General features: G+C 38.5%; 17 protein-coding genes, 1 long non-coding RNA gene and 1 pseudogene across 24 annotated transcripts; 7 read left to right on the forward strand and 12 right to left on the reverse strand.

The window, feature by feature from the left end:
- Positions 1-10,841: 10,841 nt before the first annotated feature.
- Positions 10,842-46,152, forward strand: LOC135593321 (E3 ubiquitin-protein ligase listerin-like). Of its 5 annotated transcripts, none has more exons than XM_065083281.1 (17): positions 10,842-10,994; positions 11,147-11,258; positions 14,258-14,320; positions 16,082-16,159; positions 18,109-18,200; positions 26,259-26,361; positions 27,541-27,693; positions 30,814-31,472; positions 31,594-32,074; positions 34,288-34,766; positions 35,967-36,774; positions 38,945-39,662; positions 39,755-40,839; positions 40,925-41,380; positions 43,320-43,550; positions 44,860-45,253; positions 45,658-46,152. In XM_065083281.1, exons 1-16 carry the CDS (start codon positions 10,939-10,941, stop codon positions 45,085-45,087), a joined length of 5,802 nt encoding a protein of 1,933 aa, XP_064939353.1. In that variant the 5' UTR covers positions 10,842-10,938; the 3' UTR covers positions 45,088-45,253; positions 45,658-46,152. The 5 variants fall into 5 exon arrangements, with proteins under 5 accessions (XP_064939353.1, XP_064939354.1, XP_064939356.1 ...); XM_065083282.1 differs by having other exon boundaries at positions 45,694-46,152; XM_065083284.1 differs by lacking the exons at positions 10,842-10,994; positions 11,147-11,258 and having other exon boundaries at positions 16,082-16,155.
- Positions 46,153-49,175: 3,023 nt separating this feature from the next.
- Positions 49,176-50,422, reverse strand: LOC135593323 (sex determination protein tasselseed-2-like). Its single transcript, XM_065083287.1, has 2 exons — positions 50,263-50,422; positions 49,176-50,150 (listed from the first exon to the last, which is right to left on the reverse strand). Exons 1-2 carry the CDS (start codon positions 50,346-50,348, stop codon positions 49,322-49,324), a joined length of 915 nt encoding a protein of 304 aa, XP_064939359.1. The 5' UTR covers positions 50,349-50,422; the 3' UTR covers positions 49,176-49,321.
- A 5,532-nt stretch (positions 50,423-55,954) lies between these two features.
- LOC135593322 (putative pentatricopeptide repeat-containing protein At5g43820) lies at positions 55,955-57,744 on the reverse strand. The gene has a single exon (XM_065083286.1). It carries the CDS (start codon positions 57,734-57,736, stop codon positions 56,066-56,068), a length of 1,671 nt encoding a protein of 556 aa, XP_064939358.1. The 5' UTR covers positions 57,737-57,744; the 3' UTR covers positions 55,955-56,065.
- A 41,285-nt stretch (positions 57,745-99,029) lies between these two features.
- LOC135594287 (protein EARLY RESPONSIVE TO DEHYDRATION 15-like) lies at positions 99,030-99,721 on the reverse strand. Its single transcript, XM_065084687.1, has 2 exons — positions 99,411-99,721; positions 99,030-99,341 (listed from the first exon to the last, which is right to left on the reverse strand). Exons 1-2 carry the CDS (start codon positions 99,658-99,660, stop codon positions 99,166-99,168), a joined length of 426 nt encoding a protein of 141 aa, XP_064940759.1. The 5' UTR covers positions 99,661-99,721; the 3' UTR covers positions 99,030-99,165.
- Positions 99,722-101,049: 1,328 nt separating this feature from the next.
- On the reverse strand, positions 101,050-102,817 carry LOC135593325 (patellin-6-like). Of its 2 annotated transcripts, none has more exons than XM_065083289.1 (4): positions 101,928-102,817; positions 101,735-101,859; positions 101,497-101,638; positions 101,050-101,421 (listed from the first exon to the last, which is right to left on the reverse strand). In XM_065083289.1, exons 1-4 carry the CDS (start codon positions 102,675-102,677, stop codon positions 101,161-101,163), a joined length of 1,278 nt encoding a protein of 425 aa, XP_064939361.1. In that variant the 5' UTR covers positions 102,678-102,817; the 3' UTR covers positions 101,050-101,160. The 2 variants fall into 2 exon arrangements, with proteins under 2 accessions (XP_064939361.1, XP_064939360.1); XM_065083288.1 differs by having other exon boundaries at positions 101,497-101,647.
- Positions 102,818-104,764: 1,947 nt separating this feature from the next.
- Positions 104,765-107,210, reverse strand: LOC103998274 (laccase-3). The gene is made up of 4 exons (XM_009419701.3): positions 106,977-107,210; positions 106,736-106,887; positions 106,274-106,518; positions 104,765-106,202 (listed from the first exon to the last, which is right to left on the reverse strand). The coding sequence occupies exons 1-4, from the start codon at positions 107,103-107,105 to the stop codon at positions 104,989-104,991; spliced, it is 1,740 nt and encodes a 579-aa protein (XP_009417976.2). The 5' UTR covers positions 107,106-107,210; the 3' UTR covers positions 104,765-104,988.
- Positions 107,211-108,094: 884 nt separating this feature from the next.
- Positions 108,095-145,119, reverse strand: LOC103998275 (DNA polymerase epsilon catalytic subunit A). The gene is made up of 50 exons (XM_009419702.3): positions 144,992-145,119; positions 144,615-144,880; positions 144,423-144,488; positions 144,244-144,303; positions 144,015-144,110; positions 139,752-139,912; positions 139,451-139,539; positions 138,466-138,683; positions 137,870-137,956; positions 137,642-137,776; positions 135,875-135,997; positions 133,838-133,921; positions 133,338-133,502; positions 130,448-130,624; positions 128,609-128,722; positions 127,996-128,100; positions 127,185-127,303; positions 126,961-127,099; positions 126,789-126,883; positions 126,469-126,574; positions 126,316-126,395; positions 126,024-126,200; positions 123,293-123,377; positions 123,037-123,117; positions 122,812-122,955; positions 120,744-120,839; positions 120,453-120,653; positions 120,018-120,072; positions 119,601-119,743; positions 119,086-119,534; positions 118,248-118,392; positions 117,964-118,161; positions 117,704-117,778; positions 116,495-116,685; positions 114,250-114,430; positions 114,093-114,157; positions 113,398-113,530; positions 113,201-113,302; positions 113,029-113,112; positions 112,191-112,265; positions 111,905-111,964; positions 111,589-111,845; positions 111,459-111,507; positions 111,190-111,350; positions 111,041-111,107; positions 110,745-110,870; positions 110,417-110,590; positions 110,132-110,347; positions 108,979-109,085; positions 108,095-108,784 (listed from the first exon to the last, which is right to left on the reverse strand). The coding sequence occupies exons 2-50, from the start codon at positions 144,774-144,776 to the stop codon at positions 108,424-108,426; spliced, it is 6,639 nt and encodes a 2,212-aa protein (XP_009417977.2). The 5' UTR covers positions 144,777-144,880; positions 144,992-145,119; the 3' UTR covers positions 108,095-108,423.
- Positions 145,120-155,636: 10,517 nt separating this feature from the next.
- Positions 155,637-162,798, forward strand: LOC135593327 (coilin-like). 2 transcript variants are annotated; one of them, XM_065083291.1, is made up of 7 exons: positions 155,637-155,956; positions 156,300-156,364; positions 157,412-157,455; positions 157,540-157,687; positions 158,614-158,866; positions 159,761-159,914; positions 160,022-162,798. In XM_065083291.1, exons 1-7 carry the CDS (start codon positions 155,765-155,767, stop codon positions 160,258-160,260), a joined length of 1,095 nt encoding a protein of 364 aa, XP_064939363.1. In that variant the 5' UTR covers positions 155,637-155,764; the 3' UTR covers positions 160,261-162,798. The 2 variants fall into 2 exon arrangements, with proteins under 2 accessions (XP_064939363.1, XP_064939362.1); XM_065083290.1 differs by having other exon boundaries at positions 155,638-155,956; positions 157,412-157,687.
- Positions 160,741-162,498, reverse strand: LOC135593326 (cytochrome P450 71A9-like; annotated as a pseudogene).
- An 11-nt stretch (positions 162,799-162,809) lies between the features above and the next one.
- Positions 162,810-164,389, forward strand: LOC135593328 (uncharacterized). The gene is made up of 2 exons (XM_065083292.1): positions 162,810-163,427; positions 163,960-164,389. Exons 1-2 carry the CDS (start codon positions 162,957-162,959, stop codon positions 164,272-164,274), a joined length of 786 nt encoding a protein of 261 aa, XP_064939364.1. The 5' UTR covers positions 162,810-162,956; the 3' UTR covers positions 164,275-164,389.
- Positions 164,390-164,516: 127 nt separating this feature from the next.
- On the reverse strand, positions 164,517-165,370 carry LOC135593330 (zinc finger A20 and AN1 domain-containing stress-associated protein 2-like). Its single transcript, XM_065083293.1, has 2 exons — positions 165,123-165,370; positions 164,517-165,031 (listed from the first exon to the last, which is right to left on the reverse strand). Exon 2 carries the CDS (start codon positions 165,005-165,007, stop codon positions 164,582-164,584), a length of 426 nt encoding a protein of 141 aa, XP_064939365.1. The 5' UTR covers positions 165,008-165,031; positions 165,123-165,370; the 3' UTR covers positions 164,517-164,581.
- A 1,640-nt stretch (positions 165,371-167,010) lies between these two features.
- On the forward strand, positions 167,011-167,814 carry LOC103998322 (abscisic acid receptor PYL4-like). Its single transcript, XM_009419766.3, has one exon. The coding sequence runs from the start codon at positions 167,094-167,096 to the stop codon at positions 167,676-167,678; it is 585 nt and encodes a 194-aa protein (XP_009418041.2). The 5' UTR covers positions 167,011-167,093; the 3' UTR covers positions 167,679-167,814.
- Positions 167,815-170,031: 2,217 nt separating this feature from the next.
- On the reverse strand, positions 170,032-187,974 carry LOC103998279 (protein GET4). Its single transcript, XM_009419707.3, has 13 exons — positions 187,796-187,974; positions 187,164-187,243; positions 186,327-186,405; positions 184,854-184,935; positions 182,975-183,125; positions 182,139-182,229; positions 174,293-174,376; positions 173,585-173,631; positions 173,104-173,232; positions 172,493-172,577; positions 171,108-171,185; positions 170,406-170,531; positions 170,032-170,289 (listed from the first exon to the last, which is right to left on the reverse strand). Exons 1-12 carry the CDS (start codon positions 187,841-187,843, stop codon positions 170,523-170,525), a joined length of 963 nt encoding a protein of 320 aa, XP_009417982.1. The 5' UTR covers positions 187,844-187,974; the 3' UTR covers positions 170,032-170,289; positions 170,406-170,522.
- Positions 187,975-189,775: 1,801 nt separating this feature from the next.
- LOC135594288 (LOB domain-containing protein 12-like) lies at positions 189,776-190,593 on the reverse strand. Its single transcript, XM_065084688.1, has 2 exons — positions 190,294-190,593; positions 189,776-190,206 (listed from the first exon to the last, which is right to left on the reverse strand). Exons 1-2 carry the CDS (start codon positions 190,447-190,449, stop codon positions 189,874-189,876), a joined length of 489 nt encoding a protein of 162 aa, XP_064940760.1. The 5' UTR covers positions 190,450-190,593; the 3' UTR covers positions 189,776-189,873.
- Positions 190,594-193,058: 2,465 nt separating this feature from the next.
- LOC103998281 (gamma-interferon-responsive lysosomal thiol protein) lies at positions 193,059-197,714 on the forward strand. Its single transcript, XM_009419711.3, has 5 exons — positions 193,059-193,439; positions 193,599-193,664; positions 194,810-194,950; positions 195,419-195,511; positions 197,268-197,714. Exons 1-5 carry the CDS (start codon positions 193,191-193,193, stop codon positions 197,454-197,456), a joined length of 738 nt encoding a protein of 245 aa, XP_009417986.2. The 5' UTR covers positions 193,059-193,190; the 3' UTR covers positions 197,457-197,714.
- A 3,898-nt stretch (positions 197,715-201,612) lies between these two features.
- LOC135594289 (protein G1-like7) lies at positions 201,613-202,901 on the reverse strand. Its single transcript, XM_065084689.1, has one exon. It carries the CDS (start codon positions 202,686-202,688, stop codon positions 201,972-201,974), a length of 717 nt encoding a protein of 238 aa, XP_064940761.1. The 5' UTR covers positions 202,689-202,901; the 3' UTR covers positions 201,613-201,971.
- Positions 202,902-241,086: 38,185 nt separating this feature from the next.
- LOC135594080 (ethylene-responsive transcription factor ABI4-like) lies at positions 241,087-241,888 on the forward strand. Its single transcript, XM_065084502.1, has one exon. It carries the CDS (start codon positions 241,087-241,089, stop codon positions 241,858-241,860), a length of 774 nt encoding a protein of 257 aa, XP_064940574.1. The 3' UTR covers positions 241,861-241,888.
- A 3,934-nt stretch (positions 241,889-245,822) lies between these two features.
- LOC135593332 (uncharacterized) lies at positions 245,823-246,720 on the forward strand. The gene is made up of 2 exons (XR_010479533.1): positions 245,823-246,343; positions 246,417-246,720. It is a non-coding gene; the product is annotated as an uncharacterized LOC135593332 (long non-coding RNA).
- Positions 246,721-247,055: 335 nt separating this feature from the next.
- LOC135593331 (transcription factor bHLH133-like) lies at positions 247,056-252,881 on the reverse strand. Its single transcript, XM_065083294.1, has 9 exons — positions 252,669-252,881; positions 249,809-250,744; positions 249,635-249,718; positions 249,467-249,556; positions 249,197-249,367; positions 248,935-249,000; positions 248,113-248,178; positions 247,960-248,028; positions 247,056-247,571 (listed from the first exon to the last, which is right to left on the reverse strand). Exons 2-9 carry the CDS (start codon positions 250,484-250,486, stop codon positions 247,338-247,340), a joined length of 1,458 nt encoding a protein of 485 aa, XP_064939366.1. The 5' UTR covers positions 250,487-250,744; positions 252,669-252,881; the 3' UTR covers positions 247,056-247,337.
- Positions 252,882-254,610: the final 1,729 nt, after the last annotated feature.

Genomic DNA, 254,610 nt, shown 5'->3' on the forward strand with positions numbered 1-254,610 from the left:
ACAATATAGAGATGTCATCGGTGACATGAGGAAATAGTATGTTTGGTCGAGTCCCTTTAGGGTATATCATCGAATCAGACTCATCTTGTAATGATGGTATTGACTTAATCGAACATCATGGTTGGTCGAGTCCCTCGAGACCATGGTGGTTTGGATGCCGAACAGGATGGGAATCACAAGGAGTTATGATTGATAAGAGTTGACTATATTTTGAGCTTAGTGTGAATAGTCGAGTCCCTCGAGGTTACATTAAGATGCTGATTTGATCTCAATCCCTACTAGAAGTCTATCGAAGACTTTCGTTTCACGTGCTAAGGGTGTCACGTGACTTGCTAGTAAAATAGTGGGAGCAGATTAAGATAGAAGTTCATATCTTGATTGTTTATTTTTTTGTAAAATCTATATGTTATTTATTTCTGCTGCATCTTTATTTTCAAAAAATGTCGCTTTCAAATCCCTTACGTGGCACACTTAATGTCAATCGCCTCACTGGTCTGAATTATATAGATCAGCTACGTACTTGATAAAATGATGTCGACGCCCTAGGAAGGGGCAAACGAGGATGAGATCGCTCGCTACGTGAAGTACATAGATGAGTCCACTCTTGCTCAACATTACATGTTGAAATCAATAACTCATGTGTTACAAAGACAGCATAGAAAGATGGATACTAGATCCAGTCTCTTACATGTCCTTAAACTGTTTGAGGAACATGGAAGGACTCAGCGATATGAGATATCCAAGAGCCTCTTCCATGCAAGGATGACTGAGGGGACATCGATTCAGAACCATGTCATAAAGATAATTGAGTGGATAGAAAAACTCATAGGTCTAAGAGTGGTCCTAGAGGATAACCTGGGTGTGGATCTTATGCTTCAGTCCCTACCAGATTCCTTTTCATAATTCATAATAAATTTTAATATGAACAAGCTTGATGTTGCTAGTCATAAGTGCCCAGCAAGCCAATCACGTGAGTGATGGCACGTGTGACTTGATACAGAATCTTTTTGCTTATTATATTTTGGCATATATCACTTTATAACTATTGCATAAATGCATATATATTGTGATGTCCTTGGATTTGTGCAATGGGAATCGGATCGTGATGAGATCACGATAATGAGATCGATTCACTTTTAAACACATATCCTAAATAATCCCGGTCATAGGTTACTCGAGAGGGACATCGTGATAACCGGATAGACTGGTGTGCTGTATACCCGTCCATATGATGGATGCAGCTGGTCTCATAGCTGCTCGTGTAGGGACACTAGGGATACAGTACAGGTGCTCATTGGAGAATGAGTTCACTGATTGATCCGCTTACGGAATGCTGGATGGTTGATGATGCCTTATTGTCAGACAACGATTCCGTAGTCCTAGTGGTGTATCTGGTTCTTAGACTTGAGACACCAAGGATGTCCTGTATGAGTGCTCCACTCTTTGATACCAGACTTATAGGTTTGGCTGTTCCCAGATCTAGTACAGCTGGTCATTGGGAGTGGTAGTCGACCTTACGAGGGCTATTGAGTGTCGATAGAGGATCATCCACTCTCGGTATCATGAGAGGAATATCCCATGTGTTCTTGCTCAGACAAATCCCTGGCCAGGGTCATTCGGGTTGAGAGAGAAAGAGTTCTCCGGGAGAATCCGATTAGAGCGAGACTCGAGTAGAAACCGTATGGGTCTGACAGCACCATGCTCGATATACGGTCTCTGGGATATTAGATGGATGAGGGACTATAGGTACATGGTAACTGAGGACAGACAGGTCCAATGGATTGGATTCCCCTGTATCGTCTGGGGACTACGGCGTAGTGGCCTAGTACTTCCGTAGTCGATGAGTCGAGTGAATTATTACAGAGATAATAATTCACTGAGTTAGAAGGAGTTCTGACAGGTATGACTCACGGCCAGCTCGATATTGGGCCTAGAGGGTCACACACATATGGTAGGCATTGCGATGAGTAGAGGTTCGGATATGAGATATCCGACGGAGCCCTTGTCTTATTGGATGCAGATCCAATACCCACTAGGGAAAGGACCCATTAGGGTTTTGACACGGGATCTCTATAAATAGGAGGGATTCACAGCCTCATAGGCTAGAGTCTTTGCTTGCCCTTCCTATTCTCCTCTCCCTCTCCACCTCAGAGTAGGCCTGGAGTTTTGAGGAGCGTCGTCGCAACCCTGCTGTGTGGATCACCGCTAGAGAGGAGGACGCTTGACCTCCTTCACCCTCTCCTAAGGATCTGCAAGGAAACAAGGATATACGATCTCCCTAGGTAACACAATCTCTATACGCAGTTTTGTGTTTTTGCGGATTTTGCGCACCAATCTTCGCACGACGATGAACATCTTTTTGGGAATCGGGGATTTTTGTTTTCTTGTTCTTCCGCTGCGCATATGATGTCGCCCCCCCCCCCCTATGATTTCCCAACAGATGTGACTCTCCCTAAGCTCCTCAATATGTTGAGGGAAGCAGAGAGTTCTATTAAGAAAGAGAAGTTGATTCTTTATAGTGGTAAGACTAGAAAGAAAAGGAAAGCATAAAAGTCCTTTAAGAAGGGCAAGGGTAAGGGCAGACTGGGTAAAGTAAAAGTTGCTAAGAAAGACCTGACAAAGAACAAAGGCCAATGCTTCCATTGCAGCAAAGATGGGCACTAGAAGAAGAATTACAAAGAGTACCTTGCAGAGAGAGTGAAACAGAAGTTTGGAAAAGCTTTGAGTATATTCATGATCAGCCTCCATTTGTCAGACTCTTATGATAACATATGGGTCTTGAATACTGATAGTACTTATCATATTTATAATTCATTTCAGGTTCTGGCAAGACCTAGAAGATTGGCGAGAGGTGAGATGGACCTCAAGATAGGCAATTGAGCAAAAGTTGTTGCAGTAGCTATTGGTAAGGTCACCCTAGATCTGCTTAGTGGAGTTATTATTGCATTGGATGCATGCTATTTTGTTTCTTCTATTATCAAAAATATTATTTTCATTTTATATTTGATAGTTAGTGGATATAAATTAGTTTTTGAGAACAATTGTTGTTCAATATTATTAGATGATAAGATCATCACAAGAGAAACACTGTGTAATGATTTGTTTATACTAGATACTGCTCCACATATCATTAATGCAAGTGTGTCCAAGAGAAAACGAGATCAGGTGAATAATGCATACATGTGGCATTGTAGGCTAGGTCACATCCATGAGGGAATGATTTAAAAGTTGTCAAACGATAGATATCTATATCCATTCGACTATGACTCATATGCAACCTACGAACCTTACCTTTATGGAAAAATTGACTGACTCTCCTTTTAATGGAATTAGAAAGAAAGTCACTGAGTAGTTGAAACTCATACATAGTGATGCATGTGGATGCATATGGACCCATGTCAACTCATGTTATAGGTGATTACTCTTATTTTATTACTTTTACTGATGATTTCTCAAGGTATGAACATATATACTTGATGAAGTACATGTATGAGGCATTTGAGAAATTTAGAAAGTATAAGAATGAAGTAGAGAACGAGAATGAAAAGAGTACCAAGACTCTTCGATTAGATCGAGGAGGTGAGTACTTTAGTATAGAGTTCACCTAGTTCCTCAAGAACCATTGGATTCTATCCCAATGGACACCTCCTTATACACATCAACTTAATGGTATATCTGAAAGGAGGAATCGTACATTGTTAGACATTGTGTGATTCATGATGAGTTTCGCTGACTTGCTAGTCATAGGTGCCCAGCAAGCCAATCACGTGAGTGATAGTATGTGTGACTTGACACGCTGTCGCTTTGCTTATTATATTTTGGCATTTATCACTTTATATTAACTATTGCATATATGCATGTATATATTGTGATGTCCTTGGATCTGTGCAATGGGAATCAGATCATGATGAGATCATGATAATGAGACTAATTCACCTTTAAACACAGATCCTAAATAATCCCGGTCATATGTTATTCGAGAGGGATATCGAGATGACCAGACAGACTAGTGTGCTATATATCCATCCATATGATGGATGCAGCTGGTCTCATAGCTGCTCGTGTGGGGACACTAGAGATACAGTACATATGCTCATTGGAGAATGAGTTCACTGATTGATCTGCTTACGGAATGTTGGATGGTTAATGATACCTTATTGTCAGACAGAGATTTCATAGTCCCAATGGTGTATCTAGTCCTTAGACTTGAGACACCAAGAATGTCCTATATGAGTACTCTATTCTTTGATACCGGACTTATAGGTTTGGATGTCCCATATCTAGTACAGTCGGTTATCAGGAATGACAATCAACTTTACGAGGGCTATTGAGTGTCGATAGAGGATCATCTACTATCAGTGTCATGAGAGAAATATCACATGTGTTCTTGTTTAGAAAAATCCCTGGCTAGGGTCATTCGGATTTATAAAGAAAGAGTTCTCCGGGAGAATCCGATTAGAGCAAGACTCGAGTAGAAACCGTATGAGTTTGACAACACCATGCCCGATATATGGTCTTTGGGATATTAGATGGATGAGGGACTATAGGTATATGGTAACTGAGGATAGAAATATCCAATGGATTGGATTCTCCTGTATCGTTTTGGGGCTGCGATGTAGTGGCCTAATACGTTCGCAGTCGATGAGTCGAGTGAATTATTATGAAGATAATAATTCACTGAGCAAAAAGGAGTTCTAACAGGTATGACTCACGGCCAACTCGATATTGGGCCTAGAGGGTCACACACATATGGTAGGCATTGCGATGAGTAAAGGTTCGGATATGAGATATCCGTCGGAGCCCTTGTCTTTTTGGATATCCAATAAGCCCCTGAATTATTAGATCCTATGTATAAGATCAAATAAGAGCCCATGAGTGATTATTGGATAGAGATCCACTAATCTAAAAGGCTTGGGCAGTTGGATGCAAATCCAATACCCAATAGGGGAGGATTCATTAGGGTTAAGTTGACAGGAGACCTCTATAAATAGGAGGGATTCAATGGTTCATAGGCTAAAGCTTTTGCTTGCCTCTCCTATTCTCCTCCCCCTCTCCACCTCAGAGCAGGCCTGGAGTTTTGAGGAGTGTTGTCACAGCTCTACTGTATAGATCACCGCTAGAGAAGAGGGTGCTTGACCTCCTTCACCCTCTCATAGAGATATGCAAGGATTCAGAGATATATGGTCTCCCTATGTAACACAAACTTTACTATACACAGTTTTCTATTTTACGAATTTTGCATATCAATCGCGAATTTTGCGTATTAATCTTTACACGATGATGAACATCTATTTAAGAATAGAAGATTTTGTTTTCTGTTCTTCTGTTGTGCATGTGATGTCGCCCCCAAAGATTTCCCAACATGACCTACCCATCTCATTCTGGGGGTATGCCCTAAAGACTGTAGCTTACCTTTTGAATAGAGTTTCAACTAAATCGGTAGTATCTACACCAAATGAGATATGAAAAGAGAAAATGCTCAATCTTAAGGTTATTGAGATTTGGGACTGGCTTGCCCATGTTAAAAGACACAACCCCGATAAGTTAGAATCGAGGACGGAGCGATGCAAGTTCGTAGGATACCCCAAAAAAACTTATGAATATTATTTCTATCATCCCAAGGACCAAAAGGTCTTTGTAGCTAAGAGAGTAGTGTTCCTTGAGAAGGAATACATTCTTGGTAGAGACAATGGGAGCTTGATAGAGTTAAGCGTGATTAGAGAACCTACCTCAAGCACCACTCCACAGCTCGAGTATGTTCAGGTACCTAGCACACAATTTCTGACTTTATGTAGGTCCGACAGAGTATCACATCCTCCTAAGAGATATATGAGATATATTAGAGGAGAGGATATTGATCTTTAGACCTACGAGGAGGCTATTATGAGTATAGATTTCGGGAAGTGGTAAGAAGCCATGAATTTTGAGATGGATTCCATGTGCTCTAACAAGGTTTGGAACCTAGTTGATGCACGCGAGGGTATTGTACCCATCGGTTGCAAGTGGATCTTCAAGAAGAAGATCAGAGTAGATGGAACGATAGATACCTATAAAGCAATGCTAGTTACTAAGGAATATCGTTAAAGGCAATGTGTTGACTATGATGAAACATTCTCACCCATAGCCATGTTAGAATCCATTCGAATTCTATTGGCTATTGCAGCATACTATGATTATGAGATTTGACAGATGGACGTGAAATCCATGTTCCTCAATGGTAATCTCGAGGAGGAGGTGTATATGATACAGCTTGAGGGATTCGTGTCTAAATACTGCCCAGATAAGGTGTGTAGGTTGCTTAGGTCTATTTATGGACAAAAGCAAGCTTTCCGAAGTTGGAACATAAGATTTGATGAGACAATTATATCTTATAACTTCGTTAAGAATAAAGATAAGCCTTGTGTGTACAGGAAGATAAGTGAGAGCGCTATCACCTTCTTAGTGTTATATGTGGATGACATTATGATAATTAGAAATTATGTAGGAATGTTGTCCACAGTAAAGACATTATCTATATACTTCTCCATGAAGGACTTAGGGCATCATATATCTCAAGAATTCAAATCTATATAGATAAATTCAAGAGGATACTTGGTTTATCCCAATCCACGTACATAGACATCATTATTAAAAGATTTGACATGAAAAATTCTAAGAGAGGTCTTATACCGATGAAATATGAAATATCACTTTCTAGGAATATGTCCTCAAAGACTCCTGAATAAAGATACCCTATGCCTCGATGATAGAGTCTATCATGTGTTATGTATCAGGCCTAATATAGCATATGCTTTGAGTGTTATGAGCAGCGGATTTAGGCTTGAAGCAAACGAAAGTAGTAAAGTTTATCCTTAAGTACTTGAGAATGACTAATGATCTTTTACTAGTATATGAAGAGAGTAACCTTAGGGTTGAAGGCTACATAAACTCGAGTTTCCAATCCGATGTGGATGATAGCAAGTCAAATTCGAGATATATATACACCATGAATGGATGAGCAATGTGCTACAAGAGTTCAAAGCAAGATACTACTGCTAACTCGACCACAAAGTCAGAGTACATTGTTGTAGCAGAGGCAGCGAATGAGGGAGTCTAGACGAAGAAGTTCATCACAAATCTGGGAGTCGTGTCGGGTAGCGATGAGCCGATTCCCTTATATTACGATAATAACAGGGTGATTGTTCAAGCAAGGGAACCCGAGTCTCATTAGAAATGTTCTGAGGATGTTCCAACTTATTAGAGAGATCGTCGCCTAAGGAGATGTAGTAGTGGAAAGAGTTCCATCCGAAGATAACATTGTATATCCACTAACAAAGTTATTGTCTCACATTGTCTTCGAGCGTCACAAGGGTCTGATGGGATCAGACATATAGGTGATTGGCTTTAGGTCAAGTGGGAAATTACTAGTCATAGGTGCCTACAAGCCAATCACATGAGTGATGACATATGTGATTTGACACAGTCTTTTTGTTTATTATTATTATTTATTATTTTATTATTTTATATTGGATATTGGTCGAATATATTGTGATGTCAATTGATTTGTGCAATGGAAATTAGATCATGATGAGATCATGATAATAAGACTAATTCGCCTTTAAACATATATCATAAATAATCCTTGTCATAGATTACTCGAGAGGGACATTGAGATAATCGGACAAACTAGTGTGCTGTATAACCGTCCATATGATGGATATAACTGGTCTTATAGCTGCTCGAGTGGGGACACTTGAGATACAATACAAGTACTCATTAGAGAATGAGTTCACTGATTAATCCGCTTACGAAATGCTGGATTGTTGATAAAGCCTTATTGTTAGACAACAATTTCGTAGTCTTAATGGTATATCTAGTTCATATACTTGAGACACTAAGGATGTCCTGTATGAGTACTCAACTCTTTGATACCAGACTTATAGGTCTGGAGATTCCAGATCTACATGATCGATCATCGGAAGTAGTAGCCAACCTTACGATGACTATTAAGTATCGATAGAGGATAATATGCTCTTGGTGTTATGAGAGGAATATCTTATGTGTTTTTGCTCAGACATAAAGAGCGAGACTCGAGTAGAAACCCTATGGGTCTGACAACACCATGCTTGGTATACAGTCTCTGAGATATTATATGGATGAGGGACTATTGGTATACGATATCTGACGATAGACAGGTCCAATGGATTTGATTCCCCGGTATCGTCTAGGGACTACGACGTAATGGCCTAGTACGTCTGCAGTTGATGAGTTAAGTGAATTACTATGAAGATAATAATTCACTGAGCTAAAAGGAGTTTTGATAGGTATGACTCATGGCCAACTCAATATCAGGCCTAGAGGGTCACACACATATGACAGGAGTTGCAATGAATATATGTTCAAATATGAGATATCTACCGGAGCCCCTATCTTATTAGATATCCAATAAGCCCATAAATTATTGGATACTATGGATGAAATCTAATAAGAGCCAATGAGAGATTATTGGATAGAGATTTACTAATCTAAGAGGCTTAAGTAGTTGGATAGAGATTCAATACCCAATATCCAATATGACATGATCCATTAAGGTTATGTTGACATGAGACCTCTATAAATAGGAGGGAACCAATGATTCATATGCTAGAGCTTGGAGACTTAAGGAGCATTGTCGTAGCCTTGTTGTGTAGATCACTATTAGAGAGATGAACGCTTGACCTCCTTCAGCTTCTTTAAGAGATATGCAGAGATTCAAAGATATATGATTTTCATAAGTAAGACAATATTTAATATACGAAGTTTTAAGTTTCACAAATTTTGTGCATAAATCTTCGATGATGAATATATCTTTAAGAATTTTTAGGAATTTTGTTTTAATGTTCTTCCATTGCGCTGCATATGTGATGTCACCTCTCAGATTTCCTTACACATAAATGTCATATTCAAAACTTTCCTAAAATTTTAGATCAATTTGAATAGTACATCTATATGCTCTATTTTTTATTTTTTCTAAAAAATAGTGCGTCACGTATTAAAATTTTTTTATAACAAATTATATATATATTGTTGAATAATGCATCTATATGATGCATTATAATTGGTTAGAAATAGAAAGAACAAGAAGGACATAAAAAAATGACACACTATTTAGAAACTAAAAAATCCATAAAAATTTAAAATAAAAAATCAGTGACATGTTAATAAGTGTCGCTTTTCTAAAAATTTTATGTCATTTTGAGTATTTCATCCATAAGATGTATTATTTTTTATTTCTTATCGAAAATAATGTATCACCTATTAGATTTTTTTTTTCTATATCAAAATTTCTACATATATTGTTAAACTATTTAGAAGCTTAAATATAAAAAAATTACACGAATGAATTATAATTTATCATAAATAGAAAAATAAAGAGAAAATAAAAAATGATACACTATTCATATGCTAAAAAAATCCATAAAATATAAAAAAAATTATCTATAATAGAAAACTAGTGGCATATGTCAATAAGTATCATATTCAAAATTTTCTTAAAAATTTCAGATCGTTTTGAATAGTATATCCATGCAATGTACTATTTTTTATTTTTACTCAAAAATAATAGACGTATTAGGAAATTTTTTTAAGCCAAAATTTCTACATATATTGTTGACCTATGTAGAAGCTTAAATATAAAAGAATATTACATGGATGCATTATAATTTATTAAAAATATAAAAAGAAGAAAATAAAAATATTATTATTTATATTCTAAAAAATCCGTAAAAATATAAAATAATTTTAAATAAAAAACTATTGATATATATCCGTAAGTATCTTATTCAAAGCTTTCTTAAAAATTTGAGATCATTGTGAAAAGTACATCAAAGTCACGTATTGTTTTAATTTTTCTACAAAAAATAATGCAACATCTTTTTTTTTTTTTGGATCATATTTTTTACATATATTATTGATATATTTAGAAACTTAAATGTGCAAAAATATTCTAGAGTTCAATAGAAAACGCTTGAACCTTCCTTATGACACCGATGGAATAAAAAATCAAATAAATCGATATCGTCGATGACAAAACTGAATTTTCATAAGCAAAACTCAACCCTAAATACTGTGACATACAAAGGTAAGAATGCTGGGAGGATATACTATTGCAATGAAATAGCTGAGTAATTGGAGATGAAAGATTATACAACATTGGTGACATCAATTAGTAAATATGAAATAGCGATAAATCAATTTTGTATCCGATTTAAGCTTATATGAACCCAAATAAATTTTTAAGGTTAACATTTTCCTTTACAGAAAAAAAACCCAAAGTTATGAGTTTATATATATATATATATATATATATACAACAATGTTGTTACCTTAATATTCTACCACAGGCCCTGCCAACGTCATAAATAATTCTAATAGTAATATAATTGTGGACGTATTTATTTGATGCTGTTATCATTTTTTTATGTGGATTTTTTTTGTATCATTCAGATCTAGACGAAAATGACGAATGCTAGTACAAAGATGACGTTACTCCTATGGGATGATTTAGATGAGTTCATCTTTTCCTTGTAGCTTTCATATCGGGGAATTCTTGTACATTTAATTCATGTTTTTCATGATTTTTATATGATCAGAAGAGAAATTTAAAAGAAAGAAAAATGACCGTGGGAAATATATGCATGGTGTTGGATACAGATGCTTACACGGATTCAACGGGTGTGTTCGTGGACCCGAACCCAAATCATGGTTTTCGGATCATTTGTGGTCCATATCGGATCCGCTTACCTGCGACCCGAATCCTCTCCGCTCATTCCCGACTTCTCCGACCGATATGTATCACTGCGTCGTAGCTTTTACCGCTCTATTTCGCCCTCTTCCGCCCTGGTTTTAGGTTTCCTGACGATTCTTATAAGGTGTTCGATCGATTAGGGATCCTTCACTCGGGTGAAAGCGCCGCAGAGGATGGGGAAGCCAAAGGGTGATGGTGGGAGGAGCAAGACGCGCCCTTCTAGCAGCAGGTTCAGCCCCTCTTCTTCTCCTCCATCTCCTACTACTGTTGATTTCATCGTTCGATCGTTTAGATTCCGTTCTTGAGTTTTTTTTAATGGTTTCTATATCGTTTCTTTAATCTGCTATTAGTTCTTACTTGTTAATTGGTGGTCATGTTTAGCTTGGCTGCTTCTTTGTTACCGTCGGGAGTCTCAACCGTTGGTTTCGGTGGTTACCTGGGGAATTCTCGGGTTGAATCCTCTTCACCAGCAGATGATTCCTTGCCGTTTTCGGTGTGTTTTTCTTAATCTTCCTTAGTCCTTATTAATTTGTCATTCTCTTTGGATTTTGAAACAGATACGAATCTGGAAGTTACATTGATTGTAATCTTCTTTTCTTTGAGCTGAGTAGCTAAATTTTGTTGATTAGGTTGGCCACCTTTTATAATATAAGTAGTAAATTTGTCAATTTAGGTGCTGACCAATTGGGAACAATAAAAGAGATTTTAGTTGAGTAAGATGATCTGATTAGATGAAAGGAGAACTTTTTTTCTTTAATTACAATGATCCTAACAATTTTGTGCCGCATAAGCTGTAATCTTTGACTTAAAAGCTAGGTTGTGACAAGAAGGTTCAAATTTAAATGACTAAGATGTTGGTTGAGTACACACAGATAAGAACCAAAGTAATGACTAAGACGTTGGTTGAGTACACACAGATAAGAACCAAAGTGATGACTAAGATGTTGGTGCAGTACTCACAGGTAAATCCAATTAAGCAATACCATGGATATGAAAATTGACATCTGTCATGGATTTCTTATCAAAAGCCTTGTATAAGGAGGAGGTACTATGTAGAGGCTTTTATTTTCACAGGTCTACTTAACTATGTTGTTGTTTAGTTAGTATTGTCATATTTTTAGGACACTGAAAAATCTAGGGTATTCACTTCTTCATTTAGTAAGTATTATCATTCTACTTGCACATAATTTATAAAGTAGATAGCTTAAGAGCCTAGGAGTGTGTAGAGTGTGATTAGCCTTTTACTTGTGCTATTCCCCCTTTGTAGCAGAGGTTGTTAATGGTCGATCACATGTTGTGTAGAATCTGTGATCAAATAGAACGTGGGAGGCAATGGCATTATTGCCAACTAGCTCTTGGCAATTACACATTACAAAGTAAGAGGGGGTGCTGCCTGATTGCTAATGTATGACCCCTACATGTCGTGGTAGTGTGATTTGTTGATTTATATTCACTCCATTAATACATATGTCATTTCTATTTTTTTATCATATCTTGTATACCAAAATCGGTATCTTGTGCCTCTTTATCTTTATAGATTTTTCAACCACCCATTAGCATTTTGTAAATAAAATATATTATCCTCCTATCACCGTATTTACTGATTATAACCCCTTGTGTTTATATGTTGTATACAACTAATTTGTTCCGATGATCTAAGGTAACTTCTTTATTTATACTTGATAAGTCAGATTTTTAGTATTGATCTGGTGAGAACTCTTATTTTGCACATGCTTATGCCATGTGATAAAGCTCTTTCAGGTCATCTCATAGCCCACACTGTCATTTTGTCACAGATTTAGCTGGAATTGTCTAAGTCGTGAGGCACCATTGTGACCAAGACGCGAACTTAGCTTTAGTTGCCTAAGTTGCGAAGCACCCTTGCGTCAACTTCTCGGACTTAGTTGGGATTGCCTAAGTCATGAGGTGCCTTTGTGACATACGCGTCCACAAAGGGTTAGCCTAGTTGCAACCTCGTACAGGTCCCGAAGGACCTATAAAACAGAAGGTTGATTAGATTGAAAACGAGCGACGAACAAGTCCCGACGTCTCGCAAAGAGGGAAGCTTTACAAGCAATTCAGCAAGCACATTGTGTGCAGAGGAGAAAAGAGAGGAAGGAGGAAAATAAGGACTTTAGAAGGTAGAACGAACAGTTGCAAGTCTACAAACAACTGCTCACCGGATGCTGGACGCGAAGTAAAGTTCCCGTCAAGTTAATGTGCGAACTTGTGAAGAGTTTTTTAACGCCCAACAATATACCGAAGCCCCATCTAGCCCTGTGCCACCCAGGGGGTTCCAGCGTACTGAGATGGCAGACGTTTTTGGCGCTGCAGCGGGCTGTAGAAAACAGCCCGCGACACGCGAAAACGGAGCCATTTTAGCCCGGCGCGGTGAACGGTCGCACTGTAGCGCTGCAACCTGTTCGAACATGTATTTTTACAAGCAAAACACACAAAACCAAGGCAAAACAGGCTGCCATGTCTCTGTACAAGCATGCAAAAGTGACGAACGGTTTGTTGAACGAAGTTGTTGCGAGTGCGTGACGATCGTTCGTGACAGTCTGGGGCATTTGGGCTTATAAAATTCAATAAGCCTGTACCGGAATCAATATTAGATATGTGCTTATAGAATTCAATATTTTTACTGGCTGTCACCTTCTAGTAATCCTCCTTATCCGTCTTGAAACTGACTTTTGGAAAAAGGCATGATAATAAATGTGCATGGAGTCTATATTATAATTACACAATTTAAATATCTGTTTTTGGGTATTGCACATGTACAATGCTTTATTATGTCATAGTGCATAGTTACATATTATTACATATCATTAACTAGCACCCTTAACCTATACAGCACAAAAGAAAGTCTTTTTAGTAACATTGTAATAGAAGAATATAGACAAAATTGCAAAAGTTTATGATAATTAAAGAATATTTTTTTAATATCATTAATTATTATTATATGCTTAATGCAAATGGCATGAAACAATAATGACCATATATCCAATTTCCAAATACCTATCTTTTCTATAATTCAACGAACAACTTTTAATGAAATAACAAGCTTCTCCTAGAAGTATGCACGAAATAACCCCTAAATAATTATTTTATAACCTTCTTTGAAAATTTTCTGACATATATCAAATAAGTATGCCATCAACTCTGATATGGAGAGGACAAGTGATTCTATGTTTGTTATGACGTATTATTCATATGTGCTCAATCTGACTGTCATCCTCATTCCATGGTAACTTGCTATATTCATGTAATTTATTGTATGAAGTTGGATTATAGAGAGAGAGTGTTTTCCAAAAAATTTCTAATTAGATATTTGATTCTGTTATTTGAGTTATGTTGAATTTTCAAGCTTATATGGTTATCATCTGTCATTTTAATTCATTGCATCCTCATTCGACGTTCTAAAATTATATGTGCATTGCAAATGTTGATGGTTGGACATGGTATCAATTAACCATAATTTACTTCATGTAGGATGTTGACAGTGAAATGGCACAACACTTGAAGAGGCTTGGTAGAAAAGATCCAACAACAAAGGTAATGCAATGAGTTTTTTGTCCTCTGAAACATCTATCATTAGATCCTGGTATCTATTATCTTTTTGTTGGCTCACTCTTTTCTGGTCATGGAAGTCATGTGCCTTTACTCTGTGGAATAAATTATTTAGTGTGACTTCTCATCGTGTCTATTTAATTTGATTCATCTGACTAGAGCATTTTTGGCAGAGGATATGGCTTACTAAAACTATGTATAACTTTCGTCATGATTAACATTTTAATTGACTGCATGGATTTCCTTCTTTTCTTATCCCAGAGCATAATGACATTGTTTATCTTCCTGCTTATTTCCTTTGTCCCTCGATCACACGTGTGAAGTTATCTGTGTTTGTAGTATGGTTGATATTATACTGAAGAAACTTCTATAGTTGGTAAGTCATTTGAATCTGGATCCTTGGTCACTTCTTGTTACTGATATAAGTACCTATTCTATATGTATACTTCTCTCCTGTGGAAATGAGAGCGATTTTTTCCAAACGTCATATTTACTTTTTTGTTTATTAAAGCAAAGAAGAGTTCACATTAGAAACTCTAGTGGCTGGACAACTATTTTACAAGATCATGAAACATGGGACTTGAATCTCTGTCTGTCGTCCGAAACAAATTCACTTGAGACTTGGCATATACAAAGAAAGAAAGACCTTAACTTTAGTGATCACAAGCCCCACCAAAAGCCTGCGAAGTCTCTCACAAGATCATGAGTTGACAATTTCACACTGAGCGGTTAGAAGATATGACAGTTCCAAAAACCAAACAGAATTTTTTGTTGTATCTTTTTATAAAGCATGGATACAATTGCAAACTTGTGATGTGATATACCGTAGTACATTTTTAAGAAAAAAGGTTTATGACATGAATGTGTCAATAACAATGTTTTATATAAATGACAAAGCTCGACATTTGTTCCAAGTGCTAGATTATGTTGCTATATGTCACGATGATTAATTAATTGTCATTCTTTGTTTCTAGCCTGTGCATCATGAGAGAAGTTATTGTTAACAATATAGAACTTTAGTTATTATAGTAGATAAGATGAACATTATAAAATCAAAAATTTTCTTTTCATAATCCGATGCTTAATACAAATGAGTTGAAAGTTGAAACTATTTATCAAAAGTTACATATCCATCTCCTATATAATCAAAAGATTGACATATAAGAAAAAAAGACCCTTACAAGAAGTATCCACTATCCCCAATTATCTTCATATTTTAAATCTTTCTAATAATTAATTAAAAACATTTTCGGGTGAAGTATCTAACATGTATCCAAAAAAGCATCATACAAGTTATATCTGCTATGAATTTGTTATAGATATGGCAATCAATTTAAGTATACTTGTGTGGTGCATTTCTTTTTTTCCTCTAGAGGTCCCAGCTAACAGGCATTGTCTGATATTGCCCAGAAATTCATGAAACTGACCCCAAAAATTTATGGGACATTACCATTTGCTATCGTTGGCTGATTCGAGTCCTGACCCTGATTTTTGAAACCTTGCTCACATCTGGTACTTGAATCAGTTTTCCACTAGTTCAAACCTAAGACTCTCATACCCCACAAAACAACCCTCAGAAGTTAGAAGTTTTTAGGTACTATAATTGTTGAAATTGTTACACAGGTTGTTAACTGCCATTGGCTATGTGACGTTTGTATTCTTATATAAATTATGTAGGGCATTTATGTTGATTTTATGTTTCTTATTAGCTGGCTACCATAACAAAACACATATTTCTTGGTGCAGCTAAAAGCTCTTACATCATTGGCAGTTCTCTTTAAGCAAAAGTCTAGTGAGGAAATAGTGCAAATTGTTCCACAGTGGGTATAGTTCTTCCACCATACTCATATGACATTAACTTCTCACAAGCTTCAGTTGATTTTTCCAGTAGCTTTTGATGATTGTATCATGAATTTTTTGTGCTTTTAAATCTTATATATGTCATCAGTTGTTCTGATCTCGGCTTTTTGATTGCCCTTTTGCTAACTTTATTTGGTTTCTCTTGTTTTTTTTCTGTATTGGTGGCAGTTAAAATCATTTCAAAGTTGACTCGGCTTCTTATGTAGTCATGTGGCAATGGCTTCAGAGTTATCTGATTCAGCTTTGATCACTATTGGATTAACATCTGGATTTTTTTTCCTGGAGCACCATTTAGATCTATGGTTTTTGCTACATGTTTCACATTTACATCGCAGTTCCTTTTGAGTAGCTTTATTTTACCATCTTTTTTTGCACATAGACTGACTTTTACACTAAATCATCAGTAGTCAAAATTGCTTTCCATCTTGAAGTAGTCTTGCCACTAATTTACATAGTCTGATCTCTCTGGACAAATAATGATCTGCATTGTGGGGCTTAAAACAAAAATTAAAGAGTACTGATCTGGACTTAAAATTGGGTGCCAAAAAGGGAGAGAGGTGATTTAGATTTTAATGAGTGCTAAAGAGGAAGGAAATAAGCAAGAAAATGTATATTTAGGAAAAGTATGACGGAATACAGACTGCTGCCACCATCTCTTTCCTCTGTTCTCTTCTCTCTGCAACCAACTGCCATAGCTTCTGGACTCCACTCCCGTTCCTGCTTCTCTCTTCTCCTTCCTCTTTATAGTTTTTGTAATTTAGCATTGTGCTTTGCTGGGGTGAATGCCTAGGAGAGTGCCTGATAACTTGGGCAATATAGGACCTTGGTGAATTGTACCTATGGGGAGCTTTTTTAAACACTGAGCTGAACTAACTCTAGTCCACCGTTGTCATTGCTAGCTGACCTGACCTCTTGTAATGGTTCTTTAGGCCAAGACCTTCTTGAGGAGAAGATGCACAAGGAAAGAGGTTGTGTTGATGAAAGTCAGAGGTTAGAAAATAAGTGTGTTTCAAGTTTCAACAACATTGGTGGCTTGGTGGACAGTGATTTTAAAGCATTGATCATGTATGATTGGTGACATTGGCCAAGTTTGCATTATGGAAGGTATATTGGATTTCTAGTGGGTTGCTATGCTGATTGCCGAGGGCAAGATAGCCTACTTGATGAAAAATGAAGATTATGAAGTGGTTGGAGGAGGCAGAGGGAGGAGAAGACAAGTAGAGGTGATGGAGAGATGATTATAAAAGCAAGATATACCTTCTATGCCTCAGTTTGACCAAAGTTTAAGTCATCATAATCTACAATCCCTTCTGAGCAAAATCTATGTTGTAGCTACCATCATGTAATAGACCATTTGAGCAAAATCTTTGTCATAGCCACAATTAGCTGCACAGATTGATCTTTATCTCACAATTCCTTTTAAATTGTTCAAGGTCCTTTGTACATCTCTATCACCTTCACATCTTAATATCTTGTGTTCGATTGCATGTGTGTGATGTGTATAAATATTGTCTAGGAACTTTTTTGGTGTCTTTATAAGCTTAAACTCTTATCCACTATTGATGGTGCAAGTTTGGTCTTTGGTTCCACTTCAGCAGTCTATTTTAATGGGCCATTAACTTTTCTTTTGTCTTTTAGGTTTGTCCATATGCTTTTAAAGATTCTATATCTGCCTTTTAAGATTCTATGATTTTGTCTCACCTCTTGTTTACACCAAAAGAACTACCAATTTATTTTTTTATTGTCTTTTTTCAAATGCTTCTTATTACTTCTGATTGTTTGCTTATCATTCTACTATTCAAATAATGTGTGTCACTAAACATTGATCCTATGGTAATGCTAAGTATTTCTTTTAGTTCTGATTTTGTTCAACAAATCTTCACAACAAATGATTTACTAATCTTCTACGATAGACATTTGAATACAGGAAGTTGTTGCATGATTACAATAGAGAGGTTCGCCAAGCTACACATGTCACAATGACCAGTCTTGTTAATGCCATCAGGTTTGCACTAGTTTGGTGGTTTATGTAAATCTGCCAATGCTGGTTGATCTCAGTCTTTTGCATGTTTCTTATTTTAGCTTCAGTTTGCAAAGTGTACTTTATAAGTAAACTAAGAAATTTACTTATGATACCCGCTAGATTCTTTGATGTCAAGTATGGGAGAAGGCTTTAGATAGTACCAATGCAGCAACCATTTATTGGTGTGTGGTTTACGTTAGGCACGATGATTGGTGGTTGCTATTTGTTTGTCTGTAGTACCTCCAGATCCAACATCACTTGCAGGGATTTTAGTTTTCCATTTGATTTTTTTTGTTATTTATATGTGTTTGATGAGGACACCTGAGATTAGGTTGGGGAGACTATGAAGCCCCAGGACAATCTTGTATCAAGTGTGGGGTTGATGCTTTAGATAGTATATCAGTCACCATCCATCCCCAAGGCAAACTATGCTTTATGGATCAAAATGTTAGGCAATTGGGTGACAACATTTACAAAAAGTTAGTAGTGCCAAATAATAATGTTAAGGTGAATGTATGAAGTTGCCATAAAAGATAGGATAAGTATATTTACATATATCAACTATTAGGAATGATTTCAAACTTTCAATTGATGATATGATGAGGTAAAAGTAGTCGGTGGTTTAAATAGGCGCCCGGGCTCTTGGGTGAGATGAGGCGAGGTGAGGCCCAAGTGCCTCAAGGCTAGCTCAAGCGGCGTGCTTTAGTGAAGCGTTGCCTGGGCGCTCGCTTGAACCTAGGCGCTGAGCACCTCAGGGGAGCGCTCGGTTGAAGGAAAGCAATCGATCCAGACTTGAGAGTCTGGTTTAATTGAACAGTAGCTTAGTTGGTTCAATGAACCAACTAAGTAGCTTTACTAAAGCTGCGCACGCAAACACCCCACCCCCCCTCGTGCATGACCCCGACCAATAAACCCTACTTCGTGCGCACTCGCTGTCTTCGTCATCGACGCACAGGACCGACGCTTCCTTTGCCACCAATGAACGGGTCTAAAGGTCTAGCTTTCATGCACAGTTCCCTCTACCGTCGTCGCTTTCGTGTGCTTTTCCTTCCACTGTTGAGGGAGAGGATCAGAATTTCCTTTGCCATCGACGGACACATCTGAAGCTTTCTTCGCTCACGACGTCGTTGTTCGTAGCTTTTGCCGTTGTTGCCATCGTTTGAAGCTTCCTCCACCACTATCGTTGTCATCCGCAACTTCCTTTGCCGCTGTTGCTATCGTTTGTAGCTTCCTCCGTTGTCGTAGTTGTCGTTCAAAGCTTCTTCTGTCATTGTTGCTGTCGTTTGCAACTTCTTCCGTCGCTACTGTCGTCGTTCGAAAGTTCCTCCATTACCGTTGCCCTCTCCTTCCCCACTTTCCACCATCGATGACTCTTTTCTCCCCTCTAACTACTGTTAACAGTTGATTAAATACTGTTAATATTATATTGTTAACTATTGTTACCATATAATAGTCCCTATTTAGATTTTAGCATTGTTAATCTCTATTTATTATTGAGTCTTTTGACATTTTTGTTATTAGAAGATGGATAACGTGACTTTATACTTCAGATATTTTCAATTAATGTCGTATTTTTATTTATATAATCATATTTATCAATTGAATTATATATTTTTTATATTTTAATATTTCAGAACACCTTGGGCATTTTGGAACCTTGGCACCTAGCGCTTTTTAAATCATTGAAAGCAGTGATTTAAAAAGCGCTAGGCGCCAAAAGGCGCCAAGGTCCAAAAACGCCCGAGGCACTAGGCGCTCGTCCGAGCGAAGCGAGACGCTAAAATATAAAAATATATAATATAATTAATAAATATAATTATTTAAAATTTTAAATAAAAATATGCTATTAAATTAAGAAAATCTAAGATACAAAATCACAATGTCACATTAACAAAAAGTTTCAAAATTCAAAACAATAAAATTTTACATCAAAGTCATTCATCATAATCAATATTATCGTCATTTTCACACAAATCATCTTCATTGAATTCGTCTTCTTCCTCTTGTCCTTCGATTCCTTTCTCTTCATCAATATATGTTTCATTCTCTATGTCTTCAACAATAGCAGGAGCCGAGCTTGATGCTTTTGCACTCATTTTTCTCTTTGACATCTGTCTTGTATATGTTTGTAATTCTCCAGCACCTGAAGCTCTTGCCACATCTCCCCATGTCAATCTATCATCTTCAAATACAAGCTCGTCTTCAGCATCTTGCAAGTTATCACCCATTTCTCCTAGTAACCACTCATTTGAATCATCAATATCTTGCAATGAGATTGAATCAAATCTATTTTTCAAATCATGACGAGTCTTCAAAGCTTGATTATACTTTATGTAAACAAGATCGTGCAATCGTTGATGTTCTAACCGATTTCTTCTCTTCGAGTGAATCTGTCATGTCATATAATTTAAAAATATATTAATACATATATCTAAATAAATAAATAAATTAAAACAAAAATATTTAGTAATACTTAACATGCTCAAAGACACTCCAGTTTCGCTCACAACCCGAAGCACTACATGTCAAACTAAGTACTTTGATAGCAAATTTCTGTAAGTTCGGGGTGGAATTTCCAAATAGACTCCACCATTCAGCTGCAAAATTTATGTTATTATTAGCAATAACATAGTAACATAATATATATGAAATTAATTATATCAAATTATTAATACCTGGAGAGGTAGTTGTCCTGGATCGAACGACAATTGGAATTCCAAAAAGACCTTCAGTATTTTTATATAAAGATAATTCATGAATAATCTTATCTTGAACCTTAAGGCTGGGAACTAATCTTGCAACGCACTGATATAACCCACCCAAAACTTCTGCATCAAATCCAACAGATTTAATCTTATAAAAGAATTCAGGGTTCAAATAATATCCTGCTGCATGTAAGGGACGATGAAGTTGACAATTCCATCATTCGTCAATGATTGTAAAAATTTTCTCATATTTTTCTTCATTTTCATTAAAAGATCTTTTAATCGTCTCCTTTGCTCTATCCATAGCCTCATAAATATATCCCATTGCAGGCTTATTTTCATTATCCACCAACCGAAGGACTCGAACAAGAGGGCCCATTACCTTTAGTATATAAACTATATGATTCCAAAAGGATGGCATTAAGATGATATCAGTAGCCCTCTTGCCTTTTGCTTCTTTTGCCCATTTTTTTGTCACCCATTTCTCAGAGGTAAACATATTTCTCAGATTATGTTTTTGACGATGCACGTTCTGTAATGTCAAGAATGAAGTAGCAAATCGGGTAACACCATGTCTCACTAATTCTTTATTCCCCGTAAATTCTCTCATTATATTCAAAGCCCCAATGTGATTATAAAGAAATCCAACAACAAAAATTGCCCTTTCTAAGGTTTTCTTGATTTCTAAGATCTTTCCAATATTCTCCAACATTAAATCAATACAATGTGCTGCACATGGAGTCCAATACAAGTGTTGTCTTTTTGATTCAAGCAATTTACCTGAGACAAAGGATAACAAAAATGATAAGACTTAAGAGTTTAACACACTTAATTGAAGATAAAATAATTAACAAAATCAAAAGATGAATATTACCAGCTAAAACATATCAAAATTTGGAAGAAAAGAGGGAGGAGAACTTCTAGTCTTTACAACACTTTTGAGCTCTAAAAATCACAGAGTAAGATTGGCTTTTCAGTGCCTTTGGTTGCCCTTTCATGCAGGAAAGTGTGGGGTTTATATAAGCCCCGAACTGGTTTGAATTTGGAGCTCAAAAATGTCATTTCTCGGATTTCTAGGGTCCTGGCGGTACTACCTCCTGACTGGGGCGGTACAATAGCATGGCAGCTCAAAGATTGAGCCTCTGGGTGGTGCCATCGCCTGACAGGGGCGGTTGCACTGCCTAGTCTCACTCGAAGACTGAGCCAAAGCAGCGCCACCACCTGACTAGGGCGGTTGCACTGCCCAGTCTCGCTCGGAGATTGAGCCCAGGCGGTGCCACCGCCTGACCTGGGCGGTTGCACCGCCCAGCTTTCCTGGGAGACCATCTCCGGGGCGGTGCCACCGCCGACCTTGGTGGTGCCACCGCTTGGCAGGAATTCTGGTCTGAATGGGTTGATCCATTCGGCCCAATTTGGGTCTATCAAGGGCCCAATTGCCCCTAGATTAAGTTAATGGGATCACCTCCCATTCCTAACTTAATCTACAAGCTAACTACGATATTTCTTAAGACATTTACTGCAACTTGCTCCGGTACGTCAATCGTTTCTTCCGGTGAGCTTTCGGTGAACTTCCGATGAACATCCGATGAACCTTTGACGATGCTCCAGCGGACTTCCGGCTGTTGAATCTCGGATTTTGATGATGAAACTACTTGATTGTGTTTAGATGTTTAATTGCATTTTGAGTGATGCAGGTCTACTCGATCAGGATTAGACAGTTAACGCAGGAGGAATTGACGTTGCGCTGGAGGAGATCACGTTAGGATATTGGATGGCAGAAGTATGATTTGAACGATATTTTGTTCTCCAATTTCTTCCACGAAGTTGTCAAGTAAATCATATATCTTGTCTCTAGATTTTACAAAAGATGAAGCATCTTTTGACTTCACAAACATAGTCCCTAAAGCAGTGTCTGCCGTATCGAAGCGTTCCGGCCGTACCGCGCGGTATGTACCGGCCGTACCGGGCGGTACGTACCGGTACGCCAGGTACTCGGTACGCGGACCGCCCTATACCGCTACAGTGCTACAGTGCTACACTGTAGCACTGCTACAGTATCGGTACACCAGGGTGTACCGCCCGGTACACCGGTACCGTACCGTACCGAGCCCAGGTCGAAACTCCGGTACGGTACGGTATGGCAGACCTTGCCCTAAAGAACAATTAACCATAAAATTAATTATACTCCTGCGCCTCCTATCAGTCCAAACATCTGACATAATAGAGCAACCATGTGTTGCCCATGATTCTTTATGACCTTTTAGTAAGTCATTTGTATAATTCAACTCTTTTTGCAGCAATGGAACTCGCATCTCATAATAACTTGGAGGTTTTAATCCTGCATCATATCTTCCAATAGCTTCAATCATATCCTTGAAACTGTCTAAACGAGTTGTACTAAGGGGAAGACCAGCCTTATAGAAGAAGCGAGCAATGTGCTGAATTGTTCTTCCTCTTATTTCTTTATCACAAGCATCACTTATATTTGTTTGTCTAAATTTTGAACCTCCTGCTTGCCCTTGTTGTTTCTGGGATCATTGAAGCATATATAGATCCATCGGTCTTTTTTTATCTTTCTTAGTAATCATAACTTCTTTTCCCTTTTTGTCGTATACTCTTTTTTCACTTGGGTTAATACTCATAGAATAATCTTCTTCTTCATCCCTGAGATGTTCAACATTGTCTTCTGGTAAATTCCCGTAAGATTCATTCTTTTGTGTCTTCTTTTCATTCATATAACTCAACAACTCTTCTTTTACCTCAGGTGGACATTTTTTACAAGCTGCTGCATTCTTGAAATTTCCTACTAGATGTTGTTTTGCACGAAAAATACCACCTCTGGTAGTCTTATCGCAGAATATGCAAGTCACTGCATTATGATCTTTCGGATCCTTCAAATAATTATACTTCCATGCAGGATTTTTTTTTGATACCATTGGAGACTCTATTGAGTTGCTCTTTACACTTGCCATTTATGTTGAAACCTAGCAATAATTTCAAATAAATAAAAATTAACAACATTAAAATCAAAATAATATTATTAATCTATTAACAATATTGAAAATTAATCATTTCAAAATTCAAATAAACTTAATATTAAGAGTATATTGTATACTAAGCCTGACGGAGAAACGAGGAAGTAGCGGCGAGCGGTGGCGGGAAAGGGAAAGGGAGCGGGAGGCGTGAGCAGAGGGAAGGCTCGCGGGAGGGCTCGCGGGAGGCGCGAGCAGCGGGAGTCGTGAGCAGAGGGAAGGCTCGTGGGAGGGCTCGCGGGAGGCGCGAGCAACGGCAGCAGGAGCAGGAGCGACGAGCAGCGAGATCGGGAGCGGCAGTGACAACGGGTTAGGGTTGGGTAAGGGTTATATCGGTTTAGTTGGTTCGATTGAACCAACTAACAACCGAACCAGGACCGAACCAGACCTAAAATCCTGGTTTGGTCACTTGGTTTACCTAGGCGCTCGCCCGAAGCGCCCAGCGCCTGGGCTCGGACGAGCGCCCAGGCGGCGCCTGTTTGAAGCGCGCCGCCTGGGACATTAGCGAGGTGCTCGGGCCTCGCCTCGCCTCGCCTGAGCGCCTCTTTCAATCACTGATTGAAAGTAGTGATGTAGTACACATATGTTCAGATGAGATTTATGTACGCACTACTTTAAGTATCTGTAAATTAGTGCTAGTGTTGTGAGGATAGATAGAGAAAAACCTAAGAGAACTCTGTTAGAATTAATAAAAACAGACTTATTGGTACTTAGCTTAACTATGAAATTTATTTGTTACTAGTTCGACTAGTAAAATTGTTCAGAGAGATATATGTAGCTGGGCCATATAGTTGAGACCTTATTTCTTGTTGTATCTGTTAAAATGTGTTGTTTGATGGTATAGTATTTATGCAGATAAAATAGATAAATTCGTCAGATTTTTCTGCCATTCATAAGCTTGGATGACAAGATTATTGCGAGTCCTATCGAAAGCATGTTCTTTGTCTCTATCTTAACTAGAGACATTTATCTATAATGGTAATTCAGTGCAGATATTCTTGTGCTTTATCAGCAGCAAAGCTTTTGGGAAAGTTCACACATGAAAGATCAGGAAGGCTTGCAATTCTATACCAATAAAATCATTTTTTGGATTGAAATTTGTAAAATTCTTTGAACTCAGTATACTTGTTTCCTTTTTATATTATGCTTTTAATGAAATAAAAAATACTGATATCTTTTCCTCTTGAAGCAAAGATTCCAAGGTTCACCGATGTTGCGTGGAGTCTTAACACTATTGCCTTGTCATGAAAGAAACCATGCATGCATATAAATTTATGCTTAAAACAATAATTATTGATACACATTGTAGCTGTCACAATTCTTTTGATTATTACATCACTCCAAAGTTGTCTCTTAGTAGGCTTAAAAATTAAAATTGTCGATAACTATATAAAGCAGACCTATCATTCGAGTAGACCAGATGTTTCCATAGGCAATAGTACAGGGACACTTAGATTTCAAAGGTGCACTTTGTGGTTAGTCACTAAAGCTGATTGTGTTACCATACTGAATGAGTTGGATCTTGGTACCAGGGATTCATGTGCTAATTTCCATGTGTTGCCATTTGCTGTGTGTGAGAAGGTAGTTGTCATATGTCATGCTGGGTTGTGCTGTTGGTGCCAACACATGTCAAGATCAACATATGGTCTATCTCATGCTAGAAAAGAATTGATTCACCCAGTTTGTGAGATGACAACTCTTACTCGGCATGTTGTTTAAAGGGACTGAAAAACAAAACAGTGAAGACAAAAACAACAGCAGCAACGACAAGTCGTGATGCCCCAACTATTTGGGGGTGGCTACATGGATCTTTTCCCTCCATTGTGCTTTGTACAAGACAATAGCTCTGTACAATAAAAAAAAAAAAGAATGGTAATGAAAAGAAGGAAGAACCATAAAAACTTTGTTAGATAGGAAGAATGTGGGTAGATCCATTAGATTCATTAATCAGACCTTGGGAATAGAAGCTTGGAATAAGCTTAAGAACTATCTCCAGCAATGATTATTTTCACTTTCTTATGGTTTTCCAAATCTTTATATGTAGGCCTCTATTTAAAGAAAATACAGGTAGATCTGTTAGATAATTCATTCAGAGATCGGGGACAGAGAAAACTTGGAATAAGCTGTAGTAAAGAACTACCTTTAGTTACTGATTGTTATCACTTATTCCTTTATATGGTAGGCTTCTGGTTTGTCTTTTTCTTTTTTTATAAGCAATTTGATTGTGTATCTTTATCATATTGTTGCAAGTTTTTTTGTATGGACACCCGTGAATTAATGAAAGAATCAAATATTTCATTCAGGAGAGGCTTGGCTCCACATCTTAAGTCTTTGATGGGTCCTTGGTGGTATTCTCAATTTGATCCCATTCCAGAAGTTTCTCAGTCGGCTAGACGATCATTAGAGGTTTTGAATTCATACCTCATCAATCATTATACTGATTATGAACTTTCTTTTTGTGACCAAGTGTCTTAGTGTGAAGGCATAGATAATTTTCTTTTTGAAAGTGTCAGCACATTATCAGTAATTCAGTATGATGAGAGCCTTTCTGTTAATATTGAATCAACGCATTATACATTATCAGCATGATATGGACCTTTATGCCACTGTTGCATTGACATAATTGATAATACATCATGATAATAACTCATTGGAACTCTTTAATATCCAAACCATACCAACGAAAGTAATGCACATGTGTCTATTGAGGAGCTTGAGTGTCAACATATATATATTTCTTTTGCCTTTTTTTTTTATTAGTTAGATAAGCCCATATATTATTTATGGCCATCCATTTAGTTTGAAGGAAAAAGAGAAAGGAGAGGGAGAAGGTATCATTTAGTTTCAAACCAAGAGAACAATTTGGAATTGAACGAAGATGATCGAAGTGGAATTTCATGCAGAACCTAAAAATTTGAATTTAGATAGATAGCCAGCATCTTTTTCATGTCATGATCTAATTTTTCTGCTAGCTTTCATAAGGATTTCATTAGATTTAACTGAAAAAATTGAAAATTGGTATGAAGTTAGACTAATGAACCAAATATGGTAATTAATTTCCGAACTTGATCAATCAAACTATTGGACCTAGTTTTGTGGCTATCAAAGACAGTAGTTGTACTCTTGATTTTGGCTTAAATCCAGTTGGGTGGGATGTTTGCCTTAAATCTTCTGTTATCAAGGGCAGATACAGCATATTCTCAAATTTTGGCATCCTTTAACTATGTGACAAATATTGAACAATCGGGAGCAATGTTTTAGGTAGTGGTCCAATATGATTTCGGTAACTGTATATTGATGTATACTTCTCATATTGCAGGAAAAAAAAAAAACTTTCTAGTACCAACATATATGGTCCTCATTCTTGGTTGGTCTAATAATTATTGAGTTGGTATGTATTTGTCTGAATGGTATGTTAGAATTTGTTTGAGTTGTTGATTTCTCTATAGGAATACTTCAACTAAAAGAACCTCTTTACTCTTCTCATGATTTATACTTGTTTATTATGCATGCTTAAGATGGGGTGTTATTATTTTTCTAGTCCATATATCTTTAAGCTATAATGTTATTTTGATAATATTGCAGGCAGCATTTCCAGCACAAGAACGAAGGTTAGATGCCTTGATGTTTTGTGTAAATGAGATCTTTTTGTATTTAGATGAGAATTTAAAGTTGACACCACAATCAATGGTTGATAAAGCCATACCTGCAGATGAGTTGGAAGATATGCACCAACGGGTATGTGTTTGGATTTCTCCATCTTTTTTTGTCTTAAAATTTCAAGCTACAATTGGACTCATATTTTGTTGAATGTTATTGAAAACATGCACTTATGTGGCTAGTTCGCTGGTATTTATATCTTAGCTTTAATTGTACATCGATCTCTTGTATGTTAGGTTATCAGAACAGAGCAATTAGGAATGGAGTTCCCAGATACTGTATTTTATATTATCGTTTTTATCGTATATCAACTCTGACGCATGCCATTTATAGGAAGTATGAGGATGTCACCTGGATCTTTTTGCTGATGCCAAATAGCTATTGTAATATGTTCTTTCATCTCTTTGTTATTCTTTATTTTAGCTCTTCATATTTGAAGTGTATATATGAAAGTCAGAAAGTAATATTAATAGAAAAGTATGCTTTATGCCTATGGAAGTGGCCAGCAAGTTGAATGGCAACAAGGTTTGAAGAAAATAGTTGTCTTTTTGTTATGTTGCTTCTTTCTCTTTATGTATGTACTCAAGCATTCTTCTATTAGTAGGGTTTACTTCATATCCTCTTGGCATCTTACATGTATATTTGTTTACATCTCTATATATGTTTACTGGACACTACATGCATTATTGGTGTAGTATATATTTATCTGTGGCAAGAACTGCTGTACTGCTTGAAACGGTATGGTATGGGCAGTCCATACTGTTCCAGGTTTGGGCCGATATGCGGACCACATCCATTTTGGATGGCCCAGTTAAAATAATAAAAAAACCATAAAAGTGGTGGGCCCTACCCAATTCAGCATAAAAAAGAAAAGAACAAATTAGGGCTCACGAACACGAGCCCTCTTCTTGCGTACGATGTTGCTGCATCTAATTAAAATAATAAAAAATAAAAAGTGATGGGGCCCTATCCAACTCAGCGTAAAAAAAAAAAAAAAAAAATTAGGGCTCGCAAATGCATTTGTGAGCCCTCTTCTCGTGTACGATGCTGCTGCCCCTGCCGTTGCCACTTTGCTACTGTCGGTTCACCACTATCGCTGCCTCTGCTGCTATTGCCACTTTGACGCTACCGTTGCTTCCCAGGTACGCTGCCATTGCTTCTCCACTTCTTTCTTCTTCTTCTTCTTCCTCCACCGCTTCCTGTTCTTCCTTTTTCCTCCCTCCTTCCCTCCCTCCCTCCCTCCCTCCTGCTATGTTCCTCCACTGCTCCTTCCTTTTCTCCCTCTTTTTCTTCTTCACTGAAACACCGGTATGCACCGACGTACCATGTGTTGGTGCACTGGTACTGACTGGCATGTACCGGTCTAATAGATAGTTGAGACGGGTCCAGTACCTGAAAACGGTGAACCTTGGATCATCAGCATTTGATCTACATGGGTTGGTATCTATATGTTACCCTCTTGTTTGTTGTTTCTAACTTTCTATGTTTATCTGTTGGATATTGAAATCTCATCATGACCCTAGAAATCTACATGCCTGATATAGCCTGTGCCTGTAGGAATTGAGCAGGTGGAGAAGTATCGTGTGGCAAGCAGTGGGCGGCTAAGAATGAGGATCTCCTGGTTTGAGAGAGATCAAAGTGGGTTTTTAATTTGATAGCTGTTGGGTTGCTGTCAAATGAAAAAAAAAAGAACCTGAGTGGGCTTACTGAAGCTGAATTGGACAGTAAGCTTGTTTTGGCGGGTCAATGCAGTAATACTTGAACTGGAGCCAAACCACCCGAGATAGGCTAGTCCGCATCCTGATTCTCCATTGGCCCGGTATTTACCATCTAGTATGTACTAGTCCAGGTGGTTTTTTAAACCATTGTCATACTCATAGATTTCATTTTTTTCTCTCTTCTACCTTGGCTTCTCTTTTTTTCTTCTTCTTCTCTTACACTTCTCTCCTCCATTTTCTTCTTTTGAGGTTGTCAATTCGGCCAACTCAGGAAACTCTATTTTAACGTGATTGATCCTAGTCGATTCTGATCAATTTATGGCTATAAGGCTGACCTTTTAGTCTAAAAAACCTGATTGAACTAATTCGATTCGTTTGTGGAAATTGGTCGATACTGCAAACTACTCTCCAATTTCTTAGAAGACCATCAAGTCTAGATATAGTAATCTATAATGATGTGAGGTTGTTAGGATCTCACATCTTTTGGTAGTTGATATGTGTTCATATCTTTTCGTTGTCGATATGTGTTCGTATCTTTTGATATTAGTTTAAATTATAACTCTGATATATCTTTATGTCCATGCATGTAATGTTGCATCTGTCTTGATATATCTGTTGTCTTACCTTGTAGGTGTGCAAATATCTTTCTTATGTTCTAATTTTTGTGCAAATTTGGTTGTACCATCTCATAATGTAGTATGATAGTGTCCTAGAATATAATTGTAATATTCTCCTTTTCGTATGTTCTGATCTGAAGTCTGTTGTGAGAGAAAGTGAGGTACTATTGAGCTGGATGTTCTAGTTTTTAGTGCTTCTCACAGGTAGTCATGCCTTTTCTAGTATCTTGGTTGTCCATCTAAGTAAGGAACTTACTGATTTTAAAAGATTATCTTGTCAATTTGTTAAAGGTTTAGACTGTAACTTGATCAAAAGCAAACATTTGTATTTTGTCTATCAGAAGTGAGACTAGTTCCAATGTATTTGTCCTATAGCATCACATGCTTCTTAGGTGGCTTATCCTGATGTAGTCATATTGCCTGTATAGAAAACAGAGCTAGCTATATGATCACCTGCTTTTACCTCAGTTTTCATCACTCTTTGAGGAGAACATAATCTGTTCAAGTTTATCTGAACTCTACAATTGCTTATTAGCCATAGATTTTGCTTGTGCTTTTTACATCTGTAGCTTTGAGAAACAGATATATTTAGCTTCTTTTTTAACAATTGTTGATCTACTATTATGTTAATAAGTTTGTATTACTATCACAGTAACACTGTGTTCTGTTTCTTCTAGTTGTGCATCACTTTAATTTTTCTAAGGTTATGCTACCATAATTTGCATAGATTTTCGCATATTTTCACCTCCTGTTTTAGTTGTCCCTTTTTTTTATTGCACATTCTTCTTGTCAAGCTTTGGGTCCTTCAAGTACTAATATAATGCTTTTGCTTATCATTCATGTCACCTTCTTTTGTGTTACAGGCAATTTCGTCATCACTGCTGGCGGTAGCAACCCTTGTTGATATTTTGTTGGGTACAAAAATGCAGAACTGCGATAATGAAAGTTCTTTGCCAGAACAAAAACTTGTTTCCAAAGCTAGGACTGCTACAATATATTCTGCTGAAAATATGCTTGCTACACACAAGTGTTTTCTTCAGTATATGAAATCTAAATATCCTATTGTTCGTACAGCTACATATTCCATTCTAACTAGTTTTGTAAAACATATTCCACATGCCTTTAATGAAGAATATATGAAGGTGCTTTCATCTGCCATTCTTGGTGCTTTCCAAGATAAGGATGCGTCTTGCCATTCTTCCATGTGGGACATGATTTTGCTCTTCTCAAGAAAGTTTCCAAATGGATGGTCATACTGTAATGTCCAGAAAGTTTTCCTACATCGGTTTTGGCAATTCTTAAGAAATGGTTGTTATGGATCGCAACAGATTTCATATCCAGTACTTGTTCTATTCTTAGATTCAGTGCCTACTGATGTAGACCTTGGAGAACAATTTATTTATGATTTCTTCCAAAATCTATGGGATGGAAGACACTCATCACACTACTCAGCTGCAAATACTTTGGCATTGTTTGGTGCATTCAAAGAATGTTTTCTCTGGGTGTTGCGCAATGTATCAAGGTATATTTTTCTATATAATTTAAATGCTTAGTTAATTAGATCATATAAACCTGGTTTCTTAATGGTGATTTCTCTATTCTGTTGTCTGATATAACAAATGTCTCTAATATGCTTCTTGCAGATATTTTACGGCAAGAGATGGCAATAATGATCCTGCCATCAAGTTAACGAATGATATTCTGGTAGAACTCTTGTTGAATGACTATCTAATGTTGCCAAGCCTGAAAAAGCAAGATGGGAATTTGCTAGTGAGGTCTGATGTCTCCACTGATGATGGTAAAGAAAATTCAAAACAAAGAACTAGTAGTAGTTATGAAGCAAGTTATATTCAGGAGTTGGTGAGGTGTATTGTTGGCATTCTGGTAGACATTTCTCTCGAAGATAGAAATTTGCTCAATGTGTTCTCCACATCTTTTCAGAAGGACTGCCTTGAGATTTTATGGCAAGGAGAATGCTTGCAAAATTTTCATGAGCATGTAGAACGGATCACAAGATTTTTTTTGTTATTGGATGAACTTGTGTTGCAGAAAGGTCATGATTGGCCTTTGAAATTTTTAGGCCAACCATTGATTATGACCACTTTCCCGGTGATTAAATCCATGGTAAATTCAACAAGAGAATATGCATGTCAGAGATTTTTCTTTATTTTTTTCTGCTATAATTTTTAGTTCATCATTTATGTTCATCAGATCTTTTTTTTTTTTTAATTTTTATGAGACTATTTTATTTCAAACCTTATGTTTTTATGTGATATTGCGCTTCTAATTCTAATTAAAAATAATGTCTATGGTTTTCCCAAAATAATGACATCCTGTCTCCTGTTGAATCTTTGAAATAAGGGATCAAATTTGATTATATTGGAAAACAATTAGAGTAGGATGTTCTTATCAATTATAAGAATTTCCAACTGCAACACCAAAATATGTTAGGTTTGAGATGGGATTTTCTCTGTTACTAGCTATTGTGAATTGAAGAAATGAAAATTTCTATTGATTCAGCATGATGTTAAATATTAATATGACAGTTTGCATTAATTTATGCACTTCTCTTTATCCTTTTATGCATTCTTGGCATATTTTTATCGTCTGCATTTTATTGTCAAGATGATATATTCTTGTGGTTGGAACTGTGACAAGTTACATTTGATTGCCATGCAATAATTAGTTTAACAAATGCCATCCTGGTTGAAGCTGAGGTTTTAAACAATGGTTCAGCATCAATTTCAACTGCTTATTTGACTGGTATGGTACCAGTTTACTGACTTGTACTGCTCGTCGCTCGATATCATTGAATAATAATAATTGAATACAGACTAGTACCTAGTTATATGATTTGGTAATGGTCCTTGATTGGTCCGCTAAATATTGGTTGGATCAAGGATTAAAATCTCAGTCTGATATCGAGATCAGTCGGTGGTCCAGTATGGTACTGGTACATGTTAGTAAATTGATAGTACTAGGGCCGGATCAAAGAGAGAGAGGTGGTGGCAGTGATGTGTATTAGAGTAAGAGAAGACAATGACATGGATGAGGAGGTCGCAGCAACATTGAGAGGCAGAGAGGAGGCGGCGGCAACAGTGATCATAAAGGAAGAGGAGGTAAAGGATCAGAAGGTGGATGAGGGAGAGAGAGGTGGATAAGACATCTGCATATCAACAATTTGGAAAAGTTTTCCAGGACAACATCTAGTATCGAGCTGTAAACCTACAACCTGATGGTTTGCTTATCATCTGGCTAGTCTGGTATAGTGAGCTTACTAAGCAGTAAACTCGGTTTTGGACTGGACCTAGCAAAATTGTTCTGTCCTTGTACTGTTGGTTATTGATTGAAATGGCGGAAACTTTAAACAATGGTCAGTACATACTAGTCCAATCGATATTTAAAACCCATGATTTAAGGATTTTTCACCTTTGAAATGAACTATATCAAAGTTTCTCAAAAGATGTGGCTATTGGACACTTGGCATTATTGTAAAGGTTACTCCATATCAAATTGGGTGGCTAGGGTTTCAGTTATAGAACAGTCTTTTTGCTGGTAGTGCTAGTGCTATGCACACTGACCGTTTCCAGATCTTGCATTGGTTGGGGCTTTGTGAACTGGGCCACCTATGTCATCCAGTAAATGAATCCTTGACTGAAGCTTTTTCACTTTCCAAATGAAATACAACTATCCAAGTCTCTGGGAGCCTTGGCACTACCGGTATTCGAATCCTTGACTGAAGCTTGTTTACTTTCCAAATGAAATATAACCATCCAAGTCTCTGCGATCCTGGACATTATCATGTGGTTGTTCCATTTGAACTTGGGTGGTGGTCAAAGTTCAAATTATACAGAAAAGACTTCTTTGCTTGGAGTAGATCTGTGTATACTGATCCTCCTGAGCATCACATTGGTGAGAGCCTCATGCAGAAGGCCACCTTTTCTTTTTTAAGGCCATAAAGAAGCATGCTTTTGAACTTTCTATGATTGGTAGCTTTGATATTAGTAAAAGATTACTACTTTAAATATCATACAATGTCCTTAGCAGGTGATTGATTAACAAAATATACAATTAACTGCCTCCCACCCCTGCCCTCATACCCCTCACACAATTTTGTTTTTGTACTTTTGCCGGATTTTAAGTTTGGTCAAGTTACCATCTCTTCAGTTCTCCAACTTTTAATGTTCTTATAATATTTATAATTTATATTTCTTGTAATTTTCTTTCTATTTATACATAATGATGGAGTAATAAATGCTTTCAAGCAATTTGCATTTTGGTTTCAGTGGTTTACTGTACAAGGTTGGATAATGTTTATTGGTATTTGTTGACTGCAGGACTCTCCAGATGCTGTCAAACTTCTGTCTGTCTTAATTGAAATTTTTGGATCTGTAGTAATATTGTCTAACTTTGTTAGCCCAAAGGACGAAGTTCGCGTTGAAGTCAACGTGGAGCATTTTCTGCAGACATTTAACAGTGACCTCATTCCTTGGTGTTTACAAGGAAACAGTAATTCCAGCAGTTTGAAACTTGACCTGCTGCTTGACTTAATTCAAGATGAGTGTTTCTCTAAACAATGGTGCTCAATCATTAATCATTCCATAAAACAATATGAAATGTCAGACAATTCCAGTCATATTGAGGTGCTAGCTATGCTCATTGAGAAGGTGAGAGAAAGAATAAGGACCAAGACGTTAGTCAATTTACAAAGTAGTGGCTTCTTCCCGGAGCGTTGGCGGCATAATTTGCTTGACTCTGTTGCAATAACTATTGCCCACCATTCTCCTGTGAGAAGTTGTCATGCTCAATTTCTGTGGTAATTTTCTGTTGATTCTCCACTTACATTTATTGAAGAACTCATCACAGAGTATTTGATGGTACTGATATATATGATGTCCTAAAGTGGTCTATGCAGTTCACACACACATTTGTGGCTAGATACAAGGCTAATAGTTAAATAGTCAAACAAAAAAGTCAATACTATAGATTGGCTATGTTCCAATTAAGAATTTGTAGTATGGGGATTGATAACTGTACCTGTTTAAGGATCTACTTTAAATGGTAAATGATATGGAGTGGGTAATGGTCTAGAGATCATGGCAATGTGTGATAGTATGATAACAATAATAGCACTTGTAAAAACGTTAATAGAGAAGGGAACCTGGTGTAATATTTGTGGCTGCATAGTCTAGATGTATGGCATGTTCTGCTTATCGATGGTGTTATGCAGTGGCATTTACCACCACATATCTAATAGTAGCACATAATGGAATGTCTGAAACTCTGAATGAACCACATTTTGGAGCATTAGTTACGTAAGCCCCTGTGTTGACGATAGGACACATTCCTACATCAGTAAATTCTATTCACTAGAGATATTTTGTCTTATATTCCTTCATTCTATGGACACTATTAAAGTGCATTCTTTATCAGCAGTTATGCTTTATTTCTGCATTTTGATTGGATTTAGAAAACATTCTTGATCTGGTTTGAGTGTTTGCTGTATTCCTGTGAAGTCAGTGGTACAAGGTTTTAGTTGGCTGAAAGCGATGTTTATGGGATTGTAGCTGATTTGCTTTGAGATCATAGTAATACAAGTGTACTCATAGGTCTGGTTAAATCAATTAGATTATTCATGCGTATGGAGATAATAATCAGTTTTTCTTATAAGTATTATTTGAACTTCATGCACCTTATCAATTGTGCAATAGTGAGCAAACCAGTAGGATGTATATCAGATTTTAGATCTACACTATCAAGCTTCTCAAAAGAAACTGTCCAAAGAATGTGAGCATTCTGAGTTCCTAAATTAGTAGGGTCAAAGATAAGTGAATTAGCAGCTCATAATGTCATCAATAGATGACAGTGTGCAGTTTGCAGTGATGTAACCTGTCATTGTTGACTAATATGCACATTAGTAAAGGAGGGAGAGAGAACTCTGGTTACATGTTGTTTCCTTTTATCACATTCACTTGTATGATGATAAGCTTGCTTCCTGAATAATTATATCATGCAGTGCGGTACTTGGAGGCTCTGTTGAAGATGATCAAGTGTGTTTTCTATCTGAAGAAGCATGTACTATTGTATGGGAGGAGATTCTGAAAAACTTGGCATCATTCCTTACCTCATTTTCATTTTGTTGGGCAGAGTTTGCTTGCTCTTTGTTTCAATGTTCTGAGTCTAAGGATTTACTGAAATTGCAAGAGCCATCTTTCTCAACGAGGTTTGCAATGGCCCAATTTGCTTTTGAAGTTCTCAAGGGTAGCATCTATTGTTTGAATATAATTGATAAGAATTGCAGTTTGGTTTCTTCTATTTTAGCAGCATTATTCATTGTTGATTGGCAATATAGTATCACATCTCAGGTTTGCCAGGATGATAGTTCAGAGGGTTTGAAAAATACCACTGATATTGATGTCTCAGTCTGTGCAGCACAAAATGTTATTAGCAATGATTCCAAGGAGCAGGATGATGCCATGTTAAATTTGGGAAGAAAAATACATGCTCTTCGCCATACTATAAGTAGTTCTTTCTGGAAAAGCTTGAGTGCAGATACTCGATCAAGGTTGGGAAACATTATAGTACAGACTGTAAGGTTTGTGCTACTTGACACGGATGATTTAGTTGCTCCTGAAATATCTCATTCATGTTGCGAATGGATGCTGGATATTTTAGAAATAATATGCCATAACAAAGAAGAGTTGCAAATTTTGTTGGATCAATTGTTGTCTGAGGGGAAATCTTGGCCATTGTGGGTCAAACCATTCATCCGCCGTGGCAGCATATTGGCAACCTTCCAAGAGGCAACTTCCACAGGCATTAATGTAAGGAACATTGAAAGCTATTATAGGCTACATTTTTTTAGTTGATCTGTCTTTTGCTTGCTGGGAAACAGTAATTGCATATGTAAGCCTGCATAATATTTATTGTCCTGTTATACCCTTGAGAAAGCTGGATTTGGGCATGCATTCTTGTCAGAGGAACATATTCTAGAATTTGATGCTTCAACATATGCATATATGCCCCTGAAAGTTCTTTGTTAGGATCTTTTCTTTGTGATGATTACATGTGATGTCAGTGTCCATATGAAATTTTATGTGGTGGCATTCATCTTATTGCAGCATCGTGCATCTGTCATTCTTTTATGACCTAGGATTTAAACTTTTTTTCTTTTGCCAGAGTGATGTTATTATTTATTTCGTTAGGTACCACAAAAATCTATCTGTAAAGAAAATATGATTGTTGTAATACAGAGGCTAATTGTATATCATGGTCCATTGAAAATGAGTTCAACTTATGTGGAATGTCAGCCTGTTATTACAGGAAGTAAGACAAGTTCCAAGATTGCTATTTGCTTGCCCTTTGTTCTGAAAAAATAAATGCAAATTGAGCTCGAGTCACACTTAGTGTGACTGCATAATTATGTTGGAAACATACAATTTATGAGGAATCATCCAACGTTATAAGGAAGCTTGTCATGGATAATGCATTGCAACAGAAAATGACAGCAATATATTAGGACATGGATAACCATACTTACTGTTTATATATCTGTGTTTTTAGATGTATCAGATGTATGTGTATATTACAGAGCATAAATGGCTGGTTTGTGGTTTTTCAAAAGCAAGGTTTTAAATACCTGTCCAATACTGGTATCTTATGAAATCGCTGCTGCAGCAATACACTAGATGGTATATCAGCCGGCACTGCTTGGTATGGTTAATAGAATAGCAGAAGATAATAATGAATGCTTCTTGGTTGGACCGGTTAATGCATACTGGTTGATCCATATTTAAAACCTCACTTTGATGCAAGGTTCGCAATACCGTACCGTACCGGTATTTCGATCTGGGCTCGGTACCGGTACGGTACGGTGTACTGAGTGGTACACCCAGGTGTACCGAGCACTGTAGCACTGCTACAGTGCGGACCGGTACCGGGCGGTCCGCGTACCGCTGGCCTGTCGGACCGGTATGTACCGCCCGTACCGGGTGATACGATTCGGTATGACAGACACTGTTTTGATGTATATTAGAACTTTCTAGATTCTTGACAAGTTGGCATGACTTTGATGACACCAAGAACTTCCTGGTAACATAGTACTTATTAGTTTTCAATAAATTTTATCTGGTCAATTTTCAGTATTTGAACATCTCTGATGTTTGTATAAATTGTATCATCTTGTAAAAATATCTTCGAAACATGCTAAAATCCCAAATCCATTTTCTGGAGGATATGTTTTCTCTACATTACTCGGTAATATATATGTGCATTAAATTTGTTGTGTTTCTTGGAGCATGATAAGCTAAACAAATTGCAGATGAACACAATAGAACAGTTATGAATCTCCATAATGTGCTTCGAGGATAGGAGGTGATGATCTTTTGGTTCGAAGCAAAGTCTAAGTACAGATAATAGCTATAAATGATGGGAGTGGTCAAAAGGAGTGAATCTCTGTTTTTAAGTAGTTTTCATATTTTCTTTTGCTTTTCTCTGTTTGGACTAAATTTGTTTAAAACTCTCGTGATACTTGGGGCACTGTTAAATATGAGGTAGACTTATCCTTCCATTAAAACAAGTACCGGTACTGAAGTTCATTCTTTTGGTTGGAATAGATGCTCATTGCTTTTTGGTTGTTCTTTTGGTTGTTAGGAAGTGCTTAGCCATTTTTATCCCATGTGATTAACATGCTAATTATCTTTGTTGAATCAATATTTTGGTTTTTAGCAGTGAATTTTTGCACTTGAACAAATGCTTTCTTGATGGATTATGCGTTCCTTTACTGTGAGTCCTAAGTATCATCTTTATAAGTCATTGTTTAATATCCTTATTTATAGAAATGCACATCCATGCTTTTATTAGCACTTATCAATCAGTTTCTTTTTGTCAATGCTATTTAAGATCTTCTTAGTAATATTATTTTGCCACATTCTTTTGATGACCTAATCATACAGTACCCATTATTAACTCAATGTGTTGACTGGACTGATGCAGGAACACAGTAATTATAGATTTGTTGCTTTTGTTGACAAGCTTATTGCAAGGCTTGGAGTCAACATAGTAATTGCTGGTTTTACAGAGACTTGTACTTCAGTAGCATCACCAGACACTGAGATTGTTTCATCCTTCCCATCTCCTTACAAACGGGAGTGGCTTGCTGCTGAAATGCTTTGCTCATGGGATTGGAAAGAGAGCAGTGTTACAGAGTCATTCCTACCATTGCTGAACAAATATGCAAAAACTGAAGCATCTATACCTGAAGCAAATGTTACATCTTCTATCATCAATATGTTGCTTGACGGAACCATTATGCATGGCAGTTATGATCAATGGATATCTTTTGATTCATGGAAGGTTCCACATAATGACTCTGAGAAAATTAATGATCCATTTTTGCGTGGCCTAGTTTCCATGCTCTCTTCTATGTTTGTCGATGAAAAGGTTGGGGGAAATTTTGCAGCTATTGTATTATTTGAACAACTAGTGGACAGACTTTTCATGGACACCTCCATAGATCAGTCATGTCTCAGAGTTCTTCCTTTTGTTATAAGTATTACTATTCAATCATTGCTAGAAAGCTCGGAATCTACTGATGCAATTGCAAATATTTCACTATCATCTACAGAAGACAATTTAGTGAGGACATATATCATAAGTTGGCTTGAAAAATCTCTTTCTTTTCCATCTTTATGCTTGGGAAAAACAGAACAAAGTAAGTGCATGTTGTTCTTTCTGTTAAGCTGTTTATTAAAGACAATTAAGCACTATTCATATCATGGTGTAACTGTTGAGACTTTATTGCAGATGTTGGTGAATGGATCCAAGTTGTCATATCTTGTTTTCCTCTAAGGACAACATTGGAAACTGGAAATTCTATTGTTGACTTGCTGAGGCATGCCAGCAATAATGAGTCATCTTTGCTTCTGAGTTTATTCAGAAAGCAGCTGTACTGCTATGATGCTTCTGCAGCCATTGATCAGATATCTCCTATTTCTTCCTCTAGTGGAGATTTAGTTTCTTCATTGTTGGTGCAGATTCATCACGCAAAGCTAACAGCAGTTTCAGTTGGGTATTGTTGGCAGGAATTTGTTGAAGATGACTGGAATTATGTGTTGGATAAATCACATAGGTGGATTGAATTGTCTGTTCTGTTGATGGAGGAAATAGCAGAGAGCATAGATGATGCAATAGTCCATTATACAACTACTGATGACTTGGAACATACTGCAAAGAAACTTGAACTATCAGTTCAGGCTTATGATTCATTGATAATAAGTATATCCACAACTGCTTTGGTTATATTCCGTCTTGTCTCACAGCTTGAAGAACACAAAACAGACAGTACCAATGCTTTGCACCTGTTAAGACTAGGAAAGTGGGCAGACATGAAAGATCGAATTATGGCAAGTATCTTGAGGTTGTTTTTTGCAACTGGTGCTACGGAGGCTATTGCAATGTCGTGCAATGAGGTGTTTTCAACTATTGTAGCTTCAAGTAGACTTCCTTATTCATATTTTTGGGGTCTAGTTGCCTCATTTGTTAGTAACTCTCCTAAACATGTGAAAAGTGCAGCAGCAGAGTCAATGGAACTTTGGGGTCTTAGCAAGGGTTCCATCAATGCGTTGTATGCTATTCTTTTCTCATCGAGACCAATTTCATATCTACAGTTTGCCGCTTACAGTTTACTTTCATCTGAGCCTATGTGTCATCTTTCACTTGCTAAAGAAAGTAGTCTAGAAGGAGAAGGTAATTTGTTTGTGGAGTCAGACCTCTCATCAAATGTTGAATTATCTACAGAAGGAATTTTCTCTTTTAGAGATGAGTTATCCTCTCTGATCCAAAAACCAAGTGCCGAGCTTCTAAAAATGGACTTGTTATCACAAGATAGGGTAATGTTGTGTTATTTATCTTCTATGTTTATCATCATCTTGCTGTTATGCATTGAAAGCAGCTTTGTCTTGTGTCAATTTGCAGGTAAATCTCTTTATTGCCTGGGCTTTACTGCTTTCATGTCTAAATTCATTTCCATCTTCTTCCAAAGCTAGGGAAAAAATTGTCCAACACATACAGGACTCTATTAGTCCAATGATATTAGACTGCATTTTCCAACACATTCCTTTGAAGATTGGTGCAAGTAATCTAAAGAAGAAGGAACTTGAGCTAGTAGTTGAAGCTTCTAAAGCTGCCAATGCTGCTAAGCATTCGATTACAACATGCTCGTTGACATTATATGTACAGTCACTTTGGCCTGTTGGAAATGAGACAGTGGCTTCACTTGCTGGTTCAATATATGGAATGATGATTCATCGTCTTCCTTCTTATGTGCGCAATTGGTTTTCTAGCTTACGTGACCGTTCTCTGTTAACTGTGATCGAGTCCTTTACTAAAGCTTGGTGCAGTCCTCCTCTCCTTTTGAATGAATTCTCCCAGGTAATTTTGTTCGTCAAAAAGTTTGTTGCGCTTTGTTTTTTATTCATCTAAGCACATAGTTCAATTAAATTGTCCTTTAAGGAGAAAGGCTCCAAGCTGGAAACAAACTCTCATATTGTTCAAAGGTAACACAGATTGGGTTTTAAGGGTTGAGGAAATTTCTGAACCAAGTTGTAAGACTTGATTATTCTTTTTTGCTTCTGTTTTTCATTCATCTAAAGACTTACTTTAAGTATATTTTTGGATGGGATTAATGTGGAGAAAATCCCCAAGCTGGAAATGAATTGAGAATGCTCAAAGGTAACACAAGTTAGGTTTTTAGGGAACTTATGAACCAAGTTGTGGTTTCTTGAAGTTTTCTTCCCTTGAAAAAGAGAAGCCCCTATTAGGAGTCACTTCTGCAAATTGAATAGTTGATTTAACAAATTTTTTAAATTAAAAGAATGTCTGATCTGTATATAAAAATGAGAGAGAGAGGAGGGGAGGGGAGGGGGTTTATTCAAAGTTTCTTTAATTACGAAGGATATAAGCTGATGAGTTGTCCTACGAACTTTCGGGAATATGATAATTTAAGAAAGAATAAGATTTTACATGTATTTTCAGGATCAATTTTGTTTTATGTATCAAAGATCAACCATGGAAATTGTTTCTTTATTTAGTTATGAAGAAATATATAGAGAAAAAATTTGCATATGATTTTTATTCAACTCAGAAAAGTTTATGATAGAGTTTAAAGAGATATTGTGATGTGTTTTTGAAAGGAAAGAAGTGTCCAGTAATTGTATCAATGTAATAAAAGATGTGTATTACGTATTATTGGTGTTACTGTTTGGCAGATGTTAATTTTAGTGAATTACCCTCATTAAAAATAACAATCGAAACCAAGTTCATTTTTTATCTGCCTTATGCCACATTAATTTAAGAGTTGATCCATCTGCCGTTGATAAATTAAGAACTCAAATGTACTGAGCTTTGACAAATTTGGACAGATTTTGATTAGTAAAGGTCACCAAGCAAGTAAGTGTTGGTGAAATATGTAAAGTCTGATATTTGCACTTTTAGGATGAATCAACGACACTTCCCTTTTTTTTCATGGTCAAAATATTTATGTACCCACAAGCAAGGATTTTAATTTTGAATGATACTGCCCATATTGGGTGATACATACCGGTCCGTTAGTAGACCGGTACGCGGACAGCCCACTACCGGACGGTATCAACCTGGCTATGGCGAGGGAGAAGGCGCTCGAGGAAGAGGGAGAATCGGGAGAACCACGATGCTTCCTGATCTAGTGTCGCCTTCCCTCAATGATCCCGATCCAGGAGGTAACGGAGAGGTGGGGCTCGGCTTCTTCGCCGCATTCTTCGCCGAAGGCCAGAGACATCTGCAGCCTTCAACGTCTTCGTTGAACGCCGCAGATGAGGAGAAGACCACGTTCTTCTCCTTGTTTGACGCAACGAGGAGAAGAAAAAGAGGCGACGTCGTCGAGGCAACGAACGCCTCCTATATATATATATATATCGAGTGGTACACCTTGGCGTATTGCTCGGTACGCTCATACCGTATCATACCGAGCAAAGCTCAATACATCGGTACGATATAAAATTACGAATCTTGGCCACAAGTACTACCCACTGATAACCCCATTACTGAAACTTGGGAAATCATTACTGTTTGGAATGGTTAATGCATCCTGAATGTAAGAAGAAGTAATTTCTTTTTAGTTTCTATTGTCATTCAAAATATGCATTTATATTTCTGTTATGTATGGGTACAAATGATAAGTATGCTTCTCTTTGCTGAGAAAGCAACCCTGACCAAAATTTTCTTCTTCATAGACAGTCCTAGTGTTAAAAAATGCAGTAGCTAGCTTTAAACTGCTGTTACTTGAGAACTTCGCTAACATTACACCTCGTGAACTTTCTTTTGGTTGGTGCAGGTAAAAGCAACTGTCTTTGCAGATGAGAACTTTTCAGTTAGTGTAAATAGGTCAGCATCTGAGATAATTGCTACTTATAAAAAAGAAGAGACAGGGATGGATCTTGTAATTCGCCTTCCGAGTTCTTACCCCTTGCGCCCAGTGGATGTAGAGTGCACAAGAAGTCTGGGTATTAGTGAAGTAAGACAACGAAAGTGGCTGTTGTCATTGACAGCATTCATTCGTAATCAGGTCACGCACTATCCAGCTTTGTGCTTAGTTTTTATGTTCTTTATTTTATGTTCTATTATATTTAGTTATAACCTTATATTGTTTTCTTTCTATTGCCCATGTTCATTTGGCTATGATTAGGTTGGATCATAAAATACTTAGCTTGGTTTTTAGGTTATGTTTATTTGGCTTTAAAATACATTAAATGAATTAACCTTAAATTTGTTCATACTATTAAAAATATATACCAGTAGATTGAAGTCACATTTGTTTTAATTAAGTATTATTTACGCCCTTCATACTTTGTTTAACCTTCCATAGTTGGGTTTGTGGCTTCTGATCCAATGTCAAGTACAGGAAATTGGTGACGATTATATAGGTGGATTTTTGTACTTGACCTACGGTGCATCAAAAACTAATAGCAGACCTCTTTCCATGTAATTTGATCCCATGGTTGCCCCTTTCCTCAAACCTAACAGGGCCTTGGTGGTTGCTAGTTTCTATTGGCTTTTATAAACAATGTTAAGCATGGAATTGAGTTTAGATGGTGCTACATTTTTATTTCATATGAATCGATTAATAATTGAAAGCAAATTCCACTATCAATTCAGACACTGCACCCAGTTAAGAATAATAAAATTGTTGTGCTATCTGTGACAGATATTTTTACGTTTTCGTTGTTACTTTGGTTTAACTGTTCCCTGGTATAAGTTGTAATGCTTGTTGATATCGTTTCATTCTTGTAAACAGTTTTAAACTTCTTATTCAGTTGTCTTGAATTGTAATTAGCAGCGACCCATCTAAGCCTTGCGTCATTAAGTTAGTGTTTGAACCAGTGGACCTATTGCTCTGAATCACGTTTTATTAAAACATAAATTACGACTATGCAAAATTATGAAAGTAACGTATAACATATAATTAAAATTAAATATTAAGAATTATGGCTTTAACAAGATAGATAATAGCAACTTAGGGCTTGCTTCCAAGGTCTCCAGACCCTTTTAGATTTATTCTATTCTTTTGTTAACATTCTAGAGGATAGAAATTTCTTTATGCAATGATTGTAACAAATAGATAAACAAGAGTTTTCAGTCTTTATAGGGACATTAGTAATCAACCGAGTCTGGTTGGATCAACTGGTTCTTTCGGACTAGAAAACTGTCCAATCAGACCCAGCTCAATTTGGATTTTTGACATAATTGAGAGTGAAACCAGACTGACCAAGGGTCCTATTCCTGGTTTTCCAATTTGACCAGCTGTGATGAAATATGTGCATCCTCTTCTTTTAAAATGTATATGGTATCATAAAGTCTTTTTTTTCTGCATGCAGAATGGTGCAATAGCCGAGGCAATTCTAATTTGGAAAAGCGATTTTGACAAAGAGTTCCTTGGTGTTGAGGAATGCCCTATCTGTTACAGCATAATCCACACCACAAATCACAGTCTTCCTCGGCTTGCTTGCAAGACTTGCAAGCACAAGTTTCACTCTGCTTGCCTTTACAAGTGGTTCTCAACTTCTCATAAATCAACTTGCCCATTGTGCCAGTCTCCTTTCTGATCTATGTTGCTTCAGTTATTGTATATACTTTGGTATACGGTTCTAAATCATATGGATGAGTTTTGTCCGGGGAGATGTACCATACTGTAGCAGCCTTCAGAATCATTTGAAGATGCAGCCGGTCATGGAATTTCTTAAAGCAACAACCGGACTCTCAAGAGAATAGGTAAAATTTTGCCTGTGACCTGAACTCTACGCCAGGTTTTGCAGTTTCCATTTCCTTGGGTTAAAGTCCGGTTTACTATTTACAATTTCTTTTATTTTTGTTTAGTTTTAATTAAATGTAAATTTAGAATATTCAAGCATGCAGAAACCTAACATGAAAAAGACCAAAAAAAAGAGAAAAGAATGGTACATTTATCATGTACGATTGATAACATTGGAAGTATGATCTCAACGTTGGCCTTGTTGTTTCTCAATTTGATATTGATAACATCTGCCTTTGTATGATCTGAATCGAGACTTTGTTTTTATGTTCTTGCTGAGATAATCTTGTGCAAGGTTGTAGAAGCCTGTCTAATGTTTGGCCTGCCCCTGATTTAGCTGCTCTTATTTATGGTTTTACTGCAGATCCAATTACTAATCTCAAGCAAACAATCTATTCAGGAGACAATGCTGCAGCAGCAGCAAAAACTCTCGCTGCCCGTGCCCCGCTTCTTGAAGTTGGGAGTTCTTCATCGAGCCCCCTCGGAAGATCACAATCATATCAGTCACATCACGGTCATCGTTGGTATTTGCATTGATGGCAACTGAGAGCATCCTTCTCTGGACCATCCACAAAACTTGAATTCTCACTAATCTGCTTCACCAACTTGGTTGTATTTGATCGACAGCAATTTGTTCGGATCATCCTGGGTAAGGAGAATAAAATTTTCCATACTCGTTATGATTAATGATATGTGGCTTGTTAGCAGTCATATGTTCAACTTGGATGAATCAGGTTGAAATGTATACATCTCTCTCCCCAAAACCCTCGTCCAAACAATTTTATCTTCACAGTTCAGGTGCTAGTTAGTTCTGAATCAAGTTACTTAAAGAGATCAAGTATGAATTGTGGTGTTGATATCATTGGTATTTTAGTGTCCTAATTTAGGAAAAAAAAAGAATATTTTTTATTAATTATCATTTTTGCCCTTGGCCATTGTCTCCTTTGTCTTGCATCGTTGCCTTACATTGCCTCTACACGACCCTCGCGCTTGTTTGTGGCCCTTGCATGAGGAAGGAGTGTGAGGGTTGTCGTTGTCTTTGTGGATCTTATCAACCCTTGTTGGACTCGCCCTTGTGTGTGCGAAGGTCACCGTGGTTCTAGCAACAGCCAGGTCAAGTTGTGGGTGGTGGTGACGATGGTGGGCTCTCATGCAAGTGTTGCAATTGATAACAATAGCTTTTAGTGCTCTCTCCTTAAGGTCATGGGCGATAGGTCACGGGCGATGAATGTAGGGTCGGGTCAACGAGGTTAGCAAAAGTTGCGGTGGCCCTTGCGTAAGGGTTGTGAGCATTAGTGAGCAAAAGCGATAATGGGTCCAGAGATGTTTCGTGAAAAATTTTCATAGCTAGAGGTTTATTTTGAAAATTCACTCATATATATATATATATATGTATTATAATGTAAACTGATTAAGCTATATAGTTTTATGAGTGATGTGGTCTCTCACACGTAAATAGATCAATGGTAGTGATCTGTTATCGAGCCTTACAATTCAGCTTAAATAGAGTTGATGCTAATAGGCGAAAAAATATTTGAAGAAATAAGATGGATTATATACATCGAATAAGCTTGAGTGCATAAAGAACCAAGTCAGGATCGATATTAACAATCCTGCAATTTCATATTGTCGTCCAATCTAAAGTTGACCAAGATCCCACTATTTTGCATCTCAACATCAATCTACCCGATTTTTGAGCATGAACTAGAGTCAATATTCATATAATTTCCTAATCAATGTATTAAACCATATATAATTGACTCAAGAAATTTTTTTCCCCAACTTTAAAACACTTCAAGTGATCTACATTTTTCAATTTTCTTGAGGAAAACATAGAGGAAAATAAACTTCCACTGATTTGGGTAGAAAAAAATGCCATACACCTTCATGTCCTGCAGCTGATAACCAAAGTGAGGTGGATTCGACTAAAATTGGGTTTGAAGGCGTATCTGAATCTGATACCTTGTGGGATATCAACAGCTTAATTGGATCTGAGGTAGGAGATTAAGGTCAATTTTCCGGTTATTAAACTGCTAACTAACGATCACCCACCCAACCATTTGCTTATTTTTCTTGACCAAATAAATAAATGTGTGCCATACATAATATCAGCAACCGTGAGATTGATTTGATTCTCCTGTATGATCCGATCGTATTATACATATGTCAATACACATGCTTCTATTATCCCTCTGTCCACAGTTTCAACAATGATCAGCTAAATCTCATATCAAATTGCCTCTTCCAAGTGACAAAAAAGATAATAATTTGATAGAACTGAGGCTAAGCTTCTTAGCACAATGTTGTGCTCCTTCACACCTGTTGCTTAGCTGTTCAAATATAAAAACACCTGATCTCCAATTAGTTTGTGAAAGCTCCATTTCTCCTATACTTATTCCAGCTTAAAAGCTAAGCAGGTGTGAAGCTGCATCATTCCAGCTTAAGGACTTGATTAATAGTTGAGTTCTTTTTATTATACTGCGATGAGCAGGAAGGTTCATATCATTTTGTCAAGGCATTTAGTAACATTATCTTCAGATATGGTCATACCGTGCCAGATACCACAATCTCTTATGCCTGTCATGATCCACCACCTCATCATCTCTCCTGTTCCGCCTGCTTCAAACCTCCAAGTCCTCGTGTACTTCGAGCCGTCCTCGATCCCCTTCCACCACAATGTAAGGAGTTGGAGAGCCTTACTGCTTTCAAGTCGCCTGCACTGCACAGTGCAGACAGGCTTTTGATTGTAGCTGGTGATGCTTACTTTCAAGCAATTGGATCTCTCGAGTTTTGTATGAATAAAATGGTGCGATTCTCTTGGCTTTAGCTACAAGTACGATTGGCGTGCTACAAGCCCTAGATTCTGAAGCGAAGCTCAGCTCACTGAAGCAAGCTGTCAAAATGAGGTTGTGTTGATAAAGTAATGGGAATGAGGAAGATGACAATCAAAGGCCTCATGGCAAATTGTTCCCAGTGGCCAATGGAAGGCGGCATAGGGAGTGAGTGGGCTACATGTTTGAGTTGACAAGCCCTGGGAGTTTGCACAAGTGTGAAAAATCAAATGCTAGGTCTTGTCCTCTATGCATAGCCTTGTACCGATGTATATAATATATTCAATCACTTTGATCAAGCCACCTTTTGTGTTTATCGCTTCTTAACTCACCGTCCAAAGCAATGACAGCTCCACAAAGGCCTCTCAGTTTCCGAGCTTGGCTCCTGACACTTTTTCACAGCTTCAGCAGTACCTTTTCCGGTGGATGATGAGTTCATAGTGACTCTGTCCCATTAATTTTTGTGTGTGTTTAACCCAATGAAGATGAGAATTTACGATTAGTTTAACGTAAATTTGAATCATGACGATGGTGAGAATAATGACATGTGCAGTAAATATAGTTGAAATTGCATAGTGAGGTGTCACTTTGCTAGAGTTGTTATTTGTGATCTTAAGTGGGGCAATTGAATTGGGTTGGTTCCAAAGTGCCTTTCATTGCTTTCTTCCTTTGGTTTTTAATCTACACATTTCACTCCCTATGCAGTAAAATTCGATGGGCTTTTTCTCCCTTACAACCACAATGATATGAACACAGATCTTATTTTCTCTATACCAACTTCTTTTATTCTCCTATTATGTGTATTCTTTGTTTCTCGAAACCTTCAATGGGGTTCTGCTCTCACTGAACAAACAGAAGCATATCACTGTAAATATTAGTCAACTCATGAGGTGTTGTAACGATGAGTAAAATAATCTTGAAGAATGAAGAAGTGGATGACTCGATATGTTAGCAGAAGCAACTGATCAGAAGAAATTAAGAAACATGGAGCGTTGCATTCACCTGCAGAACAACTGCATTGGAGATAATGTGAGCAGACTACAAGCAGGAATTCAAACAATTCAAGAATATGCTTGCATTGCAATGTTTGTTCTAACAGTGTTGGGAGCTTTCGATTTCTTGCCAGAGAAAGAAAGAGAGATGCACAAAAGAACAAAGAAACGATGTGGTGGTGGCTTTGGCTCAGCGCCGTACCACCTACAACCCAATGAGATTTCTTGAGGTGGTGACTCCTCCATCCACCACGAGGTTGTGGCCGCTCACATATCTAGACTCATCACTGGCGAGGTACAAGGCTGCCTCGGCTATGTCCCTGGCCGTCAAGGTTGCACCCTTGAGATTGGCCAGCCCCCTCACCAGCTCCTCCGTCTTCTCCACCTCCTCCTCCGTCGGCGGTGGCACGAACTCGATGCCGTCCTCGCCGTCGTCCTCGTCCCTCCAGGCGTTCACCAACATCTGCGTGGCGACGCCGAAGGGCGAGATGCAGTTGACCCGGATGCCGTGCGCGCCCAGCTCGCAGGCGGCGTTCTTGGTGAGCCCGACGATGGCGTGCTTGGAGGCGGTGTAGGCGTGGGGGCCGAGGCCTCCCATGACTCCGGCCACGCTGGCCACGGAGATGATGCAGCCGGCGTGGCGGGGCAACATGGCGCGCGCCGCGTGCTTCATTCCCAGCGCCGTCCCCCGGACGTTGACGCGCATCACGCCGTCGAACTCGTCCGCGTCCAGCGCCGCGATGCTCTTGCTCCGCCGCGTCTGCCGGCCCAGCACCCCCGCGTTGTTGCACAGCACGTCGAGGCGGCCGTGCCGGGCGACCGTGCTGCTCACCAGCTGCTCGACGTCGGCCTCCTCCCTCACGTCGCAGTGCATGAAGCTCACCGAGGGGCCGAGCAACGCGGCCAGCGACTCGCCCGCCACGTCCTCCATGTCGGCGATCACGACCTTCGCCCCGTGTCGCGCGAAGACCCTCACGGTGGCTTCTCCGATGCCCCTGGCGCCGCCTGTCACGATCGCCACCTTCCCTTCGAGCCTATTTAATGTCAACAACAACACACATGGATCGTCTCAGGCTTCTCTACTACCAGAACATTACTAGAGGTAATGTAGTGTATGTGTGTCTCTGAGAGAGAGAGAGAGTCTACCTTTTGTGCAAAAGAGTACCAGCTTCCCAAGGAAGAACATGCATCCCTTGATGGGATTTCTCAGTCATCACTTCAGCAGCAGGCATTCTGATCACAGAGAGAGAGAGAGAGAGAGAGAGAGAGAGAGAGAGAGAGAGCAAATGTTGAACAAGATAGATAGATAGAGAGAGAGAGAGAGATGTATATATATAGGGGGAAGTGAGGGTGTTTGTTGATAAGCTTCGTAAGGGAGGGGGGGGGGGGGGGGCGGGGAAGAGGGTTTAGGTGAAGGCCTTCTTCCTTCTTAGAAAGTTCCCATCCACCCTTTTCTGACACTTTGAACCTCATGCGCATGCGGATCTCGACTTTGACAACCATGTCGGAATGAATGAAGAGTCTCTAAAAGATTCAACGGAATCAATTTGTTTGGCCACTTTTGCTCATTGATTTCACCTTCCTGCATTCCTTCTTCTGGAATGACAACCTCCCTCGGATCGATTGTTTGGTATGAGGATTAATTGAACTGCTGCACATCAACACCAAACACTTGTTATCTTGTGTTTGTACTGAGACAATTAGTTTCCCCCTCCTCCATATTTTCCGGCAAAAGAGAAGTGATGCTTAGCCCTCTGAGAGTGGCGTATAGGTCACACTACCAGCAAGCAGTCAGCTTTGCAGAGCATAGCAAGGGGAGGATAACAAGGTCAGTCATGTGCAGAAACCAATAAACTAATGCGAGCTTCGTACTACCAGGCAACACTGTTTGTGTCTTCAGAGAGTGGAGCTGGAGATGTCATTAATGTGTGCAAGTTGCACCACACCTCAGAACAGTAGATGTTTGTATCTTCAGAGAGTGGAGCTGCAGATGTCATTCAATTGGCTCTTTACTCCAGTCATATGTGCAAGCTGCTCCCACACCTCAGAAGAGGGTGAACACTGAACACAAATCCTTCATTGCTGCTTAAACATCCCATCTCAATTTGATTTTGCTGCGATCAGCTCTTGCGTGCTCTTCTCAATCTTTGAGCACGCATTCCATCTTCTTTCTTCAGTTGTCCAGCTTTTAGATCTGAGCGTGGAGAGAATGATGTTTGTTGCGGCATCATGAATGAGATCTATGCAAGGCTTAGTGGTTGTCTCAGCATCAGCTAATCTATACTGGATTTCCTGCACTCGGCATCATGCTGAATAATCTCTACCAAATTTGAACATCCTCGACATGCACAACAATCATACCCATCTCAATGGATCTGTAAACAGAACAAAAAGATCTATAGCATGAATCCCTTCTTACAGCAAATTGGCTTTCAGTACCATTTTGTGCCATGTGTGTTCCTAGATAGTATTCATTGGGTGATCTATTCCTAGTTTGTTCCATTAGATTTCATGCTAAACACAATGATATCAGCCAGAATAAGCTACACCAGAAATTATATATATATATATATATAGTATTAGCTTGTTAAAAGAAAATATAACACAGAGGTAAACCAGAAGCAAAAACAAGCAAAAAGAATGAGAACCTCTAATTTTTATACTTCAGTAAGAAAATTATTGGGATTGGCTGTTGAAAATGTTCAGTTATAGGAAAACTTGGAGGACAAGTTTCCTCAGGTGTTAGGGCCTTAATTCCCATAAAAGTTATATCAGTCTTACCATTTCTTTTTGTATTCAACAAAGGTAATGTCTCATCAATCAAACATTGGTCACTGTTTAATCTTAGGTTTGCTTTACTGTTACTATATTATTTGGCTCTTCAGTAGTCATGCCTCCCTCCACTGACAACCAAGCTTGGTGGTGATGCACCATTAAAAGATACAAGTTTGGCATCTCCTCTTCTGGAACAAAAGAGAGATGCGAAGCTGGAAGTTTGTAGCCTATCTCACATAGTAGTTGAGACACGTATACGAAAGCAACTCCAAAGCATTCAGAAGAAGCTGAAAAGTCGTGCAGGATGCTTCTTCCTTGCGGTTGTTTGACATCCTCGCGGACTCTGACTTTTCCATTGCTGACCGAAGAAGATTTTTTGACACCACCTACTTCGAACCTAATACGGTGGATTAACCTTCCAAGTCAGTAGATTTGGAAAAGTTAGTCTCATCTTGTGATCCATCACAAATTGTTTTTTTTTCTTTTTGCCATTCTAATGTGTGTTCAACTGTCTATCACCTCCACCAATGATGAATCTGACATGTGGATTCTGCATCAGGTTCGAATAAAATGACACATTATATTATGTTACCATCATCCTAATTATTATATTACTTTCAAATAAAAATGATATAGTTTCAACACTATAAAAAAATTTTCTCCTTTAGAGTAGCTATTTAAAGGTATGATTTGAGTTAGAGTGTCAAAAGATGATCCTATTAAATTTATCTTTGATACCCTCTCTTACGATCTCGACAAATTCATCTTGATAAACTATCGCTCGAGTCATTTTCGTAATGAAGATTAAGATTATTGAATTAGAAAGTTCCATTACATATTTGATAGTTCCATAAATCAAAATAACATGAATGAAAGATGAGTAGGGAATGAAGAAACACAAAATAAGAAAAATAAAACCCCACAAGTTTCTCGAATAAAAAAAAAAGATACCATCTATTCAACAAATCCTATGCGTATTGGGAGCAGTAGCAGGGAATGGTCCCTGACATCGATACGTGTATATATAGTCTGATACACAATCTCATTAGAAAAGGCTATTTTCATTTTATTAATCATGAACGACATTATAAAATATGACATGTGATGAAGCACACATTTATGCATGCACAAAAAATATGCTTTATGGATCACAACACCCCCCAAATCTGGACCGTCATCTGCCGATGGCACAACCGGTGGTTGATACATACTATTCCATGACGAGGCTGGTGGAACATCATATAGATTTGGCTTTCCAAATCTTTTTATTGCACAATATGATCCATTAGAATTCTCATAAGACATTATCAAGAACGAATCTTGGTATGACATACCAGCAAGATTGAGATCATGATTCGATATTTGAGTCTTAAGAACAAATACAAATTGATCTCGTATCGAGGAGAGCCTCATGAACTAAGAGTGTCATCAAAGATATGACACTACTTGATACATTATAAGCAACTTTGTTTTCTTTAAATTCTTTTTTATGTTCTTGAGGATGAAGATGATAAATATGCTGACATTGTTATTGGCACAATGCTACCAGCAACCAAAACTTACACTCTCACCTGTCATCACCCAAAAATATTATTGCACAACATCATTTCAAGACAAACACAAACAATATTACCCCATTCTGATGTCAACTCTGTGACTGAAATATAGATTATAATTTGGCTGGCCTTATTTGCTAAAACACAGACAGAGAAATAGGGTTGCAATCACTTGTAATCGAATCAAAAGATATGATTTAGCTAGACGACTTTAGCTTCAATTAGGCTTCAATAACTTGACACCTTCAAATCCAAGCTTAATCGATCATATTGAAGCTTTATTTAGGCTTCAATTATATTGTTGTACATGTTCAACAGTAACAAGTAGATCACCTGATTTGTTTCTCTATGAAGTAGACACACATCAAGTTATTGCTCGAGGATGGGCAATCTCCAAGAACAGATTGGAGATGCCAAAACCAATCACTTCTCCCATCATTCAAAATAATTGAAGTTGGAGGATCAGTTTCACAAGTAATTGACTGATCTCATGATGTGCAGCACACAGAAATTCATTACAAATGGCAGAAACCTCAGCTGTCAATATAGAATCATACACCCTTGAAGTATCATGTTTGCTAATACAAAATCCATCAAAATCGAGTTTCTACAGACAAGGAGGTAATTCATTCTGTAGCTGAGAGGGAAGCAAATGCTCATTTGATGCACTGTTATCTTCAGGAGCAATATCGTACATGAAGTAATATTGAGCTCCACAGTTTTCATTTCCAATAGAGTAGATCATTGAAAGATCACCTCTATGTTCGGAACTTACACAGAAGTGTGGCTGATGTTACAAAGCCAATAGAAACAAGCATGAGCATGAGTAGCTTAACTTGAAGACCAACACAAGCACACGGACATAATGCAAGAAAAAATGGCAAGTTACACTAACAAGATTCATGATTAATAAATACCAACCAAAAAATCGAGCTGATGTGAACATTGTGGAAAATCCTTACCGAGGCATCTCTCTTATTGAGGATACATTGGCCAGGTCAGAGAAATAAAAAAAAAGGAATCTTTCCAGTCTTTTCAACAACCATTCATGATAACATAAATTTTCTCTAATGAACATATAACTTCCAACATATCTAGTGCACAATTTCAGGAGCATCTTGCATCCCCATTCCTTCGTTCTGTGTCTTGAGCAAGTCCAGTTTCTTATAGCATTTGGCAGCATCCAAGAGTATGGTCAGATCATTGAAAAATGCTTGGCTTAGACAAATCGGAATCGAGTTTCATGCAGCCCCACTCTCCATCACAACATGCAAAGCACTACTTAATCTTTGATAGACAATGCTAATGACACTATCAGGAGTAACTGAGAACACTGATCACTGAGACTGAAGAAACAATGACTGTAGAATTTTGTTGCAATTAACATCATAAATTCTTACACTTACGATACAAATTTGAAGTGACCAAACAATCTCTTACAGTGTTGATCCCTGTCTAAGAACACCATAAGATAAAGCTAAACTGAAAAGGAAATCTGAAAACAAAAAAGCCTAACTAATAATGAGTTTATATTACTGAATATCTTACTGAATGAACCACGATTAACTAAAAATGAATTTATATTATTCATTGATGAAATTCACATTTAGCAATGTTTTCTTATTGAGATGGGGGAGAAAGGGAGGGATAGAGAGAGAGAGAGAGAGAGAGAGAGAGAGAGAGAGAGTAGTTACTTATTAAACAAACACAGTAGACATGGCAAACGACAAACATATGCAAAAATTTCATAGAGGTAAAAAGCAAAAAGTAACCTGAGAATACTTTCCACATTGCATGAATAAACTAGAAACACTGGAAAACTTTAGTTCATGCAGAAAATGAGAATAAAATCAATCATTGTATATGACTGAAAATAGACATGTAGAAGCATCAGACATATTATTGAAAAATTGTTAAAAGAAAGCAAGAAAGTGCAAATAAAAAACAACAGATATAATCTAGATGAATATTCAATGGAATTTATACTTGATTTTCAATGAACACAAATGTCAAAATGTAGTAAATAACTTTCACAAGAACAATTCCATAATTAAGATTGGACACCATATACTTCGTTAGATACTCCCATATGAAGAAAGGCAGGTCCTTGGCAAACAATGAATACATAAACTATCTGATTTAACTTTAAAGTTATCTTGGATAAAGTATTGCACTTCAGGATAAATTTAACATGATACTTTGAAAATTTGTCTAGAAAAGCATAACACTTGCATGATAACCTAGATTACCACAGGTTAAAATTTGAGCAAACAAGATAGAGAAGAAGAAATTTCAAGGGAGAAAAAGTTCACAACAAGGATAAGCTAACTTCTTGAAATGATTTACTAACAAAGGATGTTCTGATTTGGCCTGACGTCTGTAAACTGTCATGTCTAGTATTCCAAATCGTTAGCAAGCAATTAAAGGCACATTCCCTCAACAGCTGGATTTTATCAAATCATAAGGATGAAGGTACCTCAATGAACATATATACAGTGAACTTACAATCACTATAATTCCCCTCATCGCGGTTGAATTTTATCAAATGGGTGAATAACAATTTAGCATTGCATAAGAACTGAACAAGCACTCATGGTCAAAATTTATAGGACCCATGGTCAAAAGTGCCAACCATTTGCACGCCAATAGCTCTGTGAATTAGCATTGAGACGTGCATTTTTTACTTTCAAAAAGAGTCTGTATGCAGTCTCTATTTTATTCATCTCCAATAGTTTGTTGTTTAGTTTACTATAAACTATTCTACCAAGGCAAAAACCTTTGTGCAGTGATTCCTCCACAACCAGAACAGCATTGTCAACCTGCCCTATATTGCAGAGTACATTGACTATATACTCATAAACTTCCTTATCAGAAGCAAAACCATTGTCTTGCATCTCCTCCCAGATTTTCAGCACCATTCCAGATTTACCAAACCTTGAAAGCCTCATAAGCAAAAGCTTGTATGCTTTCAAAGACAGCATACATCCTGCTTTCCTACTCTTTTTATAAAGAAGCATAGCAGCATGGGGAGGTCCAAAGCTACAAAGAGGCTCAATAAAACATGTAATCATCCCAGTCCTGGGCAAAATTCCTTGACCTAACATCTCATCGAACAGTTCAAGTGCATCAGCCACTCTTCTAACTTTGAGGAATGCACCAATCAATTTGGTATAAGTATCGATGTTTGGCAAACACTCGCTTTGTGTCATACCTTTATAGTACTCAATGCATCTGTCAAAGTCTCCAATTGATATGAAGTTAGAGATCATCGCATTGTATGTCATAGTATCTCGAGCACAGCCCCTCTCCTCCAACTTCTCGAAAATATCCACAGCATCATCGATCTGGCCAGCTCGTCCTAATGCTTCTATGATGTAGCTAAACGTAACACTATCAGGGCTCAAACCATCGGTCATCATCATCATCATCCAATAATGCTCTACCTTGTCAAGCCTACCGAACTTCGCCCACCCACCAATAATCTCATTATATGTTGCATTATCAAAAGGAATTTCTCCTTTAGTAGTGTTGAATACAGAATTTGCAACCTTGACATGAGACCTTCGACACAGGCACCGCAAAAGTATATTGAGAGACTCCAAATTACACTTGGCTCCAATCTCCTCCAACTCCCTGAACAACTGAACTGCTTTAGAAACTTGGCGAGCCCTAAGATAACTGTCCATCAGAATCTCCACGGTCTCTGCGTTGGGTTGGACACCAGCATTCTTCATTCTAAGCAAGATTTCTTCCACAAAATCGAAGAACTTCCTCCGGCCAAGCGCCTTCAACATCACGTTATACGTTTCAACGCAAGGTGTCACCTTTGGCTGTTGCATTGCCCAATCGAAGAAGGAGACCATCGCCTCTCCGCTCCAACTTCCCCTGTTCAGTACATCGGCGAAGATCTTCTCCGTCAGGTCGACGCCGACGGTGGAGAGCGCGGACTCCACGGCGGATCTTCCCCGCAGCTTCTGAAGAAAGACCCCGCGGAGCTTCTCATCAGGCGTGAGGATTCGATCTCGAAGGCTAATCAAAGCCGATTCTTGAGCTGGTTTCTCAGTAAAAAGGCGGGCTTTCGGAGGTTCAGGATCGATAGAGAGGAGCTCCGATAGCTGTTCGAGGACGAATCGCTCGGAAAGGCTAGTGTTCGATTCAATAGGATCGGAAGAGCCTTCGCAAAGATCAACGGAGAGGAATCGAAGAAGACTAGCGAAGGACAAGGCGGAGAGTTGGCATCGGCTTCTTTGGAGAGGGCGAAGGAACCCTAGAATTCGAAGAATCGCCATTACCAGATTTCGAGTCTCAGGCAACTAAAGCGGGGACGTTGGATGATCCTGTCCGTCCACGTGTCGGAATCATATAAGACAGATACGTACAAATTGGACTTCAATTTCGCGCATCGTAGTTTCTTCTATATATTAAAAATTGACAAAATTGGATCCTAAGAGTTATAAAAGTATAATAATTAATTTTATTTTTTATTTTCTAACGTCATCGATTGTATTAACCAAAGAAACAACGCATATCATTAATTAAATAATAAAAGAATTTACTCATTTTGTAAATAGTTGAATTATTAATTAAATGATAAAAGAAAGGGGCGATTGGCTGATTTCTTCCCGCGAATTGGTCTCTCTCACTCTCATTGCAATGGTGCTGAGTAATTTTTGGTTTGGGGATTGATCACGAACGAACGAACAACAAAGCAGCAGCAGCAGCAGCAGCAATGAATAAATACACTGATATGGGATCGCAACAGTGGCATTCATCTGAAACCTTTAAATGAACATCAATTTATCCGAACAATAATTATTCTCAGCAGAACAACGATTCATATGCAACTTGCTGCATTCATCTGAACAACATTTCCAAGCAGGAAAGCTTTAAATGAAAAATAAACAAACAGTAAAAGTCTGTTGTTGCATAGAAAAAGTAACATTCACAATGGAGATTGAAAGTAACGTTAATGAACAAGACCTATTCCCTAGCAATTGCTCAGAACAATCAAAGTTCTCCCCACGAAATCTAATTAAAAGTTTTTCTTTTTATCAAATTAGAGTAGACTAAGAAGCATTAATTTAGACATAATAAAAAGAGACGATGTTAGAGAAAATAAAGTCAATTATTTTAATTTCATAACTATAAGGATCTCAATATAAATTTTATGTGATCGGTAAAAGTTATTGTTACTATGATTTACTTGTAAATCATAATCGTTACTTCTTTCCACAAATGATTTAATGGTTTACTTGTGGATCTCAATATAACACAACGAAAGATCAGAAAAATGGAAAGTGCCAAACACAGAAATGCTTTACTTAAGTTACGTGATCAAATGAATGGAAAAGTAGGTTCTTTTTTCACATTGTGAGCTGGAATTAGGTGCTTTGGTCGACATGTCTCACACATGTTGGACACTCACGTGCGGTACTGCATTTCTCTCATGTGAGAGTGATATGATAGAAAAGAAATCTAGAGTTTGTCGTAAGATTTATATTAATTATATAAATACTATTTTATGTATTTGATTTTTAGCTTGGATATTTAAATTTTGATAATTTTAATTGTTTTAACTAGTATGATGATATTTATTTATTTATTCACATTGCTGAGTTGATAATAAATTTTAAGTATAAATTTTATAAAATCCATGTTAATTGAATATTATACATATATATATCTTTAAAAATACATGTGTTATCATAGTATTTGTGTCCTAATTTAAAAAAAAAATTGATATGTCGTCTTGTATCCATGTTCATGTCCATGTTTCTTCGGGATATATTAAATTCTTTTTATTAAGAAAAATGATATCTAATTTATAATTTTAGTTTTTTTAAAAAAAATATATATTGAAATAAGATAAACTATACTCTTTAGAGCATACAATTTGACTAACATCTATTAGCCATGACTCTCTCCAAATATTATGAGACTTAATGGTTTTGGCAAAATGTGCTAATAAGTTAGCACTTATATTTCTCTCCCTGAAAATATGACCAAATATACAATTTTGAAAACGACTTGCCCAACTAAAAATAGTTCTAACATAGTTTTTTATCTAGTGCTAGCGAGGATTATCCTCTTTATTGAGGATTTTAATAACAAGCTCCACATCTTATTCAACTTCAAGGTGTGTTATCCCTAAGTAATTTCTAATCTTAATTTGATTGTCATGAGTTTAGCCCTCCAGTAACAAACAGGTGTCTTAGAGGAATTCATATCTAGCAAAATTGCATATACCATTGCTCATCTTGAGAAAGAATCCAATCATTCTTGTATTATCATACATCACTATTAAGTTTGATCCATCATCCACTAAGTTTGGTCCATGTTACAAGGATTTGATTTTCTCCAATACATCTATCTATCAGATGACTTTTAAATATTTATGGCATAAAACATAAGCTCTCAATAAGATAGATAATAAAAGAATTAGCCTTAGTGGCATTGAAGATAGTATAATTTCGAGCCTTCCAAATAAACTAAAAGTAATAGGCAATAAAGGCTCTAAGATCCAACTCCCTAATCCACTTACTAATTTTCCATATATTTATAAATTAAAAACTTATATTCAACTATTTTTTTCCATAAAATAATATTAAAAAATTAATTTGCTCATCAACACATATGTAGAGGACAAATATTTAATTTAGCCAACCTAACAGTGGTGGGAAACCTTTTATGCAACAACTTGTAATAATAAGAAGTTTCTACAGCTAGACCCAACAATTAGCCCAAGGGTTACTATCAAGCATAGGGCTTTTCAAAAACTACCTATACATCAATTTAGTTGACGATTGTCATTTAGGATCACCTCCAAATATATCTAAAAGAACTAAATTGCTTTCGATTGGATCAAATATTTCCAAAAGATAATCCAAATTTCACTGTCCATTACAAAATAAGTTATAAATACCAAAATTCTTCAAATCCAGGTTGACATAAAAAAAATATATGTTTTATTAAAAAATAATTCAAAGCACTAATTATCATATAAGAATTCAATCGATCTACCATCCTCGATGACATGCAAAAAATCAAACTATAAACGATGCAAGACCTTAGTAAGAAGCTTCTTAAATTTAAAAGAAAGGAGCATACGATCAAAACCACCTTATTCAAGAAGTAGTCAAAATAAAGGGGTCCCCTTGTTCGACTCTACGGTGGCTTTTGAAATAATTTGAGTAGTCCCCGTTAATCAAGTAAGAGAAAATAGGGAAGAAAATATAAGATAAAACTCATAAGATAAATCTATTAGGAAAACCCAAGAGTGATGATGATTATAGTCCAAGAAATATTGTCTTAAGTCATTTCGAGATCAATCTTAAACATGACTAAGGGATTAGAACCTTTGGGGTTAACATAGAGTTGATCACTTCTTGGGCAATTAGGATATTGTCATGAAAGCTTCTACTAGGGTGAAAAGTAGATTGTTCATGAGATATGATTCTAGACAATAAAGGTTTTATCTTAGGAAGCGAGGAGTTTAGTAAGACTTTTGTAGTTAACGTTGCAAAGTAAGATTGGTCTAGAGTTCATAACCTATTTAGGGTTGTTTGTCTTAGGGATGACAACAAGGTGGGTCTTAACCCAATCCTTATGCAAAGAAGCATTATGATAAAATTGATTGAAAGCAAGGCCTAGATGATCAGAAATAGTATTCCAATGATTTCTATAAAACTCAACTATATACCCATCCTCTTTGCACCCAAGAGATTTCAAGACTTCTCATATTTCTTTTTTATCAAACGATTGGAGGAGCCCCTCACTTTCCATGGGAGTGATACTAGTGCCATATGATGAAAGGGTTTGTAGGACAAAGGTGATTACTCTAAAGCTTCCAATAGAAACTGACATATTCATTCTTAATTAACTCGGGTGGATAGACACACCTATCAGTAGATCTCATAGACTAGATCATGTTATAATACTTATGAGATATAATTTAGATTATGATAGAATTTTGAGGTATCAAGGGACTCAAACGTGTTAATCTCATGTTACTTGCAGCGCCGACCGCAAGGGCAATCGCCCGCATGGGCGACGGCTGCGGGAGTAGCCCTGCGGGCAGAACCGCCCACGATGGCACCCAACCACATGGGAGGCATCACCCGTGGGAAGGGGCAACGCCCCTGCTAGTCATAAGTGCCCAGCAAGCCAATCACGTGAGTGATGGCACGTGTGACTTGATACAGAATCTTTTTGCTTATTATATTTTGGCATATATCACTTTATAACTATTGCATAAATGCATATATATTGTGATGTCCTTGGATTTGTGCAATGGGAATCGGATCGTGATGAGATCACGATAATGAGATCGATTCACCTTTAAACACATATCCTAAATAATCCCGGTCATAGGTTACTCGAGAGGGACATCGTGATAACCGGATAGACTGGTGTGCTGTATACCCGTCCATATGATGGATGCAGCTGGTCTCATAGCTGCTCGTGTAGGGACACTAGGGATACAGTACAGGTGCTCATTGGAGAATGAGTTCACTGATTGATCCGCTTACGGAATGCTGGATGGTTGATGATGCCTTATTGTCAGACAACAATTCTGTAGTCCTAGTGGTGTATCTGGTTCTTAGACTTGAGACACCAAGGATGTCTTGTATGAGTGCTCCACTCTTTGATACCAGACTTATAGGTTTGGCTGTTCCCAGATCTAGTACAGCTGGTCATTGGGAGTGGTAGTCGACCTTACGAGGGCTATTGAGTGTCGATAGAGGATCATCCACTCTCGGTATCATGAGAGGAATATCCCATGTGTTCTTGCTCAGACAAATCCCTGGCCAGGGTCATTCGGGTTGAGAGAGAAAGAGTTCTCCGGGAGAATCCGATTAGAGCGAGACTCGAGTAGAAACCGTATGGGTCTGACAGCACCATGCTCAATATACGGTCTCTGGGATATTAGATGGATGAGGGACTATAGGTACATGGTAACTGAGGACAGACAGGTCCAATGGATTGGATTCCCCTGTATCGTCTGGGGACTACGGCGTAGTGGCCTAGTACTTCCGTAGTCGATGAGTCGAGTGAATTATTACAGAGATAATAATTCACTTAGTTAGAAGGAGTTCTGACAGGTATGACTCACGGCCAGCTCGATATTGGGCCTAGAGGGTCACACACATATGGTAGGCATTGCGATGAGTAGAGGTTCGGATATGAGATATCCGACGGAGCCCTTGTCTTATTGGATGCAGATCCAATACCCACTAGGGAAAGGACCCATTAGGGTTTTGACACGGGATCTCTATAAATAGGAGGGATTCACAGCCTCATAGGCTAGAGTCTTTGCTTGCCCTTCCTATTCTCCTCTCCCTCTCCACCTCAGAGTAGGCCTGGAGTTTTGAGGAGCGTCGTCGCAACCCTGCTATGTGGATCACCGCTAGAGAGGAGGACGCTTGACCTCCTTCACCCTCTCCTAAGGATCTGCAAGGAAACAGGGATATACGATCTCCCTAGGTAACACAATCTCTATACGCAGTTTTGTGTTTTTGCGGATTTTGCGCACCAATCTTCGCACGACGATGAACATCTTTTTGGGAATCGGGGATTTTTGTTTTCTTGTTCTTCCGCTGCGCATATGATGTCGCCCCCCCTTATGATTTCCCAACAGTGGTATCAGAGCCAGGTTGTTCGTGCGAATGATTGGTTTTTGAACTGCGTGTGTTGTGTTTAGGAAGAATATTGACGTCAAAATCGTTGACGCAAAAGCAAGGAAGGGCAGCAACAGTTGCTGCCCTCGATCTGCATGCCTGCAGCCAGCCGCAGCCGCAGCCAGGCAGCACAGCGCCGGCGCATGCGCAAGCGCTGTGCCTGCAGCAACCGGCCGGCGGTCTGCTTGCAGCAGGCTTGCGGCCGGCGGGGCTGGGAGCCCGCTCGGTAGAAGCGCCTGCGGCCACTGAGCCCGCGGGCAGAGGCGCCGCGGGGCAGCAGCGCGGGCTGAGGCACCGCAGGGCAGCGGCGCCTGTGGCCGCTGCTCCCACGGGCAAAAACCCCGCAGGGGCGGCCGCCAGCGAGACAGCACCACCTGCGGGCGTTGACTCGCGGGCAGAACCGCCCGCGGAGGCGGCGGTGTCCGCGGGGGCGCCCACCTGCAGCGGCAGCGACCCCAGCGGGCGTGCCACCTGCAGGCGAGGGCAGTGCCCACGCCCTCGCCGCACAGGCCGCCGCCAGCAGGGTGGCGGCGGCGGCGGCGCAGCAGCAAAGGGGAAAGGGTATTAGGGTTTTCTGCGCAAAAGACAGTTTTGCCCCTCGAAATTTGAGAAATTCCAGTTTCTGTCTTTTGTCCAAATTACGAAAATACCCTTAGGAATTGAGAAATTCCCTATATATCCCTGATTTCAGAAAATATTAATTAATTAAAAGGTTTAGTTGATTATTATTTTTATTATTATCTAGTAGTCCTACATGATGATGATTATTTATACATGTGATGTATGATGAGTGGACGGATAATCATGGACCGTGTGATGTGTGTACTTGTGATTATTATTATTGAGGTCTGCGAACCTCCATTATATTTCTCGTTTATTGTCGGGCCTGCGTGCCTATGATTAAGTTGTAATCACATGAGGAGGCGCAGCGGGAGCGTGGAAGCCATAGCGGGACCCACGAGACGGACGATCGTGATGCATGGAGATGCATCAAGATGTCGACGGAACCGACGAGGACGAGATGGACGATCACAAGGCATGGAGATGTACCGTTGCACACATAGATCTTGATGTGAGTGATTAGGCCTACTGGCTCGGGCCTAATCATATTAGGTTGTGGTCCATGATCATCTGGTGTGATTGCTTATACACATACTAGATATGTATATATATTTGCATGCGATGTAGATATATATTAAATATGTATATGTGTGACATGTCATATTAGGAGACCAAATCATAGAAACATCTCTCGATAATATTAAGTCGGTAAACGTGAGGCAATTAGATTGACCCACGTGGCCTTCCATCGTTATGAGTAGGAACCGAATCCCGGTGTAGGTTGAGTTGGTCGAGTCCCTCGAGACTCACCTATATCGCGATTCGCTATCTTGCTTACGACATAGAGATGTCACCGGTGACCTGAGGGCATGATATGCTTGGTCGAGTCCCTCGAGGGTATATCATCAAATCAGACTCATCTTGTAACGAAGGTGTTGACTTAACCGAGCATCATGGTTGGTCGAGTCCCTCGAGGCCATGGTGATTCGGAGGCCGAACAGGACGGGAATCACAAGGAGTTGTGATCGGCAAGAGTTGTCTACCTTTTAGGCTTAGTGTGATTGGTCGAGTCCCTCGAGGTTACACTAAGACGCTGATTGGATCCTGATCCCCACTAGAAGTCTGCCGGAGACTTCCGTTTCACGTGCTGAGGGTGTCGCGTGACTCGTTAGTAAAATAGTGGGAGCATATTAAGATAGAAGTCCATATCTTGATAGTTTATTTCTTGCAAAATCTGCATGTTATTCATTTCTGCTACATCTTTATTTTCAGAAAATGTCGCTTTCAAATCCCTTACGTGGCATACTTGATGTCAACCGCCTCACTGGTCCAAATTATACGGATTGGCTCCGTAACTTGAGAATTGTTCTCACAGCGGAGAAAATCGTGTACGTCCTTGATACAGTGATGCCTACGCCCGAAGAAGGGGCAAGCGAGGATGAGATCGCTCGCTACGTGAAGTACATTGATGACTCCACTCTTGCTCAGTGCTATATGTTGGGCTCTATGACTCCAGAGTTACAGAGACAACATGAAAAGATGGATGCCAGATCCATTCTCCTACATGTCCGTAAATTGTTTGAGGAACAGGGAAGGACTCAACGATATGAGATATCCAAGAGCCTTTTCCGCGCTAGGATGACTGAGGGGACACCGGTTCAGAACCATGTCCTAAAGATGATTGAGTGGATAGAGAAACTCACAGGTCTAGGAATGGTCCTAGAGGATAACTTGTGTGTGGACATTGTGCTTCAGTCCCTACCAGATTCCTTTTCACAGTTCATAATGAACTTTAATATGAACAAGCTTGAGGTGACTCTCCCAGAGCTCCTCAATATGTTGAGGGAGGCAGAGAGTACTATTAAGAAAGAGAAGCCAGTTCTCTACACTGGTGAGACCAGAAAGAAAAGGAAAGCAGAAAGGTCCCTTAAGAAGGGAAAGGGCAAGGGCAAACAAGGTAAAGCAAAGGTTGCTAAGAAAGACCCAACAAAGGACAAAGGCCAGTGCTTCCACTGTGGTAAAGATGGGCACTGGAAGAGAAACTGCAAAGAGTACCTTGCAGAAAGGGCGAAACAAAAGCTTGATGAAGCTTCAGGTACATTCATGATCAGTCTCCATTTGTCAGACCCTTATGATAACACATGGGTATTAGATACCGGTAGTGCTTATCATATATGTAATTTGTTGCAGGTTCTGGCAAGGCCTAGGAGACTAGAGAGAGGCAAGATGGACCTCAAGATGGGTAATGGAGCAAAAGTTGCTGTATTAGCTGTTGGCGAGGTCGCTCTACATCTGCCTAGTGGAGCTTTTATTGCATTAGATGCATGTTATTTTGTTCCTTCTATTATCAAAAACATTATCTCCATTTCATGTTTAACAGTTAGTGGATATAAATTTGTTTTTGAGAACAATGGTTGTTCGATATTATTAGATGATAAGATCATCACGAAAGGAACATTGCATAATGGTTTATTTATGTTAGACACCACTCCACATATCATGAATATAAATGTGTCCAAAAGGAAACGAGATGAGTTGAACAGTGCATACCTGTGGCATTGTAGGCTAGGTCACATCCATGAAAGAAGGATTCAAAAGTTGCTAAATGATGGATATCTAGATCCATTCGACTATGTGTCATATGCAACTTGTGAGCCTTGCATTCGTGGAAAACTGACCAACTCTCCATTTAGTGGAACTGGAGAGAGAGCCACTGAGTTGTTGGAACTCATACATAGTGATGTATGTGGACCCATGTCAACTCATGCCATTGGAGGTTACTCCTACTTCATTATATTTACTGATGATTTCTCAAGGTATGGATATGTGTACTTAATGAAGTACAAGTCCGAGGCCTTTGAGAAATTCAGAGAGTATAAGAATGAGGTGGAGAACCAGACTGGAAAGAGTATCAAAACTCTTCGATCAGATCGAGGAGGTGAGTACTTAAGTACAGAGTTTACTCACTTCCTCAAGGACCATGGGATATTATCCCAATGGACACCTCCTTATACACCTCAGCTCAATGGTGTCTCTGAAAGGAGAAATCGTACATTATTAGATATGGTACGGTCCATGATGAGTTTCGCTGACCTACCCATCTCATTCTGGGGATATGCCCTAGAAACCGCAGCTTACCTTCTGAACAGAGTTCCAACTAAGTCGGTGGTGTCTACACCATATGAGATATGGAAAGGGAAGAAGCCTGATCTTAAAGTAGTTAAGATTTGAGGCTGCCCTACCCACATTAAAAGACACAACCCCGATAAGTTAGAATCAAGGACAGGGCGATGTAAATTTGTGGGATACCCCAAGGAAACTTGTGGGTATTACTTCTATCATCTCGAGGACCAAAAGGTCTTTGTAGCTAAGAGAGCAGTGTTCCTTGAGAAGGAACACATTCTTGACGGAGACAGTGGGAGAATGATAGAATTGAGCGAGGTTGGAGAACCAAGCTCAAGCACCACTCTACAGCCCGAGTCTGTTCAGGTATCTAATACACAAGTTTCAACTTTACGCAGGTCTGATAGAGTATCCCATCCTCCTGAGAGATATGTGGGACATATTAGAGCAGAGGATGTAGAGGATATTGATCCTCAGACCTACGAGGAGGCTATTATGAGTATAGACTCCGGGAAGTGGAAAGAAGCCATGAATTCTGAGATGGATTCTATGTACTCCAATAAGGTTTGGAACCTAGTTGATGCACCCGAAGGTATTGTACCCATCGGTTGCAAGTGGATCTTTAAGAAAAAGATCGGAGTAGATGGAAAGGTAGAGACCTATAAAGCAAGGCTAGTGGCTAAGGGGTATCGTCAAAGGCAAGGTGTTGACTACGACGAAACTTTCTCACCTGTAGCAATGCTAAAATCCATCAGAATTCTATTGGCTATTGCAGCACACTATGATTATGAGATCTGGCAGATGGATGTGAAAACCGCATTCCTCAACGGGAACCTGGAGGAGGAGGTGTATATGATGCAACCTGAGGGATTCGTGTCCAAGAACTGCCCAGATAAGGTGTGTAGGTTGCTTAGATCCATTTATGGATTAAAGCAAGCTTCCCGAAGTTGGAACATAAGATTTGATGAGGCAATCAGATCTTATGACTTCGTTAAGAACGAAGATGAGCCTTGTGTATACAGAAAGGTAAGTGGGAGCGCTATTAGCTTTTTGGTGTTATATGTGGATGACATCCTCATCATTGGGAATGACATAGGAATGCTATCCACAATAAAGGCTTGGTTATCTAGACACTTCTCCATGAAGGACTTAGGAGAAGCATCTTATATCTTGGGGATTAGAATCTATAGAGATAGATCCAAAAGGATGCTTGGCTTGTCCCAGTCCAGGTACATAGAAACTATTGTCAAAAGGTTTGGCATGGAAAATTCCAAAAGAGGTCTCATACCGATGAGACATGGGATATCGCTTTCTACGAGTATGTCCCCAAAGACTCCAGAAGAAAGGGCGAACATGGATATGATACCTTATGCCTCAGCAATAGGGTCTATCATGTATGCCATGCTATGTACTAGGCCTGATATAGCGCATGCTCTGAGTGTCACGAGCAGGTATCAGGCGGATCCAGGCTTGGAGCACTGGAAAGCAGTAAAGTGTATCCTTAAGTACTTGAGAAGGACTAAGGATCTTTTACTAGTATATGGAGGTAATAGCCTTAAGGTTGAAGGCTACACTGACTCAAGTTTTCAGTCTGATGTCGATGATAGCAAGTCGAATTCAGGGTATGTGTACACCTTGAATGGAGGAGCAGTGTGCTGGAAGAGTTCCAAGCAAGATACCACTGCTGACTCGACCACAGAGGCGGAGTACATTGCTGCATCAGATGCAGCAAAGGAGGGAGTCTGGTTGAAGAAGTTCATCACAGATTTGGGAGTCGTGCCGGATAGTGAGGAGCCGATTTCCCTATATTGCGACAACAACGGGGCAATTGCTCAAGCGAAGGAACCTAGGTCTCATCAGAAATCTAAGCATGTTCTGAGGAGGTTCCACCTTATCAGAGAGATCGTGACCCGAGGAGATGTAGCAGTGGAAAGAGTTCCATCCGAAGATAACATTGCAGATCCACTTACAAAGCCATTGTCTCAGATTGTCTTTGAGCGTCACAGGGGTCTGATGGGGATCAGACACATAGGTGATTGGCTTTAGGTCAAGTGGGAGATTGCTAGTCATAAGTGCCCAGCAAGCCAATCACGTGAGTGATGGCACGTGTGACTTGATACAGAATCTTTTTGTTTATTATATTTTGGCATATATCACTTTATAACTATTGCATAAATGCATATATATTGTGATGTCCTTGGATTTGTGCAATGGGAATCGGATCGTGATGAGATCACGATAATGAGATCGATTCACCTTTAAACACATATCCTAAATAATCCCGGTCATAGGTTACTCGAGAGGGACATCGTGATAACCGGATAGACTGGTGTGCTGTATACCCGTCCATATGATGGATGCAGCTGGTCTCATAGCTGCTCGTGTAGGGACACTAGGGATACAGTACAGGTGCTCATTGGAGAATGAGTTCACTGATTGATCCGCTTACGGAATGCTGGATGGTTGATGATGCCTTATTGTCAGACAACGATTCCGTAGTCCTAGTGGTGTATCTGGTTCTTAGACTTGAGACACCAAGGATGTCTTGTATGAGTGCTCCACTCTTTGATACCAGACTTATAGGTTTGGCTGTTCCCAGATCTAGTACAGCTGGTCATTGGGAGTGGTAGTCGACCTTACGAGGGCTATTGAGTGTCGATAGAGGATCATCCACTCTCGGTATCATGAGAGGAATATCCCATGTGTTCTTGCTCAGACAAATCCCTGGCCAGGGTCATTCGGGTTGAGAGAGAAAGAGTTCTCCGGGAGAATCCGATTAGAGCGAGACTCGAGTAGAAACCGTATGGGTCTGACAGCACCATGCTCAATATACGGTCTCTGGGATATTAGATGGATGAGGGACTATAGGTACATGGTAACTGAGGACAGACAGGTCCAATGGATTGGATTCCCCTGTATCGTCTGGGGACTACGGCGTAGTGGCCTAGTACTTCCGTAGTCGATGAGTCGAGTGAATTATTACAGAGATAATAATTCACTTAGTTAGAAGGAGTTCTGACAGGTATGACTCACGGCCAGCTCGATATTGGGCCTAGAGGGTCACACACATATGGTAGGCATTGCGATGAGTAGAGGTTCGGATATGAGATATCCGACGGAGCCCTTGTCTTATTGGATGCAGATCCAATACCCACTAGGGAAAGGACCCATTAGGGTTTTGACACGGGATCTCTATAAATAGGAGGGATTCACAGCCTCATAGGCTAGAGTCTTTGCTTGCCCTTCCTATTCTCCTCTCCCTCTCCACCTCAGAGTAGGCCTGGAGTTTTGAGGAGCGTCGTCGCAACCCTGCTGTGTGGATCACCGCTAGAGAGGAGGACGCTTGACCTCCTTCACCCTCTCCTAAGGATCTGCAAGGAAACAGGGATATACGATCTCCCTAGGTAACACAATCTCTATACGCAGTTTTATGTTTTTGCGGATTTTGCGCACCAATCTTCGCACGACGATGAACATCTTTTTGGGAATCGGGGATTTTTGTTTTCTTGTTCTTCCGCTGCGCATATGATGTCGCCCCCCCTTATGATTTCCCAACAACCCCCACGTCCCACAACCGCGTAGGCTGTCGCCGGCAGGGTGGCGACGGCGACAACAGCAAGGGGAAAGAGAGAAAGGGATTAGGGCATTCTTGGGCAAAAAGATAGTTTTGCCCCTCAGAATTTAAGAAATTTTAATTCTATCTTTTTGTTCAAATTACAAAAATACCCCTTAGAATTTAGGAAATTTCCTACATGTCCTTGATTTAAATAAATATTAATTAATTAAAAATTTAATTGATTATTATTTTTATAATTATCTAGTAGTCCTATATGATGATGATTTATCCATGTGATGTATGATGTGTGGACGGATGATCATGAACCGTGTGATGTGTGTATTTGTGATTATTATTATTGGGGCCTGCGAGCCTCCATTATATTTCTCGTTTATTGTCGGGCCTGCATGCCTATTATTAAGTTGTAATCATACGAGGAGGCGCAGTGGGAGCGTGGAAGCGATAACGGGACCCACAAGACGGACGATCGCGATGCATGAAAATGCGTCGAGATGTCGACGGAACCGACGAGGACGAGATGGATGATCATAGGGCATGAAGATGCACCGTTGCATACATAGATCTTGATGTGAGTGATTAGGCCTACTGGCTTGGGCCTGATCACATTAGGCTGTGGTCCATGATCATTTGGTGTAATTGCTTTTACACCTACTAGATATGTATATATATTTGCATGATATAGATATATATTAAATATGTATATGTGTGACATGTCATATTAGGATTCCAAATCATAGAAACCCCTCGCTCGATAATATTAAGTCGGTAAACGTGAGGTAATTAGATTGACCCACGTGGCCTTCCATCGTTATAGGTAGAGACCAATTCCCAATGTAGGTTAAGTTGGTTGAGTACCTTGAGGCTCACCTATATCGCGATTTGCTATCTTACCTATGACATAGAGATGTCACCGGTGACCTAAGGACATGGTATGCTTAGTCGAGTCCCTCGAGGTTATATCATCGAATTAGACTTATTTTGTAACGATGCTGTTGACTTAACCGAACATCATGATTGGTTGAGTCCCTCGAGACCATGGTGATTCGGAGGCCGAATAGGATGAGAATCATAAGGAGTTGTGATCGGCAAAAGTTACATACCTTTCGGGCTTAGTGTGATCGGTCGAGTCCCTCGAGGTTACACTAAGATGTTGATTGGATCCTGATCCCCACTAGAAGTCTACCGGAGACTTTCGTTTTATGTGCTTAGGGTGTCGCGTGACTCACTAGTAAAATAGTGGAGCATATTAAGATAGAAGTTCATGTCTTGATTATCTATTTCTTCAAAAATCTGTATGTTATTCATTTCTGCTACATCTTTATTTTCAGAAAATGTCGCTTTCAAATCCCTTACGTGGCATACTTGATATCAACCGCCTCACTGGTCCAAATTATACGGATTGGCTCCGCAACTTGAGAATTGTTCTCACGGCGGAGAGCGTACGTCCTTGATACAGTGATGCCTATGCCCGAGGAAGGGGCAAGCAAGAATGAGATCGCTCACTACGTAAAGCACATTGATGGCTCCACTCTTGCTCAGTGTTACATGTTAGGCTTTATGACTCCTGAGTTACAAAGACAACATGAAAAGATGGATGTCAGATCTATTCTCCTACATGTCCACAAATTGTTTGAGGAACAATGAAGGACTCAGCGATATGAGATATCTAAGAGCCTCTTCCGCGTTAGGATGACTTAGGAGACACCAGTTCAGAACTATATCCTAAGGATAATTAAGTGGATAGTGAAACTCACAGGTCTAGAAATGGTCATAGAGGATAACCTGTGTGTAGATCTTATGCTTCAGTCCCTACCAGATTCCTTTTCATAGTTCATAATGAATTTTAATATGAACAATCTTGACATGACTCTCCCAGAGCTCCTCAATATGTTGAGGGAGGCAGAGAGCACTATAAAAAAGGAGAAGCCAGTTCTCTACATTGGTGAGATCAGAAAGAAAATGAAAGCAGAAAAGTCCCTTAAGAAGGGCAGGGGCAAGGGCAAGGGCAAAGGCAGACCAGGTAAAGCAAAGGTTTCTAAGAAAGACCCGACAAAGGACAAAGGCCAGTGCTTCCATTGTAGCAAAGATGAGCACTGGAAGAGGAACTGCAAAGAGCACCTTGCAGAGAGAGCGAAATAGAAGCTTGGAGAAGCTTTAGGTACATTCATGACCAGTCTCCATTTGTTAGACTCTTATGATAACACATGGGTATTAGATACGCTTATTATATATGCAATTCCTTGTAGGTTCTAGCAAGGCCTAGGAGACTAGAGAGAGGTGAGATAGACCTCAAGATGAGCAATGGAGCAAAGGTTGCTGTAGTAGCTATTGGCGAGGTCGCCCTACATCTGCATGGTGGAGCTATTATTGCATTAGATGCATATTGTTTTGTTCTTTCTATTATCAAAAATATTATCTCCATTTCATGTTTGATAGTGGATATAAATTAGTTTTTGAGAACAATGGTTGTTCAATATTATTAGATGATGAGATCATCACGAAAAGAACATTGTATAATGGTTTGTTTATGCTAGATACTACTCCACATATCATGAATGTAAGTGTGTCTAAGAGGAAACAAGATGAGGTGAACAGTGCATACATGTGGTATTGTAGGCTAGGTCACATCCATGAGGGAAGGATTCAAAAGTTGCTAAAGAATGGATATCTAGATCCATTCGACTATGAGTCATGTGCAACTTGCGAGCATTGCCTTTGTGGAAAACTGACCAACTCTCCATTTAGTGGAACTGGAGAGAGAGCCACTGAGCTGTTGGAACTCATACATAGTGATGTATGTGAACTCATGTCAACTCGTGTCATTGGTGGTTATTCCTACTTCATTACCTTTACTGATGATTTCTCAAGGTATGGATATGTGTACTTAATAAAGTACAAGTCCGAGGTCTTTGAGAAATTCAGAGAGTATAAGAATGTAGTGGAGAACTAGACTGGAAAGAGTATCAAGACTCTTCAATCAGATCGAGGAGGTGAGTACTTAAGTACAGAGTTTACTTAGTTCCTCAAAGACCATAGGATATTATCCCAATGGACACCTTCTTATACACATCAGCTTAATGGTGTGTCTGAAAGGATAAACCGTACACTATTAGACATGGTACAGTCCATGATGAGTTTCGCTGACTTGCCTATCTCATTCTAGGGATATGCCCTAGAGACCACAGCGTACCTTCTGAATAGAGTTCCAACTAAGTCGGTAATGTCTACACCATATAAGATACGGAAAGGGAAGAAGCCCGATCTTAAGGTTGTTATGATTTGGGGCTGCCCTGCCAACGTTAAAAGATACAACCCCGATAAGTTGTAATGGAGGACAAAGCGGTGCAAGTTCGTGGGATACCCTAAGGAAACTTGTGGGTATTATTTCTATCATCTCGAGGGCCAAAAGGTCTTTGTAGCCAAGAGAGCAGTATTCCTTGAGAAGGAACACATTCTTGGCGGAGATAGTGGGAGCATGATAGAGTTGAGCGAGATTGGAGAACCTAGCTCAAGCACCACTCTATAGCCCGAGTCTGTTCAAGTACCTAATACACAAGTTCCAACTTTACGTAGGTCCAGCAGAGTATCACATCCTCCTGAGAGATATATGAGATATATTAGAGGAGAGGATGTTGAGAATATTGATCCCCAGACCTACGAGGATGCTATTATGAGTATAGACTCCGGGAAGTGACAAGAAGCCATGAATTCTGAGATAGATTCTATGTACACCAACAAGGTTTGAAACCTAGTTGATGCGCCCAAAGATATTGTACCCATCGATTGCAAGTGGATCTTTAAAAAAAAGATCGGAGTAGATGGAAAGGTAAAGACCTATAAAGCAAGGAAAGTGGCTAAGGGGTATTGTCAAAGGTAAGGTGTTGACTATAATTAAACCTTCTCACCCATAGTAATGCTAAAATTCATCCAAATTCTATTAGCTATTGCAGCACACTATGAATTGAGATATGGCAGATGGAAGTGAAAATTGCATTCCTCAATGGGAACCTCGAGGAGGAGGTGTATATGATACAACCCGAGGGATTTGTGTCCAAGGATTGCCAAGATGATGCATGCATGTTGCTTAGATCCATTTATGGACTAAAGCAAGCTTTCTGAAGTTGGAACATAAGATTTAATGAGGCAATCAGATCTTATAACTTCGTTAAGAACGAAGATGAGCCTTATGTGTACAAGAATGTAAGTAGGAGCGTTATCACCTTTTTGGTGTTATATGTGGATGACATCCTGATCATTGGGAATGATATATGAATGTTATCCATAGTAAAGACTGTTGGGAAATCATAGGGGGGCGACATCATATGCGCAGCGGAAGAACAAGAAAACAAAAATCCCCGATTCCCAAAAAGATGTTCATCGTCGTGCGAAGATTGGTGCGCAAAATCCGCAAAAACACAAAACTGCGTATAGAGATTGTGTTACCTAGGGAGATCGTATATCCCTATTTCCTTGCAGATCCTTAGGAGAGGGTGAAGGAGGTCAAGCGTCCTCCTCTCTAGCGGTGATCCACACAGCAGGGTTGCGACGACGTTCCTCAAAACTCCAGGCCTACTCTGAGGTGGAGAGGGAGAGGAGAATAGGAAGGGCAAGCAAAGACTCTAGCCTATGAGGCTGTGAATCCCTCCTATTTATAGAGATCCCGTGTCAAAACCCTAATGGGTCCTTTCCCTAGTGGGTATTGGATCTGCATCCAATAAGATAAGGGCTCCGTCGGATATCTCATATCCGAACCTCTACTCATCGCAATGCCTACCATATGTGTGTGACCCTCTAGGCCCAATATCGAGCTGGCCGTGAGTCATACCTGTCAGAACTCCTTCTAACTAAGTGAATTATTATCTCTGTAATAATTCACTCGACTCATCGACTACGGAAGTACTAGGCCACTACGCCGTAGTCCCCAGACGATACAGGGGAATCCAATCCATTGGACCTGTCTGTCCTCAGTTACCATGTACCTATAGTCCCTCATCCATCTAATATCCCAGAGACCGTATATTGAGCATGGTGCTGTCAGACCCATACGGTTTCTACTCGAGTCTCGCTCTAATCGGATTCTCCCGGAGATCTCTTTCTCTCTCAACTCGAATGACCCTGGCCAGGGATTTGTCTGAGCAAGAACACATGGGATATTCCTCTCATGATACCGAGAGTGGATGATCCTCTATCGACACTCAATAGCCCTCGTAAGGTCGACTACCACTCCCAATGACCAGCTGTACTAGATCTGGGAACAGCCAAACCTATAAGTCTGGTATCAAAGAGTGGAGCACTCATACAGGACATCCTTGGTGTCTCAAGTCTAAGAACCAGATACACCACTAGGACTACGGAATCGTTGTCTGACAATAAGGCATCATCAACCATCCAGCATTCCGTAAGCGGATCAATCAGTGAACTCATTCTCCAATGAGCACCTGTACTGTATCCCTAGTGTCCCTACACGAGCAGCTATGAGACCAGCTGCATCCATCATATGGACGGGTATACAGCACACCAGTCTATCCGGTTATCACGATGTCCCTCTCGAGTAACCTATGATCGGGATTATTTAGGATATGTGTTTAAAGGTGAATCGATCTCATTATCGTGATCTCATCACGATCCGATTCCCATTGCACAAATCCAAGGACATCACAATATATATGCATTTATGCAATAGTTATAAAGTGATATACGCCAAAATATAATAAGCAAAAAAGATTCTGTATCAAGTCACACGTGCCATCACTCACGTGATTGGCTTGCTGGGCACTTATGACTAGTGTGCTGCAATAGCCAATAGAATTCTGATGGATTTTAGCATTGCTACGGGTGAGAAAGTTTCGTCGTAGTCAACACCTTGCCTTTGACGATACCCCTTAGCCACTAGCCTTGCTTTATAGGTCTCTACCTTTCCATCTACTCCGATCTTTTTCTTAAAGATCCACTTGCAACCGATGGGTACAATACCTTCGGGTGCATCAACTAGGTTCCAAACCTTATTGGAGTACATAGAATCCATCTCAGAATTCATGGCTTCTTTCCACTTCCCGGAGTCTATACTCATAATAGCCTCCTCGTAGGTCTGAGGATCAATATCCTCTACATCCTCTGCTCTAATATGTCCCACATATCTCTCAGGAGGATGGGATACTCTATCAGACCTGCGTAAAGTTGAAACTTGTGTATTAGATACCTGAACAGACTCGGGCTGTAGAGTGGTGCTTGAGCTTGGTTCCCTAACTTCGCTCAACTCTATCATTCTCCCACTGTCTCCGCCAAGAATGTGTTCCTTCTCAAGGAACACTGCTCTCTTAGCTACAAAGACCTTTTGGTCCTCGAGATGATAGAAGTAATACCCACAAGTTTCCTTGGGGTATCCCACAAATTTACATCGCCCTGTCCTTGATTCTAACTTATCGGGGTTGTGTCTTTTAATATGGGCAGAGCAGCCCCAAATCTTAACTACTTTAAGATCAGGCTTCTTCCCTTTCCATATCTCATATGGTGTAGACACCACCGACTTAGTTGGAACTCTGTTCAGAAGGTAAGCTGCGGTTTCTAGGGCATATCCCTAGAATGAGATGGGTAGGTCAGCGAAACTCATCATGGACCGTACCATATCTAATAATGTACGATTTCTCCTTTCAGAGACACCATTGAGCTGAGGTGTATAAGGAGGTGTCCATTGGGATAATATCCCATGGTCCTTGAGGAAGTGAGTAAACTCTGTACTTAAGTACTCACCTCCTCGATCTGATCGAAGAGTTTTGATACTCTTTCCAGTCTGGTTCTCCACCTCATTCTTATACTCTCTGAATTTCTCAAAGGCCTCGGACTTGTACTTCATTAAGTACACATATCCATACCTTGAGAAATCATCAGTAAATGTAATGAAGTAGGAGTAACCTCCAATGGCATGAGTTGACATGGGTCCACATACATCACTATGTATGAGTTCCAACAACTCAGTGGCTCTCTCTCCAGTTCCACTAAATGGAGAGTTGGTCAGTTTTCCACGAATGCAAGGCTCACAAGTTGCATATGACACATAGTCGAATGGATCTAGATATCCATCATTTAGCAACTTTTGAATCCTTCTTTCATGGATGTGACCTAGCCTACAATGCCATAGGTATGCACTGTTCAACTCATCTCGTTTCCTTTTGGACACATTTATATTCATGATATGTGGAGTGGTGTCTAACATAAATAAACCATTATGCAATGTTCCTTTCGTGATGATCTTATCATCTAATAATATCGAACAACCATTGTTCTCAAAAACAAATTTATATCCACTAACTGTTAAACATGAAATGGAGATAATGTTTTTGATAATAGAAGGAACAAAATAACATGCATCTAATGCAATAAAAGCTCCACTAGGCAGATGTAGGGCGACCTCGCCAACAGCTAATACAGCAACTTTTGCTCCATTACCCATCTTGAGGTCCATCTCGCCTCTCTCTAGTCTCCTAGGCCTTGCCAGAACCTGCAACGAATTACATATATGATAAGCACTACCGGTATCTAATACCCATGTGTTATCATAAGAGTCTGACAAATGGAGACTGATCATGAATGTACCTGAAGCTTCATCAAGCTTTTGTTTCGCCCTTTCTGCAAGGTACTCTTTGCAGTTTCTCTTCCAGTGCCCATCTTTACCACAGTGGAAGCACTGGCCTTTGTCCTTTGTTGGGTCTTTCTTAGCAACCTTTGCTTTACCTTGTTTGCCCTTGCCCTTTCCCTTCTTAAGGGACCTTTCTGCTTTCCTTTTCTTTCTGGTCTCACCAGTGTAGAGAACTGGCTTCTCTTTCTTAATAGTACTCTCTGCCTCCCTCAACATATTGAGGAGCTCTGGGAGAGTCACCTCAAGCTTGTTCATATTAAAGTTCATTATGAACTGTGAAAAGGAATCTGGTAGGGACTGAAGCACAATGTCCACACACAAGTTATCCTCTAGGACCATTCCTAGACCTGTGAGTTTCTCTATCCACTCAATCATCTTTAGGACATGGTTCTGAACCGGTGTCCCCTCAGTCATCCTAGCGCGGAAAAGGCTCTTGGATATCTCATATCGTTGAGTCCTTCCCTGTTCCTCAAACAATTTACGGACATGTAGGAGAATGGATCTGGCATCCATCTTTTCATGTTGTCTCTGTAACTCTGGAGTCATAGAGCCCAACATATAGCACTGAGCAAGAGTGGAGTCATCAATGTACTTCACATAGCGAGCGATCTCATCCTCGCTTGCCCCTTCTTCGGGCGTAGGCATCACTGTATCAAGGACGTACACGATTTTCTCCGCTGTGAGAACAATTCTCAAGTTACGGAGCCAATCCGTATAATTTGGACCAGTGAGGCGGTTGACATCAAGTATGCCACGTAAGGGATTTGAAAGCGACATTTTCTGAAAATAAAGATGTAGCAGAAATGAATAACATGCAGATTTTGCAAGAAATAAACTATCAAGATATGGACTTCTATCTTAATATGCTCCCACTATTTTACTAACGAGTCACGCGACACCCTCAGCACGTGAAACGGAAGTCTCCGGCAGACTTCTAGTGGGGATCAGGATCCAATCAGCGTCTTAGTGTAACCTCGAGGGACTCGACCAATCACACTAAGCCTAAAAGGTAGACAACTCTTGCCGATCACAACTCCTTGTGATTCCCGTCCTGTTCGGCCTCCGAATCACCATGGCCTCGAGGGACTCGACCAACCATGATGCTCGGTTAAGTCAACACCTTCGTTACAAGATGAGTCTGATTTGATGATATACCCTCGAGGGACTCGACCAAGCATATCATGCCCTCAGGTCACCGGTGACATCTCTATGTCGTAAGCAAGATAGCGAATCGCGATATAGGTGAGTCTCGAGGGACTCGACCAACTCAACCTACACCGGGATTCGGTTCCTACTCATAACGATGGAAGGCCACGTGGGTCAATCTAATTGCCTCACGTTTACCGACTTAATATTATCGAGAGATGTTTCTATGATTTGGTCTCCTAATATGACATGTCACACATATACATATTTAATATATATCTACATCGCATGCAAATATATATACATATCTAGTATGTGTATAAGCAATCACACCAGATGATCATGGACCACAACCTAATATGATTAGGCCCGAGCCAGTAGGCCTAATCACTCACATCAAGATCTATGTGTGCAACGGTGCATCTCCATGCCTTGTGATCGTCCATCTCGTCCTCGTCGGTTCCGTCGACATCTTGATGCATCTCCATGCATCACGATCGTCCGTCTCGTGGGTCCCGCTATGGCTTCCACGCTCCCGCTGCGCCTCCTCATGTGATTACAACTTAATCATAGGCACGCAGGCCCGACAATAAACGAGAAATATAATGGAGGTTCGCAGACCTCAATAATAATAATCACAAGTACACACATCACACGGTCCATGATCATCCGTCCACTCATCATACATCACATGTATAAATAATCATCATCATGTAGGACTACTAGATAATAATAAAAATAATAATCAACTAAACCTTTTAATTAATTAATATTTTCTGAAATCAGGGATATATAGGGAATTTCTCAATTCCTAAGGTTATTTTCGTAATTTGGACAAAAGACAGAAACTGGAATTTCTCAAATTCCGAGGGGCAAAACTGTCTTTTGCGCAGAAAACCCTAATACCCTTTCCCCTTTTCGCTGCTGCGCCGCCGCCGCCGCCACCCTGCTAGCGGCGGCCTGTGCGGCGAGGGCGAGGGCACTGCCCTCGCCTGCAGGTGGCACGCCCGCTGGGGTCGCTGCCGCTGCAGGTGGGCGCCCCCGCGGGCGGTTCTGCCCGCGAGTCAGCGCCCGCAGGTGGTGCTGCCTCGCTGGCGGCCGCCCCTGCGGGGTTTTTGCCCGTGGGAGCAGCGGCCACAGGCGCCGCTGCCCTGCGGTGCCTCAGCCCGCGCTGCTGCCCCGCGGCGCCTCTGCCCGCGGACTCAGTGGCCGCAGGCGCTTCTACCGAGCGGGCTGCCAGCCCCGCCGGCCGCAAGCCTGCTGCAAGCAGACCGCCGGCCGGCTGCTGCAGGCACAGCGCTTGCGCCGGCGCTGTGCTGCCTGGCTGCGACTGCGGCTGGCTGCAGGCATGCAAATCGAGGGCAGCAACTGTTGCTGCCCTTCCTTGCTTTTGCGTCAACGATTTTGACGTCAATATTCTTCCTAAACACAACACACGCAGTTCAAAAACCAATCATTCGCACGAACAACCTGGCTCTGATACCACTGTTGGGAAATCATAGGGGGGCGACATCATATGCGCAGCGGAAGAACAAGAAAACAAAAATCCCCGATTCCCAAAAAGATGTTCATCGTCGTGCGAAGATTGGTGCGCAAAATCCGCAAAAACACAAAACTGCGTATAGAGATTGTGTTACCTAGGGAGATCGTATATCCCTGTTTCCTTGCAGATCCTTAGGAGAGGGTGAAGGAGGTCAAGCGTCCTCCTCTCTAGCGGTGATCCACACAGCACGGTTGCGACGACGCTCCTCAAAACTCCAGGCCTACTCTGAGGTGGAGAGGGAGAGGAGAATAGGAAGGGCAAGCAAAGACTCTAGCCTATGAGGCTGTGAATCCCTCCTATTTATAGAGATCCCGTGTCAAAACCCTAATGGGTCCTTTCCCTAGTGGGTATTGGATCTGCATCCAATAAGATAAGGGCTCCGTCGGATATCTCATATCCGAACCTCTACTCATCGCAATGCCTACCATATGTGTGTGACCCTCTAGGCCCAATATCGAGCTGGCCGTGAGTCATACCTGTCAGAACTCCTTCTAACTAAGTGAATTATTATCTCTGTAATAATTCACTCGACTCATCGACTACGGAAGTACTAGGCCACTACGCCGTAGTCCCCAGACGATACAGGGGAATCCAATCCATTGGACCTGTCTGTCCTCAGTTACCATGTACCTATACTCCCTCATCCATCTAATATCCCAGAGACCGTATATTGAGCATGGTGCTGTCAGACCCATACGGTTTCTACTCGAGTCTCGCTCTAATCGGATTCTCCCGGAGATCTCTTTCTCTCTCAACCCGAATGACCCTGGCCAGGGATTTGTCTGAGCAAGAACACATGGGATATTCCTCTCATGATACCGAGAGTGGATGATCCTCTATCGACACTCAATAGCCCTCGTAAGGTCGACTACCACTCCCAATGACCAGCTGTACTAGATCTGGGAACAGCCAAACCTATAAGTCTGGTATCAAATGCTAGTCATAAGTGCCCAGCAAGCCAATCACGTGAGTGATGGCACGTGTGACTTGATACAGAATCTTTTTTGCTTATTATATTTTGGCGTATATCACTTTATAACTATTGCATAAATGCATATATATTGTGATGTCCTTGGATTTGTGCAATGGGAATCGGATCGTGATGAGATCACGATAATGAGATCGATTCACCTTTAAACACATATCCTAAATAATCCCGGTCATAGGTTACTCGAGAGGGACATCGTGATAACCGGATAGACTGGTGTGCTGTATACCCGTCCATATGATGGATGCAGCTGGTCTCATAGCTGCTCGTGTAGGGACACTAGGGATACAGTACAGGTGCTCATTGGAGAATGAGTTCACTGATTGATCCGCTTACGGAATGCTGGATGGTTGATGATGCCTTATTGTCAGACAACGATTCCGTAGTCCTAGTGGTGTATCTGGTTCTTAGACTTGAGACACCAAGGATGTCCTGTATGAGTGCTCCACTCTTTGATACCAGACTTATAGGTTTGGCTATTCCCAGATCTAGTACAGCTGGTCATTGGGAGTGGTAGTCGACCTTACGAGGGCTATTGAGTGTCGATAGAGGATCATCCACTCTCGGTATCATGAGAGGAATATCCCATGTGTTCTTGCTCAGACAAATCCCTGGCCAGGGTCATTCGGGTTGAGAGAGAAAGAGTTCTCCGGGAGAATCCGATTAGAGCGAGACTCGAGTAGAAACCGTATGGGTCTGACAGCACCATGCTCGATATACGGTCTCTGGGATATTAGATGGATGAGGGACTATAGGTACATGGTAACTGAGGACAGACAGGTCCAATGGATTGGATTCCCCTGTATCGTCTGGGGACTACGGCGTAGTGGCCTAGTACTTCCGTAGTCGATGAGTCGAGTGAATTATTATAGAGATAATAATTCACTTAGTTAGAAGGAGTTCTGACAGGTATGACTCACGACCAGCTCGATATTGGGCCTAGAGGGTCACACACATATGGTAGGCATTGCGATGAGTAGAGGTTCGGATATGAGATATCCGACGGAGCCCTTATCTTATTGGATGCAGATCCAATACCCACTAGGGAAAGGACCCATTAGGGTTTTGACACGGGATCTCTATAAATAGGAGGGATTCACAGCCTCATAGGCTAGAGTCTTTGCTTGCCCTTCCTATTCTCCTCTCCCTCTCCACCTCAAAGTAGGCCTGGAGTTTTGAGGAGCGTCGTCGCAACCCTGCTGTGTGGATCACCGCTAGAGAGGAGGACGCTTGACCTCCTTCACCCTCTCCTAAGGATCTGCAAGGAAACAGGGATATACGATCTCCCTAGATAACACAATCTCTATACGCAGTTTTGTGTTTTTGCGGATTTTGCGCACCAATCTTCGCACGACGATGAACATCTTTTTGGGAATCGGGGATTTTTGTTTTCTTGTTCTTCCGCTGCGCATATGATGTCGCCCCCCCTATGATTTCCCAACAGTGGTATCAGAGCCAGGTTGTTCGTGCGAATGATTGGTTTTTGAACTGCGTGTGTTGTGTTTAGGAAGAATATTGACGTCAAAATCGTTGACGCAAAAGCAAGGAAGGGCAGCAACAGTTGCTGCCCTCGATCTGCATGCTTGCAGCCAGCCGCAGCCGCAGCCAGGCAGCACAGCGCCGGCGCATGCGCAAGCGCTGTGCCTGCAGCAGCCGGCCGGCGGTCTGCTTGCAGCAGGCTTGCGGCCGGCGGGGCTGGCAGCCCGCTCGGTAGAAGCGCCTGCGGCCACTGAGCCCGCGGGCAGAGGCGCCGCGGGGCAGCAGCGCGGGCTGAGGCACCGCAGGGCAGCGGCGCCTGTGGCCGCTGCTCCCACGGGCAAAAACCCCGCAGGGGCGGCCGCCAGCGAGACAGCACCACCTGCGGGCGCTGACTCGCGGGCAGAACCGCCTGCGGAGGCGGCGGCGTCCGCGGGGGCGCCCACCTGCAGCGGCAGCGACCCCAGCGGGCGTGCCACCTGCAGGCGAGGGCAGTGCCCTCGCCCTCGCCGCACAGGCCGCCGCCAGCAGGGTGGTGGCGGCGGCGGCGGCGCAGCAGCAAAGGGGAAAGGGTATTAGGGTTTTCTGCGCAAAAGATAGTTTTGCCCCTCGGAATTTGAGAAATTCTAGTTTCTGTCTTTTGTCCAAATTACGATAATACACTTAGGAATTGAGAAATTCCCTATATATCCCTGATTTCAGAAAATATTAATTAATTAAAAGGTTTAGTTGATTATTATTTTTATTATTATCTAGTAGTCCTACATGATGATGATTATTTATACATGTGATGTATGATGAGTGGACGGATGATCATGGACCGTGTGATGTGTGTACTTGTGATTATTATTATTGAGGTCTGCGAACCTCCATTATATTTCTCGTTTATTGTCGGGCCTGCGTGCCTATGATTAAGTTGTAATCACATGAGGAGGCGCAGCGGGAGCGTGGAAGCCATAGCGGGACCCACGAGATGGACGATCGTGATGCATGGAGATGCATCAAGATGTCGACGGAACCGACGAGGACGAGATGGACGATCACAAGGCATGGAGATGCACCGTTGCACACATAGATCTTGATGTGAGTGATTAGGCCTACTGGCTCGGGCCTAATCATATTAGGTTGTGGTCCATGATCATCTGGTGTGATTGCTTATACACATACTAGATATGTATATATATTTGCATGCGATGTAGATATATATTAAATATGTATATGTGTGACATGTCATATTAGGAGACCAAATCATAGAAACATCTCTCGATAATATTAAGTCGGTAAACGTGAGGCAATTAGATTGACCCACGTGGCCTTCCATCGTTATGAGTAGGAACCGAATCCCGGTGTAGGTTGAGTTGGTCGAGTCCCTCGAGACTCACCTATATCGCGATTCGCTATCTTGCTTACGACATAGAGATGTCACCGGTGACCTGAGGGCATGATATGCTTGGTCGAATCCCTCGAGGGTATATCATCAAATCAGACTCATCTTGTAACGAAGGTGTTAACTTAACCGAGCATCATGGTTGGTCGAGTCCCTCGAGGCCATGGTGATTCGGAGGCCGAACAGGACGGGAATCACAAGGAGTTGTGATCGGCAAGAGTTGTCTACCTTTTAGGCTTAGTGTGATTGGTCGAGTCCCTCGAGGTTACACTAAGACGCTGATTGGATCCTGATCCCCACTAGAAGTCTGCCGGAGACTTCCGTTTCACGTGCTGAGGGTGTCGCGTGACTCGTTAGTAAAATAGTGGGAGCATATTAAGATAGAAGTCCATATCTTGATAGTTTATTTCTTGCAAAATCTGCATGTTATTCATTTTTGCTACATCTTTATTTTCAGAAAATGTCGCTTTCAAATCCCTTACGTGGCATACTTGATGTCAACCGCCTCACTGGTCCAAATTATACGGATTGGCTCCGTAACTTGAGAATTGTTCTCACAGCGGAGAAAATCGTGTACGTCCTTGATACAGTGATGCCTACGCCCGAAGAAGGGGCAAGCGAGGATGAGATCGCTCGCTACGTGAAGTACATTGATGACTCCACTCTTGCTCAGTGCTATATGTTGGGCTCTATGACTCCAGAGTTACAGAGACAACATGAAAAGATGGATGCCAGATCCATTCTCCTACATGTCCGTAAATTGTTTGAGGAACAGGGAAGGACTCAACGATATGAGATATCCAAGAGCCTTTTCCGCGCTAGGATGACTGAGGGGACACCGGTTCAGAACCATGTCCTAAAGATGATTGAGTGGATAGAGAAACTCACAGGTCTAGGAATGGTCCTAGAGGATAACTTGTGTGTGGACATTGTGCTTCAGTCCCTACCAGATTCCTTTTCACAGTTCATAATGAACTTTAATATGAACAAGCTTGAGGTGACTCTCCCAGAGCTCCTCAATATGTTGAGGGAGGCAGAGAGTACTATTAAGAAAGAGAAGCCAGTTCTCTACACTGGTGAGACCAGAAAGAAAAGGAAAGCAGAAAGGTCCCTTAAGAAGGGAAAGGGCAAGGGCAAACAAGGTAAAGCAAAGGTTGCTAAGAAAGACCCAACAAAGGACAAAGGCCAGTGCTTCCACTGTGGTAAAGATGGGCACTGGAAGAGAAACTGCAAAGAGTACCTTGCAGAAAGCGCGAAACAAAAGCTTGATGAAGCTTCAGGTACATTCATGATCAGTCTCCATTTGTCAGACCCTTATGATAACACATGGGTATTAGATACCGGTAGTGCTTATCATATATGTAATTCGTTGCAGGTTCTGGCAAGGCCTAGGAGACTAGAGAGAGGCGAGATGGACCTCAAGATGGGTAATGGAGCAAAAGTTGCTATATTAGCTGTTGGCGAGGTCGCCCTACATCTGCCTAGTGGAGCTTTTATTGCATTAGATGCATGTTATTTTGTTCCTTCTATTATCAAAAACATTATCTCCATTTCATGTTTAACAGTTAGTGGATATAAATTTATTTTTGAGAACAATGGTTGTTCGATATTATTAGATGATAAGATCATCACGAAAGGAACATTGCATAATGGTTTATTTATGTTAGACACCACTCCACATATCATGAATATAAATGTGTCCAAAAGGAAACGAGATGAGTTGAACAGTGCATACCTGTGGCATTGTAGGCTAGGTCACATCCATGAAAGAAGGATTCAAAAGTTGCTAAATGATGGATATCTAGATCCATTCGACTATGTGTCATATGCAACTTGTGAGCCTTGCATTCGTGGAAAACTGACCAACTCTCCATTTAGTGGAACTGGAGAGAGAGCCACTGAGTTGTTGGAACTCATACATAGTGATGTATGTGGACCCATGTCAACTCATGCCATTGGAGGTTACTCCTACTTCATTACATTTACTGATGATTTCTCAAGGTATGGATATGTGTACTTAATAAAGTACAAGTCCGAGGCCTTTGAGAAATTCAGAGAGTATAAGAATGAGGTGGAGAACCAGACTGGAAAGAGTATCAAAACTCTTCGATCAGATCGAGGAGGTGAGTACTTAAGTACAGAGTTTACTCACTTCCTCAAGGACCATGGGATATTATCCCTATGGACACCTCCTTATACACCTCAGCTCAATGGTGTCTCTGAAAGGAGAAATCGTACATTATTAGATATGGTACGGTCCATGATGAGTTTCGCTGACCTACCCATCTCATTCTGGGGATATGCCCTAGAAACCGCAGCTTACCTTCTGAACAGAGTTCCAACTAAGTCGGTGGTGTCTACACCATATGAGATATGGAAAGGGAAGAAGCCTGATCTTAAAGTAGTTAAGATTTGAGGCTGCCATACCCACATTAAAAGACACAACCCCGATAAGTTAGAATCAAGGACAGAGCAATGCAAATTTGTGGGATACTCCAAGGAAACTTGTGGGTATTATTTCTATCATCTCGAGGACCAAAAGGTGTTTGTAGCTAAGAGAGCAGTGTTCCTTGAGAAGGAACACATTCTTGGCGGAGATAGTGGGAGAATGATAGAGTTGAGCGAAGTTAGGGAACCAAGCTCAAGCACCACTCTACAGCCCGAGTCTGTTCAGGTATCTAATACACAAGTTTCAACTTTACGCAGGTCTGATAGAGTATCCCATCCTCCTGAGAGATATGTGGGACATATTAGAGCAGAGGATGTAGAGGATATTGATCCTCAGACCTACGAGGAGGCTATTATGAGTATAGACTCCGGGAAGTGGAAAGAAGCCATGAATTCTGAGATGGATTCTATGTACTCCAATAAGGTTTGGAACCTAGTTGATGCACCCGAAGGTATTGTACCCATCGGTTGCAAGTGGATCTTTAAGAAAAAGATCGGAGTAGATGGAAAGGTAGAGACCTATAAAGCAAGGCTAGTGGCTAAGGGGTATCGTCAAAGGCAAGGTGTTGACTACGACGAAACTTTCTCACCCGTAGCAATGCTAAAATCCATCAGAATTCTATTGGCTATTGCAGCACACTATGATTATGAGATCTGGCAGATGGATGTGAAAACCGCATTCCTCAACGGGAACCTGGAGGAGGAGGTGTATATGATGCAACCTGAGGGATTCGTGTCCAAGAACTGCCCAGATAAGGTGTGTAGGTTGCTTAGATCCATTTATGGACTAAAGCAAGCTTCCCGAAGTTGGAACATAAGATTTAATGAGGCAATCAGATCTTATGACTTCGTTAAGAACGAAGATGAGCCTTGTGTATATAGAAAGGTAAGTGGGAGCGCTATTAGCTTTTTGGTGTTATATGTGGATGACATCCTCATCATTGGGAATGACATAGGAATGCTATCCACAATAAAGGCTTGGTTATCTAGACACTTCTCCATGAAGGACTTAGGAGAAGCATCTTATATCTTGGGGATTAGAATCTATAGAGATAGATCCAAAAGGATGCTTGGCTTGTCCCAGTCCAGGTACATAGAAACTATTGTCAAAAGGTTTGGCATGGAAAATTCCAAAAGAGGTCTCATACCGATGAGACATGGGATATCGCTTTCTACGAGTATGTCCCCAAAGACTCCAGAAGAAAGGGCGAACATGGATATGATACCTTATGCCTCAGCAATAGGGTCTATCATGTATGCCATGCTATGTACTAGGCCTGATATAGCGCATGCTCTGAGTGTCACGAGTAGGTATCAGGCGGATCCAGGCTTGGAGCACTGGAAAGCAGTAAAGTGTATCCTTAAGTACTTGAGAAGGACTAAGGATCTTTTACTAGTATATGGAGGTAATAGCCTTAAGGTTGAAGGCTACACTGACTCAAGTTTTCAATCTGATGTCGATGATAGCAAGTCGAATTTAGGGTATGTGTACACCTTGAATGGAGGAGCAGTGTGCTGGAAGAGTTCCAAGCAAGATACCACTGCTGACTCGACCACAGAGGCGGAGTACATTGCTGCATCAGATGCAGCAAAGGAGGGAGTCTGGTTGAAGAAGTTCATCACAGATTTGGGAGTCGTGCCGGATAGTGAGGAGCCGATTTCCCTATATTGCGACAACAACGGGGCAATTGCTCAAGCGAAGGAACCTAGGTCTCATCAGAAATCTAAGCATGTTCTGAGGAGGTTCCACCTTATCAGAGAGATCGTGACCCGAGGAGATGTAGCAGTGGAAAGAGTTCCATCCGAAGATAACATTGCAGATCCACTAACAAAGCCATTGTCTCAGATTGTCTTTGAGCGTCACAGGGGTCTGATGGGGATCAGACACATAGGTGATTGGCTTTAGGTCAAGTGGGAGATTGCTAGTCATAAGTGCCCAGCAAGCCAATCACGTGAGTGATGGCACGTGTGACTTGATACAGAATCTTTTTTGCTTATTATATTTTGGCGTATATCACTTTATAACTATTGCATAAATGCATATATATTGTGATGTCCTTGGATTTGTGCAATGGGAATCGGATCGTGATGAGATCACGATAATGAGATCGATTCACCTTTAAACACATATCCTAAATAATCCCGGTCATAGGTTACTCGAGAGGGACATCGTGATAACCGGATAGACTGGTGTGCTGTATACCCGTCCATATGATGGATGCAGCTGGTCTCATAGCTGCTCATGTAGGGACACTAGGGATACAGTACAGGTGCTCATTGGAGAATGAGTTCACTGATTGATCCGCTTACGGAATGCTGGATGGTTGATGATGCCTTATTGTCAGACAACGATTCCGTAGTCCTAGTGGTGTATCTGGTTCTTAGACTTGAGACACCAAGGATGTCCTGTATGAGTGCTCCACTCTTTGATACCAGACTTATAGGTTTGGCTATTCCCAGATCTAGTACAGCTAGTCATTGGGAGTGGTAGTCGACCTTACGAGGGCTATTGAGTGTCGATAGAGGATCATCCACTCTCGGTATCATGAGAGGAATATCCCATGTGTTCTTGCTCAGACAAATCCCTGGCCAGGGTCATTCGGGTTGAGAGAGAAAGAGTTCTCTGGGAGAATCCGATTAGAGCGAGACTCGAGTAGAAACCGTATGGGTCTGACAGCACCATGCTCGATATACGGTCTCTGGGATATTAGATGGATGAGGGACTATAGGTACATGGTAACTGAGGACAGACAGGTCCAATGGATTGGATTCCCCTGTATCGTCTGGGGACTACGGCGTAGTGGCCTAGTACTTCCGTAGTCGATGAGTCGAGTGAATTATTACAGAGATAATAATTCACTTAGTTAGAAGGAGTTCTGACAGGTATGACTCACGGCTAGCTCGATATTGGGCCTAGAGGGTCACACACATATGGTAGGCATTGCGATGAGTAGAGGTTCGGATATGAGATATCCGACGGAGCCCTTGTCTTATTGGATGCAGATCCAATACCCACTAGGGAAAGGACCCATTAGGGTTTTGACACGGGATCTCTATAAATAGGAGGGATTCACAGCCTCATAGGCTAGAGTCTTTGCTTGCCCTTCCTATTCTCCTCTCCCTCTCCACCTCAAAGTAGGCCTGGAGTTTTGAGGAGCGTCGTCGCAACCCTGCTGTGTGGATCACCGCTAGAGAGGAGGACGCTTGACCTCCTTCACCCTCTCCTAAGGATCTGCAAGGAAACAGGGATATACGATCTCCCTAGGTAACACAATCTCTATACGCAGTTTTGTGTTTTTGCGGATTTTGCGCACCAATCTTCGCACGACGATGAACATCTTTTTGGGAATCGGGGATTTTTGTTTTCTTGTTCTTCCGCTGCGCATATGATGTCGCCCCCCCCTATGATTTCCCAACATCAAAGAGTGGAGCACTCATACAGGACATCCTTGGTGTCTCAAGTCTAAGAACCAGATACACCACTAGGACTACGGAATCGTTGTCTGACAATAAGGCATCATCAACCATCCAGCATTCCGTAAGCGGATCAATCAGTGAACTCATTCTCTAATGAGCACCTGTACTGTATCCCTAGTGTCCCTACACGAGCAACTATGAGACCAGCTGCATCCATCATATGGACGGGTATACAGCACACCAGTCTATCCGGTTATCACGATGTCCCTCTCGAGTAACCTATGACCGGGATTATTTAGGATATGTGTTTAAAGGTGAATCGATCTCATTATCGTGATCTCATCACGATCCGATTCCCATTGCACAAATCCAAGGACATCACAATATATATGCATTTATGCAATAGTTATAAAGTGATATACGCCAAAATATAATAAGCAAAAAAGATTCTGTATCAAGTCACACGTGCCATCACTCACGTGATTGGCTTGCTGGGCACTTATGACTAGCAAAGACTTGGTTATCTAGACACTTCTCTATGAAAGACTTAGGGGAAGCATCCTATATATTGGGGATTCGAATCTATAGAGATAGATCCAAGAGGATGCTTGGCTTGTCCCAGTCTAGGTACATAGAAACCATTGTCAAAAGGTTTGGCATGAAAAATTCCAAGAGAGGCCTCATACCGATGAGACATGGGATATCGCTTTATAAGGGTATGTCCCCAAAGACTCCAGAAGAAAGGGCGAACATGGATATGATACCTTATGCCTCAGCGATAGAGTCTATCACGTATGTCATGCTATGTACTAGGCCTAATATAGCGTATGCTCTGAGTGTCACGAGTAAGTATCAGGCGAATCTAAGCTTGGAGTACTAAAAAGCAGTAAAGTGTATCCTTAAGTACTTGAGAAGGACTAAAGATCTTTTATTAATATATGAAGGTAGTAGCCTCAAGATTGAATGCTATACAGACTCAGGTTTTCAGTCTGATGTCGATGATAGCAAGTCAAATTCGGGGTATGTATACACCTTGAATAGAGGAGTAGTATGGTGGAAGAGTTCCAAGCAAAATACTACTGCTATCTCGACCATAGAAGCAGAGTACATTACTACAGTAGAGGCAACAAAAGAGGGAGTCTGGATGAAGAAGTTCATCATAGATCTAGGAGTCGGGCCAACTAGCGAGGAGCTGATTCCTTATATTGTGATAAATACAGGGCGATTACTCAAATAAGGGAACCCGGGTCTCATCAGAAGTGTTTTGAGGAGGTTCCATCTTATTAGAGAAATCATGACCTGATGAGATGTAGTAGTGGAAAGAGTTCAATCCAAAGATAACATTATAGATCCACTAACAAAGTCATTGTCTCATATTGTCTTTGAGCGTCACATGGGTTTGATGAGGATCAAACACATAGGTGATTGGCTTTAGGCCAAGTGAGAGATTGCTAATCATAGGTGCCCAGCAAGCCAATCACGTGAGTGATGACACATGTGACTTAACACAGAATCTTTTTGCTTATTATATTTTGGCATTTATCACTTTATATTGACTATTGCATATATGCATGTATATATTATGATGTCTTTAGATCTGTGCAATGAGAATCGGATCATGATGAGATTATGATAATCAGACCGATTCACCTTTAAACACAGATCCTAAATAATCCCGATCATAGGTTACTCAAAAGGAACATCGAGATAATCGGACAAACTGGTGTGCTGTATACCCATTCATATGATAGATGCAGCTGGTCTCATAGCTGCTCGTGTGGGAACACTAGGGATACAGTATAGGTGCTCATTGGAGAATAAGTTCACTGATTGATTCGTTTACGGAATGCTGGATGGTTGATAATGTCTTATTGTCAGACAACAATTTCGTAGTCCAAGTGGTGTATCTAGTCCTTAGACTTGAGACACCAAGGATGTCTTGTATGAGTGCTCTATTCTTTGATATCAGACTTATATGTTTGAATGTCCCGGATCTAATACAATCGGTTATTGGGAGTGGCAATCCACCTTACAAGAGCTATTAAGCGTCGATAGAGGATCATCCACTCTTGGCGTCATGAGAGGAATATCCCATGTGTTCTTGCTCAGACAAATCCCTAGCCAGGGTCATTTCGGATTGAGAGAGAAAGAGTTCTCCAATAATGAGACTATTGCATATATGCATGTATATATTGTGATGTCCTTAGGTTTGTGCAATGGGAATTGGATCGTGATGAGATCACGATAATGAGATCGATTCACCTTTAAACACAGATCCTAAATAATCTCGGTCATAGGTTACTCAAAAGGGACATCGAGATAATCGGACAGACTAATGTGTTGTATACCTGTTCATATGATGGATACAACTGGTCTCATAGCTGCCCATGTGGGGACACTAGGGATATAGTACATGTGCTCATTGGAGAATGAGTTCACTGATTGATCCGCTTACGGAATGCTGGATGGTTGATGATGTCTTATTGTTAGACAACAATTTCATAGTCCAAGTGGTGTATCTAGTCCTTAGACTTGAGATACCAAGGATGTCCTGTATGAGTGCTCCATTCTTTGATATCGGACTTATAGGTTTGAATGTCCCGGATCTAGTACAACCGATCATTAAGAGTGACAGTCGACCTTACGAGGGCTATTGAGTATCGATAGAGGATCATCCACCCTCGGTATCATGAGAGGAATATCCTATATGTTCTTGCTCAGACAAATCTCTAGCCAAGGTCATTTCGGATTGAGAGAGAAAGAGTTCTCCGGGAGAATCCGATTAGAGCGAGACTCGAGTAGAAACCATATGGGTCTGACAACACCATACCCGGTATACGGTCTCTGGGATATTAGATGGATGATGGATTATAGGTACACGGTAACTGAGGACAGATAAGTCTAATGGATTGGATTCCCCTGTATCATCTGGGGGACTACGGTGTAGTGGCCTAGTACGTCTGTAGTCAATGAGTCGAGTGAATTATTATGGCGATAATAATTCACTGAACTAGAAGGAGTTCTGACAGGTATGACTCACGGTTAGCTCGATATTGGGCTTAGAGGGTCACACACATATGGTAGGTATTGCGATGAGTAGAGGTTCGGATATGAAACATCCGCCGGAGCCCTTGACTTATTGGATATCCAATAAGCCCATGAATTATTGGATCCTATAGATGAGATCCAATAAGAGCCCATAAGAGATTATTGGATAGAGATCCACTAATCTAAGAGGCTTGAGTTGTTGGATGTAAATCTAATACCCAATAGGGGAAGATTTATTAGGGTTTGATAGGGGACTTTTATAAATAGGAGGGATTCAGTGGTTCATAAACTAGAGCTTTTGCTTGCCTCTCCTATTCTCCTCACCCTCTCCACCTCAGAGTAGGCTTGGAGTTTTGAGGAGCGTCGTCACAGCCCTACTATATAGATCATCGCTAGAGAGGAGGACGCTTGACCTCCTTCACCCTCTCCTAGAGATCTACAAGGATTCAAGGATATATGATCTCCCTATGTAACATAATTTATCTTATACCTAGTTTTAAGTTTCGTGAATTTTTACGCACCAATCTTCGCACGACGACGAACACAACTTTAGGAATTTGGGAATTTTGTTTTCTATTCTTCCGCTATGCATATGATGTCGCTCCCAAAATTTTCCAACAGAAATGGTTTGCAGGACCAAGGTCATTATTCTAAAGCTTCGAATAGAAGTTGACATATTCATTCTTAATTAACTCGGGTGGATAGACATATATATTAGTAGATCTTATATAACACCTATGAGAAATAATTTAGATCATGATAGAATTTTGAGGTATCAAGCAACTCAAAAGTGTTAATCTCATTGATAGTATTATAGTATATTTTCTCAATGTCCTAGGACAAACCAATTTTAATGGGGTAAAATACCCTTAAGGGAGCTGAGATTTTTAGAGATAGAGATCATAGTAGAAGAAGTATCATATAAAATATTCTACTGAAAACTCACAAGGTCCTTGACCTGAGGATAATAATTCCGAAAATTTTGGTTATGAAAAAACTTTCTTCGAGAATGAGAATTTGTAGAAATTTTGATCTTAAGAGGGCAATGGTCAAAATATCCCCAAGGTAAATGAAACACTTTAGATCTACCATATAAGTTGAGCCAGCTAGTTCTAGTAATAGTAATAGCTCTATCGAATCTCACCAGAATCTTAGCTTGCCCCTTACTTTTATTAGTCCAAGTAGGGGGAGTGCAGAAAAGCTCAAGTCATTAAATCCAATCAAATGAAACATGTATCAAAAAACATGAACTGAAATCGAAATAGCAAAATTACTACCACCTTTCTTATTCTCTTTATTAATAATATGATTAAAATCTCCAATTAGACACCACGGAATTTCGCTAAAATCCAAAGAAGCTAAAGCAATCCAAAGGGCATTTCTAGTAGAGACATTGTTATTTGCATAAATTACTATTAATAATCAAGATTTAGAATGAGATTCTTGAACTACAACATAAATGCATTGATCATGGAATGAGATAATATGTATTTGGATTAGAGTAATGTCCCAAGCAAGTATATATATTTAAAACTAATCATAAAAAGTACTAAGTAATTTCATGATAAGGAAAAAGAGATTTGATTGAGTCACTTACCTTGTTGATGAAAGTTATTAAAGCGCAGTTCGCCACCTTGCCCTTGTTGGTTTGCTCCTCATCTTCGGATGAGCTCGATTCATCCTAAGCCACCTTGAATGGTTTTTTTTTTGTGGTATCTTCTTTTTAAGTTAATTTTGTTTCTTTGATTCTTGTTTTAAGAATTTTTTTAAGCGTTATAATCAAGAGTTCAAAGTCATCATCACTTGAGCTTTCGCTCAAGTGGTCTTCATTTGTTCTAAGTGTCAAATCCGTTCTGTTTTTTGGAAGATTGTTCTCAAGCTCTTCATAAGCGTTGCAAGTCATCTCACAGGTTATTAATGACCCGATAAGTTCTTCGAGAGGAAAATTATTCAAATCCTTGGTCTCTTGAATGACTGTTACTTTAGGGTCTCAATTCTTTAGAAATGATCTTAATATTTTATTAATGAGTTCAAAATTCGAAAAATATTTACCAACTGCTTTTAGACTATTGACGACATCCGTAAAACGAGTGTATATGTTTCTAATAGTTTAGCTTGATTCCATTCGAAACAACTCAAAATCATATATCAAAATATTAACTTTAGAATCTTTAACCCTACTTGTGCCTTCGTGTGTGATTTCTAGAGTATGCCAAATATCAAAAGCCATTTCGCAAGTAAAAACCTGATTGAATTTATTTTTGTCTAAGGCGTAAAATAAAGCATTCATAGCTCTAGCATTAAAAAAAAAAAATCTCCAAATCATTCCATTCGTTTATTAGAGTAGAAGACTTTTGAAAATCGCTTTCGATAATGTTCCATAAATCCAAATCCATAGAAAGCAAGAAAACTCTCATTCGAGTCTTCCAATAAGTGTAGTCCGTCCCATTAAACATGGGAGGACGAACGATAGAGAAACCCTCTTGAAAGTAAAAAAAAGTCATTTCTCTTATGTGTTAAACCAAATAAGAAAAACGTGGCTCTGATACCAAATGTTAGGATAAAAATATCATTGATTCAAAAATCTTCGTTTCGATTAAACCCGTTCTGGAAAGATATTAAACTTGAAAGTATTCGTAAGAGTGTAATGAGAAAGTAAAACAAGTAAGGAAGTTTGCAGTAAGGTAAATTGCATAAATAGAAATGCAAACCAGATTTTTATATGGTTTAGTCGTCGTGACTTACATCTACTCCGTCGATTCCTCTTCCGTCAAGGCTACTAGCATCAACTAACGATCTTTCTTCAATAGGCGAAGATCAACTACCCTTTTATACTCTTTCTCCTTTTCACGGGTTTAGGAGACAACCCTTACAACCTCTCTTTCTTAGACCTCACTTCTCCCTTTAGAAGAACTTTCTAAATACTAGGAAGGGACTCTAAATCCTAAGAGAGTTTCTAATTTTTTTTATCCCTTTTTCAACTCAATTTCGTGCTCAATTCTTGCTACTCCACAAAGGGCCACTACCGGTAGGGTGGCGACGGCGGTAGCAAGCAAGAGAAGGGTAGGGTTTTTGGGCAAAAAAAAAATTAATTTTTCCCTTGTGAATTTAAGAAATTCTAGATTTGTCACTTCTATCCAAATTACCAAAATACCCTTTATAATTCTAAAAATTTCCTACATGTCCCGATTTTAAAAATATTAGTTAATTAAAATTTTTAATTATTATTATTATTATTATCTAGTAATTCTATACGATAATGATGAATATATGTGATGTATGATGTGGATAAATGATTATGGACCATATGATATATGTGTATATGTGATTATTATTATTATTATTATTGGGGCCTGCGAGCCTCTAATCTATTTCTCGTTTATTGTTGGGCCTGCATACCTGTGATTAAATTGTAATTACACGAGGAGGTGCATCGGGAGCGTGGAAGCAATAACGGGACCCACGAGGCCGAGATGAACGATCATGACGCATGGAAATACGTCGAGATGCCGATGGAACCGACAATGATGAGATGGACGATCATAGGGCATGGAGATATGCCACCGCACATATAGATCTTGATGTGAATGATTAGGTCCACTAGCTCGGGCCTAATCACATTAGGATGTGGTCCATGATTATCTGGTGTGATTACTAATTTGATGTGTGATTATTTATATACCTACTAGATATATATATTTACATGCGATGTAGATATATATTAAATATATATATATATGACACGTCATATTAGGAGACCAAATTAAAAATCTCCTCTCTTTATAATATTAAGTTAGTAAACGTGTGACAATCAGATTGACTCACGTGGTCTTTCCATCGTTATAGGTAGGAATCAATTCTCGACGTAAGTTGAGTTGGTCGAGTCACTCTAGGCTCACCTATTTCGCGATTTGCTATCTTGCCTACGATATAAAGATGTCACGAGTGACCTAAGGACATGTTATGCTTGGTCGAGTCACTCGAGGGCATATTGTCGAATCAGATTCATCTTATAATAATGGTGATGACATACCCGAACACGATGGTTGGTCAAGTCACTCGAGGCAATGATGATTCGGAGGCCAAACATGATGGAAATCACAAGGAGTTGTGATTGGCAAGAGTTGCCTATCTTTAAGGGCTTAGCATAATTGGTTGAGTCACTCGAGATTACGTTAAGACGTCAATTGAATCTCAATCCCCACTAAAGATCTATCGGGGGTCTCCGATTCACATATCGGAGAGAGTTTTATGATTTGTGAGAAAATTATGGGAGTATATTAAGATAGAAGTCCTTATTTTAATTGTCTATTTTTTTACAAAATCTACGTATTATTTATTTCTATTATATCTTTATTTTCATAAATATGTCACATTTGATGTCAACCGTTCTAACTCATAGTGCTGCATAACTCTGAACTGTGGATTTCCTGCACTGCACACCACAGAGCTGAAGAACCTAAAGAACTGAGAGAGACTGATACGTTGCTCGATTCATTGCGTAGTTGAAGCAAGTAGGGATTGTACTGGAGATCTCAGTGGATATTATTTATAAACCGGGCCTTAAGATCTACAAAACTATGTTATGATTTATTCTTGTGACATCCGTTCTACAAGTATAAGTTGATGCTAAGAATGGCTACAATCCAAAGGAAAATATTTCTTTTGGAGAATTGAATTCATTTTACTCATTATATCAACCTTTGTTTTTCTGATACATGCTGCAACATGAAAAGGCTTCAATCTCATATTGTTCTTTTCAGTTCACATAGCCACAAAACATGAAGTGGTTGGAGGACAGTTCCAGGAAAAAGAACAGTTTCTGCAATCTTTCTGAAACTTACTGATGTCTTGCAAGAGAAAACAAGATAGTAGATGATGCTAGCAAGAACAAAATAATCTCATTAGCTTCAGTCAATAAATGAGTACCAATTGCTGGAAGAACAAAAAATTCTTACCCATATGAACAAGATCTAAGAGGAAGTCAAAGATCCACCTTAGTCAAACTTCCCTGACAAAGTCTATCTAGTTCGTCAAACTTCTCATGTTTGCTGACTCCATGAGAGGCTTCTGCTTGCATAGCCACACACTTCTCATGGTGGCTTGACTAGCTTCACCTGGTTAGTCAAGCTGGCCAATGGTTTAGGTGGCCTGCATCATCCACCACCTTACCATGGATATTTTTTTTGTTTGCCAAAAAGTGTATATATATATATATATATATATATACTAAACAATCTTTTGAAAAATCAAACATCTCATCATCGTTGAAAAAGATGAGAACATGATGAAATCAATGATAGTGTATTAAAAACATAAAATAAATATAGATATGATCCAATTAGACCAATATTTGAGGGAAACGCTCATCTCTTGCATCGTCATGCCATATTTGTTGAAATTATTCCATGTGAGAGATTCAAGATCTAGCACATTAATCCTTAAAATTCAAGGAATAATTCAATTACAATTGATCAGATTATTAGGTGAAATCCAGAGTTTATTTCAAGGAATAATTTCAACAAATATGGCATGTTTTTTTTTCCTTTTTCGGAGAATGAAATGCACAATTTATTTGCACGTCAGAATATGTACAGAAGGCACAAGCGGAAATCTAAAGCGACTCTTCTCACAGTCTCACTTCTCTTCATCTTCTTCTTCTTCTTGCACTCGACTTCACTCCTCCGCCGTTTACCTAGGCTGCTGTATCGTCCTCGGGCTCAGCTTCACGCTCACCACCTTGGCCGCCTTCTCCGCGTACTTGGCTCCCTCCGCCGCGCACCCCCTCGACGCCTTCCACTTCTCCGCTCCCCATGTGATCAACTCTCTGTTCCTTCCTCCGCCCTCCTCCTCCTCGGCTTCCTTTTCTGTTCCAACAAAGACGAGATCAACGCGATGGATCGAGGAGGAAAGAGAGATGCGAGATGAGGGCTTACGGTGAGGAGCGGACAAGGAGAAGAGGGCGTCGTTGATGTCGTCGGGCAGCTCGGGGTCGTCGTCCTCGAAGAAGTCGAGCACGGACTCGTGGAAGCACTCCCGCAGCCAGTAGTCGGCGAACCAGGGGGACGAATGCACCAGATCCCACCACTCCGACGAGAAGTCCTCCACCGCGCGCTGCGCCGCCGGCACGTACGGGGCCGCATCCGGGTTCAGCCCCGACCTCGTCCTCCTCGCCATCACCTCCATTGCTTCGAGCACTGCTTATCCTCCCCTCTCTCTCTTTCGATATCCGATGGTTGACGAATGGATAAGATAGAGAGGAATCCGTATATATAAAAACGTTTCAACGAATGAGCCCCTCGAGTTGGATCAAAATATCGGTAATACCAGACCGCCCACAGGATATTTCTATTACCGCGGACACGAGATTCTGACCGTGTGATCTGAAATGGACGGTGACGATAGAGGTTGGAGCGGAAGTCCCATCGTTTCTCCTTTCGCATTCAACTGTCACCCACTGTTGTCCACCTCCTTTGGTTATCAAATGGGGCCCACGCCTTCTCCAATCAAGCGTTGCTATAAACCGTAGACTCTCGGGACCAGGAAACGGTGGATGGCCGCGTGGTGGGTTGGGACCATTTGGAAGACGTTGGATACTTTAGAAACAACAATTACGTTTTCTCCCGGTTTACGGTTTACCCTCACTTTCCTGGCTGAGCTCGTTTGGGACCCACAGGTGTACAACAATATTTCTGAACAATGATCGAGCAGGTATACTTGGGGTAAAGAGGATCGCGTGGAAAAAGCGTAACCATTGAGAAAATAAAAAGAAAGAAGGCGTGCCACGAGGAAAGGAAAAAGTGCGCCAGTCGATCGCTTACACGTCAACGGTTTTATCCGATCTGTTTGTTTAAGATAGCTTTGGATAGATGCTATCTTCTTGTCGGGGTTTGCATCGGCACGGACACAGAAAGACAGAGCGAGAGAGACCATACGGCGGTGAGCGGAACTTAGCCGGGTCTGAAGACCGTTTCGCTTAGCTTACCACTCACCTGGGCAAAGAAGAGGCTCAAGGCTTGTTTTTTGGAACGAGGTTGCCACATTCTCGGGTGCGCGGTGTGCAGAACCTCCGATTTACTCCCGCCGTTGGCTTTTTTGATCGCAGCGGTAGAAATGCATCCCAGCCGTTCATCTTTACGGATCCAGATCACTTATTCTACTCGAATCCAAGATCAGACGCGGATTCTACTTTTTAAAATATAAACCCGATTAAGACAAATCCGAGCCAGTAAGGAGCATGCAAATGGGAGTAGGAAAAGAAGGGTAAGGTGGAGGAGACCTCCTCTGTAATAAAGACGACCTGGTTCCGATAAAGTTGCAGAGTCCATGGCGTTAGGTCAAAGTGGACCGCAGTTGCTGCCGCTGCTCCAACGCTCTCTGCCTCCTCTCGAGAGGCGAGAAAGCGCCAAACAAAAGCTTAGACTCCACCATCTCTCAGAACCCATGACAATGTAATGAGAGTGGAGAGAGAGTTTGATGCTGTCTATGTTTATCTGCGGTTGAGATTATAATGTGCTTGAGGGAGTATTCGTTCTTGGTTTGTAACACCAATTAAGTCACAGATCATCACTCTACTTATTTCATGGATGTGAAGTCATTGACTGCGGTAGATTGTAATAGAACAACATGGCAAGAGCAAAAGCAAGTGAACCAAACGCGTTTCTAGGAAGAAGACAACTGCAGGCACTAAGTACATGGTTTGCGGACGAAGTATCTGTAAGCAGCCACCTTCCTCCTCCTGGAGTTGGTGTTGTCTATGGAGAGCACCATCTTTCCCACCTCCCTGGCGGTGTACACGTTGTGGATCGGCTCGTCCGCCGTCGCCGGGACCCTTCTGGTCTTCTCCACGATGATCGTGTAGCTTCCGCCGTCGCTCGGCACGTACTCGGCGCCGTAGTCCACGTCCCATCCTCCCACCGCTATGTCCCATGTGATGCTTGCCCCTCCCTGCTCCACAATGCAGTGGTCATTTACTCGTTGCTCAGTGTCCAAGGTGGTGTCGCCGCTTCAGGATAAGCTTACCTCAATGCCGTCGATCTCAAGGTTCACTCTTTCTCCGCCCTTGATGGTGAACTCGGTGGCGGGCTTGGGCGGGCCATTCTGTAGGTCCCCTGGCCGGCTCAGCCCTCCGTACTGCACCGGCACGAACTCCGGCCTGATGAATCTGCAACATCTTAAGAGATTTAAAGGCTCTGTGGAAGTAGTTGGGGGGGGGAGAGAGAGAGAGAGAGAGAGAGAGAGAGAGGTTATCGTGGACTACTTGTAAAGGGTCTCGGCCACATTGCTTTCTCTGGCGATCACGAACTTGCTCTTTGTCCTCTCCGTCAGAAATGGACTAATCATGGCGTACAACAGAGTGAAATACCAGGGCACGTTGATGAACACCTGCGGTTGATGTTAGCAGAGAGAAGAGGAGGTGACGTCGTGATGAGGAGAGCTTGACGTTTACTGACCTTTCTTGCGACCATCTCAGGGTAGTTGTCCTGGAAGAGGGAGAGGATGTGCTGCGAGGCGGCGCGGAGCTCGCGCTTGGGCATGTCCTTGAGGTCGGTGACCTGGATGATGGAGTTGATGCCGCCAGGGCGGAGTTGGAGCAAGCGGACGCCGCGCTCCATCACCTGGACGCGCCACCGGAGGAAGTGATGTAGCTTGTCGGCGTCGCCCAGCACGCGGTCGTACACGTCCTTGTCCTTGAAGACGCCGTAGGCGTTGTAGCACACGGGGTGGCCCCACCGGTCCCAGCCGTGCATGTACGCCACAACGCCCTCCAGCTCCTTGAACCCCACCAGCTCCTCCTCCGCCACCTCGTCGGCGCCGAACTCGCGCCGCCACTCCACGCAGCGCAGCAGCATGGCGTGCGCCTGCCCCGCGTCGAAGTCGCGCGCTCTCAGAAACTTGAGGAGGACGACGACCGCCCGCTCGTCGCCGGCGGCGGCGGAGGAGGGGGCGAGGGGCACGCCCCAGATGGAGATGGGCTTGGGGGAGACAGCGAGGAGTTGCTGCAGCTCCTGGAGGGCCTTCAGCTCGGCGAGCTTGAGGCTGGAGAGGAGGTAGCAGTCCTCCTTGAACGAATGGGAGACGTGGAGCGCGGTGGGGGCTGCCGTGGCGCCGGCTGTGGCTTCCATGAGGGAGCTCAGCAGGCTTCTCTTGGTGGCAGGATTGGGAGAAGGGACGGGCTCAGTGGTTGCTTGGGATGACTCCATTGCTAAAGTTGAGCTGAGAGAAGGAAGAGAGCTCAAGCTCGTCGTCTTGCTCGATCCTCTTGTTTGCTTGGGTTCCACTACAGCTCAGCTCCTGTTACTACCATTACTAGTGGTGTTGTAGAGAGAGAGAGAGAGAGAGAGAGAGAGATGGGGAGGGAAGCTAAATTGAATTGAATTGAATTGACTTGAAATGAATGGGAGCGGTGGAAGGAAGGGGAGGTGGAATTATGGTGATGGCGTGAAGGGGGAGTCCTTCACTTGAGCTTTTATGACCATTTGGAGCAGATGGGGAGAGGAATGCATGGCGGATCCGTGAATGCTTTCTTCTTTGATTTGTGGGATTCTCTTTTTTTGCCCTCTTTATCTGCACATTGCTTAAACTATTCTTCTTCTTTGGTTGCATCAAAAGTGCTTTAAAGAAGAAATTTAAGATTGGATACGGAAGGCTGATGTTACATTTGCTCGACAAAAGATCCAAATGCCAAATGTGAAACTGCGTTGAAGGAATCGTTTCTTCCACCTCCAAAATGGTGGGGTGTGACGAAAAATATTTACATGTGATGATCGAGTAGAAAGAATAAAAAATAATAATAAAATTCTCATATTAGTTTGGAATGAGAGAGTCGATCGATATATATTGTGCTTAGGAATTAGATGATATTGGGTGCAGCCAAACGACAACTCTATGAATAAAGAGTATAAGAGCAACTAATACATAAATATAAAGATATTTTATCTATAAGATTTATGTATAACATAAAAAGGAGTCGAGCATCATACATTGAGTTTGACTCAAATCCTAAACGATTTAAGATTTTATATTGCGTTTGTGTCTAGCTTCATGTATGTTAAGATTTGATCGGTCTGAGTGAGACTCGACTGATCTTAGAATAATAACAATATTATTATTATTATTATTATTATTTTTATATATGAGAAACTAAAGTCTAAGATAAGGTTAAGTGAGAGAAAACCCAATGCAATCCAATCCACCATGACCAGTAAGCTAAACCTGTGTGTGGAGACAAAGGTAGAAGCAGGGAGAAGATGGAGGAGGAAGAGGAGCTGCCGCTGCAGCTGGAGAAGGGTGCGTCCCAGCATCCGAAGGCACCGCTCTCTTTGAGGTCTTCCCTACCGACAACAAACCGTCGCCCGGAGATTGGGTGCTTCAATTCCAAACCAACAAAGACCAGAATATTAGATCATGTTCGGCTTTTCTTCTCCATCGTATCAACACTGAAAAGAAAATGTTTATTGTATAACACTAAAAAAAAAAACCATTATAATATTCTTTACATATATATATATATATATATATATATATATATAATAGTAATGCAATCAAGATGAAGTTCAACAGAAGATGATCTGAGAGCATTAAACCAAGCAACCACTGCATCAGCCGAGGGATGTCTTCTTCCGAGTAAACACCGCACAGAGAACAATGTCGGATGTCCATTTCCATTATTCTCTAGTTGTGGCAGCTCTTGTGACCATCTAATCCTAAGGAAAGCAGACTGCGACACGACGATAACTCTGCCAATCGATGGATCTTTTGAGCTCAAAAACAAGTTCACAAAAAGCCTTTTACAGCTCTGCATTCCACTTGCTACTTTCACCATCCAAAGTATTATTTCTTTCCACCTTACTTTGATACCGTGTACATAAAAAGCAGTGTCAAGTGGTGTGCTAAGTACGGTGTAGTATTATTGTACGCTGACTTGTTCTTTCTCCATTGTGAAGGAAGGATTCGAATCAGGAGACCTTTGACCGTACAAATCCAGTTAAGAAAACTTGCTTTAGATTTGATGTTTGTTCTTGGAAGGAAACAAAACAGATATGGTTGAGTTTGGAAGACAGCAACGAGGAAAATAAAGGAGCTTGGATTAGATGATGGTATTTAATTAATGGAAGGAGGAGGTTGTGCAAGATTTGTATATTCTTTTTATTTATTTTTTTATTCAAATATTCAAGTATTGCAATTTCACAGAACAAAACAAAAAATAAAATCATTGATGAATATTCTCTAATAATGTGTTGTATGGAATGCTATCACTAAATGGGTATCATTATCCAACACATGTCTCTACCATCCACTTGTGCTTCTTTCTTGATATATTCATTAATTTAATTGCGTGAATTATTTTGCTGACATATAAATGCATCACAACAGATTAATGGGAGACTCGGCGACTCTATCATCCCTCCTTACATGCAGTGAACCAAACCGAAGAAGAAGAAGCAGAAGAAGAACGCCATACGACTACTGCATATTACAGAGACGAGGAGAGGGTGAAGCCGTGGAGAGGGATCAGCACAGAGGAAGGTCCGCGGGAGGCGGCAACAGAGACTGCAGCTCGCCGACGCCGTTCTCCACCAGGAAGGCCATGGCCAAGCCCCAGGTGATGTGCACGTCCAGGTGGCAGTGCACTAGCCACACCCCTGGGTTGTCCGCCACGAACCGGATCACCGCCCACCCGTTCACCGGCACCCCCACCGTGTTCCGCAGCGGCGGGTCCACCAGATTGAACCTCGCCGAGTCCCTCGCCGGGTCGAAGTTCCCGAACCCCGTCGCCAGCACGTAGAAGTGGTACCCGTGGATGTGCATCGGGTGTTCCTCCCCCGCGAAGATGTTGGTGCCCTGCAGCACCAGCTGCACCACCGACCCGTACTTGAGCGGGTACAACTTCGTCCCCAGCACCGGCTGCCACAGCCCCCGGCTGACGTTGGCCGCAGTGTAGTCGAAGGGGACCGGCGGAACCGCCGGGAAGTCGGTGGTGAACACCCCCGGCACGCCCAGGTGGTGGGCTTGGAGGAGGGAGAGACCGGTGGGCAGCTGGAAGGAGACGTTGTTCATGCTGGCGCCGAAGCGAGTACCGTTCGGGCCGCCGCAACGCCGGCCAGGCGGGCAGTTGAACAGGCCCAGCCCGACGGTGAAGAAGAGGTGGTGATCGACGGGGCCGGGGATCTGGACGGGGTGGGGGCTCCTGATTCCGGCGGCGAAGGCGGTGGCGGTGGGCGTGTCGTTGAAGGCCGGGAGGACAGGGAACGCCGGCGGGAGCCCCGGGCTGTTCTTGGTGGGGCAGCCGCTGTTCTTATACTCGAGGACGGCGGTGGTGGTGGTGTTGTCGAAGGCGACGCCTCGGGCGCTGGCGTAGGCGTGGGCGGCCATGTAGTAGCGGCCGGGGGGCTGGTTGGTGGTGACTAAGACGTCGGTTGTCTGCCCCGGGCCCAGCATGAGGACCGCGGTGGTGAAGGGCTTGGTGTAGGCGGCGTCGGCGGCCACGACCGTCATCATGTGGCCGGCGATGCTGACGAAGAGCTCGTTGTTGAGGGCGGCGTTGATGAACCGTAGTAGGTTGGTCTCACCCAACGCCACTGGGAAGACCGTTGTATCTTTGTTGGAGCAGTTGTAAAGATCGCCGGGCTGGCCATTGATGGTGAAGGCGTCAGAGACGTTTGGGGCTGCTCCGGTCCTCGTCGCCCGCCGGACTACGCTGATGGGGTCCTCATTCCACCACTCCCCTGTTCCAACGCCATATCGTCATTCAAATCTATGCATACATGTGTATAAGATTTGGAAGGGAAATTAGTACCGAGGATGACGGGGAATTCTCGGTGGGGTTTGGGGAATGGGTAGGAGGAGGCATCTCCGGGATAGATGATGAGGGCGCCATGGACGGTGGCCCTGAGCCAGGAGCTGTGTGCGTGCCACCACAGCGTGCCTTCTTGGTCCTCGATGGTGAACCGGTACGTGTAGCTGCCGCCGGGCCTTATGGGGCACTGCGTCACGAACTCCGGCCCGTCCGCCCACGCCGTTCGCATCTGTCGAACCCCGTGCCTGTCAACACGCATCACTCGGATCTCGTTAATCTGCGTCCATGCAAGCATGCCTGCATGCACAGATTTTATCTATATATATGTATATATATATATATATATATATATATATGTAAATATATATGTATATATTTACGTATATTTGTATATATATATGTAAATATATATATATATATATATATATATATATATATTGCTTGGTTTGGTAGCAGCCGTACCAGTGAAGTGTGACGTTGTATTTTGCTCGGTTGACGACGTTGACCACGAGTGTGTCTCCGTTTCGAACCGCTAGCGTCGGACCGGGGTATTGGCCGTTGACGGTGATGATGTTGTGGGTCTTGCACAGCCTCTTCACTGGCGTCGCTTGGACCTGTTCACATCCGGTTCACTTCAGAAAATGAACACCAACCCAATAGGGTAGATGACAACGCAGATGAGGATCGAGGATGGATGGCATACCACAAACTCATGGTAGTGGACTTCTGCATCGGCACAAGTGAACATTACGGAGGACCACAGCAGAAGCAGAGGCAGCAGGAGGAGGAGGAGGAGGAGGGAGCACTTGTATGAGTTCTTGAGTGCCTCCATCCCCCTACTCAATCCTATTCCAGGTAGTGATGCAGCAGAAGCGATTGAGAGGTTCCAACCCAGTACTTGTCCAGTTCTTTGGTGATGCAACAGCGATTGAGAGGGCTACGTTATTTATATACAAACGGAGGTAATGGGTTTGTTTGTGGTTGGAAGATTAGGTTTTGAATTGTGGAGAAAAACAGTGCTTGTATAGAATTTTTTCACCAATCCGAGGGCTCAATCTCGGAGGAACAGTTGCACTACTACCATAGAGGGAGTGGTTATACCCACTAGATCACAATAGTTGTAGAAGAAGCCTCCTCATCCCACATCGACAGACCTTTTGAGGAAATGATTCTTGCACTGCATGCATGTTTTTAATCATTGTGGCTCATATTCCAAATGATTTGTTATGACGTACAATCCGTGGCTACACCTTTTGTGCGCGCAGCTACATTAGCCAACTAGTCAAGAGTGCCTTTTTCATTCTTTGCAGCAAACAAACTCACAACTTTCCTATAGTTAGGTCCTTGGTGAAGACAATTGTGCAGATGTGTGGTTAGGGTTGTTAGAGCAAGAACCATCTTTTCCAGCAGTGATGTTGTTTGACTTGTCTAAATTGCCGGGTGGAGAAGTGCAATGAGCCTTACAAGTCAATTCTCAATTTCCACATCCTCTTCGCTCTTGGCACTCAAGTTCCAATTCTCAATTTCTTAATTAGATCTATTCATTTTCATCAACAGGATAATTCTATTTCTAGCTACCGATAAGACTTCAAAAGGAAGGATAGAATTATAAAATCTTCAAGAAGACTGTTTTATTGACTACAAAAAAGCTTCAAATTCAAAACCCATTCTGTAACAATTTTTCTATCAACAGAAGCTGGGAACCAGAAATCTATAGCATCTCGTATTGTACCACCCAGTTCAGAGAAGCTAGCACACGCGCTCTCTACTTTCTGCATATGATAACACATCATCAGTTGGTAATTATATGCTGGAAAACCATTGTCACACTGAAAAGTTGCTTTCATAAGCTGTTAATACAAATTCTGTATCGGTAACTGCTTAATGATATCTGGACAAATGTCACACCACCAGTGGTGATTTTCGTGTACATGCCAGAAAGAAGTCAGTGCACAAGACACAAGATATGTATTCCAACGTGAAATTGTTCTCATATTTTGTTATATATGATATGCTGACTTCTTACGTGAAAGAAGCCAGCATAGCACAACAGTCGAACTGTTGTTGTCCAGCTCAAAACCAAATCTTCATCATCTCCCTCCTCCGTGGTTGCACCTTAAGCTTTTAAGCCAGCGGTTAGGAAGCACCATCTATCTGACTTGTAAGATCCACGAGGTGCAGTCATGGAGTAGCTGGAACTTCTTACATGCTGCTATGCTGAGAAACACTTGCATTTTGCCAAGGAATGCCAACAAGTCTTCATGGCACCGGAATGAGCCACCACATGCACACTGCTCCACTAAGTGAGCAGCTTTAACTTGTCTGCACCTGTCACAAACAAGATCCTGCAAGTGGTAAAGCCTTTCTCTCTGCCTAACTATTTGAAGGAGAGCATTCTCCATCTGCTCACGATTGTATGGCTGTCCACAATGTGGCACCGCACAGTGCCAATTATCCTCCAAAAGTACTGAATCATGACAGAAGTCTAAATCCCGGCAATCATTGCAGTAACTGCAAATAGAAAACCTGAATTAGGAATGGAGTACAAAAGAAAGGCTGGAGTGTAGAATACGGGCAAGTTCCACGAGTAAGAATCTACTGTCAGAAACTGGGAGCATAATATGACCTTTTAGATTATTTTGTTACTCGATGTCTAAGATGCAAATAAGCTACCACAACATAAACAAAATTTATCTCCACCATACCTGCAAATAATATTCGGAAGTGTAAAAGACTGACATGGATCACGAAACTGTGCTTCTGGAGAAAACTCTTTGACATGGATCCGTTTTAATAAATTCTTCCTCATCCGCTGTCAAGTCAAAGCATATAATTCAGCAACCATTGCTAGAAGTTTATAATATTTTGAATGACAACCAATAAACACAACATAATAAAATTAATGTAAATACACATAACCACAAACCGAAATAAATTGCATGTCAAATGCAAACTTATTTTTAGGTTGTATTTCATTCACTCTTTTGGACTTTGAAATGGACTTTATTTTGCAAACAAACAACGTAGATTTTAATGCAACCCTTTATTTTGCGCACATTTTCCTTGATAAGAAAAATAACTCATAGATAAGAAAAATTATTTGTTATGACAAGGATGAGTTTTACTAGTGGACCACTAAGAGGATCTTGTTTGTCTCAGGGATCAAAGAAAGACAACCAATTTCTACTCAGTAAAATTTAGAATCAAATAATACTTTGGAGAATTACCAACAAAAGTAGGTTTCAACTTCATTTGAATTGTTATTTCCATATGTGCATTAGTGAAAACTAAATTTATTTGGATCAGATATCTCCAGCGAAGTCTTGTACCAACAAGTTTGATGCATCATAGTTAATTTCAAAACTATATAAATCCACTTCCAACTTGATCAGAGAACATTTACCATGCTTGCCATTTCGGTCATGAGCCAATCATGTACCCAAAACTAATTGCTGAACTCTGCAGATATTTTGTACAGTGTCCTCACAGGGATGATGCAATAAACATGATACACATATGAGTAGCACAACTTTATCTAGACATGGCAGAAACAACTTCCAAAAAGTTGGGTCCCTCACAGAGCAGAAAGTTTGAGAAACAATGATTACCTAGTTCTAGCAACTTAAGGCACATAATGAAATTTAGATAAACAAGAATTTGGGAATTTCCTTCTTCCAAAATTAACAATTTAACATAGCACTAGCCACTTCTTATTAGATAGGGTGATTTAGCTTGACGAACATATTCCTAAAAAATATTGCATGTAAACTTTCTGCACAAAAATATAAAGAACAAAGCACTATCAGATATTCTTCTTATTATATATTTAAATAAGATAAAAGAAATAGGGTTGTATACCAGAACATCATGTTTAACATTCTGATCAAGAGCAAGAACAGCACACACATGCTTGATGAACTCTAATGCTGCATCTCCCTTATTTCCTTGGGATCCATAAGAACAGGGGAGAACATGAGTTGCATGTAGGTCCTTAATTCCTTTGTTTTCTCCCTTGAAACGGCGGAGTATATCACACACAATGTTAAGAAGCTTCTCAGTAAAATAATTGCTGATCTGCAACAAGCAAAATTTGGCATAAGTAGAGATAAGCTTGTGTCTGTTGTTACTACAAGTTATATATACCTGTTCTTTGATGTATTCATTGACACGAGCTTCAATTGTTTCGGCAGCTGTGACTGTGATTGATTGAGTACTAGTACTATCATCCATCATATTAGTAGTTCGGATCAAAACTTGTTCTTTCAAGTACTTCCATGGGATATACAAGAATTCTGACACTATCAAGACAAAGTGATCCTGTTTGGCACCAAAATATTGTTTGAATTATTCTTCCATTTAGTGCATGATACAGGTATCAATATAGTTAAAAGGAACAAATACTAGTCAGATTAATAAAATCAAAGCTATTGTTTTCATGAGAAGTATATATTTTTATTGGGAAATGACGAACCTTAGTGACCTTTGGTAGGTATTCTGCTATATTCCAGCTTGATACCACGTTCATTTGAGAATTATCCTCCATATCCTCTACCGGCAACCCCATAGGCCATTTGGCTTGAATCCCTCCATAATTTAACTGCAGTTCATGAGTACATTTTAGCAATCTAATATAGCTTAAATCATTATATATGTAAAATAATGAGTCAATCATAATATGCTGAGTTGATAGTAGACTCTCTTTATAGAAAATGAATGTTAGCATAGAAAGATCTGTAAAAGAAATACAAGTTAAAAGCAAAGGCAGACCTGGTCCATAAACAGTAATGAATGCCAAAAATGCAGAGGTTCAAGCTCAATCCACTCAAAAAGTTCCCTGTGAAAATAGCATCAAATCATAATAACAGAAAAAGGTAGATAGAATGCTTATTAATCTTAATAAGTCTGCAATGACAAACCTTGTTTGCAGTGTTCTCAGCAAACAATCACAATATGCTCTAGCAGCTGATAGTTCAATCTTACCCGTGTCTATAATGATCTTAGAGAAGTTTGCAAAGATGATGGTGGCTCCTAGTTTTTTAAACTCAACCAGCAGCAATGCAAACACCTTTTTCATAAACTGTCAATGCTCATATGAAGAGAAGCAAAATACTTGAGAGCTTGTTTCATAATATCTGCTGCAGAATATTGCATCAAGTAGACTAAATAACCAGAATGTGCAACTTACCATGTTCAGGACCCGATGGAGGGCAGGGTCATGAAGTTTTGACATTGGGCTGAATGACAAATGTTAAATGTTAGCTTGAGAAATTGACAAAATAATGAACATTGAGTGCAAAAGCTTTCAACTTCTCAACCTGCAAAGCCACCGGTAAAGATGCTGCAATATTCCATCAGCAAAGGCATTACCAGAAGCCACAGCATCTGATATGCATCTCTGAATTAGTTGCTTTAGTACTTGAAATGCAGGCGCACACGAGCTAGCTTCATCATAATCAGTTTCGTTATCATGAGCAGGGGGATGTGAGTCAGATTCATGACAAAATAGGGATCCCCCATCCGTTTCTTCCACTAGACTGCTCTTGAGAAGAGCATTAACAGCTAGGTGGTGAATCTGCAGAAGAGCAAGCATTAGCATCAACTTTATGTAAAGTTTGATGATGTTAGTCTAACCTTCAGTTCAACTGCCACTTTTCTATATGCTCCAGGATAACTGGCAGCTGGTTGGTTGACCTGTTTTCAGTCATAATACACCATTGAGTACAACAACAAACACTGAATAATACTGAGAACGTTGATCTTTGATAGGCAAATATTACTTCCAATAATCATATATACTTTAAGAAAATATTTGAGGATTATGTTCTTCAAGAACTATAAACATGAGAAAAAGAATAATGTAGTGATTTGATAAGCTGTCAGTAAAGCAAAATTATCTTCAGTGTACCGAAGTCCTTACTTCATCAGCAAAGCATGTATCTCCCTCATAAATGCCCCCAAAATCTGGAATTCCATCATCAGATATCCATAGTACCTAAAAGACACTCCAGGAACATCTTAAGCCATATTGATAATAAGCAATGAAGAACTTAATTTTGTAAATGTGGAAATGTATATAGTACATTGACTAACTCAATTCATGTAAATAGAAATTGACAAACCTAGAGAAACTAAGAGCAGCTAGTATTTATACAAAAAGAATGACTACAAGAACTTATTTGTATGACAAGTCAACCAATATGAAAAAAAATGCAGAAATCCTCCTCATTTATAACGTTCTCACTAAAGCGTTGATTGACAAAGAGGATATACACCAGCAAAAATACGGTCAATTTTTTAAAACGTAAATACATATTTTTTTCAAAGACTGCTTAAAAGTTGATACTTTCCATAAAATCTATTCCAACCACATTGAAAAAAACAATCAAGAAATTCATTCAGGCAAAGCCTTTAATTTTTTAATTAATGCCAACACAAGCCATTTTGTAGGCATTTTGACTTGTGATAACTAGTTTCACACACTTTAGTAACTGTCTCAAAATGAACTATAGCAAAAGTTGCTTTTGAATCAGATGGTCATGGGACAGATTCAGGCCTGCACTATTCTACATTATGGATTCAACTCATCTAACCTCACACAATAAAATTAAGCAGGCCATTTATGTCGGACAACAAGCAAGAGCTTTCATGATGAACTATTTGTATCATAAAGAACCGAAAATCGATAAAATTACAAAATCAAGATAACAAAGCAAAAGAATCCCAAGTACACATTTGTGTGAAGTGAAAAGGCCAACCTGTTGCTTATCACGCAATGCCCTAGAGAAGAAGACATCAGCAGTAAATAGAAGCCAATCAAGTTCAAAATTCCCTAATGGCACCTGTTTGATCACAGAACATGGACATAAAATTTCATAAGTGAACACTAGCTCAAACATAAAGGCATAGAAGTGAGAACATGATTATTACATGTGCATATCTTGATAGCAAAATCCTTTCATTAAACCACTGGGATGATGCAGCACATCTTTGCATGCTAATTTTACCAGCTGTAACTTGCCATCCAAGAGCCTGTATATGAATTCAAGTAAGTCAAAGCTTGCTGGATGTGCATAATTACAGAGAAAGCAAGAACGATTTGGCTGTCATGGCATCTTCAAGAATACCTGATAATTGCTATCACAAGCATTAAAAGACATAGTGACACAAGGGAAGTCTTCCAGAATTCTTATCCTTGACTTGAGAACTTGAAACCCTGGACATTCTATGATACCAATAGCAGGTTGAAGATGTTGATGCCTATCACAAAATTTACAATTAGATTCCTGTAAACTGTAGTAGAAGTGAAATATAAATATAATATGAAAATTCTTTATTAGGTTTTTTTCTTCCACAAGAATTCTATCCTAAAGAAGTTTGTGGAAGTGAAAAAATTGTACCATTCTAGAAAGCTTTTGTGAAATTCCTAAATTCCTAACACATCATATAAGAAACTACCACTGGATAAGTTGGATAAAAAGAGAATTTTACATAGGATCCATCTCTATATGTTCAAATAACATTTCAATAATATGTTACCAGGTGACCATCCAGTCTACCCTGTACCAGATCGGAACTGCCCGAAAAAGGACAGTCCTCTTCTCAGTCCATGCCTGGACAGGTCCAGGCAAAATAGGGTTCCTTGCATGTTATACCAAAAGCCACATAAATTGACTTGAGAAATATAATATAGCACCCAAATACTGAAAAAGGGAAGAACCCTCCAACAAATGAGGTACTTTTTCCCAGAAAATTAAAGATCGATGTGGACTATTTTGTCAAAATCTGAATTCTAAAATCCAAAGAAGAGTTTTAGAAAAACCTGTGTGCAACTAATGTTCTCTGCAAAATTTTGCTTCCAACATCAATTGATCGGACGTACTCAACCTGAAAAGAGTGATTGAGATGTGTTAAAGAAAACTGGAAGATAGGAAGATAGAATGAGCAATCTATAAATAAAAGTATGACAACAACCATACCTTAAAGGTAGCACTACCATTCGTTGGAGGTTCAATAGATAATGCATGGCAAGCTTCACGAAATTGTTTCTCCAGAATTGCTGATGATAGTTCTTTGTTCTGAAAAGGGTTTACAACAACAACAGATATTGTCCAAGATGTGGGGAAGTATATAACGTATATTGCCCTTCCCTCCGAGAAGCTGGCACCAAAACAAGAAAGATTGGTGGGAACATATTGTAGTTAACTTGAATACGGCAAAAAGGTAAAAAAGTGTGTCCAGGCACAAAAAACATAAGTTGACACTAGAAGCATGCTTCTTCCTAAAGGATTGAATTTATTATTACTTGCAAATACTCCATCTTAACCAAATAAACATAAGTTGACACCACATCCAAATCTTCTTAGCCTTAGTTTGCATTAAATAAATTCTTAGTAAGATAAAGTTACAATATTGAACTTAAGGAATATGCTCTAAACATGATGTCTTTTATGCTCTAATAAGCAAGGTTCGCCGAACCGTACCGTACCGGCGTTTCGACGCTGGCTCGGTACGGTACGGTACGGCGTACCGAGCGGTATACCGAGGTGTACCGCTCGGTACACCTGATTTCACCGATTTATCCCTCCGAAAATACCTGAAAATTAAAAAAAAAGTTAGGATAGAGTTTTCAAGTTACAAATAAATATAGTAATAGTATAAGTTTAGCAAAATCAATGTAAATTTGGTAAAAATAGCATCACATATCTTTTTCGGGCTTTGAGGTAGTCTTGTTCGAGGTTCGTATTTCAGCTCGTTATAGATTGAAATATCTATAGAAAAATCAGTTGAATTGTTAGACTATTTTGTTACAATATAAACTCTAAAATTCAAATAAATTAAATAATCATATATCTAGATATACCTGATTGTTAATTCTACCACCAAAACGAACGACGGGCCTCCACGGGTGGTGGATCGGGGTCCTCGATCCGATACATATCAATATGATACTTTTGTTGGACCCAATCATGAAATTGATCCCATGACATAGTGTATTGATACACTGTATGCCATTGATACATCAATGTGATACTGATCGTAGATTGATCGTCATAAATCATATTTGTCCGAGGCAGCTCTTGAGGCATATATTGGTGTTGTTCTGTATCATGCTGTTGCTCAGAGAAGGATGACCAACTATCACCATACTGTTGTTGCCCATATGATTCTTCATAATACGATGGCTGTGAATACGATGAGTCTCTTTCTGTGTCTATATCATGTATGCTCTGTCGCATTTGTTCATATTCATCCACTGCCTTCCCCTTCTCCTTTCCCTTCCGCGCATAAACTTAACCAGTACCTTGTCGAGTTTCATGATCTGAATCTTGAGTGGCATGTGTAAAATATTGCTCCTCAGTCCATTCACCACCCTCAAGTTGTGCAGACGAGACCAACGACTGCCCGGTATCACCGCCATCATCTGTTGAGGCACTGCTATCCGTGTTGCTGTCATGTCTCTGGACCGAACGAGAAAGAGAATGTGATTGTGAAGGTGTCTCGTCGCCCGACTCGATTCTTTCCAACGATGCAACTGATGCTATTGCCTTCCCCTTTGCCTTTGCACGTTGGGCGGACGAGTGTGACCGTTGGGTATCGGTAGTTCCTCGAGCAATTTGACTCATACCTCTTGATTAGAAAGTTCTTCCTCTTAATCTTCCCAAATTTACCTCGATTGAATTCACAAATCGTTGTTTTATAGAGTTTATGAGAGAAAAGAAATGTTTGAGAGAGAGTTTAAGAGTGTATAATGAAATAGGGGAGAGAAGATTAGTTTAAATAGGAGGAGAAATGGCTCCAACGGTCAATTTGACCGTTGGAGCACTGTAGCACTGCTACAGTGTGGTAACGGTCGATTTCGACCGTTACCGAGTGGTATCGGGCGGTAACGGTCGAAATCGACCGTTACCGAATGGTACCGGGTGGTAACGGTCGAAATTTCGACCGTTACCGCCCGATACAGGCTTTTTTTGGTGTACCGCCCGGTAGAGGACAGTCCGCGTACCGGTCGCCTCTCGGACCGGTACGTACCGCCCGTACCGGGCGGTACACATCGGTATGGCGAACCTTGCTAATAAGTGACAATTCATCTATCAGATTATTTACTGAGATATCATAAAAATCAGTATATAGATGTATACACAATTAAATCAGTAATACATACAAAGATCTCCTGAACCTCAAGTATCCATACCTTAGCAAGGATTAAAAATACTGGCATACCTGTGGTACAGATAAAAGTAGGTAACTCCTTGTTCTAGATAAGAGCATTCTGCCGTAGTCTTCATATGCAACTCATCCAGGTTCCAGCCATCTTGAGCATTTCGCAATTTAGCAGCTTTGTCTACTTTGCAAACACAACCAATCTGGATAATAGCATGAAATTCTAATGGCACCTTTGTCTCATATATCCCCTATAAAGAGTTAAAAGACAAGCAGATTCAGATTATTCACCAAAAAAAAAAAAAGTTAATGTGAAATGTGCTTGCGTGACAGTCTTTTAAAGGAAATAATAAGATTGTAAAAACCATGTCACAATAATAACAAAACAGTGAAGCAAGTCTAAATCCAACAAAAGAAATTAAATTGGAAGACAAAAGAAACAATGAGGCTTAACTGATTTTACTTTTGGAACTTTGATCATATATGGGACATATAAGTGAACAAGTGGCACCATTCACTGATTCACAAATAACAGAAGATAAGAAAGTAAATTACTTGCTCATCATAAAGAATTGTCTTTCCAGGTGACCAGAATGATATGAAGTCATAAATCTTCTTTTGGGAGTCACATTCATCAAGCTCATATCCATTATGGTCCGTTATATATCAGCTTAGAATATTTGATAAACCTAGGCCTATACATAGTGAACTTAATGTATTTACACAAATACAAACAAAATGTCATCAGATTTAAATAGACCAACAACAATGAGATTGAGCTATCAAGTCACCTAGAGCTTTGAGATCAGCAAAACAAAGTTTCTAATTAAGATCTCTTAGGCTTATCTCCCTGACATTGTAAACTAATTTAATCTTCTATTCAGTTTGTAAAATGTTTTTCAGTTCTCCAATTTTAGTGCACATAATACATATCAAACTATGAATGTAAAATAGATTATATTTATTTACTTAATATTTAGTATGGTTGGATAACCTTATCTACAACCTCATGACCTAACATGTATAATGCATATTTTTTTTACATTAGTTTGAACACCGAGACAAAGATCTAACATATAATAGATTGAAGTATTATTTATCCACTATCAAATGATGGAAGCATAACCAAAAGTAACACTAAAAAGAAATATGATGGATAAAAGAAAAAGATGATGATGCTGTACAATGAAAAAAGTAATAGCAAAGTCATTTGCTAACATTTTAGGAAAACAACTATCTTTAGTCATGCACAAGAAGAATATTTTTCACCTCAACTTCTGGATCTGCTAGGTGAGCGGCAAGTTTCTTGCTTTCGGCCCTGAATTGTTCTTCACTAATAACAACCTTAAAAAGAACATGTTTAATTTAATCAGACCGATAATAAAAATAAATATAAACTCTAAAATAACTTTTTGGTTTAAAGACTAAAGCAAACTATGATATTTCCAGTTTTTCACTATTAACTATTAGTTGTAATTGATTATAAAAAACAAGGAGAGAGAGGATTTGAGAAACAAATCCAAGGATACCTCAATGAGATTGAAGTTAGGTCTGCTATGAGGAAGAATCTTTTTAACACGCCTTCCAGGAAACTCTTCTGTAATAGGAGCTTTAGAATTGAGATAAAACACTCTTGGAACATTTATTGGGACCTTATGCATGGTGCCATCAGCAATAACCCAGGCATAAAAGTGCCCAGGTTGTGTTCTTGGGACAAGCTGTAATATCTGTTTCAGGAAATTCGACTCAGTGACATTCACCATGCACAAATTTAGAAAAGTTCAATCAATGTTGACTGGCTCTATGTCACTACCTGCCAGTGAGACCGAACAAGACTTGATTCATGTTTCTTGAAGAATCCACTGACACCAAATCTCTGGCTATGCTTGTACTTGAAACTTGAGTCAGGAAACTTAGTTGTGCCAACAGGTTCATCTGATATATTTGTGCTACCCAATCTGGCAACCAAGAAAATGCCAGGTCAAACTGAGTAATGTACCTTCAATAACATTTACATAACCCAAAATACTGTGGTGCTCGTACTTGAGGAAATTCTCAATTATGCCAGTCCATTAATTCTTAAGAACATAATACAAAATATTCTTCATCATAATTCATTATTACGGATTGAATCATAATACTTTTGTATCAATAGTGTTAATAGCTTGGAAAATACCTCTTGGAAAGATCTTTTCCCTGATTCAGACTTCCAAGGAAGAATAAGTACTGCTTTAACATATGTAGGAAGGACCACAGAAAAGTCTGCTAGAGTATAACTATCTACTTTAATATATTAGGAAAAAAGACCAGGAGGCGAGCACTGAGAAACAACTATTAGCAATGTGTGTCATTTAACATATAAATAATGTATATATGATTAATCAATTGACAAATTAAATTTCTGAAAATATAAAAAAATAATCTAACTAGATTCAGTTACTGGAAAGATCATAAACCTTAACCAGAATAATGGTGCAGGAAAATCAAGAACCAAGATGCAATGCACCTAGAAAGATTCAACTGGAAGTTTCACAATTCCAGACAGCTAGCAACACGAAGAATCAACAGAAAGTGTGCAGAAGGTTCACATATAACACATCAGATTTTGAATGCTGACAAGTGATAACCAAAGAACAAAAATAATATATTACCTGCATCTCTTCCTCTCTTCACGAGAGTCCTTCCATTTTCTCTTCTTCGTTTCGAGCCAAGCTTGATAATCAATGGTCTTATCCACATTTTCACTGGAAATACCATTATTACTCGATGAAACTAGCGATTGATTTGACCCAAATAGGGTGAGATCTTGCTCCTGGAGGTCAACAGGCATCCCAGATACTGGAGAAGATGGTTTTCTTGAATTGATTTCTCTATTGAATTCAAAGCTATGAACTACAGGTCGAGGTGGAAGTACTCTAGCACCATCTTTGACCAAAATTTCTTCAATATCCCCAACAATTGTCTCATCTTGAGCCACCTGATCTCTTTTTGCTGTATTAAAGATGTCAACAAGTTTACGCTGGCGAAAACGATCCTCTTTCTCGCAAACCTTCTTGTGCAACCAATCCGGATGGACCACTCTTGGTACAGGGTTAGAAACCTGAGATAAATTGGGTTTTGGTCTGAGTAAATCAAGAAAATGTTCAACAAGAATGATGGTTCAAACCTTTTGCATTGCAGCAGGGATGGTGATAATTTTTTGAATAGCTGAACTAAGTCGTAGCGTGTAATAAGACCAATCAACAATAGACCGAATGCCCACATCAGAAGTTATTTTACACCACTTGCGTAAATAGTACTTTGCAATCTCTGCATATAGAAGAATACATGTGTTAGATATGTGTTCAAACTTCAAACTAGACCCATCAATCTACTTAGCACAGATGTAGGAAAAAGCAAGGTTCACCATACCATGGCCCGATATGAGCAGTACATACCGATCCAATAGGGGACTGTATAGGCAGTACATATCGGTCTGTCAGTACGCCCCACTATACCATATGTCAGTATGTACTGTACCGACAACCAATCAGTACACTGGTATGGATTGGTAAGGCGAACCATGGGAAAAAGAGAACAATACCTGCATCTGTTTCAAATATTGCAACAGGGACTGCACGCTCACTTACTGGAGTTCCCTGCATGATTAGTTTGATAAAAGGTCATATAACAGTCTTGACAAAGCATGCAATTTTTTTCATTTGTAGTAAAGTCGATACAACAATTAGTTAAAATATAGAAAAAGCATATGAAAGTCACTTAGAAATATTATAGTAATAGAAATATCAACTACCTGACTTACCAATTAGTGAAAATTGAAAAAGAAAACAGAAAAAAGAAAAATAGCAATTAGTTCCTCATCTCAGAAATAAAATTTACAACTAAAAGAGATAAGTTAATGCAATTGATATGAAAAATGATGGCATTTTGTAAGAATTTGTTCAACAGTTATCATGCTATAAATTTCTGTTGAAAAATTTACTTACAATCCGATATAGGCCAAAAAAAATTGACTAACCTGTGGTTCTCGAGCGACTATATATTGGCAATGGAGTCCTTTGTCTTTAACCATTGCATCTCCCAGAAAATGAGCAAGCCTTTTTGCAGTAGTTACAGCACATGATTTCTGTTCCCCATAATCAACCAATGATTTACTCATTGTGCTCGACTCTGAAATATAATCAAGAAGCTCACTGTCGGCAATATCAATGCCTTGATTCTGACAAAAACAAAAACTGTTAACTACATAGACACTAAATGTCAACCAGTTGTTCAAAAACCTAAGGGTAACAGCAGCATTGTAGCTTACATCTAAAAGATCTAGCCAGCGGTTTGCAACAGATGCAACAGCTGCATAGCATTCTTCCAAGGTTGATCCATGAAGAAATTTGTCAAAAACCTCAGCCTGGTAGAAGGACATTTGTGGGAATTCATGAAGAATTTGGACATGTGCTTGCTCAAATGAGGCTTTATTTTTACAATAAGGTTTGTTGAAAAAGAACTATAAGCTTACAGCATGAAGGCAGAAGCAGTTTTGATATTATGTTTACAACTGTATGTGACTAACAAAAGATTTGGAAGTAGGCATCATGCAGAGTGTAGCTAATTAGATAGCAAATCTACAAGATAACCTTCATTATATATTTGGAGTATCCAATTCAGATAATCAACTCCATTTAAACAACATAGTATAAGTTATGATTCTGAAAGGTTTCGATTTGGGCCACTTGACTGCACAAAGTTATTTGCCAAAAAACAAATTGTCTAACAGTGCAAGCATTAGATATCATCCATGATACCATAAACTAGTCCCACGCCAAGCATGGGTTATAACTCAATATGCTATACAAGTCACCACTGACCTCCAGAAAACACCATTTAGTTACTTGCTATACAAGGAAGAAATGTTCTTCTGGCTCCATCATTGACAAATCAAGCCAATTTTGGACTGCTGCTCATAATGTCATCCGGATTTCAATTGAAATAAATGCAAATATTTCTGATGGTCCACTAATATTCAAGATTTGATGCCCCACTCTAGGAAAGACTTGATTTGACTAGGGTTAGACATTAAGTTAATATCATTTTACTAAGCTCAGACAGAAGTTAGGTATAATCCAATAATTAATTGTGGTCAAAGATACATATCATATATAAGGTATTATCACAAATCAAAAATTTTCTTCTCTTCATAAAAGAAAAAGAAAGTGGATTGTGGCTACAGTAGAGATTGTTGGAACATTCACCAGCAGCAAATGTCTGCATCTAACGGAATAATTTTAGTTAAAATGTCTATTCCTTTTCATCAATTTCCTAGAACATAAATCTGACACCATCAATTCATATTGATTAGCCATGATTTTCCAGAAGACTTTAAAATCCTTCTGTGTAACTACCCTCTTAGTGAAAAAAGAGGGCTATTATAATATATCATTCTTGATAGTAATCAAATGATCATCTATTTTTATTAAGTGAGAACTGACCATAATGAGATCACAAGATTTAGCAAAAACCAAAACCATAATTCTCACTTATGATTCTGCAACAACTGTTTTATCTACACTAATCCAAAATATAGCAAAAATTGTTAGTCTGCTACAGATATTAAACCACGGATGAGCACCAATATGATGGTCCAAAATATACCGGGCGGTATATACCGGTCCGACAGATTATCGGTACACGGACCGCCCGGTACCGCTACAGTGCTACAGTACTATACTGTAGTATTGCTACAGTGCTACAGTATAAAAATAAAAAAAATATTCGGTATGCCCTGATGTACTGCCCGGTACACTGGTACCATACCGTACCGAGCCAGGGTCGGAACGCCGGTACGGTACAGCGAACCTTGGTTCCAACTATTCTAGTAAATTTCTACCTGAAGTTAAAAGTACTTTTCAAACAAGTGACTATATCAATGATAAAAATGGCAATCATAATACTTGAACATCATCATGATCATCCAACTCCTTTCAACCAATATAGAATCAGTCATGGAGCACCTCCCAGAAGGCTTCATAAAAATTGTGCATAAACTTATGTCTGGCAATTAACTGGATATTGACTTTCAAGAGCTGAAGCAACGTCCTAGTTTAGATGAACACTGGCATTAAATATAGAAGATTAAGTGAAAATGGTCTAGATCAATAAGCTTTGGAAACATGATCATACCCAACAGCAAGGCACAACCAAAAAATTAACCAACAAAACCATATAAGGCTACCAAACAATTAAAATAGCAATAGCATTCTTATACTCTGTTCCATGTGAATATAATGATTACTTACATTTCTTTTTTTAATCATAAAGTGCCTATCATAACTCAGAGTCATTCAATAAAATGGACATCAAAATTCTACCAGAGAGAAAGATACCTGGAATACTTTTATGAGCTTCAGCTCACCTCTGCGTTTGATCTCAAAACCTTTGAGTTCTGCTAGGGTGCCATCATAATTGAATACTGCATATCTCTTCTTGATTAAAATTCCTTCTGCCTTTGAAGCTGGAAGGATCATTGCCTGCTTCAGAGAAACCGTCACAAAGACGTACATGGAGAAACAGTTATACCTTAGAAACAGAAAAAATTGCAATTTGCTTGCCTTGTATGGCCCGTCCACTTCAAATTCAATGGAACACTCACTGTGGGTTGTATAAGTTCTGGTGACAGGATCTTTAAGTGTCTGAGATAGTGACATCAGGAAAGCAAACAGAAGTTAGCAAGACAAGTAACACCAAAATATTAGACAATCTTCCTAAAGATAACAAAATCATATAATATTTGAAGTAGGAAATGATATAAAGAAAAGCATAACCTTAGCTAAATCTAAATGCAAATTGTGGTTTGTTTATCCTCACCTGGTACTGATCATTAGTGTTGTTTCTGGCAACATCAACGTTAAGCATAACACACGGATAAGAAATTGTGAATTTCTTTCCATCACTGAAAGAAATGCAAAATTGCAGTCAGGACTTCAAAAAGTAAATAAAATAAAAATCTGAATATCTTAAACAGGAAATATCACAAACATATTTTAACCAATCAACCTCACTTGAACACCTAGTTTGCAAGAAATTTCTCCACATTAACTAGAATTCTAGATGGTGCCTAGTCAACATAGAATCTAGATACCAACACTGCCATCTAACAGAATGAAGATGAGAATTTTAGGAAAAAAAAAAGGAAAAAAGACTTAAGGGGAAAAGGTGAACCAAAGTAAACTTTTTAACTGGCGATTCTTGGAATGCAAGTAGGAACTAGGAAGCACACATTCATATACTAATCTAACTTGAACATACTATTACATATTCGAGACCCATACTGATATACAGCATAGAGCACGGATTGAAATTCTTACTATACCGAAATTTCGAGACTTATTCGGTATGGTACGATACTGTATACCGAGTGGTATATTTCGATATACCGCTCGGTATATATATATATATATATATATAAAGTTTATATATATATAGGGAAACCTCTCGGTTTACCTCTATGTGGGGTGACGTCGTCGAGGCGACGTCATAGATAAAAAAAAAATTGCGACGTCACCTTCCTTCTCCGGCGACGTTGCCTAAAAAAGATTTGCAAGAAACGTCACCCGAGAAGAGAAGAAAAAAAAAATCTTCGCCTCTCTCTGCCCCGTGACGCCGATGCATCTTCTCTAGCACGCGGATGAGAAGTCGCCGACAGACGAGGAGTAGAGCGGCGATCTCTAGGTTCTCCCTTTTTTTCCTATTTCTTTCTTCCCCTTCTCCCTCTTCTTTCTTCTCCCTTAGTCACCGTCAATGATAACGCCTCAATCAACGACGATAACGCCTCAATCAACGGTACCGCTCAGTAGCGGACGGTCTGTGTACCAGTCTGCTGACGGACCAGTACGTACTGCTCGGTACGAGCAGTATCATTCGGTATTGTAGACCTTGGCACAGACTACCAATTCTGACTACATATACGGACAGTTGTGAGTATGTGGGCAAGACTCAGAAAGCCAAACGTAAAGCAACAACTCCATGTGAGCAAGTCAATGTACAATAGACACATAAAGTACATGGGTAAAAGTGAAGACAACACATATAGTACAAAGTATAAACCACGGTTCAAAACTGTATGTGGGCAAGTCGAGGTACAATAGACACAGTATGTCAGGACAAATGAAGACAATATGTAACATGTGTAGTGCAAAGTACAAACCCTGGTTAAAAGCCTTGCCTGACTGAATAGTACCAGGCTGAACCAGCACGCAGTTTGATCGAGTTTTCTTTTATTTCTAAATTTGATAGCTGCTGCTATCCTTTTAATTAAAACCTAAAAAGTTTGATCCCAGTGGCTGTTCATGTCTGAGAATTTAGAACAACCACCCTCTCCCTCCCTCTCATCCCTGCTCCCCGGCACTACTACCTGCTGCTCGTGCTGCTCGCAGTAAAACTGCTGCCACCTGCCTGTTACTCTCCTCTTTCTCCTCCCCACTTCTTGATGCTAATTATAATGTGGCATTCCGTGTACTCGTATGCCCATACATGCTGGATCCATACCAGTTCGGTCAGGGTCCAATCAATATCAAAATTTTAAAACTTGTTACAAATAAAAAGATATATAGTTTGTTTTAGATTTTCATAGATGAACTTAACTGCAGCTATATTGAGAATTTACAGAATGATATGCTTCCATTTTAGAAAAAGAATTGATTGATTTTTACTATGAAAACTTGCTCAAGTTGTAAGGTAGAAGAAATGTGAAAAGGTTCAATTCTATGTTAGTAATAATAAACAACAGCAATAGTGAGGCAAAAAAAGCAAATGCTGCCTCATATTTCCTGTTTACGCAGCGACATATGCAACCACCAGTTTTGCATATTCGACAATATTGCATATCAGGACAGTATCACTTTAAGCAAGGAAGCCAGAAAAGCTTAGTTAAAACTTTAAGAAATTAAAAGAACTAAACTGTTTTAACAGCCTCTTACGGAACATAATTCTTTCAGCCAATTTCATCATCTTTGTTCAGATGTGTTCGGTATCATGAAGCAATAGTAAGCCAAAGTAATATCCTAGTTTAGTGTACTTAACTTTTAAGAGCATCTCTGCCATGTATTTTGCCTATATCTAGACAGATCGATGGATGATAAAATGATTTGTTCAAGAAAAGCAGCTACTTGTTAACCATATCTAGACCAAAGCTCCTTATCTCACTAAATTTGTGCATCACCAGCTTCCATATTCAACATATGCAGCAAATGAGCATAGGTATCAAAATCCAGATAAGTATACTCCAACTTTGAGCAAACATATATTGACTCTCAGAATGACAACTAAAAGAAAACTATCTTGTAAATAAAACCAAGGAAATTCCTAGTAGAGCCTTGTCTTGGAAGCCCAAGTATAGATTGCACCTGGAGTAGAAAATTAATAGTAATGCCAAAGAATCATAGTAAAGCCTGGGCCACTTAACCTAGAGGTAAAAACCTTATCCAACAAGTGAAAAAATAACCAAGTATGCAAATCATGAAAACACATGTTTTGATAAGAAGACAAAAAAAAAGCAGTGTATGACACTTGAGGAGAAACGAGAACAAAAGGAACTTACCTTGTTTTAAATGTAAAGTTCTCTGGAAAAGATCCTGGAAGCGCACACCAAATGCCATCTGTATCCAATTCCAGTGGCCTCCCAATCTTTTCAACAAGTAAACGAGCATTTTGTATAATTTTTGCACCAGTATAAGTGACAACTCCTGCCATTTCCATTGAGTACCATCTTGCACCCCTTTATAATTCACATGAAGATTGTCAATAGTATCCACTTGCTATCATCAGGCCAAACTAGCAAAGTAGATCCAATCACATTAAATGTATATGATCAAACATATTACTGAACTCACTTGCGCATGACATATCCATAAAAGGAATTGAGTATACATTTGTGAGCGAGTTGTAAGGAATCATAGAGGATAACCATATCCTGAAATGTCAAATGAAATAAGCAGATTAATATAGTCCCACGTTTATTCTTTAAAAAATAATTTGACTCTAACCTGTGCTTCCTGAATGTTCATTTGATTTCTGCTAGTTTTTGCATCTGCCAATTTTCCCTTCCATACCTTATTAAGTCCTTTGTATTCATACCGTCTGTCCCGGAAACTGAAATTTGAATAGATTTTAAAAGATTTTATGAGTGAATGCATGCACTGAAACAAGAAGGATTTATGTGCTTTCAAAGAGTAAAAAACTAAAAAATTTGACAAAGACTACCAACCCAACATAAGAAAAAAAAAGGGGAATGACAAGACTGCTGCAGACTTAACCAAGTACCAAACAAGCATACTCAAGGAACCAAAAGCTAATACTAACAGACCTTCGTACTGTGTCAACATAAAAGGGATTTTCACGCATGCATATCCCTGCTTCTCTAAGCTCTGTCACAGGCTTGTCCAGAACCCTTTTATATGCCTGTTTTGTGTCATCACCAAGTTATTTATGAGTTTTCTTAAGAGGAACAAAATCTCTAGCTAGGGAGTTGTCTGTACCTTCTGACAGTACTTCTTCAAGCGTTCTTTCAGCCTCAATTGTTGCTCTGATTTGGGGAGATCAAGAAATGGCATTGTTTTACCATCACCAAATTCAACAAGTTCTGACTGAATTTGTTTCCTTATGTAATAGTAATCACTATACACAGAAATAGCATGTTTTCATATAATAGTACTGAAGATGCTTTTTCTAAAGAAAAAAAATAAAAATACTAAAATCGAACCTCTTCTTGGCCATGTAGGTCTCTCCTCGCCAAACCCATTCTAGTTTACGTAGGCAATTTTTTCCTGGACGATTAAAGTCACATGCAGTGCAGACTACATCTGTAACTATTGATGGAGGCTGCAATTATTAATAAAATTCAGATATTTCATCAGCATTACATAGACTCATAGATGTTCTAAATTTTTCTTCATAAAAAAAATCATTAGTTGGAATATATATTTCAAATAAAGTGGCAGATGACTAGCATAGAGCAAAAATAATTTAAAATAATCAAGTCAGTAAATACATTATAAAGGTGCTTTCATGTACATGAGGTGACAGTGTATTAGTTTAATAAATTCCAATTCAGATCCAATAATTTATTTAATTAATATACTTTAATTCAGATATAATGACAAGCAAGCAAGCTAAGGATAACAAGTATATTCAGGAATCTACATGATGTACAGCTGGTCTGATGTACAGGATAACTAGTACAGTCAGCAGTACACAATCAAATCTATTTTTAAGAAAGATAATGTTTTCCTGGGTATTCCCAGGTCAAAGAAAAATATCTAAACACATTTCCTCATACTGGTTTGATTAGTAGCCAAGATAACTGGAATGGACTTCAAGCTATGAAGTCAAAATGCAACTAACTGGAAGCAAATAAGATTAACCACATTTTTTTCTAAATAAACTATTTTTTCAATCAAGTTTCTTTGTGTCAAAATAAGAAAATATTGCTTCAAAAGCTCTATTAAAGAAACAAATATAATGACAATGTAATCATAGCAGGGTAAATCCTGTTGAGCACTGTATAATAGTACCTGAAGTCTGTTTGTTAAAATGATGTTTGGATACATTGCAGCAACATCAAGATGATAAATAAGTGGGCATTCCTCACATGTCGGATGATCCCGCAAGAAGATAAGCTGCAAATTGAAAGTACCAAAAAGAAGATAGTGAGCTCCACAATGTATTCATTCATGTTAGCAAATTACTAGTGCGAGCAAGTGCAGGCCACATAAGTAAATTCACCTAAGGCTGATAAGAATTGGTGAAAACATCATTTCATATATATTTCATATGATACATTTTTTTGTGTAATAAAGGATAATAAGCTTCGCCGCATAACAGCACAATACAATGGCCAAGGAGCAGCTATTATAGATCAGACAAGTAAAGCTTCCAAACAAGAATGCATAAGGAAAAGAAACCACTTAATTTCTTATTACGCATAAGCTTATAATATGGATGCCAATGACAATTAACAATATAATGCCTCACCCCAAATCCCTTTATGCTTTGTATTCGTTGATTGAAAATAAATGCATGAAAAGCTCAAAACACAACATTTTATTTGATCAAAATACAACAGAAAAAGCGACATTAATGTGACATTTGAAACTTTAGCATTGAATAAACAGTAAAGAAAAGGACCTTTTCCATTATAGCATTCTTCACATCTTTGTAATTTGCAATTGATTCAATGCTCATTTTTCCTTCCACTGTAATTGCAAATTGAAGGTCACGATCCAGATTTCCAATTAATTGCTGAAAAAAATTCTGGTGAGTACAAAATCTCATAGAGTCACACAAATGAATAAGCAAAACTTCATGGAGAAAGATTTCAATCCATGAAAAAGTTCATGATGGAGGTGGAAAAATAACTGAGGGCAAACTCATTACTCTTTGAACTAAATAAACAAAGGCACGACTAAGATGGTTGAAAATGGAAAGATCTAGAGAAAGTATGCACTCATATATATATCTGCAATGCAACAAGAACAAAAAAATAAATAGTCAACAGTCAACCCACAAGGGACTCCCTCCTGTAGTGTCCACATCCACAAGCTGTGACAGATCCATATCAACATGTCTGCTAGTCAGAGACTTATTAGACTCTTGAATTATGCTATCCTGATGTGGATCCTAAGGTTTCTTTTCTTCTGAGCCAAACTAAAAAATTTCACACTATAACTACATTACAGTGTAATACCATTTTGTTTTCCTACAATTATTCTAGGTTCAATTGGATAAGAAGAGTGAGTCAATCTCCTAATCTGATCACACTTCTCTTCAAATCAAGGTTTTGTTACAATCTAATACTTAGTTAATTTCATTTAATTAGCTTGATGACAATGTATATTTTCGCAAGATTTAGTATTTAACGACTAAAAAGAGTTTATTAGTCCATGTATACATAATTAAGGCCTAATTAAATAAAAAATTAAGAGTTCTTTGATGGATCCATATAGAAAATTTTCTACCTTTGATGCTTAGCCACTAAGCAATTTTGTTTCATATCCCATTGATTTGTATCTTAGATTTAATTTATTATCATTTAACTTGATTGTAGAAACCGAGAAAAGAGGAGAAAGAGACCTGAAATCTGATTTTTTTTTTCCTACTTCCTAGCTGATAAAAATTAGTTTTTACAAAACCTGATAACAATTGCTATTTGATTAGTTATTCCAACTATTTAATCTTATTGTTTTTCTCATTTTTCCAGTGCAATAAACGTCCACTTCTTGTCTCAAAAAATACACGGCTAGAAAATTTAGTATATGTTTATATCAGATAGTTGAATATGTATCCTTTGATTAGATATGGAAAGTGGAAACAGATATGGGTTTTTCCAATGTCTAATCGCTATCCAATCTTTTCACAATAAAAATTTTGAATCAATGTAATGTACATAAATAAATTATTTAGATCCTGATAGGAAAAGGGGAAGCTACAATGTACATGTGGTACTTATTAAGACAACTTCATAAAGTCAGGAGCCATTTAAGAAGAAAACTTGGCTTCCTTTGTAGTGCAAATAAACCATGCCTTTCATATTAGTTTAGACATACTATAGATCAAGGACTTCTATACCACCCGAAACGGTATAAAACGGGCAGTACATATCAGTCTGGGAATGGACCAGCATACTTCAACAAAACCACGAAATTCCACACAAAACAAATTATTGGAGAAATCCCATGACACAGTAGTCATGTTCTTATAGAGTAAAAATGGAAAAAACTAGAGAACAAGAATTAAGTACTTCCAAGACATTACCATCAAAGCTAGAGGTACCAGTTTAGCTCAGTAAATGTGCAAAATAATTGAATGGCATTTATGCATGTTATACTTGGTTGTTGCATGTTTTACAAGATATAATAAATTATATATTTATAAAAGCCAATCAAAAAATCTTAAAAGTTAATTATTCAAGTATGAAGTCTAATAAAGCCACCTATCTATCAGCAGCAAACACAATTAAAGTTGTACCTCATATGCAGATGGATCAAGCTGGAACTTAATAGGAAGATCTGACCTAAAAACACCACTTTCAAGGCATTCAACATGCCCTCCAATATATGTTTCACTTTCTAGAGGGCGGTTGTTGTAGAATTTTTCAGGATCAGATTGGTGCTTGTTAGGACAAATAACATTAGCCTTGTATGCCTGTGTACAGAAACAGAATTACAATGTCAGATAAACATCAAGGAACAGAAGAAAGAAAATGATCACGGAAGCATATGTTGATTGCTAAACTTGAGTTCATTACTGCTCAACATCATAACATCATATTATTTCATGTAACGTGTTATTTCATTAATGACTTCTATTGGTAACAAAATTTTACATGTCAAACAGAAATAGCTAGCACATGCGAAGTTTGACTGATGCTGAAGATTAATAATCGAACCAAGAGTTAGCTCCTTCCAGAGATGCCTGTCCACAAAGTAGAATATCTACTGGAAATGTTGTTGTTACTCTTGAATAATTTAAGAAGCAAAATATCAGTGCTTAAGTTGAACAGAGAAAATTGCCGTGTTTTATGTGTGTTAGCCAATCTTTGTAAGTATTAAACAGAAATACAAATATCACAACTGTTTGTACAAGTGTTTTAGCATAGAACCACATAATCACAAAGGGAGATGCACACAGACAAACACATGACAATGCAGACAACTCTTCTGCTGTTGTACTGATATATGAAAACAGTTTTAGGATGCATACATAAGTGTCCATGTACGATGCATGTGGGATTTACATTATACAAGTTCAATCATGTTAAATAGAATTCTTATTTTGGTCAGATATTCAACATATTAGATGACATCAGAAACACAAAATTCGTAATCCTTCTGCATTGTTCTATAATACTAGTACGGTAGTACCCCACCATATTGGTTAGCAATTATGGGGATTGAACATCCAGCTAAACTAAATTAGCTCTGTGAATGGGGGATAAAGTGGATCAAACAATATCCATCTGAATCCTTTTCTGTGCTCAAGTGGAGCTGGATATTACATAGTATGTTATCACCTACCCTTATTCATATAGAAAAAATTTATATACAAATAGTGATGCGAGTCAATTTAATTCATATTTGAATATATGAAAATGTGAATATATTCAAAATTTTCAAATTTATCCAACTCAGAATATTTAAGAATGCAATTATTTCTTAAAAGTATAAATTTATCTAAACTATCTAAATATCTTAGTCTGTGAACAACTGAATATATCTCAAAAGGTTCAGTTTATCTTTACTTCTTCAAGGATGAAATGTTGAAATATCATAAATGTTTAGGTGTATATACCTAAACATGCATTAATAAGCCTCTAATTATCCATTAAACATAGTACAATAAGCTCATAAACTTTGTAAGAAGCCAATACATGGTCAATCTAAGCTAATTCTTCTTAAATACTCTAATTATGTCTTAATTAATCATTAGTCACCAGTGTATCATCATTGAATAAAACTATTTAAGCTAATTACATGACATGATAAAGAAAACATAGAGAGAAGCTACATGCCTTCAACTGGAGACATGTTCCACATGATAAAGAATAAAAGAAAACAAAGTAGTCTTGTGGAGAATTCTAGTAGGATATATCTGGACCTCTTTTTGGAGACATGTTCTCCATGGAATTTGGACCTCTTTTTTTCATCCAGGAGGATATATCTGGACCACTGGCAAGTGGTATGTTGGAGTTGGAACTTGGAAGTCTGTTTAGACCTCACCAAATCATCATTGACATCTGTAAAGTCACACATGAAACTTGATCTCAAACATCAAGCATATGCACGTTCTTACCAAAGATAATGGTGGGACATTTGGGCCTTGGTTGTATGCCTAAACCATTAAGTATCTTGTAATTTACTATTATCAGCATTTAGTTACATGTGAGGTTTCATGTGGAACTAATTGATCTCATCTGTGATCAGAAGTACTGTTTGGAATCTGGATTATGGACTTATTTTGCCTGTGGATGTTTAGTTGGCTATTGTTGTTGTCAAATGTTTAAATTGGCTACAAGCCTACAATTAATATCTTCAATGCTAGAATGTTTTTCTTGAATTATGATCAACACCAAAATCAATGCTAGAATGCTACAATTCACGTCTTATTATCACTTTAGTCTGGAATATGTACTTTCCTGAAAGTTGCAGACCTTATGGTGAAAATTATGTATGATGTTGTGGGTGTCTGTAAAACTTATGACCTTCAGGATATGAGCATGAGTTACTGAAGATCACTTGTTATAATACAAGTTGAGTTCAGTGCTAAAAAGAACTAAATGACCATTAGAAATTTAATTATGATTCTTATGGATCCTTCAGGTTCTGTCTGAACCCAAGTCTAAGGACATGTCATGCAAATTAATAAGTTTCACTTTCTGACCTTGTTAGCCCAGGGATGGCCACTATATCATGGACTTACCTAACCAACCCTAAATCATGGACTAAAGTATCATGAATATGTATGTACTAGTCAAATACCAAATGGAAACCCCCTACCCCGGTTATAGTGGACTGATATTCCAATGCATGTTGATAAGTGCTGTGCATCAGTGGACACATTGGCCAGTTCAGGGCATTGTGCACCAGATTCTATGTACTGTATAGTGCACTACCAGTTTAATCTGTGTGCTTCATAAAAGAATGAATTGATTCTTCAAGAGCACACAAAAAGTTTTGTAGCATGAAGCCAACCAAAAACAATTGAATAAAAGGAGCATGCTAAAACTTGAGAAACCAAAACATTAATCATTTCAAAACAACATATTTATAGGAGTATAATATCAATGCATTACATATGATAACAGATGTAATGGAGTGACAGTAAGCTTGCACTGAGAAAAAACAAACCATAAACGTACCTGCACCATAAGAAGCATTTCACAAAGTGTTCCACTTCCTTTTCGGAGGACCTCATCTGGTGGCATAGGAATTATAGTTGCAAGAGAGAAAATGAACGGATGAACATATGTCATATATAGAAAATATGTTGCCACGGCATCTGACACAGAATATGATGCCATCATCTGAGATAACATCATGGAAAATTAAATTCAAATAAAAAACATTATGAACAAGAATCAAATTAGAGCAGAATATATAAAAAATCAACAGAAGCTTTGTTCCTCATTTTTTGGTTCTCTGTTTTTTGTTCTCTATTTCTTTTCTTTTTGTTTTTTTTCTCTTTTCTTCCTTTTTTGTGTTATTAATGAAATAAGCTCGTAGCATTGCTGCTTTGCCTCAAAAAAAAGAAGGGTTAGGCAGTGCGACTGCAACAAAGATATCTTTTGGATCATTTTGAAGGATCCTTATTTGTACAATAGCACATAGTGAGCAAGTCAAAACTTTAAATCTCATGTACCTGTGGTTGTTCCATGGCATAACGAACCATGTCTTCTGGATTCACCTCCAGTGGATCATAACCCAATTTAGCCTTTGTAACAGCCTGGTGAGTAACAGAAATGTGTGAGTCTAAAAGAGTGTCAACAGATTATGGGAAGGTATCTGCAGGATCCTGGAGTGTAAAAGACTGCAGCTACCTTAGTTACTCATAAACTAAAGCATGGTAGTCAAAAGTAGTGACTAATGAATCCAGTGTAATTACTGGAGATGAAGCTAAGATGAATATGTGTGGTTACTGATTTAAAAAATAATAGAATTATTTGTGTTCATGAACAATCGGGCACAATTTGATTGAGAATATAATGACCAAAAAACATGTTACAAAAATTGTAATCCAGGAATGTACAACCTAATCCTTAAGGTTGAAGGAAGAACAAATTCACAAAAAATAAGAACTTATCTGGTTTTTTAAGTCTGTGTCATAGTGCCTGCAGACCCACTGATATGTACACCATTAAGTAAATATATGCCCTCAGAATACTCTAGTAACTCTAGTCGGATTGCCTAAAAAATCCTTCCATAAAATTTCTGCTGGGTCAGTGCCCAAACAAATTAAGATTGTTCACAAAATAAGACAGTACAAGAATCCAATGTTACTTTTCATTTAAAAAAACAAATATCACATTTTGTCAGTGTCAGCTGGGGCAAGGATTCAATACTGGTCTTATACTGCTTTTAGTGATCTATCGGACTGGTACAGTACTACTATACTGAATGGTGTACAAACCAATGATTGAAAGAGGCGCTCGGGCGAGGCGAGCGCTTAGGTGAGCGCCCGAGCGCCTCACTAATGTCCCAGGCGGCGCGCTTCAAACAGGCGCCGCCTGGGCGCTCGCCCGAGCCCAGGCGCTGGGCGCTTCGGGCGAGCACCTGGGTAAACCAAGTGACCGAACCAGGATTTTAGGTTTGGTTCGGTCCTGGTTCGGTTGTTAGTTGGTTCAATCGAACCAACTAAACCGATATAACCCTTACCCAACCCTAACCCGCTGCCGCTGGCGCTCCCGATCTCGCTGCTCGTCGCTCCTGCTCCCACTGCCGCTGCTCGTCACTATCGCTGCTCGCGCCTCCCGCGAGCCCTCCAGCTGCTCGCGCCCCCCGCGAGCCCTCCCGCTGCTCACGACTCCCGCGAGCCTTCCCTCTGCTCACGCCTCCCGCGAGCCCTCCCGCGAGCCTTCCCTCTGCTCGCGACTCCCGCTACTCGCGCCTCCCGCGAGCCCTCCCGCTGCTCGCGCCTCCCACGAGCCTTCCCTCTGCTCGCGACTCCCGCTGCTCGCGCCTCCCGCGAGACCTCACAGCTGCTCGCGCCTCCCGCGAGCCCTCTTAATTATTTTTATTTAAAATTTTAAATAATTATATTTATTAACTATATTATATATTTTTATATTTTAGCACCTCGCTTCGCTCGGGCGAGCGCCTAGCGCCTCGGGCGTTTTTGGACCTTAGCGCTTTTTAAATCACTGGTACAAACCAGCACCACCCTACATAATTGAATAAAACAAAAAAAGGTTAAATGAATGGCACTGTACCAAAACTGAGCTATATATCTCAACACTGGTTCTTGGTTGAACCAGTAAATAAAGTCTATATGTACCAATCTGACCAGTATTTAAGTCCTTTAGAGTAGCAATGAGATAACCAATAGTATCTACTTCTTACACTATCAAAGAAAACCAAAGTTGTAGAAATCTAATATAGGAAGTTAATGCCTTTCAAACAAAATATAAACTTGCATCAACATATGTCCAAACGTCACACACACACACACACACAAGAAAACTATAATTTTACATGCCTTGATTTTTGCATATAACTTAAAGATTAAAGAAAATGGAAAATGTCACATGCGCACACACGCAAACACACACACAGTTACAAACCACCTAGTTCAACAAATCAGGAAATAAATGTGTGTGTATGTGTATTCAAGTGCTTTGTCTTTACCAAAATGTTCCAACTATGGAACTTGATTAATCAGATTCAAGTTGAGTTTATTCACCTTAAGACCTTGGCTTCCTTGAGGAAGGTAACTATCACGTTTCACCCAAGCAAAACAATCAAGATGACAAGAAAATTTGGCACGACACTCCCCTTGGTTACTGTCGCACTGGAAACCAATTTCCTGAAAGGAGTAAATGCAAGCTATATATGAGATAAGATACAGATTAATGATAGCAGCATACTGACTGAATAACTTCTACAAGAACAATTGTTGAGTGATAAGTAATTATGTACTGAAATGTCCACAAAAAAACCAAAGAAATATCATATGCATGAATAGTAGCATATCATACAGACACTGGGAAATCTTTCATGTGTTACATGGACCATAACACTCTCAAATTATCAATCTTAGGTTGTTTCATTATAAAATGATTAAAATCAACTCATCATTTAGTGGAAAATTAAAATATTAACAAAATTTTAGAATAAGCAACAAAGCACATCAGACAATTCACAGTTGGAAGAATTTATTAACATATTTCTCCAAGGCAAAAAGACCTCTAATTATGGATTGCTTCACACATGATAGCACCCTTAAAAATTGTATACCTCAAGATTCAAATGCCAAATCATACCGACCATACTGACCACTATATCATGACTGATAATTGAAAAAATTATATTATTTTCCAGAAGTGTATCATGGTATAATATGCCAACCAGTCTGACAATGGCCGTTGTTGACACAGCTCAGTATGTAAATCCTTGGTACATACAGCTCCATCATATGACTAGTATGTAGAGCAACCTTACTGATTTAACCTACATATCAGCCAAAAAAGCAGGGGTCTCGAGCAGTTTTGCTAATCAGTTCACTTATAAATGAAGTGAACTAGTCTGGTCCACTTTAAGAGTATTTCACACAATCGAGCCCAAGGCAGCCAGTGAGAGAAAGGAGGTCCATAAGGCTAGGGCACTAACTTAAGAGTAGAATCATACAAATGGTATTCTAAATTCAGATCCATTTTCACCGGAGACTACATTTTCTTCTTTAAGTATCAGCTCCTATATTTCAGCTTAGTGACTTGATTTAGAGGCTTAATTTATAATTCATGTTTGATTTAGCGAAAATATTTAAGAAAAGAGTACTAGGCTAATGCTGGCATACCGTGTGTTGGTATACCATCATACCAAAGCCACAAGTGGATAAGAATTAAAACTGATAGAAAATGATATTTTCAGACTAGTTCTATTCCCCTTCCCTTGCTGATCACTCCTCTTTTCACTCTATAAACCAGTCATCATCAACACTTTTCCTTGATCTATCTTTCCCTTCCCTCCTCTCAACCCTCTTCCAAACCTTCTCCCTTCCACTAAAATATCTTCCATTCTTAAAAGTCTTCTGAAGGAAAAGTCTAATTTCTCAAGGAGAGTGTTAGAATTGAAAATCTAAAATACTAGGCCCATGCTGTCATACCGTGTGTTGGTATGCCTAGCACATTTTGGAGTAGTACTAGTCTGGCCAACGGCCAGCATGGGTCTGGTACCCAAAATGTCAAACCATGATCATGATATTCTAGACTTGCACCTTCACTATGTGATAGCAGCAAAAGATAGATTTGAACAAGGAACAAGAGTAAGCATAATAAGACAACAAATGAGCACATCTAGGGGAAAGGCTGAATTGTGCTTGTACAAATGCAGCAAACAAATCATGATATTCCAGCATTACACATAATTGAAGGTGGAATTGTTTAAGGTATATACGCCACATCTTGAGTGCAGCTACATATAGTTATCTGAAAGAATATTCTGCACACACCTCACTCATTTTAATACCATGATGAGAAGCTCTTTTCTCTAGGAATGGCCAGTCGAAGAAATCTCCATTGTAAGTGACATATATACCTGGCTTAGCCTCTTGCATGTGGGCAAACCATGCTTTTAAAAGCTCTCCCTGCCATGCCAAGAAAACTTAGAAGTGAGACCAAGATTCTAAATTACAGATGACATATATAATAATTAATTTACAGGATTTATAGGAAGATACCTCATCTTTCACGTTTCTTACTTTAAAGCAACCTTCAAATTCTGGTTTTGGAGTATACTCCAAATCTTCAATATCCTCACCAACACACTACCGGTACAGAACAGGGGATGCATAAGCATACAGTTGATTGACCAAAATTAAATGAAAGATGAGTTCCAGCATTGCAGAGATAGTATGCGAGCAAACCAAGAAATACAGAATTTAAGACAACTTTTAATGAAATATTACATGTTATTGCCTTTGCCAAATCAGATCTTAATTTATTAATAGTTCAAACAGTATTGCCATTAGTGCTATGAGGTCGCATTTCAAGACATAAAATAACACCAAAGCCATTTCACTCACCCAGGATGATTATCAATTAATGTTCAGTATCATGCAAACTGAGAAGGATCTCCGGAAGGAAGAAAACATTAGTTGTGCAGAATAATATAACATTAATAGCTTATAGCAGCTTAAGAAAAATGGGGGAAAACAATGACAATACGAGAATTTAATCAGTGGAAAACAAATATAATATCTATTCAAGAATTTGAAATTAGCAACATCAAGCTCCAATATCTAAGGATGTCAATTAAAATGGCATTCTGTCTAACCTCCCGGTTGATTATCAAGTACCCTTGTCCATCGATCATGTATGAAATCATCATTATGAGATCATATTCAGCATCTGGAAATTTCAGAGGGAGCTTGGTTGTCTCAATATCAAATGCACAAACATGAACTTCTGCCCGTTGAAGAAGATCAGACCTTTTCTCAAGCAAAATACCAGCACTAAAGACAGATATATCATACCACAGACCACATCTAACATCTGCATTAAATAACATTTCCATTATTAGGTATTACCACCAAGGTATACAGTTTCGAATAATACCATCCGTACCGAGCGGTACGTACCGGTTCGTCAGCTGACCGTTATACGGACCGCCCGTTATCGGACAGAATATATATATATATATATATATATATATATATATATATATATATATATATATATATATATATATATATATATATATTATTTATTTATTTATTTTATATATAAATATTTTTATAAAAGGCGACGTCGCCTTTTTTTGGCAACGTCACCAAGGCGACGCGACGTCACCTTTTATAAATAAATATATATATATATATATATATATATATATATATAAATATATATATACATAAACAAGGCGACATCGCTGAGGTCGTGTCACCTCAACGACGTCGCCCTGCATGGGAGAAGGAAAAGGCGACGCGATGTCACCTTTTATAAATATATATATATATAATCTTTTATATAGAAATATATATTTATTAATTTATATATATAAACGAGGCGACGTCACCCCCCTTAGGAGAAGAGAGAGGCGAATATATATATATATATATATATATATATATATATATATATATATATACACCGAGCGGTATACTGAATAGTGTACAACTCGGTATACATTATCGTACTGTACCGAACGAACGTCGAAACTCCAGTACGATACGATATTTCAATCCTTGATTACCACTATGGATCATATAGGATTATGCAGTTTCTACAAACAAAGAAAAGAACATAAACATAAAACCTACCATTATCGATAGCAAAACGAACATGATAGGGAACATCATATTCACGAAGATCAATAATGCAATCCATTAGATCTTGTGGCCTTTCCTTTCTGAAATAGACAATCAAAAAAGCAAAAACATTTAGATAAGACAGTAATATGTGAGTACCTAATACAGGCAAAAAACAAAGCCAAGGTACCAAACCATAAAGAAAAGAAGTGAACATAGAATGAAAACTTAAGTTTTAGATGATTGGCATTATGGCATATACAACAACATTGACTATTTTGTGCACAGAATTAGTAAAATAGTAAGTTACTACCTTCCACCAATATATATAGATTCAAATGCCTCTGCAGCATCTAATTTTGATTGGTTCCTTTCAACAACATGCATAAGGTCATTCTTGACGTGTATTAGTTGCTGGACAGTATCAAAGCTGAGCTTTAAATATGACCTGTTCAAACCAGAAAGATGATTTTTCTGGCATAGCAAGATATTTGATTAGAAAACCACGCATTTATGATAGCTAAATAACGAAGAAAGAATCAATAATCACATGTAAGAAATACAAAACATTTGTTATAACATATACCACAATAACTTGACCTGTTAGGTTGCCACCATCCCCAAAAGCTTATGCTTTTAGGATATGTGATAACCAAACTCATCGTTTTATCATGGAATCAAAGCAGCCCATCAGTTATAATTGCATTCATGTGTCAAGTCCATTAGTCTTTCATTCAGCTTGCAGGTGAGAGGGAACTTTAAGCTCAAAATAGAAGGGGGTCAGGTCCATGGTGAGGAAGGATGTCAAGATTTAAATATAAATTTAGTTCCTTCCAATCAGCTTAAGCTTTTAGGATAGGCGGCAGCACAGCAGCCCAGCTCAACATTTTATAAATAAGAAAAGCAAATGATGATAGTTTAGATACACTACAAGGGGTAAAATATCAGTTGACATGTACAGTGTACAATAGTTAAACATCTGCAACATACAACCTAAAGCAGTTTACAGCATATGCCAAGATAGATAGTTTGCGGCTTCAATTTCCTTAACTTAGATATCCAGTATAATTGCAATCCCATGTACTCAACACATGCATTCATCAAGGATAAAAGAACAATTGACTTTGTAACAACAAAGATCTACCAAATCCGTCAAACCTATAATTTTATTTTCATTAGGAAGAAATTAATCAAGCTAAACTAGATATGAGGATTTGGAAATTCCTTTGATCCATAATCGTGTAAAGGGTGTATATAGTTTAAGAATCATAAGTCTCATGACTGAAAATATTGCATGTAGCAAAATACAGATATCTTCAGAATATTATTATACATGAAATAGATACTACCATCTATCCACATTTTACCCCCACTTAACTTTTGTCAATAATACATAAATGTCAATATGAAATATGAGTCCAACTTGGCTCATTCGAATTGCAATCAGCCGATTCCAACCAACCACACTAGCAAAAGAAGAACACAAATAGAAGCAGAAGCAAAGGAGGAGAAGGTAATCAACAGAGGGAAGAGATCAAGAGAAGAAGAGAGGGTGCAACAGCAACGAAATTTATTAAGAAAAATGAAAAATAAAAATCCCTTGTCAAAATATTAGTCCAGGTTTCAGATTATTGGACTCCTTCAAGGTCCATAGCAGCAGTGAGGGGAAAAGAAGAACGTGAGAGGAAATAGGCAAGAGAAAGACAAAAGGTATACAAGGCAAGGTATGCAATACCGTACCGTACCAGTGTTTCGAGATTGGCTCGGTACGGTACATTACCGGTGTACCGAATAATTTTATATATTTTTCATACTATAGCACTGTAGCACTACTACAATATAGCACTGTAGCGGTACTGGGCGGTCCGCATACTGGTATGCCGTCGGACCGGTACGTACCACCCGTACCGGGCGGTACCATTCGGTACTGCATACCATTATACAAGGCATGTCATTGTCACTACAAGCTGCTTGAAATAGAGAAGAATAAGTGAACCATGTTTAGAGTTTCCAATATTTTCCACACAACTATTGAGAGAGAGAGAAAGGAGTCCTATAGATCCTCTCCATTAATGCATTTTCATTCGAGCTCTACATAAACACATCTTAAAGGAAAGAGAGCAAAGATAGGAAAGAAGATAAGAGACAAGAATAAAAAAGAGAACAAAAAAATGAATCATTTTCAAAAATATTATAAATCTATTAAACCTCTTTTTAGTTTTCGGATGGCTAAATAAAACATTCAGAAATATATAGTGATTTTCAATAATATATAAACATAAAGTTATTTGTTATGCAAACACGTTATATGTGTCTTCAAATATTTTAATTATGGACTCATATGTGCTGTATCACCATCCCAAACTTGGACTCTTTTAAGTTGTATTTTCATATCCTGAATTACCGCAAGAAACATGTCGGGCACATGATCAGTTGTGCTCGACACATCATACCCAAGTCAAAGCATCAAGGTACTTTGGTAAATTCAATATTTGGGCTATAATCATTTAAAATATTGATATATATGATGATGCTAGCAAAGTACTAGGCTACTAGCAAGACATAAAGGCATGATATGCCATCAGAGACCATGTGAAGCTACTGAGTAACAGGCATGGGTCTAGCAATCATGCCAAGCTAGTTTGATCCTTGTATTTGAGGAACCAACTAGTACTCTTATCCGTTTTAGCTAGATAGATCTTTAGAAAAACATCAGGACCCAATAATCAAGAAGACCAGTGAACACAATGTATGATTTAAAATTAAGGAAAAGCGCATCAAAAATAATAATTATCTTATTGAAGTGACCCTCCAAGTAGAAAGAAAGAGAAACAAGCAAGTTTCTGATAAAGGAATAGGTGGAACAGGATCAACATAAGAAACAGAGCTCTCAAAGATGGACAACAAACTTACAACCTCACAAGAATAGTAAATTGATTAAATCTCCCATCAGAAGAAATAGATGCCTTGCATCCAAATATCATCCTTCACCAACCTAACATCATATGAAACCTGATACGAGAGCTCACGAAGAACCTAGCTTTGATTGCAGTCATTTGGTAAGGCTAAGTGGGGTAGATTTGAACCTCAACCTGAACCAACAAAAGGCCAACCTTCCCTGACTTTAGCAACAAAAGAATGAGGCAAGAAAAGGATGGTTTACAAAGAATTTTCAATGTTTCCACCTTCCTTTTCTTTTATTTGGATTTTATTTTTTTGCATGCAGCCAGGTTATGGCTCATTAGGGATCTTATGAGATCCAACAACTCAAATTTATGAGCCATGGAAATCTATGTACTCACTAGTTCAAGGTAAATGGGTCAAAAAGATGAGTCAGAGATATGATTTGATTCCTTATATCAAATAGACTATTTCATAGAACAAGGGCTTGATATTGCATAGCATCCAACACATGTCAAATTGACTCTTGCTAGTAGATGTGTGCTTCAAAAGACATGATCAATATAGTTATTAGGCTATGCTTCTATTTTCTATACCATATATTCCAAGAAATAAGGACTGCAATTTCACCCTGTTCGGTACAGTCCGACCAGTATTCATCCCCCATCTCTGTAGCACAATATGTTCCAACATAGCATGTGTCGATATGCTAGAATGGACCAACCGAATACCGGTCCAAGGACCAATGCTGGTCTAGCATTCAAAATTGAAAACCTTGCTAGAAAAGGTCCAGTAGTCTACATGATCCATGCAAGAAGTTTGTCATATATACACACCAATTTCTTAGTCCTAGACAGTTAAATTTCAATAATATTTTTTTGTGATTGTTAGTATTTAGAGTATTATGTGACTAATATGTGTGAATATCACTTTAGGCCAATATTAGATTCTAGGGTTTATTAGATCAATATGATGGAAGTCAAAAATATCATGGAATTCTTTAAATACTATTTTGTTGGACAAATATTCTTAACTAAGGATAATCCTACATGTGACGAAGTTTCATCGTACTGGCTTTTCACTACCTTTGGTTCATATTGAAGTTATAATAAAACATCTAACTAGATATCCCCAAATAAAGGACATGTTGGATTTAAATGATGGACATTTCATGATTAAAGAAAGGTCAAGCTAGATTTTTTGTTTCTTTATTTTCATGTATTTTCTCCTTGTTCCTTCTCTTCCTCCACTTTTATTTTTGTAGATGCATATAATGCTGGTTTAATTGTTTGCCAATGTAATTGGGATAAACATATTCATATAATTCATTTGTGACTACTTACAATTTTTTCCAAAGTGTAACCTTTGTCAAGATTAGATAATGACATTAAGAAACAGATAGTTTGTAACACTAATCACTTTAAACTATTCGAGCAAATGGCACAGAAGGCAATCTCCTTAAGTTATCGAAGCATTCCATGATGGCATGTCACACTTGGATCAAGATGAACAAAAGGCGAGAATGACCTGCTCCAGGATATTGATTTATGCATTATTATTCTTAATGGAAGAAATCATTTTATCAAGCTGAAGATATGAATAATGAAACATCAAAACAAAAAAGTAATACAAAATGATATATCAGAGAACGCATCATTGGATAGCATTAGCTTACTAAATCCAGGTCCTCTTTGTCCACAATCTCCACATCAGTTATTTGTCTTTCATATCTACGCCTAAGATATGCTTCAACTTCCAACTCCATCTTATCCTGCAGAATTGCAACCATATCAGACTTTAACTTACAATAAAGAAACATTCGGTCAAGAATCACGCCTCAAGCATCAGAAAGCCATTAAGCTACGAACTTCCAGAGTTCCTTCTGAAGAGGATTTATCACTCACTTTGGTGGCAGCATAAAAATAAGGTGGAAATTTGTGTTTCACTTTGAAGGTCAATCCATCCTATAAACCGAAAAAAAAAAAAAAATTGCATCACGATTAAATGACAAACCAGACTAATAACCAAGATAATTCCTTTGCCAGCGCAGATCATCTAGGTACATATCTTAGTCAAAACTAACCTGAGAAACAAAGTAAAGATCCACGCAACTGTAGATCTTGTTGGTTTCTTGATCCTCCCATGATGACTGGAAATTCAATAACATATCAGACACAAGCAAGAAACGAATACTGTGAGGAGAACGGTTTGGAAGTACTAAGTAAATGTGCGGCTACAAGAAAATAATGGGAAAGGGTGGATGAAATTTTCTTACAGGAGAGAAGGTAAGCAGCCATCCAAGCCTCTTGTCGCCCTCGGTGAAGAGATCGAACCCTAGCTTGCGCTCAAGCACCTCCTCGGCATTGAGCCGGTGTTTCTGCTTCGACGGGTTTCTTCCATAGGTCAACCTTTCCCGCCGCCGACTGTCGGAATTCATGGTGGTATCACGGAATGGTTGGGGTTAAGGGCTGGTTCGGGGTTTTTCTTGTTCCACCTCAACTACGTAGAAAATTGGTCCCCGTTCCAGCAGAAAACGAATCGCTACACATTCAAAGAAAACCCTAACGATTCGGTCAAGAAAACAGTGCAGCATATCCCCAAACCCGTTGATCGATGCAGCACACGGTGGTAAGAAGCAAAGGATGAGAATACCTTGTTTAGTCTCCGTCGCCGACGCGCCTCAATCTGTTGTCTCGATCCGAGCCTTTTCGAGAACCGTTGCCAGTTCAGCCGAGCTTCTTTCTCCTTCAGATGCGCCGAGAACTCCCCCTTAAAAGGGATCCCTCAGGAACACTTTCCCGCGCTTTGCATCGCTTTGACGAGCCACACCTTTTTCCTACGAAATGGGCAAACGTACCTGCCATGTGGTTTGAGACAATGGGTAAGGCCCAGAAAATAGTCCTTCGGGGCCCATCTTTGTGCACCACCTGCATTATGGGCAACCTTCCTGCCACGTGATTCGAAACAAAATAATGCCCACAAAAATCGTACTGTGGGACTACCTTTGCAGCCATTCACGAAGCAGGTAGGTCGTTCTCATTACGTGAATTATCATGCACTTGTGGGTCCCGGCGAACCGTTGCCTTCGGCGAATCGTTTTTTTTGGAATTTCTTAAAAAACAATTTACCGAAAAAATTCCTCTAATATTTTTTATTACAAACCTCTGTTAAATAATTGCCAAACAGCTTTTTCTTTCTAAATTCTACTTTTAGCCTTCTAATTTTATTATTTTTCTTAATTTTTTTTTTACAATATCAACCTCTAATCTTAAACTTACATAATAAGTAGTTAAATAATCAGATCAAAACACAAAAATAACTATCCATTTAGTTTTCATTGACATAATATTCATGTTTAAATCAGTATCATGTTCATATATTTTTTTCTAAAGCTTCAACAACATTAGTGCTAACAATTAAAAACACATGAGTAGTGGGGATAACATATAAGTAGCATCCTTAAAAATTTTAGATTTTCTAATTTTTTTGCATAAACATTATAATATTGTGAGTGTAAACTTACTTGTTCTACATTATTTATAATAAAAATACATAATAATTATTTATATTTAAAACCTTTATTAAGTAATTCACAAGTTAGATATCCCTAGAAAATCTTTTGGGATTTTACCATTTAATTCACAAAATCCAGCTCACTTTTTTATTACTTGATGGTCCGCATAAGAATATAACAGTTTATTTAATAGAAGAAAAAAAGTTTCAAGAGATCTATCATGTTCTTGTAAGCATAAATTTAAAATACGATAAGAACACCTGATATGTAAAAGAGGACCATCAAAAGTCAAGTTAACACAATTCTTATAATTCAGGAATAGCAATCATATTTGTAGATATATTATCAAAAAAATTATTAAAAAATAACCAAATCCTATTTTTCCAAAGTAATTTTTATCATTCTATAGATATTATCAGTTGTATGTCATTTATTAAAAAAATATAAATGTGATAACTCCTTTTTGTATGGTCCAATCATTGTCAATCAGCTTGTGACTCTCATGTAGGAATGCATTTGTCATTGATCACTCCACAGAACAAATATAAACATATCCATAAAAAATTAGAACAAATTTCATAAACTTTTTTTTATAAAGATTATGAACGACATGTGTAACAGTAGAAAGAGGAACATGTATAGCATCTTGATAATAATCAATAAAACTATGTTTTCACCAAAATTAAAAGGGTGTTGTTTGATGAAAACAAATCTAGCTAATTTTTCATGATTTTTTCAACTAAATAATAAAAAGTATGATTAGTTGGGTACCCAAAAATTAGAGTTTGGGTTTTTTTCATCCCATATTTGTGCAGGGTGCTTCTTCTCAAGATATTTATAAAATATTTATGTTAGAGTAGATTTTGATTGTCCAAGCTAAAAATTTACTCAAATCTAGTTCTTTTTCGAGCTAGTCTCAAGGTGAAATTTTTGAATCAAACACTCAAACATGCAAAAACTTCATTAGGGGCTTTCCCAACAATACCTTTATGATGCTCAAGTCAGTGATCTAATTGAACAAGGGTATGTTACATAGCTCGTTATGATCACGAAAGTGTAAGAAATGATCATAATCGTCTTTAGTTGATGCTGAGTCATTATATTCGTTTGTTATGCCAATTAAAATCACCCCCAACCAATGTCGAACCATTATCCTTGTTCATCTATTATTTGTGCAATAACAGGTGTGTGTCCATACTCATTTTCTAGTTGGCACTTACAAGGTGTAGTTAGACGTGACAGAATGTCACTTAAATGAGGTGTGAAAAATAGAGTTGTCAAGGTGCAGTTACTCATTTTCCAAGTGCTAGCTAGGTAGCTCATCTACATGCAAATGAGGTGTCAAACGTAGAGTTATAGTGATGCTATTAGTAATGATGGATTAGCCACGTCATTTTCACCCTAACACATCCCTCACAACACAGAGGAAACCGGTTGGAAAGTACTATTAGGTTTGTATTTGTTGTTGGTGTTAAAGACAAAGGGACGCTCAATTTAGAATGCCTAACACAATATGTTATGGGTGTACTTCAATCAAACACGATAGCACAATGGGATGATACGATCGATTGCGATGGTATAATGCAATAGCACGATAAGTTAGTAGCTCAGGGTGCATTGGTGTAGAGGACCAATGGGGTCCAGGCATGATGATACACAAAGAGCTAGTATGCTAAGCGTAGTGGCATAGAGGGCTAATGGGTCGGATATGATGGCACACAAAGGGCTAGAAGGCTAGGTGTGGTGGTGTTAAAGGGCTAGTGGGGCTGAGCACGATGGTGCATAAAGGGCTAGTAGGCTTGATATGGTGGCACAAAGGGCTAGTAGGTTAGGTATGGTGGCACAAAAGGCCAGTAAGACTAGACACGATGGCACACAAAGGGCTAGTAGGTTAGGGTGGTGGAGCAAAGGTTCAGCAAGGTCGAGTATGATGGTGCACAAATTGTCAATAGGCTGGGCGTGGTGGTGTAGATGGCTAGTAAGGTCAAGTGCGACGGTGTACATAGGACCACTAGATTAGGTGTGGTAGCACAAAGGACTAGTAAGGTTAGACATGATGATGCACAAAGAGCCAATAGGCTGGGTGCAGTAGAGCAGAGGGTCGGTAAGGCCAAGCGTGATGGTGCACAAATGGTCAGTAGGCTAGGTGTAGCGATGCAAAGGGCCAATAAGGCCAAGCGTGATGGTGAACAAATGGTCAATAAGCTAGGTGTGGTGATGCAAAGGGCTAGTAAGGCCAAGTGTGATGGTGCACAAGGGGTCAATAGGCTAGGTGTAGTGGCATAGAGGGCCAATGGGGCTGGGTGTGGCAGCGTAGAGGGTCGGTGGCTTGGCAACACACAAAGGCGATGTGGGCATGTACTAAATATGACTCTTCTTGTGGTGGGCAGGAGAATCCAAATGGATATGGATGTGATCTTACAACTGATCATGCATCATACCTGCCTGCGGTGAAGGGGAACATGACATAACTGTTACTTACTGCATGGCCATAACATAAATAATGACAAATTTAGCATGATCTCCTTAACGATACGAATGATCATTGTATTGTTCGGATTGTGCCATACGTCTTAGGGTGTGCTAGATGACACTACATGTTCCACTCTCTTTAAAGCGTTCAAGAGTTGAACAGGGTCAGGTAGAGGAAGCACCACCCTCGCCCATATAAATTATGGTTTACTGCCATAGTTGCTTCTCACTATAGTTTACAACTTGAACACCCCCTATAAGACACTAGGAGCCATTCACATAATGAAAGTTCACAATGATGTTGTCAACCTTCTCTTCCAATACTTTAGACTCAAATATGTCACCGATCCCATCATAATTATTGGTGTTGATAGTGAAAATTTCAGCCTCAAAAGCAGGTGAATTGACTACATCGATGGAGGCTTCCCCTCCCTATAGAGGCGAATCCACCATGTGGTGTGGCTCATTAGTTTACTACTTGAACACCCTCGAATAAGACCCTAGGAGCCATTCACATTGTGAAAGATTTATAATGATATCCACAACCTTCTCTTCTAATACTTTGGACTCAGATAGGTCACCGATCCTATCACGATCTTGGTGTTGACAACAAAAATTTTAGCCTCGAAAGGTGGCAAATCGATTGCACCACTAGAGGATGTCCCCCTATGGAGGTGAATCAACCGTGTGGTGTGGCTCCACTACCAATGGTGGAGTCCTTTGACTCAGACTTAGTGGTGCCAGCCTCCGACTTAGAAATGTTTTAGGAGGTGTACCATATATTGGTCGAGTTCGAACTAGTGTTTGCTTGGTCGAGTGACCAATCTTATGTGTCACATCATATATTCAGATAAGCATGGACACACTATGGCTAGGACTTTGTTGTTCATATGAAAGATTGGTTTATAACTAATGTGTGTTGTGTTCAATCGCGTATAATTGTTTTTGCACAATTACTATGATTTTTGTCGTAGTTTTTAAATTTGGACTACACATCTCCTTTTTGTTATTGGATACTTCAGATCAATATTTTGTTGCCAAAATTGTTGTCGCATAACAGAGGAAAAAGGGCAGCAATAGTTGCTACCCTACAGTTTGGCCGAAAGCAAACCTTGCTACTCTCGATCTAGCCAAAGGTAGCAAGGTCGAGAGTAGCAAGGCTGCTCATAGCCTAAGCATTGGCAGCCCCTATAGCCATGGTTTCCTAGCTGCAAGGGGCACCTCTGGCGGCTAGGGTTTCATAGCCACCCAAGGTTGCCTTGCAGCAAGGGTTTTCTAGCTGTAGACGACTTCTTAGTGGCTAGGGTTTCCTAGCCACATAAGGCAGTCTTGTGGCCTAAGATTCCTGGCCACAGGAGAGTCCCTAGTGGCTAAGATTTTCTAGCCACATAAGGGATTACTTGCCATGTGGGTCCCTATGGTAGGATTCTCAAAATACTATAAAATAATTAATTAACTATTATTATCTAGTAGTCCTACATGATGACATATGCATGTGATATATGATTTAGACAGATGATTATGGACTGTATGATATGATGTATATGTATATTATGATTGTTATTATTATTGGAGCCTATGAGCCTCTATTTTTTATTATTTATTGTCGGGCTTGCGTGTTTGTAATTATGTTGTAACTATACGAGGAGGCACGGTGGGAGTGTGGGGGTGATAGCGGGACCCACGAAGCTGATGATCACGATGCATGGAGATATGCCAAGATACCGACAGAACCGAGGATGATGAGATGGATGATCATAGGGTATGGAGATGCGCTTATGCACACATAGATCATGATATGAGTATTGGGCCCATTGGCTCAAGCTTGCTTATATCATCTGGTGTGATTGCTCATATGATGTGTGATTGCTTATACACTTACTATATATGTATATATATTTGCATGTGATATAGATATATATTAAATATGTATATATGTGACACGTCATATTAGGAGACCGAATCAAAATCTTCTCTTTCTATAATATTAAGTCGGTAAACGTAAGATAATTAGATTGACCCACGTGACCTTTCATCATTATAAGGAGAAATCAATTCCTAATATAGGTTGAGTTGGTCGAGTCTCTCGAGACTCACCTGTTGGGAAATCTTGGGGGTGACATCAGATGCGCAACGAAAGAACAAGAAAACAAAATCCCCAATTCCCAAAGAGATGTTCGTCGTCGTGCGAAGATTGATGCGCAAAATCCACGAAACTGAAAAACTGCGTATAGAGTAGATTGTGTTACCTAGGGAGATCGTATATCCATGTTTCCTTGCAGATCTTTATTAGAGGGTGAAGGAGGTCAAGCGTCCTCCTCTCCAGCGGTGATCCACATAGCAGGGCTACGATGATGCTCCTCAAAACTCCAAGCCTGCTTTGAGGTGGAAAGGGGAAGGAGAATATGAGAGGCAAACAAAGGCTCTGAATCCCTCCTATTTATAGAGGTCCCCTGTCAAAAACCTAATGGATCATCCCCTAGTGGGTATTGGATCTACATCTAATAACCCAAGCCTTTTAGATTAGTGGATCTCTATCCAATAATCTCTCATGGGCTCTTATTGGATCTTATCCATGGGATCCAATAATTCAAGGGCTTATTGGATATTCAATAAGACAAGGGCTCCATCGGATATCTCATATCCAAACCTCTACTCATCGCAATGTCTACCATATGTGTGTGACCCTCTAGGCCCAATATTGAACTGGCCATGAGTCATACCTGTCAGAACTCCTTCTAACTCAATGAATTATTATCTCTGTAATAATTCACTTGACTTATCGACTACGGACGTACTATGCCACTACGCCGTAGTCCCCAGACGATACAAGGGAATCCAATCCATTGAACCTGTCTGTCCTCAGTTACCGTGTACCTATAGTCCCTCATCCATCTAATATCCCAAAGACCGTATATCGAGCATGGTGTTGTTAGACCCATACGGTTTATATTCAAGTCTCGTTCTAATCGGATTCTCTTGGAGAACTCTTTCTCTCTCAACCCGAATGACCCTAACCAGAGATTTGTCTGAGCAAGAACACATGGGATATTCCTCTCATGATGCCGAGAGTGGATGATCCTCTATCGACACTCAATAGCCCTTGTAAGGTTGACTAGTACTCCCAATGACCAGCTGTACTAGATCTGAGACATCCAAACCTATAAGTCCGGTATCAAAGAGTGGAGCACTCATACAGGACATCCTTAATGTCTCAAGTCTAAGGACCAGATATACCACTAGGACTACGAAATCACTATCTGACAATAAGGCATCATCAACCATCTAGCATTCCGTAAGCGGATCAATCAGTGAACTCATTCTCCAATGAGCACCTGTACTGTATCCCTAGTGTCCCTACACGAGCAGCTATGAGACCAGCTGCATCCATCATATGGACGGGTATACAGCACACCAGTTTGTCCAGTTATCACGATGTCCCTCTCGAGTAACCTATGACCGGGATTATTTAGAATATGTGTTTAAAGGTGAATCGATCTCATTTTCGTGATCTCATCACGATCCGATTCCCATTGCACAAATCCAATGATATCACAATATATATGTACATATATGCAATAGTTATAAAGTGATATATACCAAAATATAATAAGCAAAAAGATTCTGTATCAAGTCACACGTGCCATCACTCACGTGATTGGCTTGCTGGGCACCTATGATTAGCATCACCTATATCGCGATTCGATATCTTGCCTACGACATAGAGATGCCACTAGTGACTTGTGTTGAATCTCGGATTTTGATGATAAAACCAATTGATAATATTATGATCTAATCTGTGCTTTAAGTGACGCAGGAGTAACTTCGATCAAGAGTGACAAATTGATTAAAGCAGGAAGAATAAGAAGTTAGGCCGGAATTGAATATGTTAGAAGATTGGACATCAGACCAGAGGAATGGTCAACGTGTCGGCAGAAGGCTTCGTGCCATGTTTGGGCATCAGGCTAAAAAGATCAGACATTGTGCTAAGGAGATCAGATGTTGCGAGAAAGCAACATGTCGATTGGCCAATACGCCGAAGGAGAGGATGATACACCGAAGGGTTGGACGAAGCACCGGATGAACCAATGACATGCCGGACAACTTAATATTCTTACTTGTAATAATTTGTTTAGATCGAAGTAGTTTTAGTTGTAATTAGGTTAGTTTAGAATGTAATTAGGCCAACTCAATTATGAGCCAACTTGGCCCGAATTTGGGTTGTTTTGGCCAAGAGAAAGGCTCATTCAGTGACCTAAATGCTGGGTCAAGTGGTGGCACCACCGATCCAGACGGTGGCACCGCTAGAGGCTCAGTCTCCAAGATAATTTTTGAGATTATGTCAGGCGATAGTATTGTCAGACTGGACGGTGGTACCACCCAGTGTTAGTGCTACAAGCGGTGGTACCGCCAGAACCCAGAAAACCCGGGATGAGACCTCTTTTGACTCCAATTTTGAAGTCTTTTTGGGTCTATAAATATCCCAGCTATTCTTGCATAAAAATGCATAAAATTGAGTTGAAAGGGGGGGAAAAATACTTGAGAAAAATTACGTAATCTCTCTTAGAATTTTAGAGTCCCTTCTTCCTGGTATTTAGAAAGTTCTTCTAAAAGGAAAAGTGAAGTCTAAGAAAGAGAGGTTATAAAGGTTCTCTCCTGAGCCTATCAAAAGGAGAAAGAGTGTAAAAGGGTAGTTGATCTTTGCCAATTGAAGGAAGATCAGTAGTGGAAGTCGATGGCCTCGAGTGAAGAGGAATCGAGAGTGGATGTAGGTCACGATGATCGAGCCACTATAAAACACGGTTTGCATTTACTTTAAACTCTTTACTTTCATTGCAAATTGTATTATTTCCTTATTACTTTAGCTGCATACTCTTATGAACGTTTTCAAAATTAAACATTGTCGAAATGATTTTATCGTATGAAGTATTTGATCCTAACAATTGGTATCAAGCCTCATTTCTCTCTATTTGGTTTAACACCTAAGAGAGATGACTTTTTTCGGCTTTCAAGAGGGTCACTCTATCATTCATCCTCCTATATTCAATGGGACGGACTACACATATTGAAAAACTCGAATGAGAATTTTCTTGCCTAACACTATAATAAAAAGAGGGTGCTCATCGAGGTGTATAAATGTATTTACGGGAAGCACATAAGTGTATGAACCCTTATATTCAAGGTGCTTTGATAGAGGTTGTACTGGCCAACATTGTGCAAGGACACAATCACCTATATTTAGAGGTGTCACCAATGCTAAAAGTTTGCTCGGGTACTACACCAACTAATGATCCCTTTGAGCCCGATTGATTGTACATGACCCTTTGCCTAATAGGGAATGAACATCGTAGGACCCTTTCCATCAACTTATGATCGGAAAAGGTTCCTCATCGTAGGAGTAAACTACTTCACGAAGTGGGTGGAGACAAGCCACTAGCCTCAATCACCAAGAAATAAGTCGAGGGTTTCATATAATAAAATACCATTACATGCTTTGGAATCTCAAGAGCCCTTATCACCGGTAACGAGACTCAATTCAATAATGTGAAATTCAAAGAGTTTTGCCAGTTCTACAAGATTCAGTTGAGGTTTAACTCGATAGCTTATCTTCAAATCAACGATCTCACCGAGGTCACCAATCGAGCCATCTTTGAAGGATTGAAGAAGAGGGTTGTTAAAGTGAATGACATATGGGTGGATGAGCTATCAAGCATCTTGTGGGCCTCTCGGACAACACCTAAGACTGACACGGGAGAATTGTCATTCAACCTGGCATTCGGCACCGAGATTTTTCTATTGCTTGAGATAGTCTTCCCAACACTTTGGATTGAGAGCTTCCATAAAGAAATATTTGAATAGGGACTTCGAGTCATACCCGACCTGATCGAGATTGAGAACATAAGGCTTTCTTCCTTTTGCAAATAGGGGTGCAACTGAAGTGCTAACTGCCCACTACAACCTTCTCCCTCTCTTCCTCTAATGGCCTCCTCCATCTTTAAGTATGTCTTCACGAACTTCTTCAAGCCCATGGTCCAACTCCTCTTGTTCGTCTTCCTGGCATTCTACACCACAATCTTCTCTCTCCTTGTCTTCTTCGCTTTCGTCATCTTCCTTGGCCGCAACCCTTAGCCCACCACCTTCGTGTTCAACCCCTAAGTCATCACCATAGCCGACCTATGATTGGTTCATGTCAACCACACTAATGCTGGTAGCCTTCCCTTCCTCGCTCCACTACACGTGAACACCTCCCTTAGCATATGGAGAAATGGTAGCCCAGAGAACACTTCCGATCTTGCACCCGTTTTAGCAAACCACTCTGTTGAGGCCAAGAAAGGGAAGGGTGGAAGTCTAGAGAAGGGACAGAGGGTCTTCGAGAGTAGTATAGAGTTGGTGACATGCGATCTTTTCGATGGGAGGTGCGTGTTCGACGCTGAGGTACCTGTGAGGTTCGTGTCCTTCATCGATAATTCCTTCAATTGCTTTGGCAATGATGCCCAATGAGGGAGGATAAGACGAAACTTTCTTCTCATCATTTATGAGAAGAAAAATAATAAGTTTTTTTTATGTTCTTTACGAATAAGTATAGAAGCTTATCTTTAACACAAAGAAAAAAAAAGAAGAGAACTTCTCTTAATTACTCGTGTCCAGATGCATATACCTCGTATTACTGACTTAAATATCGAAAGTATCGGATCGAAAAACCTCTTTCGATCTCAGTCTTCATACAGGATGACACATTGGGAGCATGATATTTTCACCTCGAAGACACTTTGGATAATCTTGCATATATGGGTCTAAAGCACATCGGATTGATCAAGATATTAATGATATTTTTTCCTAACAAAAACCAAACCCTATATACTGTGTATTATGTATATGGATAGGGTTAAGACATTGTATTCTTGAAATAATATTTGGAAAAGAATCAAGAAGCCTCTTCACGAAGTGTTGAGCACGTAATCAGTTTCCATCTGGATTATTTTGATCCGATCCGATACCATTCATTTTCTTCGCAAGTGCGTACGAGCGAACCCTTGCCTATCTTAGTCGCAATCGATCGTGACATGGGACCCAGAAAACTTACCAGCTTACCATTGATTGGGGTTTTGCGAGATTCCACATCGCCCAGTGAAAGCTTCCGGGGTGCTTCAACCGGATGCTCACCAAACAATCAGGGAAGTTCGAGTTCCACGAGATACCACATCACCCGATGGAAGTTTCCAAGGTGATTCAGCCAATTCGTGTCTTTTGGCTCAACCCCGTCATTTCGTCTGGCCTCGATCGCGCATGAAAACAAACGGACGTCAAACCGACGCTGACGCCGTCGGTCTCACGTTCCGGGATAGGAAAAAGACGTGAACTCGGACAGGTGCGCTTCTCGCCCTTCCCGAGGAGGTGAAGGAAATACCGCGAGCAACTCCAGCGCTTTGGCCTCCCTCATGGCGGAGCCGATGAGGGTTCGCGTGGAGTTCGAGGACCGCCGCCTGCTCACCAAGTCCCAGCGGAAGGACGGCCTCCGCCGCTGCTGGATCCTCCTCGGCCCCCACCTGCCCACCGTCGCTGACCTCGCCGCCCACCTCGCCCGCACCTTTGCCCTCAACCGCTCCTGCCCGCGCGGCATCCGCCTCTACGTACGCCTTCCCTCGCGCATCTCCCTCCTCCCCATCAAGAAACATTGTAATGATCTTGAGCTTTAAATCCTTAATATCGGCTCATAATGGCGAAATTTTCTTGGTGCATTCCTTCTTCTCTCTTCTTTTTGATCTATTGTCTAATCTTTTCTGACTTTTGTGTATCTTTTTGTTTCTTGATGTGTTTCTAATTCTATGAACTTTGTCGTCGATGCTTCTGATTATTATTATGGCCATCATTATAATTGTGTTTCAAATGGACGAAGCAGTAATCGAGTTTCAATTTGGGTAGGTATCCACATTATATGTATATTTTCTTAATCTATTTTTTCTCCTACTACAGATGGATGAATTTGTCTTACCTCCATTTGAATCAACCAGTATCTTCAGGGACAAGGATATCATCAGGTATGCATTGTTTTGACTATTTCACTTTTCAGGAATTATGAGATTCACTGGCACAAGTATCGCAAGGACGAAACTATAGGTCGAGGGTAGTATTCTCATCTATTTCTGCATATTGGTCCCTCATGATGTGTAGACTATATTAAATCTGACTTCAGAGGATTCTAGTATTGGTCTTCATTCCTCACAAAATCAGCTGTTGAAGGTGAAGCTATCAACTATGTTATTTCTGTAGCTTGCTAGAGCATATTCAATAATTTAGCCTGAGATCCAATCTAGGTTAAGCTGAATTATTTACAGTTATTAAATGATCATTTTGTACATTCTAGTTTAACCAATTCCTTTGGTGCAACTTTTTCTTTCACTTGCTTTGAATCAGTAGAACTCCTGATGGTTTCAATCCTGACAGATCATTATGTTACTCTTACATCTTCTCTTGTATAAACCATTTATAAGCTGGCTCATGAGAAAAGGTTGAATCCTTGATGTATGTTTTAGTTTCCAATTTCAATGACACACAGGCTTTGGTTACAGTTTAATTATGTCGTTTTAACTATATACGTTAATTCTTTTGGAGTGGTGTTCTTTTTTCCCTGCTCAGAAATGTGCTGCTTCAGTAGTGAATTACTTCCCTTAAAATGCCTATGTACAATATGGTAAAGCAATCATGAGACTGTTCTAATTTGTTTTCTAATGAACTCATCAGTTAGTAGCATCGGTGTATATTTATCATCAATTGTCGCTCGTCATCTTGTCTTTAGAGTTCCTCTGTTTGGCAACCTTAGCGCTTTTACTCTTACTTTCTCTTTTTTTTTTCATATTTTTTTTTCTAACAAGGGATTTGACTTTATACATTATATGTTGTTGGTTTCTTCTCATGATATCTAGTAAATTGATACCCAATGAAGGCACAATGACATAAGTGAGGAGAAGGAATTTATACATTGTTATCCTGTATTCTTGGAAATGCATTTTTTTCATGTATTTGTCATAGTTAGTTTCCATGGCATCATGGCCTCCCATAATGACACTGTGCTTCTTTTATTCTAGGGTGAGCAAGAAGGCTGTTAAACAGAGGCAGCTTCTTGGGACATGTAACAGTGCATATTGCATGCAAGATTCTGAGAATGTTGTGGAAGAAAGCATGCATATTGATAATAACCTTCTCGTTCATCCAGATCTCCCCGTGAACTCATGGACTAAGAAAAGAAAAAAAAGAGGGGGTAGCTGTGATTTTCAACAGAACACAACAAACATCCATGCAATTTTGAGTGAAGAGACAAATTTGAAAAAAAAGGAGCATATGAACAAGACTCAGATGTTGAAGTAATTTTTTTATGCCTTTATCTTTTATCTTTTAGAGTTATGATTCTCTGTTTTCCATAGTTGTCTATGAGTTTGTATCTGCATTGCATCTTATTTTTGCTCAGTTGACCTTCTAACTTTAACTTCATATATTGTTAATCTTATTCAACAGTGCACTGAACATTGTAACATAAGTTTCTCCAAATGTTTCTGTCTAATTGCCTACATGCTGAAGGAATAAAATATTGTAATCCTGGTGTTAGTTCCAGGATTCTTGTTCTACATGTAATCCATAAACATTTTTAACATGTAAACTAGATGGCACATTATTTTTCTTAGTTTGATTAACTTGTTTCAGTACTGGCAGAGATGCTGTTTTTGATGGATGGATAATTCACAGGCATTTCTGAAAGAATTTCCTGAAAGAAATATCATAGCAATCTGATTGAACAACCTAAGACTTTAATTACTTGAAAATCGGGATCTTAACAAACTCTTGGACATGCATTAGGCATTAAGGTCATATATATATATATATATATACATATGTATGTGTATACATGTATACAGATACATGTATATGTACATGTACACACACACTTACTCATATATATATATATATATATATATATATATATATATATATATATATATATATATATATATATATATATATATATATATATATATATATATATATATATAACAAATTTTATCGTCCTACTTAGTTCTTGATTCATTTCATTTTATCTTACATGATAGTTGCAGGGGAAGATTTATATAATTGACCATAGTGGAGGAACCTCTAAGTACTAGGAGAAGGACCAGGGGCAACTTGATCTTTTTCCTAGTATGAGAACTGATAAATTGCTCCACTAGGAGAAATATACTCTTGTCTTGTTGTAAATATTTCTTTTAATTAAGTCGCTTCTTATTCTTTGATGAAGGAGGAAGAAATTAAATCGAAGCAACACTGAAAAGCCTATCATAACTGCTGAGCCAGATGAGAATGTCCTATTCGAAAAGAATGAACACTTTGTTCAGAAGAGAAGCAGCTTAAGGAGAATTTTAAATAGGAAAGATGGGACATCTGATGGAGATGGCAGATGTGATTCACTCATTTCAAACAGGCTTCATCAGGCGCATTCAAACTATTGTAGAAATCAGCCTGAATCTCATGCTAATTGCAAGGCAGAACGGGTTTGTTATACTTACATTGCTCTTAAGCTTTTATAATTTTTATGAGATAGTTATCTTGTAAACTTTTGATCATAGATAATGTATAAATTAACGTTTTAGGCTTAAAAGTTTATAATTTCCATTATTTTGGTGTTAAAAGAAATCCTTGGCATGATTTTCAATTCTGCAGTCAAATGACCAGAAGCAAACATTGTGTAGATTACTTTATTTTCTCCTATCTGTTATATTTGTTGCTCTTTCCCTCCTTAAGTAGCTGCTTGGAGTCTGATATATTGCAAAAACTATAAATTTAATGGAGTAAATTGGAAGATAATTCAGCCAGAAGAGATTTCTTGACAGATATTTGTCATAGTTTTGGAGCATTTTTTTATCTGGACTTACCTCTGTAATATTATATATATCTGAAAAGTATGAAGAGTTTCTTGGTGGCTAGCCTTTGGGCTACCAGGTGGTGAAGTTGCCTTTGTGTGTTCTAACAATGATAGATCTAATTTCTTGAGCAGGGCACCCATGTTAGTCTGTTTTAGCTTGCACTTGTTTCCCTTGGTCACTATGTTTGGTTTTATAGCTTAGTTAAGTTTAGAATATTTAAATCTTTATTTATAATTTTTTAGGTCTTTCTCTATCCCCCAATGTTAGTGGTACTATGTGGAGGAGTAGCACAAGGAGATGTAGATGGAGATCTAAAAAATTTTTAATAAAAATTATAAATAAATATTTAGGAACAATAAATTAGATTAAACATATGATTTTTTTTGTATATCTTAATGTATCTCAATAACGATAAAAGATCCATATAGTCAACCCCAAATAGTTCGAATTTATAGCTTTGTTGTTGTTGTTGTTGTATGGTTTTAGACTTAATTTGCTTACATGATTTTTCTTCAACAACAGAGTGAATACCCTTTGCTTGTGGATGTCAGTTTGCTGAAAACAATTTCTACAAGTGACATGCAAGGTGATGGAAGTAAGATAGCAACATTGGTAAACAACTGGGAAGTAGCAGTATCAGTCGCAAGTGCTAAGGAGTCGAGTACTCATGTCACAGGTATCAACAAACTGTCTTCAGTATGAAATATCATTTTGGCATCCGATTCAGTTTTAGAATGTAGCTGAGTTGGCGTTGTGACAAATACAAAATTTCTTGTCTTGTAGAGCCCATGCCAAATTCTGACTGGGGGCAAATGCAGCCGGGTTTGGGTGAGAGAATGAAGACTCAGCTTCAAGAGAATAGATGGGATTGCTGGATAGCAAATAAGATTAGTGCAACTCCCTGGCCATGGGCAGTGAGTGGGAGAGGTGCAGTAGCGACTGCTGATGGATCTTTTGGAGGAAAATGGGGCAATCAGGCTCCTGCCAAGTATGTTACTAATCTCAAATCTTCCAAATCTTAGTATTTTATGATCTTTGTTGCCCAGATCAATTTCATTTATGTATATGTTTTAGTAGTATGTCAATACGTTAGGAATCTGAGTTCTGGAATTTGTTAGGGATTACGCGAGTAGTTTAAGCTAAATCTGGGCTCCTTTTGTTTAAAAATATCATATTTTCTGCATGAGAGATAATGTTGAAATGTGATGTCTGTTTTCTTCTCATTTTTGAACTGTTTGTTTTGATAAGTTACTGTAGTAACTTCTGTTTAATTTACGTTAAGTACCGATTTGTTCTCTCGTATTAACTGTAATTATAATTGAATATCGCATAATCGAGGATTTATGTGCAGTAGCCTAAATTTGATCTATCTAGAAGAATGAAATTGATGTGGGATCAAAATCAAATAAATGGGATTTTTTGTGATATAACAAAATTTTCATCAAAATAAAAAAAAGGGATAAATCCACAGATAGGCTGAGACCATTATGCTCAATCCTTGATAACCCAAATCATAAAGAAACATATATTAAAGATAAGGATCCGCTCTCTACCAATGAAAAGAAAGCTCACAACAGTACGCAAAACATATCCATCCACATAACATCCTTTTGCAATTTAAAAGATGGCCTTACCAATTACCATAATCATAAGATTTGGCCACCACACAGAGAGGCCTTTTCCTATGCACTGCCATTCCAAACGCCTCCTCCACATCCAACTCCTCTCCCTTTCCCAGCCGCGCCTCCCCATCGAAGCAGTACAACAGATTGGCCAAGACCAGCTCCACCACCGCCAACCCGAAGTTGATGCCCGGGCAGCTCCTCCGGCCGACAGGGGACGAACCCGAAGCACTCTCCCCATCTGACGTCGCCGTCTCCGACATCGCCACCGCTCGAGAACCTCTCCGGCCGAAACTCCTGCGGGTTGCTCCAGCTGGCGGGATCCGTGCCGATGGCCTTGGCATTGACGAAGACTCTCGTACCCGCGGGGATCTCGTAGCCGCCTACGGCGCAGGCCTCGGTGGTCTCGCGACGCAGCAGAAGCGGAGCCGGGGGGTGCAGTCTCAGGGACTCGTTGATGACCCGCTTCAAGAAGGGGAGGTCGTGGAGGTCGGTTTCGTCCACCGTACCCTTCTTCCCCACCGCATCTCGCACTTCTTTCTGCGCTCGAGCCATCACTCTCGGGTTCCTCAGCAGCTCCGTCATCGTCCATATGATGGTCGCCGCAGACGTTTCGGTGCCGGCGGTAAATATGTCCTACCAAACGAAAATTTTGTTTTCTCCGTCATTCTCGATGTGTGTGTGTGTGTGTGTGTGTGAGAGAGAGAGAGAGAGAGAGAGAGAGATCGCGTTCATGAATGGAGAGGAAAGAAACGGTACCGTGAGAAGACCCTTGATGTGATCCATACGGCCGAAGGTGTTCCTCTGCGTTGGATCCTCTCGCAGCCGAAGCAGTACCTGCACCAAGTCTCAGTGCTCCGATGTGCAGTCTCCTCTGAGGTGCTCCTCGATCACTTGGCTGTAGATATCATCCAACTCCCCGAACACCCTCTCCACCCTTGCCCGAAGCCCGTCCAACCCATGAATCCACCGCAACCACGGGAAGATGTCCCCGGCGCAGAAACCCCCCAGCACGCTCTGCATCTCCTCCAGCACCCGATGCAGCCTCCCGCTCCCGGCGGCTTCGAACCTGTCGCCGAACGCCGCTCGTCACGTGACGGCGTTCGTTACCGACAGCACCATCTTGCTCAGATCGATAGGGGACGACGACGAAGAGGGAGCGAGCCGCCGGATCGAGGCAACCAGAGATGCCACCTCCCGCTCCCTGACGCCGCGGAAGGATCGTACCCGCTTGGCGCTAAGCAGCTCCACCATGCACACCTTGCGCGCCTGCCGCCAGTACTCCCCGTGCGGCGCGAACGCCACGTCCCGGAGGCCGTAGGACAGCCTTTCCGCCGCGTACAGCGCCGGCCTGCCGGCGAAGGCGAGGTCGTGGGCCCTGAAGGCCTCCCGGGCGACGTGGGCGGAGGAGATGACCACGGTGGGGATGGAGGCGAGCTGGAGGAACATGAGCGGGCCGTGGCGCTCGGCAAGCGCGCGGAGGGTGAGGTGAGGATTTGCCCCGACCTGGTGGAGGTTGCCGACGACGGGAAGCCTCCACGGCCCCGGCGGCAGCCTCGATCTCTTCCTCCTTCCTTGCTTTATGAGGAAGAATAGGAGAGGAAGGGAGAGAAGAAGGCATAAGATTACGGCCACCATTCTAGTCCTTGTTGCAGCAAATTCTGGTGTGAGATGAAGGGCTGATTCCCAAGTTTCAAAGACGAGGAAGCAAAAGCTAGCCGGCAGAGCTCGCGAGGAAGTACGCTCGCAGCGCAAGAGCTAAGAAAAAGAAGTAGCTCCTGACACGTGTTACCTGGTTGTTACCTGGTTGTCTACTACTTGACATGTAATTAGTGGTCAATGGGGTTACGTCGCCACTGCTATTCAATCATCCATCTACTTGTAAGGGAGGAAGTAAGCATGCAGCGTACAGAGCCAATGATAAGAAGTCGTTCCTTACATGTGTTAGCTTATTATCCACTACTTAGGCATATGTGGTGTCAATGGGGTTACGTCTCGACTACTATTCAACCCCTCGGTCGAGAGCATTCGAGAGGCCCGACCGGCGCCTCTCGTAAGGCCGCAAACTCTTGGGGAGCAGATGAGGGGATAAAGCCATGGTCACCTTGCGCCCGCCTCCCCACCTTCCTAGAATCGCTGCCGTGTCCTCTTCGCACTCCGACCCTTCCAGGGCCGCGGGCAAGATCAAGCGCCTCGTCCTCACCAGCGAGGGCCGGACCAAGCTCAACACCGCCCCCGACCGGGACTTCTACGCCTTCCCCCGCTTCGTGACCCACGTCGACGCCGCCTTCATCTCCGCTCTGACGGGGCTCTACCGGGAGCGCCTGGCGCCGGAGTGGGCGGTGCTGGACCTCATGAGCTCCTGGGTGAGCCACCTGCCGCAGGAGGTAGCGTACGAGCGAGTTGTCGGCCATGGGCTCAACGCCCAGGAGCTGGCCAGGAACCCCAGGCTTGACTATTTCTTCGTCAAGGACCTCAACCGTGACCAGGAGCTCCAGTTCGAGGATTGCAGTTTCCATGCGGTGGTGTGCGCCGTCAGCGTTCAGTACCTGCAGTGGCCGGAGAAGGTACGGTTCGACGATTCGAGTACATGATGAGTTTGAATGTAGAGTTTCATGCACGGGTGCTGCTCGGCAAAATGCCCCACCGGAGTTGACGTCAAACTAGGTCTCTAAGTAGAACGAACAATAGCACTTCCGCATACGGTTTGCAATTAAAACAAGCTCGCTTCCGAACGTAATATTTGGAGTCCCATTTCAAAAGCTTTGTAGGAATCACAGTTCTTAATAGTTGGGAGTTACAGCACCTCCTAACATTTGGAATAGTAATTTATTCATCTTAATCCATTTAATCTCTGACAAATCTTATAGATCAGGAGAGACTGCATGATGATTCCATGGCACTTCACACTGATGTATGAGAAGAACACAATCATATTTATGATGGATGAGTTCTAACATTGAGCTATGCAGTTTCTTGTCGATGCTGGTTTGAAGTCAACTTCAAACTACCAATTAGAACTTTCATTCCTAATCTGTACTAGCATCCACACCCATGAAGCAGAACTGTGATCATCTGCATGTGACTCACTTGTTGCAGGTATTTGTCGAGGTTTTTAGGGTTCTCAAACCAGGTGGGGTGTTCATCGTAAGCTTCAGCAATCGTCTATTTTATGAGAAAGCAATCAGTGCATGGAGGGATGGGAGTGATTACAGCCGAGTCCAATTGGTTGTGCAGTACTTCCAATCTGTGGATGGATTTACACAGCCTGAGATAGTCAAGAATGTACCACCAAAGGCTGATGCTTCACTTCTTAGTGGAATGATGAGACTGATTGGGTTATATAGGACGGATCCCTTCTATGCAGTGATTGCGTATAGAAATTTCAAGCCAGTGTATGAAGAAGCCGAATGAAAATTCCTAGTAATATAATGGTCCTCGTTGTATTCTATCATAATGCAAATAATTGTACCTTTTATGCTACCTTGGAACAAAAATCATAAGAAGGAAGTTAATCTTTCCATTTCAATTTCATTAATACTAATTCAGGAATCAATTTGGGTTCTAAAGAAAAGCACATTTATTAACCAGTGGAAATTAATCCATGCCCAGCAATCCTTCCCAATACCAAGCAATACAAATTGAACTGCCATGTACCAAATCATCATCATCCATTGCTTCGATTAATCTAATTGACGCCATTAATATTCTTGCGTCTTCTTCAGATCCTCCGCAGCTTGTCTTTCACGACGACGGGGTTGGCCTTGGCGATCGCCGCGCGGCCGTGCGCCTTGTAGTCGAACGCGCACTCGTGCGTCTCCGGGAGGCGGTGCGCCGCGCAGAACGTGCTCCCGCACCGGCACTCGAACCTCGCGCACAGCCTCACCTTCTTCTTGCACCGCCCGCACCGGTCCGCCGCCTTCGGGGGCTCCTCGTCCCGGTAGGAGGAGGACTGCGCGGCCGCGACCTTCCGACTCCCGGCGTCGGACTCCGCAGCGGCCAAAGGCGGCCGCATCTTCTCGAGCTGCTCCATGAGGCAGATGTCTCGGTAGCACCAAGAGCACAGGCCCCGCGTCGCGGGGCTGCCGACGAAGCCGCAGCCTCTGGCGCAGGGGGGCGGGTTCTCGCGGTGCTCTCCGGAATCCATGGCGACAGAAAACCCAAGTCTCTGCTGCTTGGAAGCAACGCAAGGCATAAGAAACGCGAGAGAAGAACATGCATGCACATCAAGAACATGGGAAGAAGAAGGCTAAGGATCTTACGGCGAAGGCTTTGATCTGAGCTGTGGCTTCAGCAAAGACTCGTCGGGAGAAGCAAGAAGAACGAGCGAGAAGTCGTTTGCATGAACGACGACAAGGGCGGTAACATATACAGAAGATTTACTACATAGTCCGAATCAGATTCGGACTTTTCCTAGTTGGATTCGGATTCCAAAGCCTAATGGGGTGAGGATTTTGTTCCAATTTGTTTATATATTCTTTACATCGGGTCGGATTCTTTAGTAGCCGAAATCCGGACCCGCCAGATTTTGACCTCCCCATCCAAACTCCCACTGCAAACCCGATACTCGTCATCCTTATCCTCCTTCCCCGAGTCGACCCGAACCGCTAAACTGCAGACACTCCTTTTTAAGAGGTAAAACAAAACTTTGGTTTGAATAATTGAAGGAAAAAAAAATTAGATTAATGAAAAGTGAAAAGAAGAACTAAACTGAATGAATGTGTAGACAAACACTCGATCTTTTATTTGGTTCCCATCTCATCTTCTCCAATTCGAATTCTGGTGGTCTTTATGTGACAAGCATTTTGAAAGTGCCCATCTTAGCACCTTAATTTTGCTCCTCCTGGTTTCAGCCAATAATTCAATTTCTTTTAGATTTCTCCATTTTAATCTATGGATATTACTGCCAAGACCATGGACAATTACTTGAAGGATAGAAATTATTCGAAGAACAAGGGATTAACTATGAAAAGAAGCTGTAGGGTATTAGGATCTAATTTTTCGATAAGTATATTATTTTGTATCTTAAGAATTTGTAGAGGACATAAAGAAAATTTGTTTTTTAAAAAAATTTAAAATTTTATTTGATTATTTTTATATAATGAAGGATATGAGTTTTATCTTACATTGATTTTTCTGATTTATGTTTAATTGTTGATCTATAGATTTTTCTAAAAAAATACAAGACATGTATCCACCAATATCATATTCTAATATATCTCAGACTCGATCCAAAAAGAGATACTCTAATTGGTCAAATGGAATGACAAGTGATTGCTCAAATTTAGTAGCACTCCAACATGAGTCCTTTTTTTTTTTTTTTTTTGAAAAATAAAAACTTTTTATTTATTGATGAAACTGCTAAGAGGATTAGGCAGAGAGCTTATCATATCAGTCATAAGAAAAGAAGAAACCTAATCGTTCTAACGAAATTAGCTATATTATGTATGAGATTTACAATTAGAGCTCCTAAACATATGACTAAGATGAGCAACATTAAGCATTGTAATCAAGAACTTAAGATGAACACCAGTTGTTGGTCAATCAGAATGCCTGATCATCTACATGCCAAATTCTTAAACTAATCAACTTTTTCAAGTCAATTTAGAGACACCAACCCTTTTTTTAATCAAACAAGAAATGAAATATAATAACAAGTCACATATGATGAGTGCCCTCATCCCACAACACTCACCAAATCTACATTTTAATCAATACACCCAATCATCCCCATATGTCCCTACTAAAATCACATTGATACATTCCATTTGTCCCAATTACATTACAAACCAAACATGGAATTCCACTACTAGCCCTTTAAATATACTATTTTAGCCCCATCCCAAATCTTCAAACCCACACCTTTCCTACTATAATTTTATTTTATTTTATTATTTAATTAGACTCCAACTGTTAGTCCTTCATATGTGTACATCCTCTCCTTCATTCATCTCAAATCCTTATTATAACTAGTCCTTTAAATTTATAATTATTTTTTGAAAAATATTAAATAATAGAATGCCCTTTTGAAAGTCCCAAACCAAATCTTCAAACCCACACCTTTCTTACCAATATATATATATATATATATATATATATATTGGTTCATCCCCTGCTTCAAGCCAACATCTTTCGGAGACTCTTCTTCATTCCTTCCCCGCTCTGACCCTCTCCTATTATTTCTTTTATTTACTTTGCTATATCAAAGACTAGAAGAGGAGGGGAAAAAGAAGATGCCTTTTTTACCTCCTCCCAAGCCTTCCACCCAACCCAAAAGGGTCACCGGAGGCGGAAGCGCCAAGCAGCGGTGCACGGCGCACGCGCTGCCGGAGGCGGTGGCGAAGTACCACGAGCACGCGGCGGGGCGGAAGCAGTGCTGCTCGGCGGTGGTGCAGGAGGTGGCTGCCCCGGTGGCGGTGGTGTGGTCGGTGGTGCGCCGCTTCGACAAGCCACAGGCCTACAAGCGCTTCGTGAAGAGCTGCCGCGTCGTGGTCGGCGACGGCGGGGTGGGCACGCTCCGTGAGGTGCGTGTCGTGTCGGGACTGCCGGCGACAACCAGCACCGAGCGGCTCGAGATCCTGGACGATGAGCACCACGTGCTAAGCTTCCGGGTGGTCGGCGGCGAGCACCGTCTCGCCAACTACCGGTCCGTCACCACCATCCACCCCGCGCCGGAACCCGTCGGCCACGCCATGGTCGTGGAGTCGTACGTGGTGGACGTGCCGCCGGGGAACACCAAGGATGACACCCGGGTCTTCGTCGACACCATCGTCAGGTGCAACCTCCAGTCCCTGGCGCGCACCGCCGAAGCCCTCTAACGGCACCGCCCTGAGGGGGGGGAACCCGTAATTACGTCATAAGCCCATGGAGTGTTTCGTCTCTGTGGTCATTATTTACTCGTTTCTTGTTTTTGTTTTTTTAATGTAGGAAAAAAGTTGTAGGAGTCTAATGAAATCCCTGTAAATCTTGTCATTTTATGTACTTTTTTTTTTTCCTTTTTTGATCAAAATAAATTAAAAGATTATTTGGTTGATGTTTAAAAATAAACCATAATTCCTTCCAAAAACAAAATAAAAATAAAAATTGATAATTTGTGCATTCTTTTTTTATCAGAAACATTCAAAGAAAATTGTACAATAATTCCCTAAAAAAAATTGTAGTAATTATTTATGACCAGAACCAAGCTATATATATACCACGTAGCCTTCCCACTTGACTGCAACTACATGCAACTTGAGAGGTTCAAGTGTTCTATTTGGACTGATCTAATTTGTTGCTACATGCAACTTGAGAGGTTCAAGTGTTCTATTTGGACCAAACCAACCAATCTCACCTTCATCATGTCTATCTCTAATCAATGATTCGACAAAGTCATCTTTGAGCTACGTTTATACGAGAAAGGATGGAAATCATTAATTAGGGTTTTTGTGAACATGAATCAATCTCTCTAAGGTTTTAGACTAAAAAAAAAGTGAAGTGGCTGCGTTGAACTATGCATTGTCAGCCCTGCTGCTGACAGCCTCAGCTTGGTCACGGACAAGGAGGCAAGTTGGTGTTTCCTTGTCTGGTCTTTATGCATCAGGCCACTGTCCTTCGACTGTTCCTCCTTTGCCATCTTCTTCACCGTCTCCTGTTACTACTCGGAAAGAGGGATTGGCATGGCCTGCAACTTGTGTTCGGCGATCCCTATCGGCCCTAATCTATTCTGTGGGTTCAACCTTCTCTTGAATCACTTCCGAAGCCATTTCTGAGAATTGACCACACACAGTGAGCGAGAACAAAAATGCTGTAGCTCAGTACCTTGTGCCGGTTGGATGATAGGCTTGCAGGAATAAGATTAGAGAGAGAGAACAAATCATGTCATTTCAGGAAAAAGTACTAAAGTGAAACCTGCTGGCTTTTTATAACATAAGGTTTATTACTGTTGATAGGTCACATGAATGAAGCACTAGAAAGTTCAAAATGAATTAATTAGTCTACATAAAATAAATTTATAAAGACTAATTAAATATCCAGAGTCAATGGTTCAGATTTAATAAATTAATTAATTAATTTTATTGAATTCGATCGTAATATAGTATTAAAACTGACTTAGTATTATTTGATGTGATCGTAGATTCGAATATCACTTAGCTAAGGCTCATTTGAACGATATCGATTTGATATTATATTGAATAGAAAGATTATAATAGAGTCGTCATAAGTTATTAGAACATGAAAAGTCGAAAAGGTAGACGTTGTGATTAGCATTATCGTGTTGATCACATGATCTACTATTATTATTTGGTCTGCTTGGTTGGATGGGAAAACCAAGACCTTAAAAACATATTCTTGAGGATTTGATGTTCTCCTTGGATGAGATCTGAAATTAACAAAAATAAATTTAAAATATTATATTTGTAAACATTATTGAATAATAAAATATATCTAAATAACTAATTTGATGGTAATGTTCTTTAAAATCGTTCGAATAATCATTATCGGGTGATTTCCACCAAAAAAAAATTCATCTTATTTATTTTTTCCTTAAAAAATTTCACATGTTTTTTTTTTGTTCAAATGGTGTCTCTATTTCAAATAATATCCAAAATATCCCTCGCTAATCCCAATGGTAGTTTTCTCTTTTATTTTTCATCATTTTTTTATTAATTCTGGATAATTACAGTATTTTTATTAATGTGCTGAAAACATTATATAATTATTGAAAACTACTATAAGTAATATTATCTTATATTTATTTATTTATTTATTTATTTATTTATTATTATTATTATTATTATTATTATTTGTAGATCATTATAATATTATATTTTTAGGCTTGTAGTTGATTTGGTTGATGTTACTACTCTATTTAAATCATTTATAGTGTTTTTAAGTAAATTACAATATTTTTTGTGGTGACTAAAATACTGCAACATGTCAATTTTTTTATCTTTATTTGGGTGATGTTATTCCTAAACCATTATAACTACTTATTTGAATCCTAGTATGATATATCAAAATTTTTTTTAATATGCTTTGATTTCATTTGGCTTATGTAACAATTAATTTATCAGAAATAAATATCAACACCGATAAGATTGTGACAATTAATTTGTTAGAAATATCTAACTTAATGGATATATATCTATAAAGCATCTGTTAATTTAAATTTGAACATACATAAATCTGTTTGTTGGTGAACATATCACACTTGTATTTTCATTGATTGGGAAGTCAAAAAATAGCCACAAGAATCAGGCAGGTTTGTATTAAAAAAAAAAAAATCCAAAAAAGGGAACTTAAATAATTCATAATACTTTGACATGCATCATAAGGCAGCTGGGAAGAAGTATCATTTGGCATCTTGAAGTCTTTGGTTATTTTGCGACTGAGCTCAGCAATTTGGGTTCATCTTTATCGCAAGCCAGCAGTGGAGAAACCCTTTCACTGCCATAAGAAAGCACCACAGTCAAAGTAGGTTCATTTAAGCTGCCTTACAAAAAAGTTTAATACACCTTTGGGCATTTTCTCATCTAGATTAAACAACCCATTTGAAAATGCACCTGCACGACATCTGAATATCCTCTGCACTGATTTGGAGAAAAGAAAGAAAGGAAAGCTCAATGCCAATTGATTCGTCGCACTTGTGTGGAACATAACCTTCACAATGAAGCCGGCACTCACATCATCTGCAGCAAAATTTGAAATTAGTTACTAGCTTTCGTATGACTGAAACTGAACAAATTATTATGCATAGCCTTCTCATATAATAAACTTATGACCATGCCAGCTTCAACGCCTCATATATAATGTTTATATATATCTCATATAAGCTACCGAGGCAGGTGAACCTTCTTTCTAGAGCAACTTTTACAATGCAAACTTTCACATGTAACGAAACTGCAAGCCATCTTTCTAGAGAAACATAAAACTTCACTACTTACAATAGCCATCTTCGTTATTTGGATGTATCAACTTCATAAGATATTGTTTTGTTTTTTATTTAAATTTCATAGAAGAAAAAAGTCAGATCATCGAAGAATTCTTTGGTTACGCAAAAGGAAAACAAGGAGCAGAACTTTGCATGTGAGATTTCTTGTTCAGTTGTTTCTGGTAAACATTGATATTGTTGTCATACTGCTGGAACTATAAATTGAAAATTCAATCTTATTTACTAAGGTAAAGAATTTATAAAATGCTTTAAATACACATCCACAGATCAACATTGACCACTATTGTCACTATCCAGATATAGCAATACTTACCTTAAGGAGATCACCAAAAATGTCTGGTAGGCCACTTCTGCGAATACCATAAAACTTCTCCGCAATTTCATCTAATAACTACATAATCAGAGGTAAACCAAATAATCATCAGTGCACAAGACAGCTTTTTGTTGAATATTATCTAAATCTAAACTTGACAATATTGTGATTGGAACAAGAAAGCATCAAAGGAATGCTTTATTTTTGTTAAAATTTATGTTCATCTTCTGTGGAGCCATTCAATGAAATTAGTCCATAGAATGCCTAACATCATTGGTTTTTAGATTTAGTCTGCTAGGTGCCAACACATTTTTCAGAGCACCACAAGGGATCTTGACATTATGTTGCAGTAACTGGCCTAGACTATTTCTTTCAGCCAAACCAGCTTTGATAAGTACGGATCAGAACATTAAACTGAATATTTGGTCTGTCAGTCAAAGAAATTGACATTTAAGTAAACGGTTTATCACACACACTTTTACTTTTTAGTAGCCCAGAACTTACAGCCATCTCCTTGCCAACTCTCATCAGATAGGGGATGAGAGCGGCGAGTGAGGATACTGTAAGAGATGTTGCTATCATCCTATAAATTTGCTGTATTTTTCATGTATTTGGAATCAGAATTAGCATGTTTTACACAAGGATTGAAATATTGTACCGTACCAGAGTTTCGATATTCGTTTGGTATGGTACGGTACTGTATATCGAGCGGTATACCGCTCGGTATATATATATATATATATATATATATATATATATATATATATATATATATATATATATATATAGTAAAAAAATATTATATATATTTATATATATAAAAAATTTTTTTCGATGCCGAGACGATGCGACATTGCCTTTTTCGACGATGTCGCATATTTATATTTATATATATATATATATATATATATATATATATATATATATATATATATATATATATATATATATATATATATATATATATATATATATATATATATTATAACAGGGTCTGCCATACCGTCCGGTACGGGCGGTACGTACCGGTCCGACAGGTTGTCGGTACGCGGACCGACTGTTACCGTAGTAGTGCACTATAGCACTGTAGCAGTGCTACAGTACTCAGTACACCTGGGTGTACCGCTCGGTATACCGTACCGTACCGGTACCGAGCCCAAGTCGAAATACTAGTACAGTACGGTATTGCGAACATTGTATTATAATATATATATTATATATAATATAATATATTATATATATAATACCGCTCGGTAGTGGCCAGTTCGTGTACCAGTCTACTGACGGATCGGTACATACTACCCGGTACGAGTGGTATTATTCGAAATTGTAAACCTTGGATTTACATAAAAAAATATTTTCACAATTCAGGGAGAGGATGTTACCCCATCAAACAAAGATTCCCGATCTATGCTTGTCTTGTACTTCTGCCTTAATATCTTGAATAGTGGAAAAGAATCTCTTTCTAACCTGGTTCACATAATTACCAAAAGTTACAGAAGTATGTGAAGGTAAATATATCATTGAAGAAACGTGACATTATGTATACACATCAAATTTTACAAAATGTTATTAAAAGTTAAAACATCAGCATTTCTGGTTTGCAACCTTACATAAATAGTTGTTCCTCTCTATATTGTTAACTGTTACAATATTAAATCCAGGCTTCCAAATGTTAAGCTTTTTACAATAATAATCATCATAGAAAATAGTTCATCTAGTGAATGTACGAGCATCTTACTGGAAAGATACCATCTAGAATAATCATAGACATGATACTTTTTGATTGAACAAAACATGAACATCAAACAATATATCATGGGTAGGTTTTCTAGTTGCATCAAAATTAAAGAATCAGAAGGATATTGCCTTTTACATAGCTCGAGCATTTTATTCTGCAATGGCGGGCTAAAATCAACTAGGCAATGGCGACGTTATTTGGCTTCAAACATCCTTTATTTTGATCAAAGGGAAAAATGAAATGGAGAAGACTTACGCCTGCAACAGATACTTGATAAACAGGATCAAGTCCGAGTCTGGTAACTCAAGTTGCTTGTGTTCTAGTTGCTTGTTAAGCTCATCCATAAGGTTATTTGCATCCCTAAGGTTTCCTTGTGATAGATACCTATAAAACAAAAAAAATCTGTAATGATAGAATACTACAAGAAGTGAAGAATAAATTAGCTGTGCAGGCCCATATAACATCAACATTTATGCCACAAGAAAAGCTGTTTAGGTGGAGTAAATCACCCCACTCCACCAAACTAGCAACGGCCATTATAACATCTAGAGCACATTCCAATTATTTGCTTATCAATAAAATTTCAATTTCTTCCCTTATGCTGTAAATGCAACAACAAAACCAAGGAAACATGATAACTAGAAGCAAACAAAAAATTGTTTACTCAATGTTGAAAACTGCCACACCAATTTTTTAAAATAATAATAGGAAAGTATTTGATGTTAAACAAACTTACAGCATGACTGCCCGTGCAATTGCCATATCATCTTCCCCAGGGTAGCACTGTGCACAAAGAGATAAAGAAAATGTTAAAACTTAGATAAAGAGCTAAAAAGATGACTGTGCCTTTTTCATGGACACAGCCATATTTAGATGAAACAATTGATGACAACCCATCAATAAAAGGCATCCAGAGAGACAAACAAGAAACCCAGGAAGCCCAGGCAGTCAAAAACCTGACAGATCAATCCATGTAACAAATACATCAAAAAATCTAAAAATCTGATGTCAAATACCTAAAGAAAATTTATTCCAAATTTATGCCAACCTCATCCTATCGAAATTCAAAAGCATTGACAAACTTAGCTTTAATTTTACCAACAAGTATTGCGCAATATCTATCTTGTATAATAAAAGATTTACTCGCTGCATTATCATGAATGCCAAGTAATCTTGAAAAACGAGAATAGGATTGGAGTTTTTATTAAAAAATGGTATAACATTTGGAATCAGGAGTATGACATTCAGAAAATTCAGAGCTCAATGGAAATGATCTGTTAGCCAGGCACATATGGTTGGAACTTGTTGTCATTGTAGTATGACAACAAAATTGAATCCCGTTACATTACAGGCATGGTACATATATCATGCACTAAGCAAGTACATGACTCACTTGTTACACTTTAAGACAAACTCCTTTTCATTATATTTACCGAAGCCTTACCTTACCCATAAAATTTACTAGAACAGAAGCAAACTTCTCAGGATCATTTCCACGAACAAAGTGACTTGACACCTTAGTCATGTCCTGTAGAGAATTATGCATGTTAAGATTCATAGTAGCAGAAAAAAATAAAGCAAGAAGAAAATAGCTTAGAATTTGACATATTAAGAGAATGACATTTATTACATGAAAAAATCCATTCAAAGAACTATAAAAAGGATTAAATTCATTGCATAAAAAAATAAGAGAAAGTGAAGTTGTTATAAAAAACTCTTGGTCAGGCTTTGAAAGATTGTCTAAGCATATGAATGAATATAAGACAATGCAATTACTGAAAACGTCAAAACTATCAGCTAGATATGTTACTTAGATAAGGGTTCCTCCAGGGTACTTCATCTATCAATCAGGATTTAGTCCATATCTAGTGAGGAAAAGAGTAGTCCACTAAAAAGAGGCTAGTTGTGCAGTCTGATAAGAAAAAATAGGCCAGTTGTTAACTGTTAAGAAATATATGGGAAACATGTCATATGTCAATAGCATCAATGCATATAATTTTAGTGAATTACCTTTATTTCTTGAACACTGGCATTGGGCTTTCTTCTTGCCTTTCTCTGTTTCAACTATCAGTATTTTATAATCTTAGTCTACTTACCACTACTGCATCACCTTATCACTACATTATTCCTAATATTCTTCTACCTAACTCTATTGCATCTCTTGCACCTTATCAGTACTTTATTCCAAAGTTTCTACCACTTACCTCTACTGCATCTCATCCACCCAATTGCAACAACAGTAGTCGGAGTGTCAGACTACTTACTCTAATAGCCCAGCTGGCTTATACCATATATGTTGGTTTTCTCCACAGCACTGTACAATGTTTGGCCTCTTTGATCAAGACTTGGAATCCTGATCTTCTCTTGTAGATGGAGTAGGGATATTTTTGGAACATCTTCAAGGGAATATTTAGGCACCTTGGATTTACTATTTAAAAAAAGAGATTGACAAAGATATTTCTTATAAAATAAAAACAGGATGGTTAAAGTAGAGAAGAGAAATGATAGTTTTGTATGTTCATAATGTATCTTTTAAATTCAATAAAAAATTATATAATCGTAAGGTTAGTCATGCTTAATTGATCAAAGTGTTCGATAGTTAGGAAAAATGTATACAAGTAAATATAGCCGACATGAGGATGTTGATGTTGATATATAGGGATATTGGAAAAGATAAAATAAGAATTATTTCCATCAGCGTTATTGAATATGTAGTCTTGACAAGATCAAATGATGAAGAAACTCATCAACCCCCACCTTCCAAGTAATATACTAATAATAATTAAGGGGCTTGACCCTTTTGCATAGTACTATAGGAAATAATCCATGGAATTTTTTCTTATTTGAAAATATGAAAGAGAAATAAACTTTATTGGAAGTTTGGAACAATAAAAACGATATGATTACTTTTAATTTAACTATGGGAATAACCCTACACGAACCTCAACGCTGGGAAAGTAACTAACAGTTGACCTTAAATAGTTGGCACATTATTGGCTTGTCTTGGGATATATTTCATGCTTTTGTTGATATTAGCACATTGGCTTCGCAGGGACTGCTTTCTATATAAATTCTCCTTGGAGTATAATCAGTCCATGTGGAAGGCTATGTGCAAAAAATCCTTTAATAATTTTTTTTTATCCCAAGAAGCTGGTTGCTAATGCTCCATTCATATCCAGAAAATTTTAACAATTACCAGAGCTTTATCCTACGTCTACCCTGGATTAGGTATTCTGTTGAATAAAAACCCCCTTGTAATTAGGAGTGATCCATCAGGTACACTCGAAAAGATATAAATTCCTTCTGGTCAAGAGATTTTTGCCAAAACCCAATGTTTTAGCCTCTTCTCTAGTCCCAGAATAAGCCGAGGAGCACTTCATGTTGAGATCTGTCAAATCTATTGTGATTTGATATGTTGAGATCTATCAAGATTTGTGGTGATTTGATTATTGACATACTACCTTATTTGATGTGATAGACTAGGATATGATTGTTTACTCATACTTAATTTATTTGTTGTAGATTTCCTGGATTATTACATTTCCTGGATTATTACTTAGATCTATTGAGGTAGTTCTTTCTTTTTTTTTCTTTATCTTTGGTTCCACAATATGTACTTCATCCTATATACAAGCAGCCATATAGAAAAGTGAAACTCTCTTCTTCTAATGTCCTGTTGATGGTATCAGAGCAAGGTTAGGTTGTTTTTTTTTCTCTGCCATTTGTTATATATGACAGCTTTGTTTCTTTCTCTCGGCCTTTATTGCCGAAAGTTCTCTCTAGTGACTCTTTTTGTTTCTAACCATGCCTGAAACTCCTAGGTATGTTTCTAATCTTTCTAAACCTGTCCACACTCAATCTTCTCTTCAATTTGATAGTCATACCCTCCAAATCTCTACCATTAAACTAAGCGGAAGAAATTTTAGGGAGTGGTCTCAATCCATGAAGATCTCTTTAATGAGTAAAGGAAAGTTCAAATATGTGAATGAGGCTGCAAAGGCACCAGCCTTGGAAGATGATTCATATGAAACTTGGGAGATCGAGAACACGACGGTGATGTCATGGCTGCTTCACTCCATGCAACTAGAAATCAGCAAGACGTACCTTCTTCTTCCTACGGCTAGAGATATTTGGGATGCTGTCAATAAAACCTACTCCAAAGTAGGTTTAACTTCTTAGATTTTCCAAATCAAAAGGCAAATTCAAAAGATGAAGCAAGCAACATCAAGCATAAGAGATTCCTACAATAATATGCGAGGTTTATTGGCTGAATTAGACCTGTATAAAAAATCCAGAGATGGAATATGCTACCGACAATAAAAGGATGAGAAACTTGTACAAGATGGAGAGGGATTTCAATTCTTATTGGGAAGTCTGAATTTGATCAGGTATGCAATCGTGTTCTTAGTAGAGAACATTTTCCTGATCTTAATGAAGCATTTACCCTAGTTCGAAGTCTGAAAGCCAACAGGAATTGCTAAGTAGTAAAGAGGCAAATTATGACAAGCACATAGTAGAAAACTGTCTTGGCAGGCTCAAAGATACTTCCCAACTCCAAAGACAACAAGAAACATGGGAGAAACCAAAACACACCAAGGAGACATGCTAGAAACAGCATGGTAAACCTCAAAACTGAAAAAACAATAAGAGCAAACGAATTAAAAGGAATGTCGGTAGCCAATGAGATTCAAGTTGGAGGAAATCAAGGTGGCTTCAAGACACCTTTATTCAGTAAGGAAGAACTAGTACATCTGTATGGACTTCTTAGCCGATCTCAAACAACCTATCCATCTCCTACATGTTCTCTTGCAAAACAAGGTAATATTCCTACTCCCCTCCACATTTCCTCTAACCAAGCACTTTGGATAGTTGATTCGGGTGCTAGTGACCATATGACTAGCCTTTCTCACATATTTACCTCCTATACTCCATGTCCTAGTAACCTTAAAAGTTTGTATTTGGTGATGGATCTTTGTTCTCCAGTTGCAGGAAAAGGTTCTGTTGTTCTCTCAAAGAATCTAATTTTAAAATCTGTTCTGCGTGTTCCTAGCCTATCTTGTAATCTCTTATCCATAAGAAAACTCACTAAAGATTCAAAATGCATGGCTAAATTCTTTCCATCTCATTGTGAGTTTCAGGATATGAGCTCGAGGAGGATGATTGGCAGCTAGAGAGGTTAATCAACTCTATTACTTTGAAGGTGATGCTTCCTTGGATGGATAAGCTCAAGCTTCTCAAGCTGCAGGCAGTTTCTCTTCCCTTTCTGATATGGAAAAGAGAATTGCTGAAAGGAAAAACCGTCAACTACTAGAGGTAACTTGGGCCATTATGTTTACAACAGGAGTTCTCTATATATTTTTGGGGAGAGGCTATCTTAACCACATCTTATTTAATCAATAAGAAGCCAACTCGAGTAATTTGCCTCTAAAGGTGTTTGGTTGTATAGCATTTGTTTACATACAACTGCACCAAACTTGATCTGCGAGCGAAAAAATATGTTTTCTAGGCTTCTCACTAACTCAGAAGGGATATGGATGCGTTGATCCTTTTATAAAACAGTTCTATATAAGTATGGATATCACCTTTTTTGAAAATCAACCTCATTTCTCCCAAACTTCTCTTTGGGGGAGAATCATATGAAATAATGTTTTTAAAGCGCTAGGCGCTAAGATCCCAAAATGCCCTTAGGTGCCCACCCAAACGAAGCAAGGTGCTCTCGAATATTAAAACATAAAAAATATATAATATAATTATAAAAATAAAGATATGACATTAAATTAAGATTAATAACATTTATAATAATAGTTCCAAATAAATAAAGATTAATAGTGCTAATAGGGATTAATAACATTTCTAAATAATGATTAATAGTGCTAAATAGGGATTGGTAGATCTAAAGAAGGTTAATAGTTCTAACAGCGTGTAGTAGTGAGAAGAAGAGTTACTAATAGTGGAAGGTGGGGAAGAAGAGGGTGACAATGATGGAGGAACCTATGAACGACAATAGAGGTAGTGACGGAAATGACAGAGAAAGCTACAAACGACAATAGCAACGATGGAGAAAGCTACGGACGACGGCAGCAGCGACGGAGAAAGCTGTGGACGATGATATCAAGGGTGGAGGAAGCTTCATATGTGTCCGTCGATGGCAGACGAAGCTACAACGCATAAGAGCTACAATGATGAGAGCTTCGGACTTGTCCATCGACGATAGAGGAAGCGTCAGACCAATCTATTGGCGACGTAGAGAGCTATGGACGGAGGCCATGGTGATGGAGCAGAGGTGCATCGAGGGCGGCAATAGTAGTTCAAGTTTTATTGTGTTGTGGGTTTTACTGTGCGTGTGGGGGAAGGGGTTTGCTTATTGTGCTTAGTTGGTTCGATTAAACCAACTAACACAGTTCAATTGAACCAATTGACAATCTGGTTCACATTCAACCGGGTGCTCGCTTGAGGTCCCGATGCTTAGGCTAAAGCAAGCGCCCAAGCGGCACTTCACTGTAGCATGTCGCTCAACCACTGTGAAAGGCACTCGGGCCTTGCCTCACCTTGCCTGAGCACTTAGGCAAGTGCTTGGGCGCCTTTTCAAAACGGTAATACGAGAGAAGTTTTGGGAAACTATTATAACCCTACTTGTGAATTCTCTTTCTAAATTCATTCCTATCACAAGTATATCTCCTCAAAAATCACCTTTCAAATCTAAATCCATTCCTCTCACAGTTCTAACTTTTTAGTCACAACCTATCCCTTGTACCGCCAATTCAATGCTGCAACCTCAATCTATTGTGCTAGAACATGAAAAATCTAATGCAGGGGGAGAATTAGTGGCTGATAAGTAGCAATTAGAGCTACGTGTTTTTACAAGGAGGCATAATCGACAAGGTTTGGGGCAACAACCACACAATGTCTGCCAAGAGTCAACTCTGAGTACAACTGATCATGAAACTTTAGGTAATCCAGACCATTCTTTATGCCTAGAACCCTATGAGTTTCAAGATCTTAATGTTCCTATTGCTGTTAAACAAGGAATGAGGTCAAGTACTATTCATCCTATTTTTAATTTTGTGTCATATCATAGATTATCCTCCTCTTTCAGATCCTTTCCAACCTGACAAACACAAATATTCCTAAGTCTATATTAGAAAGCTCTAGCTGTACCTGAGTGGAAAAAAGCTGTGTTTGAGGAGATAAGGGCAATGGGGAATAATAACACTTGGGAACTTGTAAATTTATCTAAAGGAAAAAGACTTTTGGTTACAAATGGGTGTTCATAGTAAAATATAAAGCTAACGAGTCAATTGAGAGATACAAAGCAAGACTAGTGGCTAAGGGATACACTCAAACATTTGGGATAGAATATCAAGAGACTTTTGCACTTGTGGCAAAGATGAACAACATTCGAATCCTGTTGTCTCTTGCACCAATTTTTGACTGGCCTTTACAGTAGTTAGATACGAAGAATGCCTTCCTTAATGGCGAACTAGAAGAGGAAATCTACATGAATCTACCTTCAGGTTTTGAAGGAACATTAGAGCTTGACAAAGTCTATAAGCTAAAGAGGTCACTTTATGGATTAAAACAATCTTCTAGAGCATGGTTCAATAGATTTACAAAGGCTGTCAAGAGCTATGGATATTTGCAAAGTCAGGTAGATCACACCATGTTTTATAAGCATGCTAGCAGTGGACAAGTCTTAGTACTCATCATGTATGTGAATGACATTATCTTGACAAGTGACGATCTTGTTAAACAAGAGAAACTAAAAACCTTCTTGGCCAAGGAGTTTGAAATCATAGATCTTGGATTATTATGGTACTTCTTGGGTATGGAGGTAGCTAGAACTAAAGAGGGGATCTCAATGTTATACACTGGATTTACTCATGGAAACTTGAATGTTGGGTTGCAAACTGTCTGAAACACCTATTGACCCCAACCGCAAGCTAAGTGCAAACACAAGTAGTGAGGTGGGACAATATCAACGTTTGGTTGAAAAATTAATTTATTTGTCATATACTAGATCAGACATTGCCTTCGTTGTTAGTGTTGTAAGTCAGTTTATGCAGTCATCTAATGAAGAACATATGAGGGCTGTCATTAGGATTCTTCAATATCTCAAATGAACACCAGGCAAAAGGTTGGTGTTTAAGAAGAGAGACGATCTATATGTGGAAGCATACACAGATGCTGATTGGGCTAACAGTATAGATGATAGAAGATCTACATCTAGATATTAAACCTTTGTAGGGGAAAATTTGGTGACTTGGAGGAGTAATAAATAGAATGTAGTGGCTAGAAATAGTGCTGAAGTTGAATTTCGAGCTATCACACGGAATATGTGAACTCCTTTGCATAAAAAGACTACTAGATGAGTTAAAGAGTTTCTTGAAACCAACCAATGAAGTTATATTCAGATAACAAGGCAGCAATTTAGTATCTCTCACAACCTGATGCATCATGATAGAACAAAACACATTGAGGTTGATCGACATTTAATTAAAGAGAAGTTGGATGAGGGACTGTTATGTATTCCATTTATTCTTACCAAGCAACAAGTAGCAAATATTGTCACAAAGGGACTTCAAAAACAACAATTTGATCACTTGATTAGTAAGCTGGGGATGTTGAATATCTTCGAGCCAGCTTGAGGGGGAGTGTTGAGATCTGTCAAATCTACTGTGATTTGATTTGTTGAGATTTGTCAAGATCTGTAGTGATTTGATTATTGACATACTACATTATTTGATGTGATAGACTAGGATATGATTGTTGACTCATTCCTAATTTATTTGGTATATATTTCCTAGAGTAGCACCTAGATCTATTTAGGTAGTTCTTTCCTTTTTTTTTCATTTCTCTGGTTCAACTGTATGTATTTCATCCTGTATACAAGCAACGATATAGAAAAGTGAAACTCTCTTATATTGTCTTGTTCACTTTAAACTTTAAAGAATGTACCAACATTTTAAACTTGTCCAACCAAACACTATGTGATAAATGACTCATTTAGGCTACAGAAAGTGCACAGTAGATCTAATTAAGCATTTTTCATTATGTACTTTTTTCAAAAACAGATATAAGCAAAATGATACATATTCAAATTTTCTCATGTTTCAATCTAATGGATCTGACCTAGGCATAGGGAGTGCACAGTAGATCCTCTATCATTTTGATTTTCTTAACCTAAGCTAGTGAAAAACATACTGTTCATTCAAAAAATTCGAAAGTCAAGAGAGCTGAAGGTCCCTTCTTCAAAATTTTCCCAATGAAAAAAAATCATCAATTCAACATACCACCTCAGGAGATTCAGAATATAGGTATTCTGCTAGCATATTGTGCAATTGGGGAGATCCTTTTTTGGGAGCCCCAAACTCAGATGACCACCTAAAGGAAGATAATGGGTTATATTAATGACATTAAAATGCAAAAAGATAAACTAAAACAAACTTGGAATTCATGTCAAAGAAAATAATACCAAGTTAATGGGTAAAGAAATAAACGTATAATAAGAATTCATAAGCAGATAAGTTGCATTATTTGAGTAGGATATTTCATATTGTCAGTTAAAACATATTTCAAGCATTGTCTTATAGAAAGGTGAATCAAGCTCTGTTCAATTTTTTTAATTAAAATCGGTATTCCTCTATGGAAGAAAGCAAATTCAACTTAAAATCTTTTTCCAAAGTGTCCTTAGAATGATACTGCAATAAGATGATATAGATCATAATATGTAGACTTATACAAGTTTACATACAGGTCATTAGTGATTTCTCAAGAAAAGGAGAAACCCATAACATATAGATAACTTTTCGATATGAATAATTACTCTATATGCATGTGCTGCTCCTGAAATGCTAAATTTCCACTCTGCAAGTAGCAAACCTTTTTTATCAATCAAGTAAATTGGTAAAAGTCTGATCCAGCTGAGAGAAGCAGAATGTTTCCACAATATTTGCTTTCATGATGCCCATAAAACATAATAGTTTGTTTTCTTTAACATACAAGAAAAAAGTTAGCTTTGATCTTAACAAGGTACAAGATGGAGGACAAAATAATTTAAAGGTTAGAAATCACAAAAGAAACTATTGAACAGAAGCAAGCATACCAGAATTACTCAAAGAAAACTTACTTGATTGCAGATCTCAAAAATGATAAGCAACCCTCTACACGTACTTTAGCGGCCACCAAAGCTTCTGAAAGTTTCTGCATGTCATCATCGTCTTCTAAATGCTCTGGAATGGGAATATTTGGAAAACCTTCGTACATTTTCCTAACACGATCTAGATTAAACAAAGTCAACACCATGTAGAGCTAAATATTACCAAAGGAAAGAAAAAAAAACTTTTATCCTTCAAAATGACAAAGCAAAGAACTAAGTGCTCCATGCTTGTTTGAGCTGCCGAATGAAGTTTATCTTCCTTTTGATTTTTCTTTATATTTCTAGTCACAAAATTCCTTTATTTTCTATTTTTTTACTGGTTCATGGGCATCATATACCATGAAAAGTAACACCCTGCAGGAATACTTGAGACATGTCACACACACTGATGCACATAACAGAAGCAACATGGTATCTGTGAAATTGCAACACCACACATGAAATGGCAATATAGAGAGTCCAGGAAATATGGTGAGGCTTGAGCAAACATTTAAAAGGATTTTATTTTCATGTTGGAAAGTGAAGGCAGGCCACCATCAGAATCAATACCACCAAATGAAAGACCCTGATTCATATTCTGATAGGGATATTTGGAGACAACTTGTATATTTACAAGAATAATAAGTATGATTCTAAAAAAATGACTGAATGTTGACAGTGGAATGATAGGAAAAGATACCAGACTTCAAGGATAAACTATGAGTTAAAACTAAAGAAAATAAAACAGAGCTGTAAGCTTATGATGAAAAAGGACATAGAACATAGTTTGTAGTTATGTTAATAAGGTGCAACCAGAGAGAAACATCAGGTCTTGACACCAGTTTGACATGATATACCCGGAAAATAAATCCCTTCAAAGGGTGGTTAAAGTGAAAACAGATGGCAATTGCCAAGTACCAAGGACTATAGAAGGATAAAGAAAATTATTGGGACCAGGAAGCAAAATGTCTAATGATCAATATCAGGCCACTGAAGGTTATGGCTGAAACCATATTGCTGGAAAAGATCTACAACCCTTAAATAAGAAATAAGCAATGAACCTATAGTGGAAGTACCTAACCAAAGCATCAAAAGAAGGATTCTAAAGGCTCCTGAATCCTGTTGCACCAGAATAATTGCTCTTCTACAATAAAGTGCTAAAGCTATTTGAGACTATGAGTAACCCAAACAAGTATAATTTGTTACTCTTATGTGGCTGCACCAGATTATTGATGTTCTATTTGAGAATACAATATAAGTTACTTTTACAACCCTAACAGGTAGTTGCTTGCTATAGCCTTTAGCCCTTTACAAGGCTCCACCAAAGTTTCCTAAAATTAAACATAAAGAAAAGCTTTCCTCATGTTAATTTTGACAAGATGCAATATTTAAGTAAAACAAAAGCAAGTCATTTACTTTTCAGAGGGCAAGACCTCCTTTCTGTGCACTTCTCCTGGAAAAGTATTTAGTAGCATTTAAGCTAAACAGATGGAGAAACGCCCATAGAAGGAGAATTAGTTGAAACAAAAGACATAATGTACATAAAGCCCCCAGACTGTAATTCTCTCATCAGCCACCCAAACTGTGCCCAGCAGTCATTGACAACAGTGAATATCAAAGATTGCAAGGACACTATCCTCAAATGATTGTTAATATTTTACCTTCTGTTGATTGCTTACAATGACTTATAAACATAAAGCTAAGTTAAGCCACATAACACACGAGTAGTGGGATATTTATGCGTGTTTAAAAGAACATAACAGTTTTTGTTCCAGAAAATATAAATGATTGATAAATACAAGTAAAAACTTTGACCGATACTAATAAGAAAAAATAATTATGTCCTATGATTAATAAAACAAGACCGAACCAAGAGTTTCTTCGCTGTAAGAGTATTTCCCCTTGACTAATGTTTCCACAAACAAAACCGCCAGCTCAGCTCCACAAGTAATCTGCATTAGTTTAGAATGATTTAAAAACATAGTGTTGATTCCAAAAAATGTACTCAAGAAAAAATGTTTGAGTTCGTAGGAGACATTCTTTAGTTTCTTTTTCCCCTTACAATAGCCACAGACTACAAGGATTTTCCATATACATGTTTTTTGTTAATTCAATAATCCTTCACATCCAGACACATGAGGGATATTTTTGTGATGAGAAAAGAAGAAAGAGAAGCTACTCAGTGAAATAAACAAAATTCTTTTCTCCTCTATTCGATTAGTGCATTAGACTTAAGCAATTAATATGCATGGCAGATAAGCTTATTCCTGATGATGAGGCCTCGTTGAAACTTGAAAGTGAAAAAAATTGTGCTGAACTTATTTCAGAGTGCAATTATTCAAGGTACAAAATATGAAAAAAATGCATTTTAAAGGCAACTACAACAATCCTTCACATCCAGACACATGAGGGCTATTTTTGTGATGAGAAAAGAAGAAAGAGAATCTACTCAGTGAAATAAACAAAATTATTTTCTCCTCCATTTGGTTAGTGCATTGGACTTAAGCAATTAATATGCATAGCAGATAAACTTATTCCTGATGATGAGACCTTGTTGAAAGTGAAAAAAATTGTGCTGAATTTATTTCAGTGTGCAATTAATCAAGGTACAAAATATGAAAAAAAAATGCATGTTAAAAGCAACTACAATTCTTGCGACCAGAGTTTTGAAGCTTTGAGGAGCTGACATCACGGTCAGAAGTTAAAACGAGTATGCATCTCCTTACAAAAATTAGACAACCTGAGAAGAGTTTTCTCCCCTCTCAGCCTTCATTTTCACCCTATCTGGAAGTGGAGTGTGGATGCATTTTTTTCTTTAGGCTCCACAGTAGCCAAAGTAGATCTACTAAATGCACAACATATAATTTGATCTTTTACACAAAAGGTTGGCCCAATTGTCAAAAACAAATACTCAGTAAATAATATCAGAATGTAATGGTGGAAATGTATGTCACAATTTTGGGTTTTCTGCATCAAGAAAAAACAACTATAAACAAAGTGGTCAATGAATTGGAATGCTATGCCTGGATGAATTGCTTCAACTGTGACCTTCCAATATGACAAAAAGAAATTGAAAATTCATGTGTAACTTAGACAAATTTAGTTGTTGTTGGTTCAAATTAATCCTATTCTTATGGCTTCTAAACTTTTTGGTCATGTTTCTTCACAACTCTTTATATATTATATTTAAACTTGACGACATACTTCATTCATTGTTTAATAACAAAAAAATTAACCATGACAGCAGATCAGGAATGTAGAACAACTCATTTATGTTGTCAATTGTAAGATGGAGTTTCTTCCTTTGCCAGAGATCTAAATCATAACATGTGAAGAAAATAACCTGCCCATGCTTCAGTTGTATTAGAGCACCTGACTGAAGAATATCGAGGGCTTCAGCATATTTCTCAGAAGCCGCATATCTGTTACAAATTGACAAGCATTAGTGGCAAATGATCAGCAGAGCCAGTGGTCAAGAGAAGACAATCATTAAAAAGATTGCATAAAACATTATAGAACCAGACACAAAGACTAAGTTCCTGCTGCCATGATGCCTGTACTGAGCTGTTCGTATGTGACAAAGCAATATATGCAAGGTCAAGATGTGTATATCCCTGTTATGTGTGCCACTGGGCATTGCAGTGCGACACTGAATGCTAGGCATTTTACGCAGGCATGCAGCAAACTGAAGCAGCATTGCTAGATATAGCATAGGCAAAGAACGAAAAGTATTCATTTAGCGCAAACAGTGGCACACCATCACACTGTATCTCCATCTTAAAACTTGGCAAGAAACTAATAAACCTTGGTCTTGACAAGAAGCAAGATCAAGTTGAGAAAATGAGTCTGGTTCATTTCACAATCTTTTATCTAGTTGTTGGATTTTCCTATTTTCTTCCACAAGATATTATTCTATTTGGTCCCTGTGTTACAAAAAAATTGCTTTTGTGACCTTAGTCAGTAAATTAAAAAAAGAAATGGATAGATGCCACAGATTATTTCTTAAAATAATTGATCACTACAACTATTAATTTAAGAGCCACTAGCATATGAACGAATTTTATGAATGTGTCACATATGAAGAACTTCTAAACTTCAAAAAGGCAACCTTCAAAGCAACTTCATCGATGACTTATGAGGATAGACCAAAAAGTCATACATATTCGAGACATATCCACACCTTGCACTTAAGGACTTGTACATCTGCTGAGCTTCATAGAAATTACACGCATCTACCATATTCTCCAGCTTTTCTATGGTCTGCAAGTACAACACCCACAACTCAAACCAAATCAGCATTTCCCTACAATAGAAAATTATATAAACAAAATCTTGAAATAAGCAAACAAAAGATGCCAACCCTCATAATGAATATTATGTTCGAGCTCCACCTCAACCAAAAAAATTGAGGACGATTGAAAAGTTAAAACATGAAACCATTAAGGAAGTTCAAGATCAAGAACCTCCTGCAATCGTCGGTTATTCAGGGCATAAAGAGGAGAAGATTTTCTACTTGTACCTCAAATCTATAATCTTTTACGTCAAACTATAATGTTCTATCTGTACCTCGAACTTCCAATCTTTTGAATCAAATTTGGTTCTTTTTCTTTTTAGATCTCACATTATCATGCTCAGCTGAATTCCGAGGATCCTTAGTCAAGAAATTAGAAGCCTTGCGCCAAAACAATCACATTATAAGTTTCATCTTTTAATACCAAAAGCATCAGAAGGTGAAGAAAAGAGAACTTCTCAGATGCTCTTCTGAGGCAGGAAAAACAGGGGAAAGAAAACGAAAAAAACGATCTGTCTAACCTCTTGCGACGGGGGCAATTCCCCGCGTCTGCCTCTTGATCTCGACATGGTGGTTCTCGGCCTCTCTTGTTGGATCCGAAGGAGACGAGAGGGATTGGAGCTCGTCGTCGAGGTCGGAGGATGGCGAAGAAAACGCGATGGAGAGCAGAGTCCGGGGATGGGTTCGATCTGTCGGACGTCACGGTCCAGTCTTTTAAAGGGAAGGGCAAGAACCCCAAGATGTGTACACGTGGCACACTCCAAAATCCGACGGTCTGAGGGATGAGATGAGAAAAGACACCTGCAACCTGTGAAATTACGCATTTCTTCCCCGTGACCGATTTCTCGGATAATACCACGTGTCATGCTCGGACGAACACATCAGCCCCGGAACTTGTCAGGGGTGTGATTGCCATGACTGCAAGTGCATTAGTAGAAAAATGAATTTAAAAGCATAGCAGTAAAATAAAAAGGGGGAAAAATCATAAAAAAATATATATGAGCATATGTTCAAACGACAACCACTTGTATTGTTATGTATCTTTTTAATTTACTTATACAAGAAAAAATAAAATGATTTTTTAGAAGTAATAAAAATATTAAATAATGTTACGATTGTTGAAAGGTCTATAAGGTCTAATTATATAAGTCCGTGCGTATAGATAGTTCAACGTTAATTTTAACATAGAACTAGTAGTATATATCATTAGCTCATAGATACATTCATAAAATCTCCCTTATGTATGTATATTAGCAAATTATCTCTTAATATTTATCTCCAATTAACTTAAATTGTAGTTTCATGCAGGTTACTTGCTCGATTGGCTATGGTAACTTGAGTAGTCATCCCATCGGAACAGTATATCATTTTAATGTATCAGTTATCCCATCAAGAATTCCTGACATTTTGAACATATATCAATTCACATATAAACTTTTCTTAACTCCAAAAAAGCAGAAAAAGAGCTACAGAGAGAAGTTCCAAAGGATGATACTGAGAACAAGTCACCATGTGCTGCAAATGATGATACTCCAAACAGGTTAATTTTGCACCTTGGATTACAATGACCAACCAATGGATTAATTTTCCCACAGATTGCTGTATATGTGATCATAATGTCAGACCATTTGTTATTATTATGTTGCATTTCTTTGTTCCATTATGTTTTGGGTATATGAACAGCAATGATAGCTTTTGAGTGTGGAATGCTAAGAAAGAACACTTCAGGTTTTTTTTTTTGGTCCTAAACAATCTTTCTTTTTATCAACATATTTCACTACTTACAAAAAAAAAAAGTCAAAACAAGTTATCTTCATGTCAACATCTTGGGAATGAACCATAAGAACATCACAGTTTGCCATAACTCTTCACAACCTCATCTCAAAAAAAGTCAAAACAAGTTATCTTCATTGTCAGCATCTTGGGAATGAGAGGGGAGAAAAAGGCCAACATAGGAGAGGTTCATGGAAGTTTATTTGAAGTATCTGGATTCTTTCTCAATCAATCTTCAATGCTCATCAAGTCTTTGTCTTTTAGATATCATGATCCAAATATGGGCTTTGTTTCCATCCACTAACCCCTTTGCAAAATATTTGATTTAAGGATGGATCTTCTCAGGCCATGCTTTTGTCTAATCTCAAGATTAAATATTTCTTTGGGCCAGTTGTATCTCTTCATTGCATGTGATGCACCAACATATCTTCACTACCGTGCAGCAAAGATGATTAATTATGCCAGAAAAATAATGGCAAGAAAGAAAAATGATACTGATAAAAAGGAAAATGCATTTATCATCTTACCTATATAAAAGATTTGGAGATCATGGCAAGATGTTTTAGTTATTGGCCATCCTAAAAGAAGCTAAAGAACAACATTGGCTTCCCTTCTTAGTTTACTGCCCTATGCTTTATTTGCTAAGACTTGTGAGGATGAGTAGCATCGAATCGAGTTTAACCTACTAAAATTATAGGCATGCAAAAGAAGTCATCTTAGACCTAATCTGTCAAGTCAAGATGTTCCTATCTGAGTCTCTTTCATGGCAAAACAAAAAAAAAAAGAAGAAAAGTGACATGGAAGAAAACAAAACCAGAAACAAGGATCAGGTCCAGAGAAACTCTCTCTTGAGAGGATCCTGAGCTACATTACTAGAGGAGGCATAGTTCAGCAGCTGAGGCATGGCAGTGAGGTTGTTGTTGATCACAAAGGACTTGTCATCAGCCTCCATCTTCTGCTCGGCCAAGGGGGGTTCCTGCTGCATCTGGATGCAAAGGATCTCGGTCTGGGCCACAGCGAGCTGCATCTGGAGCTGAGACACTTGGTTCTGCAGGTAAGAGATCGCCCCAACACATCCATACACTGGATCTCTCATCCTCGCTGTGGCTTCATAGACCAGGCTGCCGACGGCGTCCGCTCGCTGATGAACCGGGAGCTCCTGCACTCATTCAACGCAAGGGGGAGAGGACAAAATCATCAGCTAATGCATGGAGCATGTTGAAACTGGGGGGCGGAGGAGAGCGACCTGCAGCATCTTGCTAACGTTGCTGGCACCAAAGATCTTGTGGACGATGGCGAATTTGTGTGGGTCGTCGGAAGGGAAGTAGGGAGCAAAGATGCAGTCTTTGGTGCAGCGTCTCCGTAGCAGCTTGCATGAGGCGCAAGGGGAGTTGCCACCCATCTTGCTGCTGCTCCCAGGCTGAGTTTTCTGCGAGGAACCAGATCGAGAACCCTAGGCAAGGTGAAATGAGGACGAAAGGAAGTGAGTGTGGGTATATATAGCAGAAGCAACCAAGCTTTGTTGCTGAGACCGTTACTGTGCTGGATTTGTAGTCACAAAGACAGGAAACAACCAGTTTTTGTTGGGAAGAACATAGAGTTCATCATTAGGAATCTTAGTTCCGACTCAACCATGGATTCAAGGATCATCAACCACATTTAAGTATTGTGCTGCAGTGACTGTGCCTGTCCTCAAAACACGTGAGCATGTGATGACTTTACATGCTATATATATAAATGGCTTTAGATAGATATACATTAATACAGTAACCTGTGGAATAAATAAAAAATATATATATTTAAGAAGAAGAAGAAGAAGAAGAAGAAGAAGAAGAAGAAGAAGAAGAAGAAAACAGTGATCTAGTTTGATATAATTAGTTTGAAATGTAAAAGATTGAAGGAAGACGTGCAGAATATGTGTCCTTTTGGATCTAAGAATTTGGAGTCATTATCATGTTTCAGTTCATGGGTTTATTGCAACCTTAACGTAGAAGAAAAAGAGCGAACTATCCCCACAAATACATGAAACATGAGAAGAAGAGGTGTTATATCGAGGCGGCGACAACCCTAACATTTACCTTTCCTCTCCATGCAGCAATCACATTGTTTTCTGTTATCTATTCTCACGTAGATTGAGAGATGGGAATCTCCATTAATGACAGCATCCAAAAAACCCTAACCCTAGAGGAGAGAGATGGCTCGACGTGAATGTTTGTTGGCAGACAGTCACATGCCCAAAGTCTTCTCCTCTCGCTGCAAGTCAATGCCTTAATCTTCACCACTACAACTGGTGATTCTTACTTTAGTACGTATGATCCAGTTCAAGGACCGAGAGTGGAGTTAGTGTACTGTGAGAAGGCCATTGTGCATCTCGTGAATGATCACCTGGATTAAGGAAACAGCAAATGAGCAGCAGGTGAGTTGACCTCAAGGATCTAAGATCTGAGCAGATCATGAGCATGTGCACCCTAAGCTCATGATACTATTGAGCCAAAACCTACGCTACTATGAAGATAACTTCAGTTTTTTCTCTGTATGAAACTTCTATAATCTCTCAGCCGAAAGATTAAAGCACAAGTTTCAAGCAAAAACTTTCATGTTAGCTGAGCAGCAGATCATGTTAGGATTTGCATGTTCAAACTCCATGCTTTCAACACAAACAAAAGCTAATCATTTTACTAGTGTATATTGATGATCAATATTCTATTTATTTCTGGATCTTTTAGTACTAATGAATTGTGAGTTTGCATTTGCAAACTTGTTTTTTTTCCCTATATATGTACATAAAAATTATGTATAAACATATAGATTAGAAGAGAAGCAACTCAAAATGCTGATGTGAATGTCCTACGTGTGGATTAAACAGAGTCAGATGAGATCACCATATTGAGATCCAACATCCAGATAAAGCACATATTATATTACACACAAACACACCTGTTCAAAGTTGAAATCACAAGTTACTGTAACCCAAGTCCCATGCCCACAATCCATGCAATAAATGCTCTCACATGACAGCCTTCAACAACACACTTCTTCCTCATCTGCTCCTTGTCATGTTCTCCCCCCTGCCATCAACCCTTGCACTAAAATATTATGAACATGGTGTTGCTGCATAAATGACTTGCTCCCAAATCTGTGTTCTTTTATTTCAGCTCTAAGCACTAGGGAGAAGAGACCTCAATCTGAGCAAAAGAGAGCAACAGACATCTTTCTCTTGCTTAGAGACGAAGAAATCATGCGACCACCAATGCAACAATTAATGCAGTCCTCGTTTGGAGATTCCTTTTGGATGAATTCATCCACAGCATTTTAAATGTTTGATTCCTGAGGTTTGTGGGTGTATGTCTATATCAATGCCAAAGCCTAACATGTATGTATATGAAAAATACTTATATAGGGAAAGCTTAAACAGGTTGTGTGAGAGCAAGTTTTATCCTTTCTTTTTTGAGAGTCTTTTTTTGACTTACTGATTCATTTCTCAGGTTGTATATATATTTTCTCTTCTGTAGAAACCCGAGAATATTAAAATTTTAATATTTAAAAAATAAGTTTACATATATATATATATATATTCTAAATTATTTTAAAATTTTAATTTTTATGCTAATAAAATTGATTTTTATTATTTATAAAAATCAATAAATTGCTAAATTTGGAGCCAAACCCATGTTGGAATTTGGTGAACCAAATCTATGGGTCAAACCAAGAAAAGACAAAAAGATAAAAGAAAGAAGAGAAGAATAAAATTGAAAAGTTGAAAAGAAAAAGGGATGCTTTCCAGGCAAAAACAAAAACAAAAACCAAAGTGTTTTTAAAGAAATTTATCCCTTTTTTTTTGTTTTGTCATAAAAGTTAATAAACCAACACGACAACCGGAAAATTGCAGTTGAGGTTGGGAAAGGACGATGTTTTGAGCTCAAAGCACACATAAGACTCAAATTAAGGCCCAGTATTAGGCCCAACGAAAGGCCTATGAATGGCTTACTTCCCTGTGCTCGCCATTTGCCAGGCTAGTAATGATTTGGCGTAACCTCGTCCGTCCACGTCGTCCTCTCATTGGTCGTCGGTGGTGCGAACGCCATTAGAGGGAGGGAGGGAGAGCCTTCTCTCGATCGCGATCCCGTCATCCCTCTTGTTCCGATGGCTTCTAGTCGCCTTCTTCTGCTAGTCTTCCTCCTCCACCTCGCCGTCTCGCAGCGCTTCGCCTCCTCCTCCTCCTCTCCTAAGGTCTCGCTGGCCCTGTACTACGAAACCCTGTGCCCCTACAGCGCCAACTTCATCGTCAATTACCTCGCCAAGATCTTCGACGACGGCCTCATCTCCATCGTCGACGTCGATCTCGTCCCCTACGGCAACGCTAGGATCCACAACGGCACCATCTCCTGCCAGGTCCCCTACGCCCTCTTCTCCGACCGATTCCAAGTGTTTGTCCTAAAGAAATACTCAATTTTGTGCTTGCACATAGAAATACGACCTTATCTGCCTTTGATGGGTGTAGAATGTAAAAGAAGAGCTCCTTTCAAGCTAATGGGTCTTATTCTCTTGCAGCACGGCCCCTATGAATGCCTACTAAACACCGTCGAGGCATGCGCCATCGATGCTTGGCCTGATTTGGTAACACGCTCTCTACGGCGTTTATTTCATTATGATTATACCTATTTATGCTCTTACAAGCTTAGCTGTTTGGTGTCTCTAGTTATCGGTGTACTCAGGTTGATATTTTTGGCATTATTGGAATGACATTTGAACAAAAAAATTTTCAACTCTTTATCTGCGTGGTGGTATCCCAAAAATTCTCTAGTCTGTAACAACAGAGTATAATGTATAATATGATCTATTGATAAGAGAATGAAAACTTAGAGACGTGTGTTCATAAATTTGGGTGTTTTATACTTATAGATGAGTTGCTTGATATAACTTAGTGATGCATGAACTCTAGCAAATGGATGCTATGTGTGATGTTATTTAATTTTGCACGAGATTTAGCAAAAGCATGCTATTGTTTACATGTCAGGAGATACTATCTGCAGTATTATGACACTATTATCTATATGGTTCCTTTGGCTACTAAACACTATAATGTTCATGCCACAATGGTAGGAAAAGCAGAGATGAGGAGGTGATATGAGCATCTCTCATAAGCCCTATACATTATCTTTACATGATTGGTTGTGATATGTGGTCAGAGAGTACCTTGGTGCTCACATGTGAGGTGTCCCTGCATTCACGAAATATGCTTTGCCATGTGAGGTGAACTTGCCTATGCAGAGTATTCTCTGCTTTCTCTGAGACTCCTGCTTAAATTCCTAATATTTTTTATAAACTCATATCCAATCATATCTTGCATGCAACATATGCAGTAGTTGGTTGACCCCGTAATACACACACCTTTTAGAACATTCCTCGAGTATTTACTATTGTATCAACGTTATGCTTTTGCCATGATTTAGTGGATGACACCCTTGGTGCCGCAGTAAGATTGCCAGATTTTGTGGCAGCATCAAGGATCCTCACTAGCAAGGAATAATTCAATTTATCTTGATCTCCCAGGCCCCATAATGGTGGGAGCATATCATAATTTACCCTTTTAGCATGCTTAAGGTAATGGCTAAATCGAGGGATTCAGACATGCAAGATTAGGATACCTCTGGTTTAAACTGTATAGGCTTTTCTGTGTCCATCTTACGGTGCAAACCACCATTATAATGATCTTCTGCTCCATCTCTTTGCATATACTAATTTCATTTCAACTTTTGCAGAATCAACATTTCAGCTTCATTTATTGTGTTGAGAGCCTGGTTTTGAAACATAAGTACCTTGAGTGGGAATCGTGCTTTTCAGAAACCGGGCTTGGTTCACATGCTGTCTCGGAATGTTATGATAATGGACATGGGCAAGAGGTATGACCCAACTACATCATATGCAGGATATGCTGTAATAATTTGTAATATATGCCTCTTAGAATACTTCTTGTATGCCTGGATTCAGGTGAGTTTCAATGCTGTTTCTAGCAAATTTATCTTCTGATTCTATTGATTCTCTATTCTCACTTAAAAGTAACATTTTTATTATCAATTAATGATGTTCAACTAAGTTCACAATTTTCTCAGTTATATTAATGTGATTTTGTTTTCCACAATGCTGAAACAAAAAAGGGGGATGTAGCCTGATCAATACATTTCTACTTTTCTTAGGGATAGGCAATACTTCTGTTTATAAGCTTATTTATGATTCAAATTATCCTGATACTTCTTGCACTTTATCTAATTTTCATGCATATTTAAAGTTTGTAATTCCGTGGTACATCCATAACAGGTTTTATTTTGACTACTCAAATCACTGAACTTTTCCATGTTAAACTTTTGCAGCTTGAATTAAAGTATGCAGCACAAACAGATTCTTTGGAGCCCCCTCACAGATACGTTCCTTGGGTGGTGGTGGATGGACAGCCACTATACGAGGTGTGTTGTGTGATGATATAGGAATTCCTATAACATTATGTAAACATTATCTTTAGTGTTTGAGGTCATAACCCTAACTGTGATTTACATCATTTTGAATTGATTCAAAGAAGCATGCATGACCCTTTTTCAAAATGTTCCAAAGAAAAGTAAACATTAGCACATAGAATATTGTGTTCTCCTGGAATTGCAGATGCACAGGTCAAATTTACCAATTAGTTTATTGATATGAGGTTAGATCATTCAAAGGTTGACCTTCCTGATCTGTGGTGAAGTATCTGTGTAACACTGAATACAAAAAAAAAGATTGTTCATGATCCATTGTTATTTTAATTCTCAGAGGGAATATGATTTAATACTTTTTTGGGGTTCCAAATTAGTTACACAAGCAATGTACGTGGCTGACTTAATTTGCGGTCTTGACTGTTTCTTAAATAACTCTGGATCCAATTATCCTGGTTGTTTTGTGCACTTTAGATTTGCAATGAAGAGGTTCATCTTCATTGCATTCAAATTGATGCATATGATATTGGAGATTGTGTTACTGGACTCTTCACGTAGAAAAAAAAAAAAGAAGAAGAAAAAACTGACCCTCCGTAGTTGCCCCCTAAAATTGATCAAGCATAGTAAACCATGTAACTTGTTGCTGTGCATATGTTTAGTTCTAATTATTTGCGCCCCCTAACTCGTCACCTCCATGGTTAGAGTTGAACCACCTCAAATGCTTCACTACTTCCTTGATATAATATAATATTCTTCTTTATCCTTTGTGCCCAAGTATTATGAATTATGTTGCAACTCTTTAAAGATCACATTTTTTTTCTTGATTTCAGTTTGAAGATCCGAGTTTAGAAATTTTGTGGTTTTTGCAGTCATGTCTATTATTGAGATGTTTCAGTTGAAATTATAAAAAAAAAGAATACGTAACATAAATTAGGAGTTGATAAAGAAAATATGAAAGGAAAATTATGATATCATTCTGGATTAAATTACCATCTAATAGTGAAGAATGTCATCATTTTTTGGGAGACAACTAACTCGAAACAAAATACCATCTGATAGTGAAGTATGTCATCATTTTTTGGGAGACAACTAACTCGAAACAAAGTACCATCGAATAGTGAAGTATGTCATATTGATAAAGTTTGTGACTTTGCTTTTTAAATCTTTTCAAAATTGAGTCTTCTTGTGCTTCAAAGTCTTCTTGGCATTTGTACATCCAATTGTAATCTGGGAACATGTATGTTTAAGAAAATGAAAAGAGTAGAGATATACCTGAATAAGCCATCTACGAAAAATCTGGGACAAAGTGGTTGTGATCAAATTGGGTACCTCTATTATTTTGGGTATGCAAGTATCTGATTCTTGATCTTTTCATCCTTTTTGTTTTTTGGACATGAAGACAGGTTTCTAATGTTGGGAATGTTAAAAACTAGAGAATTAATATTAAGTTATGTTCTTAGTGGAGTAAGCCTATGCTGATTTTGAGTACATTTATATCTGGGGCTTACAAGAATAGGTTGTTCACTGTCATTCCTTGCATGAACTTGTTTTGGTGTAAAATATCCAAGTTTGTATATCAATATTCCATTTCATTCTGTTCTATGCCATTTCTCTTCATTCAGCAAAATGTGATTGATGCATCAAGTCAATGTCTTGGTTCTTGACATATATGATGTCAGTTAATATACTCCTATATATCCATGCCCCTGTATATTCTGACAGCCATATGTGCCAACTGCATTTCCCATTACAGGATTATGAGAACTTTGAAGCTTACATTTGCAAAGCTTATAGTGGAGAGTCTCCAAATGCCTGCTCCGGATTGACCGTCATAACCAACCAGGTGAAGGAATCAAATGGTCACGCCTGTTATGCTGGTGAGATGATAAGACCCTCGACGGTTGTAGAAAATGATGAGATGAAGATAAAAATGGTAATATAAATTTCCTATCTATGAGTTGTTCTTTCTAATCATCTGTTGGTCTTATTAAGTGGTTCAATAATGATCCTTTTTTCCTTCCATTAGGAAGAAATTTCGTGTATATATGTGAAAAGATCTGCCCTTTTTTTTTTTTGGTAAGGTTGGGGTATGATGCTGTGGAATACCCCCAACCTTATCTTGTTAGAGTGTAAAAACATATGGGAGTAGTATTAGCTGCCTTTTATATTAAAAATGCTATTTTGCTGCTTGATTAATTAATTACCATCTTCTTCATCATCATCAACATCATTAACATTGACTCCCTTATTTTTCTTGTACTAATGCTCTAATCCATCATGGAACATGGTAGAAAATGCTTTCGTTGTTATCATATCTTGATCAATTTCAGTAAGTATACCAATTAGGAGTTGAGAGTTTATATTTGAAGGTTTAAATCCTCATCATATGAATTTGTTGCAAGTCATTTGGAAGTCTGAAAATTTTATGAAGGAAGGTGATAGAAGACTTTATCAGCCCAAATTTCTGTATGACTATTTGACATAATAAAACTGTTACTGTTCTATGCCGAGAAATTTCTTCTTTTAGTTACCTTTGAACTGCTTGTGTATCAGTGCATCTCTTACTATTTTTTCTGAAATGAAAGTAAATTGTGCCAACCATATCTCTGTTATTTCCAAGCCATCTAGTAATAATTGTTAAATTTAAAATAATAAAATATATGAAAATAGTTACTTGAAGAATGTACATATTTCTTTCTATGGGTCCATTTAGAGGCAATTGCAGCTTGGAATGTAGGATGTCTCATTAAGTAGTGCCTTAATGAGACACTACTTCATGAGATATTTAAATATCTAGTGTCTCATTTAGATATTTAAATATTTCAGATATGAATAGATTTGGATGGAACTCAAGACTGTGCCTACAGTAAGAAAGAGACTTGAGGAAAAATGAGAGACTTACTTTTCTGTGCTCAAGCCCCTAAACCAGGGCGCGTCACTCTACAAACTGGCAGCACACCATAAACACGACTTTGTACTATATGCTTACTCCAAAAGCAATTGGATGGTGGAAGAATCATAGTGTGAGTTGAGGTGACATGTTGGAATACAGCATCATTAAACTTAGTGACCGCTTGGATCATACTGGTGTCCATCTTATCTGCCACATTATGGATGTCGAGGTTAGGTGTTGAACAAAATGCTGTGAGTCTCTATCTATCTAAACAAGATATACATCCTTGACCCATTGAAATAAATTACATGGGAGGATTATGCATGGCCCTATCTATTTATCACAACAATTAAATAGTTAAAGATCTTTTTACCTTAAATCACTTTTAAATCTTGAAAGCTTAATGTATTAGACACCACAGGCAATGTTTGTTTACACTCGAAACAGTTGTAGAAATCTTTTAATGCTTCCAATGTTGATGCCGGACAAGGGTTATGACGGTCATCAATAGTTCAGCTCACTATGACCAAAGAGAATGGAAGGGTGAGCACTCTCGAAGCTCTCTTCCAGGAAAACAATTATGGAAGTAGGGAGGAGAAGAGGTTTACAAAAGAATCAATTCCTTTCATGATGAAGCTTTTGAATGTGGAATAGATGTACAATGAAATGCAAGTACACAAAGATATTGGTTGGATACACTTCAAGGTCATCAATAGAGATGACATGGGCCATATTGATGCTCGATAGACATCATAACAATGTACAGTTGTTATGATGTGTAAGAAGCTTGGTTTCTAGCGTCCAAAGAATTACCCAAACCTATGCATGATGGTTTAATATCTACTGAAGAATATGATGAATAACCTCAACAAAAGTCAAAACACTCTTAAAAGAGTATTGAAATATTTCAGATGAATATAATAGCCTTGTCTACATCACATAAAATCTAGAAGCTCGTTGAAGTAGCAAGCTTATAAATGATGCCTTTGACTCTAGTAAAAAAAATTTGCAATAAAATTTAAAATTATAAAGAAAGAGGTTAATCAAGTACCTACAAATTTGAAAGAAAATAAAAACAATCACTTCAACTTTTTTTTTATAATAATAATAATTAGAGAGATAGTTTTTCAATATTAGCAAAGATATTTTGTCAGATAAAAAAGATTTTGGTTGCTTTTTTTAATATAATTTTCCCTTAATTATCTAAGGTTAAGGTAGGTGATTGGAGAGGTTAGTGCAAGACAAATCAGTGGATTCGGCACTACCTCTAATTGCCTCACATATTTGCATCTGTAAATTCATTTAGTTCGATTGGGGGAAGAGAAGTAAAGTGAAGTGTGATATTGGAATAACTCAAAGCGCACTCGACTTATTGGTGTATATAATAAAACAATCAAAGATCAAGTCAAGACATAACCACATCATCGACATGACCACTTTATGAATAATTTATTTCTTGGTGGACCTCGTGACACGCAAATAATTCTGAAATCCCCTTCATTCAATCAGCACTAATGTTCACAAATGTGGTTGGATTATAAAGAATATATCCATGGTATGGTATGGAAATAATTAGGTCTTCACAGACAGGAAGAATACTTGGGAAAGGAATGAAAACGATGGATCAGCTCATGGTGAAATGGTGAGAACAAAGCGTTTTACCATATCAAACAAAGCTTAGCATGATGGTGTGAGGCAAGATTATTGCTCTTCTAAAGCTAAAATATTCCTTTGAGATGGATGACCTCCATGATGATGTTGCCCAGCTGCTTTTGTTTCCATAAGCTGTTTGGTTTTCCTTTCAGGATTACTGTAACATAGATATATATATATATACACACTATAGCAAAACACATAACTTGTCTACATGAGGATGAACATATTTACTAGTTATATCTCTGAATCTTAAGATGTTCCTCGATTCGATTATATACTTGTTGAGATGAGATTGATATTAATCAAATTTAATATAAGTTCAAGAAAAATAAGTGTGCTAGTCATGTCTTCACTTGTAACCAATCAATCCTAAAAGATGGATAGAAAATAATTTGGGTGCAAGAAAAAGTAAAAAAAAAAAAAAGTAAATGATGAAGGTGGGATTTGCTTGCATTAAGACTGACAAAATCTTTACTATTTAAACTAATAGGCTCCTCCTCAAAATTGATGGGGTGAAGTTTCAACTTTTTACCTAAGATATGTGAGTCATGTATGTACTGTGCTAACATTTTAGGTGGTAATAATAACAGCAATTGCTTTAAAGCCAAGAGGATGGCTTTGGTGAATGAGAGATCAAAGAAATCTGTATCTAAGTGTGTTAACTAACAGTGAAGAATTCCCAAGTGAAGTAGCATCAGTAAATTGATACTCTATACGCTGGTCTCCTCCATTTAGGTTAAAGACTATGTATCTGCAACTATGCGCAGATAAATCAAACATGACTTGGCAAACCCTAGTCCATTGCTCAATTGATCCAGCTTACTTCCCCACCTAATACTATCTTGGAGGAACATATATACATGCAAGAATCTCTCATGAACTGTAAGAGCCCAGTGGAAGATAAAACCAAGGAAGCTAGTGGCATTTTTGGCTGATGGCTTGATGATGGCTATCTCTACCAAGTTCTGAAGCAGCACTGCACGCAGATCCCAAATCTTTGACAGAATTGTATTTGGGAAGAATGAGTAGCACAAGCAGTGCTCAAATCTGCAAGAACTAATGGAGTGAGGGGAAGCAGCAGTGTGCCGCTCGTGCGGGGAATCCTTCCATGTTGTGTGCTTCAGTCTCGTTGCCACCAACGGTGTCTCTCATTAAAGCAATCTAAACCAGAAGCATGAAGACAAGAGGGAAAAGGGAGTAGTAAGGCAGAGGGAATCGGGACCGAGGTCAGTGACTCGTCGTCTGTGACTAATCTATGAGCAATGGATGTATACTAAGAAAAGCTTTCGTACCATGAACAGTAACAAGATGGGAATCTGATGTCAGTGCTTCCCGGCCCTCAGTTCTCTTTTCTTCAAAGAGGAAGCCTCGCAATGTGCTCGATGATTCATCACAGACGATTTCTATCCGGTGGAATGTGACTACTGCATTGCATTCTTCCAAACCTGAGGAAGAAGATGATGTTTTCCCCTTCTAAAGAAAAAGTTAGAGAGAGAGAGAGAGAGAGAGAGAGAGAGTAGTCAGTAATGTCAGGGTTGGATGAGAGTCATCAAGAAATAGTTGTTCACATTGAACTCTCAATATATGCACTTCTAACCACGAGTAGGTCCAACAAAGAAGAACTGTAGCAGCTTTCAATCGAAAGCAAGCAAAAGAAGATGAGGAAGAATCATAAGGATCGTCATCAAGGAATTGAGCAATCGAGGAAGAACTTGGTTGGCAATTCTGTTCAGAGAAAGAAACCTAAAAGGCAGATCCAAGTTCTCCGATTCTTGCAGCAACTCCCGGTGTTGTTAATATGTGCTGTTTGTCTTCCCTAATTCTTCTTGTTAGATGTGATCATACCAGCATTTAATGCATTGGATGTCATTCGAATGAAGTGGTTGGATATGAGAGGCGCATCTATAGTCATGAAAGGGATGATGAGCCACCGGGCGTGTCGCTTGATCTCTCCCTCACCACCGAACTGATAGCGCCACCGCCGCCGCTACTGCTTCCGCTCGCAGCCGGAGCTGAAGCCGAAGATTCCCCTCCGCCACCCGAACTCCCCTCCACCGCAGCGGCGGCGGCAGCGGAACGGGCTCGCTTTCGCTTCTTCTTCTCATAAGGGATGCCGCGAGCCTTCGCCTGGCTCTCCTTCACCTCCCGGAGGTAGATTCTGACCGGCCGGGCGGCGAAGGGGTTGGACTCCTGGCGCCCACCGCTCTCCTCGTAGGCTGCCCGGAGGCGGCCGATGAGCGCGTCGAGGGAGCCCCAGGCTTGCTTGAGGGGGCACGCGCAGGAGGCCGGAGGGTTCGGCCGGCCGAAGAAGGTGCACCCGGCGGAGTGCACCTTCGTCTTCCCGAACTGGTCCAGGTACTTGAGGAACTCGATCACGTGCGCTCCGCCGCACATGGGGAGCGTCAGCGGGGGCTCGTGGTTCCTCAGATACTGGAGGAAGGTGTTCCAGTCTCGCCTCTTCTGCGACTCGTACCTACTTAATGGTTGCTGCTGTTCCAGAGGAGGAGGTGGTGGTTGTGGAGATTGAGGGGGAGGAGGAGGGGGAGGAGTGGGGTCGGCAGTGGCAGAAGAGGAGGAAGGGCCTTCGTCGGCGCCTCCAGGCGTGTGCGTGGCAGCTGGTTCCATGCCGGGCGAGGTTGAGCTACTGCTTCGTTCTCTTCTTGGTTGTTCTCTGTGAATGATCGATACTGTTGCTACCGAGTTGGAGAGAAGGAAGGTGGGGGTTTTGTGGCTACTGCTGGATTTCTCCCTGTGATCTCCTGTGGTTGGGATGGGTTGGGCAAAGAGGGCGTGTGATTCAGCGAACGGGAGGGGAGGGAGGGACGAAGACGCAAGGTGGGTTGGGATGGGACGTCAAAAGGGGAAGGTTTCGACACACACAAGCAGAGAAATAGAGAGACAGAGAGAGAGAGAGACGGTGGCCCCCACCGTGGGGACGTGAAGTGAGATCCACTTTTCTTCGAGTGTTTGTTTTCCGGAGTTTCTGTAAGCAACTTCATAGCATATATATATATATATATATATATATATATAATAGGTGAGATTTAAAAGACTGAAATTAGCATGATTACTTGAATCAACATAATTTAACAATATAAAATCTGGGCTAATCACTTCTAACCATAATCAACATTAGAGTATTTGGATTAAAAATAGAAAAAATTATAGAGTGCCTGTAAGATTTTTAGCATAGTTTTTAAGGAATATTAATACGAATTAAAATTTATAGTCAATCATTCATATATATATATATATATATATATCCAATTATTTGACATCGAGTGTATAGTTATTTTCATCATTAAAATATTTATAAAATAATATTCTTAATTAACATTTGACAAGATTTTACGTCGGTATCAATGGTTTAACACAATCCTATATACTTACTTATTCATAAAAATTAAGAGGGACTTTATTATAATAATTTTATATATTAATTTATTAGCTATAATCCTATTTCTCACAATCTTGACTCCTTAGGTTGCAATCGAGTCTATATCTTAAATACAGGTGAGAAGATCCAAGTTTAGCTGAATTTTGAGTATGGCAAACTCATAAAGTTTGGCCTACTTGCACTTTTAGCCTAAATGAAAAATTACATTATTAAAATATATATAATCTCTAAATGGTAGGAAAGTGAACACTCATTAGGGCATTTTGGTCCCCTATTCGTTTTCACTTGGCAATATTTTTTTTTATAAATGATAAAAAAATTATGAGCTAAATCTAATTACATTAGTGACATCTCAAGGGTTCAAAATTGGATTGTTTTGAACCAATTCAATTAAACCTCCTCCTTCAAAAATCACAAGTTGAATTGTGTTTGGTTCATAAATATTTTAAAATATTTATAAAAAAATTAACATCTTCAAGTAAAAAATAAATAGAGGCGCTATTTGGTAAAAAAAACAATAGTGAAGATTTTTTTCCCCATAAATTATCTAACTAATAATGAGGGATATGAAAATTATGATTAGATTTTTGTTAGGCTATATATACTGTGACAAGAGTAGTAATACTCACTGATAATTGTTTATAATCACAATAAAGATCATTTTGGCCAATGGGGTTTTACTTTTGGCTCTAAAGACCTCTATATAACTTTATAGGTGCTTTAAAGAGACGAAAGTGCTATAAACAAAGAAAAGAAAGACAGAAAAATCTAGTGAATGGAATATGATGTATTCAAAATCTAGTGAAGAAAAATGAGGTATTATTTTGAAGCACGATTAAACATACATACATACATACATATATACAAATTTATTAGACCCATAAATCATTATGTCTTATATTTGATGATACATGTTGGAATCTTAATATCTTATGAGTCCCGTAAATTATCCAAATCGATATTAAACTAATATATAAAGTTTTTAAATTTTAGAAAAAAAATAAGAGATCAAATTACAATATAAAAGAACTTCACCTACTTTTCTTCTTCTGAATGATGAGAGGAGGAGATGTGTCCTTCCTTCTCAGGGGACCCACCCCAAGTGCAGGGAAAATGGAGGTAGGGGTACCGTCCCCATCCATAAATAAAGAAAAGCTATCGAGTGTGTAAACACCATGGAGGTATTTTTTTTGAACCAGTGATGATGGGTTGAGTGTGGAAGAGAAAGGGATTTGGCATTTCGTACTATGCTCTCTTCCTTTGTCCTCCCGAATGTTCGACTCGGACACAACTCTCTCCATGCACTCGATTATTAGCTTAGGATGATAATAAAGATATGACACTCTACAAATCTTAGTTTTGGCTAATAATTATGGAAGATTTAGCCATTAGGACTTGATATATATAGGACATAATGTGATAGAACTATTTTTTTTGAGAACCCAAGACATGCTCTTGTGATTTATAGCTTCTTGAGATGATGCGACGAGGAATACGTAAGAGAATCTTGTGATCATTCATTCATTCATCTTCTTTCATGAGTTATTCACGAGCGATTCATCAACCTGTCAAGCAAGTGCAAAAAGTACTTTGAGGTCAGCAATTAGCATCAAGCAAACATTATGTCTTAATTAAGTTATGTTTAAAATATCATGCTTTCTATGTTTGAATTGCTGATACAATTGTTATTAATAATGTACAACGAAATAATCCACTGCCCGAAGATTATCTCATCTGTTGATGTGTTGTTTCCTTCGTATAATATATGCTACATGTAAAACTAATACTGCAGGTGTGTTTGGTAAGACCACTTCGATACGTAGGTCTGTGAGATGTTCAAGTTAAAGAGCAGAGAAATGGTTCAGATATAAAAGAATAATTAATGGAAAGACTTCTACTCATTGAAAATAGTGAATGGAATATTTCTATGATAAGGAAAAAAAAAATGCTCATTATGTGTGGATATATCATGATATTTCAGTCATATTAAAGAGAGAAATTATTAATAAATATCGAATGAAAGAATAAATAATTAATCTTCTCCTTGTGATATCCTCCTACAATGATAAGAATAAATTTTGAACTTTATAGTTTTAGAATGAAAATAATTTTACATGTATAAAAACTCCTACATGCATATGCTCGTGACAATCATAACTCAACATATCTGTTTATTTATCTATTTATTTTTTTATGACAAATAATGTTGTTTAGAATTATTTCTATAAATAAAAATATGATCGATACAATATATAAAATTCTTAATAACTAGCTTCATTCAATTTTTTTCGGGCGATAGATAGGAATGAATGCATTTTTTTTTGGGGCGACGATATTTTTAAAAAATACTTATATTTTAGATTTTTTTAATCGGTACCTCTATTTTATTTTATTTTTCAAATAGAACTTTTAATTTAAAAAATACCTAAACTATCTCTCAAAATTTTATAGTGTTTTTGCCTATTACAGTATTTTTAGTCTGTTATAGTATTTTGCTCACCACAATAAAAATACTGTAAAACTTATCTGAAAAAAATATAAATAAACTAAATAGACTCATAGTCTCCACCAAATTAACTATAAGCTCAACAAAATGATATTGTAATAGCAATAACAACCAAAGAGATACGATATAATGTGACTTATAGTATTTTTTAATAATATTCATAATATTTTTAGTACATCAATAAAATACTGTAAATGCTATTGAAAAACACTATAAACGAGTTAAATAAAAATATTGTAATAGTTGAAAATTGATAAAACAAAAATGAATGAAAAAATTAACAAAAAAACTTTTGAAGGGTATTTTGGTTATTTCTCAAATTAAAGGTATCATTTTGGAAAAAAATAGAGGGCATACCTTTTGAAAAATACCTAAAATATGAGTGTTTTTTTTATGGTGTTTATATATCCTCCTATGAAATTAAGAGGAAATTTTAATTTTTTAGTTTCTATAAAAATAATATGCATATATAAAAACTAGTGAGGACAAATATTATTATTTATAATTGTTTCTATAAATAAGAATATAATCGATATAATATATAAAATTCTTAAAAATAAAAGAACCTTGTGAACGGGTTGGGTTCGACCGAAACTTGATCGATTCGATATTATGGAACTTAAGTTTATATTAGGGTTGGGAGATCTCAACCGACCCAAAGCATCTGATTGGCTTATTTGGGTAGACTCATGAAAAATATCGTACTTTCATGCACCTTCTCAAGGAACACAAGTTTTTGTGAGGTTAATTGCAACTCCTAAAACTTTTTGCCCGTAAGCATCAAAGTTGTTTCCATTCTTAAGCACTGTGCCAGCTTTCAAAAGGAGATTAATCGATGAGTTAAGTCTCTCTTGTGCCGATGATAAGTTCGGGAGCTTTCGGTCCTATTTTAGGTGGACGTGCTGTAACGGACAAACTTCTAAACAAGATGTTGGATGTAATGCTTATGTCTGTCCGTTGTCTTTTGGCATGTTCATGCCTTGTACAGAATGTAAAGGGGCGGCCGAAGGCTTAATAGTCCCATTTTAGTTGGGTTGGTGGCCTCTTTAGGCTTGTAAATAAAGGTTGTGTCATGTGGACACGTTCGAGAGCTTTTCGGTCTGTAATGGACCATTTTACCCTTTGTTGTGCAACTATTCAGAGCTTGTAAAGTCTGTTTGTAATTTGCATTGTCTATGAAGTGTTTTTCGGACATGTTTGCTTGTGGATCCCGATTGAGGCGTTCTCTTTAACCCGTTCTCTCTTTTGTTGGTCCTAAGGGACAATGGGAGGCTTCGGGGAGGCTGACCTTTGCGGACGGACGCGCGAGGGTGCCGCACGCCTTAGGCAAAACCAGCTAAGGTCGTGACAGTGTGGTATCAGAGCGGGACAAGCACTCATAGAAACACTTGACATGCAAACGTGGGGGACCTAGCGGGGCTGCGTTGAGGGCAGTCAGCACACGCGCGACCGTTTGAGGGAAAACGGGCATGGAGATGTAGGGAAAAGAGTCGCTCAGAGGAGCGGGCATCTAAGATTGGCATTCAGAGGAATGGCCAACCCTTCGCGCAAGAGGCACCACGAGAACAGGCAAGCTTGGAAGAATTTGGAGCGCACAAAGGTTGGGATGGCTGAGTTTGAGCTACGGCTCAACGTTGACAACTTTACTTGATGGTGCTCAAGGCAAGCGAGGCGCTTGGCAAAGGACGAGACCATGCAAAGTGGAATGAGTTGCTCAGCGACCGAAAGAGTTGTGCAAAGCTCACAGAGGTGAGGGGAATTGCTAACTCGAAGAATTCGGTACTCATGCATGGGCTTGTATGCGGACGATGGATTGTTCGTGGCCATCCCAAGGCGGTCGAGACTCGGCGCCATGGAGCATTGAAACTTTCTCTTCGACATGCGAAGGATACGTCCGGAGGAGGCTGAAGTGTGTAACGAGTTCAGCATGTTGCTAGGCCTTGAGGGGTGCAGCGGTGGCTGTATTGACGTGGAGGCGCAATCTAGTAAGTGCGTTTGCAAGAGGCAGAACAATGCACAGTTTGTTCAGCAGATCGGAGTAGTCCAAGGGGATGGTGGTCTCCGAAACGAAGAGAGATGTTGCTCCAACGGGACAGTTATCCAGGAGGGATAAGTCTCAGCTCTCCAGAGGGAGAATCATGTGAGACGGACTTCACATGTTGAGGAGGAGTACCTCACAAACAACAACTCCACGAAGCTCAATGGACTGAGCAAGCGGCGAGGAGTCGTCGCATGATCTCGCTTGAGAGAATGCATTGGTGGATGCATTGCGAGATCAAGTGGGGGAGCGACCCAAAGCAACTCAAATGGAGGCACACTTGGAGTCGATATGGAGATCGGACTCAAGGGAGGGCTGACCCGTGGAATGGTGGGCGCGAGGGCCACCATCGACTCAATGCAAAAACGAGGAGCGGAGCACCTTGGGTGTAACTTGGCGAAGTACCCAAGCCGCATGAAGGGAGCCAGTATAGAAGTTGGAACATGGAGCAGAGGCACAGCGCTTTCCCTAGACAGAGGTCAAGGACATGAACTCTTGCAGAGGCAGGAGTAGAATCATGCTGTTCCCTGGGTCCTTCATTCTAACAGAGCGGACTCATCTTGCATGGTGCCAAAGACGAAGGGAGCTTCGGGGCACATGCACCTTATCTCGGAGGAGCATTCGATGGAGGAACTAAGGCGACTCAATTTGCGAAGGCGAAGTTGGGTACAGAAGGCCTTAGCACGGGGCAAGAGGACGCAGAGGCGGGTACTCTTGAAGAATATGCCACAGTGTTGCCATTCGAGTTGCTATGAAGGAAGCGGTGCGCAGTGGAGATTGTGCTGGTAGGGGCAGAGGCCCAGGATCCAGACAATGGTGCACAAATTACAGTGAAGTCGGTGGACTTCGGGAGCTACTAGGCGACGGACTGTCCTAGAGCGGTGCTTCATCTAGGTGTGACCCAAGAGTGGGTGGATGAAGGTCGATTGCCAAAGGAGCGAACAAAATCGAAGGTGGAGGAGACCCTGCGATGTATTGGCAGAGGCCACACATGGAGGGTTCACAATTCGAGTTTATTCCACAAGTATCAGAATGCAATGGAGATGTCACCAGGAGGCGACATGGTGCAGCGGATCGTGGTGGAACAGTTCGTGGCAATGCGACACACACGACATGTCCCGTGAGGGATGAGATCATATGGAGGTATGATCGGGAGCTACTGGGAGCTCCGCTTTGGTGAACAACACGACGGCAAGAAGGGCTATGGATTCAAGGAGTGAAGGCCATGGTATCGCAGAGGCGGGTCTTCCGGGCGTGCACCGAATTTTGCATCGGATGAAAACCTTGGTCATCAGCATATGGGGGCTGGGTTCCACCAAGGGAAAAGTTCGAATGCAAGTACCAGTGAGTTCCATGGGAGGGACTTGATCATACAGAGGTATGATCGAAGCAGCTGGAGAGTTGGACTGCTCCAGAGCTCATATTCGCTTAAGGGAGCCCGACAAGTCAGAGGACAAGGTCGAGTAAGCGAACGTTGCTACCAAGGAAGCTAAGGAGAACAGAATCGGTGCAAACTCTACAACGTGATGGCAGAGGCCATGGATGAGAGTTGCAGTCTGTCTTTCCATCGACCAAACGGACTGCTTGGAGAACACAGAGGTGTTGAAGCAGGGGGTCGAAAGGGGCGAGGAAGCGACGATGAGTCCAGAGGGACTTAGCTACCCAAAATCAAGCATCAGTTAGAATGGAGGTGGACTCAGAGGAGTGCCACGGAGACATCTCTACTGATTGTGAAGGAAAGGGATACAGAGGCGAAGCGACGGATAGTAGGGCCATGGGCATGGCAGCGCCATGGTACCGCAGAGGCGGGACTTCCGTGCAAGTCATTGATCCCTTGCTCTCACGGAGGGAGAGCGCTTGGTCGTGAAAGGGGCCGAGGAGGTGGAGCATGCAGAGGCAATCTCCAAGTACCGAGACAAGGCTGAAGGGCAGAGGCCAAGAAACTTCGTAAGACCGGTGTCAACAAGTTTCTCATCAAGATAGCCGTAAGTGAAGGACTTCGGGTCATGCAAGAGTGCACGACCAAGGAACGAAGCAGGCAGTACGTGGTGCTGTACCTTTGCTACTCAGTGGAGTAGGCGGCAGGGTTGATGGAGAAGACGGTACAATCCCATAGGCGACCTCATCTATCAGAGAATTACTCCAAGTTGGGGTGAAAACTTCCTGCATTCCAGAAGTTCAATGGCATTGAGAAGGTGAATCACAGTAGCTAACTCAACGCAAGGAGTGCAAACACTTCAAGTGCTTCAGAAGTGTGAGCAAAGAGCAGGCGAAGGCCAGTAACCAGCTCGATGCATGAAGTACAACCTCGAGGAGGCGGGCGAAGTCAAGTAACCTTTGCCTTCTCAACTCTTAAGAGAATGGGCGAAACCGAGTACCCCAGTTCTCTTATCTATCCAGCAGAGGAGCTCTGCACAAGTTCAAAGACCCTTCGAAGATAATGGAAGACAATAGTTGTCAAAATCCTCACCAACGGTGATCAGTGCTACTGAGAGTAGATTGTCCGCTTCATTTCCCAACGAAATGCCAATCGAAAGCGGAAGTGATGCGAACCTACTTGGATGTGACAACTAACTGAAAGAAGAGTCAATGAGCAGATTTTGTGGAGGAAGGACCCAAAACTTCAGAAGTTTGCGAGGCGATGCTCGTTAAAGCTCCAACAAGCATCCACCCAGTTCAAGCAGCATGTGAAAATTTTGAGAAACTGGCGCAGTAAGAATGGTCTTTTCCTTCATTTGGTGGATCCGCAGGAATCAACGAGGATCAATACAACTCAGCCAACCCCACACCAGAGTCAGAGTCATTGGCGAGTTGAAGCAGCATGGCGGATCAAAGGTTCGACTACTCAGAAACAGCAGCGGAGAGCAGCTGGGAGCCAGGAGGCGCATTGCAGCTGGAGCGGAAGATTGAAGACTCAGCAAAGGCGAAGAGTTGCAGTGTTCACAAAGGCTTCGACGAGGACGTCGAAGGGATAAGTCGGGGAGAATGTAATGGACAAACTTCTAAACAAGATGTTGGATGTAATGCTTATGTCTGTCCGTTGTCTTTTGGCATGTTCATGCCTTGTACAGAATGTAAAGGGGCGGCCGAAGGCTTAATAGTCCCATTTTAGTTGGGTTGGTGGCCTCTTTAGGCTTGTAAATAAAGGTTGTGTCATGTGGACACGTTCGAGAGCTTTTCGGTCTGTAATGGACCATTTTACCCTTTGTTGTGCAACTATTCAGAGCTTGTAAAGTCTGTTTGTAATTTGCATTGTCTATGAAGTGTTTTTCGGACATGTTTGCTTGTGGATCCCGATTGAGGCGTTCTCTTTAACCCGTTCTCTCTTTTGTTGGTCCTAAGGGACAATGGGAGGCTTCGGGGAGGCTGACCTTTGCGGACGGACGCGCGAGGGTGCCGCACGCCTTAGGCAAAACCAGCTAAGGTCGTGACAGTGCGTCAACTAGTCTAATGCTAGATATACAATGGTCTTTTGGTCTCTCTTCCTCCTCTTGGGCATTTTTATCTCCATCGCCTCTCACCTCGTCCTCTCCCGTGCCTCTACCTATCGCACTTATGATGTGGTAGTCTAGCTCTCTCTCACATTTAGCTCTGGTCTCTCATACTTCTGCCTCTTCACCTTCGTTCGTCACTACAGTCTCCGTCGCTTCCTCTTCCTCGATAAGACATACTTAATTTTTAAACTTAAATTATATATATCATTATATTAATGATTTATTATGAGTCAGGATATCGTATAAGCAGAATGTAATGTCTATTAACTCAAACTTGATGAGAGGAGCTTATATGTTATATTTTTAAAAATATAAGAGTTATTTTAAATATAAACAAAATAATAAGGGTTTAAGTGCTTCATAACAAAAAATCACATAAGCTAAAATAGATTTTTTTAAACTTAAATTATATATGTTATTATATTAATAATTTATTATAAGTCAGTAAGTCACATATTCTAATATTTGTTATATACTATATTTTTAAAAATATAAAAATTATTTTAGATACGAATAAATCATAAAAATTTCAATAATGTATGATCAAAATTACAAAGGTTAAAATAAACGACATTAAAAGATAAGATTAGATCAAGCTTGGGTGGGAGAAAAGAATGGAGAATAAATATTTCATGTCCAACGAGATTAAAATAATATTTTGAATCGAGTCACTGTATAATATTAATAGAGTTATATTGTGCTAATATATTTTCAACTAAATAACATGATTTGAATTATTTTAATCGTTATTTATAATCTCTAGTGAAGTCATCTGAAACATTTTTATTATTATTTTTTCTTGTATCATTGATACTAATTGTCTCACACATTTTATTTATAGCATATATACGTTCTTTAGCATGTTTGTTTCATCTTCGATATTTCTTTTATCGTCAATTAAGACTATACTTAATTATTTATAAATAAAAATATATTTTTTAATATTTTTAAGTAATTATATGTATTTTCTTAATAAATTGACCTAATACATCACCGAATTCATTCTTATTTCAATTATAGAAACTCTTTATATATTTTAATTTGACCATTTAAGAGTCGAATGCATCTGAACTAACAAACGTCTCTCTTTATTTTATCCATCCAAATTTTATTCTATGAAATAATAGAAGATAAAATTTTTTATTATTAATTTCAAAAGTTATTTTTAACAAACAAGAAGAATCAAATAATAAAAATAAGAGAGAATCAAGCAAAAGCATTCTGCATCATTGTTTGACTTTTTCTTTGTCTCCGAAAACAAGGACTTGAGGAAAGAAAGTGCACCAAATGGGCCATTCTCTTTTCTATATGAGCTGAGATTGTAAGTTAAAGCGAACCCACCGACAGCCTCTGAGAGAGAGAGAGAAGAGAGAGAGAGAGAGAGAGAGAGGCAAAGGACAAATGCAACATGTTTTAGGCACGATGAGATGCGAGAAGAAACTTCGCCACCAACACCAAAAATGAAGGGAACTTATGCTGCAGCTTGTGGTTGGTTTACCTTCCTTTCTCCTCCCTCTTAAGCACTCAAACAAATGAGAAATGGTGTACCAAATAGAGCTTTAGAATGGGCAGAAACAAGTTCCTTCAAGATCCCAGAAGTGGCACTGCCATCACCTCCCCTACACACAACTCTAATTTATTGGGAGTGACAATAGGGGGGGAGCTGATGTTTGATGCAATAGAGTTTGCTAATTTATCTAATGATCTCTATTTCCAATAAAGTATTAGATTCTATTTTGTGAGAGAGAAGAGAAAGGTGGAGTTTAGGTCAGCCTAAAATTTATTTGATTGGTAGCCCTCCTGTCTGTGTCTCTATTAGATGACAAATCAAAATTGATTTTGATCTCAAAATATACTTCCATATTTTCTCTCAGAAAAATTAATTCATTATTCTCCAATGTGAAGAAGAGACTCTTACAAAAATTAATTTACATCATTTCTTTAAACTAAGAATGTATTTCTATAAATAGTGATTGATCACTCAAGTCGTAAAGGAATAATTATATCAAAACGTCGAGACTTATCTAATCATTATTAATTTTCAGTTAATAAAGTAATATGAGGAATTAAGGGTACCTAATGCTTGACCCACTATAGCACAAATGATCCCTTGGTGAGAAAATATTTATGGATCCCAAATTGTTTGTTTGATTATAAAAAAAATTTGATCTATGTTTGATAAAATATTATTAGATGTTCACTGGACAAATGATTTGACACTATCACCGATTATAGAAAAGATTTATACAATTTACTATGGGTGTTATATGCTAATAAGATATCATCGGCCTTTAAACAATTATCCATTCTAACGTGAAAGTCTTCTATCAATATGAGATTAAATATCATCTAACATCGTGTCGCGTCATTATGAAAGTTATAAAAAGTCAAAATGCTGTTCTCCAAATCAAAAAAGGATATGAGAAGATGGCAATATCTTGTATTATTAGATAGTATAAACCTAGGAAAATTTCAAGAAGTAGACACACTTAGTCAATGACCTTGAAACATAAACCATTGAATGGACCTTGAAGTCAGCTTGTCTCATGGGACAAAATTTGGCTTGAAACGAAGCACAAGAGAAGCTGAAAACGACACTGTTGGTGCAACAGTTCATGGTTTGCAGATACTTCCACCAAATTCGATGTTGATGCTATGGCTTCCTCACAGTGAATGACTCGTGCCAATCCTCTTCAAAAGCTTTAACACAACCAACAGGATATCATTTGGCAGACAACTCAAGATCAGGCATTCTGCCAGCTTATCAGCCACCCAGCAGGCTCAGCCATTGCAGCATTAGTCCAAGAAAGACACCAAGGTAATAGAAAATGCTTGCAATACGCTAAGCTCGTCACCATGCAAGTTGAGAGATTACACATGTTATTTCAGCATGTAAAATGTGAATGATAAAGCACCTGCTCATAATAAATGCTCGCTCAAGTGGCACTCATTTTGGGAAGATTAAAGTCGAAATAGTCAGCTCCAGGAAGAAAAATGTGAGCATCTAATGTCCTGCAGCTGAAAGAATTAATAGCTTATATCTATGTGCTCGAGAATACACCACAAAGAGAGGTCGTAACCCACCTATCAGTTCAGCCTCGTCGGGCAGAAGATTTGCTGGAAAAATGAAGATTGTCATCATGTATTCTATATGAGTCTTTAAAATAGTTTAGATTAGAAAGGATAATTATATGAACTCATTGATGCATTCAGTTCACCTGATCAACGAGCTGCAAGCCTGTGACTATTACTCGATAAGAGCTTCTGCAACAGAAATGTGGGTTTCTGTGCAATTGCAAGAAAAGCTTTCTACGGGTCATCCAACACATTAGTAGTTCTCGGTGCACCTTGGGGTGCGAGGGATTGTCCGCTTTAGGTGAGTGCGATCAAACTCACACGGTTTTGCCCTTTCGGAACCACAAAGCTCCAAAAGACGTCTCTAAGGATAATAGAGGTATGACTGGCTTATGAGCCATTGGCTCCCCTACTCCTCAACCGATATGAGACTAAGTTGGTCCTATCATATTACATCTTCGTTTTACACGTAAGAAGAAGTTCAGAATATATAGTAGCGCTGGAGAAGAATAGATTACCGATTCATATGGAAACTAAAATTAAAGATTAAATTACAGCAGTCAAGTAAAATATAATTGTGTAAGGCAACATGAACAAATCAAGTCAAAGGCAATTATTTAACATAAGAGTCAACATTTTTTTTTTCTTCATTTTTTACCAGAATATAAGAAAAATTATATTAAAAATAAAGATGATTATAATATGCAAATTATCAATCTTCACCACACTTTAGTATACGAAGCATCACAGACATCTCTCAAGAGATACTATTCTTATATTTAAAAACATAACTAAAACATGCAAGAGATTCATGAGAATCATGCCATGTATTCTCTGTTTTTGCATCATTTTCAATTAAACTTCATAAGTCTTTCGGAAATTCTAAAGAAGACAACAATATCTTTTCCTTAGACTTATACAGGTGAGTGAGAAAGTCAATCGATTTGTTGATTTCTTGATGAACGAAAGAAAATTTTAAAATCTCAAAGCACTCTCGAATAGTCTGAATGTGCTCTAAAGTAATCCAACAACTCCATGGGATACTATCTTGATGGTTAAGGATATCTACCATGACTTGTGAATCAAATCAAAGATGGATGGAGTAATTTTTTTTTCTTCTCTTCAAAATGGTTGAGGAGGATAGCCTATAATTTATGTAGAAGAATGAGTCATTCGTTCGATCAATCTTCTACTATAGCACAAAAGAGACTTCCAAAATAATCTCAAAAACACATCTCAACCCAATCATGGAAGTGAAAAGGAAAACGTCAATATGTAAAATAATAATTCCCTCTATAGCAGGGGTCCGATGGTGCCATGTAGAATTAGAAGTTACAAAGTTTTGATATACATTCCAATTAATAATAATGGCTCGAGCTGATGTAGTGTCTATTATAGTTGTGGATTCATTCTAGATTTTTCTATTCATGTCTTGTACAATAATTGAGATAATGACATATGAACATTTTTGGGTATTTAACTTAAATTTGTGATTCTCTTTAGCCAATATATGATATATGAAGTCGTGAAAGATAATTTTTTTTATTTGACTTATGAAACTCTTGTTGTTCCAATGGCCGCATACCTATACTAATTCTACGTTCCACCCCGGGAATAACTGAGATATATTGCATCTACTCAAAATGACAAAATGGCTTCCCATACACGTGATGAGTGCAATCAAAGAAAAGATGAAGAACAATTTTATCTCCTTGACCGCATAAGTAGCAAGAAGAATTGATACATATTCTCCACTTTATCGACCTATCCAAAGTGCTTAACATATTCAAACAAATAAGCTAAGAGATAAAGGAATACCATAGTATATAGCCCTTAAACCAAATAATATTGCTCCACACAACCATATTTGAAGGCTTATCCATAGCTGTGTACGCTGATTCTAGAGTATCAAATGTAGAAGGCTCCCAAACTACATAGTCATTCCGAGAACGAGGGAAAGTAGTAATGTTAAGAAGGGCATTCTAAATAGGGATTAAAGCTGGTGAGTAGAGGAGACCAACAACCCATGCTCTATCCTTACAGATTTTAAATACTCTAATTAAAGGGCTTATTGAGATCTCATATTTAATATGGTCTTTGACGATAAGTTTTAGAACATCTCTTAGGTAAGCTAAAGAAAAGTATCTTCCCTATTTATCTAAGAAATCAAGGATTTAGCATGTACCCTTGTTTGCAGCATATTCCTAAAGCTCCACAAGCATACACTGGGAGTTGGGATAGTCCATATTGAGTTTCAAATCAGATATCTTTTCATAATTCATTTGACCTAAAGGGAATGGCTATCGTCTAAATAAATTCAATAAAATATATTTAGTTTAGAATATAAAGATTTTGAATAACAAGTTCCCCTCCTTGTAATGTTTAGAACATAAAATTATGCCAAGCAACTTTATGGAAGCCTTTAATGTCATTCTGTTTTTGTAAGAATCAAGCTATCATTTGTTCAAAGTCGATGAGTCACCCTCTACGATGAGCTATATATAATACAACATAAGAAATATAATCTTTTACTGATAAGTGAGATCCCCAAGAAAACTGTTAGAAGCGCTAAAATATCTTGTTGTGTTCCTCCATAGCACCTAACAAAAAATAAAAGATTATTCAACATTGGCCCAACCCAAATCATCTTTAAACTGAAGTAAGATGTCCCTGATGAAGATAGCCGAAATCAAATTTATAATCGAGAAGATAAAGAGATCATCTTCCAACATAAGATGAGCAACTAAGGATCTCCGACAATGCTAGTGTAGTTGAATACTTTCATGAATAGCAGCATGATTTAAATGTTAAGATAAGTTCTACATGACAATCAAGAAAAATTACGAGGCCATAGGGCAGCTTCTTTTATAGAATCTTACATTTCTTCATTTAACATAATAGTAAATTTCTGAATTGACAGAAAAGTCATGAAGCTTTAGAAGGTGTAAGAGGAAGTCCCAATGAACCAAATTTCAAACTCATTCTAGGAGAGCCTTTGCTGAGGTGATAATTATACATGATCTCGTGACACAAATCTATGTTTTTATAAATTAATCATCTTTTCAAGAAAGTATGCTAGTTTGTATCAATGATATCTTCAAGTACTCGAACCAGCCTATTAGAAATGATCTTAGATTTGAAACGATAAATGATTGAGGATCGAGGATTCTTTTTCTTAGGGACAAGAGTGAGAAAGGTGACATATTTACCTCTTTGAGCAGCTTCCCTGAGATGAAGCAATTGTTAATTGCAGTTATAGCATCTTGCTTTGCAAAATGATAGCAAGAGAAAGAAAAGTGAGTGTTAAATCCATCAAGAGCTCTTGAGTATTAAATCCACCTTAATCTCTTCTTTAGCAAAAATGGGGGACACAAAAGGTCAACTTTGGTTTCAAGGGCGGCGGGGGCAAGAGTGATTTTTCTAGGTATCGAGTTAGAAGAGTTTCTAGATAGGTCAATTTAACACATGTCTGATTGCTCATTTTTCATCCTAGGCTTGCCTTTTTCATTGGATTCAATAGGGTCAGCCATGTTTTAAGGATGTTGTTTTGAAACTCATCAAATTTTCATAAAACTTTTGGGCAGTTCCTGATTGCATGACTAAATATATTATATGAAGAGCATAGGCTTCCGGTTATACTCAACCTTAATAGTGTAGTCATACTTATCATTTAACGTACTGAAATTTTAGAATAAACTTTAGCAAATCCAATCCATTCTCTTTTGCTAATAGGTTTATCCATGAATAAGGATTTGTCGATTCCATTAGCTATGAACCTTAGAAATTTGAGGGTTAACATTGTAGAGAAATCTAAGGGCGACATCACATGCATAGCGGAAGGATAAAATAAAAATCTTAGATTTCCCAAAAACATGTTTATCGTCATTCGAAGATTAGTGCGCAAAATCCACAAAATTGAAAATTGTATATATGAAAGATTGTGTTTTACATAGAGAGATCATATATCTCAGAACCCCTACAGATCTGTAGGAGAGGATAAAGGAGATCAAGCGTTCTCCTATCTAGTAGTAATCCACACAACAAAACTGTGACAATACTCCTCAAATCGTTGCCTAAAATTTCACATCTGTTATCCGAGAAGGAGAAGGCGAGAAGAGAATAGGAGGTGGCAACTAAAAACCTCTGACCTATAGGTGTTTAGTTCCCTCCTATTTATAGAGACCCCTTGTCAATTTCACCATAATGGATCATACCATATTGGATATTGAATCTCTATCAAACTACCCAAGCCTCTTATATTAGTGGATCTCTATCCAATACTATCTCATTGACACTTATTGGATCTCATCCATAGGATTCAATAATTCAAGGGCTTATTGGATATATAATAAGATAGGGGTTTCGACGGATATCTCATATCTAAATCTCTACTTGTCGCAACGCCTACTATATGTGTGTGACCCTCTAGGCTCAATATCGAGCTGGTCATGAGTTATACCTATCAAAACTCATTTTAGCTTAATGAATTATTAACTCTATAATAATTCACTCAACATATCGACTACGAATGTACTAGGCCACTATGCCATAGTCCCTAGACGATACAAGGAAATCCAATCCTTTAGACCTATCTGTCCTCAATTACTGTGTACCTATAGTTTCTCATTAATCTAATATCCTAAAGACCGTATACCGAGCACAATGTTGTCAAGCTCATACGGTTTCTACTCGAATCTCGCTTTAATCAAATTTCCCTAGAGAACTATTTCTCTCTCAATCCGAATGACCCCGGCTAGGGATTTGTTAGAGTAAGAACATATGAGATATTCCTCTCATGACACCGAGAGTGGATGATCCTCTATTGATACTCAATAGTCCTTGTAAGGTTGGCTGCCACTCCCAATAACCGGCTGTGCTAGATTTAAAACTTTTAAGCTTATAAATCTAATATCAAAGAGTGGAGTATTCATACAGACATCTTTAATATCTTAAGTCTAAAGACCAGGGACACTATTGGGACAATGGAATTATTGTCTGACAATAAGGTATCATTAACCATCTAATATTCCGTGAGTAGATAAATTAGTGAACTTATTCTCCAATGAGCACCTACATCGTAACCCTAGTGTCCCCACATGAGCAACTATGAGATCAGCTGTCACACTCCGTGAATTTAATTCTTATCTAAGAGGTGTGAACCTAACTCAAAATTAATAATATTATAATTCAACAAACAATCCAGGATCCAATCACACATTTGAGGCCACTAAGGAAACACTCAAGTCAAAATTCACTTATATAATCCACAATTCATAAAACCTATGCAGTTTATAATCATACCATCGTATCACTTAATGATTCATAAAATCCAAAGCCAACTTAACTAAACCATAACCATATAATAAATCCATAAGTGTGCCAATCTATATAATCGTAGAACCAATATATACCACAAGTTTATATCATTACATAGCTTAAACTTAACATTTCCAAAATCTCGACATGAGAGGTACTTTCCAAATATTTACAAGATACATCAATCTAGATTTATCATTGATATTTCATTACACTCAAAAGGAACTTATATAACAATAATCTATCAAGTATGAAATATTTGCCCCAAAATCTTCTAGCTTTTCACTGCCTCAACCCAATTTATATATTTTAGCGAGCGATAAGCTATCATGAAAATTTTATATAGCAACGAGGTGAGCATATAAAGCTCAGCAAGTGATTAACATATTCATAGTAAAGAGGATAGTTTTCAAATAAATAAGGTATCAAAATACAAAGTAGAGATACAAGATGAAACAAAAGCATGTTTTGTTTGAATGCAGAATTACGATGTCGTTTCGTATGAAGCATGATTTGTTTATATAATCGAGGAAAGGTAATTGGAGCATATCATTGGCATAAGAAGCATATCCATGGCATATGATATATTTCAAGACATAACAAAGACATAAACATTTTAGAAATATATCAAAGAACAAAACATGAATAGAAGCTCAAATGTCACATGACGTTGCATTCATTTCATTCTTATCCAAAGCATACATAAAAACATAGCCAAAGCCTTGGATATCATGTCAAACATATAGAAGATGAAGTGGGATCATAACATAATATAGTCCATCCATTTCTGAATGACCACCAAATATAAGTCTCCCATGTTTGGGAGCTCCATCCACCAACGTTTGAGTGAAGTCATAGGGGGCTAGCAGAGCATCACGGGCTCTAAGTATAACTCCATTTACAATTTCTAACGAAGGTTCACATTTATCCCACAAATACCAGAGTACAAAAGGATAGTGAACAATAAGGTTTATCCATGAATAAGGATTTGTCGATTCCATTAGCTATGGACCTTAGAAATTTGAGGGTTCACATTGTAGAAAAACTAGGGGCGACATCACATACAATGAAAGGATAAAATAAAAATCTTAAATTTCCCAAAAAGGTGTTTGTTGTCATTCGAAGATTGATACGTAAAATCCACAAAACTGAAAATTGTATATATGAAAGATTATGTTTTACATAGGGAGATCATATATCTCGTTGCCCAAAATTTTATACCTGTTATCCGAGAAGGAGAAGGGGAGAGGAGAATAAGAGGTGGCACCAAAAACCTCTGACCTATGGGTGTTTAGTTCCCTCATACTTATAGAGGTCCCTTGTCAACTTAACCCTAATGGATCATATCCTATTGGGTATTGGATCTCCATCTAACTACCCAAGCCTCTTATATTAGTGGATCTCTATCTAATACTATCTCATTGATACTTATTAGATCTCATCCATAGGATTCAATAATTCAAGGGCTTATTGGATATCTAATAAGATAGGGGCTTCGACGGATATCTCATATCTAGGCCCAATATCGAGCTGGCCATGAGTCATACCTGTCAGAACTCATTATAGCTCAATGAATTATTATCTCTATAATAATTCACTCAACATATCGACTACGAATGTATTAGGCCACTACGCCACAGTCCCTACATGATACAAGGGAATCTAATCTTTTAGACCTATCTGTTCTTAATTAATGTATACATATAGTCTCTCATTCATCTAATATCCTAGAGACCATATACCGAGCATGATGTTATCAAGCTCATACGATTTCTATTCGAATCTCACTTTAATCGAATTTTCTCATGGAACTCTTTCTCTCTCAATCCGAATGATCCTAGTCAGGGATTTGTTAGAGTAAGAACATATGAGATATTTTTCTCATGACACCGAGAGTGGATGATCTTCTATCGACACTCAATAGTCCTTGTAAGGTTGGCTGCCACTCCCAATAACCGGTTGTGCTAGATTTGAAACTTTCAAGCCTATAAATCCTGTATCAAAGAGTGGAATACTCATACAGGATAGCCTTAATATCTTAAGTCTAAGGACCAGGTACATTATTGGGACAATGGAATTATTGTCTGATAATGAGGTATCATTAACCATCCAACATTCCGTGAGCATATCAATTAGTGAACTTATTCTCCAATGAACACCTACATCGTAGCTCTAGTGTCCCCACACGAGCAACTATGAGACAAGCTACCTCTATCATATAGACAAGTATACAGCACACCAGTCTGTTCGGTTATCTCGATGTCCCTTTCGAATAACCTATGACTAGGATTATTTGGGGTCTGTGTTTAAAGGTGAACCAGTCTCATTATCGTGATCCCATCATGATCCGATTCTCATTGCACAGATATATATATATATATATATATATATATATATATATATATATATATATATATATATATAACAAGTAATATTAAGTGATAAAATACTAAAATATAATAAACAAAAAAAATACGTATCATATCACACGTGTTATCACTCATGTGATTGGCTTTCACAACACCTATGACTAGGACACATTAATAGATATACATTGTGGAGTTTCACAAAAAAAAAAAAATAGAGAAATAATTTTTTTTAGTTGAGTCTCATGATCCAAGGATATAGAATAAATAGTCAATTATAAATATACCAAACGGGCTGGACTCAACTCTTCGTCTTGGTTATCAAACGACATACTTGACAAGGATGTAAAGTTAATGCTAAACTAATCTTTTGATTAAGGATATCAATTGAAAGGTTTAAACCATCATATATGTTTTGATTAAGGATATCAATTGATGCTATGAAGGCAGCATAAATCATTTGCTCAAGCAGCTGATATGGTTTCGAGGGTTCATGATACTGGAGTATTAAGTGTCTTAGTGTTGATCTTTTCTTTCCGATCCTTTATTTTCCTATTGCAAGAATGTGGATCTTAAAAAGCAAATATCACTAGTTATGAAATTTAAAAATACAGCATAATAAAAATAGAAGTGATCTGGATGAACCTCCAAAATGATGTGTAACTGCAAATTCATCTCCTCCATGAAATCTTGAAGTACTCTATGACTGTGTTATGGATCATTGGGGAATTATATATATAACACCCAAAAAAAAGTAACTGTTCATTAATAGACAGTGTATTGTAATATTGACTAGTCAAAACATCCACTCACCAACAAAACAACTGCATCATCATCATCCCTAAGACAAAAGCAAGGTTCTTGCAAAGAAATAAAGTAATAAAAGGGTGTCTTTTTACCTAAAGACTTCAATAACTTCCCAAATTCCCATCGCTCGGATACAATTGAGAAGAGTTGGTATCCTAACAATCCAAATTAGGTATCCGCTGGCATGATTATCTAATTTAAGTAGACAAAATGCAAGTCAAAAATGAAAGATTGGAAGATCTTTTGCATAAAGACAACATTTATCGAGAAAAAAAGGGCACAAATTAATGGGTTGAATCAAATTTCTTGAAATCATAAGATCTAAGGAGGAAAGAGAAAACTTAAAAAGTGAAACGGAAAGCATGATACATTCCTATTCCTATTCCTATTGGTCTGATTATCAGTGACTCATTGGTTTAACCGTATGTGCAACCTACAAGAAGCTATGTGTTCACTAATGAGCCAACCTACATGAAGACTAATGTAGGGCAGGGTGGGGTGTCCGGCTTCGCTAATGCTCAAATTAGGACAAACGGGAAAGGTAGAGTTAATGGTGAATAGTAACTAACCTCCGTAATAATAAATTAGTATGTCATTATAATAGGCTAGGCCCAATGGTATATGGTACGGTATGGGTAGAATATTTTCTTTTGAGTAAATTATTATTATTGAGCTTAGATAATCACACGTCGAGAAAAACATGTTAAAACAGAATAATTATTTTCCCTCTTTATGTATCAAAATGGGTTCCTTATCAAAATACTAACTTGATATCAAAATAGAAATATCAACCAGAACAACATAAATAATAGAACAATAAATCAATCACATAATGAGACTAAATTTTTAACGTAAAACACCCAATGTGAGAAAACCACGGGACCGTAATCCACCTTAAACTTCCACTGTCAATAGTAATGATAACAGATTTTTAGTAAATCTTCTCTAAAATAACTAGAGGATCACAATAACATCAAGAACATAGATCTTGACTCAAAAATAGCATATCATCATCGTATAGATAGATCTCATCAAAAGAGAATTCTAGGTCTCATAAAGTGGGTATAACAGAAAATTACCTCAAAGAGGGTAAAATGTAGATCAACACAAGTAGGACTATAGAGCTTGTTGTAAGGATTCTCTGCATAAAATTTAGGCCAAAACTGATAAGGTTTGGCCACTGATCGTCAAGTAGAAAACTTAAGATCCTAATTTTCTCTCTCCTCCTCTCTGTGTTCCTTTCTCTCACCGTGCATCACCACTGTTCGCTGCGCGCTCTTGCTGCACCGGTTGCCCTCACGTATTCTCTTTTTTCTTTTAATAATTGATTTGGGCTCAAAATGTCCAATTATCCAAGCCCACATATGAGCTGGACCTAACAATTCTCCCCCTCCAGCTCATATGGTGGGCTGTACTAAGCCCACTCTTCGCCTACATACTTCAAGCTTTTCCTTAGGCAAAGACTTTGTTAACATATCTGATCCATTCTCATTGGTATGCACTTTTTCCAATTGTAATTCTTTCAACTCAAGCACATCACGAATCCAGTGATATCTCACATCAATATGTTTGTATCTGGAATGGTGTGTTGAATTCTTAGAGAGGTGAATGACACTTTGACTGTCACAGTAAATAGTATATCCTTCTTATTTTACGCCCAATTCCTATAGAAACTTTTTCATCCATAAAGTTTCCTTACAGGCTTTAGTAATTGTTATGTATTTTGCTACTATGGTTGATAGAGCAACACAATTCTATAACTTAGATTGCCAAGAGGTTGCTCCCCCTACAAATGTAATTAAGAATCCCGAAGTGGACTTCCTGGAATCAGTATTACCTGCTATGTCTGCATTTATGTACCCTTCTAACATAGGTTCATCATTGCCAAAACATAAACACAACCTGCAAAGTATCTATTAGATATCTTAATATTTATTTCACTACTGCCTAATGTTCCTTTCTAGGATTAGAGAGAAATCAACCGACAACTCCAACTACATGAGTTATATTTGGCCTAGTACAAACCATAACATACATCAAACTGCCTACTACAGATGAGTAAGGCACTTTGGACATTTCTTCTTTTTCTTTCTCACTTATAGGATATTATTTCGAACTAAGCTTGAAATGACTTACAAGTGGAGAACAAACTGCTTTGGCTTTACTCATGTTGAATCTTTCAATAACCTTTTCAATGTAAGTCTCCTAAGTTAACTAAATCTTCATTTTCTTTCTATCACGAAGAATCTTTATGTCAAGTATTTGTTTCACCGATCCCAAGTCTTTCATGGCAAAAGACTTAATTAACTCTCTTTTAAGCTTTTCTATTTTACCAGCATCATGACCAACAATCAGTATATCATCAACATATAACAAGAGAATAATGAAATCATCATCTGAAAATTTCTTCATAAACACACAATGATCAGACGTGGTTCTATCATACCCTTGGCTCATCATAAAGGAATCAAACTTCTTGTACCATTGTCTAGGTGCATGTTTGAGTCCATATAAGCTTTTCCTAAACTTACACACTAGATTTTCTTTTCCCTTGACTTTGAAACCTTCTGGTTGCTCCATGTAAATTTCTTCTTCTAAGTCACCAAGAAGAAATGCTATTTTCACATCAAGTTACTCAACTTCTAAATTCAAGCGGGCAGCCAAACCAAGAACAACTCGGATAGAGGACATTTTCACAATAGGAGAAAATATTTCTTCAAAGTCGATACCTTTCTTCTGACTGAATCCTTTCACAACTAGTCGTGCCTTGTATCTTTATTGTGAGCTATTATTTTCAGTCTTCAATTTGTAAACCCATTTATTCTTGAGAGCTTTCTTCTCTTTAGGCAACTTTACTGAGTCATAGGTGTGGTTCTCAAGCAAGGATCTCATCTCTTCTTGCATGGCTTTAACCCACTCATTCTTATGCTCATGTAGAATAGCTTCTTAGTAAGTTTCTAGCTCTCTTCTATCAATAAGCATAACATACTCATGTGGAGGATATATGGTAGATGGTTGTCGCTCTCTAGTAGATCTTCTCAATAGAATCTCAACTGGTGGTGGAGGTACTTGTTTAATTGGTTCAACCTCATCAACGGTAGGAGTATCATCACTTACATTCTGACCACAATCTTCTTGTTCATCTCCCCCATGATTATCATGAACTACAGGTGAAGGAATTGGACCCAAACTCCAAGGAATATAAATAGAGGTTTTTGGCTTCTCAACATTATTACCATCATCAAACAACTGATCTTCAAGAAATACAACATCTTTGCTTCTAACAATCTTCTTATTCATTGGATCCTATAATATGTACCCAAACTCTTCATGACCATATCCTAAGAAGATATATGCTTTTGCCTTATTATCAAGCTTGGACCTCTCATATTTGAGTATATGAACAAATGCTTTACACCCAAAGACTCTCAAGTGATTATAAGATATATCTTTTCCTTTCCATACTTTCTATGGAACATCACCTTTCAGAGGAACGGATAAAGAAAGATTTATTAGGTTAACTGTAGTTCTCATAGCCTCCTCCCAAAATGACTTCGGTAACTTGGCATGGGAAAGCGTACACCTAATACTTTCTTTAATAGTTCTGTTCATCCTTTCTGCCACACCGTTCTACTGAGAAGTTTTAGGAACTGTTTTCTCAAGCCTGATACCATGGAACCTGCAATAATTCTCTAAATGACCCTCGTACTCGTCATCATTATCTGATCGAATATACTTTAGCTTTTTGCTAGTTTCTCTTTCAACACTAACATGAAACTCCTTAAAAACATTGAGTACCTAGTTTTTAGATTTTAAAGTAAAAGCCCACACTTTTCTAGAATGGTCATCAATAAAAGTAACAAAATAAACTCCCAATATTGATCTCTAAGCAAATATCTTCAATATCCACAATCTTAGATGTACCACTATTTCCCATTCTGACATTACCAAATTCACCAGCAGTGTAAGATTTGAAAAAATCACCATGAGAAGTAACATGAAATGAAGCACCAGAGTTAATTACCTAATTACTATCTTGAGCTGCAAGACTAACACAACTGTCATCACAAACAATAATGATATTACCTTCGGCAACAACTGTATTGGTCTCTTTCTCATTTTTTTTCATTTCATTCTGTTCTCGCTTCCAAAACTTATACTCTTTCTTTATATGACCTGGCCCGTTACAATAAAAACATTTGATATCTCTTCTAGACTTGGATCTTCCTCTATAACCATGTAGATTTCTGTTATGACTTCTTTCACATTTTTTTTATTTTTCAGTAACAAATGCACCAGAAGAAGATTCTTCTTGTTCTTTCCTTCTAGCATCTTCATTTAGCAAATTATCTTTAACCACATCTATAGTTAGAGTCTCCTCTGGTGTGCAGTTATAAATTGTCACCACATACGTTTCCCAACTTTCTGGTAAAGAGCTGAGAAGTAATAATCCTTGAATCTCATCATCTATATTTATTTTCATAGCAACCAACTTGTTTGCAAGACTCTGAAATAGGCTTATGTGCTCAACAATGTTACCACCATCTTTATACTTTAAATTTACAAGCCTTCTGATGAAAGAAATTCTATTTCCCACTATCTTTTCATAAAGAGGTTTTCTTACCTTTGACAAACAATATCAGCTCTGGTTTCATCAGAAATATGCTCATGCAAGTTTATATCCATTCATCTTCTAATATAGGTAATAGCTTTTCTACGTTGAACTTCACATTCTTCATCGTCCATAGTAGAAGGTTTATCTTTAACCTTGATATGCTTATACAAATCTTTGCAATAAAGCAAATCTTCCATCATACGCTTCCAAGTGGAATAATTTGATGAGTTTAATTTAATCATATCATCTAACTGATCCATTTCAATCATAAAAGAAAAACTAGCATCAAATAACCTAGCTTTAATACCACTTGTTGGGAAAAACCTATTAATACGGAATAATTATTTTCCCTCTTTGTGTATCAAAATTGTATTCCTCATAAAAATGCCAACTTGATATCAAAATGAAAATATCAACTAGAATAGCATAAACAATAGAGCAATAAATTAATCACATAGTGAGACCAAATTTTTAACGTAGAAAACCCAATATGGGAAAAACTATGGGACCGTAGTCCACCTCAAACTTCCACTATCAATAGTAATGATAACAGGTTTACAGTAAATCTTCTCTAGAATAACCAGAGGATTACAATAACATCAAGAACATAGATCTTGGCTCAAGAAAAACATATCATCATCATATAGATGTATCTCATTAAAAGAGAATTCTAGGTCTCACAAAGTGGGTATAGTAGAAAAGTACATCAGAAAGGGTAAACTATAGATTAACACCATTAGAACTATAGAGCTTACTGCAAGGATTCTCTGTATAAAATTTGGGCCAAAACTAATAACGTTTGGCCACTGATTGTTAAGTAGAAAACTCAATATCCTAATTTTCTCTCTCCTCCTCTGTCTGTTCCTTTCTCTCACCGTGTGTCGCCACAGTTCACTGCACGCTCTCGCTACACCGGTTGCCCTCACGTCTTCTCTTTTTTCTTTTAATAATTGATTTGGGCTCAAAAAACCCAATTATCCAAGCCCACATATGGGCTAGACCCAACATCACCACATTATTGGTCAGAGTTGGCAACCATGTGGTGAGCTATAATTGGTGGGTGAGTTCCCTATCTATCATTTATCTTCCCCCAAAGATACATCTTGGGCCTTTCTCGAGACATCGTAGGCGGGCCGCTAAGTGTTTTGGTAGTTCTTGCAGGTCGTGCTTTAAGTTCCTCACCTTTGAAAGTGCCTTAGGCATATCACCTCACCTAAGCACTCGTTTTCCTTTTCGGACTTCCAAAGAACTCGCTTACCTCTTCTTACTAGGTTGGGAAGATGTCTTCTTCCAACTTGTTTGAGTCTCAAACTCTTAGCCAAAATGATGGTTAAGGATGTCGAAGTGAAGGTAACTTAGGTCGGGCATCGTCCATTTGATCCGATGTGCAGATACCTCAATATATCGATGCACTAGAGGTTGGGCATAGGTTCCCCCTCCACCCCTTTATTTTAGTGTGCTTTCACTAATAGAATATTTTTCTTTCCCAAATGGCACCAAACTCATGGCACTACCTAGTTGCCTTCTCGGGGAGTATTGTTATACTTACATAGTCCTAACTTTAAACTTGTTTCACTCCTTTGCAAGAGGGCCAACGGTTACTATCGTGTGGCCCAAGAAGGATTCACGATGAAGGGGGCCTCGACTTCTAACAAGGGTTGAAAAGGACGATACTTCTTCATTAGTATTGGTCTAGATAAGGGATTCAATTTGAATTGATTTGCACACACAATCATCAATCCCTCACCCGACTAACGAGGAGAGTCTCTTCCACAATCAATTACATGGATGAAGATTGGTTCGTTAGGGGTAGTTTGAGTCTTGCCCCTCAAGGTATAAGTCACTTCCTAAGGCATTTCTCTTCTAGCTCAGTGGATAGGCTTCTATGCTTAAGTTGCTTCTGTTAAGGAATGACTCTCAGGGATCTTAAGAAGAGGGCATGACCTCCTTATCTAAGGCGTTAGTTTGTTAACCCCTAATTAGAAGAAGAGGCTATCAGAGATCTTAGGAAGTAGATCCCTAAGTCTGAAAGAGCCAATGCAAAAGATGTCTCGAAGGAGAGAGCTCTGGGACCTTTGTCGACATCATCTAGTGTTGTTTACAATGCTGAAGGTGATGGACTTTCTTGACTTAATTAAGGGGAACTCACTGGAGACATGTTGGGATGGTCTGAAGGCCTCTCATGTGATCTAGAAGGATGACCCTCAGGCCACTAAGTATCTTTGGGGGCCTTGGTTGCCCCTCTAGAGAAGGTGTATAAGCTATCAATTGAGATACTTATCGAGGTAGTTGTAAAGCAAGAGTCCTCATAAGTACCTCCTCGAGCATCTCCTGAGGCATGTCTTTCTCTTTTTTTTTATTCAGTCATTACTATTATATTTTAATTGACATGCTTTCTATTTACAATGCCACCTTTTCTTCATGGCACTAGTGGATCAAGTCAATGACTCAAGGTTTGTCGTCACCAATCAAGGAGACGAGATCAAACAGTTTTAGATCAAGATGACCAAGTTAAAAGAGACGACCAACCTACTAGAGGATGGGCTACTCCGGGTGACAATCCAAGAACTAAAGGAGCAACTCTAGGAGCATGGCCTTGGGTCATGGAGTTGGTTAAGTAGCTCATGGCCAAGGTACTGTTGTAATTGAAGATAAAGATCGAAGCAATTCAAAGATATTTTTTAAAAAATATAAAATTAAAAAATAATTTTAAAAGGCAAATCGAAGAGGTTTCAATTCCGTTGATTTTGGTTCTGGTTCAAACCAATAATCTTTTAATATTAAAATTTTATAATTTTATTTTTAAATTTTATAAAAAATGATATACATCCATAACGAGTATAAATGTGTAATGACATAACAAAAAAACTTGATATAAAATCAAGTAAAATTATAACTATTTAATCATTGTCGAATAGGAGGTTGTTAATCATTGGTTTCATTTTATGATCTTTGTCCATTCGTTAAAGCATTCTTAAGCTTCAAGTGATTTGGAAGTCATGTTCGATCTGGTTTTATCTAGGATCCATTCTCTCACGGTGAAGGTTTACTCGATAGCTACCGTCGACATTAGAGTACGAACATCTCTAGAAAATCTTTTAGGTCTTTTGTCATTTAATTTACAAAATCTGATCTATTATTTTATTACTTAAGATGATCCCACAAGAATAAAATATATTATTTAATAGGATAACAAAAAAAAAAAAGAGGTATTAAGTCCATCTTGTATATATAAATTCAAAATATGATAAGCACAGGAAAAAGATATCACCAAAAATAGGTTGATAAACTATTTGTAATTTCGGAAGATGCAGTATTTGCCGCTGCATTATCAAAACCAATAAAAAAAAATTAAAAGTCAAATAATATTATTCTAAAATTATTTTTATTATTTTATAAATATTATCGGTTTTATGTTATTCATCAAAAACTCTAAAAACAATAATACATTTTTTTATAGTGTAATCACAATTTATTCAATGACAAATGACCCTCGTATAGGAGTGCATTTGCTAGTGATCACTCTATATCAACACAAACAGAAACATGATTATTCAAAGCTCAAAATATATTTTATAAATATTTTTTTAAAATAAAAATTATGTAAGATGTGAGTAAGAGTGATACAAAAAACTCCATATGCAACGAGAGTTTAAAGCTCCTAGAAATAATTAACAAATCCAACTTTTTCACTGAAACTAAAAGATATATGCTCAACGGTAATTAAACTAGCTAATGCTTCATGATTTTTTAATAGAAAAAAATAAAAATTAGGATAAGTAGGGTACCCAAAAATTTATGTTTGACTTATCTTCATATCGGTTTGTATTGGATGTTTTTTCTAATATGCCTTCGGAATGTTACAGATCATCCTCCTTTGACTTAAAAAATTACGTTTGACTTGTCTCTATTTCGACTTGTGTTGAAAGAGTCATCAGTGTTGTAAACGTTTTTGAAGTATAGCTTGAAGATGTCAGACTTCAGTATGGTTGTCATCTCGGTGTCCTCCAGATCAACCTCAATGTGTTGGCTTTCTTGAGTTGCTATGATCGGATTTTTGAAAGCCTCCTCGGTGGTAAAGTGATGGGTTTCTTGACTTACCATTAGATCAAGATGGATAACTTCATAAGTTTAAGAAAGAGCTTAAAAGAGAGCTTAAGAGAGAGTTCAAGAGCATTGAAAGGTTAATAAATGCTTAATCAAAGGTAGGTGTGAAGAAGCATGAAAGATTTGAAGTGTATTTATAAGATTTTTAGATAATTTTCACTGTAGAAACATGAGCCATAGGGTGGTGGCTCATAACAGTCATAGAAGCGTAAGATTGGGCTGAGAAAGGTCATGAGGGGTCAACTCGACGAACCCGACCCGATCACTAATGGGTCAAGGTCTTCTTGACCTGTGGGCAACGAGTTGACCCAACCAGTGGGCAACGAGTTGCATGGATTTAAAGTTAACATTTGAGTATCTCACGTATGTGATTTAGGGCGATCATGATTTCATCCACCATGTGGATTTAAATATGAATATAAGTTATTCATAATAAAAGTCATTAGCTGGCTTAGTTAGATTGGATTCTGCCTTCAGTATTGTCAAAAAAATAAAAAATAATTTGATGATCGATTAACGTCAATCTTAAAATCAATCGCGACGATTCATCAAAGTTGAAGACCAATTTGAAGCTTTTTTTGGTCAATTAGCATCGATACGAGGAATGAACGATAGATGGTTAAAAAAGGAAGAGTGTGAGAAGTATCACTTGATGCAAAAGGATGATAATGTGATACGCATGATTTTATGATAATCAAAATAATTTAATTATCCAGATACATTGTATTGTATACATGGCATCAAGTGATCATGATATAGATATAAGTGAAATCTTGTGTATCTCGTGATGGTCATAAGTCAAATACAGAACTTTCTTTGCATATGATTAAAATGATTCCTAGGCACTGTATGCATGTTGTGTAAGTACATATAGTTGTATATTGAAAAATATTTTAGAATAAATATTGCTTCAATAATAACAAAAATAATAATAGATAAGTGTAAATTTATTATTATTATTATTATTATTATTATTATTATTATTCATTAATAATTGGAAGAATTTTTGAAAAAATCTCTTTTTTTTTTAATCTTTTCTCGAGAAGTGCCTCCTATTTTTAGAATTTCCTTACCCTAACAGCAACTTTTTTTTTGTAATTCTGAGTAATAAATTTAAAACCTCTCGACAATATTTAATAAAACTGATTTTTTTAATCAAAACCAAAAGATAAATATTCATAAAAATTTAATCTAGCTAATGGTTTATGATTTTTTAATAAAAAAATAAAAAAGTGAGATTAGTAGGGTATCTCAAAATTTACGTTTGATTTTTTTTCATACTGGGTTGTGTTAGTGTCTCTTCTCAATATGCATTTGAAAAATTTTATATCCTCCTTTTCTTTGAATTTGAAGTTACAAATAACATGGAAGGAGTCATCGGTGTTTTGGACCTTCTTAAAGTATAGCTTGAAGATGTCCAACTTGACTTTGGCCATAGTATTGTATTGATTTTCTTTAGCTTGTACTTGATATTGATATATTGACTTTCCTGGGTTGCTATGATCGAGTGATGACTTTCACTCATCATCACAATTAGAGAGAGAGTTTAAGAGCTTAAGATACCGTATGAGAGTTTAGCCGTGTTCAAAGAGTGCTTAATCAAATATACGAGGAAGAAGAGAGATTTGAGAGGGATCTTGATAGGGTTTTTTGGATATTTTTTTTTCCTAAAATGCATCAAAAACTAGTTATAATTTGGTTGTTAGAAAAGACAAATATATATTTTTCTAAAAATATTTTTTTAAAATATATTTAATTATAAAATAATCAAAATATCTCTTAAAATAATCATTAATATGATTATTGGAAGGGACAAATTAGTCATTTGCCCTTTCATCAGCCTATTTTTATTTATCGTTTGAGCCCACTATCAGTCGAACTTTATTTGATCGCCCGTTTTTATATTTTTAACAAACTATTAAATCAATAATTCGAATTAAATATAAATCATTATTTCTGATTTCTCATACCTAGGAATTGGAACCTATCAAGTCGATTCAATTATGGTTGGAATCCAATTGTTATCAAAACTATACAGGAAAGAGAAAAAAAAAAAGTGATTGGCTATCAAATCAAAGATATTTCAAAGTATTAATAAAAATATATGATTATAATACATATCTTTCGATGCTATCTAAAAAAGATCTCTATGCAAAGACACTGTCCTCCGAATCTGAATATCATAGTAACATCGGTCTACAATAAAAAGTAAACACTCATCTTTTCTTATCTTTCTAGAGGACTATTGTTATTTATGGTTTAAGGAGGTTGAGAGAGAAATCATAGTCTCTCAATTGTATCATGTATTACATACATCGTTTAGTCCCTAGAGATCCTATTTATTTTTAGACAAGAGCAGAAGGTCTTGGATAAGTTATTATGAGAGTTCCTTCTATCAAAGGCATCCCTTAAGAAATCCTACTATAATATGGACGTATTTCTATTAGCTAATATTTGTCATCAGAATCCAATTAGTTCTATTATATATCTTATCCAATTATAAAGAGTCATATAATCTAACAATCTCTCACTTGACCCATTAATTAATAAGATATAAAAATTATTTAAAATTAAAATAAATAAAATAAAATTTGTTTGAAAATAACTTTACCTAGATTTTGAAAAAATTGGAATAGCATTTTATACATGACCATGAATTTTAAAACAAGCCAATAAGTCTAATAAATATAATAATACTATATTAAATCCAACTAGAGTCATAGCGATTGTATATTATCAATATCATACTCCCTTCTATATACCACAATATTATTAGTCTTTTCTAATATAATATATAATAATTCCTTATAATTTATCTTATCAAGATAATCATGTTCTTGCATTCAATTATAATACACATGAATATAAATGTAAATAAGATAGCAGAAATAAATAATTATAATTAAGAAAAAAAATTAATAATAGCATCCACTTAAACATGTATCATCATATCTTTTATGGCTTGCTCATAAACCCCATTATAAGAACATGCTCTTTTAATATTTTAACCTATAAAGCTTTGGTAAATGAATTAGTAATCATCGTAGTGGTACTCAGGTTCTTAATTGATACTTATTATTTTTGAACTCTTTCTCTAACCACAAAGTACTTTATCTCGATATGCTTGGAATCACTAGAGTACTTGTCGTTCTTAAGAAAGAAAGCTATTATAGTATTATCACAAAATATCTCTCATGGTCTAACAATTGAGTTAACCATACCAAGTTCTTAGATGAAATTTTGCAACTATAAAGCTTGAATTGTAACCTCAAAGTATACCATAAATTCTGCCTCCATTATTGATAATGTAATAAGTGATTATTTTATACTTTTTCAATAAATTGTCCCTCCAACTAATATGAATATAAATATTGAAGTGAAATTCCTACTATCGAGACAATTTATAAAATCAATATCTGAATATTCTGTTATTTCAAACTGATATGATCTTCTATATGTGAGTATATAATCTTTTGTCTCCTATAGATATCTCATTATTTTCTTTGCAACTTTCTAATGTTTCATTCTTGGGTTGCTATAGTATCTACCCAACATTGCAACTATAAAACTGATATATGATCTTTTACAGGTTTGAACATATAATAGACTTCTAACTACGCACTCAAAAGGAATACTCTTTATTTGATTCCTTTCTAAATTATTTTTTAAGCATTAGTTTTGGCTAAATTTTTCATCACTAATAATAGGTGTATCATTGGCTAAGTAAAGCTACATATTAAATTTCTATAAGATACGATTAATATATCCTTTTTGAGATAGTCTTAATAATCCTTGAGATCTATCCCTGAATATCTTAATGTTAATAACTTAGGCTGCCTTATTATATCAACCAACATAAAGTTCTTACTTAAAAACATCTTGATTTCGTATAATAAACCAATATGGAAGCAAAATATCATACATATATAAGACCAATATAATAAACTTACTCCTACTAACCTTTAGATATATGCACTGATCAATAGTATTTTCCTTAAATCCGAATGAAGTAATTGTATCATGAAACTTTATATATTATTGTATTGTATGGAAGCTTGTTTAAGGCTATAAATGGATCTCTTAAATGTACAAGCCTAACGATATAAATGGATCTCTTAAATGAACGAGTCATTTCTAGAAATTAGAGAAAATATCTCATTGTAGTCGATGTCTTCTTTCTAAGAAAATCCTTTGGTCACAAGTCTAGCTTTATATCGTTCGATAGTCGATGTCTTCTTTTTGAGAAAAACCTTTGGCCACAAGTCTAGCTTTATATCGTTCGATAGTCGATGTCTTCTTTCTGAGAAAAACCTTTGGCCACAAGTCTAGCTTTATATTATTCGATATTACCCAATGAGTCACGTTTTATCTTAAAGACTCATTACAACCAACTCTTTTATAATTATTGGGTAATTCAACGAGTTCTAAAATACTATTCTGGTCCATTGATTTTAACACTTCTTTCGTTGTATCATACCTTTTTTCAGAATCCTTGCTTTCTATGGTTTTTATTCTTATATCATAATTCAATTCTTGTAGATATACCACATAATCATCAGAAATAATATGTCTCCTTTTTCTTTGAGATCTTCTTAAAGTTATCAATTATAGTTGTTCTACAAGATCATTAGCGATGATATCAACATCATGTGAGAGTTCATTGATGTTATTTTATTATTCGCCCTTGTTAATTCTTTTATTGATTTGAGGAACAATAATTTCTTGAATAGAAGACCATACAGGAGAATTAATGTGAATCTCCTCAAAATTGATCATTCGAGATTTTTCTCTCTAACTGATTTCGTTATTTTTTAGGAATCTTACATTACCAGATTCTACTATTCTTGTGCTATGATTAGAACAATAAAATCTGTATTCCTTAGATTTTTCTAAATAATTAATAAAATATTCAAAAATAATTCTTGGATCTAGTTTCTTTTCATGTAGATTGAATATTCTTATCTCTACAAGACACCCCCCAAATATGTAAATATCTTAAACCGGATTTCCTATTAGTCTACAACTCAAATTGAGTTAATAGAACCGATTTTTTAGGAACCATATTCAAGATATACATAGTTATCCTAAGAGCTTCACCTCATATTAACTCAAGTATAGGGGAATAGCTTATCATGCTCCTAATCATATCCATAAGAGTATGATTTCACCTTTCAGCAATACCATTCTTTTGTGGCACACTTGATGAGGCATATTGAGTACAAATACCCTATTATTCTAAGAATCTAGCAAAATGACCAATATTCTAACCAGATTCATCATATCTGTCATAAAATTTATTACCCATGTTAGATCTGACAATCTTATTTATATACACTTCAAGAGTGTCAATGACATTTTCATGTATTAGATAAACATAGTCATATCTGGATAGATCATCTATAAATGTAATGAAATACCTTTCTTTACTAAAAGAAATAATATGGAGTGCTCCGCAGATATAAGTACTAAATCTTTCAAAATATTATCCTTCACTAATATTTTAATTACTTCCTTAGAGATATGCGCCAATCGTCTATATCACAGTATAGAAGATATTTCATTATTAAAACTATATTTCAATTCAACATTTGATTGAAGGGTCAATAATGTGTTTGCAAACTCAGGATTCAAATTAATTCTGTACAAACCATCACATAGAATTCCAAAACTAACTTTTATTAAATTATAAAATATACTGAGTTTATCGTTACCAAAAGAAAAATAATATCCTAACTTATCAATTCTAAATAAGAAAACTTAATTTCTAGAAATGGTAGAAACAAAACATGTGTCGGCAAAATCCATTAGATGACTCGTCTCTAAGTATAGATGATAAGTTCCCACTGATATCACTTTATACTTTAGATGAATTCCCATAATGATAAATCTTTTATTTTTTTTTTATGGACTAAAAGAAATCCTTGTATATTATTAGTAACATGAGTTGAAGTACTAGAATCAATCTACCAAGTATAAGAAGGAATTTCTATAATGTTTGAATTGAAACATACAAAGATCGAGTTCATATCTTTTTTTTCAAACCAAGACTCGTATTTAATGCAATCCTTCTTTACATGTCATTTCTTGTCACAAAAGAAGTAGTTTACTATAATAGCTTTCTTTTCATTAGTTTGTTTAATATTTCCTGACCTAGCAAATTTCTTTGATGGATGATGCTTCAACTTTCTTTTCTTGTTACCAGCTCATTGAGTAGTAGTCATAACATTATGAGAACTTTCCTACTTTAATCTTAATTATTCCTAAATATATATACTAATTAATTCATTCAAGTCTCATTTATCTTTATTTGTATTATAGTGAATCTTGAATGGGTCAATAATAAAGAGAATTCAGAATGAATTGTATGAGAAAAAAATTATCAACATTTCATGTCTAATGCTTTAAGTTTTATAGCTTTATCAGTCATATTGAGGATATGATCCTAAATTCCTCGAGTATCATCATATTGAGTCATAACTAGTTCTTTCATTAGTGTGTCAACTAATGACTTATTAACAGATTTAAATCTATCTTCAATAACCTTTAAATATTCTCATACGTTAGTTGTAATCGGTAATGAAGTCTTTATATTATTTGCAATTGTCATTCTTATGAACATTAAACTAAGCCCATCATATCTTTCTGAAGCATTTATTTCATTAACTTATTCCACAGTACTTTCATCACTCAAGTCTACAAGCTTTTCAATAAAAAATGCTAAGTCAAGATTTAATATGCTTAGTGTAAATTGCACATGCTCTAACCATTCTGCATAATTTGATCTAGAGAGTACAAGGACACTGGAAGTATGAGAATGTATGGATGGAAGTACCACTGCAAAATATAAAATAACATTAATTCTTTAAATTTCTAAGATATGATGAATTATTGATATCATCCATATTTCATGACATATCTAGTATTCACTTAAGATTATCTATGGAGGACTAATACCATTCTTGTGAAATAGTATTTGTGAAATAGTATTGCTACCTTTGGATATACAATCCTAAACTATAAGGATATCCAAAACAGTATTATCCTACACCATCACATAACTATTTGAAGTAGATTATCCTTTGCTATTATCTAAATATCCTAATTATGTGTGTTATAATAAAAATTATTTATTTAATATCATTTAAGACTAATTTCTTAATGTATTTTTATAAGCCATTAATCTAAATCATTTGGTGATTACAAGACCAATACAGTAATATAAAATATAACTTAAATGATCCTATAAATGACAATACCTTTATTGTAATTTATACCTCATAAGCTTATCATCCCAAGCCATTTTGGTAGCCACCGATTAGATAAAAACTTATAGAGATAAATTACAAATAATATTCATCAATTTTTTTAATTTTAATTTATGCTAAAATAGTTTAATAATAAAATAACAATCATAAAAATTATTAAATATTAATCAGCAAAAGAAAAAACTTATATGATAATTATAATCATGATGATATATAAATCATGCCTTCATGTAAAAGATAAATATTATTTCATAATTTTAAATATATATGTCAATAATTAAATAAATATATATAAAAAATAATAATAATTTTATTTACCACATGCAAAATGTAATAAATAAGTCATATGAGAAAACTATAAAAAAAAACCATAATTTATTTTTTTTAGTTTCACATAAAGTGTTAAATTAAACCAATTGATTTTATTTAATTTTAGGAAGTCTAGAATTGGGCTAAACATCAGCCCAATTAAACAAGTCGATCAAAATAAAAAATAATTAAAATTTAATCTTTTCTAAATTTTATCGAAACTAAATTCAATCAATAACTAGTCAAAATATAGTCATGATCAAATTCAATTAAATTATATTGATCAATTTTATAACTAGGATATAAATAAAAAGTTTTGAATTTCATTAGGGTAAAATAGTAAATTTGTTGATAGGACATAAACTAGAATAATGAGATTTATAAAGGGCAAAACTATCAAATGGATTAAAAAAGAATTAATACAAATTACAGGGGTATATATATATATATATATATTAAAACCCTAAGGGGCGTTTACTCACAGGCAATCGTCGCCCCTTGCGTGTACGCGGGTGCCACCAATGCGGCTACTGCATGCGGGCGGTTACCACTTGGGTGAGTGCCGCTAGTGCGGCTATCGCCTGTGTGCAACCGTTGCTTGGGCGCGACCTTTGTCCGCGCGCTACCATCGCCTGGACATTAGACAAGGCTTCTACTTGTGCATGGTCGCCACTATGCGGTCGTCACATATGTGTGTGTGTGTTGTCGCATGTGTGGTTGTTACTTGCACATGGATGCCTACGCACTTGCACACGGCTGTTGCAATGTGCATCCGGCCCGGTGCATGACCCATGACCATCGCCAGCATGGTTGCTACGATACGCGGTCAATCATGACGTACGACTCGTCGCCTGGTGGTCGCTCACAATCGTTGTTGCTACTGCGGTGCGCATGTGCTACCTAGCGCAGCCATTGTCGCCTGCAGATCTATCATAACGGTTGTATGCAACACTGTTGTTGTAGTCAATGTGACTACCATCGTGCTGCACAGCCATTGTCGTTGTCTCGTGATCATCGAAGGTCGCATTATAAAGAATCTAATATCGCTCATAAGCAAGCAAAAGGATAGAGTAGATAGATATTTAGATAAACAAAATATACAAATCAGTGAAACATCATAAACAAATAATAGATCTAAGTATTTAATCTCAAGAATCTAGGATCTGTTAGTAAATAATGCTACATGTAACGTGAAAAAGATCTATGATGCATACCATATATTATATTTATGAAAAAGATCTAGGATTGAAATCAAATAATAATATACCATATTTATGATGCATACCTTTCAATGTTGAAAAAGATCTTTATTTGATCTACAAAGATACTATTTTCTGGATCCCAATATCACAGTGATATATAATTTATTATATTATATATTTTATCCCATTAAAAAAGAGCACGTAATCTAATAATCATGCACTTGGTGCGTTCTTTATTCCTTTCCATGGCTGCAATGTTTGCAGTAATAGCTCTTCAGTAGCTGAAATCACTATGTGTGGCTTTCCAACCAAGCGAGGCAAAGGGAGGCTATCGATTTGCTGCTGCTGCAGCTTCTCAGCAATGCAGTGAAGACTGACCCCTCCCACTGCCCACGCTATATTAATGTTGCTGCACATGACCACCGCCCTTCTCACCCAACGACAGCAAAGCCCGAGGGACTCCCACTGAACTCTGCGCTCCTCTCTAATCTCCGAAGCTCTTCGTTCCCCGCGCACGGGCGTCGAAATGGATCATAACGAGCTCAATTCTCCAATAGAACAGTACCAGCTTTCGTTTCCAAGTTGCGCCGGCAGCAGTAGCAACACCACCGCTGCTAGTTCTAGCAGGAGGGGCAAGGGCAAGGATGGGCCGGAGAACGGGAGGTTCAGGTACCGAGGAGTGCGGCAGAGGAGTTGGGGGAAATGGGTGGCGGAGATTCGAGAGCCCAGGAAGCGGACTCGCAGGTGGCTGGGGACCTTTACCACCGCCGAGGACGCCGCCAAGGCCTACGACCGGGCGGCGCTCGTCCTCTACGGCCCACGAGCGCAGCTCAACCTCCAAACATCCTCTACCCCTGCAGCCGCGCATCACGTCGGCGCCACCGCCACTACCTCCTCCTTCACCACCACTCTCCGACCGATACTTCCTCGTCCCTCCGGCTTCCACTTCCCCATCGCATCGTTGGCACCCAACAACATCTCTCCTTTCCTAACCACCAACACGACCGACAGCACGATCATGGCCCCGGGCCCGGCGGCGGAACCGCCAAGGGTGGAGGTCGGAGCACTAGCGGCTGGCGCTAACCATCTCGGCTGTAGCGATCCCACAAACTTCGACGAGATGAGAGCTTTGGCCGGGTCGGTCAGCTCGAGCTTGTCCCGGTCATGGCCGCCGGTGATGACTACAGCGAGCTCGAGTTCGGCGCCGCTACTGTCGTCGCCATTGTGGGATTACGACGACTACGATGCCGTGGCTTCTTGTCTATGGGATGACACCGATCCTTTCTTCTTCGATATATGAGCACGAGGGATTAGGGTTTCCTTTTGCATGCACGATCTGATTCCAACAGTGAAGAATTCTTCGATTATATTGTTATTTTTCTTGAATTATTCGTATTATCCAGTTTATGTATTATATACTTGAAGAAACATAGCATGTTGCCTTGTGGTAGTACAACTCAAGGACATCTAAGCTAGGGTTTTCCGATAATGAATCATGGAAGAAGGATGTTTCGCTGCATGTAGGCAGAAACATGCAACTGATAATGAATTTGTGGGCTTGTTATTCCAAATGCATGATCTTATGCACTGGGGATAGCTGATTTTTCACAAGTAGAAATAGGCATATGATTGATTATGCATCGATATTAAGTATTTGTTTGTGATATTACTGAGGTTCATCTGCTATTGTTAGAAATCTTCTTCCTACGTATCATCTGCTGACAGTTAATTAGCTTGATTTACAATCAAATGCATTTCATAGACAATATTTATTACCTTGATATACGAACCATGTTGTAACACAAAGTGTGCAGCCATGCAAATCAAATTATTTCTGCCCCCCACCCCCCTCATGGAGTTCCCACCTGATCTGAGGTCGATTGAAACATATATGCCTTAGACAGGTATAATAGTTATGTATGAGTACTGAATGATAGATTCTATACCTTAATAAGTGTCTTCTTATTTTGAAGTCTTGCCATCATAATTAGGTTCCTTTTTGAATATTCATCATCATAATACCTTCCTGCAATCTCTTAACTTTGTCTGCAAAAACTAATCAGAGGAATAACAGTTTGATTTCAATCATACTGCAAGTGTTGTGAATGTGTCGTGTTATCTGAAGCTTGATCTAACTTAACAGCAAGGACAAAGGTTTATCTTACTGCATACATGTTCTTAGGTAATTAAAAGATCTAAAGAATAGGAAGATTTACATATTAGCTTATCAAAGAACACTTACAGCACTGTGTTCTTTGATAAGCTAATATGTAAATCTGCACTTCAAAATGATTTACATATTAGCTTATCAAATAAACTTGCAAATTTCTATTTGGAATTCAAACCCACTCAATTTTGATTTCTTTGGAGTATTTTTTGTATTATTCTTCACACTGAATACCCCCTCCTTTGAAAGTTGCCAATAATGTGTGTTGGTTTAGTCTGCCTGTTGCATGAGTCTTCTATTCCCATTGTTTGAGATATGAAAAGAGATGACATCAAGATCTAGCAGTCACTTAATTCTTGAATCAGTTGCATACTTGATCATGCACCATATTAATCATACAATAACAAACACTTCAATAAAATTACTTTTGAGTTGATAGTAGTAATAGGAAGACAACTTTTGGTATTACAATAAAATTACTCTCTTGTATTCCTTAACATTATATATATATATATATATATATATATATATATATATATATATATATATATATATATATGTAATTGACTTGATTGCTAATGTTTAATATAATACAAGGTTGACTTGTACTCAACCATGGACATGTTTATAGATTTTTAGGCCTTGCCCTTTTCAACCACTGATAAAAGACCACTCACTAATAAAATACATGGATGCTAATCTCAATGGACATCCCATTATTAATGAAGATTGCATGCTAATAAAATTAGTCATCACATTGGCAGAGAGTTTTTATCTTTTATAAACCTTTCTGGATGCCACAAATAGTAATTTCTGATGAACCATACAAATCTATCATTGTAAATGAAAACAATCTCTTGGTGGAGGAGGAGAATTGTTCTTGTATCATAAGTTTCGATCTAGTTTGTAGCCAGCCCAATCTATCCATCGGACCTACTTAATTCGGGTTCCAGAAATGATCCAAAATCTAGTCGAGAATTTGTAGCTTTTGTGGTTTGGATCAAAGATCTAGAAAAAGGTAGATTGCAACTCCATGGGATCACGAATAAAGGCGCAACGTGGTTTGATTAACATTAAAGAAGCATACAGTCACTTCAAATGATATGACATTGATTGATGCTAACACTCCAACCATAGTGGTTATGATGATATGCCCCATGATATATGGCCATTGATGTGGACCTTATTGCACTCTTTCTGTGCAACATTGAATTGTTGTTTTAGTCTCAACATGAATCAAATGTATAGCCCCTCCTCCCACTAGGAAGATTAGGAAAATTCGAGTTTACATATGTCTGTGGATTATTTTGTGCCACTATTAGTGATTAAGATGCTATTTGAAGTCTATTTTATATGGATTAAGATCTCAAAAGACAATATTATGTATGGGATATTTGCTGCTGTCATCATCATGGTTTTGGATTATGTTTTTTCTTTATTTTATTGATTATTTTTCCTAATAATTTTTAGTGAAAGAAAGCTAAAAGGATCGAACTATCCTCCTCACATCTTTCTATAGAATTGAATTGTGACAAGCATATGACTCGGTTGTCAAACTGTATCATCATTGTCATGCATTTCCTTTTCATGTTACAATGCATGAAGAAATATCTACAGGAACAAACATGACCAACAATGTCATGCATATAACTCTCAAACAGGAGTGAGTGATGATGAGAGAGGGCAAGGGGGCGATGCCAAACAGGCTAAGGAAGCACCTCAATCAAATCGTGCTTCATCATCATCATCAACCTCCCTCCCATGGACGGAAAGCAGATGTGAACAGCACCTCGTCATATCTACATCATGATGGAAAATGCATTGCTTTATTTTTATTTTTTTGTTTTTTTAGGGAACTGCAAACACATCACACATGGTGTAAATAATAATAATAATAATAAGGAGTAGAGATATTATTGAAAAGATATAATTAGCTCCATGAAGATTCTAATCTGAAAATTATTTTTCTGTCAAATAAAGCTATAAGAATGTTTTTATGAAGAACAAATGCTCCATCTTGATAAGTATTTGAAATTACATGCTAGAAAAAAAAAAAAAAAAAAAATATATATATATATATATATATATATATATATTTACACAGTGAAAGACTTTGATTGAGATGTGCAATCATGGCAATTAATGTGGAAGGTCAGTGCAGCAAACCTACCCCGGGGGCATTTAATCGTTCGATAACCTTCTGACCATTGCTATTCGGTGAGCTCCAAATCATGGTGACTATGGAGGTGATGTTGCCCTGCACACGCGTCTGGACAGAGGAATGAGTTGCATGAGGTGGGGAGAAAGGAACGGAGCCATGGTCCCTACTGTTCCCCTTTCTGCACCGAGGACAACAGAGGGTGTTGTCAGAGGATGAAGAAGGGAAGGGCACAGACAAGCGACGTTAGCATTAGGACAGGTCATGCGATGGAGTTCGACCTACAAATATAATTAGATTAAATTGATGATGTGTGTTAATCCTCATCAGTTTCACTTGGACTCAATTCATTCTCAACAGGTGGAAGATGCTCTCTCTCTCTCTCTCTCTCTCTCTCTGTGTGGCATAATGTTCTGTACTTTGTAGGGAAGCATTTGAGGCATTTAGGGTGGTCGAGTACACACGGATGAAGACGGACTCTACGTAGCCTTTATGAGAGCATCATGCCTCCAGCTTGGGTGTACTTCGTCTCTATGATGCCGATCTCCACTGCATGTGGAGTGCCTCGCTTGCCATGCACAACATATTCCACAGATTCTGCAAGCTTTTCTCCCTTTCTGTTTCCATCAGTTTGACTGGCCAATATCAGCAGGACTACTTCTTTTCTGTGTGTTCTTCATCAAAGATTAATGGCCCAATTCTTGAAAGAAAAATAGCATCAGAATTTTCTCTTTTTCTTTTTTACCTAATACTCTCACTCATCTATTCCTTTTTCCTTCCCTTTTTTTTTTAATCTCTTTTCCTTATGATCTATATTGTATTATAATATTTTCAGAGAAAAAATGCATAGCAAAAAAGTATTTATAATTAACACACAGTTCAAAAATATTATGCTATCGTTGAAAACATAGAATCATAATATTATTTTACAAAAAAATGTACAAAAAACATAATCAAAATTTGACAATTAGACCCTTGTGATCTAAATGGATTCAAAGGTTTGCTAACATTTATGATAGAATTAAATAGTGATGTTACATAAAATGGATTCTAACATTGTCACATGGAAAAGGTGATGGATCCTGTTGTGGACAAGAAACGGTTTTAAGTATCCATCATAGGTTGAAGAGGCTCCACCGTTCCCACCCCTCGATTCTCCCTCCTTTCTCCTCCCACCATGCTCCCAAGAACCGAGAGCATCTTCCACCTGGGGGAGGAAGAAGGTGGTGAGGCTCCAGAGAGTGCAGCCGCCATCACAGAGCTCGATTGCTCCAAATACGAAGGCCTTCGTATCCTCATACAGCGTTCGGGACGACCATCCAACTATGTCGTCATCAAGTCTTTGTTGAAGCCATTCACATTCACGCCTATGGTTTCGCCACCACGGTTTGGCTTCCTCAGAGCTTGCTGCTTCTGCAAAAGGGAGCTCAGTCTTCACAAGGATGTGTACATGTACAGGTATTCTTCTTCTTCTTCTTCTTCTTCTTCTTCTCGTTGTGGTGTTGTAGATTGATGGTTGTAGCTGAATTAGGGCAGGGGAGAGCAGGGGTTCTGCAGCGAGGAATGCCGTCGACGCCAAATCCTGCAAGATGAGAGGAGTGAACTCGGAGCGTCGACGAGGGAGAGGTCGAAGGCTCCTCTTCCTCGTCATGCTTCCACCGGAGTTGATGATTCTGGCCGACGCAGGAGGATCTCAGCAGTAGCCTAGAGATAAAACCATCCATCAAGAAGCACATCTGATCTTTGTTTCCTTTCTCGTCTAAAAAGGAAGAGAAAGCTGCATGTCTTATGACTCTCGCATTGTTGTATGTCAATAAAAAGAAATATGCTTCCAATTTTACTCGCCTAATAAAGGAATCAGTGTGAACAAAGAGCAGATTCCATTGCAACTCCAAGAACATGTTCTGTAGATTTCTACCCTGTGAAGCAACCAATTAGGTTGATTTTTTTTGGGAGCTTCGTAACTCTTTTTAACTCTCTACAATCATTCTAATTAATAATCATCTTTAAGTAGGATGATGACGGAAGAAGGTAGATGATTAACTCGAGAGTTAAGAATAATTTAATCAATGAAGCTTAGAAAAGTTAGAGATGACATCGATCTAGTAATTTACTTGGTCTATTGGCAAGCAAATTTTATTAGTCTGATTCACACATAAGAACATGTATGTATATGAATAAAACTTGTAACATCCTCAACAAGAAAGTCTAATACATCAGTCAGTAGTAACTTAGAACAACCAATAACACTTTGATCAGCAAACTGAAATCTCTACCAGCAAACAAATTAGAAGAAAAGAAAGGGAGAACATAGCACGTCAGCTGGCTCTCTTCACTTGTCATTGGCTTGGTGAGCTTCCTGTTTAACGATGGAACCATTGCAGCCAGTGTTGCAATCATGGTCATGGCAACTCCTGCCGTCCATGGAACTGTGGCTCATTACGGGTTTTCTTCAATCTGGTGGGGTAGAAGTGGAGGAGGAGCCTTTCTGAGTTGATATTGCGGTGGCAAGTGCAATCGGCATGAGGCAGAGCCCTTTGTGTTGAAGGTACTGCATGGCAGTGGTGACATTAGTTTCCATTAGCTTCACTACTTCCTTTTCAAATGCTAAGCTGTCCCCTGACTCGGATATATCAGAACCTCCTTGCCCAACCGACGATGACCATAGAAGCAGACTGCCGGAGCCCTGCAGAAACGAGAAATGATTGAAGATAACCAATAAAACATTCTTTTGCTAAATCTATGGTGACAGTTCGTGGTAGGCCATAAAGAAATGGATCCAAATGAACTCCTTAATCTCTATGTTCTCTATAGTCACAAGGAGATGATGGTAAAGTGGTCAGTTGCAACTCTGGCTTGGATTAATTTTTCCCTACCTTGCTGCTGAAGAAAAAGGCAAGTCAATTTTGATCATACCTTTGTTTGATCGAAAGAAAAAAAGGCTAAAATCTTTACTACTATATTTTAAAAAAAGATAACCTGTTGATTAGACCAAAACAAAGAATAAAGAAAAATGAGAACAAGCAATTACTGTTCAGATTATTAATCAGAAAAGAAAAGCAATGAAACAGCACCTCAGTTTGAGTATCTGTCAGCAGGGGAACAACTGCTCCAGTTGCACCCAGCCTGCTCATGCTTAGAACCTTCAATTAACATATTGCAGAAAAAAAATGAGGGAAAAAAGCAAAGAAACAAAAAGCTAATTAACATATTGTAAACGTGCAAACCTTGACTTGCAGTTGGAGGAATTTTACATACTCAATGATTTCATCAAGCATCGATGCCTTATCAGTCTGCAAAAGGAAAAGTGCATGCTTCAGCTACAAGCAACTCTTCAGCTAAGGGAGAATAAAGAGCTTATGATATTCCTATATAATATAAAGTTTGAGTCCGTAAAGGAGATATTTTCCATATCAAATGGCAAATATATGCAGACAGATTCTAATTTTATAGCTTCAAAATTATTAATTCACATTGGTAGATAAAGACATGCTGCACTATCTAAACAACTTGTTGTAGAACCATGAGAACTAGATAATAAAATAAGCAAAATCACGATTCTTCTTGGCATACAGAAATATGGAATTTGACTAGAAGCAGCAAAGATCCCCCATAACAACCTACCTGTATGGTTACACGGACAGCGGTGGTACTACAGGCAGTAGCATAATACCATGACATGGTATTGCAAAGGTGAACAGTTATCACCTTCAAGCTCCAGTTGGACTGCAACTCGTAACAATTGACTCAGCCTGATCCAACTCTCAACTCATGTACTTAATTAAAATATTAACTCAGCTGCTGCAACTCAAAGGACTCAAATATCCTTATAATCAAAGCTATTCTAATTCTAGTCTTGCTGTATCTTGACCTATGCCAAAATTTTATTATTGCAGTCAACATAAATATAGCACTAAAGAGTTGTCTTCTCTCGTTTTTTTAGTTGCAGAGAAAATAAGACTTCCTTATAGTTGTTTATTGAAATAAAAGGGAAGAAGCATGCAACAAGCTCCACAGAATGAACAGAGGGAGAAATGAAGGTCAAGTACCTTATTGGAACTGGGGACAAGCTCCTGTAAATTCTTCATCCTTTCTGCAATTTTTTCTCTCCGGAGCTGCATCAAATGATTGACACTTACAGATGAAAAATATTGATATGGGAACCATGTCATCAACAAAAATTAACAAAAGATATTTGAGTCCAGAAGTAAATTGTGAAACCAACCAAGTAAATAACCAAGTCAAAGCAAATTTCGTAGGCTAACCAAGTACTTTACAGTGCAAGACACGACAATATAAAGGCATGCTCACTCGTTCTGCAATACTATGTGGATCAGTGGCCTGGCCACGTCGAGCTCTTGCACGTGGCTTGGCAGCTCCATTGCAACCACTGGCATTAGCGAAAACAGCTTGGGATTGGGCACCAGTAGAGGTGTTTATCTGATGATGGCTGGCATTATGCCTTTCAGACAATAATGATGGCTGAATCATGAAGCACAGCATATGCATCAACCAAAAAGAACAAAAGCTACTAAACATGTCGATATACAAAGATTAGGAAATAAATGTTGAGCAGAAAACCTGTAGAGGGCTTTGCATTCCTGCCATTTTACTCAATACCATCATCGATGATCCAGATGGAAAACAGGGCGAGTGCAACCCGTTTTGCTCCTGCAATTCTATATAGGTTAAATTGACTCATATGAAATGCTATAACAGGCAGTAACTAGAAAGACTGGTTTAGAGAACCTTCTGTGGCTGCAAAGCACTAGGGATCAAATTTATCTGTTGCCCCGCAGAGAAAGAAGAAAAATTGTGTTGCTCATTTTGATCCTGGAAAGTCATATCATCTATAAGTAGGTCTTAATGATAAACAGTCAGTAGGACAATCTAAGCACAATTCTTAAAGAAAAGGCTACTCACTTTAACATCTCGAAACTTCCCATTCTCCAGACTTATTTTGCCTAATATGTCATCATGGTTTTCATGTCCTTGATAACTGAAAGCTGGCAAATTTCCATGTCCAATAAACGAAGAGACACTTGAGTACGATGAAGGCCATACTATTGGAACTGAGTTAATCGAATGGGCATCTACAAGAGACTGTGGAAAAGCAGATAGTTCACTACTGGTGCTCCCAATTGAACTAGATATGGCCAGTGTGGTATGTGGCAATGCTGATTCAAATGATGCAGATGTTGGGTTACTATCAGTGACCCCCTCTAGTGAGAAAGTTGTAACCTGAGTGTCATTATCCAGTGAGACTGAATTTGAAGTTTGACAATGTAAAATCTGGTGATATAATCTTTCACCAGAATATAGATCTTTGAGAATTCCATAGTTTATCTTCCCATCTAATAAGATTGAAGAAGTCCTTTCATGCCCGTGCATATTTAAATCTTCAGCATCTGCATTGCCTACAATATTACTTGAAGATACACTGCAAACCGATGGGTTCTTAACTTCTCCATATGATTCCACAGAATCAGCAAGCAAGACATTTGTCTGAGGTATGCTTGTATTATTCCATGATGCCTTTGAAGAGACATTTCTATCTGACCATGTTGGAGATGATATGAAGGAATTAAGTAAGTCATCCATTACAAATTTCTTGACTTGTAATCAGGAACAATGAGCCTCTTAGAAAGAGAATTTGACAATTCTATCAGAAGAACCAGTCATAAAAAAACTGATACTGACTTATACACTTGAACCCTTCATCGTATCAATGCCAGATTGCAGCTCTGTATGATGAACTGTGCAGTGGAAGCGGTTTTCCATTATCTAATCTGGAAACTGAAGCTGTTGACACTGTTGTGCCTAATAGCATGAATAAATTTGTTCAGAACATAACAGAACCTGCGTGTAATAAGAAATTTTATGAAGAGAATCGTTACTGATTGACTATAGTCCAAAACACACATTTGGTATATCATTCAGAAGCGAGTCTCGAAATTCAATGGTTTGTGGGTATGATATTCGAACTAATATAGGCAATTTATTTTCCTCTAAAAGAAAATACAGCCTATTAGAGCATATACAACTTAGCAAGCCAACTGACAGTATAATATCTCAAACAATAGCATGCATGAGCAGTATTAACTTGATCATTTGAGTGGTTTCCAACAATCAGAAAAGTCCTCTTTATATCCTTTCAAGTTACATTTTTTCTGTAATCTATTGATACATACATTCCACCCATTATCATCTCGTAAGACCTTGAGGTATTGCTCAAATCTCAATGTTATCAGATCCATCGAGTTCTCTAAGATCTACATGTGTTCCTTGTGCAATAATAATCCATGTAAAGCTAGAAGTTAGAGCAATACTTTTACCAAATTGCAGATGATTCTAATTAGATGCTATTTGTTCAAAGTAACAACCATGCCACAAAACTCCTGATCACCAAATTCAGACTTATAAACAACAATATCCAAGATACTAGTTAATAGTATGTTGTAACATATTTATTTATCAGCTATGAGAAAGGAAAACATCAGTTAAACATCAAAGATGTATTTGACTTGTTATGCTGTTCATCTCTGACCATTCTGAGAGAACAGATGACAGAAAACAATGACTGCATTTAAGAAAGAAAATTAAAGTATACACACATGTAACCAGAAGTTTCTAATAGTGCTCAGAATTCAAGCTATATAAAATGCCTGGAGAAAGAAATATATATTTCAATGTTAGTCTCAATGTTATGGAGCCTCCTGCAAGATTATTCTCTATTACAGAAGAACAATGACAAAGTTAACAAGAAACAACCTTAGAAGAATGAACCCAGTAATTGCAAAGAATTTCTTCAGCAATCAAAGTATCACAGAGTTGGAGATTCTATGTCAAACGCAGTACTATAGATGATAAATGTTGATTCAGCTAACAGAAGTACTACCACCAAATATGAGTCCCCAGCATTTCATCACGAAGGCAATGGTACCTGAGGTCATTAGTAAAGGTCACACGTCTGTGGACTTTCAAGTTTCTTTCATTTATGAAGTTTCACCTGCTTCTGACTGCTTCCAACTTCAATAGATTAAAACTAGCCTTTGGAGATTTTTCGTTTTCATTTCCTTTGGAGACAAAATAATATCAGCCCATCCCTTTTCTCAATTCCACCATCAATCAACAGTTTCCTGAAGATTCCCATATAAATGCTATACACGCTCTCTTCCTGACTCCTAAGTATTAGAAGATAAGATGAATGACATAGGAGCTCCTTGACAGGCTCTCTCTGTTCTCGGTTGGTCCACATGGTGCAAATACAACTCTGCAGTTCTTATCGAAACGGTCATAATTCATGCTTGTCTTGTTTGTTTCACCCTGAATTATCTGAACCAAGTACGTTGCGTCTCTACTTCCCACAACAAAGACGATCGAAATTTGAATCAATTTACTCTAATTCATGTCAAGGAAGTCACTCTAACTAAATATTTGTATTCTAGAGAGCAAAACAGAGGAGAAACAAAAATCTCAGCATAGAAATGGCCCATTTGAAAGGAAAAAGAAGACAGACGAGAAGAAATAATGATAGCATAGAGTAGCAAGCAAAATCAAACAAACTACAATTCAACGACCACGACATGCTTCAAGATCAAATTTTGACGCAAACCCACACGGAACAACGGCGACCCAATCGCAGATCAACAGCTATCGCTTCAATAACACACGCACACCCGCGCACGCAACATTCATCGGATTGCTTCAAGAATTGAACACGAACGACCCTAAAATGAGCAAGAAATCGAAGCAGAACAGAGCCGGAAACCACGTGATTCACCTGGGAAGGGAGAGAATTCCAGCCCAAACGGATTGCTTCGATTCGTTTGCGAGGAAGGCCGAGAGCAGCGGGCAAGCTTGGGAGAGTTAAAGAAGACGATCAAACAAAGCGAGAGCCGAAGAGCTCTAACCGCTCCGGCTATTTCCAAGGAGGCCGAGAGACGTAGTGTGAACAGGGAACTCGGTAGCGTTAGGTCCCGCTGTGAGTCTCCCGCACACGACTACCTTGAGTTATATAATAGCTTCCGATCTGGGTACCGTCGGTGAGATCAAGCAACTCTCCATAACAGATGCGAGGGAGCGAGAGCCTGTGTTGGGAGATCAGCGGTCACCTCGTCTATGGGTAAGGTTACACCAATCAGCAACGAACTAAATACGTAATACACCTAATTTTCATACAAACAAGCGCACCGTGTGCGCGACTCACACGAAATCGGGGGAAGCTAATGGGTTTCTTTGGTTATCGGGTTCGATGGCGACCGTTTTGCACGCGGCTTTGCGGAAAGCGGGTTGCGGGTAGCAAAAGGCGATCCGCCATGTGGAACTCAGGTCACCAAAGTACTAAAATAGCCCTTTGTCGGCGATAATGTTCCTTTTTTTCAGGGTAGATGAGTAATTTGGCCTCCGGAAAAGCCGGGGCCGTTGCGTCGATCTCGGCGGAGCTGTGGCGATTGACCCGGTCGCCCATGGGGATTATTCGTAGGTTTAGGGGTCTCTTCGTAAGTTTGCACTCGCGGGATATTTCCGGCCGTCTGATTCGAATCAAAGCGACGTGCGGCGTGAGAAGGCGACGCCTCGCGTGATGAGATCAGCAAGCGCGTGAAGCGTGGCAAGTCGGTAAATTTCGGGCAGCGTGGATTATCTTCTGGATTCGCAACTCAAGTAAATGACGAAAACACCCCCAGAGCGGGGCCCTGTTCCGGCGGAGGGTGGGTCCCACCTGCGTCATTGGATGCAGCTTAATCGTAAACCGTGGAGGATATCCTCCACAATGTTCCTAACCATCGACATCATCGGATGAGTTCACTAAGAAAGAAGATTAAAAGAGAAGTGTGTCAGGCTTGTAGTAGCATGCAAGCTAAGCTAATCGCTCGCTAATTCTTTTGTGATTTAGACAGTTGAGCGAAGATAATGAGTGGAACATGCCAGCTTATGGACTTGTTTGTATGTGGATTAAGATGGTAATTAACTACTTCTCATTGCCAAGTAAAAAAATATGGCAGTGGATGAGATTGAGGATGTCAGCTTAACTTTTTTTTGTCCTCCTCCTCCAGCATCATCATCATCTATCTTTTCTTTTCTTTGTCTTTTTTGGGCACTGCACTCTACAACTGCAAGACAACTAGCAGTACATTTGGTTCTCATACTACGTTTATTATCAGTCAGAACATTATCCATGACTTTTGTTTTATATTTTTATTTAATTATTTAACCTTGAATAATGGATAAATTTCTGCTTAGAAATGTCTCTTTTTTCTTTTTTTCTTTTTTTTCATTCAATGAACTGAAAGGATGTTAAAAAGGAAAGCATGATTTATGTCAATGAAACTTAATGCTAATGGAGGAGAAATTTTGATGCACAAAAGTCTAATTGTTTGGTGAACAAAAGAAGAGGAGAGAGAGAGAGAGAGATTATAGTCTTGCTACATACAAGCACATTCTCACATCAGATGCTCATTTCTTCTTCCCTTGAGCTTCAAGCTTTGTGAAATGGACTAAAAAGGTGTTTTATATGTGGGGATGCAACTCATAGTTCACTATACAATGGATGTCCATTTATGAAGGAATAATTTGCAAAACATTGTCTTCTTGCTCATACTTTATTTTGGTCTGCTAAACATCTGTGGCAGCCATGAGGAAGAATTAGAATATGTCAAGGGGACACAAGTCTTTAAACAAGATCAACTTGGATTTGTTCAAAGGGCATGACCTTGAGATGGAAT

The sequence above is a fragment of the Musa acuminata genome, chromosome BXJ1-9 (genome assembly GCF_036884655.1).
Source record: "Musa acuminata AAA Group cultivar baxijiao chromosome BXJ1-9, Cavendish_Baxijiao_AAA, whole genome shotgun sequence".
NCBI lineage: Eukaryota > Viridiplantae > Streptophyta > Magnoliopsida > Zingiberales > Musaceae > Musa > Musa acuminata.

Excerpts from the sequence above, each read along its gene's own strand:
- LOC135593328 (XM_065083292.1), top strand. The coding sequence starts at position 162,957 with ATGGTCACCTTGCGCCCGCCTCCCCACCTTCCTAGAATCGCTGCCGTG. Across the intron at positions 163,428-163,959 it reads ACCTGCAGTGGCCGGAGAAG|GTATTTGTCGAGGTTTTTAG; the intron begins GTACGGTTCGAC and ends CACTTGTTGCAG.
- LOC135594289 (XM_065084689.1), bottom strand. The coding sequence starts at position 202,688 with ATGGAACCAGCTGCCACGCACACGCCTGGAGGCGCCGACGAAGGCCCT.
- LOC135593325 (XM_065083288.1), bottom strand. The coding sequence starts at position 102,677 with ATGGAGTCATCCCAAGCAACCACTGAGCCCGTCCCTTCTCCCAATCCT. Across the intron at positions 101,860-101,927 it reads CTGAGATGGTCGCAAGAAAG|GTGTTCATCAACGTGCCCTG; the intron begins GTCAGTAAACGT and ends CATCAACCGCAG. Across the intron at positions 101,422-101,496 it reads TTGAGATCGACGGCATTGAG|GGAGGGGCAAGCATCACATG; the intron begins GTAAGCTTATCC and ends ATTGTGGAGCAG.
- LOC135593322 (XM_065083286.1), bottom strand. The coding sequence starts at position 57,736 with ATGGCGATTCTTCGAATTCTAGGGTTCCTTCGCCCTCTCCAAAGAAGC.
- LOC103998275 (XM_009419702.3), bottom strand. The coding sequence starts at position 144,776 with ATGAATTCCGACAGTCGGCGGCGGGAAAGGTTGACCTATGGAAGAAAC. Across the intron at positions 133,922-135,874 it reads AAGGAAGCCAAGGTCTTAAG|GCTGTTACAAAGGCTAAATT; the intron begins GTGAATAAACTC and ends GTTACTCACCAG. Across the intron at positions 110,348-110,416 it reads ATGAATACATCAAAGAACAG|ATCAGCAATTATTTTACTGA; the intron begins GTATATATAACT and ends TGCTTGTTGCAG.
- LOC135594080 (XM_065084502.1), top strand. The coding sequence starts at position 241,087 with ATGGATCATAACGAGCTCAATTCTCCAATAGAACAGTACCAGCTTTCG.
- LOC135593330 (XM_065083293.1), bottom strand. The coding sequence starts at position 165,007 with ATGGATTCCGGAGAGCACCGCGAGAACCCGCCCCCCTGCGCCAGAGGC.
- LOC135593321 (XM_065083281.1), top strand. The coding sequence starts at position 10,939 with ATGGGGAAGCCAAAGGGTGATGGTGGGAGGAGCAAGACGCGCCCTTCT. Across the intron at positions 11,259-14,257 it reads ATGATTCCTTGCCGTTTTCG|GATGTTGACAGTGAAATGGC; the intron begins GTGTGTTTTTCT and ends TACTTCATGTAG. Across the intron at positions 34,767-35,966 it reads TGTCATGCTCAATTTCTGTG|TGCGGTACTTGGAGGCTCTG; the intron begins GTAATTTTCTGT and ends TATATCATGCAG.
- LOC103998281 (XM_009419711.3), top strand. The coding sequence starts at position 193,191 with ATGGCTTCTAGTCGCCTTCTTCTGCTAGTCTTCCTCCTCCACCTCGCC. Across the intron at positions 193,440-193,598 it reads ACGGCACCATCTCCTGCCAG|CACGGCCCCTATGAATGCCT; the intron begins GTCCCCTACGCC and ends ATTCTCTTGCAG. Across the intron at positions 194,951-195,418 it reads ATAATGGACATGGGCAAGAG|CTTGAATTAAAGTATGCAGC; the intron begins GTATGACCCAAC and ends AAACTTTTGCAG.
- LOC135593327 (XM_065083290.1), top strand. The coding sequence starts at position 155,765 with ATGGCGGAGCCGATGAGGGTTCGCGTGGAGTTCGAGGACCGCCGCCTG. Across the intron at positions 156,365-157,411 it reads AGGGACAAGGATATCATCAG|GGTGAGCAAGAAGGCTGTTA; the intron begins GTATGCATTGTT and ends CTTTTATTCTAG. Across the intron at positions 159,915-160,021 it reads GTCGAGTACTCATGTCACAG|AGCCCATGCCAAATTCTGAC; the intron begins GTATCAACAAAC and ends CTTGTCTTGTAG.
- LOC103998279 (XM_009419707.3), bottom strand. The coding sequence starts at position 187,843 with ATGTCGAGATCAAGAGGCAGACGCGGGGAATTGCCCCCGTCGCAAGAG. Across the intron at positions 173,632-174,292 it reads TAGTAAATTTTATGGGTAAG|TGCTACCCTGGGGAAGATGA; the intron begins GTAAGGCTTCGG and ends CTTTGTGCACAG. Across the intron at positions 172,578-173,103 it reads ATCAAGTATCTGTTGCAGGC|GTTAGAAAGAGATTCTTTTC; the intron begins GTAAGTCTTCTC and ends TATGTGAACCAG.
- LOC103998322 (XM_009419766.3), top strand. The coding sequence starts at position 167,094 with ATGCCTTTTTTACCTCCTCCCAAGCCTTCCACCCAACCCAAAAGGGTC.
- LOC103998274 (XM_009419701.3), bottom strand. The coding sequence starts at position 107,105 with ATGGAGGCACTCAAGAACTCATACAAGTGCTCCCTCCTCCTCCTCCTC. Across the intron at positions 106,888-106,976 it reads TCCACTACCATGAGTTTGTG|GTCCAAGCGACGCCAGTGAA; the intron begins GTATGCCATCCA and ends GGATGTGAACAG. Across the intron at positions 106,203-106,273 it reads AGAATTCCCCGTCATCCTCG|GGGAGTGGTGGAATGAGGAC; the intron begins GTACTAATTTCC and ends GCGTTGGAACAG.
- LOC135594288 (XM_065084688.1), bottom strand. The coding sequence starts at position 190,449 with ATGGGTGGCAACTCCCCTTGCGCCTCATGCAAGCTGCTACGGAGACGC. Across the intron at positions 190,207-190,293 it reads ACGTTAGCAAGATGCTGCAG|GAGCTCCCGGTTCATCAGCG; the intron begins GTCGCTCTCCTC and ends GAATGAGTGCAG.
- LOC135593323 (XM_065083287.1), bottom strand. The coding sequence starts at position 50,348 with ATGCCTGCTGCTGAAGTGATGACTGAGAAATCCCATCAAGGGATGCAT. Across the intron at positions 50,151-50,262 it reads GGTACTCTTTTGCACAAAAG|GCTCGAAGGGAAGGTGGCGA; the intron begins GTAGACTCTCTC and ends GACATTAAATAG.
- LOC135593331 (XM_065083294.1), bottom strand. The coding sequence starts at position 250,486 with ATGGATGACTTACTTAATTCCTTCATATCATCTCCAACATGGTCAGAT. Across the intron at positions 249,557-249,634 it reads GTGCTTTGCAGCCACAGAAG|GAGCAAAACGGGTTGCACTC; the intron begins GTTCTCTAAACC and ends ATAGAATTGCAG. Across the intron at positions 248,179-248,934 it reads TTGTCCCCAGTTCCAATAAG|ACTGATAAGGCATCGATGCT; the intron begins GTACTTGACCTT and ends TTCCTTTTGCAG.
- LOC135594287 (XM_065084687.1), bottom strand. The coding sequence starts at position 99,660 with ATGGAGGTGATGGCGAGGAGGACGAGGTCGGGGCTGAACCCGGATGCG. Across the intron at positions 99,342-99,410 it reads CTCCTTGTCCGCTCCTCACC|AAAAGGAAGCCGAGGAGGAG; the intron begins GTAAGCCCTCAT and ends TTGTTGGAACAG.